This window comes from Bos taurus, chromosome 16 (assembly GCF_002263795.3).
Source record: "Bos taurus isolate L1 Dominette 01449 registration number 42190680 breed Hereford chromosome 16, ARS-UCD2.0, whole genome shotgun sequence".
NCBI lineage: Eukaryota > Metazoa > Chordata > Mammalia > Artiodactyla > Bovidae > Bos > Bos taurus.
In genome coordinates, this window is record NC_037343.1 from 22127816 (window position 1) to 22416173 (window position 288358).

The 288358-nt window shown below is 39.9% G+C and overlaps 1 long non-coding RNA gene and 1 pseudogene across 2 annotated transcripts; both read left to right on the forward strand.

The window, feature by feature from the left end:
- Window positions 1–40455: 40455 nt before the first annotated feature.
- Window positions 40456–50756, forward strand: LOC132342419 (uncharacterized). Of its 2 annotated transcripts, none has more exons than XR_009490785.1 (3): window positions 40456–40667; window positions 49242–49367; window positions 50567–50756. It is a non-coding gene; the product is annotated as an uncharacterized lncRNA (long non-coding RNA). The 2 variants fall into 2 exon arrangements; XR_009490786.1 differs by having other exon boundaries at window positions 49242–49355.
- Window positions 50757–55204: 4448 nt separating this feature from the next.
- Window positions 55205–227591, forward strand: LOC112441805 (small ribosomal subunit protein eS4-like; annotated as a pseudogene).
- Window positions 227592–288358: the final 60767 nt, after the last annotated feature.

Consider the following 288358-nt stretch of genomic DNA (forward strand, 5'->3'; position numbering starts at 1 on the left):
GGGCAGAAAGTGAAGAGGAACTCAAAAGCCTCTTAATGAAAGTGAAAGAGGAGAGTGAAAAAGTTGGCTTAAAGCTCAACATTCAGAAAACGAAGATCATGGCATCCGGTCCCATCACTTCATGGGAAATAGATATAGAAACAGTGGAAACAGCGTCAGACCTTATTTTTCTGGGCTCCCAAATCACTACAGATGGTGACTGCAGCCATGAAATTAAAAGACGCTTACTCCTTGGAAGGAAAGTTATGACCAACCTAGATAGCATATTCAAAAGCAGAGATATTACTTTGCCAACAAAGGTCCGTCTAGTGAAGGCTATGGTTTTTCCTGTGGTCATGTATGGATGTGACAGTTGGACTGTGAAGGCTGAGCACTGAAAAATTGATGCTTTTGAACGGTGGTGTTGGAGAAGACTCTTGAGAGTCCCTTGGACTGCAAGGAGATCCAACCAGTCCATTCTGAAGGAGATCAGCCCTGGGATTTCTTTGGAAGGAATGATGCTAAAGCTGAAACTCCAGTACTTTGGCCACCCCATGCGAAGAGTTGACTCATTGGAAAAGACTCTGATGCTGGGAGGGATTGGGGGCAAGAGGAGAAGGGGACGACAGAGGATGAGATGGCTGGATGGCATCACTGACTCGATGGACGTGAGTCTGAGTGAACTCCAGGAGTTGGTGATGGACAGGGAGGCCTGGCGTGCTGTGATTCATGGGGTCGCAAAGAGTCGGACACGACTGAGAGACTGGTCTGATCTGATCTGATCTGATCAAGATAAGTGCACACACATTTTGACTCAGCACTTTTACTTCTAAAAAAATTACCTTATGCATATCCTCACCCCACTGTGTGAAGTGGCACATACTTAGGGCAATTCTTCGAGGAAGTGCTTACACAACAGAAGACTTTAGACAACCCAAATGGAATGCTATTAAGCTGTTGAAAAAACAAGGAAGCTCTCTGTGTACTAACACAGAAAGCTCTCCAAGAAATATTATTAATAGAAAAATTGAGGTACAGAATAATGTATATAGTATGTTCCCATTTGTAGAAAAAGAAGAAAAAAAATCAAAGACATGCAAATATGTATTTGCTTATATTTGCATAAAATAGCGGAATATAGGATGCACAAAAAATCCCTTTATTAAAAGGGAATTAAATGGTTGGGCATTTAAAATTTTATATGCTATATGTGAATGTGTTTCTTAGTAAAAAAAAATAGAATAAAAAAATTATTAGTAAATAATGTGTCATAAGGCAGGAGCACCTGAGATCCCACTCTAGCAAGGAGGTCTACAGCATGCATCATTTGAAGCTCTGGTTGTATCATCTTTTTTTTTTTTTGTCTTTAGCTCAGGCTGTTATAAGAGACTATCATAGACCAGTTAGCTTAAGGAAAAAACATTTGTTTCTCACAGTTCTGGAAGTTGGAAGTCCAAGATCAAGGCCCTGGCAGATCTGGTGTCTGGTGAGAGCCTATTATCTGGCTTGCAAATGGTTGTCTTCTAGCTGTTTCTTCACTTGGGAAAGAGGATTTGGAGTTAGAGAAAGAAGGAGCTCGTTCTTGTCTCTTTTTGTGAGGGCACTAATCCCATTCATGAGGACTGTACCCTCCCTGCATGAAATAATTACCTCCCAAATGCCCCACCTCCATATACTAGCACAATGAGGGCTGTTAGGATTTCAATGCTAGGATTTTGGGGAGACACAAACATGTAGTCCATAGCATCCTTACACATGCCTTCTTTTATATTCTACTTTAAAAATTGTGCCTTTCCTTCTCTCTAATTCTCATCAATTTTCTAAATTTCCTTGTCCTATAATTATGCATTTATGACTCTGTGGACCTATACATGCATTTGTTAGCCTCCTCAGAGCTTTAATATCATTAAAAGCTATTTGTAAACTCAAGACAGGTGACTGAATGAGTTTTTAAACCTGGAGGCCTTATTCTGAGACTCAATGGAGAAAAGAGTGTGATTTAACTTATACAATAGAATTAAACATGAACAAAAGATTTAATCAAGTGGATCCCTTATTGCCCAAGGAAAGTTTCTTATAAATATCTGGACTTAATCTAAATATGTTGGCCAGGTCTAATCAAATTGCAAAAGCTTTTCAGTTCACATCTTATTTTTCAGAAGTTTTGCAGAGCTGCCACTGAGTAATAAAAGAAGATTTATGGATGGTTAGTGAGTTCCAAGTCACCGTGACCAGGAAAACTCCAGCAACTAAGAAAAACTTACGAAAAATGTAACCTTGTTCAAGTCACTAAGTCTCCCAGAAACCCCAGCATCTTCATTTGTATGATCGAGATGTTTCATAGACCAAATAAATAATAAAGACGACAGCAATAACCACTGTGGCAGCCAGTCTCCGGGAGGACCCTCAATGAGCCCTAGCTACCCTGTGTCAGTCCTCCTGTGTCAGGAGGGTTGGCCTTGACAAATAGAATATGGCGATGGTGAAGGTGATGGTATGTCATTTCTGAGGTTAGGTGATAAAGTTCTTTGTCTCGCTTCCTCTTGGTCTCTGTCTTTCCCTAGAGTAAGCCAGCTACCATACTGTGTGCAGCTTTATGGAGAGGCCCACATGGTGAGGCAACATGAGTCAGCTTAGAAGTAGAATCTCTAGCCTGGTCACAGCTTCAGATGACTACAGTCTTGACCAACATATCTGAGTACCATCTTCGGAGATACTCTAACACAGAACTGCCTGACTAAGCTGCTCCTGGATCCCTGATCCCCAGAGACTTTGTGACATAGTATTATATTAAGATGCAAAGTTTGGGGGTAATTTGTTAGGTTGCAATTGATAACTCATACCACCACATATCACCTGCAATAATAATCAATCAATCCCTTCTCTTCTTCATAGGAAGAACCTCCTGGTGTTGCAAAGGTCAAGATTTGGGTACAGTGATTCCAATGGAATGAATGTTCTTCTGACTCACCATTTAGCTACTGGAGGATATGTGTTCTGCCACGTGTTCCTGATTAACTGCTGCTCTTGGAACCCAGCTTACAAGTCTCATTGGCAGCTCCTCAGGAGAGCAAGATCCCTTCTGAGGACAGGTATTCTGTTTTTTTGTTGCTGTTGATCGTGAACCACTGCATCAATGTGTTGCCTTGATTCAGATTCAGATGGTTTTCATGAATTAAATTCAGTTTTAGCTTGCAATGACCCTTCCTAGAACACATACAAGGACTAGGAAAATGAAGAGCACTTACACCTCAGTCCTGAACCACATTTTCCACCAGCTTGATTCTTCCCTTTTTAACCATTTTTTCTTACCATTTGGGTCCCTGTCTTATCTCTGCTTCCCTAATTCTGGCTTTCTATCCTTTAGGTGACCTTTGATAAAGATCCTTCCTTGTTTCACTTGGCACTGTGGTCCTTCTCTCTTGGTGCTACCTCATAGGTAGAGATTTGGTCATGATTTACCCTGGTTTACCCTGTTTATGCCAGAGATCCTTTTATACAATGCCGTCAATCTCTAAATATAGACTGCAGTGGTTCTCAAGCAAGGTTGGCATAGAAATCACCTGGGGAGCTTGAAAAAACTATTCAGATGTCCAAGTCCTGTGAAAGTGTTTAGCTGCTCCGTTATATCTGACTCTGCAACACCATAGACTGTAGCCTGCCAGGCTCCTCAGTCCATGGAATTCTCCAGTCAAGAATACTGGAGTGGGTTGCCACGCCCTCCTCCAAGGACAATGGTCTTCTTGACCCAGGGTTTGAACCCAGGTTTCCTGTATTGCAGACAGATTCTTTATCATCTGAGCCACCAGAGAAACCCCAGTTCAAAGCCAATTCAATTATCTAGGTATAAGGAAGGTTCAGGCAAAATATTTATTAAAAGCTTCCTAGCTGATTTTCATGAGTAGCCAGATTTTAAAAGCAATAATGTGCGGGGAGGACCAAGCAAGTTCCAGTGCTGTCCCCATTAAATATAAACCATCTGGGAACCAGATTCACACTCAGTGGCCAGTTTGTGACCTCTGCCTAGAGGGTGAGTTGACAAGCTTGCTGGGAAGCCTAGAGGCTTTGTTTGTGTACTTCCGCAAGATGCTCCAGATGGGTAAAGGAAACAGTGAGCAGAGAATTCAGAAGCAATTAGCTAGTGCATTTGCTTCTAGGGCAGCCAGGCTCCAAGAAGACATCTGATAACCTGCAGATAATTATAAGTTTATGATGAGAAACCATTGCTGAAAGATGGCATCACGCACATCTGTTGTTTAGAAAAAACTGTCGCAGAGTTTTTGACTTAGCACTAGGAATCTCAAACCATAGCTAATGGTGTTTTCCCTCTGAAAAATTCTTTTTGCTCACATGGAGATTCAAAATAGGATGAGCGTCAAAGCTATAAAAAAAGAAAGAATTATAAGCTTGCCTTTTAGGGGAAGAATAAAAGTACTGGTGTCTCCAAATACAGTTCTTAACCTAAACATATAAATGACATATCTTTTGCAGTTGTTAGATATATATGTATATATATACACATACATGACATTGAGAATATGGATTTTATTTTTTAAATAGTGTAAACAGCAAGATTATCAAGATGAATAAAATATCATTTAAATGATCTTTTCAAATTTATCTCCTCTTACACATTTATATGGGCTTCCCATGTGGCTCAGTGGTAAAGAATCCACCTGCTAAAGCAAGAGACATGGGTTTGATCCCTGGGTCAGGAAGATCCCCTGGAGAAGGAAGTGGCAACCCAGTCCAGTATTCTTGCTTGTAAAATCCCATGGACAGAGAAGCCTGGTGGGCTACAGTCTATGGAGTTGCAGAGAGTTGGATACACTTTAATCACTTAAAGTGTATCCTCTTAAGCTTCTCCTGGAGGAAGGACACTTAAATTAGTTTAACAAGAGTGTTGTAAAGAGAAAATTTACAAACTGCTTGTTTTATCACTGTCTTTACAGTTGGCTGTTCTTACAAAGGTATCAATGTTATTAGGTTAATTTGTTCTTTATCCTAATGTATTTAATAAGAGGAAATGAAATTGTGTCTTAAAGAGATACTCATTTCTCTTTGGTCAAACTTGGAAGTCACTGTGCAGGGTGGTTTCTCTGAGGGTCAAGACCTTGAAGGAGGCCAAAGGAACACCGCAGAATGTCGTGGAGAGGTGAGTTGAGGGACACCTAAGAAATTTTTTTCCCGTTCCTACGAGCAACCATGTATTTGATGCCTGATTGTCACATTACTTTTACTCAGTTAATAGCTCCTTTTCCTCTGATCCTCTCTAGCACCCTTCTACCATCCGATTAGCAAATTAAAGAATACTATGTTGAACAATGGGTTTTACATGTATACATGGATGTATACATGTAACTTGTATGTGGAGCCTAAAATATGACACAACAATAATACTTATATAACAACAGCACTTTTAAGGGATGCTAATATGAAGAGCAAGTACTTTTTGGATTTCTTTTTACGTTTTAACTAGCAGTTTAAAATGTTTTAATATAGCCATTGTCACTGCTCTGTTGATTAATATTTAACGTGTATTAGCCACTCAGTCTTGTCCGAATCTTTGTGATCTCATGGACTGTAGCCAACTGTAGCCCATGGAATTCTCTAGGCAAGAATACTGGAGTGGGTTGCTGTTTCCTTCACCAGGGAATCTTCCCAAGCCAGTGATTGAACTCTGGTCTCCTGCATTGCAAGCAGACTCTGTACCAACTGAGCCAGAGCAAGTGCTTGATGGATTTTTTTCCCCCACATTTTAACTAGCAGTTTAAGATACTTTAATATAGCCACACTGCTCTGTTTATTAATATTTCTGTTGTTGATAATTTAAAAAATTTAAGTTAATTTTATTCATAAGGTAACTGCAAGGGTATGGGTTAAACTCCATTCATAGTCTCAATAAAGAAAATTTATATATTGAAAATATAGTGAATACATTCAGATCAGATGAGGTCAGTCGCTCAGTCGTGTCTGACTCTTTGCAACCCCATGAATCATAGCACGCCAGGCCTCCCTGTCCATCACCAACTCCTGGAGTTCACTCAGACTCACGTCCATCAAGTCAGTGATGCCATCCAGCCATCTCATCCTCTGTCGTCCCCTTCTCCTCTTGCCCCCAATCCCTCCCAGCATCAGAGTCTTTTCCAATGAGTCAACTCTTCGCATGGGGTGGCCAAAGTACTGGAGTTTCAGCTTTAGCATCATTACTTCCAAAGAAATCCCAGGGCTGGTCTCCTTCAGAATGGACTGGTTGGATCTCCTTGCAGTCCAAGGGACTCTCAAGAGTCTTCTCCAACACCACAGTTCAAAAGCATCAATTCTTCAGCCCTCAGCCTTCTTCACAGTCCAACTCTCACATCCATACATGACCACAGGAAACCACAGCCTTCACTAGACGGACTTTTGTTGGCAAAGTAATGTCTCTGCTTTTGAATATGCTATCTAGGTTGGTCATAACTTTCCTTCCAAGGAGTAAGCGTCTTTTAATTTCATGGCTGCAGTCACCATCTGCAGTGATTTTGGAGCCCAGAAAAATAAAGTCTGACACTGTTTCCACTGTTTCCCCATCTATTTGCCATGAAGTGATGGGACCAGATGCCATGATCTTCGTTTTCTGAATGTTGAGCTTTAAGCCAACTTTTTCACTCTCCTCTTTCACTTTCATTAAGAGGCTTTTGAGTTCCTCTTCACTTTCTGCCCTAAGGGTGGTGTCATCTGCATATCTGAGGTTATTGATATTTCCCCCGGCAATCTTGATTCTGGCTTGTGTTTCTTCCAGTCCAGCGTTTCTCATGATGTACTCTGCATATAAGTTAAATAAACAGGGTGACAATATACAGCCTTGATGTACTCCTTTTCCTATTTGGAACCAGTCTGTTGGTCCACGTCCAGTTCTAACTGTTGCTTCCTGACCTGCATACAAATTTCTGAAGAGGCAGATCAGGTGGTCTGGTATTCCCATCTCTTTCAGAATTTTCCACAGTTCCTTTGATCCACACAGTCAAAGGCTTTGGCATAGTCCATAAAGCAGAAATAGATGCTTTTCTGGAACTCTTTTGCTTTTTCCATGATCCAGCGGATGTTGGCAATTTGATCTCTGGTTCTTCTGCCTTTTCTAAAACCAGCTTGAACATCAGGAAGTTCACGGTTCACATATTGCTGAAGCCTGGCTTGGAGAATTTTGAGCATTATTTTACTAGCGTGTGAGATGAGTGCAATTGTGCGGTAGTTTGAGCATTGTTTGGCATTGCCTTTCTTTGGGATTGGGATGAAAACTGACCTTTTCCAGTCCTGTGGCCACTGCTGAGTTTTCCAAATTTGCTGGCATATTGAGTGCAGCACTTTCACAGCATCATCTTTCAGGATTTGGAATAGCTCAACTGGAATTCCATCACCTCCACTAGCTTTGTTCGTAGTGATGCTTTCTAAGGCCCACTTGACCTCACATTCTAGGATGTCTGGCTCTAGGTCAGTGATCACACCATTGTGATTATCTGGGTCGTGAAGATCTTTTTTGTATAGTTCTTCTGTGTATTTTTGCCATCCCTTCTTAATATCTTCTGCTTCTGTTAGGTCCATACCATTTCTGTCCTTTATTGAGCCCATCTTTGCATGATATGTTCCTTTGGTATCTCTGATTTTCTTGAAGAGATCCCTAGTCTTTCCCATTCTGTTGTTTTCCTCTATTTCTTTGCATTGATCGCTGAAGAAGGCTTTCTTATCTCTTCTTGCTATTCTTTGGAACTCTGCATTCAGATGTTCATATCTTTGCTCTTCTCCTTTGCTTTTCGTTTCTCTTCTTTTCACAGCTATTTGTAAGGCCTCCCCAGACAGCCATTTTGCTTTTTTGCATTTCTTTTCCATAGGGATGGTCTTGATCCCTGTCTCCTGTACAATGTCACAAACCTCATTCCATAGTTCATCAGGCACTCTATCTATCAGATCTAGGCCCTTAAATCTATTTCTCACTTCCACTGTATACTCATAAGAGATTTGATTTAGGTCATACCTGAATGGTCTAGTGGTTTTCCCTACTTTCTTCAATTTCAGTCTGAATTTGGCAATAAGGAGTTCATGATCTGAGCCACAGTCAGATCCTGGTCTTGTTTTTGCTGACTGTATAGAGCTTCTCCATCTTTGGCTGCAAAGAATATAATCAATCTGATTTTGGTGTTGACCATCTGGTGATGTCCATGTATAGAGTCTTCTCTTGTGTTGTTGGAAGAGGATGTTTGTTATGACCAGTGCATTTTCTTGGCAAAACTCTGTCAGTCTTTGCCCTGCTTCATTGCGTATTCCAAGGCCAAATTTGCCTGTTACTCCAGGTGTTTCTTGACTTCCTACTTTTGCATTCCAGTCCCCTATAATGAAAAGGACATCTTTTTGGGGTGTTAGTTCTAAAAGGTCTTGTAGGTTTTCATAGAACCGTTCCACTTCAGCTTCTTCAGTGTTACTGGTTGGGGCATAGACTTGGATTATTGTGATATGAATGGTTTTCCTTGGAAACGAACAGAGGTCATTCTGTCATTTTTGAGATTGCATTCAAGTACTGCATTTCGGACTCTTTTGTTGACCATGATGGCCACTCCATTTCTTCTGAGGGATTCCTGCCTGCAGTAGTAGATATAATGGTCATCTGAGTTAAATTCACCCATTCCAGTCCATTTCAGTTCGCTGATTCCTAGAATGTCGACATTCACTCTTGCCATCTCCTATTTGACCACTTCCAATTTGCCTTGATTCATGGACCTGACATTCCAGGTTCCTATGCAATATTGCTCTTTACAGCATCAGACCTTGCTTCTATCACCAGTCACATCCACAGCTGGGTATTGTTTTTGCTTTGGCTCCATCCCTTCATTCTTTCTGGAGTTATTTCTCCACTGATCTCCAGTAGCATATTGGGCACCTACTGACCTGGGGAGTTTCTCTTTCAGTATCCTATCATTTTGCCTTTTCATACTGTTCATGGGGTTCTCAAGGCAAGAGTACTGAAGTGGTTTGCCATTCCCTTCTCCAGTGGACCACATTCTGTCAGATCTCTCCACCATGACCCGCCCATCTTGGGTTGCCCCACGGGCATGGCTTAGTTTCCTTGAGTTAGACAAGGCTGTGGTCCTAGTGTGATTAGATTGACTAGTTTTCTGTGAGTATGGTTTCAGTGTGTTTGCCCTCTGATGCCCTCTTGCAACGCCTACCATCTTACTTGGGTTTCTCTTACCTTGGGCGTGGGGTATCTCTTCACGGCTGCTCCAGCAAAGCGCAGCCATTGCTCTTTACCTTGGACGAGGGGTATCTCCTGAATACATTGAATAGATAGAAATATTGATCAAGAAATTCAATATTTGAAACTGGGGATTCTTAAACATTTTCAGTATTCCAGGCTCATTCTGACTGACGGTCCAGCTTACTGGATGTGGGGGCTCCTTATGGGGTACATGGGATCTGTCTCTCTCTGAGAGGTACCAGGCTGTAGAGTCACACAGACCTTCTTTTGGGAGTTTTGATCCTGGCTTCAGCAGTTATGTGACTGTAAGCAATCACTTCCCTCATGCTTAGTCTCCAAAAGAAAGGTGTAATATCTGCTTCCGCAGGTGATTGTTATATCAAATACTGTGAATGTAAAGTATATACTCATTGATATGCTATTCGATGAGTATTCCCTCTAAGCTGACACTTCATTAGGTGCTGAAGGGAAGAAGGAGACGTATAAGGCATAGCCATTGTCTTCTAGCAGCTGACAGTATATTTGGGACGATAAAATACAAAGAATCAAAAGGTAATCAATTTAAGAAAAGGTATTTTTTTTTAATTTAAATCAACACACATTTATTATCTCACTCTCACTATGGGTCAGAAGTCTGATTTTCACAACATTGCACTCACAATGTCACTTGGACTGTGTTCTCTTGTGGAGACTTTGGGGAAGAATCCACTTTTAAGCTTACTCAGGTAGTTTGATAATTTTTTCCTTGTGGCTATAGGGTTGAGGGCTTATCTATCAGAGGCCAACAGAATGGAAACCACAATTACGGAAAACTAACCAAACTGATCACTTGGATCACAGCCTCGTCCAACCCAATGAAACTATAAGCCATGCTGTGTAGGGCCATTCAAGATGGTTGGGTCATGGTGGAGAGTTCTGACAAAACGTGGTCCACTGGAGAAGGGAATGGCAAACCACTTTGAGAAGGCAAAAAGATATGACACTGAAAGATGAACTCACCAGCTCAGTAGGTGCCCAATGAGTGGAGTAGAGAAATAGCTCTAGAAAGAATGAAGAGGCTGAGCCAAAGTGAAAACAACACCCAGTTGTGGATGTGACTGGTGATGGCAGTAAATTTCTGATGCTGAAAGAACAATATTGCACAGGAACTTGGAATGTTAGGTCTATGAATCAAGGTAAATTCAGTTCAGTTCAGTTCAGTTGCTCAGTAGTGTCCGACTCTTTGTGACCCCATGAATTGCAGCACACCAGGCCTCCCTGTCCATCACCAACTCCCGGAGTTCACTCTAACTCACATCATTGAGTCGGTGATGCCATCCAGCCATCTCATCCTCTGTTGTCCCCTTCTCCTCCTGCCCCCAATGCCTCCCAGCATCAGAGTCTTTTCCAATGAGTCAACTCTTCGCATGAGGTGGCCAAAGTACTGGAGTTTCAGCTTTAGCATCAGTCCTTCTGAAGAACATTGGAGGTGGTCAAACAGGAGATGGCAAGAGTGAACATCAACATTTTAGGAATCAGTGAACTAAAATAGACTGGAATGGGAGAATTTAATTCAGATGAACATTATATCTACTACTGTGAGCAAGAAGCCCTTAGAAGAAATGAAGTAGCCCTCATAGTCAACACAAGAGTCCAAAATGCAGTACTTGGGTACAATCTGAAAAATGGCAGAATGATCTCTGTTTGTTTCCAAGATAAACCATTCAATATCACAGTAATCTGAGTCTATGCCCTGACACTAATGCTGAAGAAGCTGAAGTTGAATGGTTCTGTGAAGACCTACAAGACCTTCTAGAACTAACACCAAGAAAAAGATGTCTTTTTCATCATACAGGACTGGAATGCAAAATTATGAAGTCAAGAAAATACCTGGAGTAACAGGCAAGTTTGGCCTTGGAGTACAGAATGAAGCAGGGCAAAGGCTAACAGTTTTTGCAAAGAGAACACACTGGTCATAGTAAACACCCTCTTCCAACAACACAAGAGAAGACTTTACACATGGACATCACCAGATGGTCATACCAAAATCAGACTGATTATAGTCTTTGCAACCAAAGATGGAGAAGCTCTACACAGTCAGCAAAAACAAGACCGGGAGCAGACTGTGGCTCAGATCATGAACTCCTTATTGCCAAATTCAGACTTAAATTGAAGAAAGTAGGGAAAATCACTAGACCATTCAGGTATGACCTATATCAAGTCCCTTATGAGTATACAGTGGAAGTGACAACTAGATTCAAGGGATTAGAGCTGATAGATAGAGTGCCTAAAGAACTATGAACTGAGGTTCATGACATTTTACAGGAGGCTGTGATCAAAACCATGCCCAAGAGGAAGAAATGCAAAAAGGCAAAATGGTTGTCTGAGGAGGCTTTACGAATAGTTGAGAAAAGAAGAGAAGTGAAAGGCAAAGGAGAAAAGGAAAGACAGGTCCATCTGAATGCAGAGTTCCAAAGAATAGCAAGGAGAGATAAGACAGCTTCCCTAAGTGGTCAATGCAAAGAAAGAGAGGAAAATAATAGAATGGGAAAGACTAGAGATCTTTTCAAGAAAATTGGAGATACCAAGGGAACATTTCATGCAAAGATGGGCACAATAAAGGACAGAAATGGCATGGACCTAACAGAAGCAGAAGATATTAAGAAGAGGTGGCAAAAATACACAGAAGAACTATAGAAAAAAGATCATGACCCAGATAACGACAATAGTGTGATCACTCACCTAGAGCCTGACATCCTGGAATGTGAAGTCAAGTGGGCCTTAGGAAGGATCATTACGAACAAAACTAATGGAGGTGATGGAAATCCAGTTGAGCTATTTCAAATCATAAAAGATGATGCTGTGAAAGTGCTGCACTCAATATGCCAGCAAATTTAGAAAACTTAGCAGTGGCCATAGGACTGAAAAAGGTCAGTTTTTATTCCAATCCCAAAGAAAGGCAATACCAAAGAATGCTCAAGATCAGATCAGATCAGTCGCTCAGTCGTGTCTGACTTTGCGACCCCCTGAGTCACAGCACGCCAGGCCTCCCTGTCCATCACCAACTCCCGGAGTTCACTGAGACTCAAAGAATGCTCAAACTACCACGCAATTGCACTCATCTCACACACTACCAAAGTAATGCTTAAAATTCTCGAAGCTAGGCTTCAACAGTTTGTGACTGGAAAACTTCCAGATGTTCGTGCTTGATTTAGAAAAGGCAGAGGAACCAGACATCAAATTGCTAATATCTGTCAGATCATAGAAAAAGCAAGAGAATTTCAGAAAAACATCTACTTCTGCTTGATTGACTATGCTAAAGCCTTAGACTGTGTGGATCACAACAAACTTTGGAAAATTCTTAAAGAGATGAAAATATCAGATCACCTAATCTGCCTCCTGAGAAACTTTTATGCAGGTCAAGAAACAACAGTTAGAACTGGACATGAAACAATGGACTGGTTCCAAACTGGGTAAGGAGTATGTCAAGGGTTTATACTGTCACCTTACTTATTTAACTTATACACAAAGTACATCATGAGAAATGCTGGACTAGATGAAGCGCAAATTGGAATTAAGATTGCCTGGAGAAATATCAATAACCTCAGATATGTGGATACCATCACCTTTATGGCAGAAAATGAAGAGTAACAAAAGATCCTCTTGGTGAAAGTGAAAGAGGAGAGTGAAAAAGTTGGCTTAAAGCTCAACATTAAGAAAACTAAGATCATGGTATCTGGTCTCACCACTTCATGGCAAATAGATGGGGAAACAATGGGAACAGTGACAGACTTTATTTTTTCAGGCTCCAAAATCACTGCAGATGGTGACTGCAACCATGAAATTAAAAGAAACTTGCTCCTTGGAAGAAAAGCTATGACCAACCTAGATAGCATGTTAAAAAGCAGAGACATTACTTTGCCAACAAAGGTCCATCTAGTCAAAGCTATAATTTTTTCAGTAGTCATGTATGGATCTAAGAGTTGGACTATAAAGAAAGCTAAGTGCATTGAAGAATTGATGCTTTTGAACTGTGGTGTTGGAGAAGACTCTTGAGAGTCCCTTGGCCTCCAAGGAGATCCAACCAGTCCATCCTAAAGGAAATCAATCCTGAATATTCATTGGAAGGACTGAAGCTGAAGCTGAAACTCCAATACTTTGGCCACCTGATGCGAAGAACTGACTCATTGGAAAAGATCCTGATGCTGGGAAGGATTAAAGGCAGGAGGAAAAGGGGATGACAGGATGAGATAGTTGGATGTCATCACTGACTTGATGGACATGAGTTTGAATAAGCTCCGAAAGTTGGTGACGGACAGGGAAGCCTGGTATGCTGCAGTCCATGGAGTCACAGAGTCCATGACTGAGCAACTGAACTGAGCTGAACCAAATCTCATGTATTTTGTCTGTCACAAACCAGGAAATTTCCTTTCATTTTATGGGTCCTATCACCCTCACCCTATGTGTAAATATATCTGATTTAACTTAATTCTCAAAATGACCATTAAGTGATATATTTCATTGATAAGAAGTAAACCGAAAAATATACCTTAGCTATGAGGCATAGAATTACTCTGTGTAATGAGTCAGAGATTCTGAATATGAATCAACCAATTTGTATTAATAGTAGAGGTTGGCTTAAGAATCTGTATGTTATGGGCTGTATAAGCTGTCATTGTCAGTCTAAGGCCTGCTGGTATGTTAAGCCCAAGCAAGTGGAGACAGTGCAAGGAAGCAGATGTCAGTCAGGTTTCCATAACTACCAGTGGTTTGCTTTTCAAGGGCTGATCTTGAGTACATGTTGACAAAGGGCTCCGGGAGCAAAAGGTGGGGAGTGAGTCATCCTAGGGGCTGGTCAGAGTCAAGGGAAGTAGGGTAACCAAGGTCAGAACAGGGATTCTTCTCATGCAAGTTCTCTTTGAGGAACAAAGGAGAGAAAGGAATTTCATTTCTTTCCTTTTCTATGAAGTTGCCCTATAATGAAATTATTCATTTTGCACTCGTGACAGCCTAATACTAATAATGAATTGATTTCATGACACTTACACAACAATAGACCTCTTAAAATAATTAAGCTTGATTATAACCTTAGAAAGTGTTTAGTCAGTAAGTTTGTGACTATGTATGTTTCTTATGCTCAGTTTTTGAAGATCAACCTGAAAAGATAGATCTAAGTCACACATTACTTCATGGATAAGTGGCATGCTTTGTGAGCCCTTAAAGTGTCACTGTGTCTACACAGTTCAAATTGCTTTAATCAATTGAGTGAAAAGAATGTTCAGTAAAATTTTAGGGGGTTGTATAAACAAAGCTTTTTGATGTAGTACAAAGCTTGATGGGTTATTTTTTCTTCTTTTTGAAACCTGCAGAAGAATAGCTCACAATCTGATGAATCGCCTGATATCCCTTAGTTCATGCATAGTAAAAAACAAAGAACCCAGGACACATGATTTGTGTCCAAGAAGTGCTTCTTCAAAACCTACAGGTCTTTAAAGACAGTAAAACAGCCCATGAAAGTATTTTTCTCTGAAGGCGTGAACAAAAAATATGACTTTTATAAAGGAGATGATTTTAATGTCTGAGGGACACATGAAACATGGTGCCCTAGAATCCATTCACATTCGAAGGGAAGGTAATGTTATTTGGAAATTACAGTGTTCTAAAATGAAGCAAATTTGTGGAAAACAAGCACTATTCGTTTCCTTGGAAGGCCTTTGGGAAAATATGTCTCCAAGTGACCGTGTGGAGCCAGTGTTTCAGAGACAACATAGGAACCACGTGTCCTATTGCTCGCCTGTCCAGTGATGCCTAGCGTGGGTGTTCATGGAGCCTGACAACCAGATTGTCCTTAAAAGCAGCTGATCTCATTCCCTGTGGGCGCCGAGTTCCTTCTTCCTGAAGTTGTGGATGAGTCCAGAAGCTCTGGTGGGTCCCTGCCTGCAGGACCCCTAGAGCTCCCTCGGACCCACGCCACCTTCAGGCACCACAACAGCCTCTGCTATCAGCCGGCTCCAAGAATGCGGATGCAGCCGTTAGCCTGTGCTCTTAAGCCTCTTGTGGTTAACATGAATAGCATTCTTTCAATTGCTGCAGATATGAAATATTCTCCGTCTTCAAGTCAACAATTAAAAATTCAGGGTCATATTTTTGCAGGAGATGCTGGAAATGTTTGAGTTGGGGGGGAAACATTTTAAACTTGAGTGGTATGTATATTTATTCTGTGTCTACGTGTTGCAAATGAAGTCGAGATTTTTCAGTTATTCAGGTTTTATTAGGAGAGGGAAAGTCAAGACAGATGGTAGGCTCACCAAATAAAATATTTTTTATTACATTACTGAATACTTAACAAATAGTTATTTTTGTGAGTGGAAAAACGGACTGAATGAACTTCTCTGCCCCTTAGTTCTCTCATCTGTAGAGTGGGGATAATAATATATGCATTGCAGATTTAACAAACCCCTCTGTCAGTTTTAATATCTGTAAAATGGGGATAATAATACCACCTGTGTAGCCTAATCCCACCTTATTTTGCCTTAGGAATTTAGAAACATAGCCAAAAGGAAGTCTGCTAACATTCTCTGCAGATTTGTTTGCTTTGAAGCCTTTTCTTTCATTTTTTTTTTTTAAGTTAAAAAAAAAATTCTCAATCTCCACTTCCACCTTCTCTTACTTCCCTGGAGCATTTTGCTCACCCTCCCTTTTCTTAGGTTCTTAACAGTGTCACCCAGCCTCCTACTCCTTCCTATAGTCTGCTCTTTCCCCTAAAATGACCCTCTTCCTCAGTCGAATGATCCGCCTCTGCTCCTTTCAAGATCAGTTCTAGGGTCCTTTGGTGCTCCCTCAGCTGTATGCATGTCCTCCATCCCCTGCTGACCTGAGAGATCTTCCCAGTATTCTGTGCTATGGTTGTCCTGGCTCTTGTCATGCTAAAACGATAACAGCTGATTTATAAGCTTGACTCAACCATGCTTATAATACTGTGTATGTGTTGATTCTGTGGGTTCTGGCAGAGTGCCTAACACATAGGGCTTATTAAATGCCCATTCAAGCGATCAGTCAAATTAATAAAATAAGTCTAGTATTTTGCACATCATCTAATTACCTACCTCTTCTGATTCCCTTTTTAACGATCGATCCCCAAAGAACAAAAACAGAGGAGAATATCCATTTACCTAATACCTCTTTGTTCAATAATGAGGTGGAATAGCTGCCCTGCAGCCACCTTGTTTGAATACTTGGAGTACTGAGCTCCCTGCTGCTGTGGGCTTTTTGCTGTTGTTGTTTAATATACATAAGTAACAAGAATTATTTGCTAATATAGCCATTGCCAGCCATTTCACGTGTTGATTGATGTGTTAAGATAACCAACACTACATTTGTCCGAGAAGATAAACCTATTTCTTTTAGGGAGGTGAATAGTGGTCCAAGTTAGTTTGGTCACCAAAATGTTCTTTTATGGGACAGGATGGGGAGAATATCACCACGTACCAGTAGCAAAGTTTTGATAAGTGGGTGTAGAACCCAAGAGGTTGTGACACAATGTGTTCCGTTTTTCCTGGAAGAACTCCAGTTTATATGGCTTGTTGGAATATACTTATCTGTAGTACCCTGTTTCTGTCTTACATGTGTCCTAGGTTGAAAAGTAATGGTCACCAGATTGAGAGGGGAAAAATGATAGTGGCTCACACACGAAAGGATCTACCTGCTGGTGAGTGTTCCATGTGTTCCTTTTATCGTATTTTTTGTCCTCTGTCTTCCAAGGAAGAACAATCTCCCCTCTGGTGGCTGCATTAACCAGACCATTTTGCATCTCACTCTTAAATGGTCAACAATCACTTCTCCAAGTATTTCTTTTATTAGACAACTTTGAATAAACTACATTAATTATTGCTTTAATTAAATTGTGCAAGTAAAACAAGGTAATTTGGCTGAAATGTAACAATGGGAATTGTTGTCTGTTCTTGCATTTGGTCATTTGGTTCAGATTTATAGCTGAAGTGGAAGCGCATAGAATCTTCTCCATAGGTAATTCTTCTTCCTTAATCTCTTAAAATGGTAAGTACCAATAAATTCAGAGGAAAAAATGGGTGCAGAATCAGGATAGGCAGAGAGGACAGCACAGAATAATTATTTCCAGATGGCCACTCTTGTCCAAATTACCAGCTAGGTGTTCCTGGTTTAAAGGAAGAGCTCATTGTGGTTGACCTTGAACATGGTTGGGGTTAAGATTGGGGAAAGGATAGCTATGGTGGCCATGAGTTCATCAGCTAAATCAAGCCATTTGGTGTCAGGGCATGTGTATAAAACCTTCTGGGAAAATCAGAAAGTTCAGGATGCAGAGTTTTCCTGTTTCAAGGGCAAACAGTCTGTCATCAAAATTAAAATTCAGAGGTTTTGTTAGGCAGCTGGGAAGTCTGGTAAATGAAGGGAGAAAACACAGTGGCAGAAGCAGTTTAGATAAGTTTTGAAGTGTCTCAAACACGTGAAGAAGCAGAACCAAAGTGTTCTAAGAAAGAAGAAATTTCTCCTCCTTTATCCCTTCTTTGTTCTGAGTTTAAGTCTATATCTGAAATTCTTTAAACCATCATGAAAGCATGCGTGCTCTGTCTCTTCAGTCCTGTCCAACTCTTCACAACCCTATGGACTGTAGCCTGCCAGACTCTTCTCTTCATGGGATTCTCCAGGTAAGAATACTGGAATGCGTTGCCATGCCCTCTTCCAGGGGATCTTTCCAACCCAGGGACTGAACTTGTGTCTCCTGCATTACAGGTGGTTTCCTTTACTGCTGAGCCACTGGGGAAGCCCCCAAACCAGCATGAATAACCTTTCCTTATTTTCAGTGGGACACATATCCAACACTTTACTTACATCCTTGAATTTAGCTCTGTCTTCTTTTTTTTAAAACATTTGAACACATTTACTTGCTATTGAATATATCAGGCTAAAGACCTACAGCCTCCAAATACCTGATGATTTCATTTGACTTGATGATATTATCAGTACCTTCCCCATTTCCACTCATTTATACAGTGTGTGTGTGTGTTAGTCAGTCATGTCTGACTCTGTGTGACCCCATGGACCATACACCACCAGGCTCCTCTGTCCATGGAATTCTCCAGGCAAGAATACTGGAGTGGGTTGCCATTCCCATCTCCAAGGGATCTTCCTAACCCAGGGATTGAACCTGGGTCTCCTACATTGCAAGTAGATTCTTTACCAAATAGTAAGACCAAAATTCAATGACATATTACATAATTGCACAATCACCCAAAACTGAACTTTTTCCTAGGCCAATGATGAAAACTTTTATGTAATAGCTCAAAATGTTTGTTTGATAGTGGATGAATGGAAGTCCATATTTAGCATAATAAAGGCTGGTTATCCATTCCCAGGTGGCACAGTGGTAAAGAACCCACTGCCAGTGCAGGAGACATGGATGAGATACCACCTCACACCTCACAGTCAGAAGGTCATCATCAAAAAATCTGCAAACAATAAATGCAGGAAAGGATGTGGAGAAAAGGGAACCCTCCTACACTATTGGTGGAAATGTAAATTGGTACAGCCACTATGGAGAACAATATGGAAGTTCCTTGAAAAACTAAAAATAGAGCTATCTTATGATCCAACAATCCCACTCCTGGTCATATGTCCAGAAAAAAAAAAAAATGGTTTGAAAGGATATATGCACTCCAATGTTTACGATAGCCAAGATATGGAAGCAACTTAAATGTCCATTGACAGAGGATAAAGAAGATGTAGCACACATATGCAGTTGACTGCTGCTGAGTCACTTCAGTCGTGTCCGGCTCTGTGTGACCCCATAGACGGCAGCCCACCAGGCTCCCCCGTCCCTGGGATTCTCCAGGCAAGAACACTGGAGTGGGTTGCCATTTCCTTCTCCAATGCATGAAAGTGAAAAGTGAAAATGAAGTCGTTCAGTCGTGTCCGACTCCTAGCGACCCCATGGACTGCAGCCTACCAGGCTCCTCCGCCCATGGGATTTTCCAGGCAGGAGTACTGGAGTGGGGTGCCACTGCCTTCTCCGAGTTGACTACTACTCAGCCATTAAAAAGAATGAAATAAGGCCATTTGCTGCAACATGGATGGACCTAGAGATTATTATACTAAGTGAAATAAGTCAGACAAAGAGAAATATCACATGGTACCTCTTATATGCAGAATTTAAAAAAAAACGATACCGATGAACTTATTCACAAAACAGACTCACATTCTTAGAGAATGAACTTATGGTTTCCAGGGCGGAAGGGTGGTGAGGAGGGATATACTGGGAGTTTGAGACTGACATGTATACACTGCTTTATTGTAAATAAAATGCCTTTACATGAAAAGTAAATAAATAAATGAAATGAAATGAGGAAAATAATAGTAACATATTAATGAATTCCACTGAGTATTAAATGAGTTCATTGAAGGACTTTCCCAGCGCCAGTGGCTAAGAATTTGCCTTGCCAGGCAGGGTGCATAAGTTTGATCCCTGGTCAGGGAATTAAGATCCCACATGCCACATAGTGCAGCCAAAAAATTAAAATAAAAAACTTAAATAAAAGAGATCATTAATGCAAAGTACTTATAATTATTGTTGGCATAACAAATTTTATTATAATACTAAACTTTTTATTATATTACTTTTTTACTTAATAAAATTATCAGTTATATCATTATATGGATCTGCAATGATAACTTCCCTTTAAAGGGAAAACATAACAAAACAAAGTAGAAAACAGTGAGCAGTGTTTCACAGAATAATTAAACCACCCTTGTGCTTTCTCTTGGCTTTCTCTTTCTCCACAGTGCCCATTTCAAATGTCCATATTCCTCAAATTTCTTAAGCCATCATCTCCCCTTTTCAAAACGTGGTCTAACTTACCAATCACCTGCTTCACAGAGAAGGTGACCATGGCAGGATGGGTTCTGCACCAACCGCTGCCCACCCGTCTAGGGTTTCACTGGAACCTCTCTATCATTTCTTTCTCCTTCTAATTACAATGGAAAGGATGCCCCTTGTCCCATCTAAGATGGATATCTTTTTGCATTCTCTCTTGCCTTCGTACACAAACCCTGCCCTTCTTATTTCCTCCTTCACTTTATTGAAGCTCTTCACTGTAGCATTAGAGCACTTGATAGACCTTTCTTCAGGTCTGCAGTAATACCCTGCACGAAAGCCTAGCGTGTGCGCGAGTGCTAAGTCGCTTCAGTCCTGTCTGACTCTTTGAGACCCTGTGGACTGTGCCCTTCTCCAGGGGATCCTCCTGACCCAGGGATTGAACCCACATCTCCTGTATGGGCAGGCAGATTCTTTAGCACTGAGCCACTGGAGAAGGTAGAACTGACAATCTGCCTGATGAATCAGGTGCCAAATGTAAGAGAAAAAGAAGAGTTAAGGAGACATATTGCCAGGAGGTCCGCCAATCTAATCTGGAATCTTGCAAGGATAGGAATGTCTCCACCTCAAGGGGAGGTTGGTGACGATCGAGTTTGGTGATGACAGACACAGGGAGCTGGGAAAATTTAGGAGCAAATGAAAGTGAGACCAGGCTTCTTCCAAGCTCCTCCTGCTAAGTATTCTTTGCTAGACAGAGGGGACAGTCCTGCTGTGAAGATACAGATATGGAGTAGCTTAAAGATAAGACATATTTTTAGGACCTCCATCCATAAAAGTAATTTTTCAAATTGTCTCAAAGCACAGGTCAAGAATACAGTTGCAGGCATTAAACGAGAGACTATCCCATGGGAAAAGAAGAGAAATATGCTTCTAGAAGATAGAATTGCCTGGATTCATATAGCTATGATCTGACAAGGGAGTTGGCTTTAGTCCTAGCCCATGGAATTGATCACAAGCACATAAACCCAAAGCAAATAGACCAGCAGCCTACTAAATTTTTAAGTGAGCTGTACTGCCAAAAAAACCCTTTGACTGGCCAAAAGAGCCTGTATTTCTCAAACCGTAAGATAATCCCAAGGGTCCAGGAATCACATCAACAGGAAGTGGGCTGCTCAAGAGCTCAAGCCCCAGAAATTGCATCCTTTCCAAAGTCTATCTCCCCGGAAGACAATGGACAAGGGAAATCCATTCATAGGTTAGAACCAGGGGTGTTCTGATTAGTCAACCAAGGAATGCCTTCCATTGCCAGGGCAGGTTGTCCTTGTTATTTGTGGCCAGCACATTATGATATATGCCATGTACTGGAGATTTCTGCATGTTTCACACTGCCCTCTTTTCCAAATGGAAGTTTTATTTCATTTATCCAGCTCGCTACTAACGTTTGTTAATGGAAGTGCCAGGATCTATTACATATTATCTTGGCCTGTGTTTTTCAGAAAGTTGAACCTGAAACAAAGGCACATGTACTATTGCTTTATTAAGATGTGCAGACCTTGAGGCTTAAGAACAAAGGGAGTCAATCAAGCAAGATTGTTTTGTTGTTGTTTAGTCACTGTCATGTCTGACTCTTTTGTGACCCCATGGACTGCAGCCCACCAGGCTCCTTTGTCCATGGAATTCCCAGGCAAGAATACTGGAAGGGGTTGCCATTTTCTTCTCCAGGAGATCTTCCCGACCCAGAGATCGAACTGTGCCTCCTGCATTGCAGGCAGAGTCTGTACCTCTGAGCCAGCCACCAGGTAAGCCCAAAGAAGAAAGAATTTCCTGGCTGGGAATTGAACCCAGACTGCTGCAGTGAGAGCACTGAATCCTAACCACTAGACCACCAAGGATATATCGATTGTTTTGAATGAGCTGCAACTAAGTGCTCGTACCTATTTAATGACACAGAGTTGTCCTCAGGGAAGCCATATAAAGTATGTCTTATAGGTGTGCCTAGGAGAGGTGGTGTGATGGAGAGTGAGAAAACAGTTTTTCACTGGTTTACCTTTGGAGTGCCAACAATTTTGCATTCTGAGTTGTGCATACATGGGCAACAAGTAAAGACTCATGGGCTCTCACCCCTCAGTATCAGCAAGGAAGCCACAGGGCAGGGGGAGGGGAGGCGGTGCTGGTTGCACCTGCATGATGCTGATAGAATCCCACTTACTGTATGATGTGATGATAGAAGGACAAAAGGCAAGTGAAGCTGAGCGAATTTGAAGTACTATAAAGAGGGGTGGGAAACATTTTAGGACTAGTTTTCGGGATTGAGAGGAACATATTTGCATCTGATGAAGGGGGCCACTGATCATCCAGTAATCCTAGACTCAGAGTCACGCTCACTAGCTAGGTGAGAACTTACTCGTCTCTCTTTTTGGTGGGACTTCATGCAGTACACGTAATTGAGAATTTTTGAAAGCATATGTACAGAAGCTGGTGTAAATGGATGCTGTATAGCTAACAGGTAGACAGAAGTGCTCTCCCCAGCAGCTGTTACACTGGCCCCCATGATCTTGTAGTACCCGTATAATTCTGTGGGTTTGACCTTAGACCTCTTCCAGTGGTGAACTCCAGTTGGGGTGAGCTCACTGACATTGTCTCACACCTTATGGGCTACAGTGATTCTCTCTGGAATGTTAGGTAATCCATGTCCGAGTCAATCCAACTCACCAACAAATGTGTAGGACTTTTGCTTCATGGAGAATTGCTCTGGACTGTATGGTTCGCAAATGTGAAGCCTGGAACCGCTGTAGCCATTTTGTTAATCTTGAAGGAAACCAGTCTGAGGGTGAGACCAGCTCATGGAAAAGCACAACAGTGAGAATACAACAGAAGAATACGGTTGATGCCCTAAACCAGCTGCCTGAAAACTACCCTACAGTTTATACAAAGTGATAAGTTCTCTTTACTGTTCAGACTACTTTGATGTGTTATTTTCCCCCTTGTACCTTAAAACACGCTAGTTGATATACTAATTGGTGGAGTAAAGCTGAGGATAATTTTGCCTGAATTGTAAACTACTAAATGATGCATTTATGGAGTCATGACAGTAACTCAGGAGATTATGAGCATGTGGTGGAAGACATCTGCAACCCACCAAGGTCAGTTAGGGTGATTAGGTTATAGATTGCTGATATAGTTGCAAGGAGGCAAACAAGCACCTGGTCTTAACTAGCTGAATTAAAAATGAGTCAACCAAATTGCACATATACAGAGAAAGAATGTGTTATCAGAGGGATATGAGCAGCGTGGGACCTATAACTGGTATTTCTTAAGGCAAAAGGATTTTCAGTGGTTATCCAATATTATTCATGCATCTGAATAGAGTCATAAGTACTCTCACTTCCCAAATGATATATTAGAATTTCCAAGTAGTCATCAAGCCTATCTTTCTTTCTTTGGAATCTATGCTTTCCAAACAATTTTTAGAAAAATAGAACTAGTATAAACTCACTAGAAAGAAATATCTTCCAGTGTAATTTTTTCTTCTGGAAGAGCAGCTATAAAATTAATGCTAAAACGTAGGCATATCAAAACAAAGTCAGTTATTAGTTTTTCAAGTGACTAGTTTCAAAATACTAATTACTTACAGTGCATTAGAGGAATAGTAATATTTTGTCCTCAACTAACAAGCTAGTACTTCTAGACATTGTATCCCTGTGAAATATAAACTTCAATAAATTTAATAATGATCTAGTAAATAGGACTCACGTTGTTATAACTCTAACTTGGTAATAAGTATATTCATCACTACCATCATCATCTTCATCACCACCACTATTTTAATGCTGGGAGATGGATTATGGCGGTGGTAGAAAAGACATATATAATTATCTTTTCTGTTATATGTGCCTCATGCATTTATACATCCTATCACAATATACCACATATATTGTGTTCAATAAGGGCTTCCCTGGTGGCTCAGGTAAAGAATCTGCCTGCAATGCAGCAGGCCTAGGTTTGATCCCTAGGTTAGGAAGATCCCCTGGAGAAGGGAATGGCAATTCACTCCAGCATTCTTGCCTGGGAAATCTAATGGACAGAGGAGCCTGGTGGGCTACGGTTCCTGGGGTTGCAAAGAGTCAAACATGACTGAGGGACTAAACCACTACCACCACCATTGGGTCTAATAAGTATTTGGAAATTATTTGGATGGATGAGTTAATGGATGAATGATAAAAATGAAAGCATGGATAAACGAGGATCAAACCAAAGCAAAACTGAATCTTAATACATAGAAATATAAAATTATAAAATGCCTTTATGTGTATAATCAGGTTTAATCTGCAAACACGTAAGGTCATTATTATCCACATTTTATAGACGACAGTGAGGTTTGACGAGACTGACACAAGGATGCAAGATGGTGATTAAGAGGACCCTAGAGTGAAACTAGTTGCACTGAATCCTAGCCTGCCTTACACTTACCAATTGGACCAATGCCACAGCTCTCTCATCTGTAAATGGGTAAAAATAATGAGATCTACTTCATAATTCTGTTTGAAATGTAAATGAGAAAATTCATGTAAATGCTGAAGACGATGTCAAGGATGTAATAAGCATTAAATACATTTAGCAATCATTATTTTGCGGCTGAGTGCCTTGTATTATGGTCTTCCCAGGTGGTGCTAGTGGTAAAGAGCCCACCTGCTGATGCAGGAGAGATAAGAGATGCAGGTTCGACCCCTGGGTTGGGAAGATCCCCAAGAGGAGGGCATGGCAACCTACTCCAATATTCTTGCCTGGAGAATCCCATGGACAGAGGAGCCTGGCAGGCTGCAGTCCATAGTCGCAAAGAGTTGAATATGACTGAAGTTATTTAGCATGCACGCCTTGTATTATGTTGCAAGTTATTGTTGTAATCAAAGCTTCAGTAAAGAGTGGTATTTTGAAACTAAAGTGGTATCTCATGGAAATAAAGCATTGCTGACTCTGGACATGCAGTAAAAAGCCGTCAGGAGTCCTTTGTATCTTGCTGTCATTGTGGCCACATAGTCTCTAATTTTTGGTTCTCTTGGTATGTCTATTCCATTGCTTCTCTCTGCAAAAGGAATCTCTCTTCCTGTCATCGGTAGAAAATAGCAAAGTGGTGGTCTCAGCCTTATTTTTCTGTATCCTTTCAGTTTAAGCACCTACCAATCCCTACCCAGAATTTCTGTGTCTCTAGGCCGAATTTTTCAGTGTGAGAATCCCACTGACTTTTACCACTTAGACTAATTGTCTCTCCACCTAGACTAATCAAATGATCACAAAGTCCCAATATGAACACAAAGGCCTACTCCTGGGGTCATTTTTTTTCCCCCTTAGGGAGGGCAATAGCAGAAAGCTGGGAAGTTCCCCCAAAGCTTGACTTTAGTGAATGATAGATTGGGTGCTGAAAACCAAATTGACTTCCTTGTCACCATTCTGATGCAAAATAACTCCTGTGTCATTTGACTCCATTCTGACTTTATATACTCCTGTCTAACCTTCTGGAATACATTTTTAAAAATTGAAATATAGCTGATTCACAATGTTGTATTAGTTTCAAGTGTACAGCAGAGTGATTCTAATTTGTAAATATATATATTCTTTTTCAGAATCTTTTCCCTTACAGGTTATTACAAAATATTGAGTATAGTTCCCTGTCCTACACAGTAGCTTCTTATTTGTTATCTATTTTATATAGAGTAATGTGTATATGTTAATCCCAAACTCCTAGTTTATCCTTCCATTTCCCTCCTTTGGTTACCATAGGTTTGTTTTCTATGTCTGTGGGTCTATTTCTGTTTTGTAAATAAGTTAATTCGTATCTTTTTTTTAGATTCCACATATAAATGATATCATATGAAATTTGTCTTTCTCACTTACTTTAGATAATCTCTAGGTCCATTCATGTTGCTGCAAATGGTATTATTTCATTTGTTTTTTATGGCTGAGTAGTATTCCGTTGTGTATGTGTGTGTGTGTATATGTTGTTGTTGTTGTTCAGTCGCTAAGCTGGGTCTGATTCTTTTTAGCCCCATAGACTGCAGCAGGCCAGGCTTCCCTGTCCTTCACTATCTCCCGAAGTTTGCTCAGACTCATGTCCGTTGAGTCAGTGATGCCATCCAATTCAATAGATACCACATCTTTTGTATCCGCTTTTCTGCTGATGGACATTTAGTTTGTTTCTATGTGTTGGCTATTGTAAATAGTACTGCTGTGAACATTGTGGTGTGTGTATATCTTTTTGAAGTCCAGTTTTCTCCAGATATATACCCAGTGATTGGATTGGTGGATCATAAGGCAACTTTATTTTTAGCTTTCGTAACTCCTATTTTTGATGAAACAGACACAGTAAGAGATCACCAGTTTTCCTTCAGTGGTTCAGAGAGAGTCCTGTGCTTCTGTCAGAGAGCTCAGATCTTACTACCTACATCATTCAGCTTCTGAGTTGGTGCTGAATCAAGACAACGTCTTGAAAAGCTGGTTTCTGCCCTTCATGGACTCATCTCCGGGTGACCACCACCACCTCTCTCCTTCCACTGTTTCTATTGTTACCCTGACACCCCTTGAAAAAGTGATAAGGTGATTCATGAACACGTAGTAGCAATGTGGTTTTCTCCACCTAGGAATAATTTTTCTTTTTTGTTTTTTCATTTTCATAGATCCCTACATTATTAATATGCTTACATCAAGGAACATGAAGTCAAGACTTCGACCTGTTATTATAATTATTCTAAAGGCATCTTTTGTCAAAACTTCAGTATAAAATAAGTTTGATACCCACCTAGAGTGCATATTTTAATTTCATTGGAAAAAGTGTCTGGTAGACTCTTTAACCATGTGGCTTCTCAAGTGGTACTAGTGGTAAAGAACCCACATGCCAATGCAGGAGACATAAGAGATGAAGGTCTGATCCCTGAGTTGGGAAGATTCCCCTGGAGAAGGGCATGGCAACCCACTCCAGTGTTCTTGCCTGGAGAATCCCATGGACAGAGGAGCTTGGCGGGCTACAGTCCATGGGGTTGAAAAGAGCAGGACATGACTGAAGCGACTTAGCAGGCAGGCACATGAAAACTTAAGCTGCGGATTTTATTTGGGTCCTAGAGACTTACCCTTATACAGCAACCAGCAACATTATTTTGAACTATTCTGATGGATTAATCTTCAATTCAAATGACTACATGCCTATGAATATTACTGATTTGATGATTTTTTTTTTTCTCTGCGTTGGCCAATTGTTCCAACAAACTGTTAGAAATGTGTTAGTCTTTTAGTGTTGTGTGAAGAAAAACAATGTGAAATCTTTCTGCACCTACTCTACTGGAGGAATGAATCATTGCCTTAATCATAAACACCAGGATGTTCATTGAGACAGTAAGGAAATGAAAAACTTAAGGGGAAAAAGTGAGGGAAAAAACAAACTCTTTAAAACTGTTTACTTTATCAAACTAGAAGTGGCAAAATAATCAACTCATATTTTAAAAGGAAAATATACCCCAGTCTTTCTAATCGAAACCTCCAAACTTAGAAAACTAGGCAAAACAAGCATGCGTCAATAGGTCCATTAAATACATGAGCAATTAGAAAGGAAAAGGGACAAACGGGATGTCAAGCTTTTGGCTCCAGTTTTTACATCCCATTTATGTCTCTTCTGATTTTGATTCCTACATAGCCTTCAATCATAGCTTATCTCAGACATGGACTTTAGTAAAATGAAATACTTGGAGTTGCTTACATGTATTATCTCCTTCTGCTGTTTTCAGGGTCTTGGCACAGTTACTATATTTGTTGTGTTATTAAATCTGATGGACTTTTTTTTTATTCCTCTCATTACTTGATCTCTCAACAGTATCGGACACGGTTGTTGACATGGTTGTACATGCCTTCCTTCTTGAAACATTCCTCTTCCCTGGCTTCTGTGACTCACTGCTCTCTCATATTTCCTCCTACTCTGGCTGCTCTTTCTTGTTATCCTACCTAAACCGACCAGCTTCGATCAGATCTTTAAACATTGGAGCCAAATTCTGAGTCTTCTTTTCTTCTCACTCTACTGTATTCCCCTAGATGAATCCGTGACTCTGATTATCATGAGTTCTCTCAAATTTACAGTTTTCCCCCAACCAAGCCCTAATGCCTCTGTCAGGTTGCATAGCAAATCCTGTAGACTGTGTGGCTTAAACAATAGACATTTATCCCTCATGGTTTTGGAGGCTTGAAAGTCCAAGATCAAGGTGCCCACAGATCTGGTGTCTGATGGTCTACTTCCTGGCTTATAGACGGATACCTTTCTACTGTATCTTTATACAGTGGGAGAGAGAGAGGAAACAAGTGCTTTTGTATCTTCTTGAAAGATCAATAATACTATCATAAAGCTCCAAACTCATGACCTAATTGCTTCCAAAAGGCCCCTGCTCCACATACCATCATAGTAGGGATCAGGTTTCAATGTAAGAATTTGGGGAAGAGGTGCACACAAACCTTCTGTACATTACCTAGTATATCCAGTTGCCTTCTTAAAATCTCCACTGAGATATTCATCAGGCACTTTTGTTATTGCTATTGTTGCACTAATACTCTACTGTTTTGCACAAGAGCTTTTTGTTTTGTTTTATTTTCTAGTAGCTATATTTCTTAAACTGAAGTATAGTTGATTTACAATATTGTGTTAATTTCTACTCTACAGGAAACTGTTTCCATTTCATACACACATACACACACACACGTAAATTATCATATTTTTCCAATATGGCTTATCATAGGACATGGAATATAGTTCCCTGTGCTATACAGTAGGACTTTGTTTATCCATTCTCTATATAATAGTTTGCATCTGCTAATCCCAAGCTCCCAGTCCATCCCTCCCCTAATCAACCTCCCTCTTGGCAACCACAAGTCTGTTCTCTATGTCTGTGAATCATTTTTTGTGTCATATTTATTTGAGTTTATTTGAGTTTATTTGAGTCATATTTTATATTCCACAATATAGGTGATATCACATGGTATTTGCCTTTTTCTTTCTGACTTACTTCACTCAGTATGATAATCTCTAGGCCTACCTATGTTGCTGCAAATGTCACTATTTCATTCTTATACTCTATTCTGAGTAGTAGTCTATTTTATATATGTACCATATCTTCTTTATTCTTCATTTTAATACAACATTCTGAACCCAACTCCCTAGTTGGAATTCAGGGAAGACCAGGGCTTAAATGAGTTTCATATCTCCTTTACTTTTATCACCCTCCTCGTGTTCATACCTAATTAGCTTCTGAATAGAGCAGATTGGCAGATGCTGGGGGATAGAATAATTTCAGCCAAGTTCATAGTGGTCTTGAAGAAGTGATTTGATACTTTATCTCCTTTAGTCTGGACAAGATCTGGGGGTTTTCATCAAAGAACCTTGCAGTGAGCATCAAAAGGTGATGGGTATGAATCATGGTGAGAATTCATTCAGATGCAGAGATCTTGGGAGGAAAGACAGCGATGGCTTACAGGAGTATAAGCTTATACCTCTCTGTTTCCCTGAAGAACCAAGGAGGACCTGAAAGGATGGTGAAGTCTTTGAGATCTGTGAGGTTTGGGAGCAGGTGCTCTTCATTTGAGAAGAATGGAAAGCAGCAAGATTTTACCAACCAACAAGAGGTGATGACCAGCTGGTTGTACTGACACCTGTCCACAGGACAGATGCTCACCCCCCACCTCCAGGTCTAACCCCAGTAGGCCAACAAAGATTCTGTCTCTGAGGGAATCCAGCGATTAGAGAGAGGGAAAAACATCAACATGAAGAACATGACTCACATAGAGTTGCTGTGAGAAATGAAAAAGGAGCCATTTGAGGTGAAAATTGAAGATTTTCAGGAACTTAAAAAGACAGGATTTTTAGAACTCACACAATACAGCCTTTGACATGGAAGATGATCACTACTGCTGCTGCTGCTGTTTAGTTGCTAAGTCATGTCCGACTCTTTGTGACCCCATGGACGGTAGCCCACAAGACTCCTCTGTCCATGAGATTTCCCAGGCAAAACTATTGGAGTAGGTTGCCATTTCCTTCTCCAGGGGATCTTCCCAACCCAGGGATTGAACCTGCGTCTCCTGCTTGGCAGGCAGATTCTTTACTACTGAGCCACCTGGGAAGCCCGAGGATGATTACTACTAGACAGACTTAAACTAGTTGCCTGAAAAATACTGAGGGAATGTTGAGGAAAAGTTAAGAGAATTTGAGGCTAGATCCTGATACCTAAGTACATGCATTAAAAGAAGGTCAGAAGCAGAAAGAGAAAGAACTTTAAAATTTTATTAAATAATTTGACATGTTGAGCTACCTTTCTATTTCCCTCTATATTTTAAGCTAGTGTTATATTAAGATTATGCTGCTGCTGCTGCTAAGTCGCTTCAGTTGTGTCTGACTCTGTGCGACCCCATAGACAGCAGCCCACCAGGCTCCTCCATCCATGGAGTTTTCCAGGCAAGAGTACTGGAGTGGGGTGCCATCGCCTTCTCCGATATTAAGATTATATGGATATACAAATAGAAAACCATATTTGAGGGAAAGCAAGGAGGCCAAAGGGCTTCCCAGGTGGCACTAGTGGTCAAGAACTTGCCTGCCAATGCAGGAGAAATAAGAGATGTAGGTTCAATACCTGGGTCAGGAAGATCCCCTGGAGGAGGGCATGGCAATCCATTCCAGTGTGCTTGCCTGGAGAATCCCATGGACAGAGGAGCCTGGTGGGTTACAGTCCATGGGGTTGCAAAGAGTGGAGTGAAATAGCATGCATGCACATGTGAGGAGGCCAAAAAAGCTGGAGGACAGTGAGGGACACAGTGTGAAAGAGGAGATTGCAGATGCAGTGTGATTTAGGGTCACCTAAGAAGTTGTGATAGGGTACTGAAAGAGGAACTTCCCAGGTCAGTAGATGCCCGATATGCTACTGGAGATCAGTGGAGAAATAACTCCAGAAAGAATGAAGGGATGGAGCCAAAGCAAAAACAATACCCAGCTGTGGATGTGACTGGTGATAGAAGCAAGGTCTGATGCTGTAAAGAGCAATATTGCATAGGAACCTGGAACGTCAGGTCCATGAATCAAGGCAAATTGGAAGTGGTCAAACAAGAGATGGCAAGAGTGAATGTCGACATTCTAGGAATCAGGGAACTAAAATGGACTGGAATGGGTGAATTTAACTCAGATGACCATTATATCTACTACTGCAGGCAGGAATCCCTTAGAAGAAATGGAGTGGCCATCATGGTCAACAAAAGAGTCCGAAATGCAGTACTTGAATGCAATCTCAAAAGTGACAGAATGATCTCTGTTCGTTTCCAAGGCAAACCATTCATATCACAGTAATCCAAGTCTATGCCCCAACCAGTAACGCTGAAGAAGCTGAAGTGGAACGGTTCTATGAAAACCTACAAGACCTTTTAGAACTAACACCCCAAAAAGATGTCCTTTTCATTATAGGGGACTGGAATGCAAAAGTAGGAAGTCAAGAAACACCTGGAGTAACAGGCACATTTGGCCTTGGAATACGCAATGAAGCAGGGCAAAGACTAATAGAGTTTTGCCAAGAAAATGCACTGGTCATAACAAACACCTCTTCCAACAACACAAGAGAAGACTCTATACATGGACATCACCAGATGGTCAACACTGAAATCAGATTGATTATATTCTTTGCAACCAAAGATGGAGAAGCTCTATACAGTCAGCAAAAACAAGACCAGGATCTGACTGTGGCTCAGATCATGAACTCCTTATTGCCAAATTCAGACTGAAATTGAAGAAAGTAGGGAAAACCACTAGACCATTCAGGTATGACCTAAATCAAATCCCTTATGATTATACAGTGGAAGTGAGAAATAGATTTAAGGGCCTAGATCTGATAGATAGAGTGCCTGATGAACTATGGAATGAAGTTCATGACATTGTACAAGAGACAGGAATCAAGACCATCCCCATGGAAAATAAATGCAGAAAAGCAAAATGGCTGTCTGGGGAGGCCTTACAAATAGCTGTGAAAAGAAGAGAAGCAAAAAGCAAAGGAGAAAAAGAAAGATATAAACATCTGAATGCAGAGTTCCAAAGAATAGCAAGAAGAGATAAGAAAGCCTTTCTCAGTGATCAATGCAAAGAAATAGAGGAAAACAACAGAATGGGAAAGACTAGAGATCTCTTCAAGAAAATTAGAGATACCAAGGGAACATTTCATGCAAAGATGGGCTCGATAAAGGACAGAAATGGTATGGACTTAGCAGAAGCAGAAGATATTAAGAAGAGAATGGCAAGAATACACAGAAGAACTGTACAAAAAAGATCTTCATGACCAAGATAATCATGATGGTGTGATCACTGACCTAGAGCCAGACATCCTGGAATGTGAAGTCAAGTGGCCTTAGAAAGCATCACTATGAACAAAGCTAGTGGAGGTGATGGAATTCCAGTTGAGCTATTCCAAACCCTGAAAGATGATGCTGTGAAAGTGCTGCACTCAATATGCCAGCAAATTTGGAAAACTCAGCAGTGGCCACAGGACTGGAAAAGGTCAGTTTTCATTCCAATCCCAAAGAAAGGCAATGCCAAAGAATGCTCCAGCTACCGCACAATTGCACTCATTTCACACGCTAGTAAAGTAATGCTCAAAATTCTCCAAGCCAAGCTTCAGCAATACGTGAAGTGTGAACTTCCTGATGTTCAAGCTGGTTTTAGAAAAGGCAGAGGAACCAGAGATCAAATTGCCAACATCTGCTAGATTGTGGAAAAAGCAAGAGAATTCCAGAAAAATATCTATTTCTGCTTTATTGACTATGTCAAAGCCTTTGACTGTGTGGATCACAATAAATTGTGGAAAATTCTGAAAGAGATGGGAATACCAGACCACCTGATCTGCCTCTTGAGAAATTGGTATGCAGGTCAGGAAGCAACAGTTAGAACTGGACATGGAACAACAGACTGGTTCCAAATAGGAAAAGGAGTATGTCAAGGCTGTATATTGTCACCCTGCTTATTTAACTTATATGCAGAGTATATCATGAGAAATTCTGGACTGGAAGAAGCACAAGCTGGAATCAAGATTGCCGGGGGAAATATCAATAACCTCAGATATGCAGATGACACCACCCTTAGGGCAGAAAGTGAAGAGGAACTAAAAAGCCTCTTTGATGAAAGTGAAAGAGGAGAGTGACGAAGTTGGCTTAAAGCTCAGCATTCAGAAAATGAAGATCATGGCATCTGGTCCCATCACTTCATGGGAAATAGATGGGGAAACAGTGGAAACAGTGTCAGACTTTATTTTTCTGGGCTCCAAAATCACTGCAGATGGTGACTGCAGCCATGACATTAAAAGACGCTTACTCCTTGGAAGGAAAGTTATGACCAACCTAGATAGCATATTCAAAAGCAGAGACATTACTTTGCCAACAAAGGTTCGTCTAGTCAAGGCTATAGTTTTTCCTGTGGTCATGTATGGATGTGAGAGTTGGACTGTGAAGAAGACTGAGCGCCGAAGAATTGATGCTTTTGAACTGTGGTGTTGGAGAAGACTCTTGAGAGTTCCTTGGACTGCAAGGAGATCCAACCAGTCCATTCTGAAGGAGATCAGCCCTGGGATTTCTTTGGAAGGAATGATTTTAAAGCTGAAACTCCAGTGTTTTGGTCACCTCATGCGAAGAGTTTACTCATTGGAATAGATTCTGATGCTGGGACGGACTGGGGACAGGAGGAGAAGGGGACGATAGAGGATGAGATGGCTGGATGGCATCACCGACTCAATGGACGTGAGTCTGAGTGAACTCCGGGAGTTGGTAATGGACAGGGAGGCCTGGCGTGCTGCGATTCATGGGGTCGCAAAGAGTCAGACAGGACAGAGAGACTGAACTGAACTGAAGAAGTCATGAGTTATTCTACAGACTTCCACTCAGAGTGATGGGGCAGCCTCCAGAGGGTTTTAAGAAGGGGTTGGTGTAGTCTAATTTATGTTTTAACAGGCTCCCTCTGGCTCATGGACTGAGAATAAATTGTAGCAAGGCAAGGGCAGAAGCAAGGAAACAAGTTAGGAGACTACTGAAATAATTCAGGAAAGAGACAAAAGGCTACTGTCATCATTCAAGCTTGAACAACGATTTGGAGTTGGCAAAAATCTGGTCAGATTCTGAGGAGAGAACTGGAGAACTAATCTGATTGATTGGGTGTGCAATGGGAGCTAGAGATAATCATTCAAAGGACTCCAAGTTCTTTCCCCCAAAAGAAAGACTGTTGGAAGAACAAGTTGTTGGGAAAATTGGGGGCTAATTTACATGATATTCATTTTTAGGTGTCTAATAGACTTTCCTGGTGCTGCCGGAACATTGATCTTGGGTTTTCACCAACCAAGAATCTGCCAAAGTCTCTCCCATCTTCCTCTTAAGTCTTCTCACTACCTACCCCTCTAGCTCAGGTAGCTCCCTCTATTGGAGGAAGGTGGGGAAGAGAAAAACCTGTTTTGCTCTAATACATTCTGTCTCTCCTCACAAAATTTCCACTTATCTCCCCACAAATCATCCAAAATCTCCTACGCACATAAACCTTTGGGGAGAAAATCCACAAAGACTCTTAGGTACTTTGGCTAGTGCCTCACAACTTACTTCTCTGGAGGAAATGAAGAATATCACTCAAAATGTTCTCTAGACCCATTAATATTACTTAGCATGCATTAAGGGCATATTCTATTCCAGACCTGTGCATTATTTTATTTAATTATCTCTATAAATCCTTGATTGAATTCTGCTAGTGGCACTTACTACTCTGTGAGTTTTGGATATCTTCCTGTTATTTAAGTCTCATTTTCCTGGATGATTAACTAGATGGAATATTTATCTTCTTAGCACTGGCATGAGAATGATATGTGAACTGAGTCTAAAACACCTAGCAGCTCCTCTAGTTTATTAATTCTCTAGCTTATTTCTGGCAAAGGTTATGTTTCTTAAATGAAGTATTACGTGTGTGTGTGTGTGTGTGTGTGTGTGTGTGTTAGTTGCTCAGACGTATCTGATTCTTTGCGACCCCATGGACAACAGCCTTCCAGGCTCCTCTGCCCATGGAATTTTCCAGGCAAGAATACTGGAGTGGGTAGCCATTTCCTCTCCAGGGGTTCTTCCTGACCCAGTGATCAACCTGGGTCTCCTGCAGGTCTCTTGCTCGCTGTTGCTGCTGCTGCTGCTGCATTGCTTCAGTCGTGTCCAACCCTGTGCTACCCCATAGATAGCAGCCCACCAGGCTCCCTCGTCCCTGGGATTCTCCAGGCAAGAACACTAGAGTGGGTTGCCATTTCCTTCTCCAGTGCATGGAAGTGAAAAGTGAAAGTGAAGTCGCTGAGTCATGTCCAACTCTCAGCGACCCCATGGACTGCAGCCTACCAGGCTCCTCCATCCATGGGGATTTTCCAGGCAAGAGTACTGGAGTGGGGTGCCATTGCCTTCTCCACTCTTGCTGACAGGGAAGCCCAAAGGGTTATATAGATACAAATAGCACTTTTAATTAGGAGAGAGGTAATTGTAGAGATGAATTCTCAACATCCTTATTATTTCAGGATAGTTTGAGAAACAAAAAAATAGACATTAGGAAAGGTCATGTGATAAGTGAAAGTTTAATACAACAGTCCAGAGAAGGTAGAAGTCAGGCTCAGATAAAAACAGGTAGAATTGAGGTACTTGAATAGATCGTGGAGGAGTTTTGGACATACGACATTGAATAAACCAAGATATGGGGAGAGAATTCTGGATGATTTCTTGGGGAACAATGGATAGATAATTTAACTCAAGTAGTGTTTTCAAAGAAAGGAACAGTGGCACATGAGGTTTAGAAATAGTAATGGGGACCAGATAATTGTTGTCATCTAATTCTGGGTGAAAGGTTTGGAACTTTCCTTAGTGGGAAATAGCGTAGTTACCAAAAGCTCTTGAATCAAAGATTTACTCATAGAACACATATGGATAAAGTGACTGTCATACTCAAAACTTTGCATTAATTATGCAAAGAAATATCATGGAAGTTTATTTTGGCTATGATAATTCAGTTTGCTTGGTTGGAGTAAGGAATGGAAACAGGGATCCCTGTCAGGAAACATATAAGAGGTGAGGTTAGACATGATTAGGGCTGAGCTAGGATGCTGACAGTGACCAATAAAAAGGGAAGAGTAGGGACTTCCCTGGTGGTCCAGTGGTTAAGAATCCACCTTTCAATGCAGGGGACTCAGGTTCAACCCCTGGTCAGAGAACTAAGATCCTACATGCCAAGGAGTATGTGGCATGTGGCTCTCTCAAGCCACAACTAGAGAGCTCCAAGCACTGCAATGAAGATACTGCATGACACAGCTAAGATCCCATGCAGTCAAATTAATTAATTAAGTAATTTTACAAGGGAAGAGTAGCTTAGAGGCACCGAAGAGCAAGAAGTGCCAGCACCTGTAGAATGAATGGATGTAGGGGGCTAGAAGGAGGACAAGGAGTGTGGGAGTTTATTTCAAGATGCTCAGTTTGAGTGATTTGAGAATCATGATGCCATGGACAGAAAGAGGGAAGTTGGAAGGAAATGGCTTGGAGAGGGAGATAATGAACTCTTTATGAGGTAGCAGGTGTCTGTTGTAGATGATAATTCAGAAAGAGAGAACTTTCTATCCCTTTCTCTTTCTATCCCTTCTCTGAGTGTTTTCAATCAGATAAGAAAGAATGATTTATAAATTAATGAGAAAAACAACTTATATATTGTTTGGCTTGCTTGTAAGTTAAAATCAGGATTTGTATTATTACCTAAATGTATTATTTTAAAATAATACATTTATTTTCAAAGCACATTTCATCACCTTCTAAATTTCAGCTAAGTATACCAATTCCAGATGATGATTTGTAAGGTCTAAGAAATGCTACTGCAATATTGATCATCCCTCCCACCCATCGTCATCTCTATTTGTCGGATCTGACCAGTGAGTATGCATTGGGTTTTATACACATACATTTAATGAAACGATAAAAATCCCTGGAAAGGGATCCTGAGGATCACGTGGGATTTGGAGGGAGCCTTAATGATTATCAAGTGTTGGCCCATATCAGTGGCTTTGTGTTTTGGTTTTGTAAGTTCATGTTTTTTGTTTTGGGTCTAGATGGGTTTCAGTGATAGAATTCCCTTCTAAGCATATCACATTCTATGATTATAGCTTATCCTTCTGTGAGGTTTCCTCTCCTTATTCATGGCCTCTGTCTGGTTCTACTCTGCCAAACTATAGGGTTTTTATTAGCCCCAAATCCCCCAACTGTGATTTCCCCCTCTACACATGCCTGGTGACAGTTATTACTGTCCCAACAGAGAAATAGCCTTGTCAGAGATGCCTCTTTCAAAGGGAGAGAGGAAAGGAAGATAAAGGGAGTAAAAATCTTTACCCCTTTCACAGGCATTTTAACAGTTCTTTAATAGTCTTTTCTTGATGTATGCATAGCATTCAGAAAAGCTATGGCAAATCTAGACAGCATAGTCGAAAGCAAGAGACATCACTTTCCCGACAGTTCTGTATAGTCAAAGCTATGGTTTTTCCAGTAGTCAAGAACAGATGTGAGAGTTGGACCATAAAGAAGGCTGAGCATGGAAGAATTGATGCTTTTGAATTGTGGTGCTGCAGAAGATGCTTGAGAGTCCCTTTGACAGCATGGGGATCAAACCAATCAATTCTAAAGAAAATCAACCCTGAATATTCATTGAAAGGACTGATGCTGAAACTGAAGCTCCAATAGGCCACCTGATGTGGAGAGCTGACTCACTGGAAAAGACCCTTATGCTGGGAAACATGGGCAGGAAGAGAAGGGGGCAACAGAGGATGAGATGGTTGAATAGCATCACCAACCCAATGAACATGAATTTGAGCAAACTCCTGGAGATAGTAAAGGACAGGGAAGCCTGGCATGCCACAGACCATGGGGTTGCAAAGAGTCAGACATGACTTAGTGACTGAACAATAACAACAATCTTTTGAGAAGGAAGAAAATATTTCTTGTTTGTGAAAAAACCACAAACAGCAAAATATATTTGCATCCTGTTATCTTGCCTCTTTAGCTTCTCTAAGAGGTCAGGGTATAAGTAACTCAATAACATTAGTGTGGGGAGTGCATTGAGTTTGTTATAAGTGGCAACAGGTGGAAACATGCTATAGAATTGAACTGGGTATAACCATGCCCCTTAAATTTCTAATAAAAATTCCATATGTACATTTGATCTCTTTAAATGTGGTGGAATTTTTGCATGTCTCTGAGACAGCCTGAGAGACAGATAAATTACGTATTTTATGATTTTTTTTAAAAGATAAAATTTAGTCTTAATTTGATTTAGAATGAGGGATAGGATGGGGAAAATACTGTTTTTCAGCTTCATGGTCATATGATTTAGAAATGCCATGCCATGTGGATCTAAAAGCTTTACCAAAACGATTATTTCACTTTTTTAACATTGGTTAACTTGGGCTGAATGGCTTTTTTGTTGGTTTCTGCCTCCCCTCTCTTTCCCTGGGATTCTAGGGCCAAATGTAAAAAGAAAACTAAGTTCCGAATTAGGATATAAAAGGGAAAAAATGCAGATAGGTTTCTGGCACCCGCTGCCTTGGAAAGTGAAGCCAGGGAGTGCTTTGCATTTTGTTCAGAATATTTGGAAGTGGACCTAAATTTCAGAGATGCCTACCTCTGGGAACCAAAGCACCAGGCAAAGGAATCTGCCAATACTTGGGAACGACTCTGCCTGGAGCCAACAATGTTTTTCCTGTGGAATGGTGAGGGTTGCTCAGAGTTGCCCACCCACATCGCCAACTCCCACGCACAGCACTGCAAACTTATTTCTGAGACCCGAACAGAATCAAAACCGGGCAGGGCCCGTTTCTTTGGCAGAGTTGAAAACACATGATGAGGTGCTTTCTGGCTTTTGGAAGCAGCGAGGCTTGGTGATTTACAGCTGATCTAAGACTGGGACCAGGCTCATCTTTTGGATGGAGGGCATAAACTGTGTGTCCTGTCTGTAAGCAGAAGGCCTGACAGCGGAGGGTGAGGGCTGAAGACAGCAGGCAAAAGAGTGTTGTCTTGGTTGCTTGGCTTGGATCGAATCGGCACTGGGATCCCGAGAGCAATTTGTGTTCCAGTGCCTCGGTTTCCCAGTGCATAAAGTCCTTGGTGTCTCTGAGAGATGCCTGGGAAATAAAGCATGGCTTCAATTTCACCTCCGTTTGTTGTTTCTCTTCGCTTCCTGTTTGCTCTTTTCCTCTGCATCCTAGTTTGGCTTTAGAGGTTTATTTTTAGGAGGGAAACAAGGAACCACATGAAACAAAAGGATGAGGAAAGGTGTGGTGCCAAGTTTCGAACCCACTCAACCTTGTGGGTTTGGAGTTTTTCAAGCAACCTCCTGCCTCTTGAGCTTTCAGTTTGTTTATTCTTGGCAAAAATGCAGCTTCCTGTTTTTAAGAAAAACAGCTTATAAAAATGCTTGAAAAGTCTTCTTGGACATCAAAACACCCTTCCCAAATAAAATTGTGATGATTTATCATGTAAATGAGTCAAAACAATGTGAGCAACATTTCCTATAAAGTATGTGTGGGTTTTAAAAATTAAGGGGATAGTGCTTAGCTAAACATACTTGGGTTATAGAAGATCAAAAGCATTGGAAAACCAGCTTGAGATGTTTGCTGAGTCTAAAATGAGGCCAATCCAACCACTCTCAGCTGAAATGCAAGCAAACAATTTATTATTAAAAGACCTCATGGATGTGATTACTCCTCCATCTCTGGGTTTGTGACTCTTGCAACCAAAATAATCCCCAGGAAGTGATTGTACTAATGTTCTTGAGTAAGCCTGGGACCAGAGCTCCCGGCCTTATATAGAAGGTGAGGCAGGACTCAGGATCCAGCAGCTCAGCCTCTAGGCCCACTCATTCTCAGGTTCAAGGGCTCATCTTGGAGACATGATATTCTCATCACTGCTAATTTGAAGTGAGTTGTTTTTGTTGGACAAGAATATATTTGTCAGCTCTTAGACTCCTAATTCAAATTTCTACGTCTACTTCTAGATTCAGAAGCCGAGAAAGCTAATATTCTACTGGATGGATGATGACTCTGATATGTAATTTCTCCCATTTGGGATTCTGTATGTCCATGGATATACTGGGAAGTACCCCACATCCACGTTATCTCCAAGAACATCTCCTATAAAGCATCCATAGTGACAATTGCAGAGGTTAACAGATTTAGGTTTTGAGCCAATCCACAGATTTGATTAAGCGTCTGCTATAGATGCATTATTATAATAGGTAAAATTCTGAATAAAAACATAAAGGAGTCTTCTGACCTTGAAGAAGCTGGAATCTAGCTGAGGGAATTCTGTGACAGTAACAATAAGAGACTGTGTGATAGAACCTCATGGAGAATATCTAGAAAAATCTAAAATTTTCAGATGGGAGAGAAATTTCTCTCGAGAATAATCACAACTCTTTTGGAATATATGGCATTGAAAATAGGAAGGAGGGGTGAAGTTGAAGCATTTAAATGGAATAAATTATAGTCAAAGTCATAAAGAAATGAAGCACATGGCAAGTTATTGAAAAGGTTTGAAAAAGCTGTACTAAAGGTCAGTAAAATGATTTCCAACTATGTTCCTCTGAATAATGTATGATCCTGGAGGAAGGAAGTTATATGATTTAATTTATTTGGGAAGTTTGTGTCAAAACTAACATCCAAAAAAATTGCAGGATTTTGGGGTCATGTTTAATAGACTTCTCTCCAAAAGAAGGCATAAAAATGCAATCCATTGGACAGAGATATGTAGCAAAAAGACAGTATTAATAGATTGGCAGATTAGAAAAATCTGGTAGTTGTAGGAGTTATTGTAGACTTCACGAGCTTTAATATGTAATTTGACGTTATTTGTTCTTAAGCAGAGTTCCTGGCACAGACACAATAAATTTTTGTTTTTGTTATAGTTGTGTTACTTGAACGAGGAGTTTGACAAACACGTCCATGATATCTTTGTAGACAAAGTAAATACACACCATTTGAATGATCTAAACAATGAAGGGGCTTTGTAATGAGTTGAAGGGCTAGGTTTAGAGAATACTCACAACAGATGCTGTGAACTCAAAAGGGAACTTTTAATCTTGTGCCAAGGGCTTTAATCATCATCTTTAACCCAGTCAACATATTAATTGATGACTTTTAAAAACTTTTCATTTTATATTGGAGTATAGTTGATTAACAACTTTGTGATAATTTCAGGTGTACAACAGTGATTCAGTTATACATATATATGTATCTATATGGTTTTTCCTGTGGTCATGTATGGATGTGAGAGTTGGACTGTGAAGAAAGCTGAGTGCCGAAGAATTGATGCTTTTGAACTGTGGTGTTGGAGAAGACTCTTGAGAGTCCCTTGGACTGCAAGGAGATCCAACCAGTCCATTCTGAAGGAGATCAGCCCTGGGATTTCTTTGGAAGGAATGATGCTAAAGCTGAAACTCCAGTACTTTGGCCACCTCATGTGAAGAGTTGACTCATTGGAAAAGACTCTGATGCTGGGAGGGATTGGGGGCAGGAGGAGAAGGGGACAACAGAGGATGAGATGGCTGGATGGCATCACTGACTTGATGGACGTGAGTCTGAGTGAACTCCGGGAGTTGGTGATGGACAGGGAGGCCTGGCGTGCTGCGATTCATGGGGTTGCAAAGAGTCGGACACGACTGAGTGACTGATCTTATCTGATCTGATCCTTTTTCAAGTTCTTTTCCCATTTAAATTATTATATAATACTGAACAGAGTTCCATGTTGTATACAGTAGGCTCCTGTCAATTATCCATTTAAAATATAACAGTATGTACGTTCCCCCCGTAATCATAAGTTATTTTTCTAAGTCTATGAGTCTGCTTCTGTTTCATAAGTAAGTTCATTTGTAACATTTCTTTTTAGATTTTGCTTATAAGTGACAGCATGGTATTTCTCTTTGTCGTTTTGACTTCCTTCATCAGTATGACAATCTCTAGGACCATCCATATTGCTGCAAATGACATTATTTCATTCTTTTTAGTGGCTGAGTAATATTCCATTGTATACATGTGCCACATTTTCTTTATCCATTCCTCTGTCAATGCACATCTGTTGCTTCCATATCCTGGCTGTTATAAAGAATGCTGCACAGAACATTGAAGTGCAAGTATATTTTAAAATTATTATTATTTTTTTTTTCTGGAGTGGGATTACAAGGTCATATTATAGCTCTCGTCTTAGTTTTTTAAGGAAACTCCATACTGTTTTCCATATTGACTGAACCAATTTACAGCCAATAGTGTTAATTGATAAGAATGTAAAAAAGTGTGTTAATCAAATTTGCAGATCATGGGAAGCTGGGAAAGGGAGTTGTATTGGTTCACAGGATCTTAATACAATAGTCTCAACAGACTGAATAATGGTCTAAAAATATATATAAAGGAAAAAATATAGTCATGTTTGAACCTTAAAATCAACCCACATAGAAAAAAGCAAGAGGGGCTTTGCCAGGAATAAAGTAGAAAAAAACTTAAGGGGTTTGTAGAAGACTATAAGCTAAATATCTGGAAACAAGAAAAGGTGGTTCATGGAAAGTGTGATGTAATTTCAGGTTGTATCAATAGATATATATGGCATATAAATTAAGGGAGAGGGGAATCCTATTTGATCTGCACAGGTCATATCACACATTGTAACATTTAGTACATGCAATATTTGTAAGAGATGAAGACTAATTAGAGCTAACTGAAGGTCTATGACCCAAATGGGGTGTAGACTTTAATAAAAATGACCCACCCACAAATAATAGGGGCATTGGGAATTTTTAGTCTGGTGAAGAGAAGATTTAAGAGAGGGTAAGGCTAAGATCATGGCATCTGGTCCCATCACTTCATGGCAAATAGATGGAGAAACAATAGAAACAGTGACAAATTTTATTTTCTTGGGCTCCAAAATCACTGCAGATGGTGACTGCAGCCATGAAATTAAAAGATGCTTTCTCCTTGGAAGAAAAGCTATGACAAACCTAGACAGCATATTAAAAAACAGAGACATTACTTTGCCAACAAAGGTCCATCTAGTCAAAGCTATGGTTTTTCCAGTAGTCATGTATGGATGTGAGAGTTGGATCATAAAGAAAGCTGAGCACCTAAAAATTGATGCTTTTGAACTGTGGTGCTGCAGAAGACTCTTGAGGGTCCCTTGGACTGCAAGGAGATCCAACCAGTCAATCCTAAAGGAAATCAGTCCTGAATATTCATTGGAAGGACTGATGCTGAAGCTGAAGCTCCCATACTTTGGCCATCTGATATGAAGAACTGACTCATTTGAAAAGACCCTGATGCTGGCAAAGATTGAAGGTGAGAGAAGGGGACAACAGAGGATGAGATAGTTGGATGGTATCACCTACTCGATGAACATGAGTTTGAGCAAGCTCCAGGAGTTGGTGATGGACAGGGAAGCCTGGTGTGCTTCAGTCCATGGGGTTGCAAAGAATTGGACACAACTGAGTGACTGAAGTGAACTGAAGGCAAAGTGTATTCAGTTATTTGGTGGTCTTGCATTTGAAAGTTTTGGTTTCTATAAAACCATATGGTAGAATTAGGGCCAATAGTTCTATGACAATTTTTTCATCAACGTGTGCATGTGTGTGCATGCCAAGTTGACATGCTTCAGTCATGTCAGACACTTTGTGACCCTATGAACTGTAGCCTGTCATGGATCCATGAGATTCTCCAGGCAAGAATACTGGAGTGGGTTACCATGCCCTCTTTCAGGGCATCTTCCCAAACCAGGGATCTTCCCAAACTAGGGATCAAACCCTGGTTCGATCTTATGTCTTATGTTTCTTGCACTGGCAGGTGGATTCTTTACCAATAGTGTTACCTACAATGCCAATTCTGGGTCAGTATGCTATGCAAGGAAGCAAACACAAACCAAAGGAGCTCTTGCCCCTAAAGAGACCACAATCCATTGGAAGACAGAAGCACAGACAGCTACACCCCAGCACTATGTCTGGGACCCTATCAATTAACTTTGCCCAATGGTGATTTTTTTGACCACTATTATACATCATATAATTTAAACATTGACATAGTTTTTTAAGATTTGTAAAAGAAAAAAAAAGTTTTCTAAAAGTCCAACATTTTGTACCTCTTGTCCAGTAGTTTTCTCTTCCCCAGAAGCAACCACTGTCACTTCTTGTAACCGAGTGTTGTATTATTTATCTCCATGTCTCTAAGTGGCATGGTTGTATCGTGACTTCTTGAGTTTTCAGTCGCAGGCTTTATCTGTTGACTTTCCCTTATGGAAAACGAGGGTTTAGCTTTCTCCTTCCATCGCACATGGGCACCCTTACAGCCTCCTCCGTTCTCTGCATGTTGTGTTTTGGGTTAAAGCCAATATTCTGTTATCAAGGCTATGAAACTATTCATGGCTGTGTCTGTGGAAAATATGGTCACTCTTCCTTTCCTACATCACTTTTTATTTTTCCTAGAATTCATATTTTTTCTCATTGTTAAATTTACTTCATTTTATATGTAGTTGCCACTAATTCAACCCCAAACACTTCATCATGTGTCTAAAGCTTTTCTTAAGACATTCAGGGCCATTTGATTGCCATTTATGTTCATCTTCCAGAATTTCTCACAAAGCCTTCTTGGGTACTCACATTGGCCTGGTTGCCCTGTTCCTGCATCTCCATCCTGCAATCTCCCTGCACAACCACCCAGTAAAGAAACCAGTGGGTTCCTTTGGGCTTTCTCCTCTGTTGGGTCTCCTCAATGCCAGGATCACATGTCTTCTCTTGGTTAATCTTTTCTGAATAAGCCCACACTCTAGTCATTTTTCTATGTGTGAGAGACTGAGAAGATTTGACAATATTTTTATTTTTTATTTTATCCTCATGTTTGATTGATAGTTTGTCAGGGTCTAGACATGTAGACTGGAAATCATTTTCCTTCGGAATGTTGAAGGCATTACTTTATTGCCCTTTACCTTTCAGGGTTCCTGAGAAGTCAAAATGTTATTCTGATTCCTGATTCTTTGCCCAGAATTTTTTTTTGTTGTTGTTGTTGAAAACTTTTAAGATTTTTCTCTTTGCTGAAATTTCATAATCTTTTTCCTTCAAATGGGTCTATTTTTGTTTATCTCACTGGACAGTTGGTAGGCTTTTACAATCTTTTCCTTTCATTTGGGGAACTTTTCTTGAGTAATTTTATTGATATTTCCCTCCTCTTTATTTCTTTATTCTTTCTGGAACCATTGGTTTTTGAATTTGGAGCCACTTGACCTTGTTATATTTACATTTTTATCTTTTATTTATAACTTCTTTCCTTTAATATTTTAAATCTCTGATTCTTATTACATAGTTGCATTTATATTTTATTTCCTTGATAATATTTAATAAAAACTTGAAATATGGGTGTTTTCTTAGCAAACCATTGTCTCAGCTAAGTTGCTTTGTGTGATGGGATGGGGGAGTTTCTTCTATTTGGAGGTTTTTCTCAAAGCTCTCATAATTTTTATATGTAGGAGTAGGGCACCTATGAGTTGATTTGCTGTTCTGAGTGTATGAATGGGGACTCTTAACTGCCAGCTTCACTGTAGAGTGCTTTGGCTGGGTGCTTTTTAGTGGAGAATCTCTGCTGTCAGTACCTTTATATCCGTCTTTTTGGCAAAGAAGTATTTCCCATGGAAGATTTGTTTTTCAACGTCCAGCCTGGGAGTCAGTGTTCTGAGAGCCAAGTGGACACAGAGAGTAGAGGGTATTCACTTTCAGTGTGCTTGGGATTACCTCTTTCAGTAAGAAATCTGCATCATCCATCCTGCCTGCTGCTACTTAAGGTCCTAAGTTTTATGTTTTCTAGACATAAACTGGGGAATGACAGTCTAGCATAGTGATCTAGGGAACTGGTGACGGGCCCATTTCTTAAAAAATACTTCCCTTTTTTTTAGTCAAGTCTCTTCACTCTTACTTCTCAAGGTACTTGATGAGGTCACATTTTGAGCCTTTAGGGGTTACACAGTATAAATCTGGGTTTGTTTTCAGTTTCCCCTACTACTGGCTTAGTACTTCTACTCCTTGGGTGTCTAAGTCATTTACTTAGCTAGAAATCAGATGTTCACCCATCTGCTTTCTAGCTGCCAAAATTATGTTTTCCCTCTTGTGAGTGATCTGGGATGTTTGCAGAAAAAAACAAAAAACAATACTGTTGAAGATACTTTCTGACAATAAGTCAGATTTTTCCAAACAGTGGAAACAGGAAGGAAGAATGACACAAACAACAAAAGATGTGAAAATGTCCCTGGAGAATTCAGAAGATAATGAATGAGCCTGGGACACTGGGTAGTTTGGGAGGAGGAGGAGGCAGGAATCAGGAAGACTGGAAACGAAGAGTAAAGGTGCTCTGTGATTGTGCAGAGATGAGGGGACAGTAGAGAAGTCTAAGGTGATTCTGCAGCTTCTAGACTGGAAAAAGCGGGTAGCCAGCAATTAAGGAAACCTTAGAGAGCCGTTTTTGGGCCACACACTATTGGCCATATGTATCTCACCATGCACTAGGTTCCCTCAAGTAGCTGTTAAGCCCTTAGGTGCAGCTGTTAAGCCCTTGGGTGGACAGTGGTAGGAAAGATTCCAGATTGCTTGGCCTGTGAAAAATGCCAACAATTTTCCAGTATATGTATGGGCCTCTTGATCTTAGCTAAGTTTTGAGAAGCACAGGAAAACCAGGGAAGAGAGGCAAAGGAGACATAGAGGCTGAGAAAAAAAGAGACATGAAGAAAAAAGCACACGGTGATGACATCAATGCTGTGCTATAAAACTGAACCTTAAATCTGTAAGAATCATTTCTGTTCTATCTCAATAGGGAGAAATGTGCTGAGCTCTCGGGGTCATTGACTAACATGTCTGCCAGATGGATCCTGGGTTTGGCTTCTGGGCCAGAGCATTCCATCTCAGGCTTTAAGATACCACAATGTATTATTAAACCTGTTTGTAACACAATGTGCAAGATGACATCATATCCCTGGGTGTGTGTGACCTCACCAAAAATGTGTGCCCTGCTGTGTAGGAAAAGTGGAACTCGGGGATACAGACAGTTAGGAAGAAGTTATTATGGAGACTTACAAAGAGCTGCACTTCCCCCAGTCTGGTTCTCTTTTCTCTCAAATCCAAAACGTTCTTTAAAAGAGGAAGAGCAAACATTTTATGTAATCCTGCATCAAAAAAGATGTAATAAAAAATATTGAGAAAAAAATGCATCTGAAATGAATGAAAAATGGAGATAGCCTCGGGAGATGGTGATTTTTAGCCTGGGATCTCAGTCATGGTCATTCAGGAAATAAAAACCACTGAATATTTACAACGGTAGGACCTTCACATAGGGAACTGGTTATACTGGAGATAGAAGAGCTAAGAAGTCTGGAGACAGTGAGACCATTCTGATTGGTAAAGGCAAAAAGATACCACTCCCTATGAGCTGGATGCAGGGAGTATGTGGAGCCAGTTAGGTGGGCAGAGGAGATGCAGCTGCTGCCAGAGATGCTACAGGAGGCAGAGGAAGAGGTACCTTGGCCTCCCCTCCCTTCCCTGCAGCCTCCAATCTCTCATCAGTGTTTCTTTCTCAAAGGCTGAGTCCAGGGGGAGATTGGTTGACTTAGGAGCCTGTTCAATCCCCTGGCAAGCAAAGCAGGGCAGAGGAGCATGAAGAATAGATCTAAAAACAAAGAGATCCAGAATGAGCACACATGGAAAGACAAATGCTGCCTTCAAAGGAAGATGATCACTGTCTGCAAAATCATCACAGATCTGTGCACAGTGAAGAGATGAACGTCCATTAGATTCAACACCAGAGGTGGAAGAATTAGGAGCTGAGTTGAAATGAACATCACAGAGGGCAACCACCTCGACCTCTTTCATAGCCAGAACTTTGGATTGGATGTCAGCCATAAGCCTACCCAGTAGGACTTGATGTCTTTTAATTATCATTCACTGATAAAATTAAGCATGCACAACAGTAATAGACGGAGAAGGCGATGGCACCCCACTCCAGTACTCTTGCCTGGAAAATCCCATGGACAGAGGAGCCTGATAGGCTGCAGTCCATGGGGTCGCTAAGAGTCGGGCACGACTGAGCGACTTCACTTTCACTTTTCACTTTCATGCATTGGAGAAGGAAACGGCAACCCACTCCAGTATTCTTGCCTGGAGAATCCCAGGGACAGAGGAACCTAGTGGGCTGCCCTCTATGGGGTCGCACAGAGTCAGACACGACTGAGGCGACTTAGTAGCAGCAGTAGCAGCAGCAGTAATAGAAAACATGATTTTGGTAGGAAAAGTTAAAATGTGTGTTTTATAGGTGTGGTTTTGGTCACTGATGTTGTTATTGCTAATAACACTGATATCCAATACACACTCATTTATTTATAACTCAGAAACTCACTGCTGGGTGATCACATTGTTTTCCCAGGTCACTCCTGTTTCGGAACATTCCTACCTCAAGATTGAAGTAATTTCTCCAAAAGTTATATTCAACAGTTGACTGTTGACGCCATGTTCTATTATTAACTAACATGCAATTAGTTCATTAAAAAATACCTCAGCTGAATAGTGTGTAACTTAATACAATCTACCCAAATGGAGAAATCCACAGTTTCTCACAAATGGGAGCAAAATTACAGTGCAGGGAAACTGGAAACGAGAAGATGCCAGCTGGCAGGACACTAAGTGTTTCAGATTACTGTGTGTTTATGACCTCTGTGTTCTAGAAAAAAAAAAAAATTAATTAGATTATGCTATTTGAGAATCTTGGAATGTCATGGCTCCATGCCAGGCTTATCAGAACCATACATCTGAAGTTTAATGAAGCTGTTTTAAATTTCACCTGTATTTCTAAGCTTTGAAAAAGCAATAAATGTAGGAACTAATAAATAACGGTGAAAGAATGCTGAGATTCTCTCACATGGCAGCATTCAGTGTAAAATTATGGGCTGTTCCAAAGTATGATACACTTGTTTGCTTGAAAATGAATGTGATATGAAGCAGGGCTCTTGCTTTAAGAATATTTGGAAAATAAACATGTGCAACATGGGAACTCTAACTGTTGAAACTTTGCAAGTTATTTTGGAAAACACAAATTATTCGTTAACAGTGTGTCTGTATTTCAGGTTGGGGTCAAGATGGAGAACACCATGAGAACTACAGCAGGGCAAGGGACGCAAAGGAAAATTCACTTCTCGTTCACCTTGATTCAGGAGTCCTACTGACTGACCTTCCAGCTGGTAATCATATGAGTAGGCCTCATCTCTTTTTATTTACTTTTTAACGATGTATAGTTGATTTATGGGCTTCCCTGGTGGCTCAGACGGTAGGGAATCTGCCTGCAATGTGGAAGGCCCAGGTTTGATCCCTGGGTCAGAAAGATCTTCTGGAGAAGGGAATGGCAACCCACTCCAGTATTCTTGCCTGGAGAATTCCATGAACAGAGGAGCCTTGTGGGCTACAGTCCATAGGAGCACAAAGAGTCAGACATGACTGAGCGCCTAACACACACACATAGCTGATTCACAATGTTGTGTTAGTTTCAGGTGTACAGCGAAGTGTGCATATACTGATTTAGTTATATTTCTATTAACATCTAATGGAAAAATCTGAATGAACTTTTTGGCCAATCCAATATATAAATTCTTTTTTCAGATTCTCTAGATATTGAGTACAGTTATCTGTGCTATACAGTAGGTCCTTGTTGATTATCTATTTTGTGTATAACAGTGTGTATCTGTTAATCCCGAACTTTTAATTTGTTTACTTGTTAATTGTGGTTAAATATACATAACATAAAATTGACCACTTTAACCATTTTAAACTGTACAGTTCAATAGCATTTAATACTTTCACATGATTATGTAATCCTCACCACCGTCCATCTCCAGAACTTGGCTTAAAGTTCTTTCATTGACTGATTTCTAAAAAACAATTAACAATTTCTCTAGGGCTCTTTGGTCACTTTAGTCAAGGGTTGAAAATGTGCAGTTCAGTACATCTATGCCTGCAGGTGTGCGAGCCAGACGGTCCTGTCCCACAGTCCCGCCACTGAAGTGCCCAAGGAGTGCCTCTGTGGCATCAGATGAGTTGTGACTGAAGAAAACTACTCACTCAGACTTAATAGAAGGAGAATATTGGCTCCTTTTTAAACAAGCAGGATAAACCAGAAACTAGTATCACTTTAATCAAGCTATTTCATTAAATAATTAATTATTAATGAATATTCAAAAATACTTACTGAACACCTACTCATGTTAGATGTTGTTTTAGGTTGTGAGGGATTCACGGTGACCAGAGATTAAGACCTCACTCCTACAGACCTTCTATTCCAGTCAGAGAGGCTGTAGATATACAGATAAAGGTGGAACACACAGGTGAAAAGTGTGGATAAGAGAATAAAAGCAGGTTTGGTTTCCTTTTTCCTATTTATTCCCACATAATATTCCAGAGACGAAAAAGAATAATGAGACTTCAGAGAAGAGAAGGTCACAACACAGAAGAGGTGACCCATATGTCCATTGCGGAAATATTCAGGAAGAAGAAGACTGAGAAGAGTCTGGTCACAAGTCAATGCCCTTTGAAACAGTTTCTGTACGGTGGGGAAATACCTGGCAGAAAATTAAAGTTCAGTAAGTAAATTGTTTTATGTGGTGGTGGTTTAGTCACTAAGTCATGCCTGACTCGTTGCGATCCAATGGACTATAGTCCACCAGGCTCCTCTGTCCATGAGATTTCCCAGGCAAGAATACTGGAGCAGGTTGCCATTTCCTTCTCTAGGGGACCTTCCTAACGCAGGGATCAAACCCATGTCTCCTGCATTGCAGGCAGTCTACTGCATTGCAGGTGGATTCTTTACCAGCTGAGCCACCAGGGAAGCCCATTTTATCTGTATAACATCAATTCACATATTTGACTGATTTCACGACTGGATTAAGCTCATTGAGTCTTTCAATAGATATTAACGAATTGCCTAATTTGTGTCTGTCCTGGGGATACACATATAGTGAACAAAACAGAAAAAGCACCCGCTCTCTTGAAGCTTTACACTCTGAAGGAGATAGATTTTGAACATTGCAGTATATATGGCACATTCCAATAGTTAATGACTGCTGTGAGGAAAGGCAAGTCAAGTGCCACAGAATGGAGCCTTTATCCTGAATACAGAGTGTGCCTGGCATCTATAAGGAACAGAAAAGCTCTATGTGACTAGAGCAAGACAGCCAGATGGTGAGAACAGAGGACATGGTCTAAGGAATCAGGGATCAGATCTCGTAGAGCCCTGTTGTTATCGCTGTTCAGTTGCTAAGTGGTGTCCAGGTCTTTGTGACCCCACGGACTACAACATGCCAGGCTCCTCTGTCCTCCACTGTCTTCTGGAGTTTGCGCAGATTCATGTCCACCGAGTCAGTGATGCTATCCAACCATCTCATCCTCTGCTACCCCCTTCTCCTTTTGTGTGCACTCACAGTATACACACACACACACATACATGTGCTTGGTCGCTTCAGTCGTGTCTGACTCTGTATGACCTTATAGACTATAGCCTGTCAGGCTCCTCTGTCCATGGGATTCTCCTGGAGAAAGAGAGGGGGAAAAGAGAGAGAGAGAGAGTGCTTTTGTGATTGTAGAGCTGTCTAGACAAGCCCCAAATCCCAGGGAGGGCAGGCAGGCTGTCAGGATGGGCAGGGTGGAAACTCTAGGCAGGAACTGATGCTTCAGTTCACAGGTGGAATTTCTTCTTCCTGAAGGAAACCTCCGTTCTATTCTTAAGACCTTGTAATGGATTGGATGAGATCCACCTAGATTACCCAGGAATCTCCCTGATGCAAAGTCAACTGTTTGTAGGTGGTAATCACATGTATCACACACCTTCAGGGTAACACTGAGATGAGTATTTTGATTGAGGAACTGGGTACCAGAGTACCAGAGCGTAACCAGGTTGCCACATGAGTGATCATCACAGATGACTGATCAATTTTTATCCAGTTACAAGCTGCCTGGCTTTGTATAGACTGTGACAACTCCTTCCTCTACCCTCGGCTTTTTCAACGGGCTCTTGTGAATTATGCAGACAGCCTGAGAGTTGGATTTCCTGTATGATAGGATAGAATCAGGTTCCACATGACAAAATATTCATTAGGAGGACTGCTCTTGTTTGGGAACTCACTAGCACTGGGAGCTTGGCTTCTGCAGCTAAACATTTCAGTGCCAACCGGGTTCAGCCCCAAACAGAAGCCACCTAGATCTTGTGTCCAATGCCCGGCCACCATCCCAATCATCAATTCTATTTTTTTTTAATTGGAGGATAATTGCTTTACAATGTTTTGTTAGTTTCTGCTGTACAACAGTGTGAATCTGTTATAAATATACCTATATCCTCTCCCTCTTGAGCCTCCATCACACCCCCACCCCCACCCCCTAGGTCTCACCCCTCTAGGCCATCATAGAGCACAGAGCTGAGCTCCCAGTGGCACACAGCACCTTCCCATTAGCTATCTAGTTTTACACAAGGTGGTGTATATATACAAGGGCTTCCAGGTGGCGCTAGCGGTAAAGAACTTGCCTGCCAATGCAGGAGATGTAAGAGTCACAGGTTTAATCCCTAGGTCAGGAAGATCCTCTGGAGGAGGGCACAGCATCTCACTCCAGATTCTTGCTTGGAGAATCCCATGAACAGAGCAGCCTGGCAGGCTGCAGTCCATAGGGTGGCAGAGAGCCGGACATGACTGAAGTGACTTAACACACACAGTGTACACATAATCCTCCACTCTTTAATATAAGAAGGTACTGCTGCTGTCCATGTTCAATATTCAAATACCTCTTTTGAGAACAAAACAGTGTCTGTGTGACTTTGTGTGGGTCGTGGGTAAATTGTAGGCATGAGGAATAACAACCCTCCAGTTCATCCTATTGACCCCAATGAACTCCGCTCAATAAATATTTGCAGAATGACTGAAGGCCAAAGCAGGCCTTGAGTTTATGCAACTTGGTGACATTTCTACCACGAAAAATGTGCTACTACAAACTTTATCTTGGAAAACTCCTGATAGGTGGTAAAGTTGTTCTGAACCTAGGAAGCTGCCGTTGGCCAAATTATGTGCTCTTGGAGAGAAACATTTCCTGTGTATTAAAAAAAAAAAAAAAAAAGACCCCAGCGTGACTAATATGGTAAGAATGTTCCCACCTTCTCCAGGAGAAGAAAGGAGTCAGGTAGAGCTTTGCAACAATCCCTGGTCGCAAACCTCAGTAGACACCCGGTCATTAGCTAACCACACGCATGTGGCACTCAAAATGGAACATCCCAGGCTCTGAAACCACAGGCATCTATCTGCTGGATTAAAGGAAGCAGTTTCACAGGCCTGGACAGAAAAAGGATGTGGTGAATTTTCAAATGCTTCTGATTTATAGGCAAGAAGGTGCAAGGTTATGGTACACAGGGAAATGAACCGTTACATTTCTCGTCACCACCCCCTTCCAGAAACCCCCGCTGCTGTGGCTTCTAAGAAGATACCAAGAGTGTCTCTATGACAATCACCAGGCCTGGTCCTGTTCCCATGGTCCAGTCACACATCCTTGCAGTGATTCTTCAGGAATAGCCCGAAACCTCTGCCTTTGGTGACCGGCCAAGCCAGGGTGTGATATTTTTTTCCTGTTTAATTAAAAAGAAAGAAAAAAAAAAAAAAAGCTTACCCATTTGCTTTCACCAGCTATCTGAAAGTTCAAAAGGTAAAGAACATTTCCCTCTGCAAATAAGCTGTGGAATGTATTTGGAAGTTGAGTTTTCATCAGCAGTCGCTGTTTTTGATCCACTTATTCCACTGCCAAGGAAGGTGAAATAGGCAGTTTTTTTCCTGAAAAAAAAAAAAGAGCAACATTTTATTTATAATTTGACATCAATGGGAGGGGCTCCAGGAATTTTGGGTCATCTTTCAGACCTTAATAGAGGCCAGGAACACCCTCAGATGGGAGGGACTTGTCATGTCCTCTTGGCACAGGAAGAGTTCAGGTTTCCCTTAACAGGAAATAATAAAATGAATCGAGGCTCACTTTGAGGCCTCTGATGATGGGTTATGATGGCACTTTATAAACCAACCTGTCCTTAGTGAAAGGTTCTTTTCATAAAATTGTATCCTTAATTTATTACAATGCAAGACTGAATGTCATATTTGCTGCATTGGGTTGCCCACAAGGTCCCACAGAAGACCAGGGCTCCTGTCCATGGAATTTTGTAGGATAAACCCCCAAAGGATTCCCTTTCATGCTGACCCAAGGGCAGACGTGAGTTTATGGAGGAAATGACATTTGAATGGGGGCTTGAGGCAGATGATCTGAATGATAGAAAAGGACATAGCCTAAGCACGTGATGACCATCTGATCTCATCTTCTCACTTGCTGGGCTTATTTTTCAGTTACTGAAGGAAATTAGCTTAAATTCCTCCCGCCTATACTGTGGAGAGTTGCACCCTCCTCAGTCTGTATCCCAGGTCTTTTGGGGTTTGCTTTCTCATGATCACTTTCCTACAATTTCTTGCTTCACTGAATTCTCAATCTCTTCTCTGCATCTCATTTGATTCTCCAGATATTTTTCTCTTTCTTCCCTACATCACTACTACCCTTAACTTCTCAAAATATCACTGATATAAGGCAGCTCCATGTCTAGATTTTAAGATAACCAAGAAGAAGCACAGCCTGGGACACAGCTGGCAGCATTTTAAATTCTGTATCAGATATTCCTCACCCAATTTCTGTGGTCCCATGAGATAGGAGATACCTAACTAGCCATTCTATGTGAGGTGCCCCTTATCATTAATCTGGGTCCACAGCTGGAGTAAGGCAAAGCTAATATAGAAAGAGATCCCCTGATATTATGATGTGAAGAACCAAGAACTCTTTTACATAGCAGTGTGAAGTTAGATTTCCAGAATTGCCTTTGGTCCTGCTCCACATGATCATTCACGTATCTGGTAGGGAACGAGATGTTTCTTCCTTGTCCTCCAGGCCTGTATTCACGTGGCTAAGGCTGCCACATGCTCATAGTTGCAGCCACAGGAAAGGGGAAGTGAATAGGAGAGAAGGTCCACTTCCTATGGCTCTCAACCAGGACTGGCACCGGCTACTTCCATCAGTGCCGCGGGTGAGAGTTCAGCCTTCAGGCCAAACTAGTTGCCGGGAGCTAGTACAGTTACTAACTACCCAGGTAAGCACGCACCCAGCCCCATCTCTTTTACTATGAAAGGAGGTGAGAACCACTAGGTGGAAAATGAGCAGTCTCTGCTACACCCTCCTACTTTTCCCCTTACACCCATCTTTCCTTCTCTACTTCTCAGCAGCCAACATTTAGATTTCTGCCACATTTTTAAGGAAAAACATTGAATGATGTAAACAGTTGGAAAGATAAACTGTGTTCTTGGATTGGAAGAATCACTATTGTCAAAATAACTACACTGTAGATTCAATGCAATCCCTATCAAAAACCAATGGCATTTTTCACAGAACTAGGACAAAAAAGTTTATATGGAAATGCAAAAGCCTCTGAATAGCTAAAGTAACCTTGAGGTTAAAAACAAACAAACAAATGGAGCTGGAGGAATCAATTCCTCCCAGAAAAGACTAAGTGGCTTCCACTTCCATCACTAAAACAACCTGCTAAGCTCTCTGCACCAGAGAATCCGATGTATCTCAGATAAATGCTCCCTGTTTCTGTATTGCATCCACCCACCAGTTATTTCACTGTGTGTACATGTGTGAGCCCACTCACGTGCAAGCACATGAATGGGGATTTCTTTTTTCTGGTACATGAAGGATTGAGGGTAGGGCACGTAAAATGGGACATATTCTCGGAGAAGGAAACACTGAAGCTAAGTAGAGGGAAGAGGAGGGCATGATCACTTCCAGGTAATGGATGATAAAGTTTTCTTGGCTCATAGGTTATAGGAAAGGGGGTAAGGGTCTTAGCGGGGAAGCCTTGCAGTGTCAAATAAATAGAGGCCAAATGCAAACCAGCGCCATCTAAAAAAGGATGGTTATATAAGAGGTCACGGCTCCATCCAAGTCTCCAAAATGTGTCATCAAGTCTTCACCTCTATTTCTGAGCCAATTGGTCTCTGTCTTTCTAGATAGGCTCTCTTCAGAAGGACCTCAATATCTCTAGGCCATGTATTATCTGGAAAATGTTTAAGCTGATGTTTCTAGCAAGTGGCTAAGGCAAAATAAAGGTGCAATTCCAGAGTCAGGTCATCCTGTGCAGAATCTACCAGGTAAAGGATAGAGGGCTGGGTCTGGTGCTCCTGGGTTCTCCTGATAGAATGAAGATTTTTAAAGTGATAGCAGCACACAGTGGGGGAAGATTCTGAAAGTGAGAGGGGAAGGATTCTTTTTTAATTTCTCTGGAAACAGCTGTGCTCCATAACCTTTTTCATGCTGTGACCTCCTCATGTGGGCCAACTTTTACATGTCAAGCTTACTGAAGTGGTCTGTCCGTAGACCACTCTAAATGAGGACACACAAATGATGGATGTCTGAGTCATAGCTGACCATGACAACAGGCTAGAGGAGCTGTCCTGGGGTCAGCCAAACAACCCAGAGCTTGTTGAGACAAGAGATGCTTGAGTGTTTCTGATAGACTAGAGGTTGACCAGTTGAGAGGCAAGTCAATGTGGGCTCAGCTGGAGTAGTGCCCAATAAGGCCACCAAAAGGCATAGAGGGAATCTTAGTAACATGAAACTGGAAGTGAATGGTGTGTTTTGGGGGCACTGCAGAAGGACTCACAGGAAATCTATTCTAATGGGCTGGAGGAGTTGTAGGAACTAGGTCTCCAGTAATGGGCATTTCCAGAGAACCCCTACAAGAGGTAGGGATGGTGTTACACACTTGCCACCCAGACAGCCTGAAGCCAGCTTAGGAGAGGATCATTTTAAGTAAGAGTTTTTCTCACTCTTTAACATCCCTCCTTCCCCCATAACTCTGATTTCAAAAGGATCAGAAATTTAAGAGGTGGACAGATGGGATGAACTAGGAGATTGGGACTGACATATATACACTATTGATACTGTGTATAAAATAGATAATTAATAACATACAGTACAGCACAGATTACTCAATACACTGTAGTGACCTAAATGGGAAGGAAATCTGAACAAGAGGGGATATATATATATATATATATATATATACACATATAGCTGATTCACTTTGCTGTACAGCAGAAACTAGACCAACCTTGTAAAAGCAACTATACTCCAGTAAAAATTTTTAAAAGGGAGATACGTATGTGATAGAGAAATAGAGTCAACCATGTCATTCTTATTCACCCCAGCTGCCTTCCAGCCTGAGGCAGCTCTAAGTCAGGGGATGGGAGAATCTGACTTAAATCAGTTAAAAATCTTCATTAAAATCTTGGATACCAGGTTGCAATTTCTAAAGTGTTTGTGACTTAAATTGTATTTGTGACTTAAATGGACTCTAGTATCTAACTATGAATAAAAAGAAATGGCCTAGAAGAATTTTTATCTTGGTCAAATAAAATGTTAAATGGATAGTAGAAAACAACAAAAATTTCATTTGCTTGCATTATAAATTCTGCTTGTTTAATGTTTATATCTCCCTACACATCATGATCCAGAGGGGGAAAAAAAAATTCTCACTCTTCCAGAAACCATAAATTTCCCTAAAAAGACTCCTAGTGTTCTTTCTTAAGTCAATGCCTGCACCCCACCCAAACCAAACCTGAGACAAAAGAGTCATATGGTTCTGGGCCACATCTGGGCTCATCTGGGCCACATCTGTGAAAGCAAGGGGCAGAGTCTAAAAGGAGAGGATGCTGGCAGGCATAGACACCCATTATGACAAGAAGTGATGGTACAGGGATTCTGAAAGCTTACAAGAAGAGTCATTCCAGTGAAAAAGAAAGCCTGTGGTTAAAGCAGAAGTTCAAATTCCATTGCATAGACTGGGATACAGTATGTTGGGAACATTCCATTTGGAATGCCAGGTCTAAAATGTTAGAAACCTAGCGACAGGAAACAGTGCCTGCTGGGACCTTCACCGTGACCCCTGTCATTCCCATGCCCTCCATGGCAACACTCAAGCCATTGTCGCTAGCCTGGTCATGGGGGTTGTGCTGTCTTCCCTGATATGCCTATGAGTCAGGTGCTGAGTTGAAGCCACAGTGGGTCCCTAGATAGGCAGCAGGTAGGGGTAAGGTCCATAATATTCTAAATAGTATTTTAGGGAAAAAAAGAAATGGAAGCAGTTACGTGACATTTAAAAAGCTCACTCTGGATAACAGTACGGAGGTTTCTCAAAAAATACAACACCATGCATGCGTATCAAGCTGCTTCAGTTGTGTCCAAGTCTTTAAGACCCTATAGACTGTAGCCCACCAGGCTCCTCCATCTAGGCAAGACCCATGTCTCTATGTCTCCTGCATTGGCAGGAAAGTTCTTTACTGCTAGCACCACCGGGGAAGCCCAGAGCTACCATATGACCCAATTATTCCACTTCTGGGGGTATATCCAAACCTCTAATTTGAAAAGATAACAGCACCCCATGTTCATAGCTGCATTATTTACAATTGGCAAGACATGGAAGCAACCTAAACGTCCATTCACAGATGAAGGGATAACGAAGATGTGGTACATGTATATATATATATATGGATATGTGTATGTATGTATGTATGTATGTATATATATATGATGAAAGATAAGCTACAAGGATGCTACAAAGGTGTAATTATAGCCAATATTTTTTAAATAACTAAATGGAGTATAACCTTTAAAATCAGTACAAAAGTAAAAATTATAAAATAAAAAAATAAAAGGCAGCTCACTCTTCATAAACCATGAAGTTACAGGTTCTTTCACTTATTCAAAACATATTTAGGTATTTTTTACATGCTGACTATATGACAAGTACAGTGTTCGAATCTGAGAACATAAAACTATTTAGGAAAATGTTGACAAGTTTGTCTCCCTCACCAGAATTAAGTTCCACCAGAGCAGGGGTCTTTGTCCTGTTCACTCCCTGAGTCTCCAGTGTCTGAAAAAATTATATGTAGAGTAGGAGCTCCATAAATATTTTTTGGATGGATAAAGTCATATAATCACTGCCTTCAAGAAGCTTCAAGTCCAGTGGAGGAGAAAGTCAGGCAAGCACAAGATAGTAAAGTTCAATGACACAGGAAATCATAAAACTGTCTAACAGCAGAGGGTGGGGGTGAGTGAGAAGGGAATAAGGCTTCCAAGGGCTGATGCAACATAGGACAGTAAAGGATAAACAGAGCATGGCCCCTTCAGGCTGTTGTTTCCCTTCTCCTTAAGGGTTTCTCCTGTTTTGTCTCTCCTTTTGATGGGAAGGAACAATGGGCAAAGAGTGAGAACTCCGGACTGCCTCCTTCCTGGGTGTGGTCCTTTCTGAAGCTACGCCAGGGCAATGACTTTACAGGATGTCAGCACGAAGCCTGTGGGACTCTGGCTCTGTGGGATTTTGGCAGAACCTACCCCAGCGCTAAGGTCGGACCCAGGGAAAGATGTGGTAATGGCTGTAAAGGCACGTGGGCTCAAAGGCAAAGCCGGCGCGGGGCAGAACTCTTCCTGCACACTGCGCTTGCGGAGAAGTGCCGGGGAGCTTTTCCTGTGTGTGGCCAGTTCAGTGGGGTTAAGATATGATTAAGCCTAAACGTGTAAACAGCGAATTCCCAAGTTAATGATGATGTAACCTTCTGTTAGGGTTAGGCTGGATTAGAGCTGACTGTGTTGCCTCATGTTGGAATCCGGTCCAAAATGTTGATTCCTTTTATAAATCCTGTAGTCATCCTCAGGAATAACAGGAGCCACCAAAGAGAAGCCTTTCTACAGTTTCTAGAGTTTCAGTGAGACATTCCTTAGCATCACCTGGGAAAACCCCAAGCAACACGGGCTGGCTCTTAGGGCCTGGGGAAAACGGCACAGGGCTGGAGAGGAGGACCGGAGTGTGGTACCCTGGGCAGAACACGGACAGTGCAGGCCTGCGTGAGGCATGCTCTAAATCGCATCCTGACAGAGCCATCGAAAGGCAGTTCCACATAAAGGAAAAATAACACCCCACTTGGTTGAAATCACATCCAACTGCGGCCGGGGCCCAGTGTGCAATCCTTCATCCTTTCTGGTATTCATTCAGCTGCTATCTCCGCCCCCAGGACAGATTCTTCCTCCAGGGCAACAAATGCTCAATTCATCAGGGAACAGAAGCACTGCTCCTGTGCTGTTGCTCCAGGATCTTCAAAAGCTTTGAGTAGAAATAGAAGCCAAAGACAGATTATTTTCAGAAATGGACATATTTTCACTCTAGTTTAAGCCTGTTGATGATCCTTATCGCTTCCTTCCACATGAAGAGCGTCTCTGCTCTGTACTACCTTATCGGGTGATTTTAACGCGAGCCTGTAAGGAGCCCCAGAAGGTGGGCTACCCGACTCTGTTCCAACCACAGCCTTTCTGAAGGCGAAAGCAAATGTTTCATCTAGGTTAGGATCTAAAATGATGAAGCTCATTTTTGTTTTCTTTCTCTCTGTTTTTAGCTCCCAGAAAGAAAAATGCTTGGGGAAGTCATAACCATAATAGTTATCACTATATTATTATGCAACCTCTAGATGTCTAAGGATGATAATAGGCATGGTAGTCCTCCTAAGGCCCTGAAAGTGAAAGTGTTAGTCAGTTACAAAGTCTGACTCTTTGTAACCCCATGGACTGTAGCCCTCCAGGATCCTTTCCATGGACTTCTCCAGGCAAGAATACTGGAGTGGGTAGCCATTCCCTTCTCCAGGGGACCTTCCCCACCCAGTGATTGAACTTGGATCTCCTGCATTATAGGCAGATTCTTTACCATCTGAGCCACAAGGGAAGCCTAAAGCCTTAGACACAGTTATATCTCAAATTCGGATTAATGAAAAAAATGAAACACAGTTCTTCGAGCTTGAATCTGAGTCAGTTTTTATTAATAACACTTTGGAATTGAACGAAAAGCTGGTAAACCATCCCATATTAATAAGTGAGCTGTTTTCCTATTTTGTAAAATCAGACAGTGGACTCTAAACACCTGAGTTCAATACAAGAAAGATTTCAGAATGAAATGCTTATTGTTGTCAACACCATTCCCAGACTCATCTGGGAAATTCCCACCCACATAACTTCTCCTGTGACCCTGTTCTTGTGGCTAACATGTCTCTCAGCTTCCCCAAGCCATCATCTCCCTGGCCTGCTGTCAAAAGAATAATGGAAAAAACAGGGGTCTGAAGAATGGAACTCGAGTCACCCTCTCCCGCTTGCTGATTACCTGGTGACAGGTTAGTTGGCCTTATGAACCTCAGTGACTTCATGAGAATAATAGTATTTTGCCTGTCTGAAGGCAGGAGGTTAGACAAGATGAATGATGTATCTCAACTTGATGCATATACTTTATCTATATACCTTAAAATAGTGCCTTGAATCAACCAAATGACTATGCTCTGAACACAGAACTTACATACACACACACAAAGGTTAGAACTCATGCACTTTTGCTTACACCCACTTATTTTCATTTGAGTAACTTGATATTTTCTCAGTTGATGGTGAGGCTTCTTTTATCATCAGATGGTTCCTTGAGGTTTCATCCAGCTGAAAGGACCACAGTTCTATTGTTTTGTTTTGTTTTCCCAGAGGAATTTATAATAAATGTGAAAACAAATGGGCTTTGTATGGTTAGGCCACTCAAAATGGCTGTTTTCTTGTTCTCTGTACATTCTCTGTGGAACCAGTGCCTGCTTCATCTGCACTCCACTTACATGATAGATCTTCCCATATACTAGTCCCCACCCCACCTAGGGACTATTCTTATTAAAGAGGCAGGGAAGGGATTGCCCCTCTGCTGGTTTCCCTGGTAACTGATAAGCCAACCTGAGTCAATTTCCCCTGTAACTGGTAACCTCTCTCTGCCCCCAAGGGCTAAGATTGCCCCACATCTTGCCCACTGTATGCTGCCTACGGATGGTGGGGTGTTGCTCCAGGACCCTGCTTCAGATGTGTAAGCTCCCTCATCCACTAAACCAGGGGTCCCCAACCTCTAGGATCTAATCCCTGATGATCTGAGATGGAGATGACATAATAATAAGAGAAATAAAGTGCATAATCAACATAATGTATTTGAATCATTTCAAAACCATTCCCCAGTCCTGCCCAGGTCCAGGGAAAAAACTGTCTTCCTCGAAACCAGTTTCTAATGCTAAAAATGATGGGGGCCACTGCATTAAACTGTTGATGTCTCTGTCTGACTCCTGGCTCTTTCTTGGGCTCTTTAACCTTGGCAAGTATAGGCCTTGTAGGCCTGTGGGGTGCAGTCCAACAGGCCAAAAGTCAGGTTGGTCACTAAAATGTCTCTGGAGGTCACCCCCTCTTTTTTGGTTTATATAGCACTTCTTGCCTTGATGAATATTTTGTTGTTGTTTACTTGCTTAATCAAGTCAAACTCTTTGCAATCCCATGGACTGCAGCATGCCAGGCTTCCCTGTTCTTCATTATCTTCCAGCATTTGCTTAAACTCACGTCCACTGGTAATGTTATCTAATTATCTCATGCTCTGTCATGCCCTTTTCCTCCTGCCCTCAATATTTCCCAGCATCAGGGTCTTTTTTAATGAGCCAGTTCTTTGCATCAGTTCAGTTCAGTTCATTTCAGTTCAGTCACTCAGTCAAGTCCGACTCCTTGCAACCCCATGAACTGCAGCATGCCAGGCCTCCCTGTCCATCACCAACTTTCGGAGTCCACCCAAACCCATGTCCATTGTGTTGGTGATGCCATCCAACCATCTCATCCTCTGTCGTCCCCTTCTCCTCCTGCCCTCAATCTTTCCCAGAATCCGGGTCTTTTCCAATGAGTCAGATTTCCGCATCAGGTGGCCAACGTATTGGAGTTTCAGCTTCAACATCAGTCCCTCCAATGAACACCCAGGACTTATTTCCTTTAGGATGAACCGGTTGGATCTCCTTGCAGTCCAAAGGATTCTCAAGAGTCTTCTCTAGCACCGCAGTTAAAAAGCATCAATTCTTCAGCGCTCAGCTTTCTTTATAGTCCAACTCTCATATCCATACATGACCACTGGAAAAAACATAGCCTTGACTAGATGGACCTTTGTTGGCAAAGTAATGTCTCTGCTTTTCAATATGCTGTCTAGGTTGGTCATAACTTTCCTTCCAAAGAGTAAGCGTCTTTTAATTTCATGGCTGCAATCACCATCTGCAGTGATTTTGGAGCCCCCAAAAATAAAGTCTGACACTGTTCCCACTGTTTCCCCATCTATCTGCCATGAAGTGTTGGGACTGGATACCATGATCTTCATTTTCTGAATGTTGAGTTTTAACCCAACTTTTTCACTCTCCTCTTTCACTTTCATCAAGAGGCTTTTTAGTTCCTTTTCACTTTCTGCCATAAGGGTGGTGTCATCTGCATATCTGAGGTTATTGATATTTCTCCCGGCAATCTTGATTCCAGCTTGTGCTTCTTCCAGCCCAGCATTTCTCATGATGTACTCTGCATAGAAGTTAAATAGGCAGGGTGACAATATACAGCCTTGACATACTCCTTTTCCTATTTGGAACCAGTCTGTTGTTCCATGTCCAGTTCTAACTGTTGCTTCCTGACCTGCATATAGGTTTCTCAAGAGGCAGGTCAGGTGGTCTGGTGTTCCTATCTCTTTCAGAATTTTCCACAGCTTCTTGTGATCCACACAGTCAAAGGCTTTGGCATAGTCAATAAAGCAGAAATAAATGTTTTTCTGGAACTCTTTTGCTTTTTTGATGATCCAGAGGATGTTGGCAATTTGATCTCTGGTTCCTCTGCCTTTTCTAAAACCAGCTTGAACATCAGGAAGTTCATGGTTCACATATTGCTGAAGGCTGGCTTGGAGAACTTTGAGCATTACTTTACTAGTGTGTGAGATGAGTGCAATTGTGTGGTAGTTTGAGCATTCTTTGGCATTGCCTTTCTTTGGGATTGGAGTGAAAACTGACTTTTTCCAGTCCTGTGGCCACTGCTGAGTTTTCCATATTTGCTAGCATATTGAGTGCAGCACTTTCACAGCATCGTCTTTGAGGATTTGAAAGAGCTCAACTGGAATCTTTGCAGCAGGTGGTCAAATATTGGAGCTTCAGCTTCAGCATCAATCCTTTCAAGGAATATAGGGTTGATTTCCTGGTTTGATCTCCCAGTTATCCAAGGGACTCTCAAGAGTCCCTCTCTTCCAGCACCACAGTTAAGAAAGCATCAGTTCTTCAGTGCTCAGCCTTCTTTATGGTCCAACTCTCACATCCATACATGACTACTGGAAAAATCATAACTTTAACTAAATGGACCTTTGCTGGCAAAGTGACATCTCTGCTTTTTAATATGCTGTCTAGGTTTGTCATAACTTTCCTTCCAAGGAGCAAGCGTCTTTTAATTTCATGGCTGTAAATGATTACAATAGCTCTCTTATCAATCTGTTTGGGGACCACCTCCCTTCCATTAATTTCATGCTTCTATTGTGTATTTTTCTAGACATGAAACTAACAAGCCACCTGTGCTCCACCCTGCTTCACATTCCTGAGTGTGGGCCCTTCAGAAAGCAGCTGTGATTTGACTTTCTCATCTCACTTCCTGTCATTCCCCAGCATGAGATGTCTCACTGGCCATCCCACCATATCCCACATGCTTTCTCTTCGCCAAGTCACCTGTGCTACTATGTCTCTGTAGGATTCCCTTCTGTTTTCATTTTCTTTTGTTGTCAAGGCTTAAAACAATACTCGGTGGCTTTGTGGTTAAAGCAACACCCCCAAGATTAATTCAGGAAGGCCAAAAGTCCAGGCACAGCATGGCTAGGTTCTTTGCTCAGTGTCGACAAGGGCTGAGATCAAGGGCATCCTCAACTGAAGGCTGGACTTGGGGAATATCTGCTTTCAAGCTTCTTCAGGCTGTTGGTAGAATTAATTTCCTTATAGCTGAAGGACTTGGTTCCCCTAGCCTTGCTGCTGTTGTCTAGGGGCTGCCTGTTGATCCCAGAGGCTGCTGTCATGTCCTGGCCTGATGGCCCCCTTCACACACTTCCAAACTCTGACTTCAGAAAGAACCCAGTCCCTTCTCAGACAAAGAAAGACCAATACTGTATATCACTTATATGTGGGATCTAAAAAAAAAAAAATACAACAAACTACTGAATATACCAAAAAGGAAGCAGATTCACAGATACAAAGAACAAACTAGTGGTTACTGGTGGGGGAGGGAAGGAGAGAGGGGCAAGACAGGAGTAGGGGAGAAAGAGGTACAATCTATTAAATACAAAATAAGCTACAATAATACATACTATAGACTTCCTTGTAGCTCAAATGGTAAAGAATCTGCCTGCAAGGCAGGAGATCAGGGTTCGATCCCTGGGTTGGGAAGTTCCTCTGGAGAAGGGAATGGCAATCCACTCCAGTATTCTGGCCTGGAGAATTAAATTTCATAGACAGAGAAGCCTGGTGGGCTACAGTCTGTGGGGTGGCAAAGAGTCAGACACGACTGAGCAACTAACACAGTCACAGTCACATATATTGTACAATAGAGGGAATATAGCCATTGTTTTATAATAACTATAAATGGAGTATAACTTTTCAAAATTGTGAATCACTATATTGTACACCTATAAGTTACATAATATCATACAACAACTATACTTTAATTAAAAGAAAAAATTTACCTGATTAGGTCAGACCCACCCTGATTAAAAAGCCTCTTGATGAAAGTGAAAGTGGAGAGTGAAAAAGTTGGCTTAAAGCTCAACACTCAGAAAACGAAGATCATGGCATCTGGTCCCATCACTTCATGGGAAATAGATGGGGGAACAGTGGAAACAGTGTCAGACTTTATTTTTCTGGGCTCCAAAATCACTTCAGATGGTGATTGCAGCCATGAAATTAAAAGACACTTTCTCTTTGGAAGGAAAATTATGACCAACCTAGACAGCATATTAAAAAGCAGAGATATTACTTTGCCAACAAAGGTCCATCTAGTCAAGGCTATGGTTTTTCCAGTGGTCATGTATGGATGTGAGAGTTGGACTGTGAAGAAAGCTGAGTGCCGAAGAATTGATGCTTTTTAACTGCGGTGCTGGAGAAGACTCTTGCGAGTTCCTTGAACTGCAAGGAGATCCAACTAGTCCATCCTAAAGGAGACCAGTACTGGGTGTTCATTGTAAGGACTGATGCTGAGGCTGAAACTCTAATACTTTGGCCACCTCATGCGAAGAGTTGACTCATTGGAAAAGACCCTGATGCTGGGAGGGATTGGGGGCAGGAGGAGAAGGGGACGACAGAGAATGAGATGGCTGGATGGCATCACTGACTCGATGGACATGAGTTTCGGTGAACTCCAGGAGCTGGTGATGAACAGGGAGGCCTGGCGTACTGCTATTCATGGGGTGGCAAAGAGTCGGACACAACTGAGCCACTGAACTGAACCCTGATTTATCTCCTTTTGCACCATACACTGATAGGGAATTTGATTACACCTGCAAAATCCCTTTTGCCATATAGAGTAATACAATCATAAGAGTAATACCTTATTCTAGTAACAATTTCTACCCATACTTAATTGGAGGGAATTATACAAAACAAAGATTACGTGGATCATCTTCAAAGTCTACTGCATTGCCCTTTGTTTTCCTCCTAGGCAAACTATTTATCATCTAAGAGCTAGTTTAAATGCGTTTCTCCTGTGTTAAGAAATTCTGACATCCTGAGGCTAATGTGCTGGCCACATACTCACTGTGAGTCCTTATTTCTCCCCATGCTGTTGTATTTATCACCTCATACTATACCTAGCTGTATATGTATCTGTCTGGATGAAGATTAAGAAATAGAGATGCTGTGGAATTCTCAGCTTCATATTGTACACTGTAAATTCCACATTTCCAACAGTGCAATAGTGTGTTCTTTGTATCAAACCCTTTTCTAATTTTTATTTTATATTGGAGTATAGTTGATTAACAATATTGTGTTAGTTTCAGATGTAGAGCAAAATGATTCAATTATACATGTGTCTATTCTTTTTCACGGAGAAGGCAACGGCAACCCACTCCAGTACTCTTGCCTGGAAAATCCCATGGATGGAGGAACCTGGTAGGCTGCAGTCCATGGGGTCGCTAAGAGTCGGGCACGACTGAGCAATTTCACTTTCACTTTTCACTTTCATGCATTGGAGAAGGAAATGGCAACCCACTCCAGTATTCTTGCCTGGAGAATCCCAGGGACAGAGGAGCCTAGTGGGCTACTGTCTATGGGGTCGCACAGAGTTGGACACAACTGAAGTGACTTAGCAGCAGCAGCAGCATTCTTTTTCAAATCCCAAACTTGCAATCTATCCCTCTGCCCCCTGATAACCATGTTTGTTCCCTAAGTCTGTGAGTCTGTTTCTATTTTGAAAGTGAGTTCTTTGTATAAGATTCTGTGTATAAGCAATATCATATTTGTCTTTCTCTGCCTGATTTACTACATTTAGTATGATAATCACTAGGTTCATCCATGTTGTTGCAAATGGCATTATTTTGTTATTTTTAATGGCTGAGTAATATTCCATTGTGTATATGTACCACATCTTTATCTGTTCACCTGTTGATGGACATTTAGGTCGCTTCCATGTTCTGGCTCTTCTAAACATTGCTTGTACCACTTGAAAGGGTGGTGTGTCAGGTGTCTAGTAGGAAGCATTTTTTCCAGGTGAGGGTAGAGGCTTCATGCCAGGTGATTCATGAATCCTCTTCACCTTGCACTCTAGCTTACACATTCAATAACTCAGGCCCTTCATTCCAATAGTACAGACACAAGGATTCAAATGTAAGATTAGAACTGCAATTCACACCCATGACACATTCATACTTGCTCATAAAAGACTAGATATAACAATAGTCTTAGTTAATTGGATACAAACTTGCTAAAGAAGAGGTTAATTTAAAAAAATGAACAGTTATTTTGCATCTTTTATCTGAATGAAGTTGGCAGTGATTAAAGATAAATAAAATAATTAAGCAAGAGCACCTTTGTATTCATATAAGAACTTCAGAATGGCCATTAGTTACAAAACATTCCTTTTTCCCCTGGAAATTTTACTTCATAAAGGAAATAGACAGAATTCACATTTAATGTGTTTTATTCTTCCACCTGGGAACCAGTTCGGGTCTCATCCAGTCTTTCTGGGACTAGTGAATCTAGTTTTGTTTTGTTTTTTTTTTTTTTGGTATTATTTCCCCTAGGGGCACATAGCAGGGATGAAAACCACACAAGATTATTGGATGGTGCACAGACATCAATGTGTATTCAAGATTTGGAGGAAACAACTGCTTTTTACCTATTTAGCAATGCAAAATATATCCTTTCTGTCAATTTTCTGGAAAGAAAACTGGAATTTGAGTAATTTTATACTATAGGCTGAATTTCAGGATTCTTCATTTCTAAAAGAATGAACATGGGAAATTATCCAGAACCACAGCTCTTTGCTATGAGTCTCTGAAAAGAGCTGGAACTTACCCCCCATATATTCTTTCATGGAGGACAACCCTACTCAGTAACTACTATGAGTTCAGAATTTCCCAGATAACAGTCAGGAGAAAGAATAAAGAATAACTTCTTACTTTTAACCATGTTTGCAGAGAATTGGGTTTGAAATTCTGCCCATGGAATGCTGGCAATAAAGGCACCCGTTAGGATAATATTAAATGAAGCATCTTGACGTGGCACCAAGCTTCCATTGATGGAATTAAGAAAGATCTGCCAGTGTTCCAGGGAAGATGATTCCCACACTTCCCCTCCAAAATGTTTTCAAATATGCAGAAGAAAAAGAAAAAAAAAAAAGATGAATCAAGCAGAATACCTCGTGGACAATTTTTCTAAGCTGGGATGAATTATGTTAGCTTCTGTTCCCTGATCATTCCCTTCCCTGAGAAATGTATGGATATTTCCATTGCCCTAATCAGCAGAGACAGTTTCAAAATTGATCTGGAAAATCGGCAGTTGACCCCATGATCCTGCACTTTGTCGACACATTCGATCACATCTGGTCTTGAACTGTAAAATTGTTGGCCTCTTCCCCAGCATACTCCTCTGACAGCTGCAGGCATTTTGTCCGCAGAATAGCTTCTCTCCCAGAGACTTAGGAAACCGGGACAACACAGCTTTCATTGCTAGATCCTCTAACCACAAAGAGAATTTCAATAAGTTTCTACGGAAAGGCCCTTTGGCTTAAGAGTTTCAAAAAGAAGAAGTATTAGGAAGGCGCACAGGCAATGGCATGTAATTGGGTGTGGACCATCTTGATTTAAATTCTGTCTCTCTCAGTTACCCCCAAAGGAGTAAGAGATTCACATTCTGTCCTCTGAAAAAGATAATATTGTAGGGATTGGGTTAAGGTGCCATGATTTTGAAAACGTTTTTAAAAAATTATGTAAGTTGCACTATTTAACTCAGCAGCATTGTAAAGCAACTATTCTCCAATAAAAATTAATTTAAAAGTAAAAATAAAAAGCTCAGCAGCATCGTACTGTCCCTCTAGTCGAGAACAACTTAGTATTTTATAATATAAGATATATATAGTCACTAAGTTGACAAGAATTTGCTCATCTCCCCTGTGTCAAATTCATTTCTAAAAATATGTGCTATGCTTATATGTGGAATCTAAAATATGACACAAATGAACTTATCTATGAAACAGAAACAGACCCACAGACAAGAGAACAGACTTGTGGTTGCCAAGCAGAGATGGTTGGGGGTGGGAAGGATTAGAGTTTGGGATAAGCAGATGCAAGTGATTGTATATAGGGCTGATAAACAACAAGATCCTACTACATAGCACAGGGAATTATATTTAACATTCTGTGATAAACCATAATCAGAAAGAATATGAAAAAGTATATGTATATATATACATATATATGTGTGTGTGTGTATATATATATAACTGAATCAGTTTGCTCTATACTGGAAATTAACACAACATTATAAAGAAACTATACTCCAATAAAATTTTTTAAAAAAGAGAATGTATATATGACAAACCCACAGCAAACAATATCCTCAATGGTGAAAAATTGAAAGCATTTCCCCTAAAGTCAGGAACAAGACAAGGTTGCCCACTCTCACCACTACTATTCAACATAGTTTTGGAAGTTTTGGCCACAGCAATCAGAGCAGAAAAAGAAATAAAAGGAATCCAAATTGGAAAAGAAGAAGTAAAACTCTCACTGTTTGCAGATGACATGACCCTCTACATAGAAAACCCTAAAGACTCCACCAGAAAATTACTAGAGCTAATCAATGAATATAGTAAAGTTGCAGGATATAAAATCAATACACAGAAATCCCTTGCATTCCTATACACTAATAATGAGAAAACAGAAAGAGAAATTAAGGAAACATTCCATTCACCATTGCAACGAAAAGAATAAAATATTTAGGAATATATCTACCTAAAGAAACTAAAGACCTATATATAGAAAACTATAAAACACTGATGAAAGAAATCAAAGAGGACACTAATAGATGGAGAAATATACCATGTTCATGGATCAGGAGAATCAATATAGTGAAAATGAGTATACTACCCAAAGCAATCTATAGATTCAATGCAATCCCTATCAAGCTACCAACGGTATTTTTCACAGAGCTAGAACAAATAATTTCACAATTTGTATGGAAATATAAAAAACCTCGAATAGCCAAAGCAATCTTGAGAAAGAAGAATGGAACTGGAAGAATCAACCTGCCTGACTTCAGGCTCTACTACAAAGCCACAGTCATCAAGACAGTATGGTACTGGCACAAAGACAGAAATATAGATCAATGGAACAAAATAGAAAGCCCAGAGATAAACCCATGCACCTATGGACACCTTATCTTTGACAAAGGCAGCAAGAATATACAATGGCGAAAAGACAATCTCTTTAACAAGTGGTGCTGGGAAAACTGGTCAACCACTTGTAAAAGAATGAAACTAGAACACTTTCTAACACCATACACAAAAATAAACTCAAAATGGATTAAAGATCTAAACGTAAGACCAGAAACTATAAAACTCCTAGAGGAGAACCTGGGCAAAACACTCTCCGACATACATCACAGCAGGATCTTCTATGACCCACCCCTCAGAATATTGGAAATAAAAGCAAAAATAAACAAATGGGACCTAATTAAAATTAAAAGCTTCTGAACAATAAAAGAAACTATAAGCAAGGTGAAAAAGCCTTCAGAATGGGAGAAAATAATAGCAAATGAAGCAACTGACAAACAACTAATCTCAAAAATATTCAAGCAACTCCTGCAGCTCAATTCCAGGAAAATAAATGACCCAATCAAAAAATGGGCCAAAGAACTAAATAGACATTTCTCCAAAGAAGACATACAGATGGCTAACAAACACATGAAAAGATGCTCAACATCACTCATTATCAGAGAAATGCAAATCAAAACCACAATGAGGTACCATTTCACACCAGTCAGAATGGCTGCAATCCAAAAGTCTACAAGCAATAAATACTGGAGAGGGTATGGAGAAAAGGGAACCCTCTTACACTGTTGGTAGGAATGCAAACTAGTACAGTCACTATGGAGGACAGTGTGGAGATTCCTTAAAAAACTGGAAATAGAACTGCCTTATGATCCAGCAATCCCACTGCTGGGCATATACACTGAGGAAACCAGAATTGAAAGTGACACATGTACCCCAATGTTCATTGCAGCACTGTTTATAATAGCCAGGACATTGAAGCAACCTGGATGTCCATCAGCAGATGAATGGATAAGAAAGCTGTGGTACATATACACAATGGAGTGTTACTCAGCCATTAAAAAGAATACATTTGAATCAGTTCTAATGAGGTGGATGAAACTGGAGCCTATTATACAAAGTGAAGTAAGCCAGAAAGAAAAATACCAATACAGTATACTAATGCATATATATGGAATTTAGAAAGATGGTAACAATAACCCTGTATACAAGACAGCAAAAGAGACACTGATGTATGAAATAGTCTTTTGGACTCTGTGGGAGAGGGAGAGGGTGGGATGATTTGGGAGAATGGCATTAAAACATGTACAATATCATATAAGAAACGAATTGCCAGTCCAGGTTCGATGCAGGACACAGGAAGCTTGGGGCTGGTGCACTGGGATGACCCAGAGGGATGGTATGGGGAGGGAGGTGGGAGGGGGGTTCAAGATGGGGAACACATGTACACCTGTGGTGGATGCATGTTGATGTATGGCAAAACCAATACAATATTGTAAAGTAAAAAATAATAATAATAATAATAAATTAAAAAAAAAAGAATGCATTAGAAGAAGGTAAGGCTAGAAGGAGACCACTTAGGAGTTGGTTGCAAAATTAAAGTGAGAAATCATGAATGCCTGAACTAAAATTATGGTGGGAGTGGTCAGTGAAGAGAAGTCACCAGCTTAGGGAGAATAGGGGGGTGTTTTGATTTGGCAGGATGGTAAATGCAAGTTGGCAAGTGTGAGAATGAATGACCAGGGTTCTTTTTTTTTTTTTAAGAAGGAAGAAGTGCAAGTTTGCAGAGGGAAGATAGTAAGTTTATTTTAGATCATTTTGAAGTGTCTATTTTATATCCAGCAAATGGGTACTTATACCTGAGTAGGGCTAATATTGTTTTGGCAACTGTATATGGAAGCATGGTCAAGTTTTATACTGTTTAGTTTATTAAGGAATTCTTAACTAAGGTAGATATATGGTATCCTTCCCAATCACTGAGCAAAGAACAGGAAGAAAGAGAACAGGGAGAACAGACAAGGACTCTATTTTTTATAGTAAACCAGAGTTCATAATCATAGCAGGATCCAATGATGCCCATAGGACTCTCCCATAGTACGTCTATTGGCAACCTCTTGTCTGATTTTAGCACAGGACCTAAGAAGGGAGACTGATCATGTGGCTATTTATTTTCTTATTGAAAGTGTACTTACTTCTCACTTTGTGACAAGGGAAAGGCAACACGGTTTTGCTTAGCCTCACAAAATAAATTGAATTTAGAAGTCTGCATTTATCTAGTGCCAATTCAAAGCATCAGGAGGTTCTGTGAAGTAGAGAACTTCTCCAGCATCTGGAGTTATGTTTCCCTTCCCAGGAGGGATTATGTGTAACCTATCACTTTTCCTTCCCATACAGAGGTTCCCTTCTCCTAGACCAGCTCTGTGTATAACCAATGAAGCAGAAGGCGGGTTATTACACCTGATGACTCAGACAAGGAAGCATTGACAAGTGAGAGGCAGCCACTTGATCATTCATCATGTGAGCTGAGCAATCCCTTCACCCTTAAGCTGAACCCCTGCTGCCCAATACAACTCAAAGTTATCCAATCACATGTGTCTTTGAAAACAGCCTGGGGTTCTCTGGTTTGAACTAATCCTTGAGCCAAAGATCCAGGCCATTTGCAGAGATCTTGGCAATAGGAACCTCAGCTGTCAACAAGCAGAAACACCGAGTTAACATGAGCACATTCAGTGAAGTTAGGGGCAAGTCCATTTTCTAAATCCTACATCAAGAGGTCTGACATACTTGATGGTGCTTTGGACAGAATCTGGCTTGCTCAAGGATAAATCTCCCCAAAGAGTAAAACATCTTTGTTTTCGACTCCATTGATGAGAAATTCAGAAAGGAGAGTGACAGAAGTTTACTTTTGTATTATCTAAGAAAAAATACAAAACACAAAGTATTTTGCTAAAAATAGTAATGTAAAATACTAAAAATAGTAATGTAAAAATAGTATTTTTGCTAAAAATAGTAATGTAAAAAAAAATTTGGGACTTACAATTAGAAGACAGGGGTGCACATTCTACCATCTGCTCCTAAGACAGGACACTTTTATGAAGTCAGTAGTTTACTGACTTCATTATCTTCCTTGTTTCCTCCTTCCAAGCTCTTTCCAAGTTGCCTAGGCCATTATTATTTCCTTGCCTCCAGGAATCTTATAGGACAGAAAACAGGAGCTACACAAAGTCACTGGTAATCTTTGTAAAACTTTAATGTGACTGAAGAAAGGTCAGTCACAAATTCTAAATTGCTGAAGTTTTACTTTAATTTTCCTAACTGTCTTATTCCCCTGCACTTCCCAATAAACCAGCACTGAGCACAGAGAGAAAGCACATTGATATATGTTGGTAAACGTGAGAAAGTCCTACGAACATGATGACAAATGATGTTGGCAGAAATCTAACTTCTTTCTCTAAAAGAAACAGAATAATAGATTTGGTAAATAATAATCATGTAGCTTTGAGACTATTAACTTTGAAGATTTCTGAGCATCACAGAATGTCCAATGTTAGTACTATGCATACTGTGGCTAGTTCTTGATAGCTGTGAACCTGTGACTGGACACTGTAACACTGACCATTGATCACTTCATGAATGGCTTTCTGAAGGACATAAATCTAGAGCCTGGGAAGCAGAACTCTTGATGCAGAAAAACCCGCATGTCCATGGCCATGCTTGCTAGCAGAAATCAACCAAAACAGCAAGAGATGATGTTGGTCTCACTTCTGCATACCAAATTTTATGTCACTGCAACTCATTTGGTGGAAGTCAGTATATTACTTCTAGTTTGTTAGCTTCTACAGTACAGGAAGACTAAAAAGGGGTGGAAATGGATGCTAACCATCACCATAGTATTCAACTGTTTCCTAGATGTCTATTTCAGACACCACAATATATCTCAACTTATTATCTTTCTTTTCAAATATGCTTTTCCTCCTGGGTTCTCAATGACACTAATTCTATTTGGTTTTCAAGTCTAAAACCTGTTTTTTCATTTCCACTCTCTCTTTCCATATCACCAAGTCTGACATAAAATCTTCCTCACCCTTTCTCACATGTGCCCCTTCTGTTTTGATTTCATGTCCTCATTATTTTTCTCCTGGATTATTACAATAATTTCTTTTATCTTAATGTACTTTCCCCTCATGGATCATCCACCCTGTGTTCATAGAAATCTCTCTCATTGCAAATGTTACCATTTACATTTCCACCATTCAAAAGTTTGCACTGGTTCCAAATTTCCAGCAAGGCAACATTTCCCTCTCTCAACTGGTACCTGAATCCTTTTCCAAATTTATTTGTGATACATGCTGTTCGTCATATGTTGCACTCAATTCTTCTGGATTAATTGAGATTCTTTGAAAATGTCTTCTATCAATTCATCCACTTTTTAAGTATCTGTTAAAATTCACTATTTATTGAAAAAATAATGTTCAGTGTTATGAAAAATATGCTTGATAACTGTCCATAGGAGTTTACAGTTATAGTTTAAACATAACTGTAATAAATATTGTAGCAACTGTATAGATTGCTACAATAGGATGTGACAAATAATTTCCCTATACAGGGGAGGTGGATGTGAGAGTCAGAGAAATTGTCCTTATATTGCACTGAGCTCAGTCTTGAGGGATAAGTAACACCAACTACACAAAGACACAGGAAAAGAAGAAATAGAAAGCACTTCCAGATCAAGGAGTAATTATACTCACAGGTAAAGAAGCCAGAGAAAGCAAGATGTTTCAGGGGTCAGGTCGTTGAAGATTGTATTTGTGGGGCTCTCCAGAAAAACAGAACAAATAAGAGGTAATATGGAGGGACTTATTTCAAGGAATTAGTGCAATTTTAAAATGCACAGGGTGGATCGATTGGAGACCCCAAGAAAAGCTGATGCTGAAGTACAAGTTCAAAATCTATTGACCTGAAGAATCAACACTGTATCTCAAATCTAAAGGCTATAAAACTGGAGACTGTAGGAAGAGCTGAGCCAACATTGCAATTGAAGTCTGAATGCAGTCTGCTGGCTGAGTTTCTTCTTGTTTAGGGAAGGTTAGTCTTTTTCCAGTAAGTCTTCAACTGATTAGATGTGGCCCACCCACATTATGGAGGGCAATCTATTAATACTGTATTCAATGTGTACCAATTTGAATGTAAATCTTAGTGAAATAAGCCCAATACATAAGGACAAAAGCTACATGGTACATCTTATATGGGGACTCTAAAGTACTTAAATGCACAAGGGCAGAAAATAGAATGATGGATATTAGGGACTGGCAGAGGGGAAACCAGAATTAGTCAAAGGATATTACGTTTCAGTAAACAAGATGAATAAGTCCTAGAGACCTACTGTATAGCATAGCTTCTATAGTTACCAATTCTTCATTATATAGTTAAAATTTTGCTTAGGGTAAATCCTATATTAAGTATTCTTGTCACACAAAAATTAATAAAGAGTACAGGAGGACACTTTTGGAGGTTATGGATATGTTATGGCATAGATTGTGATGATAGTTTTATATATATACCTGTCTCCAAACTCATCAGGTTCTATACATTAAATATGTATAGCGTTTTATGTGTCAATCATGTCACAATAAAGTGGTTTAAAAATATAAATCTCATTCAAAACATTCCTCATGGAAACATCCAAAATAATGTTTGACCAAATATCTAGACACTAATGGACCACCTTAAAATAAAAAATTATTAAAAGACGCTTACTCCTTGGAAGGAAAGTTATGACCAAACTAGACAGCATATTAAAAAGCAGAGACATTACTTTGTCAACAAAGGTCTGTCTAGTCAAGCTATGGTTTTTCCAGTGGTCATGTATGGATGTGAGAGTTGGACTATAAAAAAGCTGAGTGCCGAAGAACTGATGCTTTTGAACTGTGGTGTTGGAGAAGACTCTTGAGAGTCCCTTGGACTGCAAGGAGATTCAACCAGTCCATCCTAAAGGAAATCGGTCCTGAGTATTCATTGGAAGGACTGATGTTGACACTGAAACTCCAATACTTTGGCCGCCTGATGCAAAGAGCTGACTTATTTGAAAAGACTCTGATGCTGGGAGAGATTGGGGGCAGGAGGAGAAGGGGACAACAGAGGATGAGATGGTTGGATGGCATCACTGACTCGATGGACATGGGTTTAGGTGCACTCCAGGAGTTGGTGATGGACAGGGAGGCCTGGCGTGCTGCAGTTCATGGGGTCGCAAAGAGTCAGACACGACTGAGCGACTGAACTGAACTGAATGGACAGCTCAAATTAACATAAAGTTTCCCATCTTGGGATAAAGCTGAATTCAAGGTTAAAAGGACTGTATTCTGAATGCCATGCTTGGGAATTTAAACTTCCATTTGGAGATCAGATGGAATCATTAAAGAGTTGTAAGCAGAAAGTCACTTAAGCAGATCCATGTTTAGGAAAAATATGTTGGGAGAGTAGAAACAGAATGGAGTGATGACAAGAAGTAGGGGTGTAGTTGTAGAGAAGGAAAGAGAGGAATTGGGAACTGGTGAATTAAACACAGGAACCTCCTATAGTCACATATGTAAAGAATCATAACCTTCCTTTACCTCTGTTGTCCCCAGCCTGTAATGTATTTTCACCCATTGTCTGCTTGGAAAAAAAAGTCCCTATTTGTCTGTCAAAACCCACTTGCTGTAAGAAGAATTTGAAAAAGATTTCAAAGAATCCCACCTCATATAACCCCCTCCCCTTGAGTGCTGTGTATCTGATGGAATGTAATTCCTATGATTAGATGATAGAATATTATTTCTGAGATTACATTAGATCATATGGCTGAGATGAAGGAGTTTTTACAGATATAACTGAAGTCCTTCATCAGCTGACTGCTAATGGAAAGTTAATGGAAGGGGAGATTTTCTTGGCTGAGGCTCATCTAATTAGGTGAGCTCTTTAATAAAAGGTCTAAATGCCAGAGATGGGAGAAGGAATAGCAAATGTTCTTCAGTTGGCCTTGAAGAAACAAATGACCATGTTGTGGAGGGTATCACATGACAAGGAGTAGCAGGTGACTCTGGTAGACAAGAGCCTCAATCTTTCACCACAAGGAACAGAACTCTGCCAACAAAACCTCAGATAAGATTTCAGGTCTAGCCAACACCTTGGCATTAGTCTTCTGAAACCCTGAACAGTGGATGCAACTGGGCCATACCTGGATTTCTTGACCTACAGAAAAAGCTTCTTAAGCTAGGAATGTAAGCTTCCTCCTGTTTGGTAGCACTATATAGAGACGTTTCCTGTTTCTAATGAGATGAGATAGGTGGTGATATGAGAAGTGTCTGAGCAGAGTCTGGAAGAATGTGAGTCATTGGATTTAATCTGAACAACAGATAATTGTTTGTCTCCATCATTTGAACTAGAAAATGAAAGGTGTAAGCTCTGACTGCCAAAAGTCATCATCTGGGGTCTGGAACTTTTTCCAGCTCCTTGAGTTATCCTTCAAAAGTACTTGAGCTCTGTGAAGGCAGGTGAAGATGAATACATTCAGTATGCTGACTGTAAAGTCAGATGAGGGTGAAGAATTGAAGATGTGGCCCCATGAACTCACATGGATTCTAATAGTGATCATGGTAATAAAAACATTGGTTTCTGGTACTGAGGGAAAAAAAGAATTGGGTCATAAATGAGTTAAATGCAAAAAATAATTATTCAGACTTTATCATCTCTCCAGTGCACCACCCTGCCTATTGGACCACAGGTATGAAGGGAGAGAAAAAATTAGGTGTTATATTCAGTGGCAAGATATTTGAGAAAATGAATTCAAGCACATTTACACGTTCCATGAAGCTGGTGTTTTAACTTTTCTAGAAACTCCAGGAGAGCAGGGCTTGGTTTATATGTCTTACCCTGTGTTCCCAGGGCCAAGCACAGTGCTTGGCACATAATAGGCACTCAATAAATATTTGATGGCTGAGTGACTTTCTGGGGAAACACATCCTAAAGCTGAAAATAATAGCAAACTCTTAACCAAATGAAATCACTGAAATCTACAGCTGGCAAACCTCTTCTCCCTCCCTTTTTCCGGGAGATTAATTGCAGTACTTAACATTTGTAAAGCATTTCTGACACATCAAAATGGCCAGAGGGGAATTTGTACTGAAAATCTAATTCATTATTATTAATAAATTGCCTTGTGGTCCCAACTGTCCTCTAGTGATTTGAAGATGGGAGAGAAAGGGAAAGTCACTTTCAATGTTTTTCTCAATGTCTTAATTTGGAAAAACACAGAAGTTTTTTCAGTGGTTCATTCTGAGGTCCGGGCAAAGGTTCAAGCCCATTCCTGAGTTATCTCAACTGATTCATCCTCCCCCATCCAAAGCCAACAATTGCGAAGGTTTGCAGCATACCCTGCCCTAACTGTACTTAGTGCTGAGAGGTTTTTAATCTTTTTCTTCTTGGTCTCCTTATCTTCTGGTGCTTCTCTGTCTCATCCCCTTTTCCAGAGGCTCCCAACATAATCAGCATCTCCTGCAGCTGATGACAGACACAAGAAGCAGATGGACTAAAAGGTTAATGGAAGGGGAGTGGTAAGTCCAGATACAGAAAAAGAAAAGGCAACTGGAAGTTTAGCTGGGTTACATGCAAGCACAGATAACTAGAAACGGCTTCCAAGAGCTCAGAAACAGGGCTGGAAAAAGGCTTTCTACAGGTCAGCGGGGCATTCTCTCCACCCAAAGAAAACTTACCATCTCAGCAAATTAAAAAAATTATACTAAAAGAAAAAAAAAGTCTCCCAAAGTGCTATTGGGTCTTTCTTTCTGTCAATGTAATTCTAGTAGTTTGTCGGCTTCTTCAGTTAGAAAATTTTAAGTTGTGATGGTCATTTATTAGTGTAATTCTTGCTGCCCAGAATCCATTCTTCATTTTGGAGAGTGATTTCTCTGCCTTTGAGTGCATTCTTGGTGAGACTGTCAATCAGGGTACTCAGGGCCAAGTATGTGATCTATGGTGACCCACTGGACTCTTTCTCTTGGGGGCTGGACAATGGAGTGAAACTAGGTTTCAACTTATAAAATGATTGGAGCTATCTCAACCCAATAATGGTACTCAGAGAAGGCCAGCAAGAGTTTTTTCTATGTAGAAAGAACCTCAGAATATTCAGTAGAGTTCTCTGTGGTATAGAGTAAGTTGTTGATTATAACTTAAATGGGAAAAGCATCCGAAAAAGAATGGTTATATGTGTATGTTTAACTGAACCACTTGGCTGTACATCTGAAACCAACACAATATTGTAAATCCATTATACTCCAATGTAAAATAAAAATTAAATTAGAAAAGAAGAATTGGAAGGAAAGAAGGAAGACAGAAACTAAGAAAGAATGGAGGAAGGATGGGAAGAAAGAAAGAGAGGAAGAAAGAATCTCAGAGTTGCCCTGCTTTCTTTCTGAGTTTGCTTTTGTGATTATCTCTCCAAGTATGTGCTCACTACTTATCCTTCCAACAAATTTTCTTTCACTTAAAGGTTGTATGGAGTTAGTCCCTGTTGCTTACCACCACAGATCCCTAACAAATAGTCATGTATCCAGCTTATTCTTGTTATGTGATATTCTTGCAAGGAAATCTGCCATGACTGATTACATGGGCATAGAATGTTATGATGGACCAAACTCTGTTTATTTGTGCAGTCCTGTATCATCACAAAACTCTCAAGGTGGAATGATTACAGCAGTTTAAACACCCCCATTCTACACATGTATTATTTATGGTTCTACTTAGTAAATTGAGCTTATATAGGTTTGTAATTTCCATGCACTTCTCCATTTTACAGGCTTACTTCTGAAAGAAAGTAGAGTGCAAATGTTTTCATTGAGACATAGGTTCTAGTTGCAATGGACTTGGATTTTTATGCCTAGGTCTATAATTTATCAGTTGTCACCCTCCCCCCCAGAATCAGTGAAATTAAATTAAATGAATTAAAAGATGCTTGCTTCTTGGAAAGAAACCTATCATCAACCCAGATATCACATTAAAAAGCAGAGAGATCATTTTGCAGTTAAAGATCCATCTAGTCAAAGCTATGGCTTTTCCAGTAGTCATGTATGGATGTGAGAGTTGGACCATAAGGAAGGCTGAGCATCAAAGAATTGATGCTTTTGAACTGTGGTGTTGGAGGAGACTCTTGAGAGTCCCTTGGACTGCAAGGAAATAAAACCAGTCAATCCTAAAGGAAATTAGTCTTAAATATTCATTGGAAGGACTGTTGCTGAAGCTGAAGTTACAATACTTTGCCCACCTGATGCAAAGAGCTGACTTTTTGGAAAAGGCCCTGATGTTGGGAAAGATTGAAGACAAAAGGAGAAGAGGGCAGTAGAGTATGAGATGGTTAGATAGCATCACTGAATCAATGGACATGAATTTGAGCAAACTCTGGGAGATAGTGAAGAACAGGAGAGCCTGGCATTGATGCAGTCCATGAGGTCTCAAAGAGTTGGACATGACTTAGTGACTGAACAATAGAGTCAGTGCCTGAGGCAATTGTGGAACTTACTGCATCCTTGGAAAATGGCATGAAAAACTGAATGGGTAAAAAATTAGCATATTGAATATTTTGAGAGAAATCTTTGTTACCTGTGATGTCCTAGGAAGATTTTGTGATCAAGGTACGTCTGGATTTGGAATTAAAGTGATGGATAGCATTTGAAAAAAAAAAAGTAGGAAGGCTTTCCAGGCATGAATGGAGTGAGTGAACACATTTAGGTAGAAAAATAAAAAGCAAATCTGGAAGAAAGTATATAGTACAGGTAATATAAAGAGCCAACGTGGAATAGTTTTTAAAGAAAAAACACAGAAAAGTATGTTTAGGTTGTATGGTCTTGAAAGTCAGGCTAAGGAGTTTGGATTTTATTAACAACAAGGTTGTAAGTTTCAGAGCACTGAAGTGAAGGGGTAGAGTGATACCTAGAAAGGTCAGTCTACGGTGGGATACAGAAGAGGTAAGCTTAGAGAAACCAAAATTAGAGATAGTTGGGAACTGTTTATAAAGGGTAAGGTTTGGAGGAAAAATATTATAAACCCAGGGTATTATTTATGATTGTCCTCTGTTTTGTTACCAAAGTCCTTCCACCAGTTGGTTTTCTGATGGCTATCCCATTTCTTGAAGCAAAGGATGGAACAGTTCAATTAATAAAGGATTGTGATACCTTAATATCTAAATATTCAAGGTTTTACTGTACAGTAAGTCCCCTATGTCCAAACCTTAAAGTTGCAAACTTCCGGAGATACAAATGTGGGTCTGCACGTCCCATCACGTAAGTTAGACCACGTGTCTGGCACACTGTCATGTGCGTGCAGCCTCTGAAGTGATTGTGCTTTTGTGTACTTTGGGTACAGTATGTATAGGTTGAGGCTTCCCTCGTGGTTTAGAGGGTAAAGAATCTGCCTGCAATGCAGGAGACCTGGGTTCAATCCCTGGGTTGGGAAGGTACTCTGAAGAAGGGAATGTCTACCCACTCCACTATTCTTGCCTGGAGAATTCCATGGACAGAGGAGCCTGGAAGGCTGCAGTCCATAGACTCACACAGAGTTGGACACTACTGAAGCAGCTTAGCATGCATGCACACACACACTATACAGAGTACAGTGGTACATCTTTATTTCAAGCTCAGAATATCCAGAAACAAGCATAAAAACCGCGGTATATAGCTGACTGTGTTAGTTAGGTACCTAGGCTAACTTTGTTGGACTTTTGAACAAATTGGACTGATGAAGATGCTCTGAGGACAGAACTCGTTCGTATGTAGGGGACTTGGTGTAACTTTTATTGCTTGATCTATACTGAGTCAAGATAGACCCCAGGTGCGACAGTGAACCTAAGCTAGCCCAGACGACACAACCCTGCCCTTCTTCATTACTCTACTTTCAACATTTGAAAGGAAAGTCAGTAAAGTTATTAACTCTTTTTGGGTACTCTCTTAGCTTTTATTGGCCAGATGTCAGAAATTTACACCAATGAAGAGGAAAATAAATCTTGTCTTGCACGTAAGGCTCAGTCAACCAGTAGTACTGACCTGAGAACTGGACCAACAAGAATTCTAAGGGCGTGTCTGGGCTCAGTGAAAAAGCATCATATCTAAGACCAATGTTGACCATAGGTAAGGACATGTGGCCACTCTGACTTAGGGACTCTGTTAGGCTGGTCTTACACTAAGTAAAGCATTATCTCTTCACAATGGAAATAGTAGGTCCCCAAAAAGCCCTAGTGTCCCCAACTATCCATTCAAACATTCCTGGGAGAACTAAAAGTTGAACCAATTCATCAAAAGCTAGGAAAACTTAGACTTTCTCTCTTATGTGCATGACACAGGAGGTTAAGATCCCTGGGTCTGAGGAGGAAAAAGGATTAAATTGGGAATTAAAATGGAGTTGAACTTGCTTTGCAAACCAGTTTTTAATATGATTACCTTTTCTAGATCCGAATCTGCAGACACTATTTGACAAGGTATTTTTTAACTCAAAAATTAATTTACAATAACAATTTTTAAAATGATAGTGATGAAGTCCCACTTAGTGAGTAAAATAATTGAATAATATGCAGTTGAGACTACCCATGAAAATCAAACACATGTTTAACAAATGACAAACAAGTTTTGTTTGACACTATAAGAGATTTTGATTATTATCTGATGTGGATTTCTGAGGCATATAATGATTTTCCTGCCCATTGTTTGTTATTTTGATGGATAGCCTGATTCATACTAGAATTCTAAGACCAGCAAGGAAAACCTGTAGTTTAAGTGAAACTGCATGTGGCCAGATGTAAGTACTCAGTGATACAAATGGTTTAACTTTATCAAAAGCCAATATTATAAATCTTTCTAAAACAGACTGATTGGAACTGGAGGTTTATATCATGAAAAGTACAAATTGTTACAAAAAGAACATTTTCATTTTTGAAGGTTAAGTTACATTCAAATTATTATTTGTTTGATACAGGACTTGAAATGAATCAGAGATATGAGAAGGACATGCTGAACGTTGAAATCTATCAGAAACGAGGAAAAAATGATCTTTACAAAGATAAAATAATTCTTTGTAAACTCAGGTTCAAGTTACAAATATTTGAGTAATACAGAACATGTGTCTGTTCTAATAGTTCAACCACAGTCTAATAATTCAACCACAAATCACAGGTATTGTCATTGTAGCAATATGGTTCTTAGAAGGCTACTCCATAAAGCAGCACTGAAGTTTTTGGAGACTTTCATCACAAAAAGCTTGGACTAATACAATACCTCACAAAATTAGTTATCATCATTATCATTATCAAGAAACTCCATTAATTCTTAGTTTTACAGGAGCCTATATACCTTAATGCCTTGTTTAGTTAATGCAAGCATGTTTTTAAAAATAAATCAGTCTGCAGTGAATAAGGGGAGAAATGCTGTAACATCCAAACCAAGATCAGTCCAACAGATCATTCAGAGAAATGCTTCTTTTAAGATGATGTATACCATTCAGTCATGTTAAAGGCAGTCCAAAATGTTATTTTCCTAGGGTACAGTGTGTTGGGCCACTTGGTTTTGTTATTTGACACCCTCTTGGCCTGGGTTCCGTATCCCCCACCCTCTTCCCACTCCTCGCTCTGCCCAGCTGGTGTCTGGGTGTGGGGCGGAGGAGAGAGGATTGCACAACACACAGCAAGAAAGGGACAGGCTTGGCAGCAGGGCCCCCAGAGATCCAGTCCAGCTGCTGCAAAAGGAATCTCATGGCATGTCCCCACCCTGCCCCTGACGAAATCACAAGTGATGCTGGAAAAGCTACAAGACCAACTTGCTGACGTGTGCAGATGTGGTAAACACAGGCAGCACAGCCTGCGGCATCCAGGGGGAATCAGGAGTTCTTAGGACCACCTCTGCCTCTATGGTGTTTCTGTGACCACGGGCAAGGTACAGAATCCCCTCTGCCCATTCTTAAATCAGAAATTGACACAAAAATAACACTTTCCATTCCTAGAGGACATTGTGAGGACACTCCAGGAATACGAAGGGAGTACCAAAATGTCATTGAACATTGTCATAAAGGAAAAAACAACAACAAGAAGAGTTACGCATATTTCATTTGGTATATTTTAAATTCCAGGAAACTTTATTATTATTTTTTATTGGGGTACAATTGCTTTACAGTATTGTGTTAGTTTCTGCTGCACAGCGAAGGGAATCAGCAATACTATACATATAGCCCCTCCCTCCCACCATCCCCCACCCCACCCCTCTAGGTCATCACAGAGCGCTGAGCTGAGCTCTCTGTGCTACACAGCAAGTTCCCACTATTTGTTTTGCACGTGGTAGTATATTTATGTCAATCCCAATCTCCCAATTCATCTAACCCCATTCCTTTCCCCCTTCATGTCCACACATCTGTTCTCTACATCCGTGTTTCCAATAGGGTCATCTGTACCATTGTTCTAAATTCCACATATATGTTAATATATGATATTTGTTTTTCTCTTTCTCTTATTTCACTCTGTATGACAGTCCTTAGGTTCATCCACGTCTCTACAAATAACCCAATTTTGTTCCTTCTAATGGCTGTGTAATATTCCACTGTGTACACAAACCACATCTTCTTTATCCAAAATACTAAAAATAGAGCTACCATATCATCCAGCAAACCACTACTAGGCATATATGTGGAGAAAACCGTAATTCAAAAAGACCCATGCACCCCAGTGATCATTCCAGGAAACCTTAAAAATAAAATGTAATAGGATGAAGGTGGTTTTAGAAATGTGACAACGCAAAATGAGAAATTCCGTCAGTTAGTACTGAGGCACTTAATTAAATAATCCTGCAGTGTGTGTATCTGGTGGATTTCAAAGCACAGTCTCAGGTATCTCTGATTTGATCAATTGCAACCATGGGAGGTGAGCAAGGAAGCCAGTGATATTGCCACCTTGTAAATAAAAATAGTGAGGCTCAGGGAGTCTTGGCAATACAGAACAACCAAACAATACCAGGTTTAGAGTTAAAAGTATTTAAGGTGTTATGAGAAAAGAGGTTTCTCTCTTGGTTCAGTGGTAAAGAATCCACCTACCAATGTAGGAGATGCTGGTTTAATCTCTGGGTTGGGAAGATCCCCTGGAAAAGAAAATGGTAACCCACTCGAGTATTCTTCCCTGCAAAATTCCATGGACAGAGGGACCACCTGGCAGGCTATAGTTCATGGGGTCGCAGAGAGTCAGACATGACTTAGCAACGGAAAAACAACAACAAAGGAAAGTTGTATCAAGGATAGATCTGTGTCCTGAGGAATATTCTTGAAGATGCCATCTGGCATTTCATTCTAAGACATGGATCTGTAAGTTGGAATAAGGAGGCTCATTTTAGAGTTGGTCGATTGTTCCTTCAGTTCAGTTCAGTTCAGTCACTCAGTCATGTCCGACTCTTTGCGATCCCATGAACCACAGCACACCAGGCCTCCCTGTCCATCACCAACTCCTGGAGTCCACCCAAACCCATGTCCATCGAGTCGGTGATGCCATCCAGCCATCTCACCCTCTGTCGTCCTACTCATCCTACTTCTTCTCCTGCCCCCAGTCTTTCCCAGCATCAGGGTCTTTTCCAATGAGTCAGCTTTTCACATGAGGTGGCCAAAGTATTGGAGTTTCAGCATCAGTCCCTCCAATGAACATCCAAGATTGATCTCCTTTAGGATGGACTGGTTGGATCTCCTGGCAGTCCAAGGGAATACCATGAGTCTTCCCATACACCACAGTTCAAAAGCATCAATTCTTTGGTGCTTAGCTTTCTTTATAGTCCAACTCTCATACCCATACATGACCACTGGAAAAACCATAGCCTTGACTAGATGGACCTTTGTTGGCAAAGTAATGTCTTTGCTTTTTAATTGTTCCTTATAGCACTTACTAGATTGTCAGGTTTAAATATATATCTATAAAAATGGACCTTTTAAGGATATTTACTCAAGAAGAAACCACAGAAACAGGAACCACAAAGCCAATGGTAGTGCTTTATGTAAATCATTAAGACACTAAGTATCTCTGCTAGGATGAGATGAAAATGAAGGCATGCCCCACAGAAAAGTAGTCAGGAATGTTCTTCTATTGAAGGCATTCTCTTCCATTGACTTAACTCCCACCCCTCCCCCAACCTTCTACTTTGAAATAATTTTCAAATGTACAGAGAAGTTGAAAGAAAAGTGTGTGGTAGCTTGTATCCTAACCTGTTTGTGAACTATTCATAAATTTATTGTAGGTATTATAACATTTCACTTCTAAACACATCAGTTTGTGTCTGTAAAACCCAAGACACTTTCCTATAATATATAATTTCAGTACCTTCATCACATCTAAGAAAATTAACCATATTTTCTTAATATCATTCAATATCCTCCATATTCAAAAATTTCAGATTGTCAACCAAATCTTGTTACAGTATTTTTTTTTTCTGAAATACAATCCAATCCAACTTTACCCATTAAATTTGATTATGTATCTTTAGCTTCTCTATATTAGAACAGTTCTCCTAACTTTTTGTTTTAACTTTGACTTTTAGAAGAGACAAAACTGATTTTCTTGTAGAATGTTCTACTTTCTAGACTTGTCTTCTTATTTCTTTGTGGGGTAGTTTAACTTGTGACTCTCCCTTTTGTTTCCATTAACTGGATGTGAAGTCCAAGGGCTTGTTTATATTTCAGTTAAACGTTTTCAGCAAAAATAATCCACAGATGATGCTATGCCCTTTTTATTGCACAGTGCCAAGGGGTCCTATTAGTGATGCTAAACTTGATCATATGATCCAAAGGGACCATGAGACATTTCTACAGTAAAAATGCATTTTTCCCTTTGGATTGCAACTGTGCAAAATGAGATTTTTAAAAATTTGCATTGGTGTATAGTGGCTTTACAATGTTGTGTTAGTTTCTGCTGTACAGCAAAGTGAATCATTTATACATATACATATATCCCCCCAAATTTTTAGATTTCCTTCCCATTTGGGTCACCACAGAGCACTGAGCAAAGTTCCCTGTGCTATACAGTAGGTTCTAATTAATTATCTATTTTATACATAATAGTGCATATATGTCAATCCCAATCTTCCAATTAATCCCACCTCCTCCTTCTCCCTTGGTATCCATACGCTTTCCTGTATATTTGTGTCTTTATTTCTGCTTTGCAAATAAATTCATCTGTACCATTTTTCTAGATTCCACATATAAGTAATATTGTATGATATTTGTTTTCTTTCTGACTTCCTTCTCTCTGTATGACAGTCTCTAGGTTTATCCACACCTCTGCAGATGGCACTATTTTGCTCGTTTTTATGGCTGAGTAATATATATATTCTACTATATAATATGCATGTACCATATCGTCTTTATCCATTCCTCTGCTGATGGACATTTAGGTTGCTTCCATTTCCTGGCTATTGTAGATAGTGCTGTAGTGAACAATGGGGTGCATGGACCTTTTTAAATTATGATTCTTTCCATGTATATGCCCGGAATGGGATTGCTGGGTCATACGGTAGTTCTATTTTTAGTTTCTTGAGGAACCTCCATACCATTCTTCATAGTGTCTCTACCGATTTACGTTCCCACCAACAGTGTAGGAGGGTTCCCTTTTCTCCACATCCTCTCCAGCATTTATTGTTTGTAGATTTTCTGATGATGGCCATTCTGGCCAGTGTGAAGTGATACCTAATTGTAGTTTTGATTTGCATTTCTCTAATAATTAGTGATGTTGAGGATCTTTTCATGTGTTTGTTGAACATCTGTATGTCTTCTTTGGAGAAATGTCTATTTAAGTCTTTTGCCCAACTTTTCACTTGATTTTTTTTTTTTTTTTTGGTATTGAACTGCATGAACTGTTTGAATACTTTGAAAATTAATCCCCTGGCGTGCTGCGATTCATGGGGTCGCAAAGAGTTGGACACGACTGAGTGACTGATCTGATCTGATCTGAATGATATTTGACATTGTGAGATCATTTTGTCCCCTAACAACATTCAATCTATTAGTTTTAGTAGTCTTTCTTGATCGTTGCACAATGGTGATTTTCTAATTTTGTCATTCCACCTGCAATTCAAAACTCACATTCTTTGTAAAGAAGCATCTTCTTTAAGATTCATTTTATAGAAAAGAAAATGACAGAATAAATGCTTTGTTGTTTCCTTTAACTTTTGACTTTCAAGAAGGGGTAAAAATAAACAGAATCACTGTGCTGTACACCTGAAACTAACACAATATTGTTAATCAACTATACTCCAATATGGAAGAAAACATTTTTTAAAAAGAAGGGGTATAATAGTACAGTAAGAACACATTTTCATAATTTGCAATTAGATCAAAAAGGCAATATCACTGTGAGTAATGTTTAGACATATTTCATTAGAGATGCATAAAAGCCAGCCAGAGGAGGGTAATTATCTACAGTATACTTGCTTTAGAGGCCTTTGGATCTAGACAATTAAATAGTTTATATTCTATTTGGGAAGATGGAGGGGTGAAATCTAACATTATGCTTAAGAATAGAGAGATTAAAACTGTTTAGACACTGTAGACAAATTTGGCCAGAAGTCACCACGAGGTAAGCCCAATTGTATCAGATGGTGAGAATGTCCCCCATAGCTGGGTACTGGCGAAGAGACAGAAGTAGAATCTGATCTTAGTGACACAAAATGAAGCCACTTGAGATTGCTTTTGCTCTCCACTGGACTCCATCCTCCCTATCTCCTTTGTCACTATTCAAGTCATTTTCATTCATGAAAACAACAGTATGAAGGTTCTCAAAGAATGAAATAATTATGGATTTAATCTTCCTCCTTTTAATTTATTTACTTTTACTGTAACATAAAAGGCATCTATTTCAATGCAGTCCACAATCCAGTGAGACATTTCCCAGGCTAGGGCAAAGTCATCAAAAGTTCTGTGATGCCTTAGAAGATATTCAGGGTTTTTCTTGCCTTTTCTGCCCGTCTTACTCTCCATTTGCCTCCTTCCCTGAAGATTCGTACTCAAAGCATTGAGAGCTCATAAAACTTACTGAACATTCTGTCTTCCGTTGGAAGGTGCCAGGCATTGATTTTGTTCAAAACACCATAGGTGGTGGCTACTTATTCCACATTCTTTGTCAATCACTGGAATGGAAAAGTGTGTGAGAAGAGAAGCACCCAGGAGACCACAGTGGAGGGTGGGCAGGAGGTGGTGGAGCTGGGTCCTTGACTATACAGTCTGCCCCATTACAAAAAGACAGCCAGAACTGTGGTTTTCAAATTTACAGTTTTTAAAAAAATCCACTCCTACTGTAGACAGAGTGCCATAGCCTTCTCTCCTTCCCTGTCTCATTTTGTTTTTTTCGTTTCTTCCCCCGGAGAAATGGCCATTTGAAAATATCACACTCTGTTGGACCCAAAGAGTCCAATCAAACTTAACTTCCATGGATGTGGGAACCAGGCAATGGAGGGGCAGTCCAGGAGGATGAAGGGGGGCAGTCTAACCAAGGAGAGACCACCTCAAAGTTTCACTGTGGCAACCTCACTCTGAAGAACAAGCAGCAAATGAGAGCCAGCACAAATGTTAATGTAACAGGATAAGTGGGGGAAAGCGGCCCTTGGCAAGAGAACTAAGCCTGTTCATTTTTATAATATAAGAGAGAACAGGCGAGGGAGATTGTGGGCTCGCTCACCAGGTGCGTTTTGCAAGCTTTCCCAGTTCCCATTTCATTAGTTCCTCTCATATTATTGCAAGAGGCTTCAAAGCTATATGGAACGAGGCTTGCCATTCTGCTGAACTCATTCTGACTTCTATTTGCATTTCATGGTTTGCCTCCTAAAATAAAAAAAAAAAATTTTATCAGTGGAAAATGAGAAGCATATAGGGAATATATGTATACATACAACTGACTTACTTCATTGTACAGCAGAAACTAACAAGACATTTTAAACCAATTATCGTTGGTGTTTAGTCACGCAGTCCTGTCAGACTCTTTTGTGACCTCATGGCCTGTACTCCGCCATATTCCTTTGTCCATGGGACTTTCCAGGCAAGAATTCTAGAGTTGGGTGCCATTTCCTACTCCAGGGGTTCTTCCCGACCCAGGGATCAAACCTGCATCTCCTACATTGCAAGTGGATTTGTTACCACTGAGCCACCAGGGAAACTAAATCAATAATACTAAACCAATCTAAACCAATAATATTAAAAAAAAAAAAATAGCATCTTAGAAATTAGTGACCTTCAGTTGACAGGGGCTAGGTCTGAAAGCAGAGTTCTGGAGATATATTTGTGAATGTCTTCGTGCTTGCATGCTTAATGGCCAAGGATAATGGTACTGAATTTGTTGCATCAGAGTGATGTCATTGCTTTTATTTCCTATTGTTTTAAAAATTAAAGTTTCTTGGCAGGATGTTGAGAAGCATGTCACAGCTTCTTTTCATACCAATGTCGTGAGATAATTTTTTGCTTTTTGTTTTTTTAAATTTTTGGACTTTGTCCTAAAGAATGTGGTTTCTCCACAATATTTTTTGATACTCGCACCTTTGAACTTCACCCCATCCACAAAATGTGCCCCCCAACTCTCAACTTTACCCATATCATGAATTAAACTTTCTGCCTTCTTTTCCTCAGAGAAGACACGGCATGAAATGGAGAAGAGTCAATTCATGGCTTTTGAGCTTCAAAAGAAATTTTCAAGTTCATGGGAGAAAAAGTATAATGTGAAAGATCTAAAAGTTTGGAACTGAGGGATATCTAAAGCTTTTACTCAAGGGTAATTGGGTACAGAACGATCTTATTTTAAAAATCAGCCCTTTTTTGGATCTTAGTATATATAATGCTTCCATGAGGAAAAGAAAGCATGCAAGAGATCAATAATAGAGTTGAAAGTTGGGATGGGTCCCTGTGAACTACCCTTGTGTCCTGGTTTTCCCTAATCTCCAACAATTCCCTGATAGCTTAGTTGGTAAAGAATCCGTGTGCAATGTGAGAGACCTGTGTTCAATCCCTGGGTCTGGAAGATCCCCTGGAGAAGGAGAAGGCTACCCACTCCAGTATTCTGGCCTGGAGATTTCCATGGACTCTATAGGCCTTAGGGTCGCAAAGAGATGGACATGACTGAGTGACTTTCACTTACACTTTACAGCAGTTCCCAGTTGGACGAAATGAGAAATGTGTGACTCTTCAGGTAAAGCCCAGAGATGTCCAGACTCTAGCATCTCCCTTGTACACAGTAGTTCTGGAAAAGCAGACATATGTGGTGGGTCTGGACAAGGAAGACAGATGGCATGATATAGTTCCTTTCAATAAAGTATAGGCTAAACAGGAAGGAATGTTTTCAACAGGCTCCACATGAGTGCAGAATCAGCAGAGACAGTCAAGGTCAAAGACCTTGCAGTGAATTCTAGAAACCCACGACTGGAGTTAGATGGAGCCTGATTGTATCAGCAATGTGTGAAGACTGATGATTTGTAGGAATGTTGTGTATCTTGATAAGAATTCCACAGTCATCTGTGGGATTTAAAAGTCAATTAGATAGCAAAGAATAAAAAGCATTCTCAACACTAAAATTACAAGAGCTCTAAAAAGGATGGCACATTAATCGCGCGCGCACACACACACACACGCAGGTTAGAATGAGAAACTAATAAGTAAACACAACCATCCATTCCATCCTTACCCTCACCTACCCTGTCTTCATTTTCAGAACACATGGCTTCTATGCCAAGCACTTATACAACTGATATTTATATGTTCTTATAGTACCCAGTCCAAAGGAGGCTTTGCTGCTTGAAAACTGAGATATGAAAGCTTATGTCTGGATCTAGCAGAGATAGTTCAATAAGAGGGCAATAAAGACATTCTTCTGGAAGACACTAATTGCAGGACTGAACAGGTGATGGATTGATGCAAAGTAACTCTTTGAATTTGGGAGAACACACAGTCTTCTAAGAAAAAGTACCTGGGAATTAATTTTCATCCTGAATGTTAATTCAAAATTGAACAAAGTATATGCCTATATCCATAAATCAGACTATCTTCCCTTGTCAATCTGTAAAACATGGAACTGACTTTCTCGACTATTAGTGTGTGACAACATTATTTAATATTATTTAATTATTTATTAATTAAATTTATTTAATTTAATATTATTTAAATATTAATTTAATATTTAATATTAACCTTATTTAATATTAACCTCAGAAACATATAGTTTTAAATGTAAATCTACTGCCAAAGGAGAGGGAGAAAACTATGCATTCTAAGGAAAAAGAGAAAGGTTTTTGTTTTTTAAAAAAATCATCTTGTATATCAGACTACCTGACTCATCACTTGATTTTAATAGTATATAATAATTTTGTATGAGCTTCCCTGGGGCTCTCCTGGTGTCTCAGTGGTAACGAAACTGCCTGCCAATGCAGGAACTGAGGGTTTGATCCTTGGGTTGGGAAGATCCCCTGGAAAAAACAATGGCTCCCCACCCCAGTATTCTTCCTGAGAAGTCCCATGGACAGAGGAGCCTGGTGGGTTACACTCCATGGAGTCACAAAAGAGTCAGACCAAACAACAATAATAATGTTGTATGTTATTCAATTCTCTGAGGGTTTAGGGTGGTATAGTGTGAGTAACAAAATATTATTTTTCTAGTTGCATTATAAACCAGGAACAGAAAATGAGATTAGATGATAGGATAATTTTGGAATAGATTTTAGAGTGGTTTGTTAAACCCCAGAAGGCATTTACAAGCAAAGCCATGTGACTCATTTAAAAAGGTATTAATAAATCACTGAGATGGTGACATAAATACTAAAACTGAATAAACGTTAGATACACAGCCTTCTGGGGTGATTGAAAAATCATTATTCCTGGAAGAGAATTGAACAAATAATACCTCAAGACTCTCAGACTCCCAAATTTCCCAGAACTAGGATCTAGTCTTTGATGTGTTAGAACAGCCTTAATGTGCAGAAGCCAATGACCTGGTGAACCTGTGAAATCTTCCTGTCATCAAATCTGTGATTGATAAGATAATACAAAATATTCTGAAAGCATTTGCCATATTTGCTGTTTTACCATCAGTGAAACTTTTGGTTGATCTTTTCACTAAATGGATGTTTACTAAGTTTAAAATAATGGAGATGTTAATGTTTTTACTCTCTATCTTCAGAGAACCTCTTTTGATCTTAACTCTAAAACTACCTTGTTCTTTGTAGAAACATATGATATAGTAAAAATTTCAAAAAATAATATCTAAAACCAAGCTGACTTGGGAGAGTGAAATGCTTGTCCAACAACAATTTATGTTGCCTTTTTTTTTTTTCTTTTCTGTAGACATGTTGCTATAAATGAGAAAGTTCAAATTGGTTGGAATTTGTTACTGACTGAGTGTCAAATCCTGTGTGTCTAACTTCTGTGATCAGAATTTCCTGGGGAGCTTTTTAAAAACTCAGATCCTGGACCTTGATCCAGACCCCTAATCAGAATCTCTAGAGGGCTCAAGGCTCAATAATCTGCATTTTTCAAAAGATTGCCAGATGGTTTTGCATATACTGAATTTATGCACGATACTGGATGCTTGGGGCTGGTGCACTGGGATGACCCAGAGGGATGGTATGGGGACGGAGGAGGGAGGAGGGTTCAGGATGGGGAACACATGTATACCTGTGGCAGATTCATTTAAATATTTGGCAAAACTAATACAATATTGTAAAGTTTAAAAATAAAATAAAATTTAAAAAAATAAAAAAGTCTAATAAAAGTCGAGTTGGAAAAATGTTTAATCAGTCTCAGATCACATTTTAAATGAAACATGGAAGCGATAAAATTTTCTTTAATGTTTCAAATCACCTTATAAACACTGGGGAAAGATAGGATCACAGGTATTTGCATAATGCAGAGTGGTCTCTGAACTCTATCTATTGTGAAAGAGTGTTAAAATTTGTACTCCAATCTTTAGAATAATCTTGTCCCCTCTAATTTGTCAGTCTTTGTGCTTCCTTTCTTTTTTTTTTTTAATTCCATTTTTCTTACTGATTTACCTTGATGGAATCTTTCCAAAGTATAAATTTAAATTTTTCAAAGGTTTACAATCTTAACTTATATTTTACTGGTTTATGTACTATTGGTAGAGATGTGGATGGACCTAGAGTCTGTCATACAGATGACAGACTGTCGCAAAGAGAAAAACAAATATTGTATCAGTCAGTTCACTCACTCATATGTGTCTGACTTTTTGTGACACCATGGACTGCAGCACGCCAGACTTCCCTGCCCATCACCAACTCCTGGAGCTTACTCAAACTCATGTCCATCATGTCAGTGATGCCATCCAACCATCTCATCCTTTGTCATTACTTCTCCTCCCTCCTTCAATCTTTCCCAACATCAGGGTCTTTTCCAATGAGTCAGTTCTTTCCATCAGGTGGCCATAGTACTGCAGTTTCAGCTTAAGCATCAGTCCTTCCAATGAATATTCAGGATTGATCTCCTTTAGGATGGACTGATTGGATCCCTTTGTAGTCCAAGGGATTCTCAAGAGTCTTCTCCAACACCACAGTTCAAAAGCGTCAAACCTTCGGCACTCAGCTTTCTTTAGAGTCCAACTCTCACATCCATACACGACTACTGGAAAAACTATAGCTTTGACTAGACGGAGCTTTGTTGGCAAACTAATGACTCTGCTTTGTAATATGCTGTCTAGGTTGGTCATAGCTTTGCTTCCAAGGAGCAAGCGTCTTTTAATTTCATGTCTGCAGTCACCATCTGCAGCAATTTTGGAGCCCCCCAAATACAGTCTGTCACTTTTGTTTCCCCATTGTTTCCCCATCTATTTGCATGAAGTGATGGGACCAGATACCATGATCTTAGTTTTCGGAATGTTGAATTTTAAGCCGACTTTTTCAGTCTCTTCTTTCACTTTCATCAAGAGGCTCTTTAGTTCCTCTTTGTTTCTGCCATAAGGGTGGTGTCATCTGCATATCTGAGGTTATTGATATTTCTCCCAGCAATATTGATTCCAGCTTGTGCTTCATCCAGCCTGGCATTTTGCATGATGTATTTTGCATGTAAGTTAAATAAGCAGGGTGACAATATACAGCCTTGATGTATTCCTTTTCCGATTTGGAGCCAGTCTGTTGTTCCATGTCCAGTTTTAAGTGTTGCTTCTTGACTTGCATGCAGATTTATCAGGAGGCAGGTCAAGTGGTCTGGTATTCCCATTTCTTTAAGAATTTTCCACAGTTTATTGTGATCAACACAGTCAAAGGCTTTGGCGTAGTCAATAAAGCAGAAGTAGATGTTTTTCCGGAACTCTCTTGCTTTTTCTATGATCCAACAGATGTTGGCAATTTGATCTCTGCTTCCTCCGCCCTTTTTAAATCGAGATTTTTTTTTTGTGGATTTTCTAAATCCACAAAGAGAAAAGTAAATATTATATATTAAGGCATATATTTAAAATCTAGGAAAATAGACAGGTGAACCTATTTCTAAAGCAAGAATAGAGATGCAAATAGAAAGAAAGGATGTGTGGACATGGAGGGGAAGGGAAGAGTGGGATGAACTGGGAGATTAGAATTGACATGTACACAGCTGGTGGGAAGCTGCTGTACAATACAGGGAGCTCAGCTTGCTGCTACGTGATGACCTAAAGGGGTGGAACGGAGGTGGAGTGGGCAAGAGGCTTGAGAGGGAGGGCATATACGTATGCATATAGCTGATTCACTTCATTGTATGGCAGAAGATAACACAATACTGTCAAGGAACTATATCCCAATTAGAAAAGAAAAGAAAACAAATTAAAATACATAAATACCTTAAAATCACAATGGGCATAAATGACTTTAGGAAAAAAATGAATCTGACCTTTGATAACTAAATTGACAGTAGTGGAAATGTGTGAGAAATTGGCTTTCTGGTGAAGGGTATTCAGTTTACTAGTAAGTGTAGTTTGTAGACAGAATCCTTAGAGAATTAAACTGATTCATCTGATCATTTACAATCCTATTGTATTACGAGATTCAGTGAATACATGAGCATACCATGGTCCTGAGAGTAAACATTAGTACACATATTCTCCGTGTGACAGAGACAATTAACCAGGTCACTCTAAGAGCAAGATAATGCTCCTTTCCAATGCTCCCTGCATATGTGCCTCCTTCACATTATTGTTTTCTCTATGATTGAAATAAGATACTTCAAGCCTCTTGGGATTGGAGGCATCTTGCAGTCCTTCCAGCTAATACATGCTTCCTCCTGTGGGTTCTACAGGACCTAAAATATTCACCTTTACTCAGTTCTTCTGGTTCTGTGACTGAGGGCCTCAAATGAAATGCAAAATACATTACCTAAGAGGGTAGGAATACTATATCTTCAAATACAGAATGCTTGACCAATCAGCTAGGAGAACGCAGAGTTCTATGAGAAAAAGAACTTGCTGGCATATTTTGATCACATTCAGTAGGCATGGAAGCACAGATGGTTGAAACCCTGGGTTCAGAGACATAGAGAGGGATCCAGGGGCCCAAGGAAAGGGATGAGAAAGGAAGGGAATGGAACAAAATCACTTTTATGCATTCCATGCTGAAAGTGGGGCCTGATTTTTGGAGCCTCAACAACACCTACTGTCTAAGGCTCTTCTGCCTTTAATTGGTCAACCTAAAAGAATGTCTCTTGGCATTCATTTGCACAAAACCCCTATTGGCTATAGAATTAGTCTAATCCTTTTGAACTGACGGAAACTCTTCAGCATTATCTAATGCCATCTTTATCTTTAGCATCATCCTTCCTCAAATTCTCACCATTTCAGAATACAACAGGATCTTTTAGGCCTTTGCATGGAGCTGCGAATATCTCCACTCAGAGACTTTTCCTGCAGAACTTGGCCCATCTGTTGCTTTGTCTCTTCGGTTGCTTAGAAATCAGAAATGAATTGGTAAGAGCTCTGGGCCACCAGCACAAATGATGCATGCTCCATGAGAATGAAATTATAGAACATCTACTCAGATTCTAGACCTATTGGGAATAAAATCAAAGCACCATGGTCTCACCTGGCAGCTATGACAGGCAGCCATTTAAAGGGGACAACTTCCCTTTTTAAGTTTTGGGTCCTGGGGCAGTTACCTTTTCCCCATTAGCAAATGTATTCTCTGCTGCAACTGTTTGTCTTTAACGCATTTCAAGAACTTTAACCTTGTACCACAAGACTTTGCATCTAGAATATACATGTGAATTTTCCCATCTATCTTTTGTGGGTTGCAATGCTTTAAGCCCTCTATGGAAGGGCTGTTCTGTTCACTGTCTCTTCAGTCACTTGCATCTTACTCAAGGGTATCAACAGTGCTACCCCTGTAGCAATAGTAAGTCAAAAACTGTGCTGGACAAAGTAGGCCTTTTCTAAGTTGAATGCTTCATGCGTGAGAACAATTATAAGCTTTTCATTAGAATAGCAAATGGTGCCAGAGTATTTTTTAAGACAAGTTATTGAATGTATAACAAAACAAGTTTCTGTATTTTTCCTAGGAAAAGCTGAATAATTTTTCTATAGCCAAAAAGCTATAAGGGGACAAAGTTTTTAACCCACTCATATTCATTTATCTTTTCTTTCATCAACAGAATTATAAACTCACAAGGAGTCTCAGTCCCTCTGAGTAAGGTTGGTGGAGGCTGGAGAAAGGAGACCCCAAATCAAAGAGAGGACAGTTTCTTTTATTTTTAATTAATTTATTTTTTAATTGAAGGATAATTGCTTTACAGAGTTTTGTTGGCTTCTGCCAAACATCAACAAAGAGAGGCCAATTTCAATCCACAATTTCTTCAAGATTTGATTATTTTTCACTATAATTTTCCAGACAATGTCTAAAAGAGTCAAATTCAAATCAATAAGCAAAAATCTCTGTAAGGCTGCCACATAGGAGCCCATGAGGTGAAGGCGATGGTTTTGTTTCTTTACTTATAAAATCATTATTTTGTACTTATACATGTGATAGTTGCTGGTGGAAAGTGATACAACTGGCAGAGTTTTGTATTTGCAGGGGGTGTGGCATGGCCCTGGCCAACACACAGGAGAGCAGAATTTCATATCCCAGGTCTTATTCCTCCTCCCAGGCACCGGAGCAGGAAAAGACTAGTCTCCAGTCATGCCAAGAAGCCCAGACCAATGCTTTGAGAAAAGCAGAGGCCATGCAGAAACTTCAGAATCTGTCTCAAGTCCTATAGACTAACCAAATAGTTCATAGACTTCCAGGAGTCTTCAATAGAACTTGGTGTAACTTCTACCAAAGAGCTGTTATCCATGTAACTAACTGAAGTCAGAAGTTTTTCTGGAAATCTTTTTTTTTTTTTCCTGGATGCCCAGAACTTAAACTTAGGACATTCCAAGATATTAAACTGTTCTTACTCAAATTTAGCATTAGGTTGAAGAAGGGTAAGAGCATGTAAGTTCCTAGGTTTTGCTCTGTGCTAGTCACCATTAATCCTCAGAATCAACCCAATGAGGAAAACCTTTGTATTATTCCCAATTAACAGACGGGATCACAGAGGTTAAGGTAATTGCTTAAGGTTACACTGTGGGTAAGTGACAGAAATGGGCTAATAGGAAAGCTAATAATTCAAAATTATATTATTTACGAGATTTCTTATCACTTAGATTTCCAACAACAGAGGATGGGGTTGTTAGATGATAATCTGAGGCCTATTAAAAATTTTAAGAGTTTATTCGAGCAAAAATAAAATCCAGTGAACAGTGCCCAACTAATGGTAATTAGGAGTACTCAGTCTACAGGAGCTGGGGGCGGGTTTTGGGGGGAACCTACAAAGAAGGTACAAAGCAAAGAAAGGAAATTCCTTGATCTGTCTAGCTGCAATAAAGCCTAGCTATCTGTTTGTGATTGGTTGTCTTGTCCTTAACTTTTTGACTTCTGTACCTCAAGGCAGTTTATAGGCATAGATTCTGGTTTGCTTATGTAGGTTACCAGGATACTGGTGATGCTGAAGCCTAATGGCCTACTTGTTTAATTAATGTAACTGGGTACACAAATTATGGCTCATCTATGCAACCAAAAACCATATAGCCAGCCATCAAGTAACATAGAAGTGTTCTAGTTAACATGGAGAGATAAAAAGAAGTTTCAAAGCCATAGAACAGTGTGCATCCATCTTTGTTAAAAAGACACATAAAATTATGTAATATATATATTATTAGTTATTATTACCTGTATGGTCAGTCGTGTCTGACCCTTTGTGAACCCATGGACTATAGCCCACCAGGCTCCTCTGTTAACGGGACATTTTACCGAAGCATACTAGAGTGGGTTACCATTTCCTCCTCTAGGGGATCTTTCTGACCCAGGATCAAACCTGCATCTCCTGTGACTCCTGCAGGCAGATTCTTTACCGGTGAGCCACCTAATATCTACCTATCTACCTATCTATCTATGTAAACATATGATCAATTTATAAATATTAATAAAATATAAAAGTGCATATACCAAAACTGTTAACAGTGGTTCTTTGTGAAGATGGAAGAATGGATACTTTTTCTGTTTGTTTGAATGTATTCCCCATTTATTACAGTTATCACAAATTATTTAACTGCAAAAGTTATATAAAGCAAACATACAAAGGATGTCTCAAAAAATAAGTAGGTTTGTAATAAAAATGGAGGTTGTTTGTGTTAAAATGGGAGTAAACTTGGAGTTTGTATTACAGAATTGCAGACTAATGACCTTGAGGGAAAATGCCCATGGGAAACCCAGGAGAAAGGGCCAGCAGTTGGGTGATACCCCAGCTATGACTGAGTTTCACAGACTTGCTGGACCCTGGTATCCCATGTAGGCATTCACTTTCCTAGACATCATATCTCAAAAGAGATGGAAACAATCATTCTAAATTTAACTGATTGAAAAACAGGAAGACACTTGGACAAGTCCATTGTATAAAGAACTGTAATCTATGAAAAGCACAAAAGCCCATTTTATTATGGAATGCTCACAGTGGAATTTTTTCAGGGCACAAAAGTATCCTTGTCACTGACCCTTTACAATACACTGGAAAAAGTTTTTAATTTTCTCAACATAAAAAAAAAACACAAACAAACCAGAATCAGTGCTTTTTGTCTTGATACTTAAAGAGAGAAAAACTAATTAGGAGACCTGAGAGAGAGATTTATATGTGTAGTATACGAAGGGGTTGTTATATTGTTTGGCTACAATGGTGATGTGGTCTTTGACTTTATAAGGAATATTGGATATCCATAGGGTTGAAAAAATCCTCAAGAGAGAAAGAAAGAGGGTTCTAGACTGAGTTTGAATCTAATCTCAGTTCCATGTACAAACACCTTCCTAGAAAATGCTCCTCCCAATGCAGACATAGCACCATCCTGCTCTGATTCATTTTTGCCTGTTTGATTTTCTCTTTTTGCTTCATCCCCAACGTATCAGAATTCCCCAAGGCCCTCTCCTCGGTCCCCTAATTCCTTTATCTCCTGTGAATTATATTTTACCCACTCTTGGCCTTCTCACATGCACAGGTATTCATCAAATTGATGTTGTTAGTCCTGAGGCAGTCAAGGAATGCTTCCTGAAGGGGGAAGGTTTTTAGAGAGGATGGATTTCAGTTGGGAGGATATGGATAGAGGAAAGGGAATCTTAGATAAGAGGAACAGTGTTAACCGAAGCACAGAAGGGAAGAAATTCCAGCATGTGAAGAGGACTGCTAGTTTGACAGAAAACTCATTCATTCAGTCTTGGTAACATCACATTTTCAGAGAAGGCAATGGCACCGCACTCCAGTACTCTTGCCTGGAGAATCCCAGGGATGGGGAAGCCTGGTGGGCTGCCACCTATGGGGTCTCACAGAGTCGGACACGACTGAAGCGACTTAGTGGCAGCAGCAACATCACATTTTATTATTTATATTTAAATTTTTTTTAATTTTTTATAGTACAGTTCAGTTCAGTTCAGTCGCTCAGTCATGTCTGACTCTTTGCGACCCCATGGACTGCAGCATGCCAGGCCTCCCTGTCCATCACCAACTCCTGGAGTTTACCCAAACTCATGTCCATTGAGTCGGTGATGCCATCCAACCATCTCATCCTCTGCCATTCCCTTCTCCTCCCGCCTTTGGTCTTTCCCAGCATCAGGGTCTTTTCCAGTGAGTCAGTTCTTCACATCAGGTGGCCAAAGTATTGGAGTTTCAGCTTCATTATCAGTTCTTCCAATGAATATTCAGGACTGTTTTCCTTTAGGATCATCTGATTTGATCTCCTTGCAGTCCAAGGGACTCTCAAGAATCTTCTCCAACACCACAGTTCAAAAGCATCAATTCTTCATTGCTCAGCTTTCTTTATAGTCCAACTCTCACAACCATACCTGACTACTGAAAAAAACCATAGCTTTGACTGGATGGACCTTTGTCAGCAACTTAATCAACTCTACTGCAGTATAAAGTAAAAATTAAAAAATAATTTTGCACAAGGTTTTCTAGGCAATGTTAATGTCATTAATGCTGGTTATGTGAATGAATGAGTGGACTTGGCTCTCCTTTGTAGCCCTGGTACTTTGTCTCTAGATCTAAGGGTGACAGAAGATGTACTTATGGGACAATTACTGCAAGTGATACCCAGCATCCCAGGTGACAGAGCAGATATTTGAAAAAGTCCACTAGGATTAGTAAAGAAAAAGAAAGACTGATGGCAAATTTGCCTGTTGAATGAATTTATAAACAGAATATACCTAGAAAACTCTCATTATTTCTGTGTCTGGGCATTGCATACCATCCCCCACATTAACACAGAATAAGTCTGTGAATGAAAAAAACTGAATGACTCTTTGAAAAAACAACAACAACAACCACAGCCCTGGAGGTAGCAATGTTCCAGTGATACATCATATATTGCCTTATATATAATCCTTACTCAGCTTATTTTAACCCATAATTGAACCACTAGGATGGTTACCTATTTCCCTTATTGTGTTGTTTTAGAACAAAATAATGAGCCAATTCATTGGAAAAGACCCTGATTCTTGGGAAAGACTGAAGGCAAAAGGAGGAGAGGGCAGCAAAGGATGAAATGAGATGGCTAGATAGCATCACTGACTCAATGGACATGAACTTGAGCAAACTCCGGGAGACAGTGAAGGACAGGAAAGTCTGGAATGCTGCAGTCCATGAAGTCACAAAGAGTTACGCATGACTTAGCGACTGAACAACAAGAACATAATAGTCGAAGTAGAAGTGGAATTGTTAGTCACTCAGTCATGTCTGACTCTGCAACCCCATGGACTATAACCTGCCAGGCTCCTCTCTTCATGGGATTCTCCAGGCAAGATGCTAGAATGGGTTGTCATTCCCTTCTCCAGGGGTTCTTCCTGATCCAGGAATTGAACCCCAGTCTCCTGCATTGCAGGCAGATTCTTTATGGTCTGAGCCACCAGGGAAGCCTGTCGTTTTGACTTAATGCAGCATTCTATACAAAACCAGGCTGAAATAGATACCTCATAGATGCCTTTTGACAGTTTCTATAATGTATAATCCAATCTGCATAAAGAACTTTCAGTTTCATAGGGAAAAAAAATTAACCTTGGAATCTCACACTTGGGAACTTATTTTAAGGACATAGTTGGTGGGGAGGCAGGAAGGGAGAGGAGGAGGGAGAGAAATTTCTTGAATAAAGATGTGCACTAAGGAAGTTAAATATTTTCAAAAAATATACTTTTTAAAAGCTAGTATATCCTGAGTTCTTCTTAAGTGCCAAGCACTGTTTTCAATGCTTTATAAGCATTAGCTCATTTAGTCTTCCCCAATAACCCCATGACGTCAGTATTATTAGTACCACTTTACAGATGAGGTAACTGGGGCACATAAAGTTAATGCAACATGCCCAGGGTCATGCAGCTGGGAAAGGTTCAACAATGGTTAAGCACAGTATGTTACATCAACTCAATGGAACTGTTTTTAATGATCATTATAAAGACTAAAGAAACAAGAAATTCTTATAAGTTTAGTGAAAAATTCAACTATGATACTATATACTCATAAGTTGTGACATTTAAAAATGGTAGACCTAAACTGTATGAGTCTAGGAAGGAGAGAAAAAAAATGATTGATACATTAGAATAATGGATTTGATGCTTAGTTCTTTTAGTCCGAGTTATTTTTAATGTAATTTTGTGTGGTTTTTTTTTAAGTAATTACATATAGATAGGATAAATGTAAATGCCAGTTAGCATATTCTGTGGGAGGCTTCTTGGGCTTCTGTAAGTTCTTAAATTGATAGTATAGCATTCTAGATCTATCTCTTCTTTTTTTTATTGGAATATAATTGATTTGCAATGTTGCATTAGTTTCTGCTGTACAACAATGTGAATCAGTTGTAAGTATACATATATGCCCTCAATCTAGAAGCTTCTCCCCCTCCTGTCCCACTCCTCTAGCTCATCACAGAGCACCAAGCTGAGCTCCCTGTGTTACACCGCAGCTTCCCACCAGCCATCTATTTTACACATGGCCATGTATGTACAGCAATGGTGCTCTCTCAGTTCATCCCGCACTCTCCTTCTGCACCCTCAGGTCTATCTTTTCTTAATCACTATGTTTATCCACTATGCAGTCTTCTAGGTATCTATTCCTCCTTACAAAATGGAAAAAGTGATTGAGAAGACAAAGGTTGCATCCCAAATTACATTTTTATTTTTCTAATGTCTCTGAAAATCGCTTTGTTTACTGTTTTGCTTATTTACTAAGAAATACAAGAACTTAGGCTATTACCTAAGGAACCAGATTGAGGTAGCTAGCCAGTGTAAGTCTTTGTCTAAAATGGACAGAAATACTACTTTTATAAGCCACTTCATTTTGCTCCGTAGATGCATTGTTTGTTATGAAAGGAGGCCAGAGAAGCAACTTAGCTGTTGAAGCTTCAGTGTATGCCTGTTGACCAGTGATATATAAAATATTTGACATTCTTTGGGACAGAGATAATCATGGCTTTTGTTCCCTACAAACACAAAGGAAAAAAGTTTAAAGGAAAAAGTATCAACAAACAATAGTCCAGAAATAGATTTTATATGATGCCCGAAGGAAAATCTCCACTTACTTGTATTATAATGAGGCATAATCCAAAATAACAGAAAAGCAGCATCCATAAATTGAAATGGGCAAAGACTCTTAAAAGGATAACCGCCATTTCATAAGAGCCTTTAAAATAATTGAAGGGAACTGGGGTGCAAAAACAAACACTGCACCCATGGCTGCAAATCTCTGGTTCTGCAGGAGAGTCGACCGCATCTGTTTCCGCACACATCTGGACCTCTCCTACCTACCCCTCCACCCTCAGACTGACACACGCAAAAGCTATGGGAATAACCTACCAGCTAATAGGAGGCTTTCCTACTTACATGTCGTATGAAATCATAAATCCTACATTATTTCAGATGAGCAGTGAAAATGGAAACCTTTAAAGTTTGTACTTTCCACAGGAAATCTCAATCCTCTCTGAACAGATGATTTTGATTTTGGAGTACACAGTGGGCCTTTAACTTCTTCAGCTTCAGGGAGATGTTAAATTCCAAGACTCCCTCACTATCCTAAAGAAACAGCAATAAAATGTGTTTCGGGATTCAATTCCTTCAGCTTCAGAGGCTGAGATGGAGGAACTAGTTTAGGGGAAATGAGACATGACCCAACCCTTCACCTAAACAAAAATGACTCCATGGTGAACTTTTCACAAAGTTTACAATATTGCGCAATAGAAACTTTCTTACAAAGACATCTTGATTTTACCTTATACATTATTCTATTCCATTGGTGGCTTGAAGTAGAAGATCTGAATTGAAATTAAAAGAATGGTTGAATTCTTTGCCTCTTTCTCATACTGGTCAACTGCCTTGGAAGACCAACCAGGAGCCATCACTGAAGTCATGACCACTGAAATGTTGAACCAAACTGTTCATGAGCATTAATTCAGTTAAATATGAATCATCAGATATGTTGAAGCCTTTATCTCAATGAAGCCAGTGTTCTGACTCCAGCTGGTAAATAAACAGTGTTTTTACTGTGATTCCACACTTTGAAGGTTGGCTACTAGTTCTAACACCAAGTCATCTTAAAATTTCTTTTAATCTATAAAGTAAATCTTCAAGCCATTGGAATCGATCACATATGATCATAGAAAAAAGTGTTGCTATCAAAGTAAAGAAATAAAAACCTTCATAGATTATGCCTCTAAAGTTTTTCAAGGAGTATCATCATTGCATTCTGGTCTGTGAGCAAGAACCTGAATTATAAGACAAGAGATTTGTGCTATTGTTGGTGGTTGTAGAAGGGAGAAAAAGTTACTGGCTCTTAGGGGTGAAGTTATACATTCAACCCTTCCACTGAGGCAAAGACCACAGACCTGCCAGCTACTTAGGAGCTATTATCATGCAGGAGCAAACACATTTGGAGGCAGTGAGACTGGGAGTCAATTTCCAAAGATATTCGTAAGAATCTGGACAAGCTGCTTAATTTTTGAACCAATTTTATTTTAACTCATAGATGTGCCGGGTATCAACCTCCTTCTTTTAGAAAATGCCTACATGTACTAAGTACTCAGTTATAGAGTTTGCTGGCTCTATCAGATCCTGGTGGGCTAAATCAGCCAGCTAGTGACAATAGCAAGCCACCACTCCCAAACAGTGGTGGGTGTTTTAAGGCGAATGTCTGTGCTTCATTCAAGAAAGACCTTACCTTCCTGAGTTGTTTTTAAAGGTCTATCTTACATATCCTTTGGCAATAAAAAATTTAAAGCGTGTTCAGAAATGGTGGAGATAAAAGAAGAAAAATGGAGCCAGGGAGTAGAAGGCAGAGACTCTTCAGGAAGTGATGGACTCACTGACAATGAGAATCTGTTTGTGGGTTACAATTAGAGAGGAAAGGATGATTGAGTGCCCACAAAGGGGAGACAGAAAAGGAAAGTCAGGAGGTTAAGGGTGATTCTTTGTAGGCGTCAGGAGAGGTAGGGATGTATTATAGCTTTAGTAGTCTGAGCAGAAACTATCTCATTATGAGGGGAGGAGGGTGTGGGAGATGAGTGATTCATTTAAAGTAAAAGAAGATAGTATTTGATGTAGGGAGGACCAGGGAGACGAAGATGTAATACTGAGTATCTAAATCAAAGAGACCATATTACAGAAATCTCTAGAGTCTGTCATACAGAGTGAAATAAGTCAGAAAGAGAAAAACAAATACATGTATGTGGAATTTAGAAAAATGGTACAGATGAAACTATTTGCAGGGCAGGAATAGAGATGTGGATGTAGAATGCAAATGTGTGGACACAGAGCGGGAAGGGAAAGGTAGAATGAATTGAGAGATTGGGATTGACATACACACACTACCATGTGTAAAATAGATGGCTAGTGGGAGCCTGCTCTACAGCACAGGGAGCTCAGCTCTGTGCTCTGCAGTGACCTAGAGGGGTGGGATGGAGGAGGGAGAGGTCCAGAGGGAGAGGATATATGTATACATATAGCTGATTCACTTCACTGCACAGCAGAAATGAACACAGCATTGTAAAGCAATTATACTCCAATTAAAAAAAAAAGAAATCCCCAGTAAAACTTCTCTTCCTTTCTTTTTAGAAAACAGAATGAGCTCACAGAGATGGCTCTAGAAAAAGAGAATAACAAAAAAAGGCAAAGGTATTGCTGAACCCAACCTATAAATTCTACACTGTTTTTTAAAAATTAACATATCTATCCAATGTCTGGGACCAATCTGATGCTTTCAGTAATCCTTATGTCAGATGACCTGATTACGAATTTGACAAAAAAGTAAATTTTAATAAAGCTGCATAGTAGTTACAATGCTGTTCAATAAATTATTCTCTGAGCTTTTCTAAAAGTTTGAGCTTTTTCAGATGTTTTTAAATATAAAGAAGAAAAGAAATGGTAAGTCTAAAAGACACACATGTTCTTGCAAGTTCAGATAATCCCACTGGGGGAGTGTTTAAGTAATTGATTTTGAGTAACTTTGGCCTGAAAGTGAAATCTTGCTGCTTTCCCAAGCAATCTGGGGACTGAATGGGAATGCAGATGGTGTGATGGAAAATTTTAAAGACTTCACCCAAAATGTTCTATTCTTTTATTTCACCTTGTTGACTTGAACAAAATAAATCTCCATGCCTGTAATTCCAAGAAGCATCTGTTTCTTGTGGTTATACAAGGTCTAAAAATGTAGAGCATATGTTTGAGTTGCACCAAGAAATATGCCCACAGTGAACTCAGGTAAACCACAGACATATCTACTTCTGAGGGCTTATGCCTGCATATCTGCCTGTAAAGGGCTGAGAAGAAACCACATTCCGGCCAGATGTCATGAGTGTTGTAATTTCTACTCTATTGGATTTGGTTATGTAGTCCTCTCTTGTTTTCATGAAGGAATGAGGAAGGAAGAACTTCTGGTCTGCTCTCAGTCGACATTACTTTCTCAACCTCTAACCAAGATTTTCACTGCATTTCAAGTAACTGTTTTGCTGCTTTGCAGACAGTATAGAGCAGTTTGTTTACTGTAACTCGTATCTTCTTTTCCCTAACAAGTGACTTTTTGGTTCCCCCATTTCTGCACCTCCTAAGGGATGACTCATAGCCTCCACTGGCCGAATCATTAAAAAGTTGTAATCAAAACCATATTATTGCAATGTGAGTCTACTGGGTTATTTAACTTTCTCAGCTTTATATATCCAGTTGGATGTAATCATTACCTAAGTAACCTACTCTCTGCACACGTAGGGCTAACTGTGCATTTACTCTGCGTGACTATAGTCGTCTTCATTATGCTAGTTATATTGGGTTGGCCAAAAATTTTTTTGAGTTTTTTTGTATGATGTTACAGAAAAACCCAAACAAACTGGTCAGTACAACATTTTTTACATCCAGAAAGAACACATATTTCCTTTCAATATCTATGTTATAAAAGCCTGTTTTCTTTCTTTTCTTTTTTTTTCAGAGTAAGTTCTTATCTCTCCAAAACTATTAAATGATGTGTTCAGAGAAAACACTGGAAATGTATTCTACTATAATCTTTTGCGATGTCAGATCAATAGAGTCTTCAATTCAATCCAGTTGAAATATAGTTTGCATACCTTACATCTCAAGTTACTGAGTTTTTAACAGTAGCCAACCTTCAAAATGTGGAATCACAGTAAAAACATTGTTTATTTAATTGTTTATTTAATCTTTCCTGGGAAGATTTAACAATTTAAGTGGATTTTTAGAAATTTTTAAAATATATTGATCCTTAATCTAAGAATTGATGCTTTTGAACTGTGGTGTTGGAGAAGACTCTTGAGAGTCCCTTGGACTGCAAGGAGATCCAACCAGTCCATTCTAAAGGAGATCAGTCCTGGGTGTTCTTTGGAAGGAATGATGCTAAAGCTGAAACTCCAATACTTTGGCCACCTCATGTGAAGAGTTGACTCATTGGAAAAGACTCTGATGCTGGGAGGGATTGGGGGCAGGAGGAGAAGGGGACGACAGAGGATGAGATGGCTGGATGGCATCACCGACTCGATGAATGTGAGTGTGAGTGAACTCCAGGAGTTGGTGATGGACAGAGTCCTGGCGTGCTGTGATTCATGGGGTCACAAAGAATTGGACACAACTGAGTGACTGAACTGTACTGAATCTATTTAATGAACCATTTCTGAGAGAGATTCAAGGGAGAGGTGGGCATGTAGTTCTTTTTTTTATCTACTTTGCACTCCCAAATGAAGATATGCCAGCCTTCTATTCCAATCAGAACTGAAATTTTCCCAAGCATGGAAGCTGATGTCTTCACTTGTGCCATTTTATGGAAAGAAAAGAAAAAGGGCTTAGGAGAAATTTTATTCTATTGCTGTTGTTAAAAAAAAAAAAAAAAGAAAAATCACAAATTAAGTAGTTTAAAACAATACAAACTTAGGGTCTCATGCTGTAGGTCAGAATTCTGAGTGGCCTGACTGATTTCTCTGCTCAAGTTCTCCCAAAGCCAAAATCAAGATACCAGCTGCCCAGTCCCTTATTAGGAGGTTCTGGGAAGAATCCACTTCTAAGATCATGCATACTGTTTGCAGAATTCAGTTCCAGGCGGTTGTAGGACTGAGGTACCTATTTCCTACTGGACTGTCAGGCAGGGGTCATTCTAGAAAACAGCTATGCTCCTTGGTTTATGGCCTCCTTCTTCTGTCTTCAAGGTCAGCAACAGCGGATGGAGACCTCTTCATATCCAGTCTCTGTGACCTCCCCAGAGCCCCGTCTCTCCTGCCTTTCCTGAGGCTGTATCTCTCTGACCCCAGCAGGAGAAAGTTCTGTGTCTGCAAGGCTCATGTTGAAGACGGTTAACAGGTAGGAAAGCCAGAGGTCCCCAAGCAGCAGGAGGAAATAAACCGCAAGCGGCAGACATTTTTCTTCCCCTCTCTACACAAAATTAAGAGGCTTCTCTTAATTCTGTGCTGAGGACACCTGGTTCTACCTGAACTTTTCTCAAACCTTGGGCTAACCAATGCCATTTTTCTTATAGAAATGTTTTTCTTAAGCTATGTTAATGAAACTATGTATCAGCTTTGAAATCTGCCTTTCTTCAAAATGGTTCTGCCTAAGACTAACTTTTTTTTTTCTTATCTTAAACCTGGGGCTGATAATGGCTCAACAAACCAATATTTATGTCAATTGTTTTATGACTGGGGATGACATACCTTGGTGTGCCATTCTATCTCAAAACAGCATATTGTGGGAGAGGGGCCTGGTGAAACCCCCTCAGCCTTGAGGTGTTCTCCTTATTTGATTAACAATTTGCTAACAGACATAAAACACCTTGCTAAAAACTAGCAAGGGGGCATTTTTTCTGCTCCCCCCTGCTGATGTCTATGTCAGAAGCTTTCCCTATCTCTTTACTTTAATAAAACTCTATTACACAAAAACTCTGAGTGGTCAAGCCTGGTCTCTGGCCCCGGATCAAAATCCTCTCTTCCTGAGGTCACAAGTCCAGCACAGCACATGGCTTGCAGCCACAACCTTTCAGTGTGATTGCTTACTTCCACCTGGATAATATGGGATTATCTCCCTATTTTAAGTCCATACTCTTAAATATTCTGACAAAGTCCCTTTGGCTATGGAAGATACCATGTTCCCAGATTCTAGGTTTTAGGGTGTAGACATTTGGAAGGCAGTGTCATTCTGCCTAATACATTGGGAGGTGTTTTCTCTTTCTGAGTAGTTTTGGCATCAGGATAGAACCTGAGAAGATTTTCTTCTGCCACTTTAGCTGCCAAGAAAAAATACCATATAGGTAATTTGGTGACTCTAAGGTTCCTAGGCGGAGAAGGCAATGGCACCCCACTCCAGTACTCTTGCCTGGAAAATCCCATGGGCGGAGGAGCCTGGTAGGCTGCAGTCCATGGGGTCGCTAAGAGTCAGACATGACTGAGCGACTTCACTTTCACTTTTCACTTTCATGCATTGGAGAAGGAAATGGCAACCCACTCCAGTGTTCTTGCCTGGAGAATCCCAGGGACGGGGGAGCCTGGTGGGCTGCCGTCTATGGGGTCACACAGAGTTGGACATGACTGAAGTGACTTAGCAGCAAGGTTCCTAGGGAAATTCTCATTATGACATTTTAAGACACAGAAGCTCACTTAACTTGTGACTTTTTGAAATCAAAATAGTTTTCATAATGTTTTCTCTTAATAATACCCCTTCTTAAAATACTGTGTTAAAATGTACCAGACTTATTTTCTGAGGTGTTAGGAGGTATTTGAATCAGGTGTGTGAAACCTTAGTAAATAACATTTCTTCTTTGTGTGTGGAGGGGTATTTTTTGATTCGAGGAAAGTCATTTGTAGGCATCACATTTGAGACTGGAAGATGGTGGTACATGTATCTGAAGCTGAGATTTGAGAGCTTTTGGATGGGCTTTGAAGATGATGGGAAGGAAAAAGGAACACTATTCAATTCTCCCTTGTCTCTTATCAAGCTTCAAGTTATGAGCGTGGCTGAGGTGAAGGATACGACTAAGCGAAACTGCCCAATGTCCTCCCATGGATGCGCCCAGGGTGGAGACAGTGATCAGCAGTCTTGAGGATCTGGCACTGGCCTGTTTCGAAGAGGAGTCTGGAACGAGGAGCTACTTGGCTTTTTCTTTCCTTTTTTTCCCCATAATGTTATTTATTTATTTTTGGCTGTGCTGGGTCTTTGTTGCTTCATGGGCTTCTTCTCTAGTTGGGAGCAGGAGCCACTCTCTGGTTTTGGTGTGCAGGCTTCTCATTGAGGTGGCTTCTCTTGTTGCAGAGCACAGGCTCCAGAGTGCATGGGCCTAAGTATCTGCAGCACGTGGCCTCGGTAGTCGCAGCTCCCGGACTCTAGAGCTCAGGCTCAGCAGTGGTGGTGCTCGGGCCTAATTGCTCTGTGGCCTGTGGGCTCTTCCCGGATCAGGGATTGAACCTGTGTCTCCTGCATTGGCAGGCAGATTCTTATCCACTGTGCCACCAGGAAAGCCCTATTTGGCCTTTTCTTTTAGGCAATATCAAACTGACTTTTACTGAACCTTAGAAACAATGGCAGGCAATGGGAATAGTGATGGAAATGTATTCCCTTCATACATTATGATAGCCTACCACCGTCTTCTATTTGTCAGGCTCACTCCTTCCAGTAGCTGGGCTCCAACACGAACTCTGTGGCCTTTATCTTCCCCCATGGTGTCCCTCTCTCCACTAGATTCATGTTCAGTGTCCACATCTTGACCTTCTTATGGTTTGTACTTAGGTAACTCCTTTACCTGCTCTGTACTGCAGGACCTCAGACTTTTCCATCTATCGTCACTGTGGGCTTCCCATGGGTGTGGCCTATGAGAAATCCCATTAGAGAACAGAAGAAATGATACCATTATATATGCATTGTTAGCATACATCATGGAACTTTGTTTAGTTTAAAAATTCTTCCAATGAGGCTATGAGAAAGGTAATTGTAATTTCTTCATGAAGAAATCGAAATTCAGAGACAATCAATGTCTTTTTCAAAGTCACATACACATCAAATAGAACTGGTATAATTTGACCCCAGAAATGTCAATGGTATAAGATTGCCTGGCATCCTTTCATATCAGTGATGTTCAAGAAAACTGCAAACTTTAGGTAAAGAAAGCATTCATGAAACTCCCTGCCTCATGCATAACTGACTTTTTTGGACTTGGAAGCAGCCAAGATCTTTCTCAGCGGGTAAATGGACAAATAAACTGTGGTCCATCCAGACCATGGAGTATTATTCCATACTAAAAGAAATGAGCTCTCAAGCCATGAAAACACCTGTAGGAACCACAAATGCATATTACTAAGTGAAAAAAGCCAATCTGAAAAGATTATATATGTATGCTGCTGCTGCTGCTAAGTCGCTTCAGTCGTGTCTGACTCCGTGCAACCCCAGAGACGGCAGCCCACCAGGCTTCCCCATCCCTAGGATTCTCCAGACAATAACACTGAAGTGGGTTGCCATTTCCTTCTCCAACACATGAAATTGAAAAGTGAAAGTGAAGTCGCTCAGTCGTGTCCGACTCTAGCAACCCCATGGACTGCAGCCTACCAGGCTCCTCCGTCCATGGGATTTTCTAGGCAAAAGTACTGGAGTGGGGTGCCATTGCCTTCTCCGTTATATATGTATGTATAATTCCAACTATATGACATTTTGGAAAAGGCAAAACTATAAATAGTAAAATAATCTGTGGATGTCAAGCGTTGTGGAGTGGGAGGGAAAAATAGAGAGCACCAAGCCATTTTAAGGCAGTGAAAATACTCAGTATGATCATATAATGGAAGAAGATATATAATAGATAGATATGTCATAGATATGTCATATAGATAGATATGTCATTATACACTTGCCCAAATGCATGAAATTTACAACACCAAGAGTAAACCCTGGACCTTCCCTGGTGGTCCAGTGGTTAAGAATCTGACTGCTAATGCAAGGGACACAGGTTTGATCCCTGATTTGGGAAGATCCCACATGCCGCGGAGCAACCAAGCCCATTCACCACAACTACTGAACCTGTACTTTAGAGCCTGAGAGCCACAACAACTGAAGCCTGCACTCCTAGGGCTTATGCTCCACAAGAAGCCACTGCAATAAGAAGTCTGCACAGCACAACAGAGACTAGCTCCACTCGCTGCAACAAGAGAAAACCTGTGCATCAATAAAGACCCAGTACAATCAAGAAAAACAAAGATGGTAGAGGGGCAAAAGAATAACCTCTCTTCATCTCAAAATTAAAAAAAAAAAAAAGAGTTAACCCTAAAGTAAACTATGGGCATAACTGACGTTTTGTCCCGAATATGACTGTGTGTATGGGTGCTAAGTCGCTTCAGTTGTGGATCACTGACTCTTTGCAACCAAGTGGACTATAGCCAGCCAGGCTCCTCTGTCCTTGGGATTCTCCAGACAAGAATACTGGAATGGGTTGCCATTTCCCTTTCCAGGGGATCTACCCAACCCAGGGACTGAACCCACGTCTCCTGTGTCTCCTGCATCACAGGCAGATTCTTTACCACCAGCACCACCTACCTACGCATTAGTTCCTTAGACTCAGGTCTCTGAGGCATTTTCTAAGATTCTGAGTTCTTAGTCCCCATAAATGTTAAGATACTACTTCCAGTTGAGTTCTATTCTTGGACACCTTTGGAACACCAGGGGTTAATCCACTCTTTGGCCTACACACCTTCCTGTAGGGCAGTGAAGCCTCTGCCCCGTCCCCCAGTAAGCCCCTCCACCCGCCAGGAGGGAGACTTAGTGATCCTACCATACTACGGAGATTAACTGGGAGCTAAATGCAGGCAAGTAGCCAAACCAGAGTGATAAGCATCCTGGTTTTGATGGAACACTTAGAAACCATTTCAACTTTTCCAGACCTAATGCAGTTAAATGATGTGGGAGTGGGAGGTCTTCTTGTGGGTTATACAAACAGCCTCACTCCAGCAGCTCCTTTTAAGCTAAGATTAGAGAGAGCTGCACTAATTGGGGGAAGGGTTCCAGCCCTATCCAACTTACTTTCAAAGGAGCTGTCTTTGCCCTTAAACTTGCTGGTTTCCATTGGTTTTGTTTTGGTGCTTACACAAGCTGGCTTATTTTTGTCCATCTATTAGAAAAGACATCCATTTCTCAAAGAAAGCCTATGTGGGCACAGTCTGTCCTGGCCTGATGCACCATCTTTGGCTGCTTTGTCAGGATACCATCTTACATTTGTCTTTCTGTTTACATGGGGGCTGTGATAAAAAGTGAGGCTGACAGAGTCCAGCTCATTTCTGCAGGTTCTGATGCTGAGCAGGAAACATTTTTGGAGAGGTCATCAAGACATGAGTTTTCTAAGAAAGTTATACTGATTGTGTATTTTTTAAAGAATTATTAGCTTTGGTTTCTATTGCTGTGGTTGGAATGAGCCTTAGCAAATGATGTCTGAGGTACAAGGCTCCTCAAAATCTGTCAAGGAGAATGGGAAGAGGGCGGGAGACCCAAGCCCCCAAGTTCCACTCGTTACTTTGAGGAAAGCTATGAAATTCTTCACACACAGGCAAAATCCAGGCATGACTGTGATCAAAGCAACACTAACAGTGCTTGTTATCCCCAGATTTCTATAGTGCCTAGATGATTCACTTTGATGTACAGCAGAAACTAACACAACACTGTAAAGCAGCTAATCTTCAATAACAAAACCAAACCAACCAAACCAAAAAAAGCATTGAAATGCTCCTATATTTCTCTGATGGGGCATCTAAGTGTCTTCCCTGAGCACCCTGCATTCTCCCACTACTCAGTCATTACCCAGCACCGGTCTCAACTATTTAAAATGTTGTCACTGGATAATGGCAAAGCCTTTCAAGGTCTTTGGTGGATATGGGCAGGGATTGGAGAAGTAGCATTGAAAATTACTTCATCTAAACAAAGGAAAAAGCCTGGAGCTGGGTTACACAGAGGACCATAGAGTGCCTTCCCAATGGCCCAAGAGGATGGGGCCACTCCCATGACAATCAACAGGTGTGTACTTACTGAGTTAAAAACAAAATTTAAGGGGAGCAGGGCATGTCCACAAGATGTTTTAAACCTGTGCCCTTTCCATCACTCTGAAATGGTTACAGAATTCTGAGTCCTTATATTTTACTAGTAGTTAGGAAGGCCTACTAGGTGGATAAGGCAAGTTTCAAAGAAAATTCCATGATGAAATGTAACCAGGTGGCCCAATATTAGGCCAGCAATTCACATGAAGGTGCATGAAGTCAGGTGCCTGGATCAAATGTCAGAATGACTGCCTGAAGTTATGCTCTTGAGTGGAAAGAGCAACTGCTTGGAATGAGGCAGACTTTGGTTGGAATTCTGGTTCTCTCCATCACTAGTTCCAGGACTTTTGTCAAATTACAAAAATTGTCTGAGTCTCTGTCTCATGACGTACACAAGAGAATAATATATAGCTTGTAGGATTGTTTTAACAAGGCTGGGTTTTGGCTTTTGTTTTCTGTTTAAAACAGAAGAATCATCAGAGAATTGGGCCTTGCAACATCCTAATCCTTCTACATCACACAGGAGAAGTGACAATACCAAACATAACTGCCCCAAGAATAACTGGTTCCTGTATCACAGTCTTGTCCATTTTTTAATCCATCCCACGTGGGTCAGATCACTCCATCATTCCCACCTTCTTATTGGTGCCTACATGTTTGGCATCACAGTTAGTTAGCTGTTCTACTTGATGAGATATATTTTTAGTGCTTCTTCAGTCTTTCATGTGTTTGAGATCTCTTCCCTGTATGTTGGGAATTACCTAGGGCTGGGAGCATGAGGCTTCCATAGAACTCTGGTTGCCCTTGGTCCTCAGGGTTGGTGATTGACAAAGTGACCTACGTGCACTAGTCTGAATGTTTCTGTCCCTCCTAAATTCATATGTTGAAATACTAAGCACCAACGTGATAGTATTAGGAGTTAGGGGCCTAGGAGATGCCTAGGTCAAGAGGGTGGAGCCCATATGAAGGCAACTAGTGCCCTTAAAGAGGTTCCAGAGAGATCACTTGCCCCTTTCACCATGTGAGGATACAGGGAAAAGTTAGCAGTCTACCATGACTCAACCTTCACTAGAACTCAACTTTACTGGCACCCTGATCTTGAACTTCCAGTCTCCTGAACTATGAGAAATAAATTTCTGTTGTTTATAAACTACTCAGTCAGTCAGTTCAGTTGCTTAGATGTGTCTAACTCTTTGTGACCCCATGGACTGCAGCACGCCAGGCTTCCCTGTGCATCACCAACTCCCAGAGTTTACTCAAACTCATGGCCTTCGAGTCGGTAATGCCATCCACACATCTCATCCTCTGTCGTCCCCTTCTCCTCCCATCTTCAATCTTTCCCAGCATCATGGTCTTTTCAAATGAATCAGTTCTTCACATCAGGTGGCCAAAGTATTGGAGCTTCAGCTTCAGCATCAGTCCTTTTAATGAATATTCGGGACTGATTTCCTTTAGGATTGACTGGTTGGATCTTCTCGCAGTCCAAAGGACTGTCAAGAGTCTTCTCCAACACCACAGTTCAAAAGCATCAATTCTTCAGCACTCAGCTTTCTTTGTGGCCCAACTCTCACATCCATACATGACTACTGGAAAAACCATAGTTTTGACTAGACGGACCTTTGTTGGCAAAGTAGTGTCTCTGCTTTTTTAATATGCTGTCTGTGTTGGTCATAGCTTTGCTTCCAAGGAGCAAGTGTCTTTTAATTTCACGGCTGCAGTCACCATCTGCAGTGATTTTGGAGCCCCCCAAAATAAAATCTGTCACTGTTTCCATTGTTTCCCCATCTATTTGCTATGAAGTGATGGGACCAGATGCCATGATCATAGTTTTCTGAGATCTTAGTTTCAGAGATAAACTACTCAGTCTGTGGTATTTCCATTACAGCATCCCAAAGGGAGCAAGGCACCATAGATTCTGTCCAGCCTAGAATCAGCTCACCATCCTCTCCCCAGAGAGCACCAGGCTGAATACTAATATTGATCAGAGCTGCCATTCTTGGCACACTGCCCAGAATCAGAAAGAAAGTGTTAGTCACTAAGTCATGTCCGGCTCTTGCAACCCTATCAACTTTAGTCTGCCAGGCTCCTGTGTCCATGGGATTCTCCAGGCAAGAACACTGAAGTGGGTAGCCATTCCCTGCTCCAGGGGGTCTTCCCTACCTAGGGATCAAACCTGGGTCTCCTGCACTGCAGGTGGGTTCCTTACCATTTGAGCCACCAGGGAAGAACTGAGATCTGTTGCTTCCTTTACTCTCATGTCACACTCAACAGCAGAAGATGCTATTGTCTTCACTTCATGGTAAGAAACCTAAGCTTTGAGAGACATGTCACTCATCTAAGGATAGATGACAGAGGTTTGGGCCCTGGTTCTCTTGTCTCCAAACACCAGGCTTATTTGAATGTTCATCTTGGGACCCGTAGAATCCCTGACATGTCATTGTCCTCAAGCTGTGCAGATGGCACCTTGTCAATGGGTAAAGCTCTGATGGATTACATTGCAGCCCATTGTTAGGGCAACGCATAAAACCTCACAGCCGACCCTTACCATCTTGTTACCCAGAGTACTGCAAATAGTATCTTTTGCAATAGATACCCTTGATAAGGGTAGAGATTAATGCACAGAGATTATATGTCTAATGACACCCGGTGAGAGTGGCTGGGAGATGCAAAGCAATAAGGTGCTTCCAGGAAAACTTCACATCACACTACAAGTTATCAAATGATGGCTTTGTGTAAGAGTAGAATCTCCTTTTTTTTTTTTTTTTAAGCTTTTTTTATATGGACCAGTTTTAAAGTTTAATTGAATTTGTTACAATATTGCTTCTGTCTTAAGTTTTGGTTTTGTTGGCCACAGGGCTTGTGGGATCTTAGTTTCCAACCAGAGATCAGACCCGTAACCCTTGCATTGGAAGGTGAAGTCTTAATCCCTGGGCCACTAGGAAAGTCCCTGTAAGAGTGGAATCTGAGACATGAGAGTAACAGATTTTTGTAACTGAACTTTTTTTTTTTTTTTGTAACTGAACTTTAAATTTCCCAACCAGTGTCCTGTGTGAGTCAGGCCTAGATTGAATACAGACACAGAGGGCAATGAGGCAGGAAAAACAGACAAGGATTGGCCATGCTCTATTCTCGCTATGGATCAATGAAATGTCTGACCCTCAAGCAATGTGGTCTGAGGGAGGAGGCAAGCTGTGTCCCAGTCCTGGCCAAGTCATTCTTTAGATGGAAGATCTTGACAGCATCACTTATACAATCTGAGTCTCAGGTTTACTCATCTGTAAAATGAGGCTAATAATAGCCACCACTCCCTGAGTTATTGTGAGTATTAAACGAGTTACTATTTACAGAGCATGGTACATACCCTGCATGGCTTCACCTACCCTTTATTCACATTCAGAGGCAAAAAAGGACTGATCACATGCTCTGTAGAAAATGAACTGGAACCAAACTCAAGACAATTGGTATGATTTTTTTAGATGTGCAAACAGACAAATACACCCTCACAGAGCATATGACAGGATAGGGAACTGAGAATCTGAATGAGATTTTATCCAAGGATAACAAGCTCAGTGTGAGTGTGGATACAAAAAATGTGACAAAGCTAAGTGGTTTACTTGGGAAAGTCACTTAGGGCTTCAATGTCACCACTACATGATAATTTTGCCTTGGGCCATGGAGATCTGTACACATACCTGTGCAAGTTTTGTCACTCAGTCGTGTCCTACTCTGGACCATAGCCTGCAAGGCTCCTCTGTCAATGGGATTCTCCAGGCAAGGTTACTGGAGTGGGTTGCCGTTTCTTCCTCCAGGGCATTCTTTCTGACCCAGGGATTGAATCTGTGTCTCCTGCATTAGTGGGCGGGTTCTTTACCTGCTGAGCCATCAGGGAAAACCATACATGTATCTTAAGCATGGAATTTTCCCTGGCAATGTTGGAAAAAGACTTACAAATAAACTTGTTTCTCTATTGCAGGCTGCAGCCTTCTCTGTTCATTAAAGCAAGAGTGGTGAGCTTTAAATCTGTATGTATACTCCAGTCATTTTTCAGGAATAAGTGGTGAGGAGTTTGGAGCCAAATCTGGAAAGCCCACCAGACGTAGATTCTACTCTCCTCCCCCCATTATAGGATTCTGCTTGAGTTAATAATTTACATAACAGAAGAGAAAAACTAAAGCTTAGCCAAAAACAACCCCCCCACAACCGCCCCCAAGTCCACCCCCCCCCCCCTGCTTCCATAAAGCTGATATAGCAACTGGGATTAAAATGTAACCTGAGCCAAGAGGGTTTTTGCAAATAAGCTGAAAGCTGCCATTTAAGGTTTTTCAATGGCACCAACTGGATTAGATCTGCTCTGGAGACAGGCGTCTTTTGACAATCCCTGGGAACTGTGTCTGCTTACTGGAAGGCAGAGCTGATGCATGCAAAGTCAATTAAAAAGCTAAATGCGTAAAAGACAGTGGCTTGACACGATTCATGCTAGACATTTTCCAAACAACCCAGGCTTTATGTATCAGGGTTTTGATGCAGTGAAGTGGCAGCTCCAGTAGTGATTTGAAACTGGAGTCTGAAAATCAAGGAAGAAAAACAACCAAATTAATGCCTGACGGTAGAGGATGAGAAATTCTATACCTGCTATAGATATTTCTGTGAATAATAATTCAATCTTATGCAGGACTTCTTTTTTTTTTTTTAATGACGTCCTTTATATGGACATTTGAGTGGGAGTGTGTGCATGTGTGTGATGTTAAAATGTTAGGTTCTTACAATCTTACAACTTGGGTCACTTCTCACAAGATGCATTTCTTTCTCACAAATGCCAGGTAAGTAATTCCTTTGTTATGGAGTGGGAGGTTGAGCTGAAGTTTCTATCCATGACACTGATGAGTTTTGTTTTTGAGGATCTAATGTCTGCCTGTAGTGCCTACAGACTCAAGCCCCCGGACCACTGTCCCCCAGTATTACACACACTTAGAGATCCCTCATGTGCGTGCATGCTAAGTCGCTTCATTGGTGACTGACTCTTTGAGACACTATGGACTGTACCCTGGCAGGCTGCTCTGTCCCTGGGATTCTCCAGTTAAGAATACTGGAGTGAGTTGCCATGCCCTCCACCAGGGGATCTTCCCAACCCAGGGACTGAACCCGCATCTCTTATGTCTTCTGCATTGGCAGGCAGATTCTTTACCACTGCTGTTGCTGCTCCTAAGTTGCTTCAGTCGTGTCCGACTTTGTGTGACCCCATAGATGGCAGCCCACCAGGACTGAACAAGAACACTGAAGTAGGTTGCCATTTCCTTCTCCAATTCATGAAAGTGAAAAGTGAAAGTGAAGTCGCTCAGTTGTGTCCAACTCTTTGCGACCCCATGGACTGCAGCCTACCAGGCTCCTCCATCCATGGGATTTACCAGGCAAGAGTACTGGAGTGGGGTGCCATCGGCCACCTAAAGCTCATTCAGAAGAAACTGTAACAAACTGCCCTTAACTGTTTTATGGAAAGAAGAAAATCTAGAATAGGCCAATTATTTACTGAGTGCTTTTTAAATATCACAGGGGTAGCCCACTTCTAGTTCTTTTACACATCTATTTCAAAAATATCCTAGGGATGAATCATTACATCTGTGTGACAAAGCTTTCAGTTCAGTTCAGTTTAGTCACTCAGTCGTGTCCGACTCTTTGGGACCCCATGAATCGCAGCATGCCAGGCCTCCCTGTCCATCACCATCTCCCAGAGTTCACTCAAACTCACGTCCATCGAGTTGGTGATGCCATCAAGCCATCTCATCCTCTGTTGTCCCCTTTTCCTCCTGCCCTCAATCCCTCCCAGCATCAGAATCTTTTCCAATGAGTCAACCCTTCCAATGAGGTGGCCAAAGTACTGGAGTTTCAGCTTTAGCATCATTCCTTCCAGAGAACACCCGGGGCTCATCCCCTTTGGAATGGACTAAGAGCTTACTATAATCTTAATTAGTTATTTTGCTTTCAAAGGATAACTTGGCAAAGTAGTTAACATATTCAATTCCTTTTTCAATTTGTAATCTTCTACTTCTTCAGATCAGATCAGTCGCTCAGTCATGTCCGACTCTTTGCGACCCCATGAATTGCAGCACGCCAGGCCTCCCTGTCCATCACTAACTCCTGGAGTTCACTGAGACTCACATCCATCGAGTCAGTGATGCTATCCAGGCATCTCACCCTCTGTCATCCCCTTCTCCTCTTGCCCCCAGTCCCTCCCAACATTAGAATCTTTTCCAATGAGTCAACTATTCACACGAGGTGGCCAAAGTACTGGAGATTCAGCTTTAGCATCATTCCTTCCAAAGAAATCCCAGGGCTAATCTTCAGAATGGACTGGTTGAATCTCCTTGCAGTACAAGGAACTCTCAAGAGTCTTCTCCAACACCACAGTTCAAAAGCATGAATTCTTCGGCACTCAGCCTTCTTCACAGTCCAATTCTCACATCCATACATGACCACAGGAAAAACCATAGCCTTCACTAGATGGACCTTTGTTGGCAAAGTAATGTCTCTGCTTTTGAATATGCTATCTAGGTTGGTCATAACTTTCCTTCCAAGGAGTAAGCATCTTTTAATTTCATGGCTGCAGTCACCATCTGTAGTGATTTTGGAGCCCAGAAAAATAAAGTCTGACACTGTTTCCACTGTTTCCCCATCTATTTCCTAGATGCCATGATCTTCATTTTCTGAATGTTGAGCTTTAAGCCAACTTTTTCGCTCTCCTCTTTCACCTTCATCAAGAGGCTTTTGAGTTCCTCTTCACTTTCTGCCATAAGGGTGGTGTCATCTGCATATCTGAGGTTGCTGATATTTCTCCCAGCAATCTTGATTCCAGCTTGTTCTTCTTTCAGCCCAGCGTTTCTCATGATGTACTCTGCATATAAGTTAAATACACAGGGTGACAACATACAGCCTTGACGTACTCCTTTTCCTATTTGGAACCAATCTGTTCTTCCATGTCCAGTTCTAACTGTTGCTTCCTGACCTGCATACAAATTTCTCAAGAGGTAGATCAGGTGGTCTGGTATTCCCATCTCTTTCAGAATTTTCCACAGTTTCTTGTGATCCACACAGTCAAAGGCTTTGGCATAGTCAATAAAGCAGAAATAGATGCTTTTCTGGAACTCTTTTGCTTTTTCCGTGATCCAGCAGATGTTGGCAATTTGATCTCTGGTTCCTCTGCCTTTTCTAAAACCAGCTTGAACATCAGGAAGTTCACAGTTCACATATTGCTGAAGCCTGGCTTGGAGAATTTTGAGCATTACTTTCCTAGTGTGTGAGATGAGTGCAATTGTGCAGTAGTTTGAGCATTCTTTGGCATTGCCTTTCTTTGGGATTGGAATGAAAACTGACCTTTTCCAGTCCTGTGGCCACTGCTGAGTTTTCCAAATTTGCTGGCATATTGAATGCAGCACTTTCACAGCATCATTTTTCAGGATTTGGAATAGCTCAACTGGAATTCTATCACCTCTACTAGCTTTGTTCACAGTGATGCTTTCTAAGGCCCACTTGACTTCACATTCCAGGATGTCTGGCTCTAGGTCAGTGATCACACCATCGTGATTATCTGGGTCGTGAAGATCTTTCTTGTACAGTTCTTCTGTGTATTCTTGCCATCTCTTCTTAATATCTTCTGCTTCTGTTAGGTCCATACCATTTCTGTCCTTTATCGAGCCCATCTTTGCATGAAATGTTCCTTTGGTATCTCTGATTTTCTTGAAGAGATCTCTAGTCTTTCCCATTCTGTTGTTTTCCTCTATTTCTTTGCATTGATGGCTGAAGAAGGCTTTCTTATCTCTTCTTGCTATTCTTTGGAACTCTGCATTCAGATGCTTATATCTTTCCTTTTCTCCTTTGCTTTTAGCTTCTCTTCTTTTCACAGCTATTTGTAAGGCCTCCCCAGACAGCCATTTTGTTTTTTTGCATTTCTTTTCCATGGGGATGGTCTTGATCCCTGTCTCTTGTACAATGTCACGAACCTCATTCCATAGTTCATCAGGCACTCTATCTATCAGATCTAGGCCCTTAAATCTATTTCTCACTTCCACTGTATAATCATAAAGGATTTGATTTAGGTCATACCTGAATAGTCTAGTGGTTTTCCCTACTTTCTTCAATTTAAGTCTGAATTTGGCAATAATGAGTTCATGGTCTGAGCCACAGTCAGCTCCTGGTCTCCTTTTTGCTGACTCTATAGAGCTTCTCCATCTTTGGCTGCAAAGAATATAATCAATATGATTGCTTTTTTTTTTAAATCAATCTGATTTCGGTGTTAACCATCTGTGATGTCCATGTATAGAGTCTTCTCTTGTGTTGTTGGAAGAGGGTGTTTGTTATGACCAGTGCATTCTCTTGGCAAAACTCTATTAGTCTTTGCCCTGCTTCATTCCGTATTCCAAGGCCAAATTTGCCTGTTACTCCAGGTGTTTCTTGACTTCCTACTTTTGCATTCCAGTCCCCTATAATAAAAAGGACATCTTTTTGGGTGTTAGTTCCAAAAGGTCTTGTAAGTCTTCTTAGAACCGTTCCACTTCAGCTTCTTCAGCGTTACTGGTTGGGGCATAGACTTGGATTACTGTGATACTGAATGATTTGCCTTGGAAACAAACAGATCATTCTGTTGTTTTTGAGACTGCATCCAAGTACTGCATTTCAGACTCTTTTGTTGACCATGATGGCCACTCCATTTCTTCTAAGGGATTCCTGCCCGCAGTAGTAGATATAATGGTCATCTGAGTTAAATTCCCCCTTTCCAGTCCATTTCAGTTCGCTGATTCCTAGAATGTCGACATTCACTCTTGCCATCTCTTGTTTGACCACTTCCAGTTTGCCTTGATTCATGGACCTGACATTCCAGGTTCCTATGCAATATTGCTCTTTGAGCATCAGACCTTGCTTCTATCACCAGTCACATCCACAGCTGCGTATTGTTTTTGCTTTGGCTCCATCCCTTCATTCTTTCTGGAGTTATTTCTCCACTGATCTCCAGTAGCATATTGGGCACCTACTGACCTGGGTAGTTCCTCTTTCAGTATCCTATCATTTTGCCTTTTCATACTGTTCATGGGGTTCTCAAGGCAAGAATACTGAAGTGGTTTGCCATTCCTTCTCCAGTGGACCACATTCTGTCAGATCTCTCCACCATGACCCGCCCATCTTGGGTTGCCCCACGGGCATGGCTTAGTTTCATTGAGTTAGACAAGGCTGTGGTCCTAGTGTGATTAGATTGACTAGTTTTCTGTGAGTATGGTTTCAGTGTGTTTGCCCTCTGATGCCCTCTTGGAATACCTACCATCTTACTTGGGTTTCTCTTACCTTGGGCGTGGGATATCTCTTCATGGCTGTTCCAGCAAAGCGCAGCCATTGCTCCTTACCTTGGACGAGAGGTATCTCCTCACCGCCGCCCTTCCTGACCTTCAAAGTGGGATAGCTCCTCTAGGCCCTCCTGCGCCCACGCAGCCACGGCTCCTTGGATGTGGGGTTGGTCCTCTTGGCCACCGCCCCTGGCCTTGGGCATGGGGTTGCTCCTCCCAGCCGCCGCCCCTGGCCTCAGGCTTAGGGGCGTGGGGTATCTCCTCCCGGCCACCGCCCCTGACCTCAGACACGGGGTAACTCCTCTTGTTGCAGCTCCTGACCTCGGACACAGGGTAGCTCCTCTCGGCCATTCCTGCACCATTGCAGTCTGGTATTCTTGGCTGCTGCCCCTGACCACGGAAGTGGGGTAACTCCTCTTGGCTGCCGCCCTTCAGGCATGGGGTACTCCCGGCTTCTGCTCCTGACCTCGGATGTGGGGTGGCTCCTCTCAGCCGCCTGTGCTTAGCGCGCTTCTTAAAGTACTGCATATCCCATCTTAAGTAGATTATGGAGTATGCTTCTTATAAAATCTGGTTCTCAATACTAAACTAAAACCTTTTAAATTATGACATTACCTGGAACAGTCCAATAAGTCTCTGGCTGATGTTTTATGATATTCCTGGCCAGCTGTGAGTTTCTGCAAATTTGTTCTCTTCTCTCAGAGCTTACAGCTCACTTTTGTACATCTTAGCCTAGAACAATACAAAAAGCTTGGGAATAAGATGATTCTCTATTCAGTTCCATTTTTCCTGAGTTAGAGTCAGTCCACATTTTCCAGTTAGTCTTTTTCCTATCACTCAACATGGTTAACAAATCTGAGACTACACAGCCATGTGAAACTATAGTATTCTGAAAGCTTTTCAGAACTCCTTCAGCAGAACTGACTTCATATACCACTGATTGAACTTGTGTCATATACTCATGTCTTAACCAATGTCTGATAGGAAGAATGAGATCATCATGATTGGCTTAGATTGAGGTATTATTACAGGGGAGGTGGACATTTGATCAGACTCAAATTTCTTTCAACAGGGAGGAAGGGGCCAGATGTGTGCTATATAAGTGATCAACAGTGTCTGCTACAGATTTCTTCTGACTCAGGTCTGACCAATCAAAATTTAATATTTAGGGATATGTACAAATTCCTTCAGGGACTTCCCTGGTGGCCTGTGGCTAAAACTACAAGTTCCCAATGCAGGGGGCTTGGGTTCAATCCTTGGTCAGGGAACTAGATCCTACATACCATAACTAAAGATCCCACATGCCACAGATAAGACCTGGTGCCATCAGATAAATAAATAAAATAAATTTTAAAACAACGGTCATGATGAATGGATAAAGAAGCCATGGTGCATGTATTTACAATTTTAAAAATAATTTTATTTTTTTATTTTTTTATTTTTTGTGGTACAATTTTGTGGTTAAATTATGGTACAATTTTAAAAATAATTAAAAAAGAATAAATTCCTTCAGAGGCTGGAGATGTCATAAAAATGTGCTCAGATTTCTGGGACATTCAGGGGCCATTCTACCCTGTTAGACAAGATCTGTAAAGAGCTAAGTTCTAGAGCTACTTTCATCAACTTGTCTCTGGGATGCCTTAGGCCAGATAATACTACTGGTTCCCCTTCAATGAGCACAGAATACGTATTCAGGCAGAGTTTTAAGCACTTTATGAATCTCAACTCATTTAATCTTCATGCTGCTCTATCATGTATTTTCATGCTGCTGCAGCTCTTGTGCTGAGTTGACTTTCTGAACTTGTACAGTGAGAGGATGAATGGAGACAGAAACCACGTCCTGATGCCATTACTTGAGCTCTAAGTTTCTCGTGCCTCAGTGAGCACTTAGACTTCTCCAGGACATGTGGAAATAAATACTCTGTCATTTGGAGAGATTTTGGTCGATCTTCATGCCACTTACAACTGCAAAAGTCCTAAATGACAGAGAAAGTACTAACCTAAGCCTTACAAATAGGAAAACTGAGGCCCACAAAGTTTAATTCAGTTGCTCCAAATAACACAGCTAATTTGTCAGATGGGAACACAAGTTCCAGCCTTCTAGTCAAATGTCTTTTCCCTTTAAAAGTGATAACTGATACTTAACAATGATAACTTCCTTTGGGCCACATATGTAGACACACTATTAATTATTGAGACTAACAAGGATACAAAACTTTCCTGTGGTTGAATCAGACCCATCTCTGTGACTGGAGAGTCTAAGAGCTTCCCCAGGACTCTCCTGCTTCTTCTTCTTCTTTTTTTTAATTAATTAATTTATTTTAATTGGAGGCCAATTACTTTACAATATTGTGGTGGTTTTTGCCATACATTGACATGAATCAGCCACCAGTGTACATGTGTCTCCCATCCGGAACCCCCCTCCCATGTCCCTCCCCACCCCATCCCTCTGGGTTGTCCCAGTGCACCAGTTTTGAGTGCCCTGTTTCATGCATTGAACTTGGACTGGTGATCTATTTCACATATGGCAATATACATGTTTCAGTGCTATTCTCTCAAATCATCCCACCCTCGCCTTCTCCCACAGAGTCCAAAAGTCTATTCTTTATATCTGTGTCTCTTGCTATTTCGCATATAGGGTCATAATTACCATCTTTCTAAATACCATATATGGAGAAGGCCATGGCAACACACTCCAGTACTCTTGCCTGGAAAATCCCATGGGCAGAGGAGCCTGGTAGGCTGCAGTCCACGGGGTCGTGAAGAGCTGGACATGACTGAAGTGACTTAGCAGCAGCAGCAGCAGCAAATTCCATATATATGCATTAATATACTGTACTGGTGTTTTTCCTTCTTACTTCGCTCCGTATAATAGGCTCCAGTTTCATCCATCTCATTAGAACTGATTCAAATGTATTCTTTTTAATAGCTGAGCTTATCACAGCTTTCTTACCATTCACCTGCCAATGGACATCTAGGTTGCTTCCATGTCCTAGCTATTGTAAACAATGCTGTGATTAAATTGGGGTACATGTGTCTCTTTCAATTCTGGTTTCTTCAGTTAGTATGCCCAGCAGTGGGATTGCTGGGTCATATGGCAGATCTATTTTCAGTTTTTTAAGGAATCTCCACATTGTTCTCCATAGTGGCTGTACTACTTTGCATTTCCACCAACAGTGTAAGATGGTTTTCTTTTCTGAACACCCTTTCTAGCATTTATTGTTTGTAGACTTTTTGATAGCAGCCATTCTGACCAGCATGAGATGTTACCTCATTGTGGTTTTGATTTGCATTTCTCTGATAATGAATTATGTTGAGAATCTTTTCATGTGTTTGTTAGCCATCTGTATGTCTTCTTTGGAGAAATGTCTATTTACTTCTTTGGCCCATTTTTTTTTTAATTGGGTCATTTACTTTTCTGGTATTGAGCTACATGAGCTGTTTGTATATTTTTGAGATTAATTCTTTGTCAGTTGCTTCATTTGCTATTATTTTCTCCCACTCTGAAGGCTGTCTTTTCACCTTCATAGTTTCCTTCATTGTTCAAAAGCTTTTAAGTTTAATTAGGTTCCATTTGTTTATTTTTGCTTTTATTTCCATTACTCTGGGAGGTTGGTCATAGAGGATTTTGCTGTGATTTATGTTAGAGTGTTATGCCTGTTTTTCTCTAGGAGTTTTATAGTTTCTGATCTTACATTTAGATCTTTAATCCATTTGAGTTTACTTTTGTGTATGGTGTTACCAAGTTACCATACTGTCTTGATAACTGTAGCTTTGAGGTATAGTCTGAAGTCAGGCAGGTTGATTCCTCCAGTTCCATTCTTCTTTCTCAATATTGCTTTGGATATTCAAGGTTTTTTGTATTTCCATACTAATTGTGAAATTATTTGTTCTAGTTCTGTGAAAAATGCAATGGCACCCCACTCCAGTACTCTTTCCTGGAAAATCCCATGGACAGAGGAGCCTAATAGGCTGCAGTCCATGGGGTCGCTAAGAGTCAGACACAACTGAGCGACTTCCACTTTCACTTTTCACTTTCATGCATTGGAGAAGGAAATGGCAACCCACTCCAGTGTTCTTGCCTGGAGAATCCCAGGGATGGGGTGCCTGATGGGCTGCTGTCTATGGGGTCGCACACAGTTGGACACAACTGAAGCGACTTAGCAGCAGCAGCAGCAGCAGCAACAGGGATTGCATTGAATCTATGGATTGCTTTGGGTACTATACTCATTTTCACTATATTGATTCTTCCGATCCATGAACATGGTATATTTCTCCATCTAATTGTGCCATCTTTGATTTCTTACATCAGTGTTTTATAGTTTTCTATATATAGGTATTTTGTTTCTTTAGGAAGATTTATTCCTAAGTATTTTATTCTTTTTGTCACAATGGTGAATGGAATTGTTTCCTTAATTTCTCTTTCTGTTCTCTCATTGTTAGCATATAGGAATGCAAGGGATTTCAGTATATTAATTTTATATCCTGCAACTTTACTACATTCATTGATTAGCTCTAGTAATTTTCAGGTGGTGTCTTTAGGGTTTTTTATGTAGAGGATCATGTCATCTGCAAACGGTGAGAATTTTACTTCTTATCTAATCTGGATTTCTTTTATTTCTTTTTCTTCTCTGATTGCTGTGGCTAAAACTTCCAAAACTATGTTGAATAGTAGTGGTGAGAGTAGGCACCCTTGTCTTGTTCCTGACTTTAGGGGAAATGCTTTCAGTTTTTCACCATTGAGGATAATGTTTGCTGTGGGTTTATCATATATGGCTTTTATTATGTTGAGTATGTTCCTTCTATGCCTACTTTCTGGAAGAGTTTTTATCATAAATGTGCTCTGCATCTATTAAGATAATCACATGGTTTTTATCCTTCAATTTGTTAATGTGGTATATCACACTGATTGATTTCTGAATATTAAAGAATCCTTGCATCCCTGGGATAAAGCCCACTTGGTCATGATGTATGATCTTTTTATAATATGTTGTTGGATTCTGTTTGCTAGAGTTTTGTTGAGGATTTTTGCATCTATATTCATCAGTGATATTGCCTGTAGTTTTCTTTTTTTGTGGCATCTCTGTCTGGTTTTGGTATTAGGGTGATAGTGGCCTCATAGAATGAGTTTGGGAGTTTACCTTCCTCTGCAATTTCCTGGAAGAGTTTGAGTAGGATAGGTGTTAGCTCTTCTCTAAATTTTTGGTAGAATTCACCTGTGAAGCCATCTGGTCCTGGGCTTTTGTTTGTTAGAAGATTTTTGATTACAGTTTCTATTCCATGCTTGTGATGAGTCTGTTAAGATTTTCTATTTCTTCCTGGTTCAGTTTTGGAAGGTTATACTTTCCTAAGAATTCATCCGTTTCTTCCAAGTTTTCCATTTTATTGGCATATAGTTGCTTATAGAAGTCTCTTATGATCCTTTGTATTTCTGTGTTGTCTTTTGTGATTTCTCCATTTTAATTTATAATTTTGTTGATTTGATTCTTCTCCTTTTTTTCCTTGATGAGTCTGGCTAACAGTTTGTCTATTTTATTTATCTTCTCAAAGAACTAGCTTTTAGTTTTATTGATTTTTTGCTATAGTCTCCTTTGTTTCTTTGTCATTTATTTCTGCCCTAATTTTTATGATTTCTTTCCTTCTACTAACCCTGAGGTTCTTCATTTCTTCTTCTTCTAGTTGCTTTAGGTGTAAAGTTAGGTTATTTATTTGATTTTTCTCTTGTTTCTTGAGGTAAGCTTGTAATGCTAAGAACTTTCCCCTTAGCACTGCTTTTACTGAATCACATAGGTTTTGGGTTGTCGTGTTTTCATTTTCATTTGTTTCTATGCATATTTTGATTTCCTTTTTGATTTCTTCCATGATTTGTTGGTTACTCAGAAGTATGTTATTTAGCCTTCATATGTTTGTATTTTTAATAGCCTTTTTGATGTAGTTGACCTCTAATCTTATGGCAGTATGATCAGAAAAGATGCTTGAAATGATTTCAATTTTTTTTTCCTTTTTTTTTTTTCTTTGGCAAGCTGAGTATTTTCTACTGATGGAAAAATTACATGGGATGTCTAGAGTGCAATTTAGAAGTCCAAAGCACTATCCATTGTGCAACAATAGAGTTCAGTTTAAAGGCAGTGCTGATGTTGAGCTGAAGTACCTGGAGTGACTTCACTCAACCCTGATTTAGTACTTCATGAGTAGAATGTAATGGTCACTTGAAGAAAGGAAGTAGAGAATGGCTAATGTATACCATTAGGATATTATGATTGGCATGAAGAACGAATTAGCTGAGGTCAGAAAACAGAGATTGACATGGATAAATAAATAAGAAAAAGTGGTTTGGAATATGAGAAGAGTAGATGCATTTATTTTTTTTTTTTTTTGTCTATCTATGTTGTAATCTGTGTTAGAATTTGCTTCCTTTTTATTTTATTTTATTTTTTTTATGTTAATAAACTTCTGTTTGATTTTGTCCTGCTATTCTGTCATTTCTTACAGAGATCCTTAGCTAAGAACTCAGAAGGGTAAAGGGAAATAAGCCTCTATGTCACCCTAAGTCAGCTTCAATAATTGCCATAGTGAGCAGTCTTTTTTTTTTGGGGGGGGGGGATGAAATGTCCTATAGCTATCAATTAGGTCTAACTGGTCTATTGTATCGTTTAAAGTTTGTGTTTCCTTGTTAATTTTCTGTTTAGTTGATCTATCCATAGGTGTGAGTGGGGTATTAAAGTCTCCCACTATTATTGTGTTATTGTTAATTTCTTCTTTCATACTTGTTAGCATTTGTCTTACATACTGCGGTGCTCCCATGTTGGGTGCATATATATTTATAATTGTTATATCTTCTTCTTGGATTGATCCTTTGATCATTATGTAGTGACCTTCTTTGTCTCTTTTCACAGCCTTTGTTTTAAAGTCTAATTTATCTGATACGAGTATTGTGACTCCTTCTTTCTTTTGGTCCCTATTTGCGTGGAAAATCTTTTTCCAGCCCTTCACTTTTTTTTTTAATTTACTAAGGCTAGATTTATGGCCCAGGATGTGATCTATCCTGGAGAATCTTCTGTGTGCACTTGATAAAAAGGTGAGATTCATTATTTTTGGGTGAAATGTCCTATAGATATCAATTAGGTCTAACTGGTCCATTGTATCATTTAAAGTTTGTGTTTCCTTGCTAATTTACTGTTTGGTTGATCTATCCATAGGTGCGAGTTGGGTATTAAAGTCTCCCACTATTATTGTGTTACTGTTATTTTCCCCATTTCTACTTGCTAGCATTTGTCTTACATATTGAGGTGCTCCTATGTTGGGTGTATATATATTCATAATTGTTATATCATCTTCTCGGCTTGATCCTTCTTTGTCTCATTTCACAGCCTTTATTTCAAAGTCTATTTTATGTGATACAAGTATTGCTACTCCTGCTTTCTTTTGGTCTCCATTTGTGTGAAATATCTTTTTCCATCCCTTCACTTTCAATCAGTATGTGTCCTTTGGTTTGAGGTGGGTCTCTTGTAGACAGCAACATAAGGGTCTTGTTTTTGTACCCATTCAGCCAGTCTTTGGCTTTTGGTTTGGGAATTCAACCCATTTACATTTAAGGTAATTATTGATAAGTTCAATCACATTGCCATTTACTTTGTTGTTTTGGGTTCAAGTTTATTAACCTTTTCTGTGTTTCCTGTCTAGAGAAGATCCTTTAGCATTTGTTGAAGAGCTGGTTTGCTGGCACTGAATTCTCTCAACTTTTGCTTGTCTGTAAAGCTTTTGATTTCTCCTTCATATCTGAATGAGATCCTTGCTGGGTATAGTAATCCCAGCAAGGGATTACAACCCGTAGGTTTTTCTCATTCATCATTTTAAGTATGTTCTGCCATTCCTTCTAGCCTGAAGAATTTCTGTTGAAAGATCAGCTGTTATCCTTATGGGGATCCCCTTGTATGTTATTTGTTGCTTTTCCCTTGCTGCTTTTAATATTTCCTCTTTGTATTTGATCTTCATTAGTTTGATTAATATGTGTCTTGGTGTGTTTTGCCTTGGGTTTATCCTGTTTGGGACTCTCTGGGTTTCTTGGACTTGGGTGGCTATTTCCTTCCCCATTTTAGGGAAGTTTTCAACTATTATCTCCTCAAGTATTTTTTCATGGCCTTTCTTTTTGTCTTCTTCTTCTAGGACTCCTATGATTCAAATGTTGGGGCGTTTAACATTGCCCCAGAGGTCTGTGAGGTTGTCCTCTTTTCTTTTAATTCTTTTTTCTTTTTTCCTCTCTGCTTCATTTATTTCCACCATTCTATCTTCTGCCTCACTTATCCTATCTTCTGCCTCAGTTACTCTACTGTTGGTTCCCTCCAGAGTGCTTTTGATCTTAGTTATTGCATTATTCATTATTGATTGACTCTTCGTTTCTTCAAGGTCCTTGTTAAACTTTTCTTGCATCTTCTCTATCCTTGTCTCTAATCTATTTATCTGTAACTCCATTTTGTTTTCAAGATTTTGGATCATCTTTATTATCATTATTCTTAACTCTTTTTCATGTAGACTCCCTATCTCCTCCTCTTTTGCTTGGTTTGGTGGGCATATATCATGTTCCTTTACCTGCTGAATACTTCTCTGCCTTTTCATTTTGTTTAGATTGCTGTGTTTGGGGTGCCCTTTCTGTAGGCTGCAAGTTTGTGGTTCCTCTTTACTGTGGAGCCTGCTCCTTGTGAGTGGGGTTGGACTAGTGGCTTGTCAAGGTTTCCTGTTACGGAAGCTTGCTTTTGTCTTCTGGTGGGTGAAGCTGGATCTCTTCTCTCTGAAGTGCAATGAAGTGTACAGTAGTGAGTTTTGGGGTATCCATGGATTTGGTATGGCTTTGGGCATCCTGTCTTTTAATGCTCAGGGCTGTGTTCCTGCTTTGCTGGAGAATTAGCATGGTATGTCTTGCTCTGGAACTTGTTGGCTCTTGGGTGGAGCTTGGTTTCAGTGTATGGAGGCTTTTAGATGAACTCTTGTCTATTAATGTTCCTTGAAATTAGGAGTTCTCTGATGTTCTTAAGTTTTGGAGTTAAGCCTCCTGCCTCTGGCTTTCTGTCTTATTCTTACAATAACCTCAAGACTTTTCCACTCATACAGAAGATGATAAAACATCTAGGTTAATGGTGAAACAATTCTCCACAATGAGGGACACACAGAGAAGTTCACAGAGTTACATGGAGAATAGAAGAGGGAGGAGGGAGATAGAGGTGACCAGGAGGAGAAGAGGGAGAGTCAAAAGGGGGGAGAGAAATCTGCCAGTCATCAGTTCCCTAAGTGTTCTCCACAGGAATACCCAGAGAGATTCATAGAGTTACATAGAGAAGAGAAGAGAGGGGAAGGAGATAGAGGTGACCAGGAGGAGAAGAGGGAGGAGTCAAAAGGGGAAAGACCAATCTAGCTAGTAATCAGTTCCCTAAGTGTTCTCCACAGCCCGGAACACCCAGAGAGATTCACAGAGTTAAGTAGAGAAGAGAAGGGGGAGGGAGGAGATAGAGGTTACCTGGGGGAGAAAAGGGAGAGTCAAAAGAGGAGACAGCAATCAAACCACTAATCACACCTCTTAGTGAAAATGGATACAGAAAGGTATTTAGATTCTTAAAGGCATAAAATTCATAATACCAAAAAGCAAAGATTAAAAATCTAGAGTAGAGGTTGCTGCTACTGCCGCTAAGTTGCTTCAGTTGTGTCCGACTCTATGCGACCCCATAGACGGCAGCCCACCAGGCTCCCCCATCCCTGGGATTCTCCAGGCAAGAACATGGAGTGGTTGCCATTTCCTTCTACAGTGCATAAAAGTGAAAAGTGAAAGTGAAGTCACTCAGTCGTGTCTGACTCTTAGCGACCCCATGGACTGCAGCCCACCAGACTCCTCTGTCCATGGGATTTTCCAGGCAAAAGTACTGGAGTGGGGTGCCATTGCTTTCTCCGAGAGTAGAGTTTAGACTCTCAAAAATACAATATTAAAAATACAAAACAAAATCATTCACAAAAATTATTAAAAATATTTATGAAATTTGCTTTAAAAATGGTGTCTTTTTTTGCAAGGTAATATGTTATAAAAGTGAAAATTAAAGGAGTAATGAACTTAAATTTAAAAAATTAAAAAGTGATAATAGTAAAAATATATCTAGGAATTTCTCTGGAGCTGTTGTAGGCAGTGTGGGATCAGTTCAGTTTCAGATAGTTCCTTGTTTCAGCTTTTACTTGTTCTCAAGGTCTATGCTGCTGCTGCTAAGTCATTTCAGTCATGTCCAACTCTGTGTGACCCCATAGATGGCAGCCCACCATACTCCCCAGTCCCTAGGATTCTCAAGGTCTATAGGCCCCCTCCAATGCTTAGTCAAAGTTAACTACAGGGTTTTAACCTGTTGCACCTGTCGCTTCCAGAGTGGTTCCCTCTTGTTTATTTTGGCTTCCTCTTTTTGCAGGTCTCTTTGGGGTCTAATTATTGCCCTGACACAAGGGGCAAAGGTGGTCACTTATTTAGGCTCATTTGTTCAGTTGTTTTGTGGGGAGGGAGGAACACTGAAAACAAATATCATTGGCATGTGTGGGGAGTTCTTGCAGTGTATGGACCACAGTGGGTTTGCCCCAGCCCACACTGGCGTGTGCTTTCTGGGTCTACACTGCTCAGGCTCCAGGGTGCTCTGCAGGGCATGATCCAAAGCGGGCCCTGGGTTTCGTGCACTTCCCAGGTCTAAGTCACTCAGGTTCAGGTTCTTGGGTAATCCGCAAGGGCACAGACTTGGTTGGGCACGCGTTCTGTGCCCTTTCCAGGTCCGAGCACCTCAGGCAACCAGGTGCTTGGCAAGCGGACTGTCCCAGGCAGACCATGTGTCTTAATCACCTCCCTGGTTTGGCCGCTCAGTTTCCCAGGCGCGCCGGGAGAGCACTGTCTCAGGTGTGCCATGTATCTCCTCTGGGGGGCTGATCTCTGGCTGCAACCCTCCTGGCAGATGTCAACCATCCAGGGTCCCAGGAAGACGTGGTGAGCAATGGAGAGTCTGCTCACAGTTTGGTGGAGGATGCTGGTCTCTTGGGCGGAGATTGGTGCAGCTTCTTGCCTTCTGGCGCAGGCCTGCCTCTCTGCCTCTGGTAGGGGAGATGGGGGGAGGGGCCTGTATGCAGCTAGCTATCTCTCATTTGGTATTCGCTCAATCCTTTGTTCTGTGAGCAGCCCAGGCTGTGAGTTAGAGCCTTTCGCAGGAAAGTTCTCATTTTTTTTCTCTCTGCTGATCCTACAGTTTGGGGTGCTATCTCAGATTGGGTTAGCTCTCTCAGATTGTCCTCAGGGCATTCAAGCCCAGTCCTCACCCTAAGGACCGTTGATGCTGCCCACACCTCCCGGTCCAGCCCCTGCTCGCTGGTGGCAGATGTGAGCATCTGGGCTACTTCTCCACTGGCAGTTGCAGTTAGACACCTATTCTGTGGGTTTTGTTTTTTTTTCCCTCCCAGTTATGGTGCCCTCTGAGATTCCAAAACTCCCCACAGACCCACCTGTGAGAGGGTTTCCTACTGTTACCTTCTCCTCCTTCATGACTTCCTGCCCAGGATGGGTCTCCATCCCTAACTCTTTTGTCTCTCTTTTTGTCTTTTATAGTTTGTCCTATGTCTTTTTGAAGAGAATGGGCTGCCTTTCTGGGTGCTTGGTGCCCTCCACCAGCATTCAGAAGTTGTTTTGTGGAAGTTGCTCAGCATTCAAATGATCCTTTGGTGAATTTGTGGGTGATAAAGTGCTCTCCTTGTCCTATTCTTCCGCCATCTTGGAACCGCCCCTTCCTGCTTCTGAACATACCTCACTGCCCACTACCGGGTCCTTACAATTTGGGCATAAAGCAATGACCTTAACATTGATTTCACGGACTTGTCTGGAGAAGCATCCAGCCCTCTTTGGTCCTTTATTTTTCATTTAGTAGATAGGCTTTACATTCTAATCTAAATTTTTTAAAAATTTATTATAATTCCTCTAAAGAGTGCAAAGTTGCAGTCCATCGATGAATGTCTGGTATTAATGTGGCCCTTCCACCAGATTTTATTTAACTTTGATTCCTATTTTGCAAGAAACCAAATGCTTGAGAAGAGAGCTGACAGTACTCTTAGAATACAAGCGCTTCAGCCTTTGTTTTCCCAATTAACACCATCTTGATTTCAAATTGTTACATTAAATACTAAGACCTTTGTTTCTCTCCCTTGAATAAAGTGAATAATATGTTGGTCTTATCTACCTCAGAGTTGTTTTAAGGCTGTTTGAAAGCCCCACAATGAGTTAATATAAGAGATTATATTTTACTGGAAATTATTTTTCTCTTTCAATTTTTGCATTGGCATATAAAGAGATAAATGCCTTATGGTTGTTTATGTGATGTGAGTGAGTTGGGAAGTAGAGACATGACATAAAAGAAAAAGAAAGATTTCTTAATTTTTCCTAGTTTAATGAATTGCTAGAGCTCAGGCTTAGCATGTAACCTTATTCATGCCAAATTGGTACAAAGACAGTAAACATAATCATTTGACATTTCTCATTGGCACCAGTTGGATTAAAGCAACTTGTCCAACCCTAGATTTTTTTTTCCCGAAGTGGGGTCTACCTTTTTCAAAGAAAACATACAAATATAGAACATTACCAAATGGGATGGAAGAAACAAATTGGGAGGTAATCAAAATGTCATTGATTGGCAGTTCTGGAAGCTGTAGCTTTCTCTTCATTCACAAAAAGAAAACCAGTACCAGCAGACAAGAGCCCTTTTTCAGTGTCCTTGCCACATACGGTACCCTGGTATGGTGTCTTATTGGTAGGGCCCCAACTGTGGAAATAATAGTAACATCAGCACAGTCTAGGGGCTCATAGTCAGACATGAGAATCTTTTTAATAGTATCATCATTGTTTTGCTCAATGTCATCATACTTGTCACCAGCCCATTCATTACCCATCATCATCCCTGATATTTCCAGAGTAGTCTTTTGTAGTTTATGAAGTGCTTTCTTATGAAATGTTTACAACGAATTTGCATGCTGAGTTATGTTATTTTCCCTGGTTTCATGCAAAGAGGCAAGAATTTCTAGTTAAAGGACCTTAGCTCAAGCTCTGGCTCAGCTCAGTTCAGTACCTGTGAATTAACCACATTTGTAACAGGACCCATGCTCAGTGCTGGGACTTCTCTGACCTGAAAAGCAGCTCCTGTCCCTAGGACAGTCCGTGACCTGCCTCTCCTTCTACTCATGCTGCTGACGGTTTTTGTGGTTAAACAGATGGTTTTTACCCTTGGGTCCCAGGACCTCAGGTATTCAGAAAGGTAGAAGCAGGGTGATTCAAGTTATTGTCATTATTTCAAAATTATAAGCTTTTACCCTGAAAATTGAACCTTAACTTTGGGAAAGACTGCCCAGCCTAACTCACATATGGAAAAGATTGCAGAGGCTAACTCACATGTGAAATTGACTTTACCAAAGTCTGGTTTTGCAGGGAGACCGTCTATTGGGCCAGAATAAAGAGCACTTCATGTATCACGGGGCATGCATTTGAAGCTTCCTTTCATATGCCTGTCGGATCCTTTGCTGTGGTTCCATCCAGCTCATTACATCCTTAGTGCTAAGATTCCCCAGGCAGCACTTCCCCAAATGGCCACATCATGGTGGTGTCATGAGTCTGCTTTCTGCACACCAGCTACATCATTCTCAATTTTGTTTTCAATTCCAACACAAATGTGTTTGCAGAGCTAAATCCTAGCTCTTTGCAGCCTGCAAGGGATTTCTATTTAGGGAAGATGAGAGGCTTCTGTAAACTGAGGAGTTAGTGACAAAATTTCCTGGGAAATTCACAAATAGCCATTCTACACTTTCTCTTTAAGTGAGTAGTATTTTATTTGCAGAAGTCTAATAGTGTGATTGATGGGCTTCCCAGGAGAACTAGTGCTAAAGAATATGCCTGCCAATGCAGGAGACATAAGAAAACGTGGGCTCAGTCCCTGGGTTGGAAAGATCCCCTGGAGGAGGGCATGGCAACCCATTTCAATATTCTTGCCTGGAGAATCCCATGGAAGAGGAGCCTGGTGGGCTACAGTCTGTAGGATTGCTCAGAGTTGGACACGACTAAAGAGAATTAACACGCACAAGTGTGATTGGTGAAGTATGGGGGTGGGCATAGGATTCCACCAGGTTAAAATGGCAGGACCAAGTCAAGTACAACAGTGACTCTGCGTGGAAAAAGGCCCCCTAGCTCTACCGCAAACTGGGCAAGCTCCAGCCATAGAATGCATGTGGGTTTCCACACTGAGTCTCAGCTCAGTCACAGATATGAAGGATCCAGCTCCTGTGGAGCTAAATTCCTTGCTTTTTGGAGTAAAAAATGTATTTCAGCCACAATTAAGTAAATTCCTTATCGGCTCTCAGTGGTTCACATAACTTGCAATAAAATGCACCAGGGGAAAAGGAGATTCACCCCAAGGATGGCCTCATTCTGCCAATCCCAGGATACTTAGAGAAGTTAATATAAGGCAATGACAACAAAACTGGCTCATAAAGGGCCCCACAAGAAGCTTTCTTCCCTCTTCACTGTCTAGGCTGGTGGCCTGTGGGAGTAATCTCAGTGGCTGGACATCGCTGCTGCCTAAAGGTCTCTGAGTTCAGTACCTGATTCCTCATCTGTCACTCTAATGCTCACTGCTGAGCAAGATGCCAAAAAAATTATACAAGAGGGCTGCCTGTGTCCCCAGGGCCTTGTGCAGTCTGATGACTAGTCTGATTACTAGACCCTCACCTTACATTGTCATAAACTGATGGCAACCCACTCCAGTATTCTTGCCTGGAGAATTCCACGGACAGAGGAGCCTAGCAGGCTACAATCCATGGGGTTGCAAAGAGTCAGACCTGACTGAGCAACTAACACACACATGCACACTGTTGGACTAAATTATAAACAATTATCCAGAGGTCTAATGAATTCCTGTGTCACTCTCTTGTAGAAGACCAGGAAAAAATAAAACTTGTTCTCAGCAACATGTAGGATGCTTTTGCTTCTGTTTCTTTAAAATATTAGACAAATCCAAAATTTCATGAAAAATAAATAATAGTATGCAAGGGAAATAGTATCCATAGTAACTTTTATTAATGACTTTTAAGATCTACTCCCTGAGCAGCTTCCTAATATAAAATATGGTTTACTAATCACAGTAACCATGCTGCTTCATATTACATTGCCATGGTTTATTTCATAACTGAGAGTTTGTACTTTTGACCACATCCACCCATTTTAACCCACCTCACCCCCTATCTCTGGCAACCACCAATGTGTGTTCTCTGTTCCTATGAGTTCAGGTTTCTTGTTCTTTTTTCTTCCTTCCTCCCTTCCTCTCTTCTTTCCTTTCTTTCTTCCTGATTCCATATGAAAGTGAGATAATACAGTATTTTTCTCTGACATTTCATTTAGCATGATGCCCTCAAGTTTTAGTAGACATGAAAACAACCTAAGTGTCCACCCATGTCGTCACATGTGGCAAGATTTTCTTCTTGTTTTATGGCTGTATGGTATTTTATTGTATATTTCAATGTGTGTGTATACACACACACACACACACACATTTTCTCTATCCATTCACCTATCAATGGACACTTAAGTTGCTCCCATTTCTTGGCTATGGTAAATAAAGCTGCAGTGAACATGGAGGTGCCTATATCTTTTTGAGTTTGTGCCTTCATTTCATTTGGATCAATATCAAGAAGTGAAACTGCAGGATCATAAGGTAGTTCTATTTTTAGTTTTTTTGAGAAAACTACATCCTGGGTATTTTCTGATAAACAATTTTATAGATGTTGATGAAGTTCAATTTACAAATTATTTGTCCTAGAAATCTTTGCCTAGTCAAGTTTTCAAAGATACTCTTCTATATTTTTTTCTAGAAGCTTCTAGAGATATTTAAATAACTAATCCCCGAAACTCAAGCCCAGCATGCAACCTCTTCTACAGGCTGAGAGGCCAAGTGAAGTCTTGATGCACAAGGAGAATGTGGAGGGTTTAGTAGCTTTGCAGGTCTTCAGGACTAGAGTCTCATCATTCCCAGCATGGCCAGTAAGTGAGAGGAGTTTCAATGTTCTAATTTTGGTGTTATTTTTGGAGATGACTTGGGTTTCTGTAGTCTTGGCTTCCTTGAGAATCAGAGTCATGCTTTGGAGCAAAGGCTGCCAAGTTAAACTTTTCTCTGGGTGAGAAAGCACGTGTTCACCCACGTGCAAACCTGAGCTTTAGTGTCTTGCTGTAATTGCATCTGTAAAACCTCTTCCTCAAATATTACTCTTTGCCTCCGTGGAAAAACAGCATCTTTAGCAAAAAAGACAAGTGGGCAAAGGTTTCCCCCACACCACCAGAAGGGTAACATTTAAAAATGGAAATGGCTTGTGTAACCTACTTTTCTTTGCTTTTAAAATAACAGCTCCTAGATTTGCATTTGTTTTTAATTCTTGGCCCCCTGACCCCTGCTCCTGTTTGACTTGATAAATTCCATCTCTCCTTCCACAGGCAACTATTTAATCCTGAGCTTTTTGTAACTGCTTCATCAAAATGGTTTTAGGTAAGTTACCAGTTCTTCAGACTGGGAACTTTGTATTTGGAAAAAGAAAAGTATCTCCCAGTAATACTTCACCACATGGATTTCCAAGTTTAAATTATATTTTTTGCTGTCTAATATTAATTTGTTGTTGTTGTCACTAAGTCCTGCCAAGCTGTTTGTAACCCCATGGATTGCATCATGCCAGACTTCTCTGTCCTCCACTTTCTTCTGGAGCTTGTTCAAATTCATGTCCATTTAGTCAGTGATGCTATCTAACCATTTCATCCTCTAATACTAACTACTACCCATAATTAGGCAGTATGGAGAATATAACACACAACAAAGGCTCTAACCACTTTAATACACATGTGTGTGTGTGTGTGTGTGTCTGTGTGTGTGTGTGTGTGTGAGCTCAGTCATGTCTGACTCTTTGTGACCCCATGGACTATAGGCCACCAAGCTCCTCTGTCCATGGGATTATCCCAGGAAAGAATACTGGAGTGGGTTGCCATTCCTTTCTCCAGGGGGCCTTCCAGACCCACGGATGGATCAAACCTTCATCTCTTGCATCTCCTGAATTGGCAGACAGATTATTTACCACTGCCCCACCATGTGGATGCATGCACAAATCTTAAAAGAATACAGAGAAAAGTCATGGTTTGAAAACAAAGTGATTTATACATTGAGAATGACTGCTGGAAATACAAGAAGAGACATTGTTATGTTATTTGCATTAGAGAGAAAAAAAAGAGCACCACAGAAAGATTCAGGATCCCTGACAATGTGCTTATGGTTACATGACAAACAGATAGAAATCAATATGCACACACCACACAAACACTAATTAAACATGTCTTGCATTATTTTTCAACATATGAGCTTTTATTCATCCTATTTTTTCTTGATTACCAAAGTATGCATAATTATTGTAACAGTTCAAGCAATATAGAAATGTATAAATTTTAAAAATTGATGGCTCTTTTCCCCAGTATTTCCATACCCAAGGAAATCAATGTCAAGAGTCTAGTAAGTATCACTTTATTCCAACATACAAAAACATGTACAGACAGAATTTGTTTTGCTTTTTCTTTAAAACAGAAATTGAATCATACTATGCATGTATTACCCTGAAATTTACTTTTGTCACTTATTAATGTATCAAAGACATTTTCTAGGTATTTGTGTATATGTACATTGTGTAATATTTATTTATTTTTTCTACTTACATATCGTGCTCAGTTGCTCCACTTGTGTCTGATACTGATTCTTTGTCAGTTGCTTCATTCTCGGTCCAAGATCAAGGGCCTGGCAGGATTGGTGTCTAGTAAGACCTCTCAGCATATCTCACCTAGCCTTTCCTCTGTGCACTCACATTCCCAGTATCTCTTCCTCCTCATATAAGGACACTAATCCTATTGGATTAGGACCCCACACTTACGACCTTATTTAACTGTAATTATCTTAAACTCCCTGCATCCAAATACACTCACAATGGGAGTTAGGGCTTCAACCTATGAATCTTGGAGAACACAATTCAGTCCATAATACTCACCATTTCCTCTACTGGTTGGAACATCTAGTTCGTTTTTTGATCAATTTGACTACCATTTTCAAAATCTTACTTTTTATAAAAATGGTTCCCATTTATCATACAAATATATAACACAAAAAATACAATAAATAGAAGTGACATACGATGAACTAAATACTTCCGTGCCCAAATACTCACTGATAATCTCTGGTAAACGTCATCCTAGACAGATACATGCAAATAAACAAAAGGACAGGTGGGTGGGTAAGTAGGTATATAATTGGATGGATAGATAAAAAAATAGATAAGCAGATCTACAAGAAAGCATACACATGCTATTTTCATTGAAAATGCTAAATTTGCTATAACTCAAACTTAATTTAAAAAAGAAACATGAAAATATATAATTCAATGGAATTTGGAATGTTGTTTCTTCACATCAGGAATAAGAGTTTCTAAAAGATTACTCAGATTTTTTACACTGCTTGAGAAATGTTAAAAGGTTATGGCCATTATGTTTACATATTTCAACCTTACACGATATTTGTTAATCTCTTATGAATGAAAAAGAGAAAATTCATTCTCTCAGATTTCCAATACCCATGTTCGTTTAGCTAAACCATATTCTCCATAGTAAAACTTAAAAAAAAATTGATATCCAATTCTGAATCTATACTTCCCACATTAACTTAGGTCCAATTTAAAAAGCTCACTAGCAATATTTTTGTTAGGGCTTCTCCAATCCTGAATTCCTTATGTTGATTAACCTCTGAGAGCAGGAATTTATCTTCAAGTATGTTTATCAAGGCATGCTCAGCATTCACTGAGTTCCTGCATGTCTGAGAATCTCTCTCTTTTGAAGAAAATTTGACTTGATGTAAAATTTCTGGGGCACATTTTCTTTCCTTTATAAATTTGCAAGTATTGCTCCTATATCTGTTGGCATAAAGACTGGTGAAGATTACTTTCTTTTCTTCTACATAACCAGTTTTCTTTACCTTATCAGTCACATGCTTACTTCTATGTTTACTCTTAAAATTTAAAACTCTTCAGGGGAAAACAGGAAAAACATTCTCTGACATAAACCACAGCAAGATCTTTCTTATTTACCTCCTAGAGTAATGAAAATATAAATAAAAATAAACAAATGAGACCCAATTAAGTTTAAAAGCTTTTGCACAGCAAAGGAAACAATAAACAAGATGAAAAGACAACCCTCAGAATGCGAGAAAATACTTGCAAATGAAGCAACTGACAAAGGATTAATCTCCAAAATATACAAGCAGCTCAATATAAAAAAGCAAACAACCCAATCAAAAAAATGAGTGGAAGACTTAAATGACATTTCTCCAAAGACATACAGATGGCCAACAAACACATGAAAAGATTCTCAGCATCAGTCATTATGAGAGAAATGCAAATCAAAATTACAATTCTGGAGAGGATGTAGAAAAAAGGACCCTTCCTACACTGTTGTTGGGAATGTAAATTGACACAATCACTATGGAGAACAGTACAGAGGTTCCCTAAGAAACTAGGATTAAAATTGCCATATGAGCCAGCAATCCTTCTTCTGGGCATATGCCCTGAGAAAACTATAATTCAAAAAGATACATGTACCTCAACTTTCACTGCAGTGCTATTTACAATACCTAAAGCAACCTAAAGGTACATCGACAGATGAATGGATAAAGAAGATGTGGTATGTAAACACAATGGAATATTACTTAGCCATAAAAAGGAGTGGAATTGGATCAGTTTTACAGATGTGGATGAATCTACAGTCTGTTATACAGAGTGAAGTTAGAAAGAGAAAAGCAGCTATTGTATATTAATGCATATAAATGGAATCTAAACAATGATACTGATGAGCCTATTTGCTGGGCAGGAAGAGAGATGCAGAGGCAAACAATGGACTTGAGGATGTGTGAGTGGGGAGGAGAGGGTGGGACAAACAGAGAGTAGCACTGACATATATATACCATGTGCCAAACAGATGGCTAGTGGGAGGCTGGTGTGCAGCACAGGGAGCTCACCTCGGTGTTCTGTGATGACCTGGAGGGGTGACATGGGGAGGATGCTAGGCAGACTCATGAGAGAGGGTATTCTTGTACTGAGAGCTGATTCACATAGCTGTACTATAGCAGAAACTAATACAACATTGTAAAGCAATTATACCCCTGTTAAAAAATAAATTAAAAAAAATTGATTACTCCACCAGCAAGTACAGAAATGTTGAGCAATATTCATTTTTCTCAGATAACAGTCCCTCCATAGTTAACCATCAACTTTTTAATGGTTAATCCCTCCATATCTTTTTCTAAACTACATCAGATCAGATCAGATCAGTCGCTCAGTCCTGTCCGACTCTTTGCGACCCCATGAATCGCAGCACGCCAGGCCTCCCTGTCCATCACCAACTCCCGGAGTTCACACAGACTCATGTCCATCGAGTCAGTGATGCCATCCAGCCATCTCATCCTCTGTCGTCCCCTTCTCCTCTTGCCCCCAATCCCTCCCAGCATCAGAGTCTTTTCCAATGAGTCAATTCTTCACATGAGGTGGCCAAAGTACTGGAGTTTCAGCTTTAGCATCACATCCACAGCTGGGTATTCTTTTTGCTTTGTCTCCATCCCTTCATTCTTTCTGGAGTTATTTCTCCACTGATCTCCAGTAGCATATTGAGCACCTACTGACCTGGGGAGTTTCTCTTTCAGTATCCTATCATTTTGCCTATGTAATAGTTATGCCCCTCTTCTTATCTCTCTTTTAAAATGTTAGCATGTGTTCTCCAACCTTCATTACTAAAAATTTAACAAAGTACTCTCTGGAGCTCACTCTGTAGTAGTATGAAGAGATAGTCTTTATTCTTATAGAAAAATAAAAGCAGTTTAATGAAATATCATGGACATACAGTAAAACCACATATATTCAAAATGTTCACATTTTCTAGATATTTGTATATTTGGAATCATACAATATGTACTTTCCCCCCTCAGATTCTTTCACTCAGAATACTTATTTGTAGAGTCATCATGTAGCTTTAGCATCAATAATTGACTTATTTTTATTGTTGAGTAGTATTCAGCTTTCTGGATACACCATAAGCTGTTTATAAATGCACCTTTTGAGGGACATTTGGGTTGTTTTCTGGTTTGTCAGTTACAAATAAGCATTTGTGTATAAGTCTTTGTATGAATATACAGTTTCATTTAGTCTTCCCTAGTAGCTTAGATGGTAAAGAGTCTGCCAGCAACGTGGAAGACCTGGGTTTGATCCCTCTAGATCCCTTGAAGAAGGGAATGGCTACCCACTCCAGTATTCTTGCCTGGAAAATCCCATGGACAGAGGAGCCTGGCAGGCTCCAATCCATGGGGTTGCAAAGAGTCAGACACAACTGAGCAACTAACACACTCACATACCAGTTTAAATTCTTACCAGCAATGTGTGAAAAATCCAGTTTCTTCACACTGTCACCAACATGTGGTGTGTGAAGGCAGTTTTCCCAATTTTAGCCTTTCTAGATAGTAGTAGAAATGATTACTCATTATGGTTTTAATTTGCATTTCCGTAATGACTAATGCTGTTGAGCATATTTTCATGGGCTTATTTGCCATCCATATATCCTCTTTGGGGAGGGGTCTGTTCAAGTTGTTTGCCGACTTGAAAAATTAAGCTTTTGATTTTCTTATAGAGTTTTCAGAGTTCATCGTATCTTCTAGATACAAGTCCTTTATCAGATGTATGCTTTGCAAATGTCTTCTCTGTCAATTATCTCTTCATTTTTATAAAAGTGTCCTTCAAAGAGCAGAAGCTTTAAATTTTGATCAAGACCAATTATCATTTTTTTAATTTAACGAATTTTATTTTAGCTGTCATGTCTAAAAAATATGCTGTATCCCAAGATCATGAAGAATTTTTTTTTATGTTTTTATCTAGAAGTTTTACAAATTTAGGCTTTACATTGAGATCTATTTTATCCGTTTTGAGTTAGATTTTATGTCTGGTGTATGGTGTGAATGGAAGGTTTTTTTTGCTCAAGTATATATATCTAAGATTTATTATCAAGCTTGATTTTTTTTAGAAGACCATGTGTTCTTCTCTTAATTGCCTTTGTCAAATATCTCTTGTCCATATATATTTGGATTTATTGCCCAAGTCTATTCTGGGCCTTTGAACTCATCCTCTATTGCTCTATCTCAACACCTAGGCCACACTCTCTTGATTACAACAGCCTTATACAAATCTTGAAATCAGGCAGTGTTCCTCCTCTATCTATTCTTTACCCCAACACTATTTTGGCTCTTCTAGGTCTTTGCCTTTTAATGTGAATTTTATAATGATCTAATTAATTTCTACCAAAGAAAAACTCCTGCTGATCATTTGATGGGACTTTTATTGAATCTAAAGACTTTCACTCACTCACTCAAAGACTATGTGGGGAGAATTGTTATCTTAACATTAAGTCTTCTGACTCATGATCAAGGTAGAAAACTGTTTAATTTTTTTTCCCTGATCTTCGATTTCCAATTGTTTGTTTCTAGTATATGCAAACACATTGATCTTTCATTTAGAAAACTTAGTATACTAATTCATTAGTTCTAATTGCTTTTTTGTAGTTTACATCAGATTGTCTATATACAAGAGCATGTTGTTTGTGAATAAACATGTTTACTTCTTTCTTTTTGGCAATAGAAATACCTTTAATATTTTACTTATCAGGTAAAGTAGTTTTTTGTAGATTCTATCAGACATACATAGACAATGGAGTAGTCTGCTATAAAAGACAGTTTTACCTCTTCCTTTACTTGTCTTTCATTCCTGGCAGTAATTTCTGAGAAATCACCAAGATAATCTAATTTCTACATCTTTAAATTATTCTGTAAATAGATATCTTGTTAGAGTTGCTCAGAAGGTTATGTAGATATTCTGTTTTCTTATCAAAATGTAAAGCTGCGTGAATAGGGAATATATTTTTTTCTTTCATTTAGGATCCAGGGAAGTTCTCTGGTGGAAAGAAATGCTCCTTGCACAGAAAATGATCAACCAGTCTAACCACTGCGTGTAGCGTGCCAACAAGGGGATGAACTTGCAGGCTGAAAAGCTAAATATAAACTACATATTTTGCTCATATTGCAGACAATTTTCTAAACACAGTTCTTGGTGGAAGCATCTATCCTATTATTTGTTTGATAAAGCTAACAAAACTATAAACATGGAGTAACAATATGTTTTGTCCCAATTTGTTTTTTTGTTGTGTGTACAAGGTTCTAGAAAATAATGAGAGCAGCAGCTATAATTCAAACTTTCCATCTTCTGGGCTATTCTCTGTAGTGATGAACAACAAAAACTCTGATAATATGCTCAAGTTTAGCATCTGAAGTCTTTTACTAAATAGAATTGATACTAGGGCAAGTTAAACTCTATGTGTCTCAGTTTTCTCATCTGTAAAATCAGAATGATAAGAGCACCACTTTCACATTTAAATTGAGAAATGATTCTGACAAAAGGATTATAGAAGGAAAAATTAATTATAAAAATTAAACGGTATATGTTTCTAATTTGAAGACTTAGTAATATCCTATAGTGAGGATTAACTTAATCCTCTGTGATTTTATAGATTTTTTTTCTTTTTTTTAAATTTTATTTTATTTTTAAACTTTACAATATTGTATTAGTTTTGCAAAATATCGAAATGAATCTGCCACAGGTATACCTGTGTTCCCCATCCTGAACCCTCCTCCCTCCTCCCTCCCCATACCCTCCCTCTTTCTATGGACAGGGAAGCCTGGCATGCTGTGATTCGTGGGGTCACAAAGAGTCTGACATGACTGAGCGACTGAACTGAACTGAATGGACTATACATCTTTTTTTTTAAATGTAGAGTCAATTTCTTTATTTTATTTTACTTATTTAGTTGGCTATGTGGGTCTTAGTTGTAGCACATAGGATCTTTCCCTCATTGCAGTGCATGGACTTCTCTCTAGTTGTAGCCTGCAGGCTTAGTTGCCTGATGGCTTGTGGGATCTTATTAATAGTTCCTCAACCAGAGACCAAACCCATATTCCCTCCATTGGAAGGTGGATTCTTAACCATTGGACCACCAGGGAAGTCTTGCCAATTTCAAAGTTTTGAATGAGATAATATTGCCATAAAGGAAGACATCACATTTTAAAGTGAAGTCACTCAGTCGTGTCTGACTCTTTGCAATCCCATGGACTGTAGCCTACCAGACTCCACTGTCCATGGGATTTTCCAGGTAAGAATACTGGAGTGGGGTGCCACTTCCTTCTCCATCACACGTTAAGGCAATCTTAAAATATATGCAAGTCAGAGATATTTTATTTTTCAAAAGCTTATTTCTAAGCTGTGTGTTTAGAAATTGGACACATACCAACCATCTGAAATATTAAAGATAGCTTAATCCATTCAATAAGTCTATATAAGATATAGGTAATGGGCATACATTTGCCATAATAGTTATCCTTTTTAAACAACCACAAAATATGTCAATACTTCTATGAGAAAATTCATCTTGAACACTAACTTAAGTGATCCCTTTACATTGAACAAATGTGTATGAAGCTCCAACTTTGTTTCAGAAATGGTTTTAGATGATTTGTTTATATGTTCTAATTTAATCTTCATAATAACTGTGTAAGATGTAAGTGGGATATTATTACCCTTATTTTACATATGAGAAAATGGAAGTTCAGAAAATTTAAGTAACTTTCCCACAGTTACTCAGATTATAGCAAAGCCAAGATTCAAACCAAAACCCCAATTTTTTTCCATGATACTTTGTGGTTTCTTTTTTCTGAAAACACACATACACACAGCCCTGGCAGCTGGACAAAGAACTTCTTTTTGCTTTAGACCCATGAATTTCTATAGAATCACATATATTCTTCAAGCTGCACCCCTTACTATGATTAATTGTGTTTTATGAGCCCCTCTCTCCCAGTAGAGCAGGAGCACCTTTAAAGTAAATTCTATGTTTTGGTCATCTTCACGAACTCCATGGCAAACATTGCCAGTCACGTATAGGTGTTTTTCTGTTTTGATTTTTTTTTTGTTTTGAGTATTATTGAGAACAATATTGTGCTAGTTTCTGCTTTACAATGACGTGTACTATAGGTGTATATATATATATATATATATATATATATATATATATATCCTCTCTCTCTTGAGCCTCCCTCCCACCACCCTGCATTCTACCCATCTAGGTCATCACAGAGCACCAAGCTGAGCTCTCTCTGCTACACATAGATGTTTTATAAAGGTCTATTATACACCGAAGAATTGATGCTTTTCAACTGTGGTATTGGAGAAGACTCTTGAGAGTCCCCTGGACTGCAAGGAGATCCAACCAGTCCATTCTGAAGGAGATCAGCCCTGGGATTTCTTTGGAAGGAATGATGCTAAAGCTGAAACTCCAGTATTTGGCCACCTCATATGAAGAGTTGACTCATTGGAAAAGACTCTGATGCTGGGAGGGATTGGGGGCAGGAGGAGAAGGGGACGACAGAGGATGGGATGGCTGGATGGCATCACTGACTCAATGGATGTAAGTCTGAGTGAACTCTGGGAGTTGGTGATGGACAGGGAGGCCTGGCGTGCTGCGATTCATGGGGTTGCAAAGAGTTGGACACGACTGAGCGACTGAACTGAACTGACTGATTATATTCAACTCTTATTTTTGTTGTTTCCTTGATAGAATTTTTTAAAAGTGTATCTCGTCTCTTCCTCTTCCCTCTCTACTTTCACTTTTTGAAATCTAGTAGGGAAAGATAAAGATCTATATTTGTTTTAGGGGGAGGCTTTTAGTGTGTGAAGAATAAAGGAAGAGTGAGCTTAAGTTTCAAAGAAATGCATTGGGAGAAATGGGCCCAAGATCAGAAAGATCAGAGAGGTTACCTGAGAAACTAGTCTCCAGGCTCAGTGATGAGAAGAATGAGCACATGTGCATGTTCCCTCTATTTCTTTCCATTTTTTTCACTTCTACCAATGTTGTTATTGAAAACCACATCCTAGCAAACCAATAAAGAATGTGTGTGTGTGTGTGTGTGTGTGTGTGTGTGTGTGTGTGATTGGAGACAAGTCTATAAAACAAGAGTAAATGAAATAGAGAAAAGAAAAAAAAAAAACAAACCTGAAGTTGGATCATCTAATAAAGCTTGTGGCAGGAGTTGTTCCCAGAAATCTTTTTTTTTTTTTGCAGGTACCATCATGATGAAGAAACAACATGAAGGGCCAACATCTGGTTCGTTAGTATGGACAGTAATACTTAGATTCAGAAGGAACTTGAAAGTTGATTACACCAAGAAGGCTTAGACAGGTTGGGATGTGGGGGCCATGAAGGAAGATGCTCCCTGGTTGATCCTGATAGCCAGGCCAGGATAGGATGCCCAGTCCCCACTCTCATAGTAGTTCCTAAATATGTTACTTTGTAAAGAAATGGAGGAATTGTCAACATAGTAGCCAAGAGCTCAATTTCAGAGATGAGAACATGTATTGAATGGAGAGAAAAGGCAAGATGATACACTTGAGCATCCAGAGAGTCAAGAAAAAAAGGCAGAAGCAGCAGGCATGGCTTCCTCGGTTCCCCTACTGCCTTCTGATGATACGTCCTGGTATAGTTCCAGGTAGCTCTTCTACCAGAATTAAGGTTTGAAAAGTCAAAGCGTTAGTTGCTTAGTCATGTCCAGTGCTTTGTGACGCTATGCACTGTAGCCTGTCAGGCTCCTCTATCCATGGAATTCTCCAAGCAAGAATACTGGAATGGGTAGCCATTCCCTTCTCCAGAGGATATTCCCAGCCCAGGAATGGAACCCAAGTCTCCTGCAATGCAGGCAGATTCTCTACCATCTGAGCTACCAATTGGTCCTAATTAACCTAGATACGCTACAAGTATTAAACAAATAAATTCAGTTATAAATTCAACACTTACAATGGTATTAACATCACTTCATGGGAAATAGATGGGGAAACAGTGGAAACAGTGTCAGACTTTATTTTTTTGGGCTCCAAAATCACTGCAGATGGTGATTGCAGCCATGAAGTTAAAAGATGCTTACTCCTTGGAAGGAAAGTTATGATCAACCTAGATAGCATATTGAAAAGCAGAGACATTACTTTGCCAACAAAGGTCCGTCTAGTCAAGGCTATGGTTTTTCCTGTGGTCATGTATGGATGTGAGAGTTGGACTGTGAAGAAAGCTGAGCGCCGAAGAATTGATGCTTTTGAACTGTGGTGTTGGAGAAGACTCTTGAGAGTCCCTTGGACTGCAAGGAGATCCAACCAGTCCATTCTGAAGGAGATGAGCCCTGGGATTTCTTTGGAAGGAATGATGCTAAAGCTGAAACTCCAGTACTTTGGCCACTTCATGCGAAGAGTTGACTCATTGGAAAAGACTCTGATGCTTGGAGGGATTGGGGGCAGGAGAAGAAGGGGACAACAGAGGATGAGATGGCTGGATGGCATCACTGACTTGATGGACATGAGTCTGAGTGAACTCTGGGAGTTGGTGATGGACAGGGAGGCCTGGCGTGCTGCGATTCATGGGGTTGCAAAGAGTCTGGCACGACTGAGCGACTGAACTGAACTGAACTGAACTCTGCACTTTTTTTTAACAGCCTGATAGATAGCCACATACATTAACACAATGTGATATACTTAAGAATAAACACCAAAGAGTATCTTTTATTTTAAGGGTAATATGACTCTAAACATACACCACTGGAAGTCTAAATAAGTCCCTTCCTAGCTTATTTCTTATACAAGCACAAACATTCAAAATAGTTGTGGGTGTACGGGTAAGATTATTACTTTTATCAAATCTATGGATGTGCTTTTTAATGCTGATATATCTCACTCTCCTAAGAAATGAATTTTATTTATAGAGTGGGGGAATATGCTCTCTTGGGAAAATATAGGCATATAAATCATTAAAGAAAATAGTGAACTTTCTGAAAACCCAATCACTTACTCAAAAGACATAGCAAAATTAGAACACACAGTAATTGCTTTTATAGCTGAGGCAATAAAATCCAAGGTGTAAATAATAATTTTATGGGTCAGGCATCCACGTAAATGACAAGTCCTTATACTTCATCTGCCCTCCACAACTGCACTTGCCTTTAGGTTAATATGATGCTTTCTGAACTGCTCAAGTTTTCCTCCTAGAGTCATATGTAAGTTGTGATTTTCTATAAAGGAAATCTGTCTTCAACCTGAATGATGTTTAAGACTTAAGGACAGAGCAGCTAGCTTGATTCAAAATGCATGGCAACCTAAATGTTCTTTGATGGATGAATGGATAAACAAGATGTGGTACATGTATAGAATGGAATACTACTCAGCCATAAAAAAGAATGAAATAATGCCATTTCCAGTGACATAAAGAGACCTGGAGATTATCATACTAAGCAAAATAAGTCAGAAAGAGAAAGACAAATACCATATAATATCACTTATATGTGGAATCTAAAAAAAATGATACAAATGAACTTACTTACAAAACAGAAATAGAGTCAAAAATGCAGAAAACAAACATATGGTCACCAAGAGGGAAAGAGGGGAGAGAGAAATTAGGAAATTGGGATTGACATGTAAACACTACTGTATATATAAAAGAGATAATTAATAATGACCTTCTGTATATCACAGGGAACTCTACTAAATATGCTGTAATGATGTATATGTAAAAAGAGTCGATATATATATGTGTATAACTGATCTACTTTGCCCTACAGCAAAAACAAACATAACATTGTAAATCGACTCTACTCAAATAAAAATTAATTTTTATAAAAAGCATAGTCATAACCTAAAACATAAAGACTCATGAGTCCATACTGGTATAAATGATTGAAAAAAAATAAATAGGACACATAGAAAAATCCCTTATGCAAAATAATTACAAATAATTTATATAGATACTTGGCTATCAAGAACTTGGGTCATAAATCGCTACTATTTAATTGTGGGCTGCACATAGAGACTTCCTCGCAAAGAAGACAGTATGAGAAGGAGGGGGAAGTAACTTTACTCGAAGAAATCTGACAAACACTACCTCAGCCAGGTGCTCAAGCGACATCAACAGTGTTAAGTCATGTCGATAGGATGTGTTCTTGATATGATGTGATGAAACTGGAACTTTTCCTTTCCAGTCTTAACCCCCGTCTAATCATGAGAAAATATCAGACAAATCCCAGTTGGGGATGTTCTACAAAACCCCTGGCCAGCACTCCTCCAAATTGTCAAGTTCATCAAAAACAAGTCAGGCAAACTCACAACTAAGAGGAGCCTAAGGAGATGCGACGACTAAAAGTAACGAGGTGCCCTGGATGGCACCCTGAAACAGCAAGAGGACACTGGGCAACAATGAAGGGATTCCGAATCAAATACAGACTTTGCTTAAGAATAATGGGTCACTCACAATTCACTAGCTGTGACAAATGGACCATGGTAATGTTGCTGCTGTTGTTGTTGTTCAGTCACTCAGTCATGTCCGATTCTTTGTGACCCCATGGACTGCAGCACGCCAGGCATCCCTGTCCTTCACCACCTCCTGAAGCTTGCTAAAACTCATGTCCATTGAGACAGTGATGCCATCCAACCATCTCATCCTCTGTCTGTCATCCCCTTCTCTCCCTGCCTTCAGCCTTCAAAAGGCCCAGCAAAAGGGCCTTTTCTAATGAGTCAGCTCTTTGCATCAGGTGGCCAAAGTACTGGAGTTTCAGCTTCAGCATCAGTCCTTCCAATGAATATTCAGGACTGATTTCCTTTAGGAAAGACTAGTTTGATCTTGCAGTCCAAGGGACTCTCAAGAGTCTTCTCCAACACCACAGTTCAAAAGCGTCAACTCTTCGGTGCTCAGCTTTGTTCACGGTCAAACTCTCACATCCATACATGACCACTGGAAAACCATAGTCTTGACTAGATGGACCTTTGTTGGCAAAGTAATGTCTCTGCTTTTGAATATGCTATCTAGGTTTGTCATAGCTTTTCTTTCAAGGAGCAAGCGTCTTTTAATTTCATGGCTGCAGTGACTTTGGAGCCCAGGAAAATAAAGTCTGTCACTGTTTCCATTGTCTCCCCATCTATTTGCCATAAAGTGATGGGACTGGACCCCAAGATCTTAGTTTGTTGAATGTTGAGTTTTAAGGCAACTTTCTCACTCTCCTCTTTCACTTTCATCAAGAGGCGCCTTAGTTCCTCTTCACTTTCTCCCATAAGGATGGTGTCATGTGCATATCTGAGGTTATTGCTATTTCTCCCGGCAATCTTGATTTCAACTTGTGCTTCATCCAGCCCAGCATTTTACATAATGTACTCTGCATATAAGTTAAATAAGCAGGGTGACAATATGCAGCCTTGATGTACTCCTCTCCCAATTTGGAACCAGTCCGTTGTTCCATGTCCAGTTCTAACTGTTGCTTCTTGACACGCACACAGGTTTCTCAGGAGGCAGGTAAGGTGGTCTGGTATTCCCATCCTTTTAAGAATTGTCCACAGTTCTGATCCACACAAAGGCTTTAGCACAGTCAGTGAAGCAGAAATGATGTTTTTCTGGAATTCTCTTGCTTTTTCTATGATCCAACGGATGTTGGCAATTTGACCTCTGGTTCCTCTGCCTTTTCTAAATCCAGCTTGAACATCTGGAAGTTCTTGCCTCATGTACTGCTGAAGCCTAGCTTGGAGAATGCTAATCTTAGATTCTAGTAATAAGTGAACCTGGGTGTGTGGGCTCTATGAGAACTCTTGATATTTTCATTATTTTCTATAAATCTAAAACAGTTTTAAAATTAAAAAGTTAATTTAAAATATGCAAAGAATGATTAGGGAAAAATGCACAGTAACAGAATATAAATGATCCTATAATAGAAGATATATTGGCTCAGTGGTAAAGAATCTGCCTGTCAATGCAGGTGATGCAGGAGACGTGAGTTCGATCCCTGGACCAAAAGATCCCTTGCAGGAGGAAATGGCAACACACTCTAGTATGCTTGCCTGGGAAATCCCATGGACAGAGGAGCCTAGTGGGCTACAGTCCATGTGGTCACAAAGCATCAGACACAACTGAGCATGCACGCAGAGCCCCTGGTTCCTGGCACAGAACTCCTAAAATGTGTGTAATCTGTAAAGTGATGAGAACACTAGGAGCAACTTTGGTTTTAATATCTGGTCTTTGACCTAATATCTGTCTGACACAGAGTTCTTAAATCCTTTGGGATTTTCTGGATGATGGGAGTGTCTTTTGTTCTAATGGGGTGATCCATGGTATGAATCTGGATGCGGCTTAGCCACCAGAAAGACCAAGCCATTATTAGCAGCTTGGAACTTTCAGCCCTGAACCCTAGGGCTGAGAAGAGGGCCTGGAAATGGAATTCATGATCGCTCATGGCTGCATGAGGAAGCCTCCAGCAAATGCTCACAAGCATGCTATGTTCCAGGTTGGTGAACATCTGGAGGTGCTGGGAGGGTGGTATACTTGGAGGGGGTGTGGAACTCCTCACCCTTCCTATATACCTTGCCCTGTGAATCTGATTCATCTGGCTGTTCATCTGTATCCTTTATCATATCTTTTTTTAAATTAATTTTTAATTGGAGTATAGTTGCTTTACAATGTTGTGTTAGTTTCTGCTGTACAGCAAAACTACGATGTGCACATATGCACATATCCCCTTCCTTTTGGATTTCCTTCCCATTTAGGTCACTACAAAGCACTGAGTAGAGTTCCCTGTGCTATACAGTTGGTTCTCATTAGTTATCTATTTTATACATAGTAGTGTATATATGCCAATCCTCATCTCCCAATTCCTCCCACACCTCCCCCCTTTCCTTCTTGGTGTTCGTACATCTGTTCTTTACATCTGTGTCTGGAGACTGCCATACAGAATAAAGTAAGTCAGAAGGGGAAAATCAAATGTAGTATATTAACACATATATGTGGCATCTGGATAGAAAGACGTGAAGGAGAGACAGAAAAAGGAAAGTTTAAGTCTATTCTGCATCCATTTCTGATCTTTGATGCTGGCTTTCCATCATTTCTAGCATTGAAATAAAGGCCAGGAAGGTAGTATTCCCAAGTACTTATGATCCAATATTCCAGTCTAGTAATTGCCTCCTAAATGCAAAGATGGAGAATTTACACTTTGCTTTCTCCCTCAAGCAAGCTATAAGTATATTTAGTGAGCAAGTAAACATCAGAGATGGCTTCTTATTCTTATCTGTATTTTACAGTCACCTTCGGTCTCCTCTTCACATACAGCGATGGTATCATATTGCTGAATGAATGAAAGGATAGGTTTTATCTGGATGCTGTGAAACCACTGGTTTTGTTACCTTGATAGATACACAATTTCCTCTTTGTGTATTTTTAAATTTTTTCACAAACAATATAGTCTTCCAGATCATTAAAAAATTTCTCTTAAATCTTACATTCTGCCATTGAGACATTCTCTCCTCCCATGTGTCTTATTTTTTATAAAAATAAACAGTAATTGAATACATAGGTGTCCATCTCTTTATTCCCAAATGTTCACATCTCCTATTCACTTTTCAATCTCTACTGATTTAGATTCCACTCCTTGAACCATTCCTTGGTTCAAGTCTCAATTTTTTAAAGAATTTCTTCTCCCTCTTTGATGTTGATTAATCTTCTTTCTTTAATTCTTTCTCCTTCATCTTTTTTGTTATTTATTTTATTAAATGAAAATTCATGGCATTAACTCTTAAAAAATCAAACTTTTGTAATATTTTATCAAAGTTATATTCACACATAGGTTAAGAAAAGAAAAATAGTTTTATAAGTCTCATATTGTAAAACAGTCCCTCTGTTTTACAGACAGTAAACAGACAGTTCTCTGTCCCTCCAGATCCTGGAAATTGACTGCTCATCAGAAGCAATCACTTATATTAAGTTTAGATGTCTTCTTTGGAATTTTTCTTTATCTTTCCAAAGTATTTGCAAAGTAGGGCTTCCCTGGTGGCTCAACTGGTAAAGAATCTGCCTGCAATGCAGGAGACCTGGGTTCCATCCCTGGGTTGGGGGGAAAAGCTACTCACTCCACTATTTCAAGGGGCATCCCTGATGGGTTTCCCTGAAGGGCTTCCCTGTGGGGCTTCCCTGATAGCTCAGTTGGTAAAGAATCCACCTGCAATGCAGGAGCCCCTGGTTTGATTCCTGGGGGGTTAGGGAGAGATCCCCTGGAGAAGGGCTAGTCTACCCACTCCAATATTCCTAGGCTTCCTTGTGGCTCAGCTGGTAAAGAAGCCACCTGCAATGCAGGAGAGCTGGGTTCCATCTCCGGGTTGGGAAGATCCCCCGCAGAAGGGAAAGGCCACCCACTCCAGTATTCGGGCCTGGAGAATTCCATGGACTGTATAGCCCATGGGGTCTCAAAGATTCAGACACAATGGAGTGACTTTCACTTCACTTTCCAAACTATACAATATTTGTTTATATGGCCATTTAATTTATTTAAACTTTTTGCTATCATCTGTTGGATATCCATGGTGAAAAATGAGACATTATTCTCTTATCCCATGCACACTCATATTCCCTCACTTATCTTCCTAACAATTACACATTTTACTGACAATTTGCAAAACAATGACAAATTTTATTATATAAATACTTGTGTTTACATTGAGTACCTAAATATTATTTACAACTAATTCAAGAGATTTATTCTAATTATATACACTTAGCAATGTATCTTTTTTTTGAATTAATAATTGACTGCCATGTTCTACTCACTAATTTAATACCAAACTTCCTGCCAGAAGTTTAAATCTTCTGGTTTGTTTTCTAGGCTGCCTGGGAAGGCAAGTGTTAACAGCCAGTCTATAACTTTCATTTCTCCCCTCAGGGCCACCTGAGGCAAGCCTGACCTTTGTCAGAAGACCTTGAAATAATGCCTCAACTATAAATGTAGTTAAAATATATATGAGTGTTCTTCAAGAACCACCATATTATCAATCTAGGAATGCTTTCACAGGATACACCTAACATTCTTACTGTAAATAAACCTGCAATTCATTGATTAATGGGATACAGCTGCATGGAGGAATGAAAATTAATGTAATCATGTAATCAAAATATGACTTTGTGATAAACAAGGTTTATAAACCGAGAGACCCTAAAACTTGGCAGCTTGCCTGTGTCCACAGGGTCCTTGTTACTCTAAAACCAAAATGGAAAGGGAGTACAGAAATCTGAGTCTCAAAAATTTGGGATTCCCAGATATTGATATGATAAACCCTGTGAGTCCCTTCTTGGTGTTCCTTGCCAATCATTACTAATGCTTGTTGCTAGGTAGCGTTGCCTTTCCTCTGAGTTTGATCAGCCATTCAGGGTCTCTTTGATCCACACTGCTATACAGCCATTACCCTGTTAATTCTGTAAATGGGAATTCTCCTCATCTTTCCGCTGTACTGAATTCCAGCTTCCTGATTCTTCTTGCTACTTAGTCTGCTTACTCTCTCATTGTAGGAACAGATTTCTTGGGCTTGAGTCCGACTATTTTCACTTGATAGGTGTTTGATCTTGGGGATATTTCTCAGTTTCTCTAGTCTCAAATTCCTTCCTCTATAAAATGGGGATAATAATATTTTCTATCATAATAGATATGTTATGATAAATAAATGAAATATATATAAAGCATAGAGAAAACTGTATGGAAAATTGACCTGCACAAGACTGGTTATTGCTTATTATTATTATTGATGGAGCATATCCTCTAGTAGTTTCTTGTAACTACTTTTTATGCTGGAGGGAATTTTTAAAAGCATCATACTGAAAACTTTATTCTTACATCCTACTTGACATGATGGTTTAGTGGAGTGGGGAATTTCAAGCTGGAAAACATTTTCCCTCAGGTTTTGGAAGGTGTTTCTCCATGGTTTCTAATGTTTGTTGTTTCTGAGAAAACTAAACCCATCCTGATCCTAAAATTCTTAATGAAGACTCTAAAAAAATTTTCTCTGGATACATTAAAGTTTCTTTGTGTACAGTGCTGACAAATTTTGCAATGGCATGTGCCTTACTATGAATTCTTTCTTTGGTCTTTAGAGCATTTGGTCAGATATTTTTAAATCTAGAACTTCAGGGACTTCTCTGGCTGTCTAGCATTTGAGAATCCATGCTTGCTTTGCAGGCAGCATGGGTTCAATTCCTGGTCTGGGAACTAAGATCCTGCCTACTGCAAGGTATGGCCAAAATACATATACATGAATAAATAAATCTAGTCATGTTCTTCAGTTTTAGAAAATTTTCTTGACTTATTCTTGCTTAGTTTTTGAATATTTCTTAAATTTGAGTTAGTCATACCCTGGCTTTCTAAACTGAGCTCATTTTCTTCTGTCTTTCATATTTTTCATCTGTCGTTTTCCCTTCTTAGAGTTCTTTTAGTTTAATTTATATCTCTTTTTTTTTTACAATTTTTATTTATCCTAATATATTTTTATTTTCCAAGGGCTCCTTTTTAATTCTCCAAATGTTCCTTTTTTTTGCAACCTGTTCTTGCTTCACAGTTACACAAAAACTATATGCTTGTATGCATGTGTGTGTGCGTGTGAGTGTGTGTGTGTGTGTGTGTGTGTACTTAGTCACTCAGTTGTGTTGAACTTGTTATGACCCTTTGGACTGTAGCCTCTTAGGCTCTGCTATCCAGGGGATTTTTCAGACAAGAATACCGGAGATCCTTCTCCAGGGGATCTTCCAGATCCAGGGAGTAAACCTCCGTCTCCTGTGTCTTCTGCACTGCAGGTGGGCTCTTTACCCACTGAGCCATCATATGTGCATTTGTGTATATATAAAATAATCCAAATAATATAAAAATATAATATGTTTATAAACATAGATACATATAGTTTTTCAGGTTAAATGTTTTCTCAAATGTTTAATAATCTTTGACCATCCATTACATTTAAGAATTGGGTGCTAAAAAAACAATTGGAACTTGGAGTAATGAGCCAATTGTGAATGAAGATCATGGCAACTCTGGGAAGAGTGTGACTACAGTAGTTGGAAGAGAAAATGCAGGAACTTCTCAGATGTTATTAATGCTTTATTATTTTTTAACCTGAATGATGGTTGGATTAGTTTTTCCTTTGTTGTAACTGCAAACTCATGACTTGAGGGTTTTTTTTTTTTTTTAATCTGTATTATATTTCAATATTAAAAAACAAAACAAACAAAAAAAACCTTCTACTGTTTCTGAGTTTTGAACCCACACTTTTCCCAGACTTCCTTGATTACATTCACAATATTAGCTCCAGATTCCAGTCCTTTGGCCTTGACCTCTCCAGAATTTCTAATTTGATATTTCAACTTCTCTCAGCAGGGTTCCACATAAGTGAACCAGGGGAGCTTCAAGTTCATCTTGACCAAAATAGAACCTATTATTTTACTTTTCCACTTCAAAAGATTAACAGATATTTGACTTTTTCAACTCCCACATTACTCCCCACTTTAATCCATTACCAATCCCTATTAATTTTGCCTTCATGATTTCTGGAAACTTTGACTTCTTTCTTTCCATTTCTATCATTCTGCCTCAGATCTGGGCAATCAAAATGGCCTCCTAAAGTTCCAGACTATTCTAAAAATATCTATCATGTTTTGATTACTTTGCCATTATGGGTAGAATCAAATTCAAACTTAACTTGACAAATTGAGATCCTTTAGGATTTCACCCTAGTATAATTTTCTCATCCTATATTTTATGATACTTCTCTTAACTGACCCACAAGCTAGTTGCCACCACAGAATGTCTGTCTCCACTGTATTGGGTATAACACTTAATCTCTATTTCCCTAGTTGACTTCCATTTTTCCTTCAGAGTGTACCTCAATTGTCTTAGTCAGATGTTTTTGTTTGTGTGTTCCTGTGCTGTGCTTTGTTTTGGTTTTTTGTTGACACAGGTTCTCCTAGAGATGGCTATTTCCCTTCCTTGAGAATACCTATCTCTCTGTATCTTTTTAATACTCTAATTACTCTGTCAAGGGTGAGGACTGAAGATACTGTGGTTACTGTTAAGTTATGATAACATTCTTCTAGCAGTATTTCTTTCTTTAGAGAAATAAGTTTCAATGAACAATGAAGAGATATCTTACACTTCAGATTTATAAGTATCAGGGTTTAAAAAAGAGTGATTGAAGAGTAGGCAAGTAATTAGTAAATGCTGTGATTATAAATCCCCAGCTGGTCATAGCCTTTCAAAGTCATGTGAGAAACTCAGCATTTAAATCATATGGCAATGAAGTTACCATGAATGATCTTCTGACATCAAATCAAAAATACTCGTACCTGAGTGGGATGAAAATTTCTGAAAGAATAATCAAAATAAGACTAGAAAATACCATACCACAAACTTGGTGTCATGATGCCTTTACAATTCTTTATAAATATAAACCATTTAAGGTTCTTTAATAAAAGTTCAGAAAAGGCTGAATAGCATGCAATTTTCTTTGGCAAAAAAAAAAAAAAGCCTGCTTTAAACACAGTGAAAAGGTTTGTATGGGTTCAGAAGGGGTGACAAAGACACTGTTTTTTGCTATCATTGGCTTGCTATCAGCTTTTGTGTCCAAAACAAATGAATCTGTATGGAAGTAGTTAAAAGACTGAAGTGAACTAGTCCAATTCTTTTTAAGATATTATTGCTACACTATCCTCCTCCATTTGAAATCTATGTTGGGAGATAGAGACCACTTCAACTCAATGAGTCACTTCCACTTCCTAGCCAGAACAATTAAACTTCTTGTATAAAACATGACCTGAAGCCTGCTCTTTACCAACATCATCCCACCTCAAAAACTCCCAGGGGTCCTCTCTGACATTTAACAGCTTGCAAATTCAATTTCTTAGCTCATGAGGCCAACTTCATGGTTTTTTACAAATGAATATTAGGTTATTGAATGAATATTAAGAAATTTTCTTCTTCAACATTTTAGGTAATATATAAAATGTGTTGTCAGTTTGACTGCCAGCCTGAATAACATTACAAATGCCTCTTTATCATGATGGAGATAGCATTTGTAAGTCAACTGCATGGAGAATGAGAAAAATCCTCCATCCTCCATGCCTCTATCTACACCCATTGACCCCCAAGGAAAGAAAGGAAAAAAGGAAGAAAGATATACCCTAGTAAGTAAGCTGTAAGTAAGTAATATGTAAGCTGTAAGTAATACAGTAAGGACAGCTGTATTGTCAATCTAGCCAGTATTCCTGCACTATCCTACTAGTTGCTGAAATAGGTAATGCATTTTGCAAATTTGTTGCTTCTTTATCATTAGCAGCTGGACAGCTTTTTCCCTCCTTCTCTCAGTTGTACTTGATCCTCTGCCATAGTTTGCCTATAATCCCCTAACAGAATGAGTTCATTTTTACTCCAGTTTTGCAGATTAGATCATCTAGGTTATGTTCTTTGGTGCATTGGTGTTGAGTGTTGAATACATCTTAATTTTTCATTCATAAAGCATTCTCAACCATAACAGCTATTGAGTGAGTTTGATCTTCTTTTGCATCATGTGTTTGACCTTTTTTCACATCGTGTGTTTGGCCTTCATACCAGAAGGGACCCCCAGATTTTCATTTATTCATTTGTTGTTATCTATAGCAGGTGGTTGAAGCTGAAACTCCAATACTTTGGCCACCTGATGTGAAGAGCTGACTCATTTGAAAAGACCCTGATGCTGGGAAAGATTGAGGGTGGGAGGAGAAGGGGACGACAGAGGATGAGATGGTTGGATGACATCACTGACTCAATGGACATGGGTTCGGGTGGATTCTGGGAGTTGGTGATGGACAGGGAGGCCTGGTGTGCTGTGGTTCACGGGGTCACAAGGAGTCAGACATGACTGAGCGACTGAACTAAACTGAACTGATAGCAGGTGGATTTACATGGAAAAGGAGAGGGGGTTTTAGATTACCTTCTTTTACTGCTCAATTGTTTCTGAAGCCCATTCTATTCCTGGAAAGTATAAATGACATTACTGTAATGAAGGTTCCATTCCCATCCAGTTTAATATAACAAAGTCCTCTGCCACTTCACTTGAAAAGAGCTTTTCCCACTCACTTTTGTTTACACTTTATTCAAGTGCATTTTATACTTCCTATTCAGGACTCAAAACTCAATTTTAAAGACAACTAAATTTAGTCAGGACTTTACTGATTGGTTAACAATATTCAGTTGGTAAAGAATCCACCTGTGATGCAGGAGACCCCGGTTTGATTCCTGGGTTGGGAAGATCCCCTGGAGAAGGAATAGCCTACCCACTCCAGTATTCTGGTCTGGAGGATTGCATGGACTGTATAGGGGTCGCAAAGAGGGGTACCATGGGGTAGCAAAGAGCTGGACATGACTGAACAACTTTCACTTTCTTTCAGATTTAATCAAAGACATTAACCATAAGTTCATGAAAACATTGCAGCTTCCTAGCCCCAACGCTTAGCAATGTACACAGGGTTTATGCAGTCTAATTGCAAATTTAGTTACCACTCTTTAACCCCTCTTATCTCAATTTCAGATCTCAGAGTAAATAAAAGTCTAGTGTTATCCTGTTTCTGAGTTTTTTCTTTTAGATACTTGAAGCATCATCACTGGAGTTCTATCACTATTTCTATCTGTGTACTATTTGTCTTTATATCTTTATCTCCATCTGTGTCCATACCTGCATCACCATTTATTTATCGACCTGCAGTATGAGTGTACAAGACTTTCTGGTTTACTAGCTACCTGGAAGGGACAGGGCAAAAAATTGGAGCAGGACTCAGATTCTTCCCTCAACAAAGGTTGAGAGTAAAAGGTTGTTTAAAAAAGACACATTTCAATCAAATGGAGTAAGAGTGGGAATAAACAAAGGGATATGAGTACCAATAAGAAAGACTGATTAGCTCTGCTTATGAACTGGGGAAGGTTTCAGAGTGGGCAAAACTTCCTGACTAATGAGTAGGAGTTTACAAGAGAAATGGGGGTGGTGGTATTAGGGGAAGAACCTAATGTGCAAAGGCCCACTTAGTTAAATGTTTGGTGAGGAGTTAAATGCTTCGGCAAGGGAGCTGGGGTGGCTGGAGTTTGGGCTGTGTGGAATGGAATGGCACCAGCCCAGGCTACAGGATGGAAAAGACCTATGAGCTCATAGTCCCTTTTCTCCATCTCTTCCTTCTCTATCTCGAAGCCAAAGTGTCCATGGTGTTCTCATCCATGGCTGGCCCAGGAAAATGGATTTAATCTCTTTGAACTAAAAGAAAGGAGGTCAAGAATGGAGACAGGCTAGAAGCCAGGTCACAACCTTTCTTCTCAATAGCCAAAAACACTGGTTTTACATGTGAAGGCCTGTGTGCTTTTTAAATTTGAGTTACTCAACGTTTAGGTAATGTGCTATTTTTAATCTGTTTGCTAAAGTCTGCCATTCCTCATCCTTAACTCCATTTCTCTAGATCTAAAAAAGGATAAAATGTCATTTGATGTACCTTCATGAAATTGCACTTGACTTATTATTTGAAATTCAGTTCTGGCATTAAGATGAGTGATGAAAAACAAATTATTTATTGAGTCTTTCCTCTTTCCCCCTGAACACAGTCAGAACATTTTTCCCTCCCCAAGACCAACCAAACAAGCTCTATTATACCTCGACTAGGGGACAATTTAATTTCTTATTCCATTTTGCCCAAGCATGACTACATGCCTTTTAATTATAAAAGGTATTCCATTGCAGTGATGGCAGTGGAAATTACATAATTGTAACCCCAGATAATAGTCACTAGATTTCTTATTTAGGAAAACTTTAAAAATTGTGCTTCAAGAGATACCAAGAGTTTAGCTCATGTTATCAAGAGTCCTAGGAAATTTAAAGAGCCAAATACATTTTTTCTCCATTTGTAAATATGAAGTTAATTATTAAAAAGGTATTGTGCTTTGTGAGATATAAAAATTAATGCTAAGTTACCCTTAAGAATTAAGTGAAGAGACACAGTTAGATTTAAAAAGCATGACAATAGTGTCACCAGAATAATATAGTAATATGTATTGAAATAAAAAGTCCAATAGGAAAAAAAAAAAAAAGTCCAATAGGAAACCTGGCTATTTGTTTCATTTTTGAAACTTTTATAATGGGTAGACCAGTTGAAATGTGAAAAACCAGATCAAAATATACTAATGAGTCTTGAGTGTATAGCATTAAATAAAATTCATATTATAAGGCATATTTTGCCATATATGATAATATGTGTTGCAGAAAATTAGAAATATGAAGCAGAAAATAGTTCTTTAAATATAACTTTTAAAGTGTTCTCACTCATATTCTCATATGACATGATTCTGAATTTATTTTTCACATCAAGTTAAAGTTACAAATCTCAAAAGTATTTTTCATGATATATAAAATGCAGATGACACCACCTTTATGGCAGAAAGTGAAGAGGAAATAAAAAGCCTCTTGATGAAGGTGAAAGAGGAGAGTGAAAAAGTTGGCTTAAAGCTCAACATTCAGAAAACGAAGATCATGGCATCCGGTCCCATCACTTCATGGGAAATAGATGGGGAAACAGTGGAAACAGTATCAGACTTTATTTTTTTGGGCTCCAAAATCACTGCAGATGGTGACTGCAGCCATGAAATTAAAGATGCTTGCTCCTTGGAAGGAAAGTTATGACCAACCTAGATAGCATATTCAAAAGCAGAGACATTACTATGCCAACAAAGTCTAGTCAAGGCTATGATTTTTCCTGTGGTCATGTAGAGATGTGAGAGTTGGACTGTGAAGAGAGCTGAGCGCCAAAGAATTGATGCTTTTGAACTGTGGTGTTGGAGAAGACTCTTGAGAGTCCCTTGGACTGCAAGGAGATCCAACCAGTCCATTCTAAAGGAGATCAGCCCTGGGATTTCTTTGGAAGAAATGATGCTGAAGCTGAAACCCCAGTACTTTGGCCACCTCATGTGAAGAGTTGATTCATTAGAAAAGACCCTGATGCTGGGAGGGATTGGGGGCAGGAAGAGAAGGAGACAACAGAGGATGAGATGGCTGGATGGCATCACTGACTCAGTGGACGTGAGTCTGAGTGAACTCCGGGAGTTGGTGATGGACAGGGAGGCCTGGCGTGCTGCGATTCATGGGGTCGCAAAGAGTCGGACACGACTGAGCGACTGAACTGAACTCAACTGAACTGATGCGGGTTGCAAAGAGTCAGACATGACTGAAGCAACTGACAGCAGCAACCTTTAAAAACATTGTAACATACACAGTGTGATTCATCATTCAGTTCAGTTCAGTTCAGTCGCTCAGTCCTCAGTCGTGTCTGACACTGCGACCCCATGAACTGCAGCACGCCAGGCCTCCCTGTCCATCACCAACTCCCAGAGTTCACTCAAACTCAGGTCCACTGAGTCGGTGATGCAATCCAGCCATTTCATCCTCCATCTCATCCTCATTATTAGTGCCCATAATACTCTACTAAGGAATGATGTTTTGCTTATCCTGTGTTCATTTTCTGCTAGAGATTTTATGTAATTATATAGAGAGAAATTAATTATATAAAGAGAAAAAGAAGGAAAAATGAAACATAATAAACATAGATTCATTCATTGTTAGCCCCTCATAGGGTGAGGTTTAATAAACACACACATACATGTGTGTGTATGTGTAATAATTTATAATTTATATAACAATCATTTACTGAGTTACTACTTTGTGCCAGGCACTTTGTTAATTGTATACAATCATACATTCAATATTTATTTTCTTGGGCTCCAAAATCACTGCAGACAGTGACTTCAGCCATGAAATTAAAAGACACTTGCTCCTTGAAAGAAAAGCTATGACAAATCCAGACGGCATTTTAAAAAGCAGAGACACTACTTTGCCAACAAAGGTCCATCTAGTCCAAGCTATGGTTTTTCCAGTAGTCATGTATGGATGTAAGAGTTGGGCCATAAAGAAAGCTGAGCACAAAAGAATTGATGCTTTTGAACTCTGGTGTTGGAGAAGACTCTTGAGTCCCTTGGACTGCAAGGAAATCAAACCAGTCAATCTGAATGGAAATCAACCCTGAATATTCATTGGAAGGACAGATGCTGAAGCTGAAACTCCAATACTTTGGCCACCTGATGTGAAGAATTGACTCATTGGAAAAGATCTTGATGCTGGGAAAGATAGAAGGCAGGAGTAGAAGGGGACGGCAGAGGACGAGATGGTTGGATGGCATCATTGACTCAATGGGCATGAGTTTGAGCAAACTCCAGGAGTTGACAATGTACAGGGAAGCCTGGTGTGCTGCATTCTATGGGGCTGCAAAGAGTCAGACACAACTGAGCAAATGAACAACAATATTTAATTGAATACATTCAATATAAGCTTTAAAACAGCACCAGGAGATAGGGAACATTAACTCTGCTTCACAAAGAGAAGAGAAAAAGAGCCACAGAAAGTTTTAAGTAATCGGCTGAAGTTCAAAGCAGGAAACCTTGAATCTAAACGTGTCTGTTAAGGCTTATTTGTGCCCAAACTCTTAATCACTGCTGTGTATTACCTTGCTGCCATTGCAGGGGTGGGCACTTCATCCTTAGTTGACACACATAGTAGTTTTCAATTTTTTAATTTTAAAATAAAAATAGGCAGTATTAAGTGGGTTACAGGAAGTAGAAACCAGTGTAGTAAGAAACAGGAAAAGTCAAATTAATGGCTTGCTGCTGCTGCTAAGTCGCTTCAGTCGTGTCCGACTCTGTGCGACCCCATAGACGGCAGCCCGCCAGGCTCCCCCATCCCTGGGATTCTCCAGGCAAGAACACTGGAGTGGGTTGCCATTTCCTTCTCCAATGCATGAAAGTTAAAAGTGAAAGTGAAGTCGCTCAGTCATGTCTGACTCTTAGCGACCCCATGGACTGCAGCCTACCAGGCTCCTCTGTCCATGGGATTTTCCAGGCAAGAGTACTGGAGTGAGGTGCCATTGCCTTCTCTGAATTAATGGCTTAAAATATAGTAATTTTCTATTCTTAATTATTTCCTCAGATAAAGAGAAAATAATATATGGTCTTCATTGCATGTTCTAGGAAATTGCGAATCTAAAAGTTGTCTTTACCTTTATGTACCTAATCAAAGTCACTCTTGTTATCAATTTAATTAATTTAAAACAAATTTCATTTACCCTGCATGATTTTAGGAAGGAAATCAGTAATAATTGCTATCTACTCTCTATTCTATATGGTTTCATTTTAATTCTGGGGTCATTACTATTAGTTGTGAACTTCTGACTCATATCATTTTTTAAAAAGAAGAGATGGTGAACTACAGAGATGTAAAGCTCTTCAAAACATAATATAAAGATGAGGTGTTTCAGCTGGTTAGCCATCTGTTTCATACATCCAGACTGAAAACCAGTAACTATTTTGTTGAAAACCTTAAGTGGGTTACATATTTCCCCATCTTAAGAAGGATAATATTTTGAACATAATTGAATGCTTTTTTGATTTGGAGGCACAGTAATAATATTGTGATGATGTCATCAGAAATGGGACTATTTTGCTTTATCTGATAGTCCTAGATTTTTATACTTTTAACATTTTAATGTTTCCTTTTCACTGCATTTCTCTATTCCTATCATGCCATGGCCATGAACACTGTCTTGCTGTCATTGAGTATGAGATGAACTGTCCCACCCCTCTTCCAAAAACCGGATAACCTATTCTATCTACATATGCATCAACAGATTATTATAAAAGAAAGGAACTAACCCTCAGTAAGTACCCCAGAGGTGCTGTATACCATGATGTATAACATATGTTATTCCATAGAAGCCTAATTACCTACCTAGGAAGTAGGGGTTCAGTTCAGTTCAGTTCAGTCACTCAGTGTCAGACTCATTGCGACCCCATGAATTGCAGCACACCAGGCCTCCCTGTCCATCAGCAACTCCTAGAGTACACTCAAACTCATGTCCATGGAGTCCGTGATGCCATCTAGCCATCTCATCCTCTGTCATCCCCTTCTCCTCCTGCCCCCAATCCCTCCCAGCATCAGAGTCTTTTCCAATGAGTCAACTCTTTGCATCAGGTGGCCAAAGTATTGGAGTTTCAGCTTTAGCATCAGTCCTTCCAATGAACACCCAGGACTGATCTCCTTCAGAATGTACTGGCTGGATCTCCTTGCAGATCAAAGGACTCTCAAGAATCTTTCCCAAAACCACAGTTCAAAAGCATCAATTCTTTGGTGCTCAGCTTACTTTATAGTCCAACTCTCACATCCATATATGACTATTGGAAAAACCAGAGCTTGACTAGATGGCCTTTGTTGGCAAAGCAATGTCTCTGCTTTATAATATGCTGTCTAGGTTCGTCATAGCTTTCCTTCCAAGGAGCAAGCATCTTTTAATTTCATGGCTCCAGTCACCATCTGCAGTGATTTTGGAACCTCAAAAGATAAGGTCTCTCACTCTTTCCATTGTTTCCCCATCTATTTGGCATGAAGTGATGGGAATGGATGTCATAAACTTATCTCAACATATTTATTGAATATCAACTAGGTGCTATACATTTTTGCTAAGTGCTACATAGCGGATGATCCAGCAGATGGATCATTGAAAAAAGCAAGAGTTCCAGAAAAACGTCTACATTTGCTTTATTGACTACACCAAAGCTTTTGACCGTGTGGATCACAACAAACTGTGGAAAATTCTTAAAGAGATGAGAATACCAGACCACCTGACCTGCCACCTGAGAAATCTGTATGCAGGTCAAGAAGCAACAGTTAGAAATGGACATGGAACAACAGACTGGTTCCAAATCGGGAAGGGAGTACGTCAAGGATGTATATTGTCACCCTGATTATTTAAATTATATGCGAAGTACATCATGTGAAATGCTGGGCTGGATGAAGTACAAGCTGGAATCAAGATTGCCAGGAGAAATATCAATAACCTCAGATACTCAGATGGGGCTCCCCTCATGGCTTAGTCAGTAAAGACTCTGCCTGCAATGCGGGAGACCTGGGTTCGATTCCTGGGTCTGGAAGATCCCCTGGAGAAGGAAATGGCAACCCACTCCAGTATTCTTGCCTGGAGAATCCCATGGACAGAGAGGCCTGGCAGGCTACAGTCCATGGAGTCACAAGAGTCAAACATGACTTAGCAACTACACCACCACCACAGATACACAGATGGCACTATCTTTATGGCAGAAAGTGAAGAAGAACTAAAGAGCCTCTTGATGAAGGTGAAAGAGGACAGTGAAAATGTTGGCTTAAAACTCAACATTCAGAAAACTATGATCATGGCATCTGGTCTCATCACTTCATGGCAAATAGAAACAATGGAAACGATAAGAGACTTTATCTTTTGGGGCTTCAAAATCACTGCAGGTGGTGACTGAAACCATGAAATTAAAAGACGCTTGCTTCTTGAAAGAAAAGCTTTGACCAACCTAGACAGCATATTAAAAATCAGAGACATTACTTTGCCAACAAAGGTTCGTCTAGTCAAAGTTATGGTTTTTCCAGTAGTTATGTATGGATGTGAGAGTTGGGCTATAAAGAAAGCTGAGTGCTGAGGAATTGATGCTTTTGAACTATGGTTTGTTGAAGACTCTTGAGAGTCTCTTGGACTGCAAGGAGATCCAACCAGTCCATCCTAAAGGAAATCAGTCCTGAATATTCATTGGAAGGACTGATGCTGAAGCTTAAACTCCGGTACTTTGGCCACCTGATGCAAAGAACTGACTCATTTGAAAAGACCCTGGAAAAGATTGAAGGTGGGAGGAGAAGGGGATGACAGAGGATGAGATGGTTGGATGGCATCACCAAGACAATGGACATGAGTATGAGTAGGCGCTGGGTGTTGGCGATGGACAGGGAAACCTGGAATGCCGCAGTCCATGGGGTCACAAAGAGTCAGACACGACTTAGCGACTAAACGGAACTGAACATAGAAGATAATAAACCTTGTTTTTTATTCTGAACTAACCAAGTGGAAAATGCAGTGCAGAAATTCATGCTAGAGAACTCCAAAGGTGAATATGGTAGAGAAAGCTTAGATTATAGAAGTTGACAAATCTGGGCTCAAAAATCTGCTCTATCATTGACCCCTGAGGAAGCTGACTAAACTTTAGGCCTTGTTAGACCTTGTTTAGGCCCTGTTACAACTCAGGTAACAGGGACCTACCTTTGGAGAGTTGAGTAAAGTATCTAAAAGCTAGGCACTTCAGCCAGGCCTGATATGTGGTGTCATTCAAACAATGTAACAATTCCATAATGATGAAGCAGATCATTTTGATGGGAAGAGATTAAGAAAGGCATCTTATGCAGAAGATGGGATTTGAGTTTGGTCTGTAGGTTAAGAACCCATTCTAGTGTCAGCTGCCTGGTATATATTAATATTCTGCTTGCTTTATTTATTTTTAATTCCATGATTAGTTTTAAGTAATTTAAGATTATTTAAGAGGTTGAAAGTAAGTTCATTCCAATTCCAAACGTCCAGGGACTTCCCTGGTTGTCCAATGTCTAATGAGTTCACGCTCCTGACACAGGGGGCTCAGGTTCAATCCCTGGTCAAGGAACTAGATCCTAGATGCAACTAGGAGTTCCCATGCTGCAGCTAAGACCTGAAGCAGCCAAATTTATAAATAAAAATATATATTTTTAATTCTTAAAAAGCAAAACAACAACAACAAATAAATTCAAAACATTCAGATACAAAAATTCAAAGTGGACTTCAAAGAAAAAAACAAAAAGTCAAGTAAATTGGAGATGAGTAGAGTCAAATGGGAGAAGGCAATGGCACCCCACTCCAGTACTCTTGCCTGGAAAGTCCCATGGACGGAAGAGCCTGGTGGGCTGCAGTCCATGGGGTCGCTAGGAGTCGGACACGACTGAGCAACCTCACTTTCACTTTTCACTTTCATGCATTGGAGAAGGAACTGGCAACCCACTCCAGTGTTCTTGCCTGGAGAATCCCAGGCGCGGGGGAGCCTGGTGGGCTGCCATCTCTGGGGTTGCACAGAGTCGGACACAACTGAAGCGACTTAGCAGCAGCAGCAGCAGCAGAGTCAAATGAGATCCTTGTAGTCCTAAATGTATTTAGGAGGCCTTAGTTCCTACCTGGGGGAGCTCCTTGCTCATCTCACTGGGAACAACACGTCTGCCCAGCTCTCTCTGGCTGTGTTAAGAGCACTTGGCCCTGGTCAGACCACAGCTCTGCACTCTGGGGCAGAGAGACAGCAGGACAGGAGTTACAGGATTTCTGTGATTGATTTCTCCATCATCTTTTTTTTTTTTTTTTTGCTTAAAAAGAGAAAAAAAGTGTTCTAAGAGAGACACAAGGCTCGACAAGTTGAATTTGGGATTTATTCCCGGTATTACTTGGATTTTCAAGAATTTTTGGAAATCTTGCCTTTCGGCCACAGCACTCCTCAGCAGTATGCACTATTTGCCAAATTCATTTCAAGCTCTTGAATTCACAGTTAAAAGAGAAATAAAAAAGTCTTTCATTTGTTCCTAAGCTGTTTCTTTTGCTTGTAAAACCAATCATAATGTCTACCCAATAAAAAAAGAAATGCATGAAAGTTAGAACTCCAGAAAAGTTAACTGTTGAAGCCTGAAATTCCCCCAGGCAAAGCCAGAAGTCATTTCACCGAGTTTTCTCTTTGAACTTGGGAGGGCACGAGCAACAGGAGAAAATTCTCCTTTATCCTTCTTTAGACTTCTCCTCTTTAAGAAAAAGTGTGACTAAGCTTGGGATTGAAATGGCCACCTTTTAAGGCCTGAGCCGCAGAAAACTGGTAGCAATCTTCTATTACTTTCTAGCACCAGGAAAAGGCTTCGAGCCTAGTGTGCTGTGATGCTCTGTAATGCGGCCCAGTCAGGGTGGTGGCTTGGTACCCACTGTGACTGCAGGTGTGCTCTGGGTCCCCTTTGACCCTCTCTCCTTTCCCACAATCACCACCTCTCAGGATAGCTCATACACACAGTCCTACATGGCAGGCTGGCCAGCTATGAGTCTGCAACAACAGATCCTAAAAGTGTTATAAAATGAGCTTCTTTCTCTTCCTAAATGCCCAGAGCAAGGCTGACAGACACACTGAGAAGCACAGTCCTAACAAAAATGAAGTGAAACACAAAAGCCAAACCTGAAAACTGCACCATCCTTTCGTTTCAGACCTACTAAGACCAGCACGGGCTATTTGGGATCCTGTTTTGCAGAAAATTTGAACACCAATCAAGGGTTTTGTTTCTTTGGGTTTAAAAACTTTTCATCACTTTTTCCTTCTAGCATGAAAATACAACACTAACTACTTTACCAGGAGAAGCAAAAGTGTTGGAAAAATAATTCCGCCCCTGCCAGCGCCTGCTATTGAGATCAGTGCCCGTTCCAATTTGTTCCTGACTCTCCAAATATATATTTTTTTCTCACTGGGAATTTTCTCCTTATGTGAATACTAAGGCAGAGCATCTGTGACAGAAACAAATCAGGAGATAAATGAACCGTACACGTGGAAGCTCTGTTCTTGAGGACTGCTTTCCTTCCCTAGTTTCTAGTACCCTGTTTCATTGGGGTGAGGCATTTCACTGGCAGGGACATTGCACTTGTGGGGAGCCACTCTGGAAGGGTCTGGTAGCTCAGGGTTGGCTCTTCCCTATGCCCTCCTTCAGATGGGGCCCAGCCCATACGCTTGGCTTTATCATGAAATAACACACACGAAACACATTCTTTTTATCTTCAAAACACACCTTTAAGTCTTCATTCCTTAATTCTGCTTGTGGACTGGGTCACTGTTATCACTGCTCCAACCTCCCCTGCCCCCCACCACGTAACTCTTTTTACTACCCATCCGTCACTTGTCTCACCTCTTCTTTTACTGAAACTGAGGCATCAACTTGCATAAAGAAGAAACCAAAACACAACAAAAACTAAGAGTCAAAAGGAAAATGCTCTTAATACTGTCAGGTTCCTCTTGACTTTCTGTGTTGTGGGGGTCACTGGGGGCCCTCAGCTTATTTGAATGTGATGCTCACAGTACAGCAGAGGCATCAGAATGGAAATAGTCTCCTGGAATGAGGAAGATGTATTTCTCCAGATAAGAATTTGGTGAAATATTTAAGGGAAGGACTGTGACACAAGGGGGACGGATGTCATATAACAGCAGAATGCCTCCAAGTCCAGACCTTGGCACTTTTCAGGATTGACTCAAGTGTGGCCCTGGGGAAGTTACTTAACCACTCCAAGTTTCCTTGTGTGCAAAATAGGTATAATAAACCCCGCTACTTCATGGGTTTGTTGAGAAGATTTAGTGAGATCAAAGATGTAGAATGCTGGGAACTTCCTGGCAGTCCAGTGGTTGACTTTGCCTTCCAATGCAAGGGTTGTGGATTCAATAACTGGTCAGGGAATTAAGATCCCACATGCCTTGTGGCCAAAGAAAACAAAACATAAAACAGAAGCAATATTGTAACAAATTAAAAAAGATGGTCCACATTTAAAAAAAAAAAAAAAGGATGTAGAATGCTTAGCACCATGCCTGGCATGTAGAAAGATTCCAACAGACATGAGAGCTGAGGTTGGACGATGTTGCAGAATTCATACACTAGTTTGTGCCTTTTTGCAAGATAACCCTGGGATTCTTGAAGATCTGTTCACACTTTAACCCCAGGGTGGTGGGATAGAGCATGCATTTCACAGAAATTGATTTAATATCATTCCTTCACGTGTAGCAGGTCTACCTCCATGAAGCAATATGGCTTCTTTGAACTCTATCCCTCCCAAGGGTTATCTGGGGACTGAATGAGTAATATAACTAAATTGTTCAGCTGATAGTAGACTCTAGTAAATGTGACTTTCTACCTTATACTTTTTATTCCTATATGCAGGGATAGTTTAGAAAAATCCATGACTGAAGAAGTTCTTTTCTGTATTTGCTTCATGTCATCTTTTTTTAAAATAAAAACCCTTTTAATAAACCAGAGCATCAATGACAGAAATCAATCATTTGATCAGTAACAGTGGTGCATAAGCACTCCGGTCAATGGGATTTTCAAGGTGGGGAGGACAAGATTTACACAATCACATTATTGTGAGAACTGAATGGAATAATATGTGGCAGATGCATAGAACAGTGCTTGATACACAGTAAATCATAAGTGCTATTACTTTTAATTTTATGATTAAACTGTAATATTAAAAATTTAAAAACCATTTTCATCACTTTTTCAACCATAATATTCTTCTATAATGTATTTTAGTACTTATTATAGTTTCTGATACATAATTATGTGATTTCTCTGTCTACACTTGTTTTACCATGTATGCTGTGACAATTTTGTGTGTTACCTTAGCTAGGCTACAGTACCCAGACGTTTGGCCAAACACTAGTCTGGATGTTGATGTGAAGGTACTTTTTAGATGTGATTAACATTTACCATAAACTGACTTTAAGTAAAGCAGATTACCCCCCACAATGGGTGAGCATCATCTAATGCATTAAAGACCCTAAGAGCAAAAACTGAGGTTTCCCAGAGTACAAGAAATTCTGCTTCAAGACCGTAGCATCACTCACCACTGGAGTTTCCAGCCTGCTGGCCTGCTGTTTGAATTTTGGACTCAAGACTGAGACACTATTACCTGAACTTCCAGCTTGCCAGACAGCTAATACACAGCAGATCCTATTGCCATGTGAGCCAGCTTTTTAAAATCTCTCTCTGTGTTTCTACAACTCTTTCTCTCTTATTGGTTCTGCTTCTCTGGAGAACTCTGACACGCACACACACACACACACACTGTTTCCTTATTTTCTCAATTACAGCAGGGTTGTCAGACTATGATCCATCTGCCAAATCCTTTTTGACACCTATATTTGTACATAGGGTTTTATAGGAACAGAACTATGTCTGTTCATTTATGCATTGTCTGTGAATGATTTTGTACTATAATTGAATAGCAGAATTAAGTAGTTGGAACAGGTAATAATGACCCACAAAGCTCTGTACCTTTACAGAAAAAGTTTACTGACATCCAAATTAGAGAATAAAAGAGTAAATGACATCAGGGGTATGTTATCTTTTTTGTAAGGAAAACTTTGTAGGCCTTAAGTATTGCTAAGTTGCTTCCAGAACAACTAAGAAAGTTATGAGGTCTTATTTCTAGAGAAAAAATTATGAAAATGTTTATTTCTTTTAAATGCTGATCAAGATGTTCACCTGTTTGTGGACAAGTCAGCTAAACAAAATATTCTATTGAATAAGTAATCCTATTATTTTTCTTGTCATATAGCTCCCTCAGAAAACCACAACAATATCCTGTACTATTAAGAATGTAATTTCCATTTAACCTTGTATTGTTTTCATTCTAGGAAATAATCTTAGGGCAATAAGCCTAATCTTAATATTTCTGATCAATATGGTAGGCTGAGTTGATCTAAGAATTCTTTCTCAAATTTTGAGTAAATTCATACAAAAATGCTGTATAAAACATAACAAAATCATGTATATCTTTAAGCTTTAAAGCCAGAAGGAAAATTACCCAGATTTTATACACAAAAAACTTTAAAATCAGAGCATTGAATGGGAGTTAAAACTGAATGACTCTCAGGATCTCAAAACCTAGGGTGAATTTTAATGCCCTCTTGTAGGAAAGTGCAGCATTCATCTGTGGAACTTATGCTCCTTGAAGAACTAGAACTGAGTCTTCCACCCTAAGGCTCAGGGTATGGAATATCTCCACAGAAAAACTCTAGGAGGTATTTGAGAAGTCACCACCTACCTTTGATTATGGGCTGGAAAAGAATTACCCCCAAAGAAGTCAGAATTTTAACTTTAAAATGGGCATATGTCTCATATTCTACTAATCCAATGAGGATGGACATGGCCTGATCTGAGAAATTAACCTAAATATTCTTTATAACAGAGAAAATCTGTAGGTTCCAGGTAGAAGTAGATCTTCTCAAATACTTTTTTTCAATGATTATTTCATAAGGATTGAGATATAAAAGTGAAAGCACTGGAATTCTAATTGCAAATCCTCTTAGGAAAGATTGTTTCTCCTTCAAGGTGGTCCAATTCAAATGTCATTCTATGACTTTCTGTCATAAAACCATCTCCCTACTCCCAGTTTTCTTCACTTACATAAGCTTTTGCTCTCACAATCCTCTGTTCATCCTTTTTGACTAGAATTTTCAATGGACACACAAAGGATTTTGTACTCTTTCATCTGTCTTCTGTAAATGCACTGTTTGAGGTCAGGAATCATGTCTTATTTACATTTGCGTCCTCTGTAGGGAACTTTAAAATATCTCTTGAAAGTAACAGTAACAATCATTTCCATTAACCTTTGTAAAGGATACAAGGAAGTAAGCAACATTGACACTGATTATTTTATGAATAGCAAAGTTTAATGAAGAACACTTAAGGTGTTTGGATATCTAGCAAAAGAAATTAGGTAACAACTGGTGTCTGAAAACTATGTTTGATTAATGATAGAAAAAATTAGGATAGACTATAAGTTCTGCAGGAGTTCAGAAAATCAGTTTAGCTAGCTCACAATGGGGAAGTGTTAGAAGGTAAGGTCAGAAAGTTTGGATGATTGAGTGGGGCCAGATTATGAATAATTCAGGAATTTGGACTTTAATCTGTAGCTAGTGGATGGGAAACCATGAATGCTTTCTGTGCAGCGGAGTTAACACAATCAAAGATCTGGTTTAGGATTATTAATCAGGCAGCAATGTGTAGGATGAATCAGATATGGGAAAGCACCCCAAGGCAAAGAATAGCCTGAAGGACTATTGCAGTAATTTAGGAATGAGTGATAATAGCTTAGACTGGGCAGTAGGGATGCAAAAAAAGGGGGTTGGGGAGAATTTTAGCAAAGACCACAAACGTTTTTTATAAAAAAAGACAAACTGGTTTAATTATTATGGGAAATCATGATAAAATATGCAAATTCTTCACCGGGAAGGAATACTATCAGAGATCAAACATATTAAGAAAATTATGGGAGATGATGAAATTATAATTTTTCTTAACACTCCATTCTTTAATAAGTGACAAAATAGATGTGCACACAGACCAAGTCAACATTCTTCATAGATATCCATGTAACATCCGTGTAACATGATCTACTTAATAATTCTTAGCCATCTTGTGTAAAATAATTATTTTAGTAGGATAGGGTTCTGAAAATGGGGAAATATGGAGGTCACATATGGTTCCATTTGATAAATTCTAGGTTATAAAAAGTTCACATATTGCAAAGCAAAGATTTAGAAGCTCTAAACAGAGCAACGAAATTGATTTGTGATGTGATTGTCATTGATGCCAGATTAGCAACTGCCATAGTTAGGCAGAACTATCATATTATTTTGAAAGAATGCAAAAATCCTGAGTCTATGTAAGAAACATGACATTCACTCTGTAGAAGAAACTTGCTGCTGCTGCTGCTAAGTTGCTTCAGTCGTGTCCGACTCTGTGTGACCCCATAGACGGCAGCCCACCAGGCCCCGCCGTCCCTGGGATTCTCCAGGCAAGAACACTGGAGTGGGTTGCCATTTCCTTCTCCAATGCATGAAAGGGAAAAGTGAAAGTGAAGTCGCTCAGTCATGTCCGACTCTTAGCTACCCCATGGACTGCAGCCTACCAGGCTCCTCTGTCTATGGGATTTTCCAAGCAAGAGTACTGGAGTGGGGAGAAGAAACTTGGGCTTAGCCAAATTGATGTGGTTTAAGTCAACATTTAACTTCGCTAGTTTCTTTCTTATTTTGGTTCATTGCAAAGCTTTATCTGTATCAAATACTGTTCTCTTTTCTTCTTTATCAGTTGGGCAATCCACGAATACCATTCTCAGCCTTGAGGAAGTTCCCAGTCATATGTGGAAGCCAGAGTTCAAAAGCTTTGGTACATTATCATGAAATTCTATTTTTCTTCCCCTAATATAGTATAACAATTTAAAACCTTTCTGCTCTAATCATTGTCATCATAAATTAAGAGATCATAATAAGTCTGGAGTAGCAGATCATCTACTGGGGTAAGTTCCTGGCATGACACACTCCTTAGTTAGAGTGAGAGCTATGATGAGTCAGCCCATAGTTAGTCTCCTCCTGGGATATGTAGTGAAGAGAGGCCCAGGTAAAGCACAGATTTTGAAGTCAGACGAGCTGAAGTCCCAATCCAGTGTAGATCATCTATGAGTCGTGTACTATATGCATTTGCTAGAGCTGTCATACCAAAGCACTGTAGTTTGAGTGGCTTAAACAAGAGAAGTTTATTTTCTCATAGTCCCAGAGATTAGAGGTACAAGGACGGGGTGGTCAGAGATGGTTTCCCTGAGGCCTTTCTCCTTGGCTTGTAGATGGTTATCTTCCTATGTCTTCACAAGGCGTCCCTCTGTAGCTACCTATGTTCAACTTTCTCTAACAATGATCCCAGTCATACTGGGTCACCCTCACACCTTCATTTTAATTTGATAATCATTTTAAAGATCTATCTCCAAATTCAGTCACATGTTGATGTCCTAAGTGTTAAAATTTCAACACATGAATTTAGAATAACACAATTCATCAAGGGAATTCCAGAAAAACCATCTATTTCTGCTTTATCTACTACATTAAAGACTTTGACTGTGTAGATCACAACAAACTGTGGAAAATTCTTAAACAGATGAGAATACCAGACCACCTTACTTGCCTCCTGAGAAACCTATATGCAGGTCAAGAAGTAACAATTAGAACAAGACAAGGAACAATGGACTGGTTGAAAATTGGGAAAGGAGTAGCTCAAGCTTGTATGTTGTAACCCTGTTTATTCAATTTATATACAGAGTATATCATATGAAATGTCAAACTGGATGAATCACAAACTGGAATCAAGATTGCTGGTAGAAATATCAATAACCTCAGGTATGCAGATGATGCCACCCTAATGGCAGAAAGTAAAGAACTAAAGAGCCTCTAGAAGAGAGTGAAAGAGGAGAGTGAAAAAGCTGGCTTAAAATTCAACAGTAAAAAAACTAAGATCATGACATCTAGTCCCATCACCTCATAGCAAATAGAAGAGGTAAAAGTGGAAACACAAGTAGATTTTATGTTCTTGGGCTCCAAAATCCCTGTGGATGGTGACAGTAGCTGTGAAATTAAAAGCCACTTGATCCTTGGAAGAAAAGCTATGACAAGCCTAGACAGTGTCTTAAAAAGCAGAAACATCACTTTGTCATCAAAGGTCCACTTAGTCAAAACTATGATTTTTCCAGTAGTCATGTATGGAGGTGAGAGTTGGACTATAAGGAAGGTTCAGCGCCAAAAAATTGATGTTTTTGAACTGTGTTGATTAAGAAGACTCTTCAGAGTCCCTTAGACATCAAGGAGTTCAAACCAGTCAATCCTAAAGGAAATCAATCCTGAATATTCATTGGAAGGACTGATGCTGAAGCTGAAGCTCCAATACTTTGGCCACCTGATGCAAAGAACTGACTCATTGTAAAGACCCTGATGCTGAGAAAGATTGAAAGCAAAAGGAAAAGGGGATGGTAGAAGATGAGATGGTTAGATAGCATTACCGACTCAATGGACAGGAGTTTGAGCAAACTCCAGGAGACGGTGAAGGACAGGGCAGCCTGATGTGTTGCAGTCCATGGGGCCGCAGATAGTCCAACATGACGTAGTGACTGAACAGAACAGAACAGTTCAGCTCATTGCATATACCTTCAGGCAAATCACTTAGCTATTCATGTCCTGTTTATTTGGAATAAATTTTTTGGATGTCGTCAAGTCTGAAAAACTCCAGATACTGACTGTGAGGTGAAGACCATGCCTGACATACTCAAAACAGAGATCCCTATTCCAGTATATGCACATTCAGAGCAATAAATATGCTATGCTTTTCACCTTTAAGGCTAAATTATGTTGTTGTTTTAATCATGCTGGCTTATTTGACATATTGATATTCAGGTATATGATTTTTTTTTTTTAAATCTGTGTTTCTCAGAGGCACTGCAAAATCTAGCTTATTGTGAATAATGGGATTTTTTATCTAGGCTGAATTATAAGGATGTGAGATTTATTTAGAATTCATGTACTTGGAAGTTGCTGCATACCAAGATGGTACTGTGCTACCTTTGTTCCTGTATAATGATATTTACTGGTTATTTCATTCCTTCATTACTCTCAACTTCCACATCAAAAAGATCACTAGATCATTTACCATCAACTCGCTAAATATCCTGGTATCTTTTCCCCTTCATCTTCATTGCACCCAACATAGTAAGTCCCCAGAAATTTTTTGGTGGTGGAGTTTGGAGTCTGGACTGTTGCAAGAGCCTTCTCAGTGGTTTTTGAGGGTTTTTTTCTCCTACCTAGTCTTGCTCTGTAAAACATCTAAGCACTACTGCCAAGCTAATCTTTAAAACTGCAGATGAGACTACATCTCCAATGCATTTGTAATCTATCGATTGTTTGGTATTATGCATAGGAGTTTAGCAGAAATTTTTCTTAGTCTGGAACAAAAATTGAAGATATAAAGATCAATGTGTGAAGCATTAAAAATGCTATCAGAAGCTGTTTCATAACTAACATAGGCATGGCTGCTCTGTCATTCTGTTTTTGTTGTGTGTGTGTGTGTGTGTTGTGAATTATCTTTTTACTGATGAGAAAAATGAGGCTCAGAAAGGATAATTAATGTACTTAAGGTCAAAAAAGACCTTCACAACCAAGATAATCACGATGGTATGATCACTCACCTAGAGCCAGACATCCTGGAATGTGAAGTCAAGTGGGCCTTAGAAAGCATCACTATGAACAAAGCTAGTGGAGGTGGTGGAATTCCAGTGGAGCTATTTCAAATCCTGAAAGATGATGCTGTGAAAGTGCTGCATTCAATATGCAAGAAAATTTGGAAAACTCAGCAGTGGCCACAGGACTGGAAAAGGGCAGTTTTCATTCCAATCCCAAAGAAAGGCAGTGCCAAAGAATGCTCAAACTACCACACAATTGTACTCATCTCACACGCTAGTAAAGTAATGCTCAAAATTCTCCAAGCCAGGCTTCAGCAATACATGAACCATGAACTTCCAGATGTTCAAGCTGGTTTTAGAAAAGGCAGAGGAGCCAGAGAGCAAATTGCCAACATCTGCTGGATCATGGAACAAGCAAGAGAGTTCCAGAAAAACATCTATTTCTGCTTTATTGACTATGCCAAAGCCTTTGACTATGTGGATCACAATAAATGGTGGAAAACTCTGAAAGAGATGGAAATACCAGACCACCTGACCTGTCCCTTGAGAAACCTATATGCAGGTCAGGAAGCAACAGTTAGAACTGGACATGGAACAACAGACTGGTTCCAAACAGGAAAAGGAATACATCAAGGCTATATATTGTCACCCTGCTGATTTAACTTCTATGCAGAGTACATCATGAGAAACGCTGGACTGGAAGAAACACAAGCTGGAATCAAGATTGGCGGGAGAAATATCAATAACCTGAGATATGCAGATGACACCACCCTTATGGCAGAAAGTGAAGAGGAACTAAAAAGCCTCTTGATGAAAGTGAAACAGGAGAGTGAAAAAGTTGGCTTAAAGCTCAACATTCAGAAGACGAAGATCACGGCATCTGGTGCCATCATTTTATGGCAAATAGATGGGGAAACAGTGGAAACAGTGTTAGACTTTATTTTTTGGGCTCCAAAATCACTGCAGATGGTGACTGCAGCCATGAAATTAAAAGACACTTACTCCTTGAAAGAAAAGTTATGACCAACCTAGACAGCATATTGAAAAGCAGAGACATTACTTTGCGAACAGATGTCTGTCTAGTCGAGGCTATGGTTTTTCCAGTACTCATGTATGGATGTGAGAGTTGGACTGTGAATAAAACTGAGCACTGAAGAATTGATGCTTTTGAACTGTGGTGTTGGAGAAGACTCTTGGGAGTCCCTTGGACTGCAAGGAGATCCAACCAGTCCATTCTAAAGGAGATCAGCCCTGGGATTTCTTTGGAAGGAATGATGCTAAAGCTGAAACTCCAGTACTTTGGCCACTTCATGCGAAGAGTTGACTCATTGGAAAAGACTCTGATGCTGGGAGGGATTGGGGGCAGGAGGAGAAGGGGACGACAGAGGATGAGATGGCTGGATGGCATCACTGACTCGATGGACGTGAGTCTCAGTGAACGCCAGGAGTTGGTGATGGACAAGGGAGGCCTGGTGTGCTGCGATTCATGGGGTCACAGAGTCGGACACGACTGAGTGACTGAAGTGAACTGAACTGAAGGTCACATAACTAAGTGGATATGTTGCAGGAAGGGGGACCCCTTCCAGGGCCCGAAACTGGGCTCTCGTCTAACACTTGGAAATGAATTTTCTGAGGAGACACAGAGATTTTATTGGGAAAGGACACCCGGGTGGAGAGCAGTAGGGTAAGGGAACCCAGGAGAACTGCTCTGCCCTGTGGCTCACAGTCTCAGGTTTTATGGTGATGGGATTAGTTTCCGGGTGGTCTTTGGCCAATCATTCTAATGCAGAATGATTGGTGGCACACCATCGCTCAGCCAAGATGGATGCTAGTGAGAGGGATTCTGGGAAGTGGACGGATACACGGTGTCTCCTTTTGACCTTTCCCGAACTCTTCCGGTTGGTGGTGGCTTATTAGTTCCGTATTCCTTATCAGGATCTCCCGTCATAAAACAACTCATGCAAATGGTTACTATGGTGCCTGGCCAGGGTAAGCAGTTTCAATCAATGTGCTTCCCCTAACAGATGCACCAGGACTTGAACCAAGTTCCCCTAACTCCCCTGAATGACACTGAATGGGGATTAAAGCCAGGAAAGGTAACATGATAAATTCATAATCTTCTTTATTTGAAGGACAGTGGATTTATAATATAATGTTAGTTTCAGGTGTACAGCACAGTGAATCAGTTTTATATATATATATATATATATTCCTTTTCATATTCTTTTCCCTTATGGCTTGTTATAAAATATTGAATAGAGTTCCCTGTGCTATACAGTAGGTCCTTGTTAGTTATCTATTTTACATAGTAGTATATATACATTAATCCTAATCTATCACACATACCCCCCACCTTTCCTCTTTGATAACCATAAATTTAAGTCTGTGAGTCTATTTCTGTTTTGTAAATAAATTCATCTGTATCATTTTTAGACTTAGATTCCACGTATGAGCCATATCATCCGATATTTGTCTTCCTCTGTTCGGCTTACTGCCATTCTGTCCCATTATCTCAGAGCATTCTAGGCCAGCACTGGCCCAGAAAGTCAAGTCCAAGATCCTTGTCAGGACCTTCATCAACAGTGATTGAGATTCGTCCAGCCAGGCTGTGCCTGCCCTCCAACGGTTTGGAAATCTCTGGCGTTCCCCTTGTTCCCTGTTGGAATTTCCTTCCTCTCCTTGTTCCTGGAAACATTCCATGAGCAGATAACTGTCTTCCTGTCTTGCCACAGCATTTCAGCAGTACCTTTCACACCATGGATCACAGCAAGCTCTAACGATGTGCTTGCTCGTCAGTCTCCCTCCTTGCCTAGGACTTCATGGTGTTTGCTCCACCCTTATGTCTCTAGTGCATTCAACAATGCTGAAGCGATAACCACTTCAGATGAAAAACTCAGTGAGGAAGTCAGAGATACTTTCTGTACCTAAATATTTTTCATTTTCACCCTGTTTATGGAGAGCTCCTTTTATTTTAAAAAAAAAAAGTTCAGGATTTTTTTGATGTGGACCATTTTTAAAGTCTTCGTTGATTTTTTTTTTTTTTTTTTACCACATTGCTTCTATTTTATGTTTTGTGTTTTTGGCCATGGGGCATGTGGCATCTTAGCTCCCTCCCTGATCAGGGATCAAACCTGCACCCCCTACATTGGAAGGCAAAGTCTTAACCACTTGACTGCCTGCTGTGTCCCTCTGGATAGCTTGTTGAAGGAAACAGAATAAAGAAATCAAAGGAAAAAAAGAAAAAGAATTGAAAGAGAGAAAACAAGAAACAAGCTTGGCAATGGAGTAAGGAGGAGGGATGAAGGGAGAGGGGCACTCCCTGCAAGCCTATCCCAAGCTTCACCCCCTTGCCTGCCACCAGGACTGTACCTCAAAAAGGTGATGCAGGCATCTCAATTCCACTCACAGAGAGAGTGCTGAATTACTCTGTTCCTCATGTCTTGTTCCAGTTCAGAAAGCACCCAGCTCCAGTTCTCTTCCTTTTTGCCTTCCTATTTTTGTCTTGATTCTGAACCTAATCGAGCTCAGTCACTGAGCCCCATTACCTGCTATGGCAGCTCAGCCATCCGTCCAGAGATGCCTTGCTAGAAACTCCAAGCAAGAAGATGGGAAGGAGGGAGTGAGGGAGAGAAATGAGAAGTGGATTACATGAAGGGAAAGGTTGTATAAAGTCAAGGAAGAAGGGGAAAAGAGCAAGGGAAGAATGAAAAAGAAGGAGAGATGAAAAAAGGAGAGGAGGAAGAAAAAGGCGAGGAAGAGGGAGAGGGGAATTAAACCATTTCATGGGGTGGATTGCTGGTCCTCTTCTGCAAATTATAGTATTTCATGTTCTCCTATTTCTATTTGGATTATTCACTTAAATCTCATTCAGCATAAAAGCTGAAAAAAACTATTCCTTAAATGTCCCATAAGAATGGCTTTGATTCTGTACTTTTTGGAGATATCACAACATTGTGACTCAAATGAACTTGACTAAAATTGTTCCAAACAAGAATTATTATTACAAAGCTCTTGGCTGTGAAAATGACAAAGTGAATTTAGTCCAAAGAAGGATTTGCTGGGAAAACCACACCCTTCTAATGCCTCTGAATTGAAGGGACACAGAAACTATGACGATAAGATAGGCCACACAACTTTTCATGGAACATGGTGGCCCAAAAGCTAAACAAATAACAGTCTGGAGCAGCCAATCACATTTGTTTTGCTCATATGCAAAAAAAGAAAACAAAAAAAGATTTTAAGCACATTTTGCCAGTTCTTCAGCCCTGGGTCAGAGTATTGAGATAATCACATGGTGAATAAAGTTCATATTTTCTGGGTACAATTCTGAAAAGGATGTCAGAAGAAATTTTTCTTAATGATCCAGACAAACATTTAGCTTCTTCAGTACATCTCCCACTTAATAAAGTTATTATCCCCTCACTGCTGCATTTCACATAGAACTGACTGAGCAGGTTTTTACTTATAAGGAGAATGGTCTAACCTTAACATTCCAATAAATCCATTTTTTTCCTATTCTATACATTTTCTATATATATTTTTTTCTATTCTAAAGACATCCGAAGATGTCTCTTTCAGGCTTAGAGACATAGAAAGCAAATGTATGATTACTAAAGGGGAAGGGGGAGGGGAGGGATAAATTAGGAGTTATGGATAAGCATATGCAAATTATATAAATTAGATAAGCAATAAGGTCCTACTGTATGGCATAGGGAACTCTACTCAATATTCTGTAATAACCTATATGAGAAAAGAATCTGAAAAAGAATGAATACATGTATATGTGTAGCCGAATCAGGGCTTTCCTGCTGGCTCAGCGGTAAAGAACTTGCCGGCACTGCAGGAGACCCAGGCTGGATTCCTGGACTGGGAAGACCCCCTGGAGGAGGGCATGGTAACCCACTCTAGTACTCTTGCCTAGAGAACCCCATGAACAGAGGAGCCTGGAGACTGCAGTCCTTAGGGTCGCACAGAGTGGGACACAATCAAAGCAACTAAACGACAGCAGCAGCATAGCTGAATAATTTTGCTGCACACTTGAGACTAATACAACATTGTAAATCAATGATACTTCAAAAAAAAAAAAAAGAAAAAAAGACAGAGATGGTTCTTTAATGTTTCAGCAAATGTGTATTAAGCACAAACCATGTAATAAGCCCTATGCTAGGAAGCAGGGAGACAATCCTCTCAGAGATAATTAGAATAAAGTTAAAGTATTGTTATTATTCCTTTTATTCCAATAGGGAATCTATCATTTTAAGAATCTAAGTTAATCAGGATCAATTCTGCATGTAAGGTTGGACAAACACTCTTGAATGCTTAGAAAAATATTCCTTTTTTTTTTTAATTGGAGGAAAATTGCTTTACAATGTTGCATTGGTTTCTGCCACACAACAATGCAAATCAGCCATAATTATACATATAATCACTTCTCTTGAGCCTCCCTCCCCTCCCTGCATCTCAGCCTTCTAGGTCATCAGAGCACAAGGCTGAGCTCCCAGTGTTATACTGCAACTTCTCACCAGCAATAGAAAAACATTCTTTTTAGCCTGCTGCCAAAGTCAAACCCATGACCACCCAGTTGAAATGGACTTCCTATCTTCAGTTCTGGCAAACATTCTGGATACAACTTGGTAACCATTTGAGGAGTCTACAGGTTTGCTACAGGAAGTACAAGATACTTCCAGTCACAGGTAAACAGGCTTTGAGTACAGCTTGTTCTTTGCCTATTATTACAAGAGTTCTCTTAACTGAGCTCTATTTACAAACTCATCAGATCAGTGATCTTTCTCCACCCTCTTTGTAAATCATGAAGACGGATAGCCATAGCTCACAGCTCTTGGCTCTTCTGCAACATTTCTGTCTGTGCCTTTGTGTTGTATCTCACAAGTCAGTTATGCTAGCTCCCAACTATGTTTGTGCCAAATGCACTTGTTCCTGTAACTAAGTAGGGTGTAAAGCAATAAAATATGAGCCTGGACAGCCGTGGAATACTTGGAAGAGGAGGGTCACTACAAATACTTCTGTTAAATTAGGTGTGGGCAAAATGATTGTAAAAGATAGGGATAAATTATAAACATCTAGAAGGATTCTGGATTCATAATACTTTGCATATCTCCATACTTTAAAGGAGTCAAAACTGAGAAATGATAAATGATGCAATATGGGTGTGAGTCTATGAGGAGGACTAGCTGCTGCTGCTGCTGCCAAGTTGCTTCAGTCGTGTCCAACTCTGTGCGACCCCATAGATGGCAGCCCACTAGGCTCTTCTGTCCCCGGGATTCTCCAGGCAAGAATACTGGAGTGTGTTTCCATTTCCTTCATGAGGAGGACTATGGGGAGATTTAAATCTGTTGACCATGAATAACAAAAAGGCATGGGTCTACAAGAAAAAGACTGGAGAATCAATGTACCTTTATTAAATCGAAAAACAGTTGTAAGTAAGTATGCATCATTTTTATGATTGCCTTTAAAAGCCTTCTTCAGACAACCAGCCAACTACTGATTCAATTACTTCCACAGTAAAACATGGGAATGACTGAAGTAAGTCTATGGTACATGCAGCAAAAGTCACACTGGTTTCTACTCTCATCTCAGGCACTTTGAACAAGACACTCACTCTTGAAATTTCTATTTCTTGTTTGCAAAATGAGAAAATACCTGTCTTCTTACTTCACAGGGTTTTTGTGAGAATCAAACGAAGTAATAAATGGAAATATTTTATAAATTTTAAAATGCTAAAAAATAAGGCAAATAGATCTAATATTAATGGTAGGGGAAATGTCTTATACAACATCGTGTTCTGCAAAAACGCATAGAAAGTTAAAACAATGTCTTTAATAAAGACAGTAATAAATGAATGGCCCTATGCTTCTGTCACAGTGCTGCACGGGGAAGCATAAACTTTGTGCCCTGGCATCGTGTTGGCTTGATGGGCATTTTCAAATCTGTCCTCATTCTGACCATTTAGGGCAATGTCTACAGATGAAATCTGTACCAGCCCTCTTGTATAGGTTTATGTGGTACTTGACAGGTGTTTATTGAACAGTTCTTATTGTGTGAGTCAATTAATGAATGAGTGAATGAAATGGAAGGTTTAGACCCTTTTCATGAGTCTTTATTTTTTTCACAGCTTACTCTGTCAAAACAACAGGAACTGGTGGTTGTTCAATTAACATAGTAGGCATTCAAATTGTTTACCGAATAAATAAATAAATGTGTAAATGCAATGTATGAGCATGGAAATAAATCTCTTTTTTCCAGCTTTCTTGAGGTATACTTAACATATAACATTGTCTAAATTAAAGATGTACAATGCACTGGTTTGATACACATATACTGCAATATGATTACCACCATAGTATTAGCTAACACTATCACATCACATAATCCCCATTTCCTTTTTTTTTTTCTTTTTTGCAGTGAGAACATTTCAGATCTACTCTGTTAGCAACTTTCAAGTATATAATAGAGTACTGTTAACTATAATCACAGTACTATGCATTAGATCCCTGGAACTTAATCTAGAACTTAATCTAGAGTCCTAGAACTTAACTGAAAGTTTTTACTCTAACCAGAATCTCCCCGTTTCCACCTACACTCACTCCACCACAGGAAATCATCATTTTACTCTTTATGGGTTTGGCTTCTGTAGATTCTATAAACCTATATGCAGGTCAGGAAGCAACAGTTAGAACTGGACATGGAACAACAGACTGGTTCCAAATAGGAAAAGGAGTAAGGAGTATGTCAAGGCTATATATTGTCACCCCGCTTATATAACTTAAATGCAGAGTACATCATGAGAAACGCTGGGCTGAAAGAAGAACAAGCTGGAATCAAGATTGCTGGGAGAAATATCAACAACCTCAGATATGCAGATGACACCACCCTTATGGCAGAAAGTGAAAGGAACTAAAAAGCCTCTTGATGAAAGTGAAAGATGAGAGTGAAAAAGTTGGCTTAAAGCTCAACATTCAGAAGACGAAGATCATGGCATCTGGTGCCATCATTTTATGGGAAATAGATGGGGAAACAGTGGAAACAGTGTCAGACTTTATTTTTTGGGGCTCCAAAATCACTGCAGATGGTGACTGCAGCCATGAAATTAAAAGACGCTTATTCCTTGGAAGGAAAGTTATGACCAACCTAGATAGTATATTCAAAAGCAGAGACATTACTTTGCCAACAAAGTCCGTCTAGTCAAGACTATGGTTTTTCTAGTGGTCATGTATGGATGTGAGAGTTGGACTGTGAAGAAAGCTGAGCACTGAAGAATTGGTGCTTTTGAACTGTGGTGTTGGAGAAGACTCTTGAGAGTCCCTTGGACTGCAAGGAGATCCAACCAGTCCATTCTGAAGGAGAACAGTCCTGGGTGTTCTTCGGAAGGAATGATGCTGAAGCTGAAACTCCAATACTTTGGCCACCTCATGGGAAGAGTTGACTCATTGGAAAAGACTCTGATGCTGGGAGGGATTGGGGGCAGGAGGAGAAGGGGACGACAGAGGATGAGATGGCTGGATGGCATCACTGACTTGATGGACGTGAGTCTCAGTGAACTCTGGGAGTTGGTGATGGACAGGGAGGCCTGGTGTGCTGTGATTCATGGGGTCGCAAAGAGTCAGACGCGACTGAACTGAACTGAACTGAAGTGATATATAGTATTTGTATTTCTCTGATGTAGTTCATAGCATAATGCCCTCAGGGCAACCCATGTTTTGGAAAATTGGTAAGATTTTATTCATTCTCATGGTTGAATAATATTCATATATATATGAATCTTTTCTATTCATTCATCTGTTGATGGACACTTAAGCTGTTTTCATATCTTGGTTATTATGAATAATGCTGTAATGATCATGAGAGTGTAGATACGTCTCTGGCATCATGTTCTTCTTTCCTATGGATATATACTTAGAAGTGGAATTGCTAGATCATATGGTAACTATTTTTTTCTTTTTTGAGGAACCTTCATACTGTTTTTTATAGTGAATGCACCAATTTACATCTCTACCAAAATGCACAAGCATTCCCTTTTCTCTGCATTCTTACTGACATTTGTTATCTTTTGCCTTTTTGATGACAGCCATTCTAACAGGTGCTATCTCACTGTGGTTTTTATTTTCATTATCCTCATAATTAGTGATGTTGAGCACTTTTTTTCATGTGCCTATTGGTCATCTCTCTGTCTTCTCTGGAAAACTATTTTGTTCCTCCATCCATTTTTTAATTGGATTGTTTGCTGTTTTATTATTGCTGTTAATGTTGTTATTGGGTTGTTTGGATTCTTTATACATTTTTATATTAATTCTTTGTCAGATAAATATTTGCAAATATTTTCTCCCATTCTGTAGACTGCCTTTTCATTTCATTGAAGATTTTCTTTGCTGTGAAGAAGCTTTTTGAATTTGACATAGTCCCACTTATTTATTTTTGCTTTTGTTGCTTGTGCTTTGGTTTCACAATCAAACTTTTATTGCCAAGATCAATATAAAGTTCCCCTATCTTTATTACCAGGAGTTTCACAATTCCAGGTTTTCATTTAAGTCATTAGTCTATTTAAATTTTTCCAAGTGGTATAATAATCATTGCATGTTAATTATTCAATTTTACAACACCATTTATTAAACAGGTTATTCTTTCTCCTTTGAATATTCTTACCTTCTTTGTTAAATATTAGTTGACCATATATATGAGAGCTTATTTCTGGGCTCTTGATTCTGTTTCATTGGTTTATGTGTCTGTTTTTATGCTGGTACCATACTGTCCCAAAGAAAGGCTATGCCAAAGATTGCTCAAACTACCACACAATTGCACTCATCTCACACACTAGTAAAGTAATGCTCAAAATTCTCCAAGCCAGGCTTCAGCAATACGTGAACCGTGATCTTCTAGATGTTCAAGCTCATTTTAGAAAAGGCAGAGGAAGCAGAGATCAAATTGCCAACATCCACTGGATCATTGACAAAGCAAGAGAGTTCCAGAAAAACATCTATTTCTGTTTATTGACTATGCCAAAGCCTTTGACTGTGTGGATCACAATAAACTGTGGAAAATTCTGAAAGAGATGGGAATACCAGACCACCTGACCTGCCTCTTGAGAAACCTGTATGCAGGTCAGGAAGCAACAGTTAGAACTGGACATGGAATAACAGACTGGTTCCAAATAGGAAAAGGAGTATGTCAAGGCTGTATATTGTCACCCTGCTTATTTAACTTCTATGCAGAGTACATCATGAGAAACGCTGGGCTGAAAGAAGAACAAGCTGGAATCAAGATTGCCAGGAGAAATATCAACAACCTCAGATATGCAGATGACACCACGCTTATGGCAGAAAGTGAAGAGGAACTCAAAAGCCTCTTGATGAAAGTGAAAGATGAGAGTGAAAAAGTTGGCTTAAAGCTCAACATTCAGAAGATGAACATCATGGCATCCAGTCCCATCAGTTCATGGGAAATATATGGGGAAACAGTGGAAACAGTGTCAGACTTTATTTTTTGGGCTCCAAAATCACTGCAGATGGTGATTGCAGCCATGAAATTAAAAGACGCTTATTCCTTGGAAGAAAAGTTATGACCAACCTAGATAGCATGTTGAAAAACAGAGACATTACTTTGTCAACAAAGGTCCGTCTAGTCAAGGCTATGGTTTTTCCAGTGGTCATGTATGGATGTGAGAGTTCGACTGTGAAGAAAGCTGAGCGCCAAAGAATTGATGCTTTTGAAGTGTGGTGTTGGAGAAGACTCTTGAGAGTCCCTTGGACTGCAAGGAGATCCAACCCGTCCATTCTGAAGGAGATTAGCCCTGGGATTTCTTTGGAAGGAATGATGCTGAAGCTGAAACTCCAGTACTTTGACCACCTCATGGGAAGAGTTGACTCATTGGAAAAGACTCTGATGCTGGGAGGGATTGGGGGCAGGAGGAAAAGGGGACAACAGAGGATGAGATGGCTGGATGGCATCACTGACTCAATGGACATGAGTCTGAGTGAACTCCGGGAGTTGGTGATGGACAGGGAGGCCTGGCATGCTGCGATTCATGGGGTTGCAAAGAGTCAGATAAGACTGAGAGACTGAAGTGAACTGAACCATACTGTTTGGATTACCATAGCTTTGTAGTATATTTTGAAACCAGGAAGTAAATGGCCTCTGACTTTTTTTCTTCTTTTCAAGGTTTATTTGGCCATTCAAGGTCTTTTGTGATTTTATACACATATTAGAATTCTTATTTTGTATTTCTGTGAAGAATGCCATTGGAATTTTGATAAAGATTGCATTGAACCTATAGATAGATTTGAGTAGTATGGATATTTTAGCAATATTAATTTGTCTAATCCATAAACATGGGTTGGTCATAACTTTCCTTCCAAGGAGTAAGCGTCTTTTAATGTCATGGCTGCAGTCACCATCTGTAGTGATTTTGGAGCCCAAAAAAATAAAGTCTGACACTGTTTCCACTGTTTCCCCATCTATTTCCCATGAAGTGATGGGACCGGATACCATGATCTTCATTTTCTGAATGTTGAGCTTTAAGCCAACTTTTTCACTCTCCACTTTCACTTTCATCAAGAGGCTTTTTAGTTCCTTTCACTTTCTGCCATAAGGGTGGTGTCATCTGCATATCTGAGGTTATTGATATTTCTCCCGGCAATCTTGATTTCAGCTTGTGTTTCTTCCTGTCCAGCGTTTCTCATGATGTACTCTGCATATAAGTTAAGAAGGAAAGTTATGACCAATCTAGATAGTATATTCAAAAGCAGAGACATTACTTTGCCAACAAAGGTTCGTCTAGTCAAGGCTATGGTTTTTCCTGTGGTCATGTATGGATGTGAGAGTTGGACTGTGAAGAAGGCTGAGCGCTGAAGAATTGATGCTTTTGAACTGTGGTTTTGGAGAATACTCTTGAGAGTCCCTTGGACTGCAAGGAGAACCAATCAGTCCATTCTGAAGGAGATCAGCCCTGGGATTTCTTTGGAAGGAATGATGCTAAAGCTTAAACTTCAGTATTTTGGCCACCTCATGTGAAGAGTTGACTCATTGGAAAAGACTCTGACGCTGGGAGGGATTGGGGGCAAGAGGAGAAGGGGATGACAGAGGACGAGATGGCTGGATGGCATCACTGACTCGATGGACGGGAGTCTGAGTGAACTCTGGGAGTTGGTGATGGATAGGGAGGCCTGGTGTGCTGTGATTCATGGGGTCACAAAGAGTCGGACACGACTGAGTGATTGATCTGATCTGATAAACATGGGTGATCTTTCCATTTGTCATCTGGTCGTATCATTTCATGGCAAATAGATGGGGAAACAGTGGAAACAGTAACAAACTATTTTGGGGGGCTCCAAAATCACTACAGATGGTGACTGCAGCCATGAAATTAAAAGACGCTTGCATCTTGGAAGAAAAGCTATGACTGACCTAGCATACTAAAAAGCAGAGACAATACTTTGCCAACAAAGGTCTGTCTAGTCAAAGCTATGGTTTTTCCAGTAGTCATGTATGGATGTGAGAGTTGGACTATGAAGAAAACTGAGCGCTGAAGAACTTATGCTTTTGAACTGTGGTGTTGGAGAAGACTCTTGAGAGTCCTTTGGACTGCAAGTAAATCCAACCAGTCAATCCTAAAGGAAATCAGTCCTGAATATTCATTGGAAGGACTGATGTTGAAGCTGAAACTCCAATACTTTGGCAATCTGATGCAAAGAACTGACTCCTTGGAAAGGACCCTAATGCTGGGAAATATAGAAGGCAGGAGTAGAAGGAGATGCCAGTGGATGAGATTCTTAGATGGCATCACCAACTGGATGGACATGAATTTGAGCAAGCTGCAGGATATTTGGTGGACAGGGAAGCGTGGCGTGCTGTAGTCTATGGGGTCGCAAAGAGTCAAACATGACTGACCGACTAAACTGACTGCTTGTATTTGACATCTAGTAGCTGATTTCTTCTTAACTCTCTCTTAAGAACACTAATTTCTCATTTGCTTCCCACTCTTATGAACAGTAACATTTCCCAATGACCCCCATGAAGTCTTCACCCTGTGCACTGCCAGCCCTCACCTGCAGTGAGGCATGTTTCATCATGGAATAAAGCAAAATAACTAACGAGCTATTTTACTTTCCAACTTGTTTTGCTAACATTTTGAAGATGTATGCAAACAACAATGTGCAACACAGTATTAAAGCTCATTAATGAGGCAAAACAGTACGCCCAGTGTGGAACTAAAGTAAACTGTTAGCTCATCCAAATTATAGAAATGCATAGTTTTATTTATATTTGATGAATTGCGTATTTGTCAGTCAGTCAGTCAGTTCAGTCTCTCAGTCATGTCCAACTTCTTGCAACCCCATGGACTGCAGCATACCAGGCCTCTCTGTCCATCTCCAACCACAGAGCCTACTCAGTGATGCCATCCAACCATCTAATCCTCTTCTCGTCCCCTTCTCCTCTCACCTTCAATCGTTTCCAGCATCAGGGTCTTTTCAAATGAGTCAGCTCTTTGCATCAGGTGCCCAAAGTATTGGAGCTTCAGCCTCAGCATCAGTCCTTCCAATGAATATTCAGGACTGATTTCCTTTAGGATGGACTGGTTGGATCTCCTTGCAGTCCAAGGGACTCTCAAGAGTCTTCTTTAACACCACAGTTCAAAAGCATCAAGTCTTCAGCACTCAGCTTTCTTTATAGTCCAATTCTCACATCCATACATGACTACTGGAAAGACCATAGCCTTAACTAGATGGATCTTTGTTGGCAAAGTAATGTCCCTGCTTTTTAACATGCTGTCTAGGTTGGTCATAGCTTTTCTTCCAAGGAGTAAGCATCTTTTAATTTCATGGCTGCTGTCACCATCTGCAGTGATTTTGGAACCCCCAAAAATAAAGTCTCTCACTGTTTCCACTGTTTCCCCATCTATTTTCCATGAAGTGATGGGACCCAATTCCATGATCTTAGTTTTCTGAATGCCGAGTTTTAAGCCACCTTTTTCACTCTCCTCTTTCACGTTCATCAAGAGGCTCTTTAGTTCTTCTCCACTTTCTGCCATAAGGGTGCTGTCGTCTGCATATCTGAGGTTACTGATATTTCTCCTGGCAATCTTGACTCCAGCCTGTACTTCATCCAGCCCAGCATTCCTCATGATGTACTCTGCATATAAGTTAAATAAACAGAGTGACAATATACAGCCTTGATGCACTCCTTTCCCGATTTGGAAGGAGTCTGTTGTTCCAAGTCCAGTTTTAACTGTCGCTTCCTGACCTGCATACAGATTTTTCAGAACGCAGGTCAAGTGGTCTGGTATTCCCATCTCTTTAAGAATTTTCCACAGTTTGTTGTGATCCACATAGTCAAAGTCTTTGGCGTAGTCAATAAAGCAGAAGTAGATGATTTTCAGGAACTCTCTTGCTTTTTTAATGATGCAAAGCATGTTGGCAATTAGATACAAATTTGGACACCTTCACTTATAGGTATTACTTTGCTTTTATATACATTTTCATTTATTTTATTTTATTTTTTGACTGCAGTGTGTGACATGTGGAAACCTTCTAAACTAGGGATCAAACCTGCTCCCCCTGCAGAGGAAGATGGAGTCTTAACCACTGGACCATCAGTGAAGTCCTACTTTGCATTTAAAATGGAATAAACAGCAGGTTTCCAAACGAGAAAAAAAAATTCTGATAAATTTCTTGCTCAGGACTTGAATTTTGATAAAGTAGGAAAGTCAGAAAATTATTGCAAAGATGATTTTTATATCCCCCAATAATGTAATTCTTCAGTACTGGAAATTATTTTCTTTTTACTTGCTATGATCTTTTCCAGTCTCTCTCACAAATTACTTTCCATTGACTTTCTGAGCCAGTCTCATATGAAACCTCTAGGGAAGGTTCAGTTGTAATATATAAAGCAGCAGTTTTGGTTCATTATTGGAATTTTCCTTCCTAAAATACAGAATTCTAATAATAGAGGCACCCTAGGTATCACATGTCACTACGTTAATGAGAAAATTGGTAATGGTGACATTTAGTTAATTCACACAAACATTATTAAAAATACACACAAGTTAAAGTAATGAGGTATAGATTATTCCTATTAACTGCCTTTCCATGAGTAAGATGGTTCTTGTATTTCTGCCACTTTCATTCATTATTGAACATTTCATTCAACAATTAATGTTAGAGATATAAATTAGAGTTAGATACAACACTGCCCCTGCTCCACAATCTTGATGCATTTGCAGAGAAAGGCTTAAAAGAGATAATTTCAGTAGCTAAGTGTTATAACAAGTATTCACAAGTCCAGTGATGAAACTAAAATGTTGTTGTTCAGTTGCTAAGTCATGTCTGACTCTTTGCAACCCCGTGGACTGCAGCACACCAGGCTCACTTGTCCTTTGCTATCTCCCATAGTTTGCTCAAATTCATGTCCATTGAGTTGGTGATGCTATCTAACCATCTCATCCTCTGCTGCCTGCTTTTCCTTTTGCCTTCGATCTTTCCAAGCATCAGGGTCTTTTCCAGTGAGTCAGTTCTTCATATTAGGTGGCCAAAGGATTGGAGCTTCAGCTTCAGCATCAGCATCAGTCCTTCCAGTGAATATTCAGGGTTTTAGAAAATTAGGATTTAGGAAACTAAAATAAGCCCAAGTAATTGATTGGGAGGGTTTGAGAGGGGAATGTTTCAGGGAGGAGGAGATCCTTGAATTTAATAACCAACTAATTGTCTTCAAAAGTCTGATAAAATTTTTCAAATTTGCAATGGAATCTTCCAATTCTTCTCCCTAATACAAAACAGAATTCAATAGGAGACATGCTGTATAATTTCAAGTAATAATTTCTCTTAAGCACAGGGTTGGAAAATAGCATTTCATTGAGACTTCACTTTATAAACAAGAATTTAAGTTACTGTTATGGAAGAGTAGGTAAATCTTTAAAAAGAAAATAAAAGTGTGTATCCCAAAGCTCCAATAAGTATTTGCTTTGGGTCATTCCCTGTGAGTCATGGCTTTATTTTGCAAAAGGATGACAATTTTTTGTAGGTGTCTGATGGTTAGGAGGGTATAACTCTGCCAGAAGTTTTTCCTAAACTGCTCATGTTCAGGAAAAAGAAAAGAATCAGAGCAAAACTGTTCTGATCCCCATCTGTACTTCTCATCACAGGGAATGAAGTTACCAAAAGTCTTGGTTAAAAGACTCATTTATCCCTCTCACCCTCAGCCCCATCCCTGATTTTAGGACTCCGGTTGGTCTAGTTGTTGTTGTCATTTCCCATGTTGAACAGAAAAATGAACACTTGCTGCCACAAGTGAGGTAAGAAGAAGAATTAATCCATCAATGAGAAGGTAATTGTTGATCAAAACTTGTGTGAGATGCAACAGAGGATATTCAAAATGCATAAGAAAAGGTATCTCTTTGTATGGTGACAGACAGCAACTAGACTTGTCATGGTGACATCTTGAAAGGTATAGAAATAAATTACTATGTTGTGTTCCAAGAACTAACAGGATGCTGTAGGTCAATTGTACTTCATAAACAAACAAACTCATTAAAAAAAAAAAAAAAAAAAGATCAGATGTGTAGTTACCAGAGGAGAGGGCATTGGATGAAGGTACAAACTTACAGTTATAAGATAAATAAGGACTAGGGGTAGGATGTACAACACAATAAAGATAACTCACACTGCTATATGTTTATGTGATAAATGAAAGTTATCGGGAGAGTAAATTCTCACAAGGAAAATTTTTCTTTTCTATTTCTTCAGTGTTGCAATTATATGAGATGATGTTCACTAGACCATTTCACTGGACCTTCACTAGACCATTTCATGATGTATTAAGACAAATCTTTATGTTGTATACCTTAAACTTACCCATGCTCAGTCACTTTAGATGTGTCTGACTCATTGTGACCCCATAGACTGTGGCCTGCCACATGAGATTTTCTGTCCATAAGATTTTCCTGGCAAGAACACTGGAATGGGTTGCCAGGTCCTCCTTCAGGGATATTCCCCACCCAGGGACTGAATTTCCATTTCCTGCATTGCAGGTGGATTCTTTACCACTGAGCCAGGGGGGAAGCCCTACATGGTGCTGTATGTCAATTATATCTCAATAAAACTGGGGGGTGGAAATATCCACTCTCAGTGAAGCATTGTTTCATGTTAAGAGGAGATGGTTGGATGGCATCACCAACTCAATGGACATGAGTTTGAGCAAGCTCCGGGAGATGGTAAAGGACAGGGAAGCCTGGCTTGCTGCAGTCCACGGGGTTGCAAAGAGTTGGACATGACTGAGCAACTGAACAATGAACAACAACAAAAGCAGGCTTATGGTAACTCTTTAAAGGCTTGTATTTCAGTCTAGTAATTGTCAGTCTGTCCTCTTTATTCCTGGGACTGTCCTGCACCCTTGTGAAGTGAGGAATTCATTTATTCAAATTAATTGAAAAAATGAAAAAGAATGAAAAAAATGGAAAAGAAAAATTAATTTTGAAGGACCTTACATATTACAGGGGCTTCCCAAGTGGCTCTAGTGGTAAAGAATCCACCTAACAGCTGAGGAGCCAAGATGGCAGAGGAGTAGGACGGGGAGAACACTTTCTCCCCCACAAATTCATCAAAAGAGCATTTAAACGTCGAGTAAATTCCACAAAACAACATCTGAATGCCGGCAGAGGACATCAGGCACCCAGAAAAGCAACCCAGCTCTTTGAAAGGAGGTAGGAAAAAATATAAAAGACAAAAAAAGAGACAAAAGAGGGAGGGACGGAGTTCCGTCTGGGAAGGGAGTCTTAAAAAGAGAAAAGTTTCCAAACACCAGGAAACCTTCTCACTGCCGAATCTGTGCCGAGCTTTGGAAGCACAGAGGGCAACTTAACAGGGAGAAAAAATAAATAAACAATTAAAACTCGCAGATTGCGAGCCCTATGGTAACTCCTCCAGCGGAGAAGCAGCGCAGACGCCTGCATGCGCCATTAGCAAGCCGGGGCTGGGCAGGGAGGCGCGGCGCGGGCTGCATCGCTGAGAGTAAGAATCTGGCCTGAATACCCTGAGTGCTATCTGAGCGAAATAATTTGGGCTAGCAAACCAGACTGTGGGATATCTACCACGCGAAAAGCCAGCCCTAACCTAAGACCACCAGGCCCGCGCACGGAACAAAGGACTGAACAGAGATAGCCGGCTGCAGACCTTCCCCCTCCGGTGACAGGCAGCCAGAGCCGGAAGGGGGCAATCGCAGCCCCAGAGAGACATTATCTATAAAACTGTAAGCAGGCTTCTTTGCTAACTAAAACTTCTTGGGGGTCTGGACGGTCAACATCTGCCTGAGAAGGTGCGCCGGTTTCACACCCAGATAACCAAGTGGCGGGGAGGCGATAAGTCGCAGCATTGGCGCTCACCAAACACCTCATCACCTGAGGTGCTCGGACCTGGGAAGAGCACAAAACGCAGGCCCAACTGAGTCTGCGCCTCTGAGGACTACCCGAGTGCCTGAACCTGAGCGGCTTGGACCTGGGAGGTACATGCAGCCCAGGGCCGGCCTCGGATTGTTCTCGGCAGAACAACCTAGAGCCTGAGCAGTGTGGGCAGGGAGGCTACACGCGCCGTGAGCGGGGGCAGACCCAGTGTGGCTGAGGCACTGCGAGTGCACGCCAGTGTTATTTGTTTGCAGCATCCCTCCCTCCCTCCCTCCCCACAGCACGACTGAACAAGTGAGCCTAAAAAAAAAAAAGTGTCGTCCACCGTCCCCTTTGTGTCAGGGCGGAAACCAGACATTGAAGAGACCAGCAAACAGAAGAAGTTATAACAGAGGGAAACGCCTTGGAGATTAAAACCCTGTGGTTACTACGGACTACATAGGAAGGGGCCTATAGATCTTGAGAAATATGAGTCGGACCAAGGAACTAGCCAAAAATGAACTGAACCCACAATACTCACAAAAACACCAGAGAAAGTCCTAGATATATTTTTACTATTTTTATGATCATTCTTTCTTTCTTTTTTTTTTAATTAAAAAAAAAAATTTAAGTCCTCTATTGTTCCTTTAATTTTCACTTTTATAACCTATTACTTTGCAAAAAAAAAAAAAAAAAAAAGACCCTATTTTTTTCTTCTTCAGCAAACTTCATATATATATATTTCATACTTTTTTTGACCTTGTTTTTTTTTCTTCTTTTCTTTAACATTGTATTTTTGAAATTCCAAGCTCTACTCTAGATTTTTAATTTTAGCTTTTCAGTATATGTTATCAATTTTGTACCTATAGTTTTTTAAATAATTTCTGTGACTTTTTTTTTCTTCTGTTTCTTTCTCTTCTTCTTTTATATAACATTGTATATCTGAAATTCGAAACTCTACTCTAGATTTTTAATTTATGCTTTTTGGTATTTGATATCAATTTTGTACCCGTATTTTCTTTATAATTTTTGCGACATTGTTTGTTTTTGTTTGTTTGTTTGTTTGTTTTCTCTCTTTATTTTTCTTCTTCCTTTTTTTAACATTGTATTTTTGAAATTCCAAACTCTACTCTAGATTTTTAATTTTTACTTTTTGGTATTAGTTATCAATTTTGTACCTGTATTTTCTTTATAATTTTCACGACTTTGTTTGTTTTTCTTTGTTCATTTTTTCTCTCTTTCTTTTCCTTCTTCTTTTCTTTAACATCATATTTTTGAAATTTCAAACTCTACTCTAGATTTTTAATTTTTGCTTCTATGTATTTGTTACCAATTTTGTACCTTTAAGAACCCAATCTTCAGGATTCATTTTTCACTAGGGAGCGAGATTACTGGCTTGACTGCTCTCTCTCCCTTTGGACTCTCCTTTTTCTCCACCAGGTCGCCTGTGTCTTCTCCCTAACCCCTCTCTACTCTACCCAACTCTGTGAATTTCTGTGTGTTCCAGAGGGTGGAGAACACTTAGGGAACTGATTACTGGCTGGATCTGTCTCCTCCTTTTCATCCCCCCCTTTTATCCTTCTGGCCACCTCTGTCTCCTTCCTCCTTCTCTTCTCTGTATAACTCCGTGAACACCTCTGAGTGGTCCAGTTGTGGAGTGCACATAAGGAAGTGACTACTGGCTACCCCACTCTCTCCACTATTGATTCCACCTCATCTCATTTGGGTCACCTCTAACTCCCTCCTCCCTCTTCTCTTCTCCATGTAACGCTGTGAACCTCTCTGAGTGACCCTCATAGTAGAGAAACTTTTCATCTTTAATGTAGATGTTTTATTAATGGCGCTGTATAGAAGGAGCAGTTTTGAAACTACTGTAAAAATAAGACCAATAACTGGAAGCAGGAGGCTTAAGTCCAAACCCTGACTACAGGGAACTCCTGACTCCAAGGAACATTAATTGACAGGAGCTCATCAAACGCCTCTATACCGACACTGAAACCAAGCATCACACAAGGGCCAACAAGTTCCAGGGCAAGATATACCAAGCAAATTCTCCAGCAACAAAGGAACACAGCCCTGAGCTTCAAGATACAGGCTGCCCAAAGTCACCCCAAAACCATAGACATCTCATAACTCATTACTGGACATTTCATTGCACTCCAGAGAGAAGAAATACAGCTTCACCCACCAGAACACCGACACAAGCTTCCCTAACCAGGAAACCTTGACAAGCCACCTGTACAAACCCACACACAGCGAGGAAATGCCACAATAAAGAGAACTCCACAAACTGCCAGAATACAGAAAGGACACCCTAAACTCAGCAATTTAAACAAGATGAAGAGACATAGGAATACCCAGCAGATAAAGGAACAGGATAAATGCCCACCAAACCAAACAAAAGAGGAAGAGATAGGGAATCTACCTGATAAAGAATTCCGAATAATGATAGTGAAATTGATCCAAAATCTTGAAATTAAAATGGAATCACAGATAAATAGCCTGGAGACAAGGATTGAGAAGATGCAAGAAAAGTTTAACAAGGATGTAGAAGAAATAAAAAAGAGTCAATATATAATGAATAATGCAATAAATGAAATTAAAAACACTCTGGAGGCAATAAATAGTAGAATAACAGAGGCAGAAGATAGGATTAGTGAATTAGAAGATAGAATGGTAGAAATAAATGAATCAGAGAGGATAAAAGAAAAACGAATTAAAAGAAATGAGGACAATCTCAGAGACCTCCAGGACAATATTAAAGGCTAGAACATTCGAATCATAGGGGTTCCAGAAGAAGAAGACAAAAAGAAAGACCATGAGAAAATACTTGAGGAGATAATAGTGGAAAACTTCCCTAAAATGGGGAAGGAAATAATCACCCAAGTCCAAGAAACCCAGAGAGTCCCAAACAGGATAAACCCAAGGCAAAACACCCCAAGACACATATTAATCAAATTAACAAAGGTCAAACACAAAGAACAAATATTAAAAGCAGCAAGGGAAAAACAACAAATAACACACAAAGGAATTCCCATAAGGATAACAGCTGATCTTTCAATAGAAACTCTTCAAGCCAGGAGGGAGTGGCAAGACATACTTAAAATGATGAAAGAAAATAACCTACAGCCCAGATTATTGTACCCAGCAGGATCTCATTCAAGTATGAAGGAGAAATCAAAAGCTTTTCAGACAAGCAAAAGCTGAGAGAATTCTGCACCACCAAACCAGCTCTCCAACAAATACTAAAGGATATTCTCTAGACAGGAAACACAAAAATGGTGTATAAATTCGAACCCAAAACAATAAAGTAAATGGCAATGGGATCATACTTATCAGTAATTACCTTAAACATAAATGGGTTGAATGCCCCAACCAAAAGACAAAGACTGGCTGAATGGATACAAAAACAAGACCCCTACATATGTTGTCTACAAGAGACCCACCTCAAAACAGGGGACACATACAGACTGAAAGTGAAGGGCTGGAAAAAGATTTTCCATGCAAATAGGGACCAAAAGAAAGCAGGAGTAGCAATACTCATATCAGATAAAATAGACTTTAAAACAAAGGCTGTGAAAAGAGACAAAGAAGGTCACTACATAATGATCAAAGGATCAATCCAAGAAGAAGATATAACAATTATAAATATATATGCACCCAACACAGGAGCACTGCAGTATGTAAGACAAATGCTAACAAGTATGAAAGGAGACATTAACAATAACACAATAATAGTGGGAGACTTTAATACCCCACTCACACCTATGGATAGATCAACTAAACAGAAAATTAACAAGGAAACACAAACTTTAAACGATACAATAGACCAGTTAGACCTAATTGATATCTATAGGACATTTCATCCCAAAACAATGAATTTCACCTTTTTCTCAAGCGCACATGGAACCTTCTCCAGGATAGATCACATCCTGGGCCATAAAGCTAGCCTTGGTAAATTCAAAACAATAGAAATCATTCCAAGCATCTTTTCTGACCACAATGCAGTAAGATTAGATCTCAACTACAGGAGAAAAACTATTAAAAATTCCAACATATGGAGGCTGAACAACACCCTGCTGAATAACCAACAAATCACAGAAGAAATCAAGAAAGAAATCAAAATTTGTATAGAAAAGAATGAAAATGAAAACACAACAACCCAAAACCTGTGGGACACAGTAAAAGCAGTCCTAAGGGGAAAGTTCATTGCAATACAGGCACACCTCAAGAAACAAGAAAAAAGTCAAATAAATAACCTAACTCTACACCTAAAGCAACTAGAAAAGGAAGAAATGAAGAACCCCAGGGTTAGTAGAAGGAAAGAAATCTTAAAAATTAGAGCAGAAATAAATGCAAAAGAAACAAAAGAGACCATAGCAAAAATCAACAAAACCAAAAGTCGGTTCTTTGAAAGGATAAATAAAATTGACAAACCATTAGCCAGACTCATCAAGAAACAAAGGGAGAAAAATCAAATCAATAAAATTAGAAACAAAAATGGAGAGATCACAACAGACAACACAGAAATACAAAGGATCATAAGAGACTACTATCAACAATTATATGCCAATAAAATGGACAACGTGGAAGAAATGGACAAATTCTTAGAAAAGTACAACTTTCCAAAACTGGACCAGGAAGAAATAGAAAATCTTAACAGACCCATCACAAGCACGGAAATTGAAACTGTAATCAAAAATCTTCCAGCAAACAAAAGCCCCGGTCCAGACGGCTTCACAGCTGAATTCTACCAAAAATTTAGAGAAGAGCTAACACCTATCCTGCTCAAACTCTTCCAGAAAATTGCAGAGGAAGGTAAACTTCCAAACTCATTCTATGAGGCCACCATCACCCTAATACCAAAACCTGACAAAGATCCCACAAAAAAAGAAAACTATAGGCCAATATCACTGATGAACATAGATGCAAAAACCCTTAACAAAATTCTAGCAATCAGAATCCAACAACACATTAAAAAGATCATACACCATGACCAAGTGGGCTTTATCCCAGGGATGCAAGGATTCTTCAATATCCACAAATCAATGAATGTAATACACCACATTAACAAATTGAAAAATAAAAACCATATGATTATCTCAATAGATGCAGAGAAAGCCTTTGACAAAATTCAACACCCATTTATGATAAAAACTCTCCAGAAAGCAGGAATAGAAGGAACATACCTCAACATAATAAAAGCTATGTATGACAAACCCACAGCAAACATTATCCTCAATGGTGAAAAATTGAAAGCATTTCCTCTAAAGTCAGGAACAAGACAAGGGTGCCCACTTTCACCATTACTATTCAACATAGTTTTGGAAGTTTTGGCCACAGCAATCAGAGCAGAAAAAGAAATTAAAGGAATCCAAATTGGAAAAGAAGAGGTAAAACTCTCACTATTTGCAGATGACATGATCCTCTACATAGAAAACCCTAAAGACTCCACTAGAAAATTACTAAACTAATCAATGACTATAGTAAAGTTGCAGGATATAAAATCAACACACAGAAATCCCTTGCATTCCTATACACTAATAATGAGAAAACAGAAAGAGAAATTAAGGAAACAATTCCATTCACCATTGCAACAGAAAGAATAAAATACTTAGGAATATATCTACCTAAAGAAACTAAAGACCTATATGTAGAAAACTATAAAATACTGGTGAAAGAAATCAAAGAGGACACTAATAGATGGAGAAATATACCATGTTCATGGATTAGAAGAATCAATATAGTGAAAATGAGTATACTACCCAAAGCAATTTATAGATTCAATGCAATCCCTATCAAGCTACCAACAGTATTCTTCACAGAGCTAGAACAAATAATTTCACAATTTGTATGGAAATACAAAAAACCTCGAATAGCCAAAGCGATCTTGAGAAAGAAGAATGGAACTGGAGGAATCAACCTACCTGACTTCAGGCTCTACTACAAGGCCACAGTTATCAAGACAGTATGGTACTGGCACAAAGACAGAAATATAGATCAATGGAACAAAATAGAAAGCCCAGAGATAAATCCATGCACATATGGACACCTTATCTTTGACAAAGGAGGCAAGAATATACAATGGATTAAAGACAATCTCTTTAACAAGTGGTGCTGGGAAATCTGGTCAACCACTTGTAAAAGAATGAAACTAGAACACTTTCTAACACCATACACAAAAATAAACTCAAAACGGATTAAAGATCTAAACGTAAGACCAGAAACTATAAAACTCCTAGAGGAGAACATAGGCAAAACACTCTCTGACATACATCACAGCAGGATCCTCTATGACCCACCTCCCAGAATATTGGAAATAAAAGCAAAAATAAACAAATGGGACCTGATTAACCTTAAAAGCTTCTGCACATCAAAGGAAACTATTAGCAAGGTGAAAAGACAGCCTTCAGAATGGGAGAAAATAATAGCAAATGAAGCAACGGACAAACAACTAATCTCAAAAATATACAAGCAACTCCTACAGCTCAACTCCAGAAAAATAAATGACCCAATCAAAAAATGGGCCAAAGAACTAAATAGACATTTCTCCAAGAAGACATACAGATGGTAACAAACACATGAAAAGATGCTCAACATCACTCATTATCAGAGAAATGCAAATCAAAACCACTATGAGGTACCATTTCACACCAGTCAGAATGGCTGCAATCCAAAAGTCTACAAGTAATAAATGCTGGAGAAGGTGTGGAGAAAAGGGAACCCTCTGACACTGTTGGTGGGAATGCAAACTAGTACAGCCACTATGGAGAACAGTGTGGAGATTCCTTAAAACACTGGAAATAGAACTGCCTTATGATCCAGCAATCCCACTGCTGGGCATACACACTGAGAAAACCAGAAGGGAAAGAGACACGTGTACCCCAATGTTCATTGCAGCACTGTTTATAATAGCCAGAACATGGAAGCAACCTAGATGTCCATCAGCAGATGAATGGATAAGAAAGCAGTGGTACATATACACAATGGAGTATTACTCAGCCATTAAAAAGAATACATTTGAATCAGTTCTAATGAGGTGGATGAAACTGGAGCCTATTATACAGAGTGAAGTAAGCCAGAAGGAAAAACACCAATACAGTATACTAACGCATATATATGGAATTTAGAAAGATGGTAACAATAACCCTGTGTACCAGACAGCAAAAGAGACACTGATGTATAGAACAGTCTTATGGACTCTGTGGGAGAGGGAGAGGGTGGGAAGATTTGGGAGAATGGTATTGAAACATGTAAAATATCATGTATGAAACGAGATGCCAGTCCAGGTTCAATGCATGATACTGGATGCTTGGGGCTAGTGCACTGGGACGACCCAGAGGGATGGTATGGGGAGGGAGGAGGGAGGAGGGTTCAGGATGGGGAACACATGTATACCTGTGCTGGATTCATTTTGATATTTGGCAAAACTAATACAATTATGTAAAGTTAAAAAAAAAAAAAAAGAATCCACCTAACAATTAGGCAATCCTATAGAACTGGACATGGAACAACAGACTGGTTCCAAATAGGAAAAGGAGTACGTCAAGTCTGTATATTGTCACCCTGCTTATTTAACTTCTATGCAGAGTACATCATGAGAAATGCTGGGCTGGAAGAAGCATAAGCTGGAATCAAGTTTGCCAGGAAAAATACCAATAGCCTCAGATATGCAGATGACACCACCCTTATGGCAGAAAGTGAAGAGGAACTCAAAAGCCTCCTGATTAAAGTGAAAGAGGAGAGTGAAAAAGTTGGCTTACAGCTCAACATTCAGAAAACTAAGATCATGGCATCTGGTCCCATCACTTCATGGGAAGTAGATGGGAAAACAGTGGAAACAGTGTCAGACTTTATTTTTTTGGGCTCCAAAATCACTGCAGATGGTGATTGCAGCCATGAAATTAAAAGACGCTTACTCCTTGGAAGGAAAGTTATGACCAACCTAGATAGTATATTCAAAAGCAGAGACATTACTTTGCCAACAAAGTCCGTCTAGTCAAGGCTATGGTTTTTCCAGTGGTCATGTATGGATGTGAGAGTTCGACTGTGAAGCAAAGAATTGATGCTTTTGAACTGTGGTGTTGGAGAAGACTCTTGAGAGTCCCTTGGACTGAAAGGGATCCAACCAGTCCATTCTGAAGGAGATCAGTCCTGTGTGTTCATTGGAAGGAGTGATGCTGAAGCTGAAACTCCAATACTTTGGCCACCTCATGCAAAGAGTTGACTCTTTGGAAAAGACTGATCCTGGGAGGGATTGGGGGCAGGAGGAGAAGGGGACGACAGAGGATGAGATGGCTGGATGGCATCACTGACTCGATGGACGTGAGTCTGAGTGAACTCCGGGGGTTGGTGATGGACAGGGAGGCCTGGCGTGCTGCAATTCACGGGGTCGCAAAGAGTCAGACACGACTGAACGACTGAACTGAACTGAACTGAACTGATAGAGGAGATGCAGGCATAGGGCGCAAAGAGCAGAACACGACTGAAGTTACTTAACACACATGCACATATTAGAAGAATAAGGAAAAACAAGAACATTTAACAAATCTAGACATACATGATAAGAGACAGACGAAGAAAAGATAGAGGTCTCAGGGTGAAGTGGTGTCATCGTTATACACTATTTGAAAGAATAAAAACGTAATCTAAGAGATGACATTTTACTCACAATTTTGACAGGTGATTACATTCAAATATCAAGAGTTGTGTTCATAGTATCTCTTGTTTTCCAATCAAAAGCCCCAAATGCCATCATTTGAAATCTCTGTATTTAATCAAGTCACAATTATTTGTGTCAAGGAAAGGAATAACTCAAAACTAATTTACTTTGGAATTGAAACAAAATATGTAGTCTTACTTGAAGTCTGTTTGTCCTTCTCCTTTTGGTTTGTTTAGATAATGGTAAAATAAACTTCTATTCTCTGAGCACAGAGAGAGCAGATACATGACTTGGCACTGGGTGGGGGAAAGGGAAGCCATCCTGGGATAAAAAATGGCAAACGCCCCTGAATCACTTTCATGTTGTTGTGGCTAAACAGCCTCAGAACATCTGGGATTTCCTCATTTTAATTCCAAGTTGTCATATTTTCACACATTCTTGCTTTTTAGTTCTTGGGCTGAGGTATTAGTTTCTAATTTGATTTGTGTCCTCTTGCAAAACTGTCGAGAATTCCCATCAAATGGGGACCTTAGATTTTCCCACATCAACTGTCTCTTATCATGGCAGCTGGTGTAGAAGGAGGAAAAGAAAGACGAAAGAGAAGTACAGAGGATTTCTGAGTTGAAAAACAACAACATCAACAACAAACTAAATTGTTAAAGAAAATCTCCTCAAATCTTTTCTTTCATTTCAAAGGGATCTGTAATTTGAAAGTGAGGGACATGGTAGCAAGACAACTTCCAGACCACTTTAAACCTCCCTAGAATTTCAAACTGCCCCTCCCAACTTTCACACTTTAGTCTCTCTCCTCCTCTTGAGGTTTTCCTTCAGCACTTCATTTTCTAATGTACAATATACTTACCTATTTTATCTTAATTATGCTTTGTCTTCACCACTTGAAGACCCCACTGAATATTCATTCACCACTAGAATGACTATTTCCACAGTTCTGCACAGTGCAGGAAATCTGAGGAAGAACACTGGTATTGACTTGGTGAAAGGATGAACAGACACTGTAGTGAATATGTTTTAAGACTTGTTTACCCCGGAGTCACTTGTTTCCACTCTAGGGTACTAAAAACTCTAGAAATTTCTCATTCTCCTCCCCAAAGATTGGATTATATTCCAGAGTGAAGGACTTTCTCTCTCTGAAGGGAGGATGGGATCTTGTGCTAGCCACATTATTTAAGCTTTGAGTCTCATAATTTCCAAGCTTCTCTTCTATGGAACAATCCCGATGAATGTTCAGGTGAACATCTGTCCTCATCGTGTTGCCCTGTGGGGGACTGGAAGACTAATGCTAAAATGCTCTGCGGGTAATAACAATCTGTCTTCTGATCCAAAGATTTTGGTTTCCTGTCAGAATACCCCTGTCTATCTAGCTAGCTAGCTATCATCAATCTATCTATCTATCATCTGTCTGTCTAAACTTAACAGATAAATGGACAGAAGGAGGGAAGAAAGGAAGGAAAGGAAAAAGATTGGTTGAATATTAACCTGTCAGAAATCCCTTACACTCCTACATTGGATGGAAAACTCTACAGATAATAATGGAGGTCTATCCAACTTTTAGATATAAATTATTCCATAGTTTCTCAGATCACTCATGGTAATTTTAAGTGATGTTTTCAATTCAATGCCAACAAATGAGCCAAATAAAATTCAATTTCTGATAAGAGTCAGAAAACTAAAGAGGATTCAAATGTTTGTTTTCAAATTATTTACTAGAAAATGTGTGAATTGCTAAAAATAAAGAATGATTAATCATTTATACCTGACAGAAGTCTTAGTGAAAAATTGTTCAAGAAAAGGAATGGTAGTTTGAGGCAAATTAGTAGAGATAATAACAAAGAACTCCTTTCTGAGATAACACATAATTCCATAAAGATGATCCCTTAAAATAATTGAAAAGGGAAGAATCATTTGGTCTAAGTTTTCTTTGGGACATGCTCAAAATACAGTGAATTCCCCTCTGAACAGAAGAAATAGCAAAATCTATTAAACCAAAGATTCCAGAAACTTTTAACTTGCTATTTTCCTGACATTCTGAGTCTTAAGAAAGCTTTAGTCAAATGAGCAACTTGTCAATTTGTCTATAGGCATTTCAAGGTTTTTGTTTTTCCTTTTTCCCCAAGTTCATTTAGGGTATAAAGTGATTCATGAAAAACTTCCAAAGGATTGATTAATGCAGTTTAGTTTCTGTAGTTTCTGTTAAAATATCAGAAAGCTCTTTACTCCCCCCAAGTTTTATGGTGATTCACCTAAAAAAATCTCTCATTGGCAGAAACACATGTTAGCTACATTTATACATTCAAGAGGAGCACCATAGAGACCAAAATATTATGTTACTAAGTTAATGATATGCATATCTCATAGAATTTTCTGTAATCGATATCTGTGACCAAGTTGGCAACAGATCAAACAGTTCCCCAGACAAAATCCCTGGTAGGCCCCTCCTCTGAGTTCTTCACCCACTGACCATTGCAGAGCTTATTATATGGTTCACCTTCAGACAATAATTCACTGCCAGTGTATGATTATATTACAGCTGCTGCATGCATATTTGGAGATTTCTATCTTGGTGCTCAATGTGAATTATATATAATATTTACCCATATGCTAACAAAAGCACTATGTTCCATATATTGCATACATTAGCTATATAAATATTCTTTTAGAAATATGCAGATATCTAGTGACTTAAGCAAAAATTGTGTATCCCAACTTTGAGAGAAGATGGTACAAGGAGATTATAAAAAATGCTCAATGTAATTTTCTATATATATCCATCATGTCATTGAATGGTTTCAAAGCAGTTTCATTGGCATTTCATCTGATCTTCAGAACTACAAGGTGACCCTCCTTCTGATTTTTAGGTCTGTCATGTGAGACTAGTTTACCCTCATTCTAAATGATCCTAGAAGGTAGAACCAAACCAACAGAAGAAATCTGTAGGGAGTCAATAAAGGAGCCTTTTCTGCTTATTAGATCTCTATGGGTACAATAGCTTGCTTTGCTGTTAATGTGTTTCTCAATGAAAATATCTAACACTGTGACCAAAAGAAGTCAAGTAGCCACTGAGTAGCCAGATGAGATGACCTTTCAAATAGCTTCTAATGTTGGTTGTTGTTCACCAGCTCAGTTGTGTCTGACTCTTTGCGACCCCATGGACTGCAGCATGCCAGGGTTCCCTGTCCTTCACCATCTCCTGGAGTTTGCTCAAACTCACATCCACTGAGTTGATGATGCCACCTATCCAAATCATCCTTTTGTTTCCCCCTTCTCCTCCTGCCCTCAATGTTGGAATCTTGGGTAAATGCTCTAGGATTCCTTTAGTTAAGGATAGGTAGTAGCTTGCTGTCCTTCAGATCCTAAAGGGAATCTACCATCCCTTTCTTCCTTGTCTATATTCTTCAGTGCTACTGGACACATGCCCAGTTAAAACGAAGAACAGTTCAGCCATGGGCTGCAGCTGCTGCGTGGCTAATGGAAAAGGCAGCCAGAATCCTCACTCTCTCTTTCTGCTCCATGCCAAAGGCTTGCCTGATTTGAACAAAAATCCAGTCAAGCTGCCTGCTTGGCACTATGCAACACATCTGGGGGCCTCACAAGATTTCTAACTGAAGTGAGGGTCTGATTTCAAACTATGTATTAATATTAATATCAATATTAAATGCTCTCTTATCCACTGGGTTGTACAATAAGCCAGTGAAAGCTGGGAGCATGAAATGCTTGGGATCATTGAGCAGCAAAGGATCTCAGAGAAGATCTTCTGCTATATTTTTCAAAACATATTCTATGGAAACATTGCCTTGTGAAAGCCTCCTAGGGAAGAAAATGATATGATATCAAAGAAATTAAGTAAATATTGTACATTTGGATCTTCCTAGAAGATTCACAGTGCACATTAATTTATTAAATGTTCAGAGTAGTCTTATTGCAAAGAAACTTCAGTAAGTGCAGAACTGACCAACGCCATTTCCCCCCTTGCATTATGGTCACTAACATTCCATAGACAATACCCTGGGATATAACAATATTTTAGTATCAAGCCTTTCTTCTTACATATGAAGAAACTTAGGTCCAGAGATATAAAGTGATATGTCCCAGGCTGAACAAACTGACAGTTATGATGAGACTCAGGATTCCCTGCTCCTAATTGTATGTTCTTTTTCCTGAAAGATTGTCCATGATCACATTCTGGACTTTCATACTTCATTTTATCATGCCTAGGTCTGGTGCTCATCTTTAAACTGATCAGCTCTGGCTATAGGGAAAGTCTGGGAAAAGCCTTTAGATAAATATCAGTTCAGTTCAGTTCATTTCAGTCATTCAGTCATGTCCGACTCTTTGCGACCCCATGAATCGCAGCACGCCAGGCCTCCCTGTCCATCACCAACTCCCGGAGTTCACTCAGACTCATGTCCATGGAGTCAGTGATGCCATCCAGCCATCTCATCCTATGTCATCCCCCTTTCCTCCTGCCCCCAATCCCTCCCAGCATCAGAGTCTTTTCCAATGAGTCAACTCTTCGCATGAGGTGGCCGAAGTACTGGAGTTTCAACTTCAACATCATTCCTTCCAAAGAACACCCAGGGCTGATCTCCTTTAGAATGGACTGGCTGGATCTCCTTGCAGTCCAAGGGACTCTCAAGAGTCTTCTCCAACACCACAGTTCAAAAGCATCAATTCTTCAGCGCTCAGCTTTCTTCACAGTCCAACTCTCACATCCATACATGACCACAGGAAAAACCATAGCCTTGACTAGATGGACCTTTGTTGGCAAAGTAATGTCTCTGCTTTTGAATATGCTATCTAGGTTGGTCATAACTTTTCTTCCAAGGAGTAAGCAAGCTTCACCAAACTACGGGAGCCAAGAAGGAGTCATACTATTAAAAACAAAAACAAAAACACTAATATGTCAGATTGAGGAGAGATGTTCTGCCAGATTTGGAATTAGTCACAACTAAAGAGTTATTCATCATTCTATGACTTCTCTAACACATGTATTTCCTCATTTTCACACAAAATTCCTAATGAACTTTTTGCTTAACCTACTTTGCCTGTTCCATGAACCTCAAGTCCACTCAACCCCACTCTACCAACTGTGAAGTAGACAATTAGAAATTACATCCTGTTAATGTTCCACCCTTATGGCAGAAAGTGAAGAGGAACTAAAAAGCCTCTTGATGAGAGTGAAAGAGGAGAGTGAAAAAGTTGGCTAAAAGCTCAACATTCAGAAAACGAAGATCATGGCATCTGGTCCCATCACTTCATGGCAAATAGATGGGGAAACAGTAGAAACAGTGTCAGACTTTATTTGGGCTCCAAAATCACTGCAGATGGTAATTGCAGCCGTGAAATTAAAAGACGCTTACTCCTTGGAAGGAATGTTATGACCAACCTAGACAGCATATTGAAAAGCAGAGACATTACTTTGTCAACAAAGGTCCATCTACTCAAGACTATGGTTTTTCTAGTGGTCATGTATGGATGTGAGAATTGGACTGTGAAGAAAGCTGAGTGCCAAAGAATTGATGCTTTTGAACTGTGGTGTTGGAGAAGACTCTTGAGAGTCCCTTGGACTGCAAAGAGATCCAACCAGTCCATTCTAAAGGAGATCAGTTCTGAGTGTTCATTGGAAGGACTGATGCTAAGGCTGAAACTCCAATACTTTGGCCACCTCATGCCAAGAGTTGACTCTTTGGAAAAGACCCTGATGCTGGGAGGGATTGGGGGCAGGAGGAGAAGGGGACAACAGAGGATGAGATGGCTGGATGGCATCACTGACTTGGTGGACATGAATTTAAGTAAACTCCAGGAGTTGGTGATGGACAGAGAGGCCTGGCGTGCTGCAATTCATGGGGTTGCAAAGAGTCGGACACTACTGAGTGACTGAAGTGAACTGACTGAATGTTCAAGAAGTGACATGATCATCAGTTCAGAAACTCAAGATTCCTTCTCTAGAGGGCTTCTTCAGGCGCAAACAAGGCTCTTGAGGTACAAAAAATATAGACTTAACATTCTCCCCTAATATAACTCAAGGTGGCAGAGGGTGGGGTGGGGAGGGGAAGACAGCAGTAGTGAAAATTCCCATTTAAAGAATTAGAGAGGGGAACACACACCTTGGACACTTAGAGATGGTGGTAACAAGATGGACATTGGATGTGTGACTGACTTCTTTGATAACTGACTAAGCCTCATAATTGGTCAATATGGACCCCAAGATCAGACTCCTGGAAAGATTTTCACTGTTTTTCAGGATCATCCATGAAAGAGGCATTGTAGAATCCCCAGGCTGTCCCAACTGAGTTGCTCAATTCTCTTGGTGGTGATTTTGGTGACTGTGAATTACTTAAGATGTTGAGAAATGTGGCCACTTTTTTTCAGTCTTGAGAATATTTTTGATCAAATAATTACCCTAAGACTATTTAAGTGGCTGCTGCTCAATACCATTATTGTAGACACTCCTTGCTAATTAATAATATAGGAAACTGTGTAGTCTAATGTAGACTGAACTACAAACTTAAGACATTGTCCATTTTTCTACTTTCTATTTAAAGTTATCAGCCTTGGAGCATAAACAAAACACAGTAGGGCTGACTTGGGCATCTAGATATTTTTTTTACATAAATTAATTTTAGATCAGAGCTATCTTATAAAATTTCCTCCAGTGATGGAAATGCTGTTATTTTGTGCCATCCATTATGGTAAACATTAGGCATCAGGGTCTTTTCCAATGAGTCACATCTTCGCATGAGGTGGCCAAAGTACTGGAGTTTCAGCTTTAGCATCATTCCTTCCAAAGAACACCCAGGACTGATCTCCTTTAGGATGGACTGGTTGGATCTCCTTGCAGTCCAAGGGACTCTCAAGAGTCTTCTCCAACACCACAGTTCAAAAGCATCAATTCTTCGGCACTCAGCTTTCTTCACAGTCCAACTCTCACATCCATACATGACTTCTGGAAAAACCATAGCCTTGACTAGACGGACCTTTGTTGGCAAAGTAATATCTATGCTTTTGAATATGCTATCTAGGTTGGTCATAACTTTCCTTTTAAGGAGTAAGCATCTTTTAATTTCATGGCTGCAATCACCATCTGCAGTGATTTTGGAGCCCAGAAAAATGCTGGGAGGGATTGGGGGCAGGAGGAGAAGGGGACGACAGAGGATGAGATGGGTGGATGGCATCACCAACTCGATGGACATGAGTCTGAGTGAACTCCGGGAGTTGGTGATGGACAGGGAGGCCTGGCATGCTGCAATTCATGGAGTCGCAAGAGTCAGAAACGACTGAGTGACTGAACTGAACTGAACTGAACTGAGGCATACATAGCCACTGAGTACTTGCTAAGTGGCTTGAGCCAAAGAAGAACTACATTTTTCATTTTATTTAATTTTAATTAATTTAAATTTATCTGGCCACATGTGGCTAGTGGCTGCCCTACTGGACTGCACAGCTCAAGAACGATGGAATGCTAAGGTTAATTTCCATCCAGAACTGCATAATATAGCAATTATCAAAGGGTGCTTTGTGAGATAAGAGGAGTAAGAGACTGTGAAACTGGTGTTCTCTGATTCATCTCTTTTTCTGCATATTCATATTTCAAACCACAACCCTATGTTATCTTTAGTATCAGAAGTAGAGTTTATTAAAAAACACTATACTAATATCACAACTCAGAAAGACCAATGACAATTTGATCTTAAGCAGTTTAAGATATTCCCTATAACAAAGTTATATACTTACTCCATTATTTCCAATTTTATTTTTTAGCAAAGTAACCTTGAACAGGAACTTGCCCTCTTGAAATGCATCTATGGAGACCATTAGAAATATTCAGCAATTTATGCTCATTTAATAATTTACTTTTGTTGTTGCTCAGCCCCTAAGTCATGTCCTTTCTAATTGTGGTACTGCAGAAGACTCTTGAGAGTCCCTTGGATGGTAAGAGATCAAACCAGTCAATCCTAAAGAAAACAGACTCTGAATATTCATTGGAAGGACTGATGCTGAAGCTAAAGCTCCAATACTTTGGCCATCTGATGGGAAGAACTGACTCATTGGAAAAGACCCTGATGCTGGGAAAGATTGAGGGCAGGAGGAAAAGAGGGTGACAGAGGATGAGATGGTTGGATGCATCACTGACTCAATGGGCATAAGTTTGAGCAAACTCCTGGAGCTAGTGAAGGACAGGAAAGCCTGGTGTGCTGTAGTCTATGGAACAACAAGAAGTCATGTCTAACTCTTTGCAACCCCATAAACTGTAGCCCACCAGCCTCCTCTGTCCATTTGATTTCCCAGGCAAGAATACTGGAGTGGTTTGCCTTTCCTTCTCCAGGGAATCTTCCCAACCCAGGGATTGAACCTGCATCTCCTGAATTGGCACACAGATTCTTTACCACTCAGCCACCTGGAAAGCCCAATAATTTACTACAAAATTATTAAAACTTCAGCCTCAAAGAGCATATGATCTGATGTCAAGAGAAAAACCAGTTATCGTTACCAAAAATTAATAGTTTGTCATTCTATTTTTCATTCATTTTTGGAATGGGGAAATGGAAGCTCACTGCTTCCAGCCCTCATGAGTTAGTTCCAAATTTTCTCCAAGGTTCTATTTAAAAAAAAAAAGAAAAGAAACACTTGCAGGTTTAAATACTAGTGTGCTTTTGGTTGCAAGTGACAGAAACCCATTTAAGATGCAAAAATCAAGAAAGCATGTATATAGGAAGGCCTCACAGAAGGCAAGACAGGAATACTCAATCATATTTACAAATAAGAGCTATCCTCCAGATATGCAGTGACACCTGGTAAAATGCTTGGCATCTTATAAACCCCATGCTGAACACAGAGATATAAACTGCTTTCCTTCTGTGGATAAATTTGCAGGAAGATTCCTAAAATCTTTGTTTTGTTTTTTATATAGACTGTATGTATTTTATTTTTTCTTAGTAGCTTCCAATCAAGAATTTAAAATTCAGTTTTGATCCATGTTTGTAGTTTACCAGGAGCTCTCAAGGACTGAACTTACTCTGTCACACTTTGTTCTCACTTGAGACTCACTGTAGCTCATGAATCACATGCTTTGGATTCTTTGCTGTGGCTTCCTCCTCCATCAAATTACTTCTAGCTTCACTTTGTAAGACAAAAATTGCTCTTTCTGCCTGCTTTATACTCCTCTTTGCCTTTTTACTTACATTTGTTTTCCATTTCTGTTAGTATTCCCTGAAGATGCCCAGAACCAAAGGGACTGAAATAGCAAACAACATGTCAACAGCAGCCCCCAAACTTTGAGCACTTAGTACAACTTGGAAAGTGAGGGAGAGTAAGAACAACATGAAGGTTAACGGGATTTAGTTTCTGCTACTGGGGACTGTCTGGCAAAGACTCATGGCACAAGTGCTGAAACACATCAGCGAAATTTCATAAAATCTGAAGGCACTCTGTGGCAATTAGAACAACAAAGCTGACGGTTCTGTTCTTGGAGAACCATTTGCCTTCAAAAGAAATTGGTTTACAATAATGGATGGACATGAAACCAGGTTATCTGAAGAATGATTGAAGATATAGGAGACTTCAGCCTAGCATCAGAAAATTACACAACATAAGGGTCAAAATATTACATAACCAAAAGTCACTTCATCTAATCTTCTATACAATATTTAAACTTCCTAACAACTACTTGCCCAACTAATGCTTAAAATGAGGATTAGTTTCCTCATTTCTTAAACAAGCAAAGCAGCTTGTTGAATAGATATGTTCTGAAATAAGTTTTTACTGAGTTTTCACAAACATGCAAACATTTCACAAATTATAAATGGATAGCTCAATGAATGTTCAAAATGTGAACTTGCTCTCCTTTTTCTGTTCCTGAGGGTCATCTGTCTACTTGATTTATTTTTAAAAAATATTGCGGCATAACTGACATATTATATTAGTTTCAGGTATATGATATGATTCAATACTTGTGTACATTGTGAAATTATCACCACAACATCTAGTTAACATCCATCACCTCACAGATTTACAATTTTATTTTCTTGTGATGAGAATTTTTTAGATGTACTCTCTTAGACACTTTCAAATTCACCATATAGTATTATTTACTATAGTTACCATTTTGTACATTATATCTGCATGACATTTCTTTTGTATCTGGAAGTTTGTACTTTTTTATTGAAATAGAGCTGATTTACAATATTGTGTTAGATTCAGGTGTACAAAACATCTTCGAAGTTTTGTGAGCATGGGTGCATATCCCATAAGTTCACTAAATTATGAAACATTAGCAAGACAACTACTGATATTAAAAGTTTGAGGACCAGTTGCCTAACAAAGGAGAATTCACTACTGGAAATGTTGCCCTAAGGGACCACTCAGTAGACGGTCAGCTGATCTTCCCTGGCAATACCGCGAATAGAGCCTGAACCAACCAAAACTTCTACAGTGAGTAGAGAGCTCACGCTTACATAACCCACAGTGCCCTGAGTTCTTGCTCACCTTGTCAGCCACCAGAAATGTAGATGGGCTTCCTGTGGTGGGAATAAGATGGGCAGGTTCCCTGTAGTCAGACAACAGGTACAGCAGGAGAGTAGATAGTGAGAGCTCATGTCTTAGATTCCTTCCCTCCTCAATCATCTAGTTTTTTCATAACTAGATTCTTTCCTTTATTTCCTTCCAATCAGCGGGACCACTTCTATGTGCATCTATGTCATAGAAATACAACAGAAGTATCATTTTCACTGAATCCAGGACTCCCCAAACACTGAAATTACACATTTACCTAGTGTTCAATAGTCAAAAAAGATACACTCCTTTTACAGGAAAATTATTTAAAAAAATTTTTAAAGGGCCTGATGTAGTAACTCAAATGCTCTGAACACCAAATTTTACAGAGCATGGAACAGTGAATCAGACAGGTAGATATTTGTTGAGATCAAATCTTTAAAATGGTGACTGGCCTAAATCTCTCCCCATTTTGTGATTACTCTCTAAAAATAAGGTTGCTGCAGGGAAGTCTACTTAATACTTTGTAATAACCTATATGGGAAAAGAATCTTAAAAAGAGTAGATACATGTATATGTATAACTGATTAACTTTGACAGCAAAACTAACACAATGTTGTAAATTAACTGTATGCCGATGAAAATTAATTAAATAAAATAAAATTAAAAATAAAATGGTGACCAGCTTGCTAGTTACAGGTGGTTTGTTCTAGTCAACATCAGAACAGGACATGTCAACCAACAACACAGGGAGAGACCTATGACTGTCTGAGCTATACACACCACACCACACTTACTACAGTATCCAGTGTGACCACAATGTACACAGAGCATAGAACCCTCCCTCCCTCTCTTCCTTTCATCCTTTCTTCTTTCCTCTCTTCTTTCTGTAACTATTTATTGGGTTAACTATGTGGCAGGCACTTGGGCAGGACACAGAAGTGAAACAGCATGTTTCAGGTGATTTTTGAAATTTAAAATCTTATACGATAAATGTGAATTTGTGAAGGGAAAGATCTTGTGGGAATAGACCTTGCAGACCAGCCTGGGTAGCAAGGTGAAATTAGCTTATGGGGAAGGGAGGAATAGGAAAAAGTCTCACCCTTGGTTCAACGCTAATTCACCACAGCTTCCCACACACAGCCATTATTATCAAACAATTTACTGAAAACATAAAACAACACATCATAAATGTCTACATTTTTGTGCCATGAGGATACCATATCTTTGTGACATCTTGTTTGCTGGAATATTTAGGTGAGTTACAAATGTATCAGCACATTGTCCTGTGTTAACAAAGCGTCTAAGAATACACATGTTTATACATTGCTCAAGGGCAAGGATATTTTACCATAAACTCCTCCTTCACCTCATTTAGCCTAGTAACCTCCAAATATATGCTGAAAACATGCAAGTCAAATGATATCCTGGTGCTGTCAACTAAATTGAAGAAGAATTTAAAATGAAACTGATCTCTTCTACCCTCTGAAATTTAGAGCTTAGGTATTTTTCTCATTTCCAGGCACCAGGATTCCAGAGTTCTTTCTAGAACATTAGGGACACATTATCAAGTTTACCAAAATAAGAAACACTTTTTTTTTTTCATATAGGTGAATATATATCTTCGGTTTTAATCTCAAGTACACAGTCAATAAAATCATATGCTAATTACATTTTAAGAAGAATGATTCCAAGAAACGGATCAAATGGTTTCCACCTTTGTTCTTGTGGCATATTTCACGGTAGAGATGTGTTATCTTAGCCCCTGACTCTGCCCATGTTACTTTACTTAGCACCCCCATTTCTGGGAAAGTCCAGCCAGCTCTACTTGTGTGGCATGGGAGAGACGAACATTCTTAAGTAGAATGAATTATGCAACTGAACGGATCAGTGATAACTGTGGTTTAAACTAAATTGAAGAGCAGCCAAAAATTAAACTGACCAAATTTAGTTCCATCTCAGCCTTACTTGAACTTATTTAAGATGTCCCTGACTGTTTAACTCTCTGCCTTATAGAATAAAAATTAAAATTTTCTCTACTAGCACGGGGAACTATACTTAATATCCTGTGATAAACCAGAATGGAAAAGAATACAAAAAAGATATGTGTGTGTGTGTGTGTGTGTGTGTATCTGAGTCACTTTGCTGTAGAGCAGAAATTAACACAATATTGTAAACCAACTATAATTCAACAAAATTTAAAAAAAATTCTATAATAATAAGCTAATAAGCAGAAAAGACCCAGAAAAAAACAAAAACAGTCTCCTAGATAGAATTCAATGAATTATTTACTGACATTATTTACTGACAATGACTTCCTTCTAACTACATTTTGATGCAGATTTGACATTTAAGGTCTGAAAGTTGCTTTAGGGTTTATACAAACATTAGTTCCTGACTCTGCCCTTGTTACTTTACTTAGCACCCCCATTTCTGGGAAAGTCCAGCCAGCTCTGCTTGTATGTTATCATGGAGGCAAAATTTTGCAAAATTATACTCAAGTTCATCACAACAACAGAATACAAACACACAAAAAAACATCTGGAAAAGAAGATAAAAAAGAAAGCATGGGTGGTCACTTTCCTAATCTATACTCTCCCTAATAAATCAGAGTTTGCTTCTATACAAAAATAATACATCATCTCTCACATCTTGAAAGTTGCTAGAACTATTTCGTGGAAAAATGACCTAATGCCGAAACCATCTCAATCAATCCTAGAGCTTCCTAAAAACACCCAATGAATGACACCTGTTTGGAAAACATTCGTTTGCTCCCTGGTACCATGCTGGCTACTTCTTGGCTTCCTATCCAATCTCTGATGTAGCTGGTAGATGACCACAGTCCTCAATTGTTTTTCTGCACATTTTACCATTGTTCCCTTGTTTGTTTCTTTTGAATCTGATTTCTGCTATTATCTTTTGGATCTTTGGTTGAAATTCTTAGAAAAATCCTCCTGGAAAGCTGTTCTTTTCACTCTCTTATTGGTGCCTTGGAGAGCAAAGCCAATAAGAGACTAAGAATGAAACTAGAACAAATCATTTTATCTTTGAGTTGTGTGGCTACAATCAAAACCTCATTTGTGATACATAATCATGCAATATTTTACTTTCCCTTGTCAAATTCGGAACATTCTCAAAACATTTGCACTGCCTGGCTTCATTCATTAGTGGTGGTAATAGCGGAGTGGGGTAGAATGGAAAAGGGGTTGAGGAAATGGAAACTCTTATCCCCCTCAAAAAAGTGAATTGTTTTGGAAGCAACAACTGAATTCAGTCAAAATATGTAAATCTAGTGCGCCTTAAAATAATCTGCATTTTTTTTTTCAAAAAAGAGAGAGAGAACTGATAACCACCCATAAGAAATAACTGCCTGGGGACTTCCCTGGTGGTGCAGTGGTAAGACTCCACGCTCCCAATGCAGTGGGTCCAGGTTCAATCCCTGGGCAGGGAACCAGATCCTGCATGCCGCAGTTAAGACCTGGCATAGCCAAATACAATTTTTTAAAAGAAATAACTACCTAGCTCTCTCTAGACATAGCCAATCCTTCCTGGATATAATATGTCCCACTTGGTGAATTACATTTGCAGAAAATGCAGATGTAATAACTACATCAGAGTTTTTTCTAATTTTCCATACAGTGCTGGAAAATTCACATAATTTTATGCACTTGTGCTGTTGGGTCATGTGTGTGTGTGTGTGTGTCCTTTGAAAGTTGCTCAGTTGTGTCTGTCTCTTGGTGAGCCCATAGATTGTAGCCCACCAGGCTCGTCTGTCCATGGGGCTTCCTAGGCAAGAATACTGGAATGGGTAGCCATTTCTTTCTTCAGGGGATCTTCCCAACTCAGGGTTCAAACCCAGATCTTCTGCATTTATGGCAGATTCTTTACTGGTGAGGGATCAAATAGCTGCCTTGATCCCATGTGTATGCAGAAGCCATGGGGAAAGTACTTCTTCCTAGGAGAATATATTGCATTTGAAAAACTGCACAAATGAAAACATCATAAAACTTCTGGGAAGCTCACTGAATGTGTGTTTGTATTCCTGGACACCCACGAACCCCTGTGCACATGGATATGAATTAACTGCCCTTTGCAGACAACAGTAACTGCTGGCTCTTTTGTGAAGAGGATGATGTGTCTTCCATTTTGGACACACATGGAAAATGTTCTTAAATTGCTTTCTGTTTCTATCGTTAAATGTGGGAATATACCTAAAAACCACAGCAAAACTGTTCTTCATGTGTGGTCTGAAACATTTATCCCCTTTTTCCTAGAGAAGTAAGGAAATTCTATATTTAGTCTTTTGTGGTAGAAGGTAATAAATGACTTTGAGATCTGAAAATTACTAGAAGGTTTATTCTATTAATAAACTAATAATCTTAGTGTTTAAGTTTTGCTTGCTTAGGAACTTCTAATTAGCAATTTGGTCTTTGTACATTTAAAAAGCTAAAGCTAGATGCATGTTAACATATTATTCTATACTTCACCATTTATGAAACTGGACTCAAAGGTTCAAGACTTTTCTTTTTATTGGAAGGAAAATAAAGTCCTTCTTCTGACAAAATATACTTTTTTTTTTTTTTAGAGCATAAAGCATGGGAATAATGGAGAAAACTTAAAATGGAAGTTCAAGAGATTACAAATAAATGTTGAGTGAAAGATACTTAGTGGCTATTCCATTCACACAAACCATCATCCTGAGATTTAGCAAAAATTGTATGGCTACTCAGGGTCGAATATTGTTCCCTACTGTCCGGGTTTCCTCACTAACTCTTAGCCTCCTCCCTTGGCTCTCATCATAAATGCTTGATGCTCTGGTCATATCAAACTAAAGAAGCTCTTCTGTCCAACAAAAGAGGCTCCCATTGTCCTTAAGTCCAAAGAGAATAACATTGTTTTAGGCTCTTCCGTGAGGAACATCAACACTTTAAAGCTTTTAAATCCACTGTACTTTCCTCCGTGCTGACATATCATCTACTGTGTAACTTTTACTAAAATGGAATTTTTGTCTATTTTGGAAATCACTAGGTAGATCATTTCTTCTCTGTTGATTTATCCAAAGCTTGTATACAACTTCTCATGTTCATTCTGTACCTAAGAGCAATAGTTTATGGTCCCAAAGGGTCCTGAAATTGGTAGCAACCCCAAGGTATTGGATGCTGGACAAACTGAGCAATGGACTTGCTCTTGTCAATCAACCAGTGGCCCCAGGCTGAGAGAATGCCTTCCCTTCAAAATTTTCTCAAGGAACAGACTTCAGTATTCTCTAACAGGAGATAAAATAACTCAGATATGCATGCAATTGTTCAATATGATTGATGGGCCAAGTCCACTGGGTTTATACTAGATTGGGTAGCCTATCCCTTCTCTAGGGGATCTTCCCAACTGAGGAATCAAACCGGAGGCTCCTGCATTGCAGGTAGATTCTTTACCAGCTGAGCCACAAGGGAAGCCCAAGAATACTGAAGTGGGTAACCTATCCCTTCTCCAGGGGATTTTCCCAACTCAGGAATTGAATGGGGGTCTCCTACATTGCAGGTGGATTCTTTACCAGTTGAGCTACCAGGAAAGCTTCATCACCATGGTGTTGTCTTTTCCATTATCTGCTCAGGAGCAGACCCTTCCCTGGAGTAGAGGGGTAGAGTAGGGAACAGAAGACAGCTAAGTGAGCAAATAGCTTTCCCTTTGGGGCCTGGGGACAGGAGAAAGTTTGGGAATACCCATATGTGAAGCATACTGTACTAAGTATAAACTAAGTATAGGCTCTCTACATGTATACATTTTTATTACAATAAAGCCAAGTTAAAGTTGAAAGCTTTACTTAGATACTAAAAAGCAACAAAATTCAAATTTACCACATTGATTTAATCTGAACATTACAATTCTTTTGTTGAATCTAAGTTGACATATCACATCTGCTTAGTACGTGACAGCTTCGAGTTTGTGAGATATACACACGCACACACACATATAATACACACACACACACACACACACACACACACATATACATATTGTACGCTCAGTTATATCCAACTCTTTGCAACCCCATGGACTATAGAACACCAGGCTCCTCTATCCATGGGATTTTCCAAGCAAGAATACTGGAGTGGGGTGCTATTTCCCCCCCTAGGGAATCTTCCCAACCCAGGGACTGAACCCTAGTCTCTTGGATTTCCTGCACTGGCAGACAGATTCTTTACCAGAAGCACCACCTGGGAAAACCTACACACACGCACGTGCGTGCACACACACACACACACACACACACACACATATATATATATAATTAACCATGCTAGGAGGGAAAAGAAAGAGTAATAGATTGATGACCAGGTCCAAATTGATATAACCTACCCTTCTGGTTTTTTTATGAATGTTATCGGCACTGACAAAACCAGAGAGAATTTCTATTTGATCCATGCCACCAAAAGTCTCTGCTATTCGTTGTATTATGTCTGAGAAGCCACATACAAGTTGTGCAGAGTGGGCACTAAAAGAATCCCTCATAGGACGATCCATGATGCTTACACCACCAGCTATCCAGATCCTTTCATCAAAGCAAGTAACAGACACCATTCAGATTGATGCAGAGACTGGTAAGAACACCAGTTTCATCCAGGTCCAAAGTTTGGTAACCTGATTTTGGTGATTGATGGTGCTGACCTGGTAATATCTGATATGATCACCAACAGAGAGACATCCTGGCTCTTGAGATGTGGTTGATGTGAAAGATGTCAATGGCAGCCGTTCTGCTAATCCGGCTTCCCGACATTTTTGGTCTTGGCAAATACAACAAACTATGGATTTCTCTTAACCAAGGGAAAGATGGCTATCTCACCACTGCTGTAGACAGAAAGAGACTGGTTGCCAGTGATGGGGATGGAGAGCTCCTTGTGGCTAGGTATTACAGCACAGAAAACAAATACAGAACCCCTTGAAAAAAGTGGTATCTTGCCATTGGTAAGGATTCAAATTCACCCTCCTTGAATTTATGTAACCTTTTGTGATGAAAGCTTCCACCACAGCACTTTCACCAAAGACTTTAAACGCTCAAACTGCCAGCCTTTCCTTCAATTAATATTAGATCTGTGACTTTGATGCTAATCTTCTAGCCAGATACAGGAAACCTGACTTTCAGCCACAATCCTTGTTTGTCTTTGGCAGAAGAATTGTTGATTTCTTAGGTCCAGCCCTTTTTCCAGGCTGTTATTCTTTGTTGCTCAGAATCATACTTTCTGTCAAATGATTCTTTCCATATTCTACAAATATTCCTGATTTTCTCATCATTCCACAATAGGAAAGAAACTTTGCATTTTATTACAAGTTGATCACTAAAGTGATGTTGCCTATAAGCTTAAATTATAGATCATGACCCATCTCTGGAAACCCTTCCCCCCAGGTAGTGAGCATTAAGCTAAAATACTTTTGTTTAGCTCACAGGAAGCATCGTGACTAGGTCCACCTATGAATGACTGCAGCAAGGAATAAATTAACACATCTCCTCTGGAGGCTGACTGGAACCAGGAAATGTCTGACCTTATTTCCTCCTCTTTTAGTATAAAAGAAATCTGAATTCTAACACAGGGAAGATGGTTCTTTGGGACACTAGCCCACCATTTTCTCAGTCTTCTGTCTTTACAAATAAAGTTGCTATTTCTTACCCCAGCAACTTGTCATTAAATTTATTGGCCTGTTGTACAGCAGGCAGGACCAGCTTGGACTCTGTAACAGTTTGTAATCACATTTAATTTCATTTCTGTTGTAGTCAGTACTTTTTTTTTTTTTTACTATTTTGTACATATTACTGATTACTATATTCATATAGTTTCTTAATATATTACCTGTACTTACTATTATAGCATTTTTAGTATTTTTACTATATATCCAGGCCAGGAGGGAGAAAAACAAAAGTACGGATTTTGGAACACTTACGCTTTCCTTTTCTTCATCCTTTTCCCCCTCTTTTACCAAAATGTCTATCTTCTCCTAAAATGTCACCTCCTTTAGAAATCTTCAAAGACCTTGCTGATGTGAGAGCATTCACGGGCCACAGGAATCGTACCCCAGAGCTGCTTTACCCCTAGCTTCTTCCTGAACCACGCACTCTTCTTAGGTACCACCCCAAATTATAGTCAGTTTGTCCTGTATCTTGTACCTGTATGCAGAAGTCTCAGAATGAGGAAGGCAGAGTGACAATCCAAAAAGAGCTTGGACCCCTGACATTTCAAAATGGCCTTTTCAGCCTTGGTTTGCTTATTCCCAGACTATAACAGGGGAGAGAAAAAAACTCTAATACACGAGAGTCACTAAGTTTAACAAAGCTATCAGTTCAGTTCAGTCACTCAGTCTTGTCCGACTCTTTGCGACCCCATGAATCGCTGCACGCCAGGCCTCCCTGTCCATCACCATCTCCCGGAGTTCACTCAAACTCATGTCCATTGAGTCTGTGATGCCATCCGGCCATCTCATCCTCTGTCGTCCCCTTTTCCTCCTGCCCCCAATCCCTCCCAGCATCAGAGTCTTTTCCAATGAGTCAACTCTTCGCATGAGGTGGCCAAAGTACTAGAGTTTCAGCTTTAGCATCATTCCTTCCAAAGAACACCCAGGGCTGATCTCCTTTAGAATGGACTGGGTGGATCTCCTTGCAGTCCAAAGGACTCTCAAGAGTCTTCTCTAACACCACAGTTCAAAAGCATCAATTCTTTGGCACTCAGCTTTCTTCACAGTCGAACTCTCACATCCATACATGACCACTGGAAAAACCATAGCCTTGACTAGACAGACCTTTTGGCAAGGTAATGTCTCTGCTTTTGAATATACTATCTAGGTTGGTCATAACTTTTCTTCCAAGGAGTAAGCGTCTTTTAATTTCATGGCTGCAGTCACCATCCGCAGTGATTTTGGGGCCCCAAAAAATAAAGTCTGATACTGTTTCCACTGTTTCCCCATCTATTTCCCATAAAGTGATGGGGCCAGATGCCATGATCTTTATTTTCTGAATGTTGAGCTTTAAGTCAACTTTTTCACTCTCCTCTTTCACTTTCATCAAGAGGCTTTTTTGTTCCTCTTCACTTTCTGCCACAAGGGTGGTGTCATCTGCATATCTGAGGTTATTGATATTTCTCCCGCCAATCTTGATTCCAGCTTGTGCTTCTTCCAACCCAGTGTTTCTCATGATGTACTCTGCATAGAAGTTAAATCAGCAGGGTGACAATATACAGCCTTGACATACTCCCTTTCCTATTTGGAACCAGTCTGTTGTTCCATGTCCAGTTCTAACTGTTGCTTCCTGACCTGCATATAGGTTTCTCAAGAGGCAGGTCAGGTGGTCTGCTATTCCCATCTCTTGAAGATTTTTCCACAGTTTATTGTGATCCACACAGTCAAAGGCTTTGGCATAGTCAATAAAGCAGAAATAGATGTTTTTCTGGAACTCTCTTGCTTTGTCAATGATCCAGTGGATGTTGGCAGTTTGATCTCTGGTTCTTCTGCCTTTTCTAAAACCAGCTTGAATATCTGGAAGTTCATGGTTCAGGTACTGCTGAAGCCTGGCTTGAAGAATTTTGAGCATTACTTTACTGGCGTGTGAGATGAGTACAATTGTGCGGTAGTTTGAGCCTTCTTTGGCATTGCCTTTCTTTGGGATTGGAATGAAAATTGACCTTTTCCAGTCCTGTGGCCACTGCTGAGTTTTCCAAATTTTCTGGCATATTGAGTGCAGCACATTCACAGCATCATCTTTTAGGATTTGAAATAGCTCCATTGGAATTCCATCACCTCCACTAGCTTTGTTTGTAGTGATGCTTTCTAAGGCCCATATGACTTCACATTCCAGGATGTCTGGCTCTAGGTCAGTGATCACATCATCATAATTATCTGGGTCGTGAAGATCTTTTTTGTACAGTTCTTCTGTGAATTCTTGCCTCCTCTTCTTAATATCTTCTACTTCTGTTAGGTCCATACCATTTCTGTCCTTTATTAGTCACTCTTTTTTGGCACTTTGTTATAGCATCTGACACCTATATCATAATCAATACACAAATGGAGTGGGATCTTGTAATATAATAGAGAAGGAAATTGCATCCATTTATGGAAAATAGAGCTATGATTCTTGGACTTCTTAACTAGTGGCCCAAGGTTCATATCTGCTACATGTAATTTAAAATGCTGGTAATTTCTAACATGGAAAAAAGCAAGATACTGCAATAAAGTATATCAGAGGGTAGACATTTTCCTTAGATATTGCTATCAGAGGAAATCTCTCTAAAGAAGGGATGTTTAAACAGTGATTTAAAAGGTAGGAAGGAACTGGCTGTGTGAGGAGCAAAGAGAAAAAAATCTTCAAAGAAGGTAATCTGCATGGGTGAAGATCTTGGAAGAGATAAACATTTAGATTACTAAGGAAACTGAAAGAATTCCAGATGACTAGACTTTGTAGGGAGTTGGAAAGTGAGATGAGGTTGGTGAGCTAGGCAGGGGCCAGAACATGCAGGATCTTGCAGGTCAAGATTAGGAGTTGAAATTTATTTTTGGTGCAATGGTTAAGCTACTGAAGGGTTCTAAATAAGAGCATGATATGGTTTAAGTTTTGTCCTAAAAAGATGAGTTTGGTTGCTGTGTAGTGAGTGGATTGAAGAGAAGAAAACTGTTAGAGTGGAAGCAGCAGGAGCAGTTATAGAATCCTGATGAGAAATAATAAGAACTTTATGTAAGATCATGGAGGTGATATAGAACAGTGGAGACAAATGGACAGGTCTGATGCATTTTGAGATACACTTCCCGAAGTTAGGTAAGACTTGCTGAAGTTCTGGATTTGGGGAATAAAGAAGAAAGAAAACAAGTGTTGCATTTTGAATATATTAGGGATGAGATGATTGTCAGCTGTTTTTATGAGTCAACTTGGGCTTCTGTAGAAAACAATCCCCCCAATCTGTGGTTTATCAAAATTAAAGTTTATTTCTCACTCATGCAACAGACCCCATGGGTCTTCCAGGCCACATAGGTCTTTTGGGAAATTCTTCCCTAGGTGGTGGCTTGGGGATCTTTTCATCTTGTGACACTGCCTTTCTCTAGGTCCTTAGGCTGTTATCCATTCAGCCTGCTACTGAATAGAATAGGGCAAGCAGGGAGATATGTCTAAGAGAAATATACATACAGGCCTTTTCAAGCAATGGCATCATATCTACCATATTGCATTGACCAACATCAATTACACGACCTAATCTAATTGCAAGAGATGCTGCAAAATCTAGTCTAGCCATGTGCCCAGGAGAGAGGGAAAAAGGTAAAACAGCCTTGACATAATATGCAGTGGGGATGTCAAATAATCTCTGGGATATAAAGTTTGGAGCTGCTTTCTTTACTGAATTAGATGGAAAAGATAAACAAATGTCATCAAGTCCCAATTCTAATGATCTAACTTAGGCATTTCAGAGGATGCACAGATGAACACCTCTTTCTTACGACCCATAATGGCTGTGTAAAGTAATTGAAAAAAAAAAAAAAAAGATATAAACCTCTGAAAAAGTTGTCAGTGAAAACATTGGAAGATTGTCAGAGAGCAGCAAGTATTACTAAATAAAAGATGTAGACAAGGTATATCACATAGTCAGGGAAAGGAAATTTATCACAGGATAGAGTGATGCAGGGAATTTTCCTAAATGAGGAAGAATTTGATCATGAGGAATATTAAGAATTGTCCAGAGGGATAAAAAAGACACAAGGAAATGCATCAGTAAAAATAAAATTTTTTCACTATTTAAAATAATTGAATTTTTATAATAATTGGCATTCTTTTTGAAACAACAGATTGAAATAAGTCAAATAACTAGCGATCAGCTACTAAATAACTTTATTCAAAAATATGTTTATATGCCTTCATTTAATTTTTCTCTTTCCAAATAGGCTTAGGAGTACAGCCTCAACTGCTAAACCAAACATGGGCTTATTGACATTCTCAGTTTGAATCTATTACTCACTGTCCTCGATCTCAGTCCCCTGCTGTACACAGTAGATGAGATCTTAGGGCTCCCAGGGCATCCAGGTCAGGTTGCTAAGGAGAATTTCTACATAATGTATTACATACATTGACATGATTGTGGTGAGGATCAGGAGAGAGCCTGAGCAACCAGAAGTTGAAACAGAGTCAAGGAATTAGAAGCAGGAGATGGTGTCTTTTCAGAGGCAGACAACTTTTTTCAATTGCTCTATTTCTAATTGCCTACAATTAGGGTCAGACTCTCAGATCAAGCAGTCAAGCTTAGAAGATGAAGCCAGGTCTGAAGACAAGCACCATGATTCACCTCTTGGAGACTGCCCTTGGCTACATGTGAAATAGATGGATGAGGATGGCAATGACGTTAATAATAATAATAATTTGCACTTACTTAGTAGCTTCAATGCTACATTTTCAAAGATGTTATAAACATTAATTATTTAAGCTCTACCGTGGCCCCTAGGGTAGCTATTACCTGTATTGTGCAAATAATTAACTAAAGCAAAGTTAAGTGGGATGGATTTCCAGCAGCAAAGTTGGCTCTTGGCTGTTGTTTCCTTGGGAAAGGAAGTGAACAGTTTGTAGAGCTCATTACAGGGGGAAAAGATCCGAGATCTGAGGTTCAGAGGTATCCATGGGGGCTCTGTCAGAATTTCTCAGAAAGTCAGTAATCCAATACGGATGTGGACCTGAAGCACTGATGCTCCTGAACCTTGCCAGGATTGCCTTGCCAGGGTGTGAGTGTCTGCGCAGGTGCCTCACAGCGATGATCCGATTACATGCCTGGCTTTACCAGAATGCAGGAGAATTATATGTGGCAACGAAGATATTTACTTTGATTCCACAACATGTAACACAACGCCTGGCATATCATGCATATGATGTAATAAACATGTTTTGAGTAAATAAATGCTTATATGAAAATTATTTTTGCAAACTTAGCCGGAGGTACATAAAAGACACTGTAAAGTAAAATTCCAAAAAGCAATGAAATTACTGACTGAATTGAAAGGAAAGGAACCCTGATGTAGAAACCTATGGCCTTAATACTGATAGTAAACCCTGAGCTTGAAAGACATGCCCGAATTTGCTCTGACAATTGACCCTCTGTCATCTTCAGTTGGCTTCCCTGGTGGCTCAGCTGGTAAAAGAATCCGCCTGCAATGCAGGAGACTTGGATTTGATCCCTGGGTTGGGAAGATCCCTTGGAGAAGGGAACGGCTACCCACTCCAGTATTCTGGCCTGGAGAATTCCATGGACTCTATAGTCCCTGGGGTCACAAAGAGTTGGACACAACTGAGCGACTTTCACTTTCATCTTCAGTTGGGCTTCCCTCATAGCTCAGTCGGTAAGAACCTGCCTGCAATGCAGGAGACCCGGGTTCTATCCTTGGGTGGGGAAGATCTCCTGGAGAAGAAAATGGCAACCCACTCCAGAATTCTTGCCTGGAGAATCCCATGGACGGAAGAGCCTGGCAGGCTACAGTCCATGGGGGTCACAAGAGTCAGATAAGACTTAGCAACTAAACCACCACCACTATCTTCAGTTTATTCATCTGCAAAAAATAAGCAATACTATCAGCCTCAGAGAATTGTGACAAGGGCCAGATGACATAGTATACGAAGATCTCCAGTCTCTAGACCACTCTAAGTCCACAATAAATATTTAGGTTCTTTCCTCCTTTCAGTAAGCAGAAGTAAGGTTAAGTCCCCTACATGATATAACATCCAAGCTGTAGACTTTCAAAGATGAGACCATGTGTCCGCATGTCCAACCACAGAAGTTGGTTCACATGCGTGGCATACATTGTCCTGTTTGTGCATCCTCTAAAAGTGGTTGTGCTTTTGTAAGCTTTACTGCATGACACCGTACAGGGTACAGTAGCACATTATTTCCAGCCCAGGACGTCTGGAAGCAAAGGTAAAAGCAGCAGCGATGTAACTGGTAGAGTGTAGCCAACTGTTAGCTGGGTACCTAGGCTAACTTTGTGGACTTACAAATTGGACTTACAAACACGCTCTCAGAATGGAACTTGTTCATATGTAGGGATTGTTGCTGTTCAACCGCTAAGTCATGTCCGACCCTTTGCAAACCCCATGGACTGCAGCACGCCAGGCCTTCTTGTCACTCACTATCTCCCAGAGTTTGCCAGGGAGGACTTAATGTAGGGGACTTACTGTGTTACTAAGCCTTCACAGTTGAAAACATTAGGTAATTTTCTTGCCTCTAGGTAGAAAAAACTATTTTCACAGGGAAAATTCTTTATCAACAGGGCAATAAGAAGGATATACTAAAATATTTCACTCCTCAATGCTATATGAGAAAGTAAAGACTGAAGCACAACAAGAATTCTATTAAGTGCCACACTATGAGGAACATCTATGTAAATGAGAAATTTGGGAATTAGCTAATTTGCCTGATACTATCCCCCATTAATGTAAGGACCTCATTTATCTGGTATGTGTGTGCATGTGTGCTCAGTCACTTCAGTCATGTCTTTCTCTTTGCGACCCTAAGGACCATACCCCACCAGGATCCTCTGTCCATGGGATTCTCTAGGAAAGAATCCTGGAGTGGGTTGCCATGCCCTCCTCCAGGGGAACTTCCTGACCCAGAGATTGAACCCTGCATTGCAGGATGGTTCTTCATCCACTGAGCCACCTGGGAAGCCCCACACCTATCTAATATAAATAGTGATTATGCTAACTCAATTAAATGAAAGATTACAAAATCAATTTCTTCTAATCCTGTAGACTCAATGTTTTAGGACTTGACAACAAAATAAAAAGAAATGCATTGGAGGAAGGGGTGGGGTAGGAAGGAGCAGGCGAAAGGGGAGAAGCAAAGTCAGGATCAGTGATGGGTGTAAGGGTAGGTGGTCAGGGAGTGCAGAAATGGAAGATGAAGGAATAAAAGAATAAGAGGAAAATACACATGTACAAACACACACACTCACATTCCTCTCTTCAATCACTTGTTTAATTTGTAGATACCTTTGGCCAGATTTAAGCCTATAGAAGGTGAGAAGTAGGTTTTATTCATATCCTCTTTTGACTTGCTTCATATGAATAAAGTTAATTTCCTGTGTTATTCCCAACCATCTTGAAGGTTAGCCTATTCAAAATGGAAAATACAGTAGAAGCTTAAAGTTTCTGAAAAATTCCACTTGTGATAATAGCTTTTACCATTAATTTATATTGGGCTGGATGGTCTTAGCTTCCTCTCCTCAGCCTTTATGGGCTTAAACTTAGTGGGGGTTCAGGATAAACAGTGAGGATACCCTGGAAAGCTAAGCTGAGGAATTTAGGAGATAGGTTTATATGCAGGCTGATAGTGCTAGCTCTTCACAAAATAGGAAAACAAAACATAATTGGGATCACACCTTACATTACTACAAGATAAAGTAATTATCTTTATTAGTTGTTGATTGACACTGAAATTTATCTTTGGGCTTAATACAAATACAATGTGAGATCACTTTTGAAAGCTTAGCCCAGCACTATGGATTAGTATGTTTGGCTCTTTTTAATACTTGGGAAAGAAGCAATAAAAATTTAGGTTTAAGTGGTAGACAGACAATTTTATCATCTGTCTTTGGCATTAAGACACATCAACATGGAATTGAGGGAGATGAATGTTAAAACAGAATGATTATATTTTTGATACATCTTTCAATGCAGCAACTATTTTTAAACTGTTTTATTTTTTCTTGCTTGAAGTGGAAGTATCTGACTAGTAAGATGACAGATAAAATGTGGACTTGTGCATTGTCAAATATAAATAAGATGATGGTTTGGGCCACAAAACCAAGAAACTGTGGTCTTTTCTTGAAGCCAAATTTGTCCACACACCCATATACTTCATTAGCTCCTTTGGTTAGCATAATTCAAATTCTGTTTTTAAAATCTTGAATTGAAACTTAACAGAGACTTGTAACTATTCCCATTACCCCTGTGCAGTGAAAGGGTATATCTGAAGTTTGCATCAACCAATTCAAAATATTGGGACTAGTCTTCTCATATTTCCCCCCTCTGACCTTTGCGTGATTGTATTTATCACTAAGGATAAGGTGCAAGAATCAACCCTTTACAAATATACTTTGATGTCACAAATATAAAAAGAACTTAATTTAAAACTTTAAAGTCAATAACAGTCATTTCAGAAAGCATAAGATTTATTTTTAAAGAACTATAAAAAAGTGAGTTTAAGAAAAATACATGAGAAATAGGATGGGCTCAATAATTACATCTAAACATTTTTTAATCAGTAAAAGCATCTTTTAAAAATAACCTACCTAGTTCTTTTGTAATGCTGTCCCCATTGACACAGCTATAAAACAATTCTTACTCAAATTCTTACTTAAAAATGACATAATTGTTCATGATTTAAGGCTGTATTAAGGGGACTAAACTCATTCAGCATCGACCAAAGTATCAACACGTTTGAAAACAAGTTTGCTAGAAAAGATGTTAAGTCATCTAGATGGTAAGTAAAATAATATCCATAATAGATGTAGTAGTGAGATATTAAGTTTTTGAGAACTTTGTTTTGATGATTTTTGAGCATTTTTTTTACCTAAATGTCCAAGATTATTACTTTATTAATAGAGTTTATTAATAGATATTGTTAATAGATTATTACTAATAGAGATTAATGCCCCTGAATAATTTCTGTCCTCATCAGGTAATCTGCAACTGTGACAATTTCCAGTGAGCCATTGGTCTGTGCACACGATGTGTGGGCAAATCTTAAACTGAGTGCCATACATTATTTCAAAGTTGACATGTAGCTGCATTTTGCTGGTGATCTTGCTTTGCAGTTTCTGTTATATGAGAGTTGCAGATATCCTTTATAAAATTGTTCAGAATGCTAACATGTGTCAATTGTGTGAGCCACAGTAAGTATTAAAAACAGTTACTTCTCTGGAATTGGTGCCAAAGGTTGTTTATTGAAATAGGCTCTCTAGGAAGAAGTTGAACGTTTTGTATAGACTATGTAGGGCACTCTTGTCTAAAGACACCAGGAGACACTAAGTGAATTGTCCAGTTTTCTTCTGATCCTATAAATTTCCAAAACAATGACCTCAATATTTTTTTCTTCCAATTTTCTTTTTTTGTTGTTGTTTTTTCTATGATAACATTTAAAAAATTTAATTCTTATTTTATATTGGAGTATAGTTGATTTATAATGTTATATTAGTTTTAGGTGTACAACCAAGTGATTCAGTTATACATATACATGTATCCATTCTTTTTCAGATTTTTTTCCCATATAGGTTATTACACAATATTGAATAGAGTTCCTGTGAGGTTGGTCCTTGTTGATTATCTATATTATATATAGGAATGTGCATGTGTTAATCTCAAACTCCTAATTTATCCTCCGCGCCCATTCTTCTAATTTTTATATTGCTGAAGCCTTTGTTTTTTCTGGATTGTTTGATAGCTGATGCTATTCAATGTACATCTAGGGCTTCCCAGGTGACTCAGTGGTAAAGAATCTGCTTGCCAATACAGAAGATGTGGAGTTGATCCATGGATCAGGAAGATCCCCTGGAGAAGGAAACGGCAACCTACTCCAGTATTATTGTCTGGGAACTCCCATGGACAGAGGAGCCTTTGCAATATTTTTAAACTTGCTCTGGATTCTACTAAATGTGACTACATGTAGTTTGAATGCCAAATGTATAAATTTGTTTCAAGAGAAAAATAGGTGGAATACGGTTAGAGAATAGCAAGAGACTTTTTCTAATGTCCTTGCTAAAATTGATGTGCTGCTGCTGCTGCTAAGTCGCTTCAGTCATGTCCGACTCTGTGTGACCCCATAGACGGCAGCCCACCAGGCTCCCCCGTCCCTGGGATTCTCCAGGCAAGAACACTGGAGTGGGTTGCCATTTCCTTCTCCAATGCATGAAAGTGAAAAGTGAAAGTAAAGTTGCTCAGCCATGTCCGACTCTTAGCGACCCCATGGACTGCAGCCCACCAGGCTCCTCCGTCCATGCTGGATTCAATTAATTCAGTTTGACGGATCAGTGCAAAAAAAACGGAAGGTCCAGAAACGATAAAACAGAATTTGTGTTGCCCACAGCAAGTATAATGAAATTCAGTGTTTCACCTTGGAAAAAATGTATAAGAATAATGATGGTTTCACTGATCTGAAACCTTAGTTGATTATATTACTTCTCTTATGAGGAATTTATTCCTAGGTGGGAACATGAACACACAGATCAGAAAGTCAAGATCTAAAAACACAAGATGACTCAGCATTTCCTGGGGTAACATGCTTGATTTTCAGGGCCTTTGTTAGTGACCTTGTATGTGAAAGATTTTCCTATTACTATACAGTCTCCAAGTTTCCTTCCGGCTTGGAATACTATGATTCCAAATGGGCTATTCGGAAAATAAAGAAATTTGAGCTCTATTAGGGTTTGGAAATTTTTTTTTTTTTATATGAATGACCAAGTTGACAAAAATAGCTTTTCAGGGAAAAGGAACTAAGCAATCAATAATGAGACAGAGGTCAGAATGATGTTGATGCAAACTATTTAACTGTCATAAAAATCTTTCTGGAGCCTGTGTTGGGAGCTTGTGATTTCTATGATCATGCCTACTTTTTCCAGCATTTCCTGGAAGAATCGACTTATACTAATTAGCCCCTTGCTGCTCAGGTAGAGGTGGCGAAGTGGCATGGCCGCTATGGATTTTCTTCTTGCTGAAGTACTGTGGAGGAGGGGAATTGGAAATGAGAGAAATGACCCATACTGCCTGTCCAGAAGGCTTGTTATCTGCTGTCTCTGGTCCGTTGGTCCTATGGTTCTACCATCTCTACCAAGCACCTCAGTCATTACTCAAGGGGCTGGGGCAGGGGCCCTTGAAGTGATGTAGGTAAATGATCACACTCTTTTCTTAAGAACTTCTCTATCTTGCCAGTTTTCTTCTCTTTTGGACTTGAAGAAGTGCTTTTACTGATAGAGTAGCCATATCTCAAAACCAGCACCAAGTACGATGAAGAGAGATTTCAACTTTATATAAATTGTTCTCTAGTAACATACAGAGAGAGAGAGAAGCCTTGGAAACTTAGCCTTCACAAAGAGTGACTCCAAAGGGAAGTTCCCAAAGGATGTGTCCCAGTTTCCAGATGTCTCTATTTCCTCATCCCTTCATTTTCCCAAAGACCCAGGAGAGCCTCGAGTCTGGCATCAACCCCTCCTCGTCCCTTTAGCAAATTCCTAATAAATTTTCTCCTCTTGTTCTTTTTTGAATTCTGCCAACCGTAGCACCGTGGCTTTTGCCAAAATATTACTGAAAACACTCTTTGGTCTGAACATTGCTTTACTTCTGATGGTGAGGGGAGGATTCTAGTCCCATGGGCTATAGTGATGGTGAACACTCTGATGCCAGTTCAGTCTCTCCATCATGGAGAGTGTGGTGTTGTGGCTGTTTTCCTCCCAGTTACCAAAGAAGCAACATGGGCATTTGCTAAGGTGGGTATCACTTTTTTTTTTTTTTTTTTTTTGTCTTAGTGGTTAGCATTCTAAGCTCATTGGAGAAAAGGATTGCCTAATATGACTTTGACCTTGTACCTTTCCAAAAAAAAAAAAAAGAAGAAGAAGAACCTTGATACTATTGTGCTAGTGAATATTTTGGCTCCCTAGATCAGGGTGTCTCCTAGTATTGACATCTGAGGTCAGATATTTCTTTGTTCTGAGGGGCTGTCCTGTATATTATATGAAGTCTAGCAGCATCCCTTGCCTCTGCCGACTAGACACCAATAACAGACCTGAGTTGCAATAATCAGAATGTTTCCAGACATTGGGAGAAGTCTGCTATGAGAACAGATCTCCCACATTGAGAACAACCATCCTAGACATATCTTACAAGAATCTTCACAATAGTCATAAATGGCTTCCTCTTATCTATGCCAGGTATCAACATTAACTAAGGTTTTTTTGTTCCAAATTGTTCCACATTATCAAAAAAGTGTGGGGCACTATGTGTATTTAACAGATGTAAATGCATCACATTAACAATTAAAAAACCCAAAATCTGATACTGAATTGGTTAAGTAAAGCCTATGCTGCTGCTGCTGCTAAATCACTTCAGTCGTGTCTGACTCTGCGAGACCCCATAGACGGCAGCTCACCAGGCTCCGCTGTTCCTGGGATTCTCCAGGCAAGAACACTGGAGTGGGTTGCCATTTCCTTCTCCAATGCCTGAAAGTGAAAAGTGAAAGTGAAGTCTCTCAGTCGTGTCCAACTCTTTGCGACCCCATGGACTGCAGCCTACCAGGCTCCTCTGTCCATGGGATTTTCCAGGCAAGAGTACTGGAGTGGGTTGCCAGTGCCTTCTCCAAGTAAAGCCTATAAGAGTGCCCTATTGTTACCATCTTTTTTTTTTTTTTCCTGAGGACTTCCAAAATTCCAGTTTACTTTAGCCTGATGGGAGGTTAACATTTACTGTACCCCCATGGCAGATTCATGTTGATGTATGGCAAAACCAATACAATATTATAAAGTAATTAGCCTCCAATTAAAATAAATAAATTTAAGTAAAAAAAAAAAAAATTCCCAAACAAACAAAAACAACATTTAATTGCTCAGCTGTTAGACATTCTCTTTTAAAGCTTGGGCTTGTTTAGGACTTCCCTGGTGGCTCAGATGATAAAGTGTCTGCCTACACTGCGGGAGACCTGGGTTCAATCCCTGGATCAGGAAGATCCCCTGGAGAAGGAAATGGCAACCCACCTCAGTACTCTTGCCTAGAAAATACCATGAACAGAGGAGCCTGGTAGGCTACAGTCCATGGGGTCGCAAAGAGTCAGACACGACTGAGCGACTTTACTCTTCTTTTCTTTGTTCAGGTGACTGAGTTGCTCACAGAAAAGATCCAGTGAGGTGTCTGTGGCCCTCTCAGCTCTTCCTCTGCCCTGACCCAAACTCTCTGTCTGGTTCATTTATCAGTGCTGCAGGGCCCAGGAGAAGTGAGTTTCTACTGGTGATATAAAATAGTTACCGAATCATGTGTATAGCGTTCTATGAATGGATATATTGTTGTTGTTTAGTTGCTAAGTCATGTCCAGCTCTTTTTTGACCCCATGGACTGCAGCCCGCCAGGCTCCTCTGCCCATGACACTTTCCAGCCAAGAAAGCTGGAGTGAGTTGCCATTTCTTTCCCAGGGGATCTTCTCAGCCCAGGAAGTGAACCTATGTCTCCTGTTTGGCAGGTGGATTCTTTACCATTGAGTCACCTGGGAAGCCCGAATGGATATATACATATTCTTTTAAAAACATATACAGGGATTTATATTTAAACACTTGGAGAAAGGCAAACTTTAATTGCCTTTGTCCCTTCTGCCCATCTCTGTCGGTTTCTAAGATTAATTTGAATATCATCCACTTAGGTCTTTTCTTGGAAAGTAGGTATTTAAAAAAATTCAGCTTTCAAATTTTCCCTTCAAATTTCATGTAGCTCAATGCCCTCAGGTTTCTCATAGAAGAAAATATTTATTACTTTTTGTTGGTGACTGTCAAGGTGGAGAAAATGTTTTGGTCCTTTTAAGGGAGAAAAGGCTTCTGGAAAAATGCTCGCAAGTGTTTAAAAGATTATGATCACCCACACATAAAATTAAGGATTCTTAGAAACGCATTATGGTGCTTATTTTTTTTCACCGTAGGGTAAATAAGGAACAGATTTTTCATTTTTCAGTTTTTTAAGTTTTATTGGGGACATTTTATAAATCACTGCCCAGTGAACGTCACCACATGAGTTGTGCTGGACACCTGCCACCACTCAGCTCCATAAAAGCACTAGCTCTCCTTTGAATTCAGAGAACGACTCTTGGCCCGTGAGAACATCTGGGGCTCAAAGTTTTGGAAAGAAACCCTTCAGGTCCCTTTAGAAAGGCTCTTTCTGCAGCAGGAACAGGAGTGTACACACACTTAAAAAGTACCCATTGACCAGAGGCCCCAGCTTAGAGCTTCATGTCTCAGAGAGATCAATGCGGGGCTCAAAAAAATCCCACAAGAGGCCTCATGAAATCATTCAGTGGGATTCATGGGATTAGAATATGCTTTGTGTCTCTTTTCTGTTCTCTTTCTCTGTTTTTTTTTTTGTTTTTTTTTTTTTTTAAAGTGCTAACCAGTGTCCAGTAGATTCTGGATCCTGGTATCTGAAACTGGTGATGAGGGAAGGGGGGCTGGGAAAGGCAGGGGCTAAGGATGCTTACAGAGGAGCCAAGGCAAATCTGGTTCTCACATCAAGTGCTGCCTGTGGAGTTTTACAGTGATTTTAAAGGCACAGAGTGGAGAGGTTCACAGGTGAGTAGGCTTTTCTAACAGTTGTGTGAGGGGAAGCCATCTCATAAACACAGAATGGCGGCTGTCTAATCTACCAGACAAGGGCCCCCTTCACTGCCTCTCTGTCTACCCACCCAGGGGGCTCTGACTCACCCACATCCAATAATGGAATCTCTTGTTCCCTGGAGGGGCAGGAGACAAAGGAAAAGGTGGGTGGAGGGAGGTGTGCCCAACCACAGGCATAAGTATATTTATCTCCTGCAAGAATATTTCCTTTCTGACTCATTCAGGATGTCTTGAGATGAAGAGATACATTATTCATTCAACATAATTACCTGAATGATTTTAATTGCAAATCATTAAGGAGAGATAACCTTGTATTTTCTCAGAAAAGGAAGCACTTAAGAAATCAAATTGCTCCTTTCTCTGATCTCTTGGCTTTATGGACGCATGTTAGGAGTGTCCTTTGGATGAAGCCGTGGAAGCTCTGAGATAGAAAGTTAAATTATAGAACCAACAAAATCAGATTTCTTTGGCTCACACATATGCTTTGTTTTGCGACCAAGGGCCACTGCCAAGCTCCCCAAGCCATTATTTCCGAGAGCCTCATGTGGCTTCAGTCATCAATCCAGGATTCCTCCTAATCTATACTCAACTACTTGTTGAGTCCGATCAGGGCCTTTTGCACCCCTCACTGTCCACTATCTTTGCTTTCTGATTGTTTTGTGATTCCAAAGCTACCATGCTGCCTCAAGGCAACCTTCTCAATACTACTGCTACTGTGGTCTGACTCCTATTTCAGGAGTTCAGAAAATGTCCAAACTCAGACTTTGGGCTACCTCTCAGGCCCAAACAGATCAAGGTGATTGGATTGGGGTTCAAATCTGGGCCTCACTTCCATACGTATTGGTTGTACACGGAAGCCATTTTAATTCATTTTATTTGCAAAACAGAACCAAGCAAAGCCATGGGACTATAATCTACATATGCAAAATATGTATAACTTATAATAAGAGAACGGGATTGACAAAATTGACAATCACTTAACACCCCAATTTTATTTTGCTTTGATCTGATTTTTGTTTCTAGTTGGTATTAACTAAAGTGTGTATTCTCTGTTAATCCATATTAATTAATAACATAATGTTTTGTTTCCAGTCAAATAACATGCCATTTTAATTAAAAATGTATTGCATATAGTTGATTTACAATATTATGTTAGTGGCAGGTGTACAACATAGAGATTCAATATTTTTATAGATTATGCTCCATTTAAAGCTATTATAAAATACTGGCTATATTCCCTGTGCTGTACAATATATCCTTGTAACTTATTTATATTTTGTACTTCTTAATCCTCTCTTATTCTGTCCTTCCTTCTTTACCTCTCCCTTCTGTTAACTGTGTGTTTGTTTTCCATATCTGTGAATCTGATTCTGTTTTGTTATATTCACATTTGTTTCATTTGTTTAGATTCCACATATGACTGATAACATACAATATTAGTCTTTCTCTGACTTATTTCATTAAACATAATACCCTCTGGGTCTACCTATGTTGTTGCAAATGGCAAAATTTCACTCTTTTTTATGGCTGACTACTAGACACTTACTCCTTGGAAGGAAAGTTATGACCAACCTAGACAGCATATTAAAAAGCAGAGACATTACTTTGTCAACAAAGGTCTTTCTAGTCAAAGCTATGGTTTTTCCAGTGGTCGTGTATGGATGCGAGATTTGGACTATAAAGAAAGCTGAATGCCGAAGAATTGATGCTTTTGAACTGTGGTGTTGGAGAAGACTCTTGAGAGTCCCTTGGACTGCAAGGAGATCCACCCAGTCCATCCTAAAGGAGATCAGTCCTGGGTGTTCATTGGAAGGACTGATGTTGAAGCTCAAACTCCAATACTTTGGCCACCTGATGTGAAGAACTGACTCATTGGAAAAGACCCTGATGCTGGGAAAAATTGAGGGCAGGAGGAGAAGGGGACGACAGAGGATAAGATGGTTGGATGGCATCACTGACTCAATGGACATGAGTGAGTAAACTCCGGGAGTTGGTGATGGGCATGGAGGCCTGGCGTGCTGCGGTTCATGGCATCGCAAAGAGTCAGACATGACTGAGCAACTGAACTGAACTGTTGCATTTAATATGTAAACCATATCTTCTTTATCCATTCACCTGTTGATGGACACTTAGGTTGCTGCCATACCTTGGCAATTGTAAATAATGCTTCTATGAGTATTGGGGTACATATATCTTTTTGAGTTAGTGTTTTTTTTTCTTCGGAAATATACTTAGCAGTGGAATTTCTGGGTCATACGATGGATCTGTTTTTAGCTTTTTAAGGAATGTCCATACTGTCTTCCATGGTGGCTACACCAATTTACATTTCCACCAATAGTGTATTAGGGTTCCTTTTTCTCCACATCCTAACCAACATTTGTTACTTGTGTTCTTTTGAAGACAGCCAGTCTGACAGGTGTTGAGGTGATATTGCATTATGGTTTTGACCTATATTTTTTTGATGATTAGCAATGTTGAGTATCTTTTCAAGTGCCTGTGGGTCATCTGTAAATATTATTTGGAAAAATGTCTATTCGTCTTCTGCACATTTTTAAATTGGGGTTTTCTTATATTGAATTGAATGAGCTGTTTACATATTTTAGATACTAATCTCTTATCAATCATACCATTTACAAATAGTTTCTTCCATTCAGTAGGTTGTCTTTTATTTGGTTAATGGTTCCCTTTGCTATGCAAAACTTTTAATTAGGTTCCATTTATTTTTGCTTTTATTTTCTTTGCCTTAGGAGACAGATCCAAAAAATATTGCTTCAATTTAGTCAAAGAGCATTCTATGATTTCTCCTAGGAGTTTTAGGGTTTCCAATGTTACATTTAGTTCTTTAATCCATTCTCTATTTATTTTTGAATATGCTGTTAGAGACTGTTCTAATTTTATCCTTTTACATGTAGTTGTCCAGTTTTCCCAGCACCACTTATTGAAGAAACTGTTTTTTTTCTATTGTATATTCTTGCTTCATTTGTCACAGATTAATTGACCATCAGTGCATAGGCTTATTTCTAGGCTCTCTATTCTGTTCCATTGAGCTATGCGTCTGTTTTTGTGACAGTATTATATTATTTTGATTACTGTAGCTTTATAGAATTCTGAAGTTAGGGCATGTGGTATCTCCAGCTTTGTTTTTCATTTTTGTTTCTTTTTTCCCACAAGATTGCTTTGAGGAAAAAAAAAAATAATCAGGGTCTTTTGTGGTTCCATATAAATTTAAAGATAATTTGTTTTAGTTCTGTGAAAAATGCCATGGGTATTTTGATAGAGATTGCATTAAATCTGTGGGTTGCTTTGGACATTATGGACTTTTTACAGATATTAATTCTTCTAACCCTTGAATACAGGAAATTTTTCCATTTTTTTGTATCATCTTCAATTTTCTTCATCAGTGTTTTACAGTTTCAGAGTATAATCTTTCAACTTCTTGGTTAAGTTTATTCTGAGGTATTTTATTCTTTTTGATGGGATTTTAAATGGGATTGTTTTCTTGCTTTCTCTTTCTAATAACTTATTAAGAGTGTATAGAAAAGCAGTGTGTGTGTGTGTGTGTGTGTGTGTGTGTGTGTGTGTTGTGTGTGTGTGTATGCATGCTCAGTTGCTCAATCATGTCCAACTCTTTGTGACCCTTTGGACTGTAGCCCACCAGGCTTTTCTGTCCATGGGATTTTTTAGGCAAGAATACTGGAGTGGTTTGCCATTTTCTTCTTCAGGGGATCTTCTCAACCAGGGATCAAACCTATGTTTCCTGCATTGGCAGGCAGATTCTTTACCACTGAGCCACCTGAGGAGCCCAGAAAAGTAAAAGATTTATGTATATTAAACTTGTATTATGCAACTTCAATGAATTCATGTATTAGTTATAATTAGTTTTTTAGTGTCAACTTTAGAGTTTTCTACATATAGTATCATGTCATCTGCAAATAGTGACAGTCTTACTTCTTCCTTTCTACTCTTATTAGTGGTTAAGTAGGTGAGTTTGAAATTTCTAGTTAACAAACTAGCAATGCCTTTTTTTCTTTCAAATTGGCTTATGTGAGTCATCAAAGACCAAGTACTTTCAAAAGTTCATTGGTATTTTGGAATACTGTTTCCAATACTTACCTAGAAGTACAGATTTCAGTATTCTAGCAAACGTTGGATCATCTGGCATACTATCATGTAGAGAACAACTACTCCTGCCTATCAATCGAGTATAAGATGAATGAAATTTAAAATGAAAGTACTTTAACCTTCAGTAATTTCTAATTCAATAGCTTTAGATCTTTCAGTAACTTCTGAATCATCAGTGAGTAAGTCAGGTTTAACTGAGTTTAGTGATTTTTAGTGTACTCTGCTACCTTGCGTGCATGTGTTCGAGGTCGCTTCAGTCATGTCCAGCTCTTGGTGACCCTAACGACTCTAACCTGCCAGGCTCCCCGTCCATGGGATTCTCCAGGCAAGAATAGTGGAATGGGTTGCCATGTTTTCCTCCAGGGGATCTTCCTGACCCAGGGATCAAACCCTCTTGAATCTCCTGCCTTGGCAGGCAGATTCTTTACCACTAGCACCACCTGAGAAGCCCAGAAATTGATAATTTATGTATATTATACACTATAACCAGAGAAGGCAATGGCACCCCACTCCAGTACTTTTGCCTAGAAAATCCCATGGACGGAGGAGCCTGGTAGGCTGCAGTCCATGGGGTCGCTAGAGTCGGACACGACTGAGCGACTTCACTTTCACTTTTCACTTTCAGGCATTGGAGAAGGAAATGGCAACCCACTCCAGTGTTCTTACCTGGAGAATCCCAGGGGCGGGGGAGCCTGTTGGGCTGCCATCTGTGGGGTCGCACAGAGTAGGACACGACTGAAGCAACTTAGCAGCATACACTATAACTGGGTATTAAATGATCTATTTGAATAACATAGTCACTACCCATAAAACACAACATAGGCTTTTCTGTGGTCTACTTATCTGATCTCAAATGTGTTTTTGAACTGATTATGGGTACGCTATGAATAAGAAGATCTCTTTATTGACTCTTGCTTTCTGCTTAGGAGTCAGTTTATGAAATCCAGGCTGTCAGTAACAGTAACCAGAGGTCCCTGGACAAGCAGAAAACTAAAATGCTTGCCTGCCAAAGTGGTTATGGAACAACTTAAGATTGACTTGTTTGGAGTCGTCAATGACAGTTCTGATCTTTTTACCTCCTGGGAATAACAACAGTAACAGGAGGCTGCTCTTACCTCCCACTCTCCTGCAACTCTCTCTCTCTCATACACACACACACACACACACACACACCCTCAAAAGCCCTCCCAGCCTTGTGGAAATCTGAGAAGAGACTTCAAATTATGACAGTCATCATACTTCTGTGTTCCTCATATTTGGGCCTATTTTAAAAGCCAAAACTTGAGAGCATTATTTATGTCTATAGTGCCATTCACAGAAGGAGAGTGGGAGGATCACCCTGGCCTCTGCTAATAGCTGTGGGCCCTGCATAGAGGGTGGTGGGAGAGACTTTCCATACAATGCTACTACAGGAAGTCAATATGCAATAGGATACAATTAAACCCTTATAGAGAAACAACCCAACTAACAAATAAAGTAAACTAGTATGAATAAAGATGACTAACACAAAGAATGGTGACAGGGCATCTGTGAGCTGTATGGCTAGCCTGGCATCAAGAGACAAACTTGTCTCCACTTCTTTGCCAGCATTCATTCCTGATGTTCTTGGAAATGTGTGTTTTGCTTAATTAAACAGCTCACTATAGGATTGCTCCATAAGGCCAGAACTAAAGATTTTCTGATCTAAAGTGTAAGCCCCACAAGAGCAGAGACCTTTGTTTCTTCTATGTGTTGGTATATCTCCAGTGGGTTTCCCTGGTAGCTCAGTGGTAAAGAACCTGCCTGCCAATGCAGGAGATACACATTCGATCCCTGGATCAGGAAGATCGCTGGAGAAGGGAATGGGAACCCACTCCAGTATTCTTGCCTGGGAAATCCCATGGACAGAGGAGACTGGCAGGCTGCAGTCCATGTGGTTGCAAAGAGTCAGACACAACTTTGTGACTAAACAACAACTCCAAATAACTAACCAAAACTCCAAAACTGCTTTGTAAATTTTAAAGGAAATACCTGAGATAAACTGCCAACACCATGGGCTTTTGTTTTTTATTTTTCAATCTTAAAAGAGAGTGGATTATTGATTGTCACTTTTTGTAATCAGGAAATGCTTTGGGGGAAAAAAAATCTGCAAGCTCTTGGTCAGCATAGCATCCTGAAAATGAAGCAGTTAACCTCATTTTCCTCTCTTGATTGTTAGTGGAACAAGTTAGACCTTAATCAATGTACTTGTCAAATGCAACTGTTTTTCATGAAACATTGGGGTTACAAAGTTCTCATTCTCTAAATTAAACCAAGCTGAAATGAAGTTTTTGGGTCAGTGAACACGTGCTTCTTATGGCATGAACACATCATGGCATTCTATTGAGGAAAAGAGGAGTTGTTAAGAAAAGGGATTTGGCCATTTAATATTATGGCTTAAATGTCTTAAAATTTACAATACAGCCTGCTATAGGACTATTTTGACTTTGTTCTTTTGCTCCTGCTATGGGTATGAAAAGAAAGAATTCTGGAAAAACCTGTACCCTTTCTCCTCTATTAGAAACACTTATTGATTCCAAAGGGAATGTGTGAAGAAGGATCCTGCAGATGCCTCAGTCTTACCATCTATAGGCTTCTAGTGTTTTCTATGGGCTCAGAGTGTACCAGGTCCAACCAGGTTGTAAGGGAGGGTGCATGTCCTCAACACTTGCTCCCTACATTGTAGCCTGTATTCAGAAGTTTCTTTTAAAACTCTTTGCAAGTGTGGATCTTGCCACCATGACTGTTGAACTGCTGGGTCCTAGGAAAACCTGTTTTATGATTTATGTAAACACAATACCCATAGATATATGGCAGGAGGAACGGTAATGACAAATAAGAATGATCTCAAATGGAAAGGAGGTTGTTTCCTTTATTGCAGAAAACCAAGATTTATTTCACTAACACTTGTACCTGTGTTACATCAAATGAAATTAGGCTCAACAAATTTTGTCTGCTGCTTCATGATTTAGACAGAAATACATCATGATGTCAATGGTGTCATCCCAGACTGATTGGTGAGGAAAGCTCAGAGACATCACCCTAAGATCTGAAACACTTTTACACTCTAGTCTGAAAATCTTCAGACTGTCTCAGCACAGTATCAGTTCAGTTCAGTTCAGTTCAGTCGCTCAGTCATGTCCGACTCTTTGCAACCCCATGAATTGCAGCACGCCAGGCCTCCCTGTCCATCACCAACTCCCGAAGTTCACTCAAACTCACGTCCATCGAGTTGGTGATGCCATCCTGCCATCTCATCCCCTGTCGTTCCCTTTTCCTCCTGCCCCCAATCCCTCCCAGCATCAGAGTCTTTTCCAATGAGTCAACTCTTTGCATCAGGTGGCCAGAGTACTGGAGTTTCAGCTTTAGCATCAGTCCTTCCAAAGAACACCCAGGGCTGATCTTTAGAATGGACTGGTTGGATCTCCTTGCAGTCCAAGGGACTCTCAAGAGTCTTCTCCAACACCACAGTTCAAAAGCATCAATTCTTCGGTGCTCAGCTTTCTTCACAGTCCAACTCTCGCATCCATACATGACCACTGGAAAAACCATTATAGAGATTCCTTAAAAAAAAAAAAAAAAAACAACTAAACACAGAGTTACCATATGACCCTGCGATCCCACTCCTGGGCATATCCAGAAGAAAACATTATCCAAGGGATACATGAACCCTAATATTCATTGCAGCTCTGTTTACAATAGCCAAGACATGGAAGTTACCTAAATATCCATCAACAGATGGGTGGATAAAGAAGATGTGGTATATATATATATATATGAATATTACTCAGCCATTAAAAAGAATGAAATAATGCCATTTGCAGCAACATGGATGGAGCTGGAGTGTGTCACACTGAGTGAAGTCAGAGAAGGAGAAATATCGTATGACACCCCTTACATGTGGAATCTAAAAATAAATGATACGAATGAATTTACTTACAAAACAGAAGCAGACTCACAGACCTAGAGAAAGAGCTTATGGTTGCCAGGTGGAAGGACAGGAGCAAGGGATAGTTAGGGAGTTGGGATGGGCATGTATACATTGCTAGATTTAAAATGAATAACCAAAAAGGTCCTACTGTACAGCACAGGGAACTCTGCTTAATATCACGTGGCAGTCTGGATGGAAGGAGAGTTGGGGAGAACGGATACATGTATCTGTATGGCTGAGTCCCTGTGCTATTCAACCTGAAACTATCAGCTCTACTCCTATACAAAATAAAAAGTTTAGAATAAAAAAAAATCTCCAGTATTTCTGAAAATGCACTATGAAGCCCAAAAAATAATTTTAGAAAGAACTGGAAAATTTGGTCCACAGTCAGAACGGCTCTACAAAGGTTGTTAACCCGTTTGACTTTTTAAGTTAACGGAAGATGTCGGGTATGTATTACGTATGTGTTACTGTATAAATATAAGTCTACACCACACAAACATCAGGGCCTGAAGCATCCTGGCTCCTAGGGTGGCTTCATGTGAACTGGAAACTCTAAGCCAGAACTGCTTTTCTCTTTGAAGGTGATACTGCTCAGGACTAAAACCACTGCATAAACAAACTGACGGTTTGAAAAGAAACACCCCAGTTTTCATTCCATTTGGAGCTAAGTTTAGATCCTAATTCATCTTGCAACAGAATTAAATTTTTTAAAAAGATGTTTCTGATTTAAGCATTAGTGTTTCTGTATACAACAGAGGCAGCCCAACCCGAGTCAAGTTCAAGTACTTTCTTCTACAGCAGAGAGTGAAAGCTGTCACTTACCCTACACAAAACAAAGTCCAGGAAGGTTGAAGAGTTCTGGCGGGGAGGGTCCTTTGGCTATCTTCTTTTCTATCACAGTTAAATGCAGAGGTGTTGGAGGTTTGAGGGATTATTTCCAACTCCTATCCAAGCAAACAGCCCTCAGTTAGAAGACATCCCTTCATCCTTGTTGACATGTTTCTTAGATGCCCAACAATGAAAGTATTCAAAACTCACACAAATGTTTCGTATGTAGACTGCTTCTCAAACTTCAAAGCACACTGAGACTGCCTGGTCTTACTTAGTAGAGATTCTGACTTGCAGATCTGGAACAGGGTCTGAGATCCTATGTTTCTAAGAAACTCTTGGGCAATGTGCTGGTTCTCAAGCCATACTTTGACATGCAAAGATCCAGCACCCCAATTTTACATTGGCTGCCTTGAATTGACATCAAAAAAGGAGATTCTGGGTCTAAATCCTGCTCTTGGGGAAAGAGTGACGCCATCTACGAGGGAACTCTGGTGGTGGTGGCCACAATAACGTCAGTGTTCTACCCCCTCTAGGCAATCAAAACAAAATCTCACCGCTCTATTTTTGGGGATAGCAAGTCCTAGAATTTAGGTATTCCTTTACTTCCAAAAGAACTTAGAATTCCTTCATACTGATGAGATAATAAGGTGGTATAATTATACAGAATTTTTTACAGATGGAGGAAGTTCCAATAGAAAGGTTAAGTATTGTGGGGAAGGTCAAGTAGAAAATCAAGAATACACCTTAGCTTTTCTGTCTCCTAAAATATTTCTATGATTACATTAGCCTGCAGCTCATTTTGGATATCAAATATATGTGAAATTGAAGCAGAAAATAAGTTGAGTTACATTCTTTAAAATCTTATATAAAAATTCATACTTTGTTGCAAAAGATAAATTAGGGAGAAATGATTCACATTTAAAAAGCAATGTTCATAGTAATTTCAGTAAATATATTATAGAATAAATTAGTCTTGTGAAATCATATGCATATTTTTATGGAGCATATTATTCCATGTATATCCATTGGGGAATACCTAATAATAATGTTGCTGAAAACTGGATAGATATGTTATTGGAATGAAGGGAGCACTGGAATGGAACTTGATTTGTGTTCCTACACTACCATAATATAATTGCATGAACTTGGGCAAGATATTCTGTGTGTGTGTATGTGTGTGTGCAAACACACATGTGTACCTGCATGCATGCACATCCATGCATGTGAAGAATAATATTTTTTCTGTATATATTACTGGGTTATAGTGAGAATAAAATAAGATGATGCAAAAGGCTCTATAAACTGAAAATACCTGTACAAATATTGTCATTATTTTGCAGTTACAATCTTCTCATACATTCACCCACGTAGCATAAAATATTTAACAATTTGTTTTGTGTGATTTGGTGGTGGGAGCGCTTAAGATCATTAACACAGTAGTACTGTCAGTTTCTGGGATCGTTGACAATCGGTCATTAATTTCACAATGTGTGTGTGTTTATGTGTATATGTGAGAGAGAGAGAAAGAGAGAGAGTAAGCGGAAGAGAATAAAAGAGACAGAGAGAGAAGCATTACTGAGAGATATTCTTTTGACGAAAGTGAAGTTCATGGTGCTATCCAATGCTTGTTAATCGATAAAAACCAAAGTGGAAACAAGAGGAAATAAAAGTCAGTTAGCCACTAGGTTGAGAAAGAAAGAAACAGAAAAAATAAATAGGCAATTGGCATCAATATGACAGTCAAATTGGAAATATTAGAAAGCCAAACAATTAGTGGAAAAATTCCTAGTGTTTTAACTACTGAACATCACAAGTTGACAACCAAATTAAAAATACCAATGTTACACCTCAGAAATTAATTTCTAAAGTTAATCCAAATGCATCTCAAGAGTATCATTAAATTGAATCAACTGACCTGTAGTTTTTTTTTTTTTTTTCACTTTATTTTTTGTTGGAATATAATTGCTTTACAATGTTGTGTTTGTTTCTGCTGGAAAAGGGATAGTTAGCAGGAAGCTCCTGTGTAGCACAGGGAGCTCAGTTCAGTGCTTTGTGATCTACAGATTTCTAATAAAATAATAAATTCATTGATCTATAGATTTAAAGGACTTCCCAGTGGCTCAGCAGTAAAGAATCCACCTGCAATGCAGGAGCTGCAGGAGGCATGAATTTGACCCCTGGGTCAGGAAAGAGCCCCTGGAGAAGGAAATGGTACCTCATTCCAGTATTCTTGCCTGGGAAATCCCATAGACAGGGAGCCTTGTGGATTCCAGTCCATAGGATTGCAAAAGAGTCGGACATGACTGAAGAGACTTAGCTCACACATACGTAGATTTTAAAAAATAATTGCAAACTACTTCCCATTGCCATGACTATGGTAAAGACTACAAAGCAGATTTTCACACAAATTATGAATTTCAGAATTTATGAATCCCTGAAAGTCTTCTCCCTTCAATCACGATTGTGTGTGGGTTCAGAATTACCCTGGAGCCTGGTGAGTTACAGTTCCTGGGGGCCACAAAGAGATGGACACTACTGAGTGACTGAGCACAGTGTGTGCACACCACACACACACACTCACACACAACCACTTCCAAATTATCACTGCATCTGAAACCGAATCTGCGAGCTTTCAAAGTAGGCTAAGCTTATTGTCAGTTGTCAGCTTCTCCTTTTAAAACATCTTTCTGTCTCTCCACACATCGCAGGTGTTAAATCTACTGTACTTAAACTTCTCCTGGTTCTCAGAACAAAATGCAAATGCAACCCCAAAGTGTCAGATATCTCATAGAATTTTGAGTAGTCACTTTTCCCACGAGTATCTGTGCTTTAGTAAGAAGCAACTGAACCCCCCCGCAAACAGAACTTACACAGCTTCCCATGTTTGTTTTTCTGGCACAGGGCAGGAGGCAAATAGTGCTGATGACCAAAGGCTGATCTGAAAGCAGGGGTAAAGCACTGAGGTTTGAGAAAGACTCAGTCTTCTTCCCCCAAATTAATTCTCTCTGGAGGTCCAAATTTTTCCCATATTTTTTTTTGTCTCTATATCTGAAATTCTATCCAGTACAGATATATTGATGTTAACAAGTATGCTCATCTAAAGGCAAACTTTACAACAAAAGTTGTGTCGCATTCACTTAGCATGTGTTGTTATAACTGGATGTTTTCCTCCTTATTTTGACTACCCCAAAATGTATGATGAATTTTAAATAAGGAGTTTGGGGCCTAGAGATATAGGGTAAAGCTAAGGAGGCTGGATATAAAGGGATACACAATCACAGCAAGTCTCAGAAACTAATAGGCAAGATGGATACAGATGTCTGGACCTAAGTAGGTATAGACTAGGGGTCAATATCTCCAGTATAAAGGTGCATCCATAAATCTAATGTCAGAGCAGTGTTAGACGTCAGAATTAGGTGAGAACACACAAATGAGTTCTGTTTTGAGAGTCCATTCATAAGTCCATTTTGTTTGTAAGTTCATCAAAGTTAGCCTAGGTACACAACTAACGCTGTATAGTTGGCTGTATAGTCCTATTCTGTAATAGGTTTACAATACTTTTCACACACACACAAACACAACAAATCAACACTTTCAATCTTACAGTACAGTACCTTGAATAGTCCAATAGTACAATACAATAGCTGGCATACAGTTCAGATCAGTCGCTCAGTCGTGTCCGACTCTTTGTGACCCCATGAATCGCAGCACGCCAGGCCTCCCTGTCCATCACCAACTCCCGGAGTTCACTGAGACTCACGTCCATCGAGTCAGTGATGCCATCCAGCCATCTCATCCTCTGTCGTCCCCTTCTCCTCCTGCCCCCAATACCTCCTAGCATCAGAGTCTTTTCCAATGAGTCAACTCTTCGCATGAGGTGGCCAAAGTACGGGAGTTTCAGCTTTAGCATCAGTCCTTCCAAAGAAATCCCAGGGCTGATCTCCTTCAGAATGGACTGGGTGGATCTCCTTGCAGTCCAAGGGACTCACAAGAGTCTTCTCCAACACCACAGTTTAAAAGCATCAATTCTTCAGCACTCAGCCTTCTTCACAGTCCAACTCTCACATCCATACATGACAACTGGAAAAACCATAGCCTTGACTAGACGGACCTTTGTTGGCAAAGTAATGTCTCTGCTTTTGAATATGCTATCTAGGTTGGTCATAACTTTCCTTCCAAGGAGTTAAGTGTCTTTTAATTTCATGGCTGCAGTCACCATCGGCAGTGATTTTGGAGCCCCTAAAAATAAAGTCTGACAGTGTTTCCACTGTTTCCCCATCTATTTCCCATGAAGTGATGGGACCGGATGCCATGGTCTTCGTTTTCTGAATGTTGAGTTTTAGGCCCACTTTTTCACTCTCCACTTTCACTTTCATCAAGAGGCTTTTTAGTTGCTCTTCACTTTCTGCCATAAGGGTGGTGTCATCTGCATATCTGAGGTTATTGATATTTCTCCCGGCAATCTTGATTCCAGCTTGTGTTTCTTCCAGTCCAGCGTTTCTCATGATGTACTCTGCATAGAAGTTAAATAAGCAGGGTGACAATATACAGCCTTGATGTACTCCTTTTCCTATTTGGAACCAGTCTGCTGTTCCATGTCCAGTTCTAACTGCTGCTTCCTGACCTGCACAGGTTTCTCAAGGGGCAGGTCAGGTGGTCTGGTATTCCCATCTCTTTCAGAATTTTCCACAGTTGGCATCAATTGAAGAGGCAAGAAGAGTTACTGACTGGAGGAGAGAGTGGAGGTGGCAGTTGGTAGAGCTGCAGGATCATCAGCAGTAGGAGACAGAGGGCAAGCTGCAGTTTCACTCACTCATGATGTTGATGGCACAGGTTCTGGTCCCTTGCTGGATTCAGTTCTATCTACCCTCTTGAAAAGGATCCAGTGGTGTCTGGGAAGGAGCTCTTTTTATCTCATGATAGATGACACAGCAGCACGGTAGCATCCTTAACAGTGGCTGAAACCCTCAGGCCCCATTCCATGTTTCGATCCTGTGCCTAAAAAAATTAACAGTGCCTCCTCAAAGAGATAAAATCCCATTGCTAGTTCCTACACTGTGAGCCTCCTCAGCTTTTCAGTTACTTCTTCTTCCCTTCTGTCTTTTTGTCCTTTCTCCGGGCATGTTCACATCTTTGAATCTTCGCAAGTTGAAAGTTTGTAAGTGGATGACTTACCCCATAGGTAAGATTCACAGGAGTAAGAAGTGTCTGGTGGATACTAGGTTGAAATTCTCTGTGTGTTAGCATTTTGTGAAAGATAAAGTCAACTTAAGATTATAGTAAGTGGTAACTGCCATTCTGGAAGTTTGGACATTATAAATTTAGAGATCAGGCAACAGAGAATTGAAACCTAGACAGAGAGTTTAGGCCATATGAGTAAAAAAAATAAAAAAATTTAAAAAAGCTTCAAGAAAGAAAGCCCCTAATCTGAGTAAATATTCTCTATTACCTATAATTTGCCTTAACTATTTTCACAGCCAAACAGAAGCTTTCCAGAGATGTCCCACGGCTGGGATCCCATGGCAAAGTCAAGGGCATACCTAGAATTCTCTCCAGTAAAACTTGTCATGGTTCCAGTTCACTGAGTCACAAGTGGAAAGAATCAAGTCAGAAATTCTTTTTTTTTAAATACATCTTTTTTTCTGATATGGATCATTTTTAACATCTTTATTGAATTTGTTACAGTATTGCTTCTGTTTTATGTTTCAGTTATTAGCCCTGAGGCATATGGGATCTTAGCTCTCTGACCAGGGATTGAACCCATACCCCCTGCATTGTAAGGCAAAGTCTTAACCACTGGACCGCCCAGGAAGTCCCATGGTCAGAAATTCTGATATACGTAGGGGAAACATGTAAATTTCTGGTGGAGATAATATCTATCAACTTACCTGGGGGAAAATGCTACCCAGTTTTCCAGTTGTTCTTAGAGGAGAAACAATCAACATGGATTTAACTGTGTTTAAGTAAGAATCAATCACTAGAGCTTTGATTTAATAAAGAGAAGGGTGGTGTGGTGGTTTAGTCGCTAAGTCATGTCTGACTCTTGTGAGCCTATGGACTGTAGCCCACCAGGCTCCTCTGTCCATGGGATTTTCTGGGCAAGAATACTGGAGTGGGTTGCCATTCCCTTCTCCAGGGGATCTTCCCAATGGGATTCTCTTTTCAACTGCCTCTGCCGTTAGTAACTAGCAACACCAATAACTTGAAGTATTCCCAAAGTTAATGACTTTATACAAATTAAGTTATAGCTTTGAGCCTGCCTGTTTCTTTTTAGGCAAAACCCAAAGGAAAATAGTGTTTGAAACATCCCACACTCTTCTTTGACATTCTTCATGATCTTGGTTAAATCACTGAACAGTTTTCGATTCCAACCTTCCTTCCTAGAGAAATGATCCTCAGCTCTCTCTTTGTGTAAACTCTAGTGGTTTTTAAGAAGCCATCTCAGTTGTTTTAGTTTGAAAATATGGTACTAATGAGTGGAAGGCCACAATGTTAATCTCTGGGTGGGCTCTTTTACTTTGCTCAGTTACATGACCACACACTTTATCTTAACCAAGGACTTGGACCTAATAAAATATCAATTTGATTCAAGTTTATTTCAGAAACTATTCTGAAGCTCTAGCTTAATTCTGGTTCAGTGGCTTTCAAAAATATAGGGTTGGTTTCTGCTCAGAAGTTCTCAGTGGATTTTAAAACAAAACAAAACAAAAATGTTGGCGTTACTTCTCCATGAGGATGCTCAGCTCAGCTTGGGGTTCATTTAAGCAGAAGTTCATTCCAGCTTTGCGTATAAATTGAGTTTATAGTTGGAAATGGTTCAGTTCTCAGCTTCTAATCTTCAATCAGAGATCTTCCAAATAATCACTTCCAGAGGAACAAGGTAGGTGAGACTGGAAAGATGTCAATGCTTTTCTTTAACCTGTGCTGTAAAGATAAATCCTACTGGAAGTGGAAAAATCACATCATGTTATACAATCAGGACTCCTGAGGATTTGGTCATAAGAGTTCAGTCACAGTGTTTCCCACAGTATCTTTAAATGGTTTCAGTGGGAATATGCCTTCCCCTCACTTAGCATAAAAACTTGAGCAGCCTCATGGTTTCCTGGTCACTCTTAGGAAATAAGAAAAAGGTAAAAACACAATCTTCATTCGGTAGTTAGTTGTGTCTAGTGACAATCTCTGTAATAATCAAAACTTCAAATTTGATTTAAATCTAAATGTTCTACTCCGCCCCACCCCAGCTGATCCTGCTGTGGGTGAGCTCCTTGTGCAGAAGAGGTCTGTCCCTTCCCCTCGCTCCCTAATTCTCTTCATCCTGCGTTTGTCCCATTCCGTGCAGAAGTGGAGAATATAGGTTAGATGTTACTAACAGGGACTGTATAAGACAGTCACCCACTCTTAGCACCTGGTACATTTTGAAAGCTGACTTTCTCACAGAAATTTTTATGAGCTTTAGAGATCAAGGACCTCTTCTGTTTTGGTGGATTTCTCTGAGTTTCTCATACATAATATGAGTGGTGACTCACAAAATACTGTGATAGAGTACTATAGGCATAAACAAATATAACTGAATGCATCCATGTGTATTGAGGTAGAGAGATGGAGTGAAAAAAAGGGGATAATCCGACAAAGGCTTTGGAGATAATCAGCCTTGAACAGCATTTTAGTTGCTAGAGGATGAGAAAGGTCATTCCAGGCAATGAGAACAGCATTAAATAGCCCGAGAGGGAAAGAGATATGACAGATATGTGAGGATGGTTGAGTGACTTCCCTAATGAGGGTAAATCAATGTCTAGCAGGAAATTGGAACCTGAGAGGTAATATTCATTATGAATAATGAGAAGATTTTAACTTGATTCAAGAAGGAATTGTAAACCCCCATAAGGATTTAAGAAAGAAAATAATTTGATGATTAAAATATTGAAGGAAATAATTTTGAAAATAGGGGAGGAGGGGATCAGAGAAGAGGGTATTATGTGCAACACAGCTGAAGAACCAGGTCTGGTAAAATTAGAATAGTCTTGTGAAATCTAGATGGTCTCACATTTTCCACCTTAAAGAGATAAACAACATTTCCCTCTGTATTTTTTTCATAATTTTTTATTTCTTCCTGTTCTCCCATATTCTGTGAATAGACCCTTTCCTAGTAATTGCTGAAGTCAAAAAGGGTGAGGTATCTGACAGTTTCAATGTATAGATAGTAACATTATTTTTTCAAACAGTGTATGAGCAAAATGTGACTTTATAGCAAAAAATGTCCCATTTGAGTAATACAATCTTTAAAGTCCCAGTAGGAAGTATTCATTCGTATTCTATAGCAATGAAGAGAGCGTTTCTTTTCACCTTGGGCGATGGCCCCACTTCCCCTCTTGTAAAGAGTATGATGAGCACGAACATGTGGATGTTTCATGGAGGTTTTAAAAGCACTGCACGTAGCCCCTGCTCTCCAACTGTGGTTTACATGAGTCCATCCATCCTGTGAGGTGTGACTTTCAATTGTCCAAATGGACCAACTCAAGTGCAGAGAGAACGAGCGTCTTTCCCAAGTCACACACAAAAAAACCCTGGAAATGCAGGGATTCAAATCCAGATCATCTGACTCGACGTTCCAGGCTCTTTTTCTCGACACCAAACAGTTGGCATAAACAACTATTCACGTGTTAGTCATTAATCTCATGCTGTCTGCTTCATTTTATTAAATCATTACCCCGCGTCCTGGGGACACTGCGTGACTACACCATTAAGGCAAATTTGTTAATACGGACATGCCATGTTAAGTCATGAGGAGGCTAACTCAATTACCCTTCCTTTGATTGATTTTTGGTAGGCATACAGTGGACTTTTTCTTGTGGTTAGCCTCATGACATGCTGTAAACATTAGCATGCACTATATTAACTGTCTAAAAAGGGCTGTAGTCTTTTAAATGCATATTAAAGTATGAAAATATTAAGCTACATTAATATTAATAGTTTAATCATATAGTCTCAATCAGGACAACCACTAAATAGCTCCTTGAAGGACTTGGGAACTTGGGAAAGAAAGATATAAGTAGACAAGGAAACATAATAGGTAGGATATAGGATAGGCCACTGAAAGTTTTGCTTATGGTTTCAGCAATTCAAAGTAAACCAAGATAAGACAACATTCTATTAAGAAGTGCCACTTACCTGATTTTTCTCCTTCTAGGTATCAGAATCTTGATAAGGTTTATTTAAGGAGAGTGAAACTAATGGATTAAATACTATCTATTCTTTACCTTGTGATCATATAAATATTATAAATCAGTTACTGATCATGAAGAGCATATGCATTTTATGAGGCACCATTACATACAATTCTAGTGACATAAAAATTCACTTACATTTGACTCTAAACTAAACTTACATTTGACTCAGCTAAAACTTAATTTCTGCAATTTTCTCTAACTCTAATCTTCCTCAGGGATCTCCATCTTATCGTCAATAGGGAAAAATAACTGCTATCCAGTCTCATAAAAATGCTCTATCAATAATTTAATTTCAATTACCAATATTTTAATTTAATTTCATCTGAAACATGTTCTCTTCCATCCTCTGCTCCTCTTGGGGGATGATGTTTGGTATCAGTGGGGAAGCTTCACAGCGCCCTGTACTCCGGCTGTGGAAAAAGATAGGAAGACCACAGATTTCAGATTCTCTCACTTTCTGAATGGGGGCTTCCAGGTGGCTCAGTAGCAAAGAATCTGCCCATCAGTGCTGAGCCGCAAGAGACATGGGTTTGATCCCTGGGTTGGGAAGATTCTCCAGAGGAGGAAATGGCAGCCCACTCCAGTATTCTTGCCTGGAAAATCCCATGGACAGAGGAGCCTGGCAGGCTATACAGTCCATGGGGTTGTAGAGTCGGACACAATGAGCAACTGAGGAGGACGACGACAACTTCCTGAGAGACACGGCTATATTCTGGTTGGTTCTCTGGGCCAGTGATGGCTGAAGTAAAACTGATCCTGCTCAACATGTTGGCACCCATCCCTGCAGGCTGTGGTCCCAGCCATTGAGTCCCCAGCACAAGGTGGTCTCTTTTATCCAGCCCTAGGCTCCTGCTTGTCCTCTGTGCCTCTCAGCACTCTGCTCTCCTTCACTGGAGCAAATGGGGATTTCTAAATTTCTTACATGGTACACATTCCATGAGGAGCCAGGATACTGTGTGGGGCTCTATATATAGGTCTATATAGATGGTATCTATATAGATACCATCATCTACCAGTTGTGCTATTTTTCCCATGGTGAGGAGATATCTCCACAGCTTGAAACCTTCACTTATTTTACCCTCCTCTCTGTTCTTGATTTCCTCTTTATTAATTTCATTATAGCTATGGGCTTCCCTGGTGGCTCAGCAGTAAAGAACCCACCTGCAATGCAGGAGCCACAGGATACTGGGGTTCCATCCCTGGCCATGCAACAGCTTGGGAATGCAGCCTGGGGTGCTTCCCTTCCCTCTGACAGAGCTCTCCTTGCGGGAGGCCTTGGCAGTTTGCACACCTCCGAGCCATAAGCCCTCTGCAAGGAGGCCTGGCTCCTAGGTCCAAAGGGAAGGCGAGAGCGGAGCTGAGGCCACTCAGGCGCCAGTCAGGTCTCCCACACTCCCGCAGCCTGCTCCTTCCCGGGCGCAAACGCTAGAAGCTGGGAAGGACTTGGCGAGGTTCGCCCAGGCCAGAGCAGCCTCTGGGAAGAACACCTGAAGGAGAGCATGGGAACCCATTCCAGTATTCTTACCCGGAGAATCCCTTGGACAGAGGAGCTTGGCGGGTTACAGTACATAGGGTGGTAAAGAGTCTGACATGACTGAGCGACTTAGCACTCACTCACCATGGCCACCGGAGAAGGCAATGGCACCCCACTCCAGTACTCTTGCCTGGAGAATCCCATAGATGGAGGAGTCTGGTAGGCGCCAGTCCATGAGGTCTCTAAGAGTCGGACATGACTGAGCGACTTCACTTTCACTTTTCATTTTCATGCATTGGAGAAGGAAATGGCAATCCACTCCAGTGTCCTTGCCTGGAGAATCCCAGGGAAGGGGGAGCCTGGTGGGCGGCCGTCTCTGGGGTCGCACAGAGTTGGACACGACTGAAGTGACTTAGCAGCAGCAGCAGCAGCAGCACCATGGCCACACTTGAGAAAGAGAAAGAAAAAGCAAAGGTGTAAGAATGCTTCACATTCTACTTTTAACTCCTATCTTCCCACAAATCACTTGGGTAGGAAGAGTTGGGCTTTTCACTTTTTCTCTTTGGCACAGATTTCTCTAACATAAAATATTCTGATTAAATCAGCCAGGCTTTTGCTATAAAAAAATCAAAAGACATTTAAGAATCTTCTCTCCTCCCAAGACATCTGGCAGGCCAAAGGTCAGCACTAATACCCAAAGGCTAGTGACGATGCTGTCTTTGTTATAGGTGGCAAAGGCTGTGAGGTAACGTGGTTTTATAGGGAAATGAAATACGTTGATTTAACCCCCCCTAAATCTCATCAAACCTCAAACTATAAACACTTTAATGTGAGGTTTTCATAGAAACTTCTAGATTCTTCTCATCAAAGTTCTTGTGAAAATCACTGGGTCACACAATTCAGATGATTGCCATCTTCTGTTCTGGTGTGTCCTTCTGTTCTCTTAATTCTGATGATATTTTCCTGTGTTTCATGTAGTTTTTGCTGCCAGTCTGCACCAATCTAAAATCTCTGCCTTTCCCCCTTATCTCCCTTTTTAATCTTTTGGTGTTTTTCTTTCCTCACTAATTTTCATTCAAATGATATTTTATTTCTATTTATGAAAATGATTCATGCCACTCATGGGATATTCTTCAGTACAGAATGATACAAAATAAACAAAAATATTCCAACTGCTAATGTACAGTCTCCTTGTAAGCTGTGTTCTCTTCACCCAGCAAGTAAAATCTAAACTGTTTTAAATCTTTTTAGTGAGAGGCGCAAGCCAAATGCAAATGGCTCCCACACACTGGGAAGCAACACAGGTTTCTGACATTTCCTAGAAAACAGCGTTAAAGCATCAGCAGCTCACTAAATGTTCCTGTTAATCCATTTCATGCTCTCTGGTACACAGGTGAAATCTTGCAAGACGGATTATAATACTGAGAACTAGAAACAATTTTATTAAAATATTCTTATCAAACAAACACACATTCATATGTTTTAGCAAAAAATTATTCTCCCAACCGTGCACTGATTTATTTCTTCACAGATCTGATGTACTTATGTGTATTGTTTTATATATGTAGTTCTTCAAATCCCTAGGCAAACAACTCTCACAGAGCCACTGAAAATTGAAGAGGGGCTTCTCTGGTGGCTCAGTGGTAAAGAATCCACCTGCCAATGCAGGAGATGCGGGTTCGATCCCTGATACAGGAAGATTCCACGTATCTTCACGAATCCAGGAAGATTCCACAGAGGGACAAAGCCCATGTACCACAACTACTGAGCCTGTGCTCTAGAGCCCGGGAGCTGCAACTTGCATGCCCTGGAACCTTGCACCACAACGAAGAGTAGCCCCTACTTGCCTCAACTAGAGAAATGCCTGTGCAGCCATGAAGGCGGCACAGCCAAAAATGAATGAATAAATAAATAAATAGAATTATATACCTATATTAAAATATTGAAAATAAGATGAGAGTTAAAGAAAACAAACAGAAAAAGTAAAGAGGCATCCAAGTGAACACTAAGTTGACACAGAGCTGATAACTGCAGGAAGCAGCCTCCTATATCCCTTCTTTGGAGAAGAAGCCCAGTGGAGCTGTATTCATACCTCTGAGCAGGGGGTGCTGCCCAGCTGATACCGATGTGTCTAAAGAGGCATAATGAGGCTGATTCTGTGAGTGCCAACAATGCTGCAAACTAGAATTGGTTCCTGCAACTTGAATGGGCTGCTGATTTCAGTATGAAGAAACATTGCTAGAATAACACTGATTAGGAAAAGGAAGCAAAATCAGAGGCAAGAAGTAAACTAGAAGCTGCGTCCTCTCTTCCTTCTCCAGTCTCAGTTGTCTAGCACCCCTAACAGCAGAGCCTACCAGGGAGCAGCCGGCAAAGTAGAGATGTGGTTTACAGAGTTCCAGCTTTTGCCTCAAAGAGTGAGTATAGGAGAGAGGGTTGAAACGGAGAGACAATAAATAGCTTAATAATTGGCTCACTCAGCTAGGCTATGAATTTCTACAGAGCAAGAACAATCTTACATGTATAAGGAATGAATAATCTCCAGTATAGCATGTATAATAATATTAATGGAGACAGAGAGTGTTTAATTCTTAAAAGATTAATGTTAAATATCCATTTTATTTCACACCAAGCTTATACATTTATTTTGTTCCAAGATTTGCTAAAAAATTATCACTGTTGATTTATTCATTCATTAATATATCATTCATCTAATTCTAAAAATTTAGCAATATTATACAATAGGCTGTGCTCTGGACTATAAACTAAGTGATAGCCTAAGAAAAGTACAGTTATTAAAGAAAGCTTTGCTATGCAAAGCCATATAATACACTGGAAGTCTAATATAAACAGTGTTAGGGTTTGTCATATTTTTTTTTTCTGATGCAGTATTCAATTGTATCCCTCCTGTTCAACCTCCACTCCCTACAAAGAGGTAAATGGGTAAAATTTACTGAATAGTCAATGAAATGTCATGTGAAAGATGTGGCTAGGAAATTATTCCTAATCTGAGACCAATATTTCATTCAATAGGAACAAGATATATAACTTTGACAACTTATTTAACTTTCTAGAATCTCAAATAAGGAGGCCATGAAATTAAAAGACACTTACTCATTGGAAGGAAAGTTATGACCAACCTAGATAGCATATTCAAAAGCAGAGACATTACTTTGCCAACAAAGGTCCGTCTAGTCAAGGCTATGGTTTTTCCAGTAGTCATGTATGGATGTGAGAGTTGGACGGTTAAGAAGGCTGAGCACCGAAGAATTGATGCTTTTGAACTGTGGTGTTGGAGAAGACTCTTGAGAGTCCCTTGGACTGCAAGGAGATCCAACCAATCCATTCTAAAGGAGATCAGTCCTGGGTGTTCTTTGGAAGGACTGATGCTAAAGCTGAAACTCCAGTACTTTGGTCACCTCATGCGAAGAGTTGACCCATTGGTAAAGACTCTGATGCTGGGAGGGATTGGGGGCAGGAGGCGAAGGGGACGACAGAGGATGAGGTGGCTGGATGGCATCACCGACTCAATGGACCTGAGTCTGAGTGAACTCCGGGAGTTGGTGATGGTCAGGGAGGCCTGGCATGCTGCAGTTCATGGGATCGCAAAAAGTCAGACATGACTGAGCAACTGAACTGAACTGAACTGAATAATCTCTTCTATTCATTCTCCTTCTGAAGCCATATTCTTAATCAGTTCAACAGTGGAATGGGGACAGTATATAATAACATCATCAAAGGGTTAACACACCTTTATTCTCTTCACAGCCCTTCATATGCAATATAGGAAAATGAGAAACAATCATCTTCTGGTAAACGAAGTAGCTTTTTTGACACCTACATCTTCTCATCTTTTCGCAATTCACAATAGCATACACCAACTTTGAGTCAACAAAAATGAGCATGCTAACTTAGTGCAGGAGCTTGTCCACATATTGCTGATTTTCAGACCATCAGGTTCATTCCCATCTCAACATTTCTGAACATGTTGTTATGCCTGAAATGTTCATTTCCACACTTATTTCTTTTCAACTGTTACCTTTTAGAAAGACCTTTCAGTTGCACTCTACATAAATCCCATCACTACCTCTCTCTGCCTGCTATTCTTGCTTTATTCTTCTCCAGAAACTTAGCACTTAATATCTGAAGCTAGATTCAGTTATTTGTGTTTCCTTGTTCATTGGGCATTGCTCCACTGGAAAGTGTGCTTACACAACAATAGGAATTTTATCTGTTCATGGTGTTTCTGAGTTACCAGAGGAGTGAGTGACACAAAGTAGGTGTTTAATATTATATGCGTTATGTCTTTTCCTCATTCTTTTATATTAATTCTTGTGTTACTTAAGCAATTTTGATTGAATTAGTACATATGCTTGGAACTATTCTAGGAAGTAACAATAAAATGATTATGATTTTGCCTCCTAAGAATTTATAATCTAGACACTAGACATATCAATTTGTCATTAGAATAGCTTCCATTTCATACTCCAAATAGAGTCAAAAATAAGATCTCAAAGGGTATAGAGGTGTCCTAGAACTCCACTAGTTACAAGAGACAGACATCAAACTCAAACTTGCTGAAGCAAAAAGGGGAGTTTATTTAGTGATATAACTGAAAAGCTCACTCTACCAAGTAGACATGAATGCCCAACTGGTGTCATCAACAGTATTTATTCTGTTCTTGTCTTTGCCTTTCTGTGTGCATTCTTTAGAAGGTTTTCCCCAAGAGGTAGTAAAGAGACCACCAGGTTTTCTGAACTTATGTTCTATTGGCAACAACAGAGTGTTTTTTCCTCCCAACAATTCCAGGAAGACACTCATTGGCAGAACTTAAATCATAAGTTAAGCCTATCCCTGAAGCCATTATATTAGCCGAATTGGTCAAGTTCAGGTTTTGTGTTTTACCATTGGCATGGTTTCATGGTCTGAGACTTGGCAAGCATCAATTCCATGGGAAATCAATGTTTTTTTTTTTTTTTTTTTTTTTTTACTAAATAAAGATGCTCTAAGGGACACAGAGCACAGATCTCCACTACACACTCTGTATTTACACCACAAGCTCTATATATTATGTATCACTTTTCCTTCAATTTATTAGTAGCATCTCAGAGGAGGCATTAAAGAGAGAGCAATGCCGCCTATGTGGCAGAAAAGGAAAGGAAGATTATTCTGTCCATTATGATTTATAGAAGAGTAGAAAATTCTATAAAGCAGTTTGCATGAGGAATAGAGCATGGTTATACAGCTAGTAAAAACAATTAGGGTAAAAGAGATGATGAATTTAGTAAAGAAGAGTGAGATTGCTAATGTAGATACAAGGAAGTAATCAACTATTGCAGAAACATGGAGGCAATGAGTTTTCTGATGGAATGGACAAATTTAATGTGTTGATATGATGCTCAGTTCTGTCCCATTTATGTTGCTACTCCACTTCCCTAAAATATACCCTTTTTACCATTCAAGACAATACTAATAGCCAGACACATCGCACACTAATAATATTAAAAGTGGAAATAAACTGCTAATAGCTAAAGTATGTACTACTAGAAATACTTTACATGTATCAAACCATTTAATCCTCACAACAACGTCAGAAGCAGATACTATTATGGCCCCATTTTATCCATAAGAAGGCTAAAACCAGAAAGGTTAAGTAACTTGCCCAAGATTATACAACAGTAAGTGCAAGAACCAGAATTTAAACCCACATCACCATTACCAAGAAACAGCTTACATCTGTATCATGAGGAAAATATCTCTGATGTTTCCAGTCACGTTTATTACTTCATTCTCTACCTCATGTTATACTTATTTGTAACACAATTAACATTTTACAATGTGTGATCCTTAACCTGCAAAGTTATACTTTGCCATACCTAATTTTCTTTTCTGATAGGTTAATGTTTGCCTACTCTATTCAACTGGAGTGCTAAGCCAAGTAAAGAAAGCAAACACGTGAGTTTTGAATTTATTCCTCCTTTTCAAGCAACTAACATATTCTCAGGTATAAAATAGCTACTCAATGTACACACAGTACTCAACTTTGCTACCACAATGTTTTTTTTTTTAATTGTTAATCATAAAGATATAGCTCTGGTATTTTCAGAAATATAATGCATTCTTATTTTCCTTGTGTTAGAGTATTATCTTGTTGATGATTCCCGTGGTTTCTGAAGCTATGGAAAAAAGAGGGATTAAAGTCATCTAAAACAGCAATCGTGGTTTATGTGCTTATAAGGATGAGCAGATATGTACAGTGATGTAGTGTTTTAAAGTTAGGCCTTGATGTGAGAGTGGATAGATGGACCACAGATTGTATGCCCAAAGAGGGCTGAGAGCATGTTTTCACTGCCGATTTCTAGTGCTGTGCCTTGCGTGTAGCGAGCACTCAATGTATACTTGGGTAAAATAAATGAATAAGTAAATAATTACCTCCCTTGGAGAGAGGTGGTGTGCTGTGGCAATTATGTGGTATTTTAAAAGATGTTTGTGTGTAAACAAATACACATACATATCAGGGTGTGTGCGTGTGTGTGTGTGTGTGTGTGTGTGTTGCAAACGCACATGCTAAGTCACTTCAGTTATATCCAACTCTCTGCGACCCTATGGACTGTATCCCCTGACTCCTCTGTTCATGGGATTGTCCAGGCAAGAATACTGGAGAGGGTTGTCATGCCCTCTTCCAAGGGGATCTTCCCAACCCAGAGATGGAACCTGCATCTCTTACTTCTCCTGCATTGGCAGGCAGGTTCTTTACTACAGGCACCACCTGGAAAGCTGGTTGGTTGCAAAAAAAAAAAAAAAAGACAGAACCTATTCTGGTTATTTTTAACAGAAAATAAATGTAGAAAGTGACGTGGAATAGCTTAAAGAATGTCCAGGATGGTCAGAAGATTGGGTCTGGAGGCTGGACAACCAAGAATGTGCCCCAGTGACACAAGAGGGCAATGCTGCCACCATTAGGGTTGGGACTACAGTTTTCCAAGTAGATGCTGGGCCAGAGATGTTCCTTTAGGCCTTCTGCTACTACTGCCACAAAAATCAATTTCAGAGAGCATCTCCTTCACGTTATTATCTTACAAATTAAACTGTTGCATGGGTACATCTGAGTGGAGGAGCCTACACCCCAGCTGCAAGAAAGGCTGGAAGGCTGAATTTTCCTTTAGTGAAGTGGGATTCAAACACAGATTTCCCACGTCTGAGAAAGCCTTCCAAAAGCTGCTTCTCTCTAAATTATGAGGGACTTTTCCTTTTTACTCTTCATAGAATTTTTAGAAAATAAAGGATGACTAAAGGAGAAGACATTTTCATCTATATTGACGGTAGTAAAGCTTTTCAGTGAACATTTATGACCTTTCAGAACTGATGAATGTCTTGAGAGTGTAGCCTGAAACATATATAGTTCAATCTATGGAGGTGACTTTATTCAAAGGTTGAATTCTGACTCTGAGCAGGGGTTTACAAAATATAGCCAGACCAAATCAAACATAAAAGAAAAACAAACCTGACCTTCCCTCAAAGTATATATAATGGTGATGATGATAATGATATCCTCTACTTAAAACCATGATAAAAATCATACCTTTTGACTCTTGCAACATTTTGTAAAGAAAGAAAAGTGTCTTAATAGTTTGCTTGACAGGTTTGAGGCTGCAGTCAGAGATTTGCTTCTTAAGATGGTGAGTTTTACATGCCAGGATCTGTCACCCAAAGCTAACAAAGAAATGTGGTTGAACACCGATTACACATATCTGTCAACACACTATAGCCTTGGAAGAAATAACTCATGTATAATTGACTATGCTTTGCCCTCTAAGAAGTCTATGAAATAAAAGGGGAAAAAAGCAAAACAAACTTGGCTCAATCTAATTGCTCCAGTTCTCAAACAGTTCAAGTTTAATACATACACGAACTTTTCTTTGTAGAATAAATTGCTAAAGATTTTCATCAATTTTTCAGGGGTTCTAGAACCACTATCCTAACTACTTGGAAACACAGAAAATCTGCCTTTACTCATCATTAGGAATTTAAATGAAAAATTTAAATCACCAAAATCACAGTATATTAAATATGATTTCTGTGCCTATTGGAGACTTTATTTAGAAGTGTGATTTTATCACTAAAAATATTAATTATGTTTAATTAGGTCTCATCTGTCTATTTTTGCTTTTGTTTCCATTACTGCAAGAAACAAATCCAAAAAAAACATTGCTACAATTTCTGTCAGAGAATTCCACCTATGTTTTCCTCCAGGGGTTTAACAGTACCTGGTCTTACCTTTAGTTATTTAATCCATTTTGAATTTATTTTTATCCATGCTATTAGAAAATGTTTTAATCTCAATCTTTTATATGTAGCTGTCAAGTTTACCACTTTGTGGAGACTGTCTTTTCTCTACTGTGTATTCTTGTCTCCTTTGTCATAGATTGCTGCTGCTGCTGCTAAGTTGCTTCAGTCGTGTCCGACTCTGTGCTACCCCATAGATGGTAGCCCACCAGGCTCCCCCATCCCTGAGATTCTCCAGGCAAGAATACTGGAGTGGGTTGCCATTTCCTTCTCCATAAATTCTTGGGTTTATTTCTGAGCCCTCCATTCTGTTTCACTGATCTATGAATTCTTCAATGACCTATTCTTAAAATGAAGAATCCAAGACTTTTCTCTACCATATATTGTTCATTAGAATTAGACCTCTAATCTTTGGGACCTGACTGCCAGAGCCTCCAGACAATTACACTTTCAGTATAATCTCCATCCTGCTGCCAGAATTATATTTCTAAAACCAGATCCTCAACATTTTAACATCAAAATTTCAGTGACTTCCCCTTGTCTCTAAGACGAAATTTAACATTTTAAAAGACTTTGAACATGCCTCAAGTTTCAGATTACAGCTCCATTTCCTGACACTGTCAGACATGCCCTTAATAAGCCAGTAAACCTAACAATTTTCTGGCCTCTGAAGCTACTATGTTCCTTGGTAGCAAATTTCCTTGGCATATGGCATTTTCTCTGGCTGGTATGCTATTAATAATTATGATAATAATAATTAGAGTGACAAACATTAACTGATCATTTTTCTACCCAGTACTAACTGCTAAGCAGTTCATATAGATCATCTCCTTTGATTTCATATTCCCTATGAATATCCCTGCTTCACAGATATGAGAAGAGTCCTGCAGAGAATAAGTGAATAAATGGTTGGAAGGTGTTTTTTTCATATAAATGAACAAAATAAATGTGTTATTTAGAGAGTATGCTTAAAAATCAGAAGCCAAAGAACAAGATTTTAAAGTATTACTAAGGCATATGCTTTTTTGGTCTTGGAGCAGTTATGGGACTTGACTTCTCTTATTTTTCCATCTGTAAAATTAAATAATCCTACTATGGATCTTTGACTTGGACTCCCTGATACCCGAGGGCTCACCAGGTGGCTCTAAAGTGGTAAAGAATCTGCCTGTCAATGCAGGAGACACAAGAGATGTGAGTTTGATCCCTGGGCCAGGAAGATCCCCTGGAGTAGTAAATGGCAACCCATCCCAGTATTCTTGCCTGCACCTCTTCCATGGACAGAGGAACCTGGCAGGCTACAGTCCATGAGACTGCAGAAGAGTTGGACACGAAGGAGTGACTAAGCACATCTGCACACACCCTGATACCCACTTACTAGGTAAAACTGGCTGGCTACTGAGGCAATGAGTTTACAGCAGATTTCAGATACAAGTGTGAGGCAAAGACATGCAAAATAATGCATGTGTCTATTTCACTCTACAAATCCAACCATTCCACACTGAAGTGAGTGAGGGTAGAGAGAGGTTAAGTGTATTATTAATACGTTAGCAAAGATTCCACCATATAGAGAATGGACTTATCGTTATTGGGAAGAAGAGTAAGGGGAAGCAATAGATTGGGAGTTTGGGACTGACATGTATACAATGCTATATTTAAAATAAATAGCCAACAAGGGCCTGCTCCATAGCACAGAGAACTCTGCTCAATATTCTGTAATAACCACAATGGGGAAATAATTTGAAAAAGAATAGATACATGTATAACTGAAATATCTTGCTGTACAAGTGAAACTGACACAACATTGTTAATCAACTGCGAACGTGAAAAGTGAAAGTGTTAGTCACTCAGCTGTGTCTGACTCTTTGCGACCTCATGGACAGTAACCTGTCAGGCTCCTCTGTCAGCCATTCCCTTCTCCAGGGGATCTCCCTGACACAGGTATCAAATCCAGGTCTCTTGCATTGCAGGCAGATTCTTTATCATCAGAGCCACCAGGGAAGCCCCTAATCAACTACACTCCAACAATACAAAATAAAAATTTTAAAAACAAATAAAGTTGCTATTTTTGCTTGGAAAACATTTTTTAAAAAGATTACACCATATAGAAGGAGTGGGAAAAACTACTCCTCCTAAGCCTTTTTAGCTCCTGAAATGCAGGTTTCTTTTCCAGCACTTATAAATGCCATCTAGCCATATGTAGCAGATGCTGTGGAGAAGAAAAGAAATACACTTTTAATCAATTGCAAGGGGCTGGGAAAATTTTTCCCATGACCTCTTGAGGTAGTCTATGGGAATCCATTAGAATTTTTCTGTTTGCTATAAGAAAACCCTATGGTAATCTGAAACTTTCATGTGACCATATTTAGTGAAAGAAGACACCTTCTGTGAAAGAGATCCCTGAGGTACAGACATTGTATTAGAATTGTCAAACAACAGTGACGATAACATTGGGCAGTTGGCTCCAAGTTTTCCTCTCCAAAATGGAAGAAGATTAAGTGATGTAAGTTGGGCAAAGTGATCTCTTCAGACTCTCTAACTACATTAAAAAAGTCTATCTGGAAGATTTGTTTTTCCTGAAAGCCCAGAAATCAATCACTCATTAGCACAGAACTGCCTTATTGTCTTCCTATTAATCTGTTTAAGCATTAAACACTGGTTGTTTTGTTGAAATTTCTTATTGACTTATTTTTCAGTGAATGGGATCTTCTTAGTAAGTCCTGGTTCTATAGGAAACTGTATGAAGTGAAATTCCTCAAAGAGAGTCAAATCATGTCATTGTTATCGCATACAGTGATACCATTATTAGGCATTTGAAATTAAACATTAAACTGAAGAAATCTGTTTTATTTTCTTCTCAACACAGAAATCCCTGTATTCCAAACAGAATTTGGCATATAATAGACGCTAGTGGAAAAGAGTGAAACACTAATTAGAATAATTAAGAGTTAAACATGCAATCTAAAATCCACTAATTTCTCTACTCTAACCCAGTAGAAAATATTGAAGTTTGTATTTATAACTGTAATGGTCAAGTGGTCACACAGCAAACAAGTATAATTTTTATGGGGACCATAATTTAACTTGTTTAAATGCTACTTACTACATGCTTCTCCTGAAACATTTATCTTAATCAAAATGAGAATACTATCCACAACAGCTAAATGTTAACAAGAAAACCAAGTTCATCCAGTATAAGGTATTAAAAAAAAAATTCCACATAGCCGTGTCATAAAAAATCACTGCCCTAACTTTCAAATTTTTTTCTTTAATGTGACTAAAAACAATAAGTTCAGACTTAGAACATCATTCACTATACTGCTATATAAGATTTGAATAATCCCTGTGAAAAAAAATGTGTTCATGTGAATTATCTGTTTCAGATTCTTGTATTTCTTTCCATACAGTAAAAAAAATTATATGTAAATATTATAGTGGCAGTCTATCTTGGTTTAAAGGTCAAAGTGTAACTGTTTTATAAGGCAGCCTATTATATGTTGTAGGATTCCCTGGTGGCTCAGATGGTAAAGTGTCTGCCTGCAATGTGGGAGACCTGGGTTCAATCCCTGGGTCAGGAAGATCCCCTGGAGAAGGAAATGGCAACCCACTCCAGTACTCTTGCCTAGAAAATTCCATGGATGGAGGAGCCTGGTGGGCTACAGTCCATGGGGTTGCAAAGAGTCGGATGCGACTGAGTGACTTCACATTCACATTATATGTTGTAATAGTCAACAAAAATTATTAAGTATCTACCGTATCAAAGGAGTTAGGCATTGGAGGACAGTGGTGAAAACAAAATATGGCCTGTGTCCTGATGTGGATTTCATTTGTTTTTATACAATATTATAATCAGGTACACAGATGTCTGCAAGAGGTGTTAAATGTGACATAGTGATCATGTGAAGAGCTAAAGACTATCCCTCTATCTAAATACCCAGATAAAACACATAATAATAGTTTTCACACTGACTTTCTCAAAGTCTACTCCCTCACTAGAGTTCACATTTTTTTCACATGATGTTTTGGCTAAAAAAGAATTCTGCAAAACTAAAATGAAACATAAAAGAAAATAAATTAGGCAGCAATGTCATATTTTTAATTAAGGTATAAGAAACTTAGTTGTACCAGTAGATGATGATAAAGATCTAGTGTTTAGCTCAACCACTAAGCACCATAACCCTAACCCTAACCCTAACCCTAACCCTAACCCATCACCTTCTCTTATGGATCTAGGTTTCCTCTGTCATTTGAAACTATACCCTAATAGGCAGAACATGAGATTTCTGGCCACTGAGAACTGGGTCCAAGTTCTAACTTATTCACTTTCTAGATGTGAAGTGAAGTAAAATCATTCAGTCATTTCCAACTCTTTGCTACCCTATGGACTGCAGCCTGCCAGGCTCTTCTGTCCATGGAATTCTCCAGACAAGAATACTGGAGTGGGTTGCCGTTCCCTTCTCCACAGGATCTTTCCAACCCAAGGATTAAACCCAGGTATCCCACACTGCAGGCAGATTCTTTAATGTCTGATCCACCAGGGATATGAGATCATGGTTAAATTGCTTTACTCTGAAATTTAGCTCTCTGCTATGTAAAAGTAAGGCTAATTATACAACCATAATAGATTATGATAAAAAGAGAACAAAATAACTTATTTTAAAACACTTCATAAAATATATGGTATTATATTAGCTGATCCATATTTTTATCTGAATGTGAATCTAAAGCATATGACAGAGACAAGTTTCACTTATTTTACTTAACAGATGTGTTGGTTATCTATTGCTATGCAACAAATAAGCTTAAAATACAGGAATTAAAGAGTAGCTTAGCTGGATGGATGTGGTTCAGGGTCTTTCAAAAGGATTCAGTCAAGAAATTGGCCAGGGTCAAGGCATATGAAGAGTCCACCTCCAAGATAGCTCACTCACATGACTGGAATGCAACACTGGCTGTTAGCAGGAGGCCTCAACCTCTTGTCACAAGGACCTCAATACAGGGCTGTTTGTGAATCCTCAAAACACGGCAGCTTGCTTCCTCCAAAACTGGCTATTCAGAGACTGGAAGGCAGAAACCATCATGGAATGACTCATGACCTTCCTTTGGAAGTCATTCTCCATTAAACTCCTCTATATTATTTTGGTTACTCAGATCAGTATGTTTTAATGTGGCATGAAACTAACCAAGGGAATAAACAGGAGGAGAAACACCATTGGAGGCCATCTTGGAGGATCATCGTTACAGTAAACTTCAGGGATTCCATGGCAAATGTGTCAATATCAGGAGAACAACATGTACTATTAGGTATTGTCATCATATGGACACTTCTAAGGTCTTCAAGGACAGCTTTGTGGTCACTTAGGGAATTTTTAGGTGAGGGTTCCTGAGACTCTTGAAGAACACTGTAATTAAATTTTACTGCTTCCAGAGACGCATATTTCCACAAGATGCAAACATTTCTTCCTGAGCTAGCTTTCTTTCATCAGCACGTACTCACCATATTTCCAAGTTTGGTCTCAATGCTCAGTGGACCTGGCTCAATAATTTCTTATCAGTTTGCAGAACCTTGACCTATGGTTCCAAGAAGCTTTACCTGCTCATTTAGAGCAACTCAAATGACCCCTAAATGCACCACATCTTTGTAACCAGCAGCAGTTGGCATGCCAGCCAATGTGTCTTTATTGACCTTAAGGGATTATAAAATGAAGAATCTGGATTCTACTCTCAGAAATCAGGTTAATACAGAATTACTGAGGGTCTCCTCCAAGCAAGGTCACAAGAATGAGATACAGTGAATTAGCCACAAACTCTGAGAGCTAGTAGCCACATCCGAGGTTAGGGGCAGCAGCCAAGAGGAGCTACCCCACGTCCGAGGCCGGGGCGGCAGCCGGGAGGAGCAACCCCACATACAAGGAACAGTGGCTGCGTGGGCACAGGAGGGCCTAGAGGAGCTATTCCATGTTGAAGGTCAGGAGGGCCGGAGGTGAGGAGATACCCCTCGTCCAAGGTAAGGAGCAGCAGCTGCACTTTGCTGGAGCAGCCGTGAAGAGATACCCCACGTTCAAGGTAAGAGAAACCCAAGTAAGACAGTAGGTGTTGCAACAGGGCATCAGAGGGCAGATACACTGAAACCATACTCACAGAAACTAGTCAATCTAATCACACTAGTACCACAGCCTTGTCTAACTCAATGAAACTAAGCCATGCCCATGGGGACACCCAAGATGGGTGCGTCATGGTGGAGAGGTCTGACAGAATGTGGTCCACTGAAGAAGGGAGTGGCAAGCCACTTCAGTATTCTTGCCTTGAGAACCCCATGAACAGAATGAAAAGGCAAAATGATAGGATTCTTAAAGAGGAACTCCCCAGGTCAGTAGGTGCCCAATATGCTACTGGAGATCAGTGGAGAAATAACTCCAGAAAGAATGAAGGGATGGAGCCAAAGCAAAAACAATACCCAGTTGTGGATGTAACTGGTGATAGAAGCAAGGTCTGATGCTGTAAAGAGCAATATTGCATAGGAACCTGGAATGTCAGGTCCATGAATCAAGGCAAACTGGAAGTGGTCAATAGGAGATGGCAAGAATGAACATTGACATTCTAGGAATCAGCAGACTAAAATGGACTGGAATGGGTGAATTTAATTCAGATGACCATTATATCTACTACTGCAGGCAGGAATCTCTTAGAAGAAATGGAGTAGCCATCATGGTCAACAAAAGACTGCAAAATGCAGTACTTGGATGCAATCTCAAAAATGACAAAATGATCTCTGTTTGTTTCCAAGGCAAACCATTCAATATCACAGTAATCCAAGTCTATGCCCCAACATTCTTCAGTAATGCTGAAGAAGCTGAAGTTGAATGGTTCTATGAAGACCTACGAGACCTTTTAGAACTAACACCCAAAAAAGATGTCCTTTTCATTATAGGGGACTGGAATGCAAAAGTAGGAAGTCAAGAAACAACTGGAGTAACAGGCAAATTTGGCCTTGGAATACGGAATTAAGCAGGGCAAAGACTAATAGAGTTTTGCCAAGAAAATGCACTGGTCATAGCAAACACCCTCTTCCAACAACACAAGAGAAGACTCTACACATGGACATCACCAGATGGTCAACACCGAAATCAGATTGATTATATTCTTTGCAGCCAAAGATGGAAGAGCTCTATACAGTCAGCAAAAACCAGACCAGGAGCTGACTGTGGCTCAGATCATGAACTTCTTATTGCCAAATTCAGACTTAAATTGAATAAAGTAGGGAAAACCACTAGACCATTCAGGTATGACCTAAATCAAATCCTTTATGATTATACAGTGGAAGTGAGAAATACATTTAAAGGACTAGATCTGATAGAGTGCTTGATGAACTATGGACGGAAGTTCGTGACATTGTACAGGAGACAGGGATCAAGACCATCCCCATGGAAAAGAAATGCAAAAAAGCAAAATGGCTGTCTGAGGAGGCCTAAAAAATAGCTGTGAAAAGAAGAGAAGTGAAAAGCAAAGGAGAAAACAAAAGATATAAGCATCTGAATGCAGAGTTCCAAAGAATAGCAAGGAGAGATAAGAAAGCCTTCCTCAGCTATCAGTGCAAAGAAATAGAGGAAAACAACAGAATGGGAAAGACTAGAGATCTCTTCAAGAAAATTAGAGATACCAAGGGAATATTTCATGCAAAGATGGGCTTGATAAAGGACAGAAATGGTATGGACCTAAGAGAAGCAGAACATATTAAGAAGAGGTGGCAAGAATACACAGAAGAACTGTACAAAATAGATCTTCATGACCAAGGTAATCACTATGGTGTGATCACTGACCTAGAGCCAGACATCCTGGAATGTGAAGTCAAGTGGGCCTTAGAAAGCATCACTACGAACAAAGCTAGTGGAGGTGATGGAATTCCAGCTGAGCTATTCCAAATCCTGAAAGATGATGCTGTGAAAGTGCTGCACTCAATATGCCAGCAAATTTGGAAAACTCAGCAGTGGCCACAGGACTGGAAAAGGTCAATTTTCATTCCAATCCCAAAGAAAGGCAATGCCAAAGAAGGCTCAAACTACCACACAATTGCACTCATCTTACACGCTAGTAAAGTAATGCTCAAAATTCTCCAAGCCAGACTTCAGCAATATGTGAACCATGAACTTCCTGATGTTCAAGCTAGTTTTAGAAAAGGAAGAGGAACCAGAGATCAAGTTGCCAACATCTGCTGGATCATCGAAAAAGTACGAGAGTTCCAGAAATACATCTATTTCTGCTTTATTGACTATGCCAAAGCCTTTGACTGTGTGGATCACAATAAACTGTGGAAAAACCTTCAAGAGATGGGAATACCAGACCACCTGACCTGCCTCTTGAGAAACCTATATGCAGGTCAGGAAGCAACAGTTAGAACTGGACATGGAACAACAGACTGGTTCCAAATAGGAAAAGGAGTACGTCAAGGCTGTATATTGTCACCCTGTTTATTTAACTTCTATGCAGAGTACATCATGAGAAATTCTGGGCTGGAAGAAGCACAAGCTGGAATCAAGATTGCCAGGAGAAATATCAATAACTTCAGATATGCAGATGACACCACCCTTATGGCAGAAAGTGAAGAGCAACTAAAAAGCCTCTTGATGAAAGTGAAAGTGGAGAGTGAAAAAGTTGGCTTAAAACTCAACATTCAGAAAACGAAGATCATGGCATCTGGTCCCATCACTTCATGGGAAATAGATGGGGAAACAGTAGAAACAGTGTCAGACTTTATTTTTTTGGGCTCCAAAATCACTGCAGATGGTGACTGCAGTCATAAAATTAAAAGACGCTTACTCCTTGGAAGAAAAGTTATGACCAACCTAGATAGCATATTCAAAAGCAGAGACATTACTTTGCCAACAAAGGTCTGTCTATTCAAGGCTATGGTTTTTCCAGTGGTCATGTATGGATTTGAGAGTTGGACTATAAAGAAAGCTGAGCGCTGAAGAATTGATGCTTTTAAACTGTGGTGTTAGAGAAGACTCTTGAGAGTCCCTTGAACTTCAGTGAGATCCACCCAGTCCATTCTGAAGGAGATCAGCCCTGGGATTTCTTTGGAAGGAATGATGGTAAGGCTGAAACTCCAGTACTTTGGCCACCTCATGTGAAGAGTTGACTCATTGGAAAAGACTTTGATGCTGGGAGGGATTGGGGGCAGGAGAAGGGGATGACAGAGAATGAGATGGCTGGATGGCATCACTGACTCGATGGACATGAGTCTGAGTGAACTCCGGGAGTTGGTGATGGACAGGGAGGCTTGGCGTGCTGTGATACATGGAGTTGCAAAGAGTCGGACACGACTAAGGGACTGAACTGAACTGAACTGAATCTAGCTGAAGAGACAGATGACTTCAATATCATATTGCTATGTTTATTACAAAGTGGGGAACAGGATGCTAAGGAGGCACCAGTGAAGTACATGTAGTCCTCCAAAAAGACTTTCTATATGAGATAGTGTCTGAGACAAGTCAAGAGATTTAGGTTGTCTAGATGTACTCTTGCCTGTAAAATCCCATGGATGGAGGAGCCTGGTAGGCTGCAGTCCGTGGGGTCGCTAAGAGTCAGACACAACTGAGTGACTTCACTTTCACTTTTCACTTTCGTGCATTGGAGAAGGAAATGGCAACCCACTCCAGTGTTCTTGCCTGGAGAATCCCAGGGACGGGGGAGCCTGGTGGGCTGCCGTCTACGGGGTCGCACAGAGTCAGACACGACTGAAGTGACTTAGCAGCAGCAGCAGCAGAAGACGTTATCTAGATGTCTAGGTAAAGGAATGTAGCAGGCAAAGGAAACAAAATGAGGGGCAGTATGAGGGAATATGATCTGTCCAGGGAATTATAAACAGGTTAATGTCACTGGGAATCTTGGGTCTGGTTCCCTGGGAAACCGACTCTGAGACAGAGGTTTGTAAGCAGGAGGTTCACTGAGCCCTGCTCTGGAATATTACCTGGAAGACAGTGAGCGAGCACAGTTGGGCAGACAGGGATGCTCAGTTGAAAAGCAGTGATGCCATAGAGAACTTGGCCAATCTTAAGGGAACTCTACAGCTGGGATGGTCCTTGAGAGTCATCCCAAATTGATTCAAATGGTCCAGGCCTTTCTACCACTGCATCTGCCAGTCAGGGGATATGGACTGCCCCAGGACAGGAAAGGCAGCACTCTATGACTGAGGGATTCCTAGAGAAGAATATATCTGATCCATCAGCTGCCAGCACTCCAAACAGCTGGGAAACTGCATGTTCAGTCTTTAAAGGTAGCTTCTACAGCCTCCAGAGCATCTACTAGAAGAGGGTAAAAGATAAGCTGGGTATGTCAGGAAAAATGGGAGGGATAGCCAGGATCCAGGTCCAAAAAGCCTTGGAGGCCATTCTAGAATGATGAAGGCCAAGTAGGAGAGTGAGCACCATGGATTGTGAACAGTTTGGAAGGACTGCTGTACTGAATGGAGATTTCACCCATGTGCCCAGAAGTTTCTTCTAAACTTCTAAAACTCTGATATCATCTCATGTGTATGCGTGGCTATCGGGGCTTCCTTGGTGGCTCAGTAGTAAAGAATCCACCTGCCAATGCAGGAGACATGGGTTCTATCCCTGGGTCAAGAGAATCCCCTGGGGAAGGAAATGGCATTCCACTCTTGTATACTTGCCCGGGAAATCCCATGGACAGAGGAAGCTGGTGGGCTATAGTCCATAGGGTTGCAAAAGAGTCAGACACGACTTAGAGACTGAACGACAACAACATGGGCTGCATCAGCTGAACATGAGTTTTGAGCTGATTTCTCAGTGGGCTTAAACCATCTTTCTCCTAATAGTCCCTTTTTTTTCCCCAACAGTTCCCTCACATTGCAAGTTCATTTCCATGAAATGCATAGGGAAGCTGGCCCATACAGAAACCCAAACCATCCCAGGCTACCCCAGCACTCTACTCTGACTGAAGCCACTTTCCATGTGGTCACACACAACCACCTTTGGTGTTTTCACTCTCCAATTAATGGTTTGGGTGGTCCCTGAAGACAGAGCCTCATGATTCTATTACTCTGCTACCTGTAGGTGTTGGTGATATTCTGGTGCAGTGATCTGTAAACTTTTTATAGATCTTTTTGGCAGACCAATGAAAGGTATGGCCCCCTTCCTAGGAAAATTCATGCCCATATATACACATATAATTTTTCATATAATTCCAAAACTCAACCAGAGACTTCCTTCTGGGATTAACATACCGTAGTTCTAGAACCATTTGACTGGCAGGGTTTTGACTTGGAAATTAAGCAGACGACACATCCACTGAATCCTCAGACTGTAAAGGAAACCAGGGGCCCACCCAAACACTCAACACTGTCTCCAGCATAAACGTAAATTTCCAGGGAAATGATCAAGGTCAAGTTACAAGCGGGTCACTGTTCCTAAAGGAAGAACGGCCAGAGTTCAGTCCCACCAGAGTTATCTGTACAATTTTGCCTTTTTTAAAAAAACCAGTGAGCACATAAGTGGGAATAATTGTACACACTATTTTGATTTATGGCTCCTAGAATTGATACTCTGCATTTTTCTTTCCAGGATATTGATAACTAGCCAGACCCAATTCCCTTGAACCAGATTGATTTTCATTGCCTTCGTTCACTTTTTCTTCTCTGCTTTGATGTTCTAAATGCTAAATCACAGGTATGCGTGCGCACACATAAGTGGCTTCTAGACAGGAGGCTTTAATGACCACTGTGTGCCCAGATAAGTTGGCCTCATGATCAAAATCAGACATTTAAAAAGTTATTTCCGACCTGAGGCCATGTGCTTGTGGTCCACGCCTCCTCATCAGCACAGAGCCACGGTTTGCAAAAGATCCTATTTCTTTGATTTTATTTTGTGGTTTCAAAGGTAGGAAAGAATTCCACCTAGTTTGAAATTCCAGCTCACTGCAGGTAAAGAATGTTACTGTGTGTGCCTTGGTCCACGAGAGCCAAGGATAATATAAGGAACCAGCCCAAGACATTAAAATGTCTGCACCACTCATGGCTATTGTGTCTGGGTTGGGTCTCATTAGGGAGCAGCCCTGGTTGATGGATCTTTGTGTGTGGGCCTTATGTGCCAAGTGAGAACCCTCTAGCTAGTGAGGGGGCTGGCACCACCAGAGGGTTTGGGTACAATCGCTGAATCTGAAATCAGGTTCTGAAACTGAGTTCTAAACTTAATGGAACAGCTGTCTCCCTTTATTCTCAGTTCTTGAAACGCCAGAGAGAAGAAAGGCTTGGGTGGGGCAGGTGGGTAGGGAATAGTAGCTAAAAAAAAAAACATTTCCCTTATGCCTGTGAATCGTGAATCTCTTGATCTTGGTTCTGAGTCCCAGGGTCTTAGAGGTTTATAAGGAGCAGGTTGGCATCCACTAGCTGATTAGCGAGTCACAAGAATCATTGCACATACATAACAAAACAAAGCATAACATAAATAGATTCGAAAAGTATCAGAATGAGTCACAGGTAATAAGAGTAAGAATGAGTCAGAGCAAGAATCTCCAGGGGAATCTTCCCAATCCAGGGATCGAACCCAGGTCTCCCACATTGCAGGCAGATTCTTTACCATCTGAGCCACCAGGGATATGCTGTGTTTAATTATAACATAGTTTACTTTTTATCATGAAGTGTTGGCCAAGAAAATTTGAAAGCCATCTCTTTAGGTACTCAATTATAAGAAAAAATGTCTTTCCCAGAACCTTATGGTCCTTTCTGGTGTAAACAGGAGAACAGATCACTCATTCTGCACTCATGTGGGTTCTTTTTAAGGAAGCTATTCCTAAATTAAATAAATCGAAATGAACATCCTTACCCCCTCCTCCTTCTTTCCCTGAGACCACCTCTGTTCATTAAAATCCAGTCTCCACACCAGAAGCCCCCGTCTGCCTGCTCCAACAATCTCTCCCTCCTCCTTCCTCCCCTTCCTTCCTTCCCTCCTTCCTTACTCTGTTGGAAAACAGGAATGAATATTTCAATCAGGAAGGTTTAGTAGCCAAGGCAAACTGTGGTTAGAAGCAGAAATTGTAGCAAACAAGCAATTAAGGTGGATACAATGCCCACCCCCACCCCAACACCTCCCACTAGCATCCCCATCCTGGGGCGGGTCCACATCACCTCACACCTCAGTTATTGCCATGGCTCCCAGCTTGCTCCCCAACCTCAGTCCCTCCACACATGACTCCATCCCACCCACATATGCCAAATTAATGCCTTGAAAACAGTGTTTTCACCATGCAATTTTCCTTCTCAAAGTCATTTAAGGCTCCCATCACCTCCAGGTCAGGTCTGAATTCTGCAGCATGATATTCTGGACTCCCCCCAGTTTGTTTCAACCTGTCTGGATAAACTGACCTTTGGATGCTTCTTATCTTGAAGCCAACTCCTTCTCCCTACCCAGTCTCATGATGAGTTGCCCCACTTCTCTTCACCCCATTTTCTATCTCAAATTACATAGATTTCTCCTCAATCTGAACATGTGCAAAATGATCTGTATCATTTGAGTTTTCCCATATAATCTCATCATTGTTTTTGATGGTTTCACACTAAGGTATCTGATCTCGATTTACTCAAAAGCAAGTTAGTCAACGGCAACATCTCTTTCCATGTCTCACTTGCCTATCAAGATGCTACATGCTGCTGCTGCTGCTGCTAAGTCGCTTCAGTCGTGTCCGACTCTGTGCGACCCCATAGATGGAAGCCCACCAGGCTCCCCCGTCCCTGGGATTCTCCAGGCAAGAACACTGGAGTGGGTTGCCATTTCCTTCTCCAATGCATGAAAGTGAAAAGTGAAAGTGAAGTCGCTCAGTCGCATCAGACTCTTAGCGACCCCATGGACTGCAGCCTACCAGGCTTCGCCATCCATGGGATTTTCCAGGCAAGAGAACTAGAGTGGGGTGTCATTGCCTTCTCCGATGCTACATGATACCAACATATTAAAACAATAGTAACATTTAGTGAGCATTGCCAAAAACTGATGAGATGGAAGAAAGAGCAGTTAAGAGGAAGAGCTGTGAGAAAAACTAAGAGCTGTCTACTTCTTTGGAGAGACAAGAGCCATCTGCTTCCTTGGAGAAACAGCATATGTTTTCACCTACTGTCTTACAGTCCAAGAACTTATAAGAATATTGCTTCTTAAACATTTTCAAGGCTGCAGTCTCACTCAAGAATCAGATAAAAGCTATAGAATGTCTCTTCAACAAAAACAAACAAACAAACTTGTATTGCACACTAAATGTTTGCATTCAGTTTCTAGGGTATTGACTTCTAAGGCCCATCTTTTGAGTCTACAGTGTCCATGGACCCAGGTTAGTAATTCTCAGAATGAGTATACTTGGTATGACATTTGAATCAAAGCTTTCTGTGATATCTTCCAAAATCAACACCCTTTATACAAGCAAAGGCTTCCCTGGTGGCTCAGACCATAAAGGATTTGCCTGTAAAATGCAGAAGACCTGGATTCAATCCCTGGGTAGGGAAGATACCCTGGAGAAGGGAATGACTATCCACTCCAGTATTCTTGCCTGGAGAATTCCATGGACAGAGGAGCCTGGTGGGCTATAGTCCATGAGGTTGCAAAGAGTCAGACAGGATGGAGTGACTAACACTATACAAGCAAACTTTTACAGTATTATCCTAGAAATTGGAGACTTGATACAATGTGAATGGGAGATCTGGCTCTGTGTGTGTGTGTGTGTGTGTGTGTGTGTTTATAGCCTATCTATAAATGAAACAAGCAAGTTTTCTTTAGTTTCAGTCTTATTCCTATTTTAAAAATGCCAACCCTTAGTAAGGGGATAGAGTACTTCATTATTATTTCTATTTGATCAATGAGGAAGCTAGCTTAGAAAGGTTATTCGATTTACCTAAGATCACACTGTCCTTTATTGTGCCCATCTTTGCATGAAATGCTCCCTTGGTATCTCTATTCTTAAAGAGATCTCTAGTCTTTCCCATTCTATTGTGTTCCCCGATTTCTTTGCATTGATCACTGAGGAAGGCTTTCTTATCTCTCCTTGCTATTCTTTGGAACTGTATATTTAAATGGATATATAGTTCCTTTTCTCTCCTGCTTACTTAACTTATACGCAGAGTACATCATGCAAAATGCCAGGCTGAATGAAGCACAAGCTGGAATCAAGATTGCTGGGAGAATTATCAATAACCTCAGATATGCAGATGACACCACCCTTATGGCAGAAAGTGAAGAAGAACTAAAGAGCCTCTTGATGAAAGTGAAAGAGGAGAGTTAAAAAGTTGGCTTAAAGCTCAACATTCAAAAAGCTAAGATCATGGCAATTGGTCCCGTCACTTCATGGTAAATAGATGGGGAAACAGTGGAAACAGTGTCAGACTTTATTTTTTTGGGCTCCAAAATAACTGCAGATGGTGACTGCAGCCATGAAATTAAAAGATGCTTGCTCCTTGGAAGGAAAGTTATGACCAAACTAGATAGCATATTAAAAAACAGAGACATTACTTTGCCAACAAAGGACCATCTAGTCAAAGCTATGGTTTTTCCAGTAGTCATTTATGGATGTGAGAGTTGGACTATAAAGAAAGCTGAGTGCCAAAGAATTGATGCTTTTAAACTGTGGTGTTAGTGAAGACTCTTGAGAGTCCCTTGGACTGCAGGGAGATCCAACCAGTCCATCCTAAAGAACATCAGTCCTGAATATTCATTGGAAGGACTGATGCTGAAACTCCAATGCTTTGGCTACCTGATGCAAAGAGCTGACTCATTTGAAAAGACCCTGATGCTGGGAAAGATTGAGGGCAGGAGGAGAAGGGGCTGACAGAGGATGAGATGGTTGGATGGCATCACTGACTCAATGGACATGAATTTGAGTAAACTCCGGGAGTTGGTGATGGACAGGGAAGCCTGGCATGCTGTCATCCATGGGGTCGCAAAGAGTCAGACATGACTAAGCAACTGAACTGAAGCTCACACTCAGTTGTGTCCAGGCAAGATTCCTGGGATGGGCTTCCCAGGTGGCACTAGTGATAATGAATCCACATGCCAATACAGGAGACACACGAGACGGGGGTTTGACCTCTGGGTTAGAAAGATCCCTTAGAAAAGGGAATGGCAACCCACTCCAGCATTCTTGCCTGGAGAATCCCATGGACAGAGAAGCCTGGTGGGTGACAGTCCATGGGGTCACAAACAGTCAGACACGAATGAGTGTGCAAGACCACACTATGAAGATCACACAACTAACTCAGTTCTCTGCCTCTTCTCTGGGCCCTACTGATGAATGAACACCACCAAGGGTAGATTATTGAACCAGAACAAAGCTGAAAGCAAAGAAATTGGAATTTGATGTTAAAAACCATTAACAATTAGTAGTTTCAGTGGTGCCTTAACAAGGATTCCAGATGCCTGGCCTTCATGCTTTCACCTGCAGGCGATGGCTGTCAATTTCTGCAGCCCATACAGGAGACCAAAGTGCTTTTTGAGAATGTGTAACGGCTGTTACGATATCTGTCTGTGGTAAGTGAGTCCATAAATGTCAATGTGCTTTTCAACATAAACTGGGTTTCCAGGTCAAAAATCACCTGGCTTATTCCACGTTAGCTTTCTGGTGTAATAAGTGTATTTAAACACCAGAAAAAATGAATATCAGCAGTGGTTTATTTATAGCTCACTTCTGGCCTTTCAAAGTCCCTGTTTCCAGAACTCCTTACATTTTCTGCCCCATGAATTCTTAATGAGTTCCAGTTGAAAGTGCTACAGTTCCACATTCAGGCTATTAAAAAAAAAAAGGAGAAAAAGAGAGAGAGAGAGAGAAAAAAAAGGAACCTGAAAAGTATGTTTCCCTAACTACCAGGACTTGTAGCTGATATAGCCTACCCTTTTTCCTCCTTCTTGGCAAATGTTGGCAAATATGCTAGCAGTTGGACAGGCCAACTATGTTTTTAAATCCTTTTAATCCTCTTTATAGTAACAGAAACATTTGAGGCTGATCTTTGAAGACTCTGTAGAGCACAGAACACCTGCAGCTCACTGCTTTGTGCTAACAAACACCCCGTGTGAGCCTGACACAGTCAGGCAGGCTCAGCGCTGGCCCCCAGAATCCTCCTAGAGTAATGAGGGTCTCTCTTCCCCTCTGACCTTGCCTTCTCCAGACTTAAACCTGCTCTGGTAAATGGCACCCTTGCCCTCTGACCCTCCCCAAATGGCTCAATGAATCACATAAGGGCTCATAAAAATGATTTGCCAATATGTCAGGAAGCAGAAAAAACGAAGTCAGTTCTAGTTTGGAAATTGCTCAAATCACTAACAAACTCTCTTCTATCAGGTTGCTAGAAAAGTTGATTATCCCAGATTAAAGCCAATGTTGATGACAGTCTCACAACCAAGTAGGAAAAAAAGGACATTATTCTCCTCCCTCTTTATGTCTTCCCTCAAAGAACGAAGCAGGTGAACCAGTTGT